The following is a 256,059-nucleotide window of genomic DNA, read 5'->3' on the forward strand; positions in this document are numbered from 1 at the left end:
TAGTTTGAGTGAATTATGAATTGTGGATAGTGGTGTGTGTGTGTGTGTGTGTGTGTGTGTGTGCGCGCGCACGGTGGTGGTGAGTAGCACAGTGAGGCTTCACGGTTACCATGACTACATCATGAAACTCCCCTGACAACTTGAACCGTATACGGCCAAGAAGGGGGTTTGAAAAATCATACCAATGAAAATAGAGGGGGTTACTCATTCCCTAACTGAGAAACAGTATTTCCTTAAATATTACGACCATCTGGGCACATTCTCTTTGAAGATTCTGTACTCCAGATGCATTTTTTTTGTCAAACAAAGCAGAGTTATCTTTAGTTACACAAGATTCGAGGAGCAGTGACTGAATGTCACAATTCTACGGGAACCTAGGAATTGGCTGTACAGGGGTGTTTGGTTTAGCTGGCACTGTAGGGGTCTCTGTGACCACATAAGAAAACAGACTCGCCCAGGCCGTGGTATTTTGTGGAAGAGCTACACTCAAGGGGCCAGAGAGCCGCATGTAGCTCGAGAGCCACAGTTTGCCGACTACGGTTCTGGCTCATAGGTTGATGCTCAACCACTGAATTGCATCATCTGGGCCAGGAAAACTGGGGAGGTCTAAGGCCTCCTGGCTGAGCATCAGTTACCTGGGCTGGTGTCCTGTGGGTATCAGAGCATTGCCACCTGCTGAAGGATGGCAGGGAGTAGCTCAAGACACAAAGCTCTTGAGTGTAAATCCTCGCTTCTCTGAGAAGATAAGCAAACATCCTAGAAAGGCAATAAAGCGCTCCATGTTGTATCAGTGTGACTGTGCCATCTGCAGATTTCGTCCAGGACAATGACACACAGCATCCAGGCCCAGGTCCTGCTCCCCCTTCCCTCACTCCCCAAGTTTCTTCTGTGGTCTAAAATGCCTCAGCCACATGGAGACTGAATGTGTGGCTTTATAAATGTGACGAAGAAGCCATATAGACTCATTTGCTTAAAAAATTCCACTTATTTATTTTTATTGTGTGTGTGTGTGTGTTTAAATAAACCTTTAATGAATGCATGGGCTACACACACGGCGCCAGCGATGTGTCCGGAAATACAGGGCAGTGACCTTGCAGGCAGGCCAGAGCACCCGGATAGAGCTCTCGCCCACCCTAAGGAGGTGGAGGGGACGCAAATCACAGAGGTCATCAGCCCCTCTAACCCTGGAGGGTCTTGCTGGCTCTCCAGTTTTCTCTGTGCAGCCTTCCTCTGGTTTGTTGCACCCGAACGCGACCCTGTAGAAGCAACCTCCACGTGGCTCTGTGTTCCAGGGGGTAGTGGTGGGTGCCGCCTGGAGCCGAGCATGTGCTCTGGACGCCTGGACATGTGCCTAATGGGAGGAGCAGAGCATGCGCCCTGGGCGCCTGGGCACGAACCTGACACAGGAACTGAGCATGCACTCAAGGCGCCAGGGCAGGAGCCTGAAAGGAGCTGAGCATGCGCTCTAGGCGCTTGGGCACGAGCCTGACAGGAGCTGAGCATGCGCTCTTGGCGCCTGGGCACGAGCCTGACAGGAGCTGAGCATGCGCTCTAGGCGCTTGGGCACGAGCCTGACAGGAGCTGAGCATGCGCTCTGGGCGCCTGGGCACGAGCCTCAGAGAAGCTGAACATGCGCTCTGGGAGCCTGGGCACGAGCCTGAGGATCCGAGCATGCGCTCTAGGCGCCTGGGCAGGAGCCTGAGGATCCGAGCATGCGCTCTGGGCGCCTGGGCACGAGCCTGAGGATCCGAGCATGCGCTCTCGGCGCCTGGGGGATGAGCCTGCCATGAGGGCTCTCGTCCTCGAGGCCGCGGCTGTGGCGCCGCCTGTGGTTCCACTCGCTCCCTGTGCTCCGAGGCCCGAGGCTCCAGGCCGTGTGGCGGGGACAGCGGAGGGGAGCCTGCAGGTAGGACACGGCCCAGGGGAGGACGGCCGCCCCCTCAGGCCCAGTTCTCACACCTCCGGGCGCCCTGGGCCCAGCTTCTCCGTCTCTTTCCTCGTTGGTTGTCAGAGCCTCACTCCGGCTCTTGTCTCTCGGGGTGCCGGCTCCCTGTGCTTGGGTGCTTGGTTCTGCTCACGGAGCGGGGCTCAGCGTCCTCCTCTCCCCTCTCCCCCCACCACACACCTTCGCCATCTTGGACCCCCTCACGTGCTGAACTGAAAAGCAGTGAATGAACCGCACTTATCAATAGAATGGGTGCGTGAGGAGGAAGTGGCTCCCCTTGGACCGGAAGCAGCAGGTGGCCCTGTCACGTGGGCAGGGCTGGTGCAATGAAGGGAAGTTTGGGCAGAAAACCAGTTTTGTGGGCGGGGCTCTTTTGTTCAGGGCTGTCTCATAAATACTTTAAAAAATATATTTCATTAATTTCAGAGAGGAAGGGAGAGGGAGCAATGGAAACATCAAGTGATGAGAAAGAATTATGGATCGGCTGCCTCCTGCACACCGCCCCCTACTGGGGATGGAGCCTGCAATTTTGGTGTGTGCCCTGACCCAACATGGAACGGTGACCTCCTGGTTCATAGGTTGAAGGTTGACTTCCTGGGTCATAGGTTGACGCTCAACCATTGTACCACACAGGCCTGGCTGGAATCTAATTTTTAAAAGAAATATATTTTTATGATTTTTTTACAGAGAGGAAGGGGGAGGGATATAGAGTTAAAAACATCGATCAGCTGCCTCCTGCACACCTCCCACTGGGGATGTGCCTGCAACTAAGGTACATGCCCTTGACTAGAATCGAACCTGGGACCCTTGAGTCCGCAGGCCGATGCTCTATCCACTGAGCCAAACTGGTTTCGGCTTAAAAATATATTTTTATTAATTTCAGAGAGGAAGGGAGAGGGAGAGAGAAAGATAGAAACATCAATAGTGAGAGAGAATCATGGATCAGCTGCCTCCTGCACCCCCCATATTGGGGATGGAGCCCACAGCCAGGCATGTGCCCTTGACCATGAATCAAACCGTGACCTCCAGGTCCTTAGGTCGACACTCATCCACTGAGCCACGGTGGCTGGGCTCCTTCTCTATTCTAATGCTTTTCTGAGACAGACCACCTCTCTTGTTACTCTGTGGAATTTTGCACTTTCTCGTCCTACAAAAGCCAGTTAAAAGAATCAAAGTCAATTTTGTGAAAGTTGTGGCCCAGCAAAGGGGGAATAAATGAACAATGGACACTGAAAGGCTAATATTGTCTGACAAGACTCATTTCAGGCCACGGACTGACAGCAAGAGCAAGGTCCCAGCCCGAGGCCTTGATTGGGTAAACGCTCCACTGCTCCTGCGTTTTCTTGAAATGTTCCCTCTGCAGGCTGGTTGAAGTTTCAGTCAAGGCGGGAGATGGAGCATATCAGCCTGAGCAGATGGGCAGCTCCCCCCCCCCCTTTTTTTTCTGTTTGAAAATTGGAGTCGCCCAGCTGAGGTGGCACATGTCGATGTTTCTCTCTCCCTCCCTCCCTCTTCCACCCACTCTGGAAATCAGTGGAAAAAAAATGTCCTGGGGTAAAGAAGCAAAGCAAAACAAAGCAAAACAACCCCCCCAAAACCTTGGAAACTAGAAAGCTCAGGAGCTCACAGCCGTGTAATGCCAGATCCTGTTTTCAGAACACATTGTCGTTCCTTACTTTCTTTTGCATTATCTCAATACCCACTTCAATTCAGTTGTCTCAATCCCAAGATAGGTATAATGATATTTTTATTCCTACACACAAATAGAAGCTGCTTAGGATAAGATGAACATAAGTGCAATAGCCTTGTAATAGATTAAAATGTTGTGGAATACTTAGTGCTGTTATGTCACCACTGATTTTATCGTAAGACCAGTCCTCAGGCTTCCGTCATAAGATTTTCATACTCGGAGGCTCCTTAGAGGTCATTTCTCTCAAGCCCTTATTTTACGGTTGAGGACACTGAGACCCAGGGAGGCTGGTGTAACTTGCAGAAGGTCAGATCTCATCATAGAGTTCTCCGATATCGGACTTCTCTAAGGATGCCCATCTAGCGGAGCGGTTCCCTTGAATGCCTGCACAGGATCAAGCCGAGGCTGTTTGTTGTCTGTTTCACATGTAATTCCCGCCCCCCCCCCCCCCTGTAGTTGACATCACAAACAAAAGCACACAGCCAGATGCTTAATTGCTTCTAAATGGAGACTCTGAAATGACAAGCAACTTCTTTGCCATCTTTTTTGTGGGTCATTGTGTCTTCCCCAAAGTCATTGTATTTTTGTTGTTTGTTTAGCTTATTTCCAAACTGGGGATTATAAAAGCTGTCTTTTAAAGCATTGGAAGGACTTACGGCAAACAATAATACAGCATTTCTAGATTTTTTCAGGCATTATATGACGCCTTAAATTTCCATTTGGCATGCAATTAGATGGCCATAACCGGTATATTTCAAGTCAACTTTTATTATAACATAAAGCTCTCCATAGAAAGGAAAAGGCTATTTCTGGCCAGATATTTTTGACAGTCTGCTTTTCTTTCCTTCTTTGATAAGTGGAGTTTATTTTTCTCAGATAAGAAGTAGCATTTATGCACATTGCAGAAAAACTAGAAAATATTTTTAAATACAGAGAAAAGCAAAAATATCCATAATCTCGTTGACTCAGAAAAATCTCCTTTATTATTTTAGTGCGTTTAATTCCAATTTTAAAACATTTTTTATGGAAATAAAAACATACGAACAGATATGTGTCGCTTAAGAAATAAGTGGTGGGAAAATAAAATCCATCTTCTGGGTTTCTTTTCTATGAAAACCAAGCGAAAAACTGGGTGCTTCTTGCATAGCCTCTGTTCTGCAGGACATGGAGAGGAGGGAATATTTTATTTATTTATTTAAAAAATATATTTTATTAATTTTTTACAGAGATGAAGAGAGAGGGATAGAGAGTTAGAAACATCGATGTGAGAGAAACATCTATCAGCTGCCTCTTGCACACCCCCTACTGGGGATGTGCCCACAACCATGGTACATGCTCTTGACCAGAATTGAACTTGAAACCTTTCAGTTCACAGGCTGACACTATAGACACTGAGCCAAACTGGTTTCGGCAGGAGGGAACATTTTAGAGGAGAAAAAATATCTTTGCCCTTATTTGAAATGCAGTGTGGACAGATGAAGAAAGTGAGGTCTTCTAATGTCCACATACAGCATCGCTGATTAAACAAGAAGACTCAGATGACATGAACAACTTTCTGTTCTTTAAAGGAACTGGCGCAGGCTCAGAAGGAGGTAGAAAGATTAATTGCAGAGTGACAGGCAGGTTTCAGCACCATATCGAGGTCTGTTAATAGGATCATGGAATGAGAATCGGGCTTTGAGCTGGTTTAGCTGAAGACAGTAAGACTGTTCCAGTAAGACTCTAATCCCCACTGGATGGAAGCAGGTGACTGCACCGCATAAAACATGCCCATGATTCACGGCACACTTTCCGGCAGAGATCCTGAGGGATCAACGGAGCTGCGATTGCACATGATTTGATATAAAGGGCGCTGTGTTCCAGGTGACTTCACACATAATTGAATGAGGCAGACACATTTAATACACCTGATCGTGTTTATTGCATGCATTATCGTCATTTAGCATTGATCAACCTTAACCAATAGTGTAAAAGGTAAGGGGTCTGGCTCTGAATTCTGATAGAACAAACCAATGAAAAAATAGCTCTTAGTTTATCATCTTTAAAATGATGACAAAGGCCCGGCTGGTGTGGCTCAGTGGTTGAGCATCAACCTATGAACCAGGAGGTCAGGGTTCAATTCCTGGTTAGGGCACATGCCCTGGTTGTGGGCTCCATCCCCAGTGTGGGGCATGCAGTAGGCAGCCGATCAAGGATTCTCTTTCATCATTGACGTTTCTATCTCTCTCTCCCTCTCCCTTCTTCTCTGAAATCAATAAAGATATATTTATAAAAGAGAAAACGCCCTCTTTCCTTGAACTTCCCTTCTTCCCTGCCTCACTTTCTTCATTTCCTCACTTGTGTATTGAAGCATTGCCTTCCAGACTCCTCACTCAGGCTGTTTATGGGAAATTCCCAAATAAGATGCTATGTGAGGTGCAACCACTTGGTGTCATGCAAAAAAAAAAAAAAAAAAAAAAAAAAAAAAAAAGGAGAAAGAAGAATAAAAAGGAAGCAGAGGCAGTGCTGATGATTCACGCATCCCTTGAAATCCCCATCTGAGAGAGAACGAGAAACTAAAGATGGCTTAAGACGGGGCAATTTCTCTGGAGGAAAAAGAGCCATTTCCCTCTAAGGCTGCACCTGACACTCCACAGCTGAAGTTATTCCACAAGCATTATTTTGTTTGCTCATCTCAGAGGTCCTGTGGAGTAAGTAGAATTACCCCATTTAACAGATGAGGATATAGGATCCGAAAGGTTAGTGGTGTCCCCAAACCTGGTAACAGTGCCATCAGATCATTTGCTGTCTTCTCAAGTAGATGTGGAGGTATGAGAGAAGCATTATTAAGCAACTATAGCCGCATCTAGAGCTAGTCGGAATCTCTAGTACACTGCCCACTAATAAAGCTTACACATGTTCTATTGGCTGCTTGGTATAACTAAAAAATACTGGGAGATAGTGTTTCTATCCTGGTCAACAAGGTCCTTCCATTGTCTTGTGCCTCCAGTCCTCTCTCAAACTATGCAATCTGATCAGTGCTGAATCTCCTGTCCCTACCAAAAGAGTCAGCTGGTAAAAGAAAATAGGTTTGTTTGCAGCTTAGTCTCTGCCTGTGGGAAGCACGCCCGTAACATCGCTCCAATTCCTATAAAATGAAGGTCACAGACCCATCCTCCTCCTTAGAGGACTAGAAAGACTTACTGCACTTACTGTGCTCAGCACAGCACCGGGTCCCGGGCAGTAGCTGCTCTGTTCTGTGCTTAGTCATCACTCCTGTTAGCCCGCCTTAAACTGGTGGTGGTTGCAAGGACCTCACTAGACTCAAACTTCCAGCTTCTGCCCCAGCTCCAGCTCCCGCGCACACCATTTCTTGTCTAAGGCCACTTAATTATTTGTGCATGCTCTTTTTAATTTCCTTTTTAATTACAGTTTACATTCAGTATTATTTTGTATTAGTTTCAGGTGTACAGCATAGTGGTAGACAATCATATACTTTACAAAGCCTTCCCCCTGATATTTCCAGTACCCACATGGCACCGTACAGAGCGGTTACAATATTATTGACTATATTCCCCATGCTGTACTTTGCATCCCTGGGAATGATAACTACCAATTTGTACGCACACCTTTTCCAAAGGGTCTGACACCAGGTTTTAGAATGTGAGGCCTGCCCACTTCTTTCTCTTTCTAGAATTCATCTCATGGCTATTGCCTATTTATGAGAAATTAGTAAAAATGCAAACCACTCTTGCCTCGGAAGTATTGTAAGTGGAAAGTAATAAATAACACCAGTTTGGCCTCCCAGCCTCCTCACGCCCTCTGTAAAGCCAGATATCTGCTTATTCAGGTCCAACCCTTTCCTGAGACGCCATGAGAGGCCAGGCCCTGCCCGTGTCCCTGGGCCTGTTCGGTCTTAGAAGAGAGCCTCGTCCCTGCCATCCTGGGGCAGACAGCGCTTAATTGTTTCTAATGAACCCAGAACAGTCAGCCCCGCTCACCCCTGAGATGTGGCCCCCGGGGTTAATCTCCTGTTTCCTGGTTAATCTTTTTCCCCCTCCCAGGCTGAATTAAACTTCCATTTTCATTCCGTATTGAGTCTGTCTTTGCTGACAGGCCTTTTCCGGCAACCCGAAAAGTCCGCAGCATGTGGTAATGTGAGGGAAGCCATAATGAATCCGTAACTGCTCTGCTGGAATTATTTTCCCTGAGCCTTTAAGATGCTGGGGCTGAAATGTCACAAGGGGAGTCACTGAGCTGGGAGGCCAATGGCATAATGACTATAAACTCCGGCCTAACTGTGCTTCAAGCATGGTCTGTTCCTTTTTCTTCTTTTTTAAAATCCTCTCCTGAGGATATTTTTTTCCATTGATTTCCAGAGAGAGTGGAAGGGGTGAGGGGAGAGAAACATGGAAATGAGAGAGAAATCAATTGGTTGCCTTCGGCCCAGCCTCTTTAGGGCTTGGAGAATCTGCAACCCAGGTGTGTGCCCTTGACCAGACTTGAACCCCGGGCCCTTCGGTCCACAGGTTGATATTCTAACCATTGAGCAAAACCAGCCAGGGCAGCCAGTTTCTTTTCCTAAAAAAATTAAATTTATTGGAGTATCAACACTCTAATCACTGAGCCAAACCAGTCAGGGCCATACATACATTTTTAAGAGAAGGGTAAACATGCTTATTGTAACAACCAGCGTCTGTGCTTTTGGTTTCCAAGTAATAAGGTCGATAGGTCATGAGAGAAAGGAGGATGGTAGCAGCATTTAAAGAGAGAAGCATGGGATCTGGACTAAATAAGAGTATAACCAAGTGCTATGACCCCATTATTTCAGGATGCAATATTTCAATGAGGTGCATCTTGGATGGGAACATATTCCTCGGAGGAAAGATCAGATACGGAGTCGGTGACAGTCTCTCTGCCCAGCCAACCTTATCTGGGGCTTTAGACCTGACTCTTTGCTGACAGACCTTGAGGAAATTGCCTGGGGACAGAATGAAAGCCTAGGGCAGCTGGGGGAAGGCTGTGGGGTGATCAAATTATTGCAGTAACTTCTCTTGATGGATGTCTCACAGCGAATTTAGGGAACTACTGAAAAGTGGATTTATGAATCTACTTTGGAAATAGAAGCCTGGGACTCAGAAGGAGAAAGTATAATAGAAGGTGCACATTTCTTGGAGAAACTACTGCTTATAATGGAAACTATATTATTTATTGCTGTATGACAAATGTCCTCAAATCAAAGAGATTTAAATAGCAATAGACATTCATTTTTTAAAAATATGTTTTTACTGATCTTTAGAGAGGAAGGGAGAGGAATAGTGTCAAAAGAAACATTATCAATCAGCTGCCTCCTGCATGCCCCCTATCAGGATCAAGCCGGAAACCCCAGCAGGTACCCTGACTGGGAATCAAACCAGTGACCTCTTGGTTCATAGGTGCCAGAAACCAATTCTAGCCTGTCATAATTGCAAGAGTTTCATAGAAAGGTTGATGGAACTTGGGGACTCAACAAGGGTTGGCAAAACACCTGAACAGCCAAAGGCAATTCCCCATTCTGACAATGGATTCTGTAGACTAACCCTGGTCTTTGATGTGTATATCTCCACTTTTCCTTAGGAGAAAGCCTATCTAATAAAATAGTAATATGCAAATTAACCATCACTCCACTACACCCATAAGCTATGCCCACCAGCCAATCAGGAGTCACTATGCAAATTAACCCAACCAAGATGGCTGCAGCCATGGAATGAGCAAGAGGCTTGGGTTTCCCTGGCGATGGAGGAAGCCAAGCTTTCTGCTCGCTCTGGCCTGCCTTGGCCTCCACTCAAGTCTACAAACTTTCAATTATAGAAGATAAATAAACCCCAACAAAAATGGCTGTGGCCTTGGAGCAAGTAGGAGGTTTGGCTCCATTCAGGGCTACAAAGTTTCAATTATAGAAGATAAATAAATCCCAGATACCAGGGCCTCTGCTTGGGTTGCTGGGGGTGGTGATGGTGGTGGCTGGCCTGCAAACCACCACAGGCCCCTTGCCCGGGCCACCCCACACTGCAAGGGAACCCCCAGCCTGATCTGCGTGTCGGCTTATCCTCTTTCAACAAGTGGGAGGAAAGGCTGGAGGGCCTCAGTATTTGCTATGCGAATGGTGCCTTATTTCGAGTGTTTTCAGCACCCCGCATAAGGACAGCTCCCGCACAGAGTTACTGCATTTTAGCCTGCAGACAAGACACTCGAGGGTGCTGCTGCCCCCATGAGGGAGATGCAGTCATCTAGAGGAGATAGAACATCTGGGCTCTGGTTGCTACTTAAATAGAATGCAATCTTGTGTTTCATCCTCGCTCTGACCTCTGCCTTCAGAAATGAATTCTGGTGCCAAGTTTTGAGCTCCAGGGGGCTCCTTGCTGCTTTCCCATTGCGAGCTTAGGGTTCAGCGTTCCTGGGTCTGCTATGTCAAGTGTCACTTATACCTTCTGCTTTTCAGTTGGTAGGTGTTGTACATATTATCTTTTCTCTCCTTCTTGTCCTTATGGCTTAAAAAAAAAAGTCATTGTTACTTGAATGTGATGTCATGAAAAAGTGGAGGCGTGTGCATTTACTCAGTCGTCTATGTGTTTCTCTTAGAGTAAAATCTCCATCACTTGATGTTTCCATTAGTTAGAATTGTATATATGCACTGTGCTTTTGAAAAAGTATTTTTAAGTATTTTTTTATTTTTTTTATTTTTTATTTTTTATTTTTTTATTTTTATTTTTTTATTATTATTTTTTCTTTTTTTCTCTTTTTTTATTTTTATTTTTTTAAAAATATATTTTATTGATTTTTTTTTGCCCCCCTCCCTCCCTTTAAGTATATTTTTATTGGTTTGAGAGAGGGAGAGGGAGAGAGAGATAGAAACATCAATGACGAGAGGGGATCATTGATTGGCTGCCTCCTACACCCCCCATTTGGGATCGAGCCTGCAACGCGGGCATGTACCCTGATTGGAAATCAAACTGTGACCTCCTGGTTCATAGGTCAGCACTCAACCGCTGAGCCACCCCAGCTGGGTTGCATTGTGCTTTGATGGGGCAGGGCGGGGGTGGTGGTGAATCAGTCTTGGAGCACTGGGGAAGATTCATTTGTGTTCAGTTTATAGACCTTAGGCCAAAAGGATAAATATTATAAAGCACATTTTAAGAAGAGTTTCTACAAAGGGGTATGTTTTTATTAATTCTAACATATTTAGGCACGGAAGGTAGCCCAGGCATCTTTGGCTAAGTCCGGGTTCACTGTGTTTTTCGCGGTCGCTTACTTTTATTTTAAGTGATGTCCTCTGTCTACAGCCTTTCCTCGGGAATGTGAGATGCAGAAAAGTTGAAATAAAAGGAACAGCTCTCCCATAACCTGCCTCCTCTCCCTCCCACTCAAGGACGACCATTGCTAACTTATCCTATATTCTTTTCATATACCTTTTCCCAAGGTACTTTTTTCTTCAAAGATATTTTTGGCCATTATATTGTCTTAGGTGATGAGTAAGTTGTCAGAGAGGACCACCCACTCTCCTCTCTTCTCATGCTCCATTTTCCCCAGCTTGAAGGTGATTGACTTGGGAACCCCTTATTTTAACTTCGCAGTGTCCACATTATGTCTTCTGTCTGGTTAACCTGTGCTGCTCTCTCCCTCACATCCTCCCCTTCATTCCCACTTTACCTGCTTCACACACACACACACACACACACACACACACACACACACACACACACGATGGGCCAAAGAAGGTCATGCAGAAAAATAATACTATAGTTATGCAGGAGGGGCAGCTACATGTTTAAACATGACAAAGGCAGCTCCATTTATGAAAGGGATTTTATATTAGACTTGGCAAGAAGCTGAAAGGCTTTTCTCCCTCTGTGCAACTGAAGTGAGTGTAGAGAGAGGGAGAGAGAGAGAGACAGACAGAGGACAGGGAGAGAAGGAGATAGGGAGAGATTAAAGAACAGATGCATTGTGGGGAGAGCATCCTGACAGAACGAGGAGCAGGCAGCTGCCGAGCCCAGATAGGAGCACAGAATGCTTGATGGTGCCAACGCTGTCAGGCACTGCTCCTGGGGTCCAAAGAGGCCACAGGAGGATTCAGCGTTCCTCTGACAACCATTCAGAAAGTAGATGGCGAAGGAGGAGGAGGAAGGGACGGTGCGGGGCGCCCTCACAATGCTTGCTCCTTCTCCATGGATGCCTGGGGCATAGGCGAGGGGAGATGTGGACAGGCAGTAACCATGGCGCCTCCAAGCCACATAACTGCTCTTCTCATAGTGACTTTTCTTAGCTTAAGTGCTTGGGAAGGTCGCCCCTTCATTTATACAGTCCCCCCCCCCACGTGACCTAGATTCATATTTCTGTTTTCTCAAGTGATGATGTGGTTGTTGTCTATGTCAGAGGTCAGCAGACATTTTTCTGTAGAGGCCACGTAGTGAAGACAGTAGGGCTTGGTGGCCATATGGTTTCTGTCACAGCTCTTAACTCTGCCATTGCAGTGTGAAAGCAGCCTAGACACGGCCGGGCTCCTGTTAAATTTTATCACAGTCACTGTGAAGAATAAACTCTGACTATTATTACTATTATTATCACTTGTTGGATGAACCTGTATCAAAAACTTTAGAGAAGTTATTTAACTACATTTTGCAACCTGCATGTGAATGTCTCCCAGACATACCCCTACTGGGGCCAGGGAACCTGCAACTGAGGTATGTGCCCTTGATCAGGAATCAAACCCGTTGACCCTCTAACCACTGGGTAAACCGGCCAGGGCAGGGCTGGGCTTTTTGTACCCTCATGCCAGCCTTGGCCTGGACTGCTCTTGGGGGTGAATAACCTCTCAGGCTTTTCTGGATGACGTCACTTATGAGTCCTCTATACTGACGTCACTTGTGAGTCCTTGGCAGCCACCATGGAGGCACGGGGTTAGGGGTCACTTCCTCCATGTGTGTCCTTCTATTTTCATCTCTGTTTTCTTGGTTTCTTGTTTCCTGGCATTCAGAAAAGTGGCAATAAAGCTTCCTTATGTGAATGAGTCTCCTCCTAATGAAACACGTACTCGCTTGTTAATTAAGACAGTATCCATTGCCTTCGTTTATGTTCATCCAATTAATGAAGTAAATCATCTTCTAACTAGCTAGTTTTACATGACAAAATGAGGTAATCCACATAAAGGTACCTAGTGGGGCACCTGATCTATAATAGTCAATGAGAAATGTGAGTTTATTTCCCCTCAGGATTCGTAGGCTATGTACCGTGTTTTATTAGGAAGGGTATCAACTTTCTGTTTATGGCTTGTAACAAATTCAAATGAATCAGGAGAGATTTTTGTCTTTACTTTCCGTGCAGGCTCTCCTGGAGGCTACGATCCTCATCCTCAGCAGTGAGGAGGTGTAACGAACCTATACAACCTCAAATATAATGGCAATAACAGGAAGGGAGGAAGTATTAAGAATATATGGCTGCTGTTAAAATGGTCAGCAAGTAAACATAGCTGCCATGCATTTTGTGGTTATTCAAGGCCGGACACTGTGCTAGGGGCTTTACATATCTTTATGTTTTTATTGATTTCAGAGAGAGGAAGGCGGAGGGAAAGAGGGATAAAAACATAAGTGATGAGAGCATCATTGATTGGCTGCCTCCTACACGCCCCTTGTTGGGGATCGAACCCACGACCCGCGCATGCACCCTGACAGAATCAAACTGTGACTGCCTGGTTCATAGGTTGACACTCAACCACAGAGCCACACTGGCAGGACATACATATCTTATTACTGATCCTCAAAATGAACCTATAAATTGGATATTATGCTAGATACACAGTAGGTTGGCAAGGTATGTAATTTGGATACCTGAAATGCTAGGCAACAGTATTTTTTATATTAAAAATATTTAAAAATCATGCTAGAAAGCCGAATTTTGTGAACTTGTTTATATTTATTTGTTTATTATTATTATTTTTTAAAATTTCAATTATACATTGGGCCATTATTAACTTTCTATGTGCATCGGATTTTATAAAGTGTTCACATCTACTTACTTCCTAGATATTAGCCTGATTTTAGAAATGAGGAAATCAAAACCGAGAAAGGTTAGATAGCTACTGAATCATTGGGAGTCGCCAGGGGGACAAAGAGTTAGAGGAGGTGGTGCTCGGATGAGAAGTTGCATCAGCCCCTTAACTGGAGCCCACAAGCCTGGCCCAGCTGCTGAGCTGCTGGGTCACTAGAGCGGTCAGTTTCGAATCCACTTCAGAGACGCCACTGTCACTTGGTCTGGAATTGGCTCGAACTGCCAGATTCTGGAACGATCCACATGAAAACATCTACGGTAGTAATTGCTGGCAGCTGCCACTCTGTTGAAGTTAGAAGCCTCTCTCGGCTTCCTTGCCTTCTCTTTTCTTTCCAGTGCCTCCTGTTAGTAGGATCGACCAGGCAGCCAGGGGGCCAGGGAGCCTGGGAAATGGAGGCTGCAGATTCCCAGTCCTTCAGAACAGACTAGAGAAGGGTGGACATGAGTGGGAGGAATGACAGGACACCCATTAGCCAGAAAGTGGTACAGGTGGGCCACCCCATGCTGCCTCTCTGACATGCACATGTTTAATGCAAAGCTCTATTACTGAGTTAATCTTATTCACTAGAAAAGTCATGTTTGAGTTAATTTAACTCGACTTGAAAATTATTATTTCTTAGGCTCCAAAACTGATTCCTACTCTTTATTAAACTTTGAATATGATCTTTCAAAAGAGAGAATACATTTTCCATATTGGTGAGTTTATGAATATTGGCATTGGGGCCTGTGGATTGAAATCTTAGCATTCGAGAACCCTGCTGGGAGCTGATGTTGCTCCTCATTATACTCATTATGACATTTGCTCATGCCCCAGAGAGAGCATTTGAAGCTGAAAGGGCAATTTATATTCTTGTTTGCAACATCTCAGTGATTGGGTGGCAATTCTTAAACTGTATCTAGAGTAGCATTAGATTTTCCCATTACAGGGACCCTTTCAATAATGATCACTTATCATATGCCCCTGAATCGGGTCCTGGGGATAGCAGAATAGGTAAGATAACATTCCCTAATAGTTGACCCAGTTTAAGATAGCAGCTCCCCTGGGGGCCACTGCAAACTTTTCTTGAGACTTCTGAGATGACAGTGATGTCCATTCCTCTGAATATCCACTAGCACACTTTCTGTTCCTCTCCGAGGACACTGGGCTTTCCGTCATGTATTAGGTACCACATGTCCATGATACTCAGTTATAAGCTACTTCAGAGAAGATCCATGTTGTAGGACTGTAGCAGTATCAGGCCTGCATGAGACAAACACAGCTGCAAACCCTGGTCACACCAGCCAAAATCTGGGTGACAACGAGCAAAGGACTTGAATTCTTTGAATCTCATTTTCCTCATTGTAAAAAGAAGTTAATAATGTCTCCTTCAGAGACTTTTCTTTTTTTGGGTGGGGGACGACGATTACATTCAATAAAATCAAAGTAGCCTTCAAAATTATAAGTCCCTTCTCCCAGATTTATCTTTGAGACTTCCCAGAACCAAGGACAGTCCCTCATATGAAGTATATACTCAATTAAGTTCTGTTTGTTTGCTGAATTGAATTAGGGCAGTGAGATTACTGGTCCAGAAAATGCTAATGAGATTTATGTGGCAAAAAATGGTTCTGATGCCAAGAAGATTGGGAATCATCAAGCTCTGTCTGAATATATCTTAAAAAATGGAATTTAAAAAAACCTCTTGATATTCTAATGTGCATTATTTGGCTATATATCTCTTCCTAGAAAATCTCACAGGGCTAATGTTCATTGCAGCAGAGACTTGGAAATTAAAAAAAAAAATAGCCTACTAATGAGATTTCCATGAATGGACGAAGAGGGTTATGCTAAGTGAAATAAATCAGAGAAAGAAAAATATTAAATAATTTCACTCATTTATGGAAGTATAAGAACAAAACAAATGGACAAATAAAATTGAAACAGACTCATAGATGCAGAGAACAGACTGATGGTTGCCAGAGGGGATGGAAGGGCTGGAGGTCTGGGTGAAAGAGGGGAAGTGATTCAGAAGTACAAATTGTTAGTCATGGGGATATAAATTACAGCGTAGGGAATATAGTCAATAATCTATACTAATAAAAGGGTAATATACTAATTAGACTGAATATCTTCTGGACATCCTCTGGACAAAGTCATGGTGGCGGGGTTGAAGCAGAGGTGGTTAGAAGCAATCAAGCAGGTGGGGAGAGCAGATAGGGGGATCAGGTCATCAGGGAAGAGCAGTTAGAAGGATCAGGTCAGCAGGCAGATGAGCGGTTAGGAGCCAGCAGTCCCAAGGGGTCCAGGATTGGAGAGGGTGCAGGCCAGGCTGAGGGACCCCCCCTCCCATGCACAAATTTCATGCACTGGACCTCCAAAATTGTAATAACTCTGTATGGTGCTAGTGGGTACTGGAAATATTGAGGGGGAATACTTTGTAAAGGAATGTCTAACCACTATGCTGTACACCTGAAACTAAGATGAAATAATATTAAATGTAAACTGTAATTGAAAAATTAAAATGTAAAAATTAATAAAAGCAGGCTTGTAGCTGTAGAGACTGGGAGGACAGCCTGCCTGCCCTCAGGGTGTCTTTCCTGCCTCAAGCTGGCGGGAAGGCTCTGCAGAGACCCCGGAGGTTGGCATATCCTAGGCAGAGTCCCTGTGGCCCCCAGTCTGATCCCGGAGGTGCATCAAGGTGACTTGGCAGCCACAGAACTCACATGAACCAAGTCTAGTGACTGATGAATAAACATTCATCTGAATGTATTCATTTGTCATTACCATTCTTCAGGTAGAATATACCGTATGAATTGGCCCAATTACATAAATTCTGCCCTTAGAGGTTGATCTGAAGAGAAAATGAAATTTGAATTGGAAGGTTTGTTGGTAAGCCTGCCTCAGAAGTAGGGAATTACTGAACTGAGTTTAAAAGGTGTCCCCTCAGCTAAGCCTCCCATTCCTTCTCCATCCCTCTCTCCTGGTTATTTATCCATTTGATAGATCTTGAAAACCAGCCATGTGAGGCAGTATAGCAGAGAGCTCTGGAGTGAGACTCGCGATTTTTCAGTCACAGGTCTTCTGCTTGGGGAGTTAAATACACCCCCCCATGTGACGGGTGTGTGTGTGTGTTATTTCACTCAGTGCCTCAGTGTCCTTCTGTGAGATAGCACCCACTCAACCAAGTTAAAGACATTACAATATGCAGATGACTTCCCTGGGCGTCTGGCACAGTGGGTTGCGTACCCCTTTAATGTGCAATTAGGAAAATCAAACAGATAGGTTTTCTGTTTTGTTTTTTCACATTGGGAAATTGACTTCCAAAGTGATTAATCCCTGAGCACTAGGTCACAGCCAGTCAATAAGTAGCAGAGTTTGCTCAGATCCAAGATGTAAAATCTGTTTATTTTTGAAAGTCATGGATTTTGGTACCTCGGGCAGAGAAATAAATCGTAGTAGTTATGTGGACACTCATTTTCCTTTTAAATAGTTCCAAGCGTTTAGAAATCAAGGTTGGACTCTAGTTACTTTGTTTATCATCAGCTTTTGATTGATTTTGTCATTTTCCATAATTAGCTCCTGTAATTTGAACTTGCAACAAATGATACCCTAGCAAATGAGATCAATTTTCCTCTGAAATATTTTTTTTTAAAGAAATTACAGTCATCCCAGACTCATGTTATTAGGAAGGAAACTGTGTTGGGCAATTTCCATTGCTTCTGGTTCTGATCAAATTGAATTTCAGGCAGGCATCTTCAAGCTATGCCCTAATTAAGGGGACAGATACTGTCAGCTGGACTGTTTCGGCCATTGCCCATCTGGTATAATCATGTTTATGAGCAGGATCTGCCTTTGCTTGGCTTGGGCAATAGCTCAAATCAGCAGAACAGGGCAATCGCATCTAAGTTAGAACCAGGGCCCACTTTTCACCTGTCACTCTAGCTGGGAGGTTATGATGATAAACCTGTTGAGTTAAGTGTATGGATCCCTGCCATGCTGGAGCCTCATTAGGTTCATGGCATCCCTGCATCCATTTCCCCATCCATCCCTGCATCCATCCTCCCACCCATCCCTACATCCATCCTCCCACCCATCCCTACATCCATCCTCCCACCCATCCCTGCATCCATCCCCTCACCCGTCCCTGCATCCATCATCCCACCCATCCCTGCATCCATCATCCCACCCATCCCTGCATCCATCCCCTCACCCATCCCTGCATCCATCCACACAGCCATTCATCTATATTTATCCTTGCTTCTATCCATTCCTGTAAACAATGCTTGAGCCCCTCATATGTGCTGGATGTACTATTGACCCAGGGTATGAAAACCAGAATATTCCTATTCTCAAGAAGCATTTGGCGCAATGGAAAAAGTATAAAAAACGTATGGATCTAAAACATAAAGACTGTTTAAGGAAGAGTATGAAACATTCTCACATCAATACTGTATCCATGCAGTAATGTATTCTGTCTGAGAGTAGTGATTGTGCCAAAGGGGGAATGGAAGCTGACTTTCGCTTCGGTGTTTTTCTCAGAGGAACACGCCTTTGACAAGTGATTTGTATTTCTATGATGGATGTTGCTATGTTGATCTCTTGACAAAACAAAGAGCAGACAGCACTGGGGGAAAGATTTCCAGTTACACAGGTGTGAGTAAACCTATATTGCTGCTTTCTATCACGCGAACAATTTAGGGATCCGAAACAATATCGTTAGGAATTGTACTCCTTTCCCCATAGCCCACTCAGGTCCCAGCCAGTGTGGCAGCTCTTGTCTTGTAAATAGACCAGTGTTTCCCAAAATTTTGACATATGTGTACCCCTTCTATAATTTTTGTAACGCTGAGTACCCCTCGTACTCATGAGAACGTAGGATTAGGCGCAGCTAAGCACGGTGCAGTGCATACCCCCACCAAACTCTTCCCGTACCCCTGGGGGTACGCGTACCACACTTAGGGAAACACTGAATAGACAATGCAAGAAAGTTGCTAGAATGTTCCTTGGTTCAGCAATGCCCATCACGTGCTTTTCCACCAAGGGTTTAGTCCAAGTTGTGTTAACAGAGACTGAGAGACTAGACTGCTTTGAGGCACCTGTGGGAAGAAGGGTAGGCAGAGGAAGGTCTACAGGTGAAGTCAGGACATTGGCCTCCAAGTGCCCTTGACTTTGAGTGGTAAATACACAAGGCAATACACAAAACTGTGCATTTGAAATCTATATAATCTTATTAACGAATGTAACTCCAATATATTTCATTAAAAAACTAAAAACCAAACAAGTAAACAAACAAACAAAAAACCAGAGCCCTGGATGGTTTGCTCAGTGGTTAGAGGGTCAGGCTGTGGACTGAAGGGTTGTGGGTTCGATTGCTGATCAAGGGCAGGCACCTCAGTTGCGGGTTCTCTCCCAGCCCCCAGTCAAGGCATGTGTGGGAGACAACCAGTCAATGTGTCTGACATCAATGTTTCTCTCTCCCTCTAAAAACAAACAAACAAACAAACAAATAAATAAAAATAAAATAAAACAATGGAAAAACACATCAGGAAGAAACCCTTCCCATTGTCTTGTAGGGAGAAATGCATTTCCTGTCTGTTACCCTCACTAATACAGAATAAGTAGGATTCGTAGACTTTGTTTCCAACCTTTATGTTCCTTTTGGAGATTTTCTGGAGATGGCAGGAAGCATCGCCGCCTCCTGCAGGCCCCAGGAGGGTTTCACCCCAGGACCCACTGATGCCGCGTGTAAAATGACTGCAGCGCAGATTATACTCTGTGGGACATCAGAATGCTGCAAGTCCTCATTCAATGTTCCACACAAACAACATCAAAGGGGAGCATGCCCTGCCATGCGGTTGGTATAAATCTCAGTGTTCAGTTTGGGGCAAAGGGCAGGGAAAATTGGGACACCTGCAATTATGTCAACATTAAACTTCTTTTTATTAAGAAAAAGGGCACCTAAGCTCCACACATGCTCTTTGAGAAGCAACAGATATGCATGTAGCTCAATGGCCAGGCATTGGAGTTGCCAAAGGAGCATATTTCTTTGGTTCCATTGAAATTATAACCTAGATTCTTTTATTTTCTTCTCTCTTTTCTTTTTTTTCTTTTTCTTCCCTCCCTCCTTCCATCCTTCCTTAAAACCTCACCGGAGGGTATTTTTCCCATTGATTTGCAGACAGAGTGGGAGGGCGGGAGGTGGGGATATCCTATATAATAAAAGCCTAATATGCTAAGTGTCTGACAGTTCGTTCAACCAGTTGCTATGTCGTGCACTAACTACCAATGGGGATTATTAATTCTGTACGAATAAAATGCAATCTTATTTGAGGAAAAGTTGCTGAATTGTGGGTCTGCGTTTACGTGTGCTAGATAACTTGGGCGTTTTCCCATCACATTACTAGTTTTTTCATGTTGAGTTCTCATTGGTATTCCTCCGCCACGGAAACGAAAATCTTTGGAAATGCAGAAAACTTCAATTTAGACTCTGTTCTAAAAGAGGATTAGAGCAAAGGAGGGAGGGCAGACGGGTCACTGGGAAAGCACATGGAGACCCACCAGATGCCATTTCTAGTGCTTTTGCATCGAGAGCTAAGCTCCTTAGCATTCAGCACTTAAATTCCGAAGATCCTGGAAGGAAGATGATCTCTTCCTTGCCAAAACGAATCTTCATTCAACACTGACAACTAGTAGCAGCTTATACTCCAAAGGACACAGGGATGGAAACGCATGCTCTGGACTTCACATTCCCCAACTGTTCAAGCTGCTCTTCCCTTCATTGAAAACGAGTGTGTGAGCCCTGCCTGGTTTGGCTCAGTGGATAGAGCGTCGGCCTGCAGACTCAAGGGTCCCAGGTTCTATACCAGTCAAGGGCATGTACCTTGGTTGTGGGCACATCCCCAGTAGGGGGTGTGCAGGAGGCAGCTGGTCGATGATTCTCTCTCATCGATGTTTCTAACTCTGTATCCCTCTCCCTCCCCTTCCTTCTCTGTTAAAAATCAATTACTATATATAGCCGAAACCGGTTTGGCTCAGTGGTAGAGCGTCGGTCTGCGGACTGAAAGGTCCCGGGTTCGATTCCGGTCAGGGGCATGTACCTTGGTTGCGGGCATATCCCCGATAGGGGGTGTGCAGGAGGCAGCTGGTCGATGTTTCTCTCTCATCGACGTTTCTAGATCTCTGTCTCTCTCCTTTCCTCTCTGTAAAAAATCAATAAAATGTATTTTTAAAAATCAATTATATATATATATATATATATATATATATATATATATATGTGTGTGTGTGTGTGTGTGTGTATGTATATATATATCTTCCTCTCTCCTCCTCTCTGAAATAGATAAAAATGTATTTTAAAAAATAATATAACATTATCCCAGAAAAATAACTCCCCCCTCTCTGGAAATGACCATCTTAAGCTACAAAAATACATATTTGTAAGGTGTCTGGCACAGTGGATTATTCCTTCTCAGTGAGGGGACAACCATCCTTCGATACCTGTGCGTGGCAAGACACAGGCCAGAGAAGCAGACTGCTTTGTGAGACTGAGCACTAAGGCTACGCCACAGAAAGAACTATACATGTCGCAGCACTATGCACAGAACCGAAGTATAGCACCACTTCTGACTCCGCCGCCTCCTTGTTCATTTGTGCAGTGCCAGGCTTAAAACATTTGCCCCCCAGGCCATAAATAGCCACATTATGGATTTTGATATTCTTATTTGTGAAGTAATGAGTCTATTTCTTTTGCAATATTGAAATCATTTTAGGGACAGAATAAAACCAGATGCATTTCCATAAACAAAATAGCACCCCTTTTATGGTTTTTAAATGTAATGCACGTTCATGGAAGAAAATACAGAAAGTATATGGAATAAAAATAGCCACCCAGATTTCTATCTCTAAGAGACACTAATTGTGGTTAGCATTTCAGCGTTTTGAATGACATTCTTTTATACCATGAATAACCATATGCATGTGTCTGTCTACATTTATAAAGCTATACATACACGTGTCCCTTTTTAAATTGAAATTGGGTCATATGCTTTCACAGCATATAGTACATTATGAGCAATGCACTTTATCATTCAAGAAGTGAAAATGTGATTTTTGTAAAATGGCTGCATTATAATCCATCTATGCATTTACCACAATCACAATAAATGTCAACATTTGCCCACTGAATACTTACAGTGTTGCCAACATCTCAGTGTTGTAATTGATCCTATGATCTACACCCTGGTAGAAATACCTTTGTATATTTCTTTGTTTATTTTCTTAAGAGAATTACTAAGCATGGAATTAATGGGTCAGTGCATCTCATTTGTAAGCCTCTTGATATAAATTGTCCAATTGCCCTCCAGAAAGATGGTAGCAGCTTACATTCCCATCATTGGTCTATGAAGCTGCCAATTTCTAGTATTTCCATAAATTCTAAATGTGTTCTTTAAAAATCAATTTTGCCATTTTGATAAGCCAGAGTGGGCTTTCTGTTTCATTATCATTTATTAGCAAGGCTTATTTTTTCCTTCTACGTGGTTATGCAATTTAATATTTTCTGTTGAGGATTATCTATTCATGTTTTTCACTAATTTTTCCATTGGCGTTTGTCTTTTTTCTTGTTAATTTGTAAGGGCACTTCATAATGTAAAGTAGGGGTGGGAAACCTTTTTTTTTTTTTTTTCTGCCAAGGGCCATTGGATATTTATAACAACATTCTTGGGCCATACAAATTATCAGCTTAAAAATTAGCCTGCTATATTGGGTCAAACATTTAATTAGCTCACGCCTAATGCCTTGGCTGGACCAGACCAAATGATTTCAAGGGACTTATGCGGCCCACTGGCAGATGTTCCCCACCCGGATGTAAATAAACTTGTAATGATCTCTGAACGCATAATAATCTGGCCACTCAGTGTGTATGTGCAAGAGGCAGCTGATTGATGAGTCTCTCTCATCGATGTTTCTAACTCTCTATCCCCGAGGGCTGACTGCTCCGAGCGCTCTCACGCATCTTGTCATGCCTGCTGTTGCACTGAGTTCCTTTCCAGCCAAGCTCCACTGTGCATGCTGGCCTCAGTTCTTCCCTGAGCTCGCTCTGCTGTGTCTCACCTTGGTTCATCTGTGCCTGGCTCTCTACTTGGAAAGCATCCACCCTCCTTGTCTACCTGGCAAACTCTGTGGCCCCTTCGATACTCAAATGCCGGTTCTTTTCTCAGCATTACAAAGGGTTCAGCAATCCCGAGAAAGGAGCCGTGCACAGATGATTAAAGAGTCCAAGGACGAAAGATAATTTTGAAAGGCATTGGGGGTCAGAGGATCTTCAGCTAAAGGAGCTGAAAGACTACCTCCTTGTCTAGAACCCTTGCTTTTATTAACACAATTTGTCCTAAGGCAAGGTGGAGAGAATACACTTCAAAGGGTAAGGTTTACAGAAGCATTGTCAGTTTGGCCAACAGGAGGCACTAACATGCAGATTTAAGTTGCTCTGAGCTGTCTGGCAGCAAATGATTATTCTATTCAGGTTTGGAGGAAGCGCCCTTCAGCCATCCCAGATCATTCAGCCCTGCTGACATGCTGGACTTGGCTTTGGGCACTCCAAAGGGGCTCCATCCTTGGGAAGCCTCCCTGGGGTCTGCAGGGCACCGCCAGCCCTGAGCACAGCTGGCTGCCCTCTCCTTGGGACTCCACTTCTGAACACAATGCCGTGCACTTGTTTACGTGTCTAGTCTTAAAGGGACCGGACGGTCATGTATGCTTGTATAACCTCAGTGCCTAGAAAACGGTCAATGAATGGTTGATGTTGAGTAAAAAGAAAATCTGCATTCTGAACCCACACGAAAGAAGCAATTATCCTAAATTGGAATGTAATTGTGGCAATTTTTCTGCCTCTCATTTCCTGAGTGTGGTTGTCCCTCCAAGTTTCATCCTAACGAGATGCAGGTTTACCACGAAAGTCATGGAGCTTAAGCGTCAGGGCCCCTCGTTGCACACACTCCTTTCCAGACCCGAGGGGGAGCCCTGACAAAGTCACAGGATATTTTATGTAATATGTGCATTGTCACAGGATATTGTATGTAATATGTGCAAATCACGCGTGTCTTCCCTTCCCTGTCCTCTCCTACTGGATGGTGGTAGAGTGAACACAGAGACTTTTGGGATTCAGCTAAGGGACAGTTGAGTTGGGAAGACAGTCATTTGAATGTAGTCATCTTTCTTTAGATGCTTTGCAGTCATTTCTGCACATAATTAAGTTATGCTTAGCCAGCCTGGTGAAGGGAAGGTGACTCCTATGCGCTCTGACTCCTCTGAACTCGTGACACAAAGTTATGATGATGAGATGTGTCCCAAAGCACCGGGCACTGTCATTGTGTGAACATTGGAGAAGGAGCCTGGCGGTTTTCCTCAATTACTCTGGCCCTTTGCCTCTCAATGGACAAGAAAGGGGAGGTGGTGTTCTCTTGATACCTGTATGTATATCTGGGCCCCAGGCTGCCTTTGACTTCTGGCTGGATGTTTTTAAAAAAATATATTTTTATTGATTTCAGAGAGGAGGAAGGAAGAGGGAGAGAAAGATAGAAACATCAATGATGAGAGAGAATCCTGGATCTGCTGCCTCCCTCAAGTCCCACACTGGGGATCGAGCCTGCAACCTGGGCATGTGCTCTTGACCAGAATCGAACCTGGGACCTTTCAGTTCACAGGCTGACGCTCTATCCACTGAGCCAAACCAGCCAGGGTCTGGATGGATGTTTTTGGAGGGAATAATATGGTCGACTTACCCCTTGCTCAGGGGGACTCTAATTCTGGTCTCCTTCTCTGATCCACCTGCTCCCTGCATGGGCAGCATCCTCAGACACTTTCTCCCTGCATTCTTCCCAAGCATTCTAGCTGCATTGGTGAGAGAGGCAGGGTGGAGTGTCTTACCGTGTCTTTCTACAACCAGACTGCATTACGTGTTAAAGATATTGTCTTCAATTATACCGTTTGATACCTGTTTATTGTGGATGATACACAATATGCAGCTGAGGGGCAAAAGACAGCGAAAATGATTCACGACCACACCTCAATGTAACTTCTCTTCATGTGCATTTTAAGCAAAATCAGATCATGCTGTGGCTTTTCCCTCCACTTCTCATTTCCATGGCAATGCATATTCTTCTGCAAAATAACTTTGCAAAGTTGCATGGCAAGCATTCCCTCCTTTGGAGGTACCCTACTTTTAAAAAAACAATATCTCATCATTAAATATTCGAGTTCTACAACTTTTATATTGGTCATAGCCCATGCGTAAATGGCTGGAGAAATCACAACAGAGGCTACAGGGTCTTACATTCTCTTTAGTCACCATTTGAATTGTTGTTGCTGTTAATCCTCACCTTTTCCAATGATTTTTTAGAGCAGGTGGAAGGGATGGGGAGAGACAGAGAGAGAGAAATATTGATGTGTGAGAGAGACACATCGATTGGCTGCCTCCCCCATGCACCCCAACCAGGGCCCGGGATTGAGCCTGCAACCGAGGTACATGCCCTCGACTGGAATCGAACCTTCAGTCCTCAGGCTTACCCTCTATCCACCGAACCAAACAGACTAGAGCACGCCATTTGAATTTTTGAAATCAAAAGATTCTGTTCTAACCCCCTCCCATCCCCAATTAGCGAAACTTATGCTCTAGAAATGGACCGCGCTTCCAATGCAGGGATCCAGATTCCTAGACAACAGGGTGAGGAGCTGCTGTAAAAATACCATCCCACTTCTAAGCACAGAGGGAGCTCCATCTGGGGTTAGATGCCTGGAAGAGGAGCCAACATTGCAGTCTCCTTAAAATAAGCGCATTGCCATTGTTTTTGCGTGTCTCTGCAGCTCAGCCCCTGCCACACGCAACAAAGATGCCACGGTGCCTGCGCTGTGGCGATAAGATGCCACAGAGAAGTGCTGGCAGATGGCCGTGGCTTACAAAAGAGCCCCAGACTCTTTAATTAAGTCCTCCTGTCACCCCTATTAAAATTTGGGAGCGATTACCATGGAAGGTGTACTGTATCTCAGAAATCAGAGCAATTTCGTGAGGCTGGGGTATAGCTTTTTGTTGCTCTGTGGCTTTATAAATATATCAAAAAGCCTTCTGCATCCTCTTAGAAAACCCTCAAGTAAGCTTGCTTACTCTGCTGATACTGTTAGAGAAGTGGCAGTTAGTTGGCCAGTTATAGTAACAAAGAAGGCAAGGTGAACATACACACCCAGCCCTGTTGGTGTGGCTCAGTGGATAGAGCATCGGCCCGTGGACTGAAGGATTCTGGGTTCGATTCTGCCCAAGGGCACGGACCTCCGTCACAGGCTCGATTCACAGGTGGGAGGCAACCAATCGGGTGTGTCTATCTCACATCGACGTTTCTCTCTTTGTCTTTCTCTCTCCCTTTCACTCTTTCTAAAAATCAATGGAAAAATATCCTCAGGTGCCTCTTACATCCTTTACTTCTCTTTGCCTGGCCTGCCACTGCCCTCGTTAAATGAAGGATCCGAGTGAGAGCACTTGAGCCATTTGAGTAAGGGAGTCCACGTGGAAGCGCTTGGCGTTGAACTCAGATTTTCTGGCTCACCGTCCCGTGGACGGGACTAGGCACGGGGATGTGCTAAACCTTAGTGTACGGGCTGTGCAAGCTGCTCTCTCTTACAGTTGGCTCTCTTGAAACAGGAGAGGGCTGAGGCCTGGGACTCACTAAATCACCCATTCAGATCATCATCGGATACGTGCTGATCGCTGTGTGGGCCAGACAGATGCGGTGCGTGCCCCGTGGGTCAGCGCGCAACTCACAATTCAAAGGGATACGTGCGCCACAAAGCTGCTGGCACACGGCTCCCTCCTCTTTGAAATTCCAGAAGAACAGAGGGATTGGTCGGAAGCTGCTGAGGTTGAACAGCTGCGTTTCTGAGCTAGCAGGAAGGCTGGGTCTCCGGAGCTAGCCAGGACAGCCTCCTGGAGGCCCAGTTCCCTCCCAGTTCCCTTCCCCCCTCCCTGCAGTGTCCCCCTTCTCCCCAGAACATGGGCGGCCCATCTGGCTCTGTGAGATGCACTCTCACTTCAGAGTTTAGGAGGAAGTCGGGAAGCTGTGTCATTGTTGCACCTGCTCAGCCATCACCAGATAGCAGCATATCAGCGGCAGAGAGCAGTGCCAGTATTCTTATTGGCATGTTTCTAAGTTGTTAGAAAAAATATGCGTGGTTAAAAAAAACGTATATGTAAAGGTGAATATTCAGCTTAGATGTCCTGTATCGGGGAGTGAAAATCAGATAAGGGACCTCTAGGGATGCTGGGACTTTGGGCTAGTGCATTGGTTGGCAAACTCATTAGTCACCAGAGCCAAATATCAACAGAACAACGATTGACATTTCTTTGGAGAGCCAAATTTTTTAAACTTAAACTTCTTCTAACACTTCTTCAAAATAGACTCGCCCAGGCTGTGGTATTTTGTGGAAGAGCCACACTCAAGGGGCCAAAGAGCCGCATGTGGCTTGCGAGCCACGGTTTGCCGACCACTGGGTTATCTTGGAGACCGGGGTGATGAGGTTGAGAGGCAGGAACATCTAGGCACAGGCTGTGTTTTAAAATAAAGCCCCCTCTGGACCGCTTGGCCCTGGCTCCATGAGCATCCTTTGGGGGAAATTACTGTGTGTGCTCAGGTGTAACTAAAGAGACACCCAGCTGAAACCGGTTTGGCTTAGTGGATAGAGCGTCAGCCTGTGGACTGAAAGGTTCCGGGTTGAATTCTGATCAAGGGCATGTACCTGGGTTGTGGGCACATCCCCAGTTAGGAGGTGTGCAAGAAGAGACAGTTGATCGATGATTCTCTCTCATCGATGTTTCTAACCCTCTATCCCTCTCCTTTCCTCTCTTAAAAAAAAAATCAATAAAATATATTAAAAAAAAAAAAAAAAAGAGCCACCCAATGGTAACTGCAAGTCTACCATGACTTGGAGCTACTGTAGTCATACTTGACTTTGAAAGAGAAAGTGGTTTTCTCCTTTACATCTGCAGCCAGAGAACACAGCAACAGACCAGTCATGTGTGTGCAGGTAGGGGGTGGGGTGAGAGGGCTGGTCACTGAAGGCCTTTCCTTCAGTGGGCGGGAATCCCACTGCAGCTGGCTTCTGGTCCTCAGCATTGTGTGTGTGCCCGTGGCCAGGTCACAGTGTATCAGCCGCTGAGCCAAACCGGCTGGCCAGGGTGAAGGTCTGTTTTGCTCTCAGAATGCAAAGCAGTTGTTTTCAGCGTATAGAATATTCGTGTTTCCATGTTCACTCATTCCATTTTCCAGCGGATGGATACTTTATTTTTTATTTCCTCTTATTAATTAAGTAGGTCGTAAATCATTGTGAGTTCTTCAAAACTGGCACTTAATATTCTATGTATACTCCCTCTCCCACTCTCTCTTCCACTCTCTCTAAAAATCAGTGGATTGTGTTGAACTAGATCATCTGCTATTTCCGTATGTAAACATATCATCTTAAACCTCTGGAGCGTTGGGTAGCCTGTTCAGATTCTAAGTGTGTCTTACAATAAATTTCCAGACTAGATCTCTAAGTTTACCTTATACTATGGATCCTGAAATTTATATTTCCTTATTAGCTAAAATGCCCTTAAAAATAAAAACAGCATATTCTCATAACACCCTCCGTCGTCCATGTTTATTTTATGTTTCAAATGCGACTTATTCCTGCAGCTAAACGTGTACATTAGATGATGCAGAAGCTCATCTCAACCGCAGATCTCTCCGAAAAGAGCTGTTCCTGAGTGGCTCTGGTCTGTGGATTTTTACCTTCACCTCCCTTGACCTCCTTCCCTTCCTCGTTCTCCTCAGTTCAGCTGAGCAAAGTGAATGCGCCTCTAGTGGGAGCTTTAGTCATTGTTATGGCTGTTGCTAGGGACCTCTTCTTATGTTTTGGAAACTCCCCAGTTGGAGTCTTTCCGGGGGACCGTTTCTCCCCACTACAAATGTCCGAAGGCCAGACACACATTCCCAGCCCCTGGCAGGCCGTTAGGGCATTGCCAAGACCTAGGCTTTCTTTTTGTTGTTATTGTTGTTGTTTTGTTAATCCTCACCCAAGGGTATTTTTCCATTGATTTTTAGAGAGAGAGAGAGAAACATTGATGTGAGAGGGACATTGGTTGGCTCCTGCTCCCACTCCAACCAGGTGTGGGGATCGTACCTGCAGCCCAGTTACGTGTCCTTGACTAGGAATTGAACCAAAGACCCTTAGGTCCATGGGCAGACTCTCTAACCACTTAGCAACACTGGCCAGGTGCATTCACCCGTCCCCACACAGTTCCTCCCCCAGCCCGTATTTGCCCTTGTCCATTCAGCCACAAGATCTTTTTCAGACGATGCTTGGAACGTATGTTTGCAATATTGCCAATTAAGGAGCACAGAGAAGTTGGGTGAAAAGGAAGTAATTTGAAAAATTTTTCTTATCATTCTTGGGTAGATGCCGATTCAATGACTATGTTTTGCCATGTGTGTGTGTGTGTGTGTGTGTGTGTGTGTGTGTGTGTATTTTTTAAATTGATTTCAGAGAGAGGAAGGGAGAGGAAAAGAGATAGAAACATCATTGATGAGAGGATCATTGATTGGCTGCCTCCTGCATGCCCCCTACTGGGTATCGAGCTAGAAACCTTCCTGGTTCCTAGGTAGATGCTCACCCACTGAGCCACACCAGCCGGGCTATTTCCCCATGTTTGAGAGGAAAAGCTGTTCTACCAATCTTCTCTGGTTGAAAGCGTTTGCCTATCTCTCTCTAGCAATTCGGACCATATCACTCAAAGTCAGCGGGCAATACATATAACTTTGCAACAGTTCTCCTGCTTCCTCACCCAAATAAATAAACAGAATAGATGGCATTTCCACCAAAGGCAGCGGGACAAGACATCCCATTTCATGCTTCGGCAGTCTGACTAAGGAAACAAATAGAGATTTTTCTCCTAAACGCCCCGAGGTTATAAGGCAAGTTGATTAAGGCCTTCCTTTAAGCCCGCCAGAGACATCAACGGATGATGGAGTCTGCCTCCCTTAAAGAGAAAGAGGCGAGGTCTCATATTGACTCTTCTAATCAGTTTGACATAGAGCATGCTTCTCCCAGATGTGGCTCTCCAGCCCGTCTCGTGTGCCGGAGAGATGAAAGCCATACGGATTTCAGTTTCCTGTCAGCCAAGAATAAATTAAATCATGTTCTTTCCTCCTCTTTACCACTCCTCTGTGGATTCAATTTCCATGTAGACATGTCCGATATATATATATATATATATATATTTTTAAGGGAGGAGTTAATAAATAGCTTTTTCCCTCTTATCATGTTGATGTGATCTTGCCTTTCCTTTTTCCCCCTCCACCGCCAATGAAATGATATAGAGGACAAAAATAAAAATAAAACAATGAGGGGACACGCATGGCTTCTGATATTACTGGGACTTCTGAGAGAGGTCACAGAGGGGCTGTCATAAATCCTGGTAGCCCGTGGATCAGAACTTTCCCCAGGAATTCCCTGAGTGCGGTGATGTTCTTGACAAAGAGACTTATTTCCAGATTTGAGTAGAATATTGTAGAGGTTAAGGTAAAGGTGGCGGTTGAAGGAGGTAAACTGTAATGTGTCAGTGGCTTAGCCCAGTGGGGAGCTTATGTTTCACTGTGCGAAACTCTTCTTGCGGTGGGGATGGAGGTGGTGGGTGGGGTGGGGTGGGGTTGGCTTCATACAATAAATTTATGAACTTATAATTTATTAATTAATAACTGTTATTACTTCTGCTATTCTACAATATGTTTTTTGTTGTTGTTAATCTTCATCTGAGGATATTTTACCTTTGATTTAGAGAGAGTGAAAGGGAAGGAGAAGAGGAGGGAGGGGGAAGGAGAGAAAGAGAAACATTGATGTGAGAGAAACACATTGATTGCTTGCCTTTCACTGGTGCCCTGACTGGGGATCAAGCCTGCAACTGAGGTATATGCCCTTGACCAGAATCGAACCCAGGACCTTTCAGTCGATAGACTGACGCTCTATCCACTTAGCCAAACTGGCTAGGGCTAAAATATGTTTTTGTATATACTTGAGACCGTATTTTAATCATAGCCAATACCACATAGAATCGCAGTATAATGGGGCAAAATGTATCTTTAGAAGGTAATCAATGTATATTCACTCAGAATGTTCTTGGTCATGAGTTTGAACAAATGTTTTTAAATAAAAAGCCTTCCGTTGAACTTTAAAGACAGATGCTTGCCTTTTCACAATCACTTTCTGTTCTGATTAATATTCATTAACAGGTGTGCCACAAAGCAATGAGCACTCCCTACAATTTAGCTTATTTGTGCAAAAACTTAGCTTTTTTTTTTTTTGCATTCTTTACCTCTATGATTAAGAAAAAACAAAATTCAGCACACTAGCTGGAAAGTGTCCATGAACATTTTCTACACATGCTGAAAAATTTCCTCTGTTAGCATCTCTACCTTGGGTACCAAATCAAAATGCACAGATGAATCAACTGTATCATAAAAAAAAAAAACCCCAGATCAACTGCCAAGCAATTAAGGCGAACATCTGGTTATTTTGATGGTCAGAATGGCCAAATCACTTAACTCTGATACCACCCAAGTGGAATCATGAATCTGATTCAATAACAGCAGCAAGGAAAGACTGGTTTAAGCTAACTCAGTTTACTTTCATTATTTTGCTTAAAAACACGGAGAAACAGACTTTTAAAAAATACTTTGATTTCAGAGAGGAAAGGAGAGGGAGAGAGAGATAGAAACATTCATAAGAGAGAATCATGAATCAACTGCCTCCTTACATGCCCCACAGTGGGGATCAAGCCCGCAATCCAGGCATGTGCCCTGACCGGGAATCGAACTGTGACCTTCTGGTTCATAGCTTGGTACTCAACCATTGAGCCACACCAGCTGGGCCAAACAGATTTTCTAAGTCTCATGGGGAAACCTGTAGTAATGATTTTGTCATTGAACCTCTATGATTCAATGACTATTGTTACCTCCCCTACTGGATTTCACTTTTCTATTTAGATGCCATACTCTGCTTTTGCTGCAATCGACGATACTTTTAATTTCAAACATGTGAAATTTTTCATCTGAAGGAGACATGTGTTATATATTTCTTTTCCTGCACCTCAGGGAATAAAGCCTCTTCTTGAGGCTTTATTGTGCACTGAAGCCTCAATTAGCAATAGCGAGGATGGTGATTAAAGAGCTAGACTCTCGGCTCCTTCACTTGGCCTCCTTTCATATCATTTCTTATGGAATAAATGTAGCTTGAAGCAAAGCTTTATTTTAACTTAGTGTTCAATACTATGCAGTCAAGAAATACTCCCCCTTTCTGCTCGAGTATGTTCCCTTTGTATACAGAGAAATTCATGATCAGCTTTCCATTACGTGCAAAGTGCTCAAGTCATTTAAGGAATTGTGTAGCTGGGATGTGGACAATGAAGATCAGGTTGCATTTGCAGTTTACCGTTCACTTTCTCTCTTTAAAGCGGAAATCACAGGCCAGTGATATGTGGAATGGGTCAGTGTTTAGAAACCTTCTGAACTACTTGACATTAAAAACCCAAGAGGCATCATAGCACCTAGACCTCAGGCTCCAAGTGGCAAAGGCTGAGTTGCATCTGCCCCCCTTTCCCTGGGCATGTGTCCTCCAGTTCTCCCTGTTCCCATCAGACCATTGTCCCTCACCTAGGGGCATCGCCTGCTCTGAAGTTTTAGGTTGTACAAATCTTCATGACTCCACACAGCAATGGAGCGGAGCGGGGGAGGGGGTAGAGATTACAGTGTGCACAATACGGGGACTTACCCAGATTTAGATAGAGGCCAGTGGACCTTATTTTAAGAAGAGGAAGAAATAGTCCTGGCTGGTTTGGCCCAGTGGATAGAGCGTTGGCCTGTGGACTGAAGGGTTCCAGGTTCGATTGCAGTCAAGGGCACGTGCCTGGGTTGTGGGCTTGATCCTCAGAGTGGGGCTTGCGGGAGGCAGCCGATCAATGATTCTCTCTTGAATCTGACTCGGAGGACCTGTGGCAACAGATGTGGAGCAATTACAGCAGGTGCAGGATTTGTGTGTCTGATAGGAGGGACAAAACGTCTTGATCTCATGTTTCAATTAGATCAAAGTAACCCATCCTTTGCTACTGCAACTCTTCTGTTTAGTAAACATAATGGTGAGGTATATATCTTTCTATCTTAGTCCCTTCACCTTTTTTTCACCCCGCCTCCCAACCCCCCTATGACAGCTGTCAGTCTGCTCTTTGTATCTGTGCTTTGGTCTCTATGGTGCTAGCCAGAGGGAGAGGGTAATGGGGAGGTTGCAGAGGGCGAAGGGCGGGGGGGATAAATGGAAATGGAAAGAGACTTGACTTTGGGCAGTGGGTACACGATGTAGCATGTAGATGATGTTTCGTTGGAACCTGGGTGGTTTTGTTAACCAATGGCCCCCACAAACTCAATAAAAAAATCCGCGTGAGCATGTTAGTAGCAAGAACATGAGGGTACTTTTGCCCACCAATGTCTGTTCAGCCCGCATTAGTGACCGAATCCATTGCTGGAACGGAAAGTTGATGTCTAATTCGGTTGTTGAGAATTTGGAAGCAGTTTACCTATGGAGGCAATGTCATATGGTGCTCAGGTTCCCAGGATAATCCACAGAAGACACTTCTGGCCACAGTAGGAGGAATACCATATGCTCCCAACGAAAACACCACAGAGGCAACACAAGTAATTAACTCACACCCGGCCCCCGAGGAAGAGGCTGCGTGCTCTGGCTTTGGCTCTGGCTGTGACGCTCTAGGGAAAGCAGCTGTTGGTAGAGTTTTAGTTTCCGTTTATTCTCTGCCAAAGGCCGCTTTACAAGATAACCATTGGGCAAGAGACCGTCGGAGGGATGTGTTCGGGAGGGCCGTTGGCTTCCTAGTGGTCTTGCTATTGCTGCTGTTGTCTCAGGTGGTGTCATCCTCAGTTCTCAAAGCATAGGTTTCTTTAAAAAAATCTATATCTATATCTATATCTATATCTATATCTATATCTATATCTATATCTATATCTATATCTATGTCATCTACAATATATCGCTTTCAGAGAGGAAGGGAGAGGGAGAGAGAGAGAAACATCCATGATGAGAGAGAATCATGGATCGGCTGCCTCCTACATGACCCCCACTGGGGATCAAGCCCGTAACCTGGGCGTGTGCCCTGACCGGGAATGGAACCATGATCTCTTGATTCACAGGTCAACCCTCGACCACTGAGCCATACAGGCAGGGCAGGTTTTTTAACAGAAGTTGTCCCCCCACCCCAGATAGGTGAGAATTTCAGTGAGGAGGTAAAGTAAAAGAGAACACTCCCACAATTCGAACCTCTCTCTATAACATCCTGTGGTATCTGAGCATGACTGTTGGGTAAAATTCTTTTATTTTTTATTTTTTTATATTTTATTGATTTTTAACAGAGAGAAAGGGAGAGAGATAGAGAGCTAGAAACATCGATGAGAGAGAAACATCGACCAGCTGTCTCTTGCACACCCCCTACCAGGGATGTGCCCGCAACCAATGCACATGCCCTTGACCGGAATTGAACCTGGGACCTTTCAGTCCGCAGACTGACGCTCTACCACTGAGCCAAACCAGCTTCGGCAAGGGTAAAATTCTTTTTCACACAACCAGTCTCTTAGAAACCTGCCTTCGCTCTGCCAGGCAAGCTCCTTCCCAGATCTTTGTCCGATGGGGAGCTGGCTTCCCTAGGTGTTTCTCTGCCTCCACTTCTGTCGACTTCTCCTTTGCATGTAGGTTTTCTCCTTACAGCATTGCCACGCGGAAAGGTCCCATAACCCCGATGCACACCCAGTTCAGTCTGCTAAAACCCAGTCACCCTCAGTCCGCTCCAAGTGTCCTGTGAGATAATCTAATGATTCAAGTTTTCAAAAACATTTTGCAAATCTGCCGTCTCCTCCTGGTTCTACAAGTTTTCATGAATGCACTTATGACTGAAATCACTGCTGTTAGCTAACTGTGATGCCTCTTCTTACTCCAATAAATACTTCTTATCTGAACAGTATGACACAATCATGTACAGTATCTGCTGAGGGCCACCCCACTCCCAGCCCCGACATTTGCCCTCATGCTGGGCAGGTGCACACTGCCCAGGTATTAGGGACATGGAGAGAGCCTCTGTGGGCACAGTGTTGACATCGTATTCTTATCGCTTCGGAGGGGGCTGAGCCAGGCTGTAACAGGACACCTCCTGCATTGTGGGCGATCTGATGAGGAGGGGACCAGACAGAGCAGGCAGCTTTCAATCCCAACTCCAGAAGTGCACACGGAGGATTTTTTTTTTCTTTCTTCCAGTCTGTTGCCTGCTGGTGTGCTGAGTCACGGCCCTGGCTTCCCTTGTGGGAAAAGGTTGTTTGTATCGAATTACCCCGTGCCCCCAGAGGCAGAGCGGCCTCATTTGTCCCAGCATTCTTGCGCCTGTAGAGTTATGGAAACTAAGATTGAAAAGACCTCTCGGTTCCTCTGGGCACTGATGTAAACTAGATTATTAGATGTGTTGTCTCTGCTGCTTCTCCATCTGGTTCTGATTAAAATAGTTGAGGAAATATCTGAGGCTTAATTCGGGATGTGCGGAGCACAAGAATGATGGTGGTGTCACATCAAATTAACCGATATTTATCGCATAGCGACACTCGGTCGGGCATGTTGGGGAAACCTCTGTTTATTGAAATTATTCTTAGCAATCCTTTTCTTTCTTTTTTTGTTGTTGTTAAGCCTCACCTGAGGATATTTTTTTCCATAATTTTCAGAGAGAGAGTGTAAGGTAGGGAGGGAGTGAGAGAGAGAGAGAGAGAGAGAGAGAGAGAGAGAGAGAGAGAATATTGATGTGGGAGAGACACATCAACTGGTTGCTTCTGGCACGTGCCTCAATTAGGGCTGGGATGGAACCTGCAATCCAGGTACATACCCTTGACTGGAAGTTGAACTCAAACCCTTAGGTTCATGGGCCAACCCCATAACCACTGAACAACACTGGCCGAAGCCAAAGACACGTTTTTAACGCCCTTCCATGGTACCTCCCCTTAGTAACAGCTTTCTAAAGATTTTGAACCCACCTCCCTCAATATAATTTTCAAACATAAATTTGAAAATGTCCTAATCATCCTTAATTAGAGGAGATGTGAACATATGGACATTTCTGAAGGAGCAACCTATGAAATATCTGGTCCGGCCCATCCGAGGCATCAGAGAGAACATCCTTCCTGGATGCCCCCGGTCACCCCTGACACAGTACTGGCCGAGGGAGTTCGATGTCGCCTTTCCAGACCCTCCCTGCAGCGTCTTTCAGATTGACTAACAGAATTACAGAGCTCATCATTCTGGCCATTTTCACTGGCAACAAACAGCACTCCGCCCGCTTACATAACTCCTTCTGTAATAGCACAGCCCTTACAGCAGAGCTCCGCAGAGGGACGGAGAAATAGAGGCTCTGCTTACACCCAGCAAACACAGTGTATTCCAGCCCTTAGCTGTGTCCTTCCCATTCAACATGCATGTTACAGCCAATCCAACATGCACGCATTTTTTCTCCAGCGCGCAGGGTGATAAACGCTGTCATTACGGAATTCATCAGGGGGTGATTTGTTGACACGCTGATCCGATTCAGCAGAGTCTCCCAAACAATCCCCTGACAGCCATAGACTTTCCTAATTTTTTTTTCTTAAATCCATCACCCAAAGAGTGTAGCAGATGCTGCCCATTTATTAAGCTCTTTCTTTCTGCCGAAGGTTAATCACACAGTAAGTCTGAAGGCTCCGCTTCCCTTACGCCTTTCCACCTGATGAGTTATTGGATTGGCCTCCAAGGTTTAAATCAACATATATCAACTGGAATTACAACCCCAATTCCATTTGAGCCTTCTCATCGCAGGGGCGTTCTGCTGAGAGGCCTGACAAACAGCCTCCGGGAGCAGAGAGGCAAAGAGGCAAAGAGCAGAAAGGTTGGCCAGGAGACTTCTAAACGTAAACCATCTTCACATTTAAATTCTTGTCTGGCCGGTGTGGCTCAGTGGTTGAGCACCGATCTATGAACCAGGAGGGAGGTCACGGTTTGATTCTGGGTCAGGGTACATGCCCGGGTTGCAGGCTTGATCCCTAGTAGAGAGCATGCAGGAGGCGGCCCATCCATGATTCTCTCTCACCATTGATGTTTCTCCCTCTCCCTTTTTCTTTGAAATAAATAAAAGTATTTTTAAAAATTTGAAATTTTGCATCTATAGAAGTTATAGTTATACCTATTAGGGAAACACATCTACTGAGGATTTGGAAAGACTGCTTGGGATTCTTGACCTGCCCCAAGGACACCCAGTGCTGGATCGGCTGGCTCCAAGGCCCCCTGCCACAGTTTATTTTTATTTTTAAAATATATTTTATTGAGTTTTTACAGAGAGGAAGATAGAGGGATAGAGAGTTAGAAACATCGATGAGAGAGAATCATCGATCAGCTGCTTCCTGCACACCCCCCACTGGGGACATGCCTGCAACCAAGGTTCATGCCCTTGACTGGAATCGAACCTGGGACCTTTCAGTCCGCAGACCGAAGCTCTATCCACTGAGCCACACCGGTTTCGGCCCCTGCCACAGTTTAAATGCCAAGACCCGGGCTGGTCTGAGGTGTCACAATTACAGGATTTTCTTTTTCTTTTTAAAAAGTATTTTTATTGATTTCAGAGAGGAAGGAAGAGGGAGAGAGAGCTAGAAACATCCACGATGAGAGAGAATCGTGGATCGGCTGCCTCCTGCAAGTACCCCACTGGGTAGAGAGCCCACAACCCGGGCCTGTGCCCTTGACCAGAATCGAACCTGGGACCTTCGGACAGCCCCACTGCTGCCACCACCCACTGGTACCCTAGCCATCTAACTACCACAGGTCCATTCCGTCCGGGTAGGCATGGGAAAGGAAGACATAGGGATGTGGCAGAGGGAGGGGGACTGGAGCAGGAGTAGAATAGGCTGAGAATACAGGTGAGACGGAGGGGCTGTAGGAGTACCGGCCTGGCACTGAGCTCAGCATCTTTATCCTTCATATGCGACATTTCTCTAATTGTCTTCCTAAGACAGTCCCCATTCCCCTCATTCATCTCGCTGAATATTCACATCTGAATGCTCTCCTAGAAGCACGGTTCTGCTCGGCTACCCAGAGCTCACTACCCTCCTCATCCCTGGTCATACAGCGCTGGCTCGGATAGGGCCTCTCACAGCCCTGGCAGCCGCGGAGGGAGGGCCCAGCTCACCATCCTGTTAGCTGATGGGAAGGTAATGGCCCAGCAGCTGCGGATCATTCTCACCCTTCTGCCCTGCTTTAAAAAACAAACAAACACAAAACAAAACCCACAAACAACCACAAAAATGCAGGCCCGGCACTCCGTTCTTCCCTTTTTAATAAGGACCTGCAAATGTCAGCCTCGGTGATTATGCCAGCAGGTGCCCGGACTTCAACGGGGGCACCTGTCACCAGAAAGATAATTGACTCCATTCAGCCAATTGTCTCCCTGTGGTAATCAAGCCATTTCATCCAAATGGATCTTTCAAACTGTTCTTTGGAGTGGGTGGGGAGGCAGAGCTGGTGGATCACAGTTACCGTGGAGGGGTGGGGGGCAGAGCGAGCCCAGGAGACGGAGTGGCAGCGGTGTCTGGCTCAGCGGAGGGCGTGGAGGTGGAGCAACCACAGAGGATGGAGGAGGGGGTGGGGGCAGCGTCCCTTCCTCTCCCTTCCTCTCCCTGGATTCAAGCATTTTGCGCGTTTGTTTAGTTTGCCTTCTGGCTGCAGGACCACCCCCCCCCCCCCCCCCCCCCCCCCCCGCCCAAGTCTGTGTATTGTTTTCAGCAATAGGTGCCCTGAAGGGACAGATGGAAGGGGAGACCTCGTGCCCCAAATGTTCCTTTCTGCCTCTGGGACCAAGGCTCAGTGTGAACCTCAAAGAGGAGAGAGGGGCGGTGGGCAGAGATGGCGTAAGGGTCCCTGCTCTTCTGCTCTTTTTGAAGGAGATAAATTCTCTTAGTCATGACCAAGTGATGACTAAGCAGGATTCCCCTCTTTGCCATCTTGTTGGATTTGATAGTTGTGTCATGATCATCCTTGGCACAGACTAGGATTTGAACCAGAGTAGCACCAGGCAGTGCAAGAGTTTACCAGCCTCTATTCCTTCCCTCTCTTCCCTCCCTGCTTGTAACAAAAGCAGTGCTGGGTTCTGTCTGGCTCAGGGAGGGTAGGACTGCTGACCTCCAGCTGTGTGTCCAGCTGCTGTGCTCTGAGGGGTCAGGAGCTGCCCCATGGCTGATTTTAGATTTTAAAGATAAATTGGGGTGAAAGTTGTTCAGTCTCTGAGACGAAGCTCTGTCCACACGAGAAATCTCATTTCAACATAACCGTGTTTGACTCCAGCTCAAGACTTCCAGTGAGAAGGTACTTCTAAGCTGGCCTTTGCTAAAAACTCAAGGGGCCAAAGAGCCGCATGTGGCTCTCGAGCCGCAGTTTGCCGACCTCTGCCTTAAGCCAAAGGACTCCATCAAATCCTGTGCTCCTTAGGACGAATTTCTTGCTCTTTTTAGATTACATAAATTATTTAGCCCTAGCCAGTTTGGCTCAGTGGATAGAGCTTCCACTCATTGTCAAAGGGGTACTGGTTCAATTCCGGTCAAGGGCACGTACCACGAGACTCAACTTTCTCAACTACAAAATGGGGCAATAGCACTGTGAGATGAAATGAGATGAAATATTAAGCCACGTAGCTCGGAGCCCCAGGTCAGGAGCAGTCTTGCCTGAACCCCCTCTCTATGCTGGTCTTGGCTGCCTGCTTCCCCGCCCCCACTCAGGAGCAGCTGCTGCCCTGGACACAGGCTCAGGGAGGGAGGGGCTCCAGCAGGTGCACTGAGACTTTTCTCACGGGGACACAGGGCAGTGCCCTGGGCATCTGTGAAATGTCAGGCCTCACGCCTGGAGCAGGCCTGTGCCCAAGGGGCTCAGAGGTAAATAGCAAGGAAAAATACCCCATAGAGGTTGAGTGAAAGATCATGGAAGAAAAAAAAAAAAGCAGCTTTTTAAAATGCTTTCTGAAAAAGAGTGGCACATTTTCATTTTGCTTCAGGCCATGCAAATTATGTTAGACTTTGGGCGCAGTGGCTCAGGGCTCAGAGCAGCTCCCTTTGTGTACTTAGAGGCCTCCCAGCAGTGGGCTCCCCGACAGGGAAGAGCAGATGTGGAGGTCAGAGTCTGCTCTCAGTGTTTGCCATTGACATGTTTATTATGTCTCAAATAACGGATACCCACTCCTCCTTCGAGGGGCCTGGGTACTGTGCCGTGTACAGGGGGGAAATCGGAAACCACTCCTTGAGCTAGAACTGAGTATGTAGACTTGGTTACGTCCTGTAAGCCTTGGGGGTCTGCCTTGCTGTGTAACCCCATTAACTCAGGTGTCAGGCGAGAGTTCCAGGGGTAGACTGTCTTGTGGTTTGTTTTATGTCAATGATCCATCACTAAAACACGATATTGTGCTGTGGGTTCGATCACAACCTTCTTTTAACACATCTGTGTGACAGGGAGGAATAATCTTGATGCTGTCTGTTTCACATGTATACACACACACACACACACACACACACACACACACTACAGTGTGCAGAGTGTACTGTTGTTTTATTTACACTTTAAGCGGTGGGTAGGTACCAGCTCAAGTATTTTAATCAGGCATACACACCCCAGGGGGAGTTGGCATTTTAATGAATTTAATCAGAAGCCTACATTCTAAGGGGAAGCTATTAGATAAAAGCTTCTGTAGAGCCTAAGACCATCGGAAAACATAGATAGTTTTCTAAGGCATTGTAGTTGAATGGTGGCTCCCCAAAAGAAAGGTCCAGAACCTGTGAGAAATGAATGCATAAATAAGTGTGACAACAAAGCAATTTTTCTCTCTCTACCTCTCCCTTTCCTTCTCCCTTCCCAACCCTCTCCCTGCATCTCTGTCTCTTAAATCAATCAATAAAAAAATTTAATAAGTACGAAATAGAGAAGAGAAAAGAAAACCTTGGGGACCTCATAGTTACGTGAGAACATCAGAGCAAATCAGAAAATCAAAGGCCTTGATACAGATCTTGTTAACTTTGAAAAATCAGTTTATCTCCAGTAACACTTCTGAAAAACAAATATTTGGAAGGAATTTCTTCTGAGGCTGTTGTTTCGTTCCCACAAAACACCCAACAGAATATGTACCTTTGTTTTCGCTTCCAGCATCACGTAACACAGGTGTGTGTGTGTGTGTGTGTGTGTGTGTGTGTGTGTGTTAAGACCAAATGATGGTAGAAAAATAGATCATCTGTTTATTTTTAACGGTTACTATGAGAGGATAATTTGATCATGTCTACTGAAGCAGTAAACCAGAAAGGTTGCAGAATATCCTGTAAATTGTATATGCAAATTGCCTTGATACTACCAGCAGGAATTGCGTGCAGCATCGAATAAAGCAAATGTTAGTCTTCCCGGCAGCATTTCTTTATCAGGGCAAACACGGAACATATAAATGATGTTTAGGAAGAACTTGCATGACATACAAGTTATTGCAATGTAATCGTATAACGATGACCTCGTGGTTAAGTGCTGCGGATATTTTTTGAGGTCTCTGATTATTAGACAATTCTGTTTCATTTAACATTCCCAATTCTTTCAAACCTTTTAAAAATGTATGTTTTTATCTATTTCAGAGAGGAAGGGAGAGGGAGAGAGAGAAGCATCAATGATGAGAGAGAATCACGACTCGCTTGCCTCCTGCATGCCTCCTACTGGTGATCAAGCCCGCAACCCCGGGCATGTGCTCTGCCCAGATATCAAACCATGACCTACGGGTTCATAGGTCAACCACTGAGCAACACTGGCTGGGCCTTTTTAAACCTTTTAAAATAATTTATTATCAGGGTTTAAAATGAATATGAGCTAACATCATTCCATTGTCATGTGGAGTAATATTAACCAATGTTATTTATAATATTATTTACAATATTTATCATTTATTTGTAACATAATAAACATATTGCATGTGGAAAAATAAACTTCCCCCAGTGCAAGCATGTATACAGTTCCCCGGGAAGGACACATGTGATTTCTGGCTTTATCCCCAGCACCTGTGGGCCCTCTGACTGGCAGCCCCTCTCAGGTCCATGTGGATAATGTGGGAAAGACCAGTTCTCCTACAGAAAAGTGACTGTGCTGTTAGCAGAGGGAGCAAGAGATGGGACTAGTCAGTAAGACACTCAGTGTGGCCATCTCCAGTTTGGCTGGATGACGGATAGAGCATCGGCCTGTGGACTGAAGGGTCCTGAGTTCAATTCTGGTCAAGGGCACATACCTGGGTTGCAGGCTTGATCCCCAGAAGGGGGCGTGCAGGAGGCATCCAGTCGATGATTCTCATCATTGATGTTTCAATCCCTCTCTCCCTCTCCCTTCTTCTCTCTGAAATGAATAAAAATATATATAAAAAAACACTCAGTGTGCACATACACACTCAGACATAGCTGCAGATGTGCGCAGGCAAACTGAGAAAGGACTGGAGCAAAGAGTATAGGGATGCACATGTTAGCCACCGTTCTGCAGGGTGGGATTATGGGAGATATTAACACATATAAACACACCTTGCTTACCATAGTGACCCAGCCTTTACACGTCCTGTTCTTATAAACCCGTGTTTAGTATCTGCTGACCCTGGTCCGTTACTATACTTGAAAGTTAGTTATGGCATTTTATACTCTTTCCTTGAGCCACTGGCGGTAAGAAGAGGTCCAGGCGATCAGTTCCAAGAGCAAGTCCACCTGTAGGCTTTAGAAATTCAAACACCCAGCTCCAAAATAATGAACTGGTGGATGACTTCAGAACTGCAGGTGGAATGTGTAAAGAAGTGGAAACACCTCCCAAAAGAATGTGAAATAGCACAATATGGCATGCCTATTAAATAATTCTGAATGTTTGTAAATCTAGGCAAGTGATTCTTTTTAAAAAGATATATTTTATTGATTTTTTTTTATAGAGAGGAAGAGAGAGGGATAGAGAGAAACATCAATGAGAGAGAAGCATTAATCAGCTGCCTCCTGCACACTCCCCACTGGGGAAGTGCCTGCAACCAAGGTACATGCTCTTGACCGGAATCAAACCTGGGATCCTTCAGTCCACAGGCCGACTCTCTATCCACTGAGCCAAACTGGTTAGGGCTAGGCAAGTGATTCTTATCAGCCTTCTCCACACGGCAGTTTATTCTCCATCTTGACCCTCTCTGCTATTCTGTTTCCTATTTAATAAAGGCAGACTTCCCAGTCCTTCTTAATTAATGTTGGCCTTTCTGGTCTCATTTACCCAGATGGCAGTGATAGTATGAGGAATGCAGCAGAGAAGGGAATTAGCTAATTACATATGTTGCCAAAGGAAGTCAGGAATGGTCTGGAGAAAAAAAAATGCATCCATAAATCTCAGTCACACATCCCGGGATTGGTGGCCTGGTCTATCAATTTGTTTGTCTATATATATATTTTTTTGCTAGTAAGTATGGTAGTTTTATTAATACTTATCTTTCTCTGACTGGCTCATTTCGCTTAGCATAATACTCTCCAGGTTTTAAATGTTGTCTGTTATCCAAGTTATACAGTGGCTCCGTTTTCCCATTTTGTGCTTTTATAATATTTAAACCAAGACATTTTCCCACTGTTAACAAAGGGATGAATAGGCGAGATAATTTCTCCACCTGTGCCCCTGAAAACTATTTTTTTAAAAAATCCTGAAATGCCATCCAATTTTCTAAAGTGTCTCGCCAGCTTTTATCCCCGTAAAACTCGCTGTAATGAGGCTAAGTGCAGTGAAGATGCCAGGGGAAGGCTCTAACCATGTCCTGTCAGACACACAGGTATTCAGCAAGCCCTCTTCTCAAAACCTTCCCACCGCGTCCCAGCATCCATCTTCTCGGCGGGAAGCACTTGAATCTGACAGCCCAGTGTTTTGTCTTATTTTCAGTGTCTTATGTAAGCTTTTCTAAAGTAGGAAAAGCAGATAATGCTGCTAACAATGATTGCCACTCTTTATTTTTCTTATCCTGGGGGTGAAGGCTGCCGCAATTCCAAAACCATTGTCCAAATAAGATAGAGAATGATAAATTCTCTTGATTTAATGTCCTGCAAAGACTCTAGGGTAGTCATTTACTCCCTCTGGATTTTTGCTATTCAGGTTTGTCAGTCTCAACACGAATGATTATAAGTCATTGTCACTATTATCTTGGGCTCTGGTTCCCTGAAGACTGTTAATTTATTTATTATTTTTAAGAAAATATATTTTATTGATTCTTTACAGAGAGGAAGAGGGATAGAGAGTTAGAAACATCGATGAGAGAGAAACATCGATCAGCTGCCTCTTCCACATGTGCCCACAACCAAGGTACATGCCGTTGACCGGAGTCGAACCTGGGACCTTTCAGTTCACAGGCCGATGCTCTATCCATTGAGCCACACCGGTTTCGGCAAGACTGTTAATTTAAACGTGTAGTACATTTTCTTACATTTCTACTTACTAATGACCCACCAGCTTAGCCCAGGCTTGTATTAATGGGCATACAATCCTGATCATATGCAACATGGACTTCATTGTATCTTAATTTCAATGTTTAACTTGGTTTGCAAGTGAAACCTAAAGTACTTCATTCAATATATAAGTAGCATCCATGGCTGAGTCTCATACCCTGTCCTTGACTTCTGGGGAGAAAGAAGTAGATCAGACAGGCCCCTCAATTTTATAAATAGGGAGCCATACAAAGAAATTGCTATTCATGTCAGAGACCAAATTAATATATCACCTCACCATTAAGTGACTAATCTCTTTTTTTTATGGCCACAGGCAAATGCTGGGCCTCAGTGATGGGAAGAAGGGATGGTGACAGTAAGAAGGCAGCAGAGGGGTAAGTGAGGCATCATCCATCCACTAACCTCGCAAAGCATTATGGCCAACCTTCCTCTTGGGTCACATGCACAGAATTCCAGTCGTAGCAGGATTCCTATGTGCCAAATGGAACACATTTGCTCTTGTGAGTGGCAGGCAGTTGGGGTTGGTTCTTTTCTTTTTGGCAAGCCAATAAAGAAGGAACTTCACTTTCGTGGTGGAGAGAATCTATCAAATTCTAGGACAGGAATTAAAAAAAAAAAAATCCAGGTATTTTTGTAAAGAGACTTTGCTGTGTGCTGAACCTGCACACTGTAAAGGCAGGTCGGGGAGGGGTGGGAAGAGGGATGGAGGAGAGTGGGCCCAAGCCCCGCCCTGAATCAGCCAGATGCTGTTCCAGGTCATAGGTCACTGGCAAGGTCCTTGACGTAAACGGGAACAGAACAAACAGCTGGATGGCTACCATGCAGGTGATCTCTCCCAGGGCAGGAGGGTTTCTTTTCGGAGGGAAAGGTTGGAAACGGTTACCATAGTAACTCTCCAAGTTCTGAAGTGATATAATCAGATGATGCTCTGGAGAGCAGAGGGAAGGTGGTGGATTGAACACACTCGGACAGCTGAAGCCCACACTCGGGCTTTCTCTTTCCTTTGTAATGTTAAGTCTGAATATTAAGGAGAAAGAAGGGAAGGAGGGAGAGAAGGGAGGGAAAGATGCAGAAACAGAAAGTTAAAAAAGTAAGAGAGGGAAAGAAAGGAAGGAATGAGGGGAAGGAGGAAGGAAGGAAGGAAGGAAGGAAGGAAGGAAGGAAGGAAGGAAGGAAGGAAGGAAGGAAGGAAGGCTCAAACTCAATGAATTCCAAAGAAATATTTTCTGCAACCAGAATCTCACTGAATTTTACTGGTCTGGGATGGATATTGTTCCTGTCCGGGTCACTGTCATGGGCAACCAAGGAGGAAACCCACAGAACTAACCAAAAAAAGGTGATCAGTGTCCCCCTCACGCCAAAATGACTACGAGACACCCCACCCGGAGCCTGGTACCCTCCAAACGCTGGCCTCACCAAGCACAAACTGATGATGGGTTTAACGAGATGATGGGTTTAATAAAATTATGGGATTAATGCTATGATGAGATTAATGAATTGATGAGTTTAACGTTAACCTTAGGGTAAGGGTTAGGATTAGGGAATATGGATTAGTGATTACGGATTAAGGTCTAGGGCTAGGACAGAGAAAACCCACTGTGCTCTGGTGTGCAAACTCAGAATGTCTCCCGGGCCAGGCCGGTGTCCGCCTTCCGAGGGCCACATCCCGCCGTTGCCTGCTGTTGTCAATACGTTTTTCCTGGAAGGCGGCCATGACCGCTCATTTGCTCATGGTCTGTGGCTTTGGGGTTGCGATGGCGGTGCTGAGGAGCTGTGAGGGAGTCGGTCTGGCCGGGGAAGATGGAAATGCTGAGTCCTTGGCTCTCGGCAGTGGGTGTGTCCGAGTTCTGATCTGAAGAACCAGAGGAACGCCCCCATGACGTGCCTTGATAGCAGGAACGTGCTGCCCATGGAGTTGAGGCTGAGAAAGAGTTTTGATTCTCTTTGATTTTTTGACCTTTGTGCTTTATGAAAATTGATGGAACAGTTGAGTCAGTTACTGTGTTTTCTATTTATTAGCACATCTGTAATGGTTTTTGTTATAAGACATACTTCCCTTGATACAATTAGATTGTCATCAATTTAATATAAGACTTATGCCGTTTTGTCTGCAGAGGTATGCTGCTAATGACATGTGAAATAGAATGAACACACATGTGCTTAATATCAACAGTGTAACTAACCATAGGCTCATGGGCTTATGAGACAGTACAACTTGATCTTTCTGAATACTGTAGTAAAAAAATTAATTTGGGAAGAACAATTTGCAAAATACTTACATATGTTTGAACTAATTCTCCCACATCATAAACCTATTGAGTGGATTATTAACTCAACTCCTCCGCTCATTCCCTTTTTGTGATACTTGCCTGATAAAACCCCACTTAAGTTCCGCTGTGCAGAAGGTGAATGTGCTTTGAGAGAAGCCCTGCACTTGACCTTGACAGGTGCCACGTCTTAGGTGAGGATTTAAAAAGAAAAGAATACACAGTTAAGACTTAACAAAAATGCTGGAATCAGGAAGGCATTGATTCAAATCATATTCGAGCCACTTGTTATCATATTTCCAGGTCATCATCTATAATACTGGGTTAAATCATGCCACCTATTACTGTTATTGGTGTTAGTATCAAAGTGAAGTGAAATCATTAAAGTGCTGCACACAGGCTGTCAAATAGTTCATGCTCGAAGACTAGTTATATGCCCGAGTAACTATGGCCACCGCGATGCTGCATAGAAACCACACCCCCAGACGCATGTACATCCTGTTGTTCTAGATTACAGGTTGATTGCAATGCTATGGGCTTGACTGGGCAGCTCTGCTCAAACTGGGGTCCGGCTGGGCTTGGCCCTGGGATGCTGGCTGGGCTCAGTTCTGTTCCATGCACGTTTATTCCAGGGCCAAGGGTAAGACTCAATGGCTGGGCTGCAGTCTGCTCACGTCGCTGGAGCAGCAAGCTAAGTCAGAGGACACAGGCACACTTAAGCCCCTTACTCGAATCTCATCTGTTAGCATTCCTCTGGTCATAGCGAGTCACCTGGTGAGGCCAGCATCAGCCTAGGCTAGAAATTAGCCACAGTGGGATAGGGAAGGAGGTAACTATTTAATGACCAATAACTTCAACCATCACACTATCATAATGTCCCAATTATTCATTTGTTTGTTTTTATTATTGGTAGGTAGAAAAAGAATGGTTTACTTATTTTTTTGCGCTGATTTTTCTTGGTTGCCAATTTGGTGCCTTTGTCCAGTGGTTGGCAAACTGTGGCTTGAGAACCACATATGGCTCTTTGGCCCCTTGAGTCTGGCTCTTCCACAAAATACCACGTGTGGACGCACGTACAGTGTGATTGAAACTTCGTGACCCATGCGTAGAAGTTGGTTTTCGGCTTTCAAAAGAAATTTCAATCGTTGTGCTGTTGATATGTGGGTCTGTTGACTAATGAGTTTGCCGACCACTGCCTTAGTAATGTTAAGTAAGTTAACATTCCTCTCTCAAGTAATGTTAAGCTTTCCCCATCCTTAGTGACCTCGACGCCTGCTTTTAAAGGACACATTCAGAGACAATGACCTGATTTGTATAAATTATTTTCATCAGTTTGGGGATGGACAAGCAGACGAAATGCAGCCCATTTCTTGCTCAGACTAAACGCAGCTCGTTGACTAACTCATGGCTTTGGTGCCTCCTTGGGCATCTCTGAGCTTCGGTTTTCCTAATCTGAAAAATAAAAAGATGTTCTCTTCAGTTCCTCCTACTTTCCTGCTATTTCCCACAAACGAAGGGACTCTTGCCATGCACAGTCAGTCTCAGACATTTGAAACAAGACAGGAAAGCATTTGACACAGTCATTCAACGCTCATTAGTGGGAAGATTGGGATGAAGCACCAGATTTAGTTCAGCCATGAAATAGCTAGGACAATGGAAGTGACTCACAAAATGCATTCCCGGGCCCTCGCTGTGATGGGAGAGGCAGCTAAAAAGACAGTCCAACCTAAAGCCAGGCCTGGTGTCGGGAATTCTCTCCCAGGATGACAGAGATGTAGCACATGGATGTAGGGAGGGTGCCGGGGTTCTTGTCTCAGCATTACAAAGGGTTCAGCAATCTGGAGAAAGGCTGTGCATAGATCAAGTAGGAGTCCAATGACAAAAGATAGTTTTGAAAGGCATTGGGGGTCAGAGGAGCTTCAGCTAAAGGAGCTAAAGACTCTCATTCTTAGTTCTTAGTTCCCTCTGGACCCTGTGCTTTTTTTTTTTTTTTTTTTTTTTTAACACAAATGTCCTAAGGCAAGGTGGAGACTTACACTTCAAAGGGTAGGGTTTACAGAAGCATTGTCAAATAGGGGAATAGCCTACAGCTGTTCAGGTGTTTGGCCAACAGGCAGGAGGCAGTAACATGTAGATTAAGATGCCCAGAGCTGTCTGGCAGCAAATGATTATCCTATTCAGATTTTGGGGGGATGCTTTTTAGCCATTCCAACAGTGAATGGCAGCTATCAAGTCTACAGAAACGTCAGATGAAAGGTGATCTTGCCAAGTTTGCTCCTCTCTATTCTACAACTCCATTGGCTAATAAACCCGAGGGAGAGAGTTCAAGCTGCAATGTGAAGAATTTAATTGGGGCATGGAGGAAGTTTCCATTGAGGCTGGTAAATATTAAAATCTCTTGATATCCCCAAGTTAGGAACTTGACGCGATCAAGACAAGTTGACGGCTTGTCTCTCCCCATCTCTTGGCATGAAGGGGTGAAGGAGGGAGAGACATAGTGACATTTATGGTGAACACAGAACAGGTAGTCTCCCATACAGCATCCCATTAAGCACCACAGGAACCCAGCCAGTCAGTGTCATAACCTTGTGTTCAGAAAAGAATCCAGGCTTGGGCTTAATTACGTGATCACCCAAGGAAATCATGTCCTCAACCATAGCCTTTACGTTTTGATCTTTAAGTTCTGCCTTTACACTTAGAAAGTTTTATTGGTTGTGGCTAAAAGCAGAGGCAGGCTAAATGAATGCTCACTGAAGTCCTTTCGGTCCCTGACATCTGAGTCTCTGATAGACAAATCACTTCGCCGGCGAGCCCGAACCCCAGACCGCGTTGTCCATATCTTTGCCTTGTTTTCAGCTGTCAGCTCCGTGACTGCTCTCCCTGCCACTGCGCTAGTCTCCATGGCCAGGTATTTATTCTCTCTCCCCGTTTGTCTGGAAGACGGAGGCCTCGGGAAGGGATGGTTGGGCTTTTCGAAGAAGGCACATGAAATATCTGTAATTATGGATTCCATTGCTATACTCAATACACGGCTGAAAGGAGTCCTGTGACAAAAACCTGGGGAAGATTATTGACTGTGTCAACCGGATCAAAACAGTGGGCACTTGCATCACCTCGGCAAAGTGTGATAAATTGCCTGTTGCTTGGGGAGTTTGCCTGGCGTTTGCTTCTGCATTATAAAATGATTCGAGCCCTTGTCATGGCATTTTTGGTTAACAATGCAAAGAAACCCTTCGGATAGAATTCATCTTGCAGATGCCAGATACTGTGCCTAGTTACATAGAAAATAGTAGGTTTAATCATTCAAAACTTCAATTTATTTCTACCATGAACCCAGGCAAAGGAATGTGTGTACACACTATATATATATATATATATATATATATATATATATATATATATATATGTATTTACACACACACACACACACACTCTGACTGAGTGGCCAGATTATTATGATCTCTGAACTCATAATAATCTGGCTACTCAATGTATATCCTATATAATAAAAGGTTAATATGCAAATTGTTCCCTTGACCAGGAGTTCAACCAGCAGGCAGGCTGGCCAATTGCCCATGTCTTCTCTTTTGGCCAGGCTGGCTGGACCCCAGCCATGCACGAATTCATGCACTAGGGCTCTAATTATACACACACACACACACACACACACTGAGTGTCCAGATTATTATGCATTCAGAAATCATAATATATTATGCATTCAGAGATCATAATAATCTGTCCACTCGTGTGTGTGTGTGTGTGTGTGTGTGTGTGTATATATATATATATATATATATATATATATATATATATATATTTTTTTTTTTTTTTTTTTTTTTTTTTTTTTTTTTAAGCAAATTTATTTGGTTAAAACCAGGGCAGGTCTCATGCTTGGGTAAAAATTGGTATTTCTCTATCTGAATAATGAAGTGAGAGAAAAAGCATTTATTTCTCATTATTTATGTTTCTAATTGTGTCCTTTACATAATTGCCTTGGAACAGAAGCCTCTTATTAAAATGGCCAATCATAGCTGTAACAGAGTTCCTAAGCCGAAGAGCCAAACAAAATATGAATTAAAACTTCCTATTAAACCCCAGCAGTATGGAGGGTGGCTGACCTCGAAGAACTGTGCCTGTTTAAACACATACAAATCATCAAAATTGTAAGCATAAATACAGAGTGATCAAATCCAGACAAAGGACTGGGGGGAGAAATTTCTGATCCCAGAAGGAGCGGAAGAAATAACAAAGGCAAAAGATCAGTAGGTATTTCATATACAAATTACCATTTCTCTCCAAATTGCTTACCAGGCACATAAACCAGGGGAAATACTTGCCTCACGCAGGACAAAGGGCAATAGCCTTAATAAGAAAAGGGCTCAGGCCAACAGGTAGTCATGGAAGCGTTCATTTCCCGTGAACAAAGGGGGGAAGGAACAGAGAGGCCATTGAAAACGCTGGCATATCAATATCAATGGCTAATGCAGATTGGGGCACTTTTTCATCCTCCCTCATTAGCAACGAAATGGAAATGAGAATAACAATGAGATGCTATTTTTAAGCCATCAGAGGAATGGAACTGTACAAAATGAGAAGATTCGACACTGGAGACTGACGTGGTGACGCAGACACATTGAGCACAGGCATACAAAGCGAGTCCAACCTTTTGGGAAAAGAGCGAGGCTCACATTGCAGGAGTCTTGCACATGATGTAATTTTACCTCCAAAATCCCGTTTCCGGGATTCTGTTGATGGAAATGAAGTCAAAGGAAGAGTTTTCTGCTGAAGACGTTCATTGCCATGCTGTCTATAATATTGAAATATGGAAGTAAACTGTTTCCAAAAATAAGGGTGACATGAAACAAAGGTAGCTACTCAAATATTTGTAAAATATTTTGATAATATCCTAGAATGCCTAGGTTTTAGTGTAAAAATATAAAATTAGAATACAAGCCTGGCTGGTGTCTCTCAGTGGTTGGGCATCCGCCTATGAACGAGGAAATCCATGTTGGATTCCAGGTCAGGGCACACACCTGGGTTACAAGCTCCATCCCCAGTGGTGGGTGTGCAGGAGGCAGCCGATCCACGATTCTCATCATTGATGTTTCTCTCTCTTCCTCTCCCTTCCTCTCTGATATCAATTTTTTAAAAAAAACAAAAAAAACACAAATGTGGTCACATAGCTACAAGATCTCAGATCAGGGCATTATACCAGGGGAAGTTCCCAACAAAAGACTAATTTTGACACATTGTTCAGGAGGCATTGTTAGAGTGCACTGAGCTTTCTAATAATACAAGATGAGGACGGGGAACTAAGAACTAAAAGCAAAACATCCGGGAATTTCCAGCGCCTCGGTGCGTGCAGATACGCTGCTGACCCGGACGCCACTCTGTATGCCCGGTGTCCCTGGAGGCTTAGGTCTGAGATAGCGTCTCTCCTTAGCCCCTGAAGGCTCGCAAAGTGTTTCTCAGGCCCCCGTTTGCCCCAGGCTATGGTGAGAGGCACGAAAATGTCAGTTCTCGAAAGCTCAGCTCTTCCCAAGTGTGTGACATGCATGTAGACGGGTGAGCTTGCAGCAACCTCTGGCTGGCACAGCTTTGCTCGGGCAGAATGTAGACGCATCCAGCCCGCAGGCCAGGCTGGGAAGCCCACGCTCACTAAGTCGGTTTGTGCCTAAGTGCTCCCTGGGGTTTCTCTGACTTCTCAGCTTGCTCCTGATGTGAAAGTTTTGTCTTCCAAATGTTAGGTCACTGAGCCATGAAAAGATGCGACGTGACCGCAGCCAGTGGGCAGTGCCAGCTGTTGTATAATGGACGCGTGGTGCCAGCTGTGGGAGTTTAGCAATGAATTTCTAAGTGTGTGGCATTTTCATCCTTTATTTTAAAAAAATACATTTAATTCATTTTTTACAGAGAGGAAAGGAGAGGGATAGAGAGTTAGAAACATCGATGAGAGAGAAACATCGATCAGCTGCCTCCTGCACACTCCCTACTGGGTACATGCCCTTGACCGGAATCGAACCTGGGACCCTTCAATCCGCAGGCTGATGCTCTCTCCACTGAGCCATCTTGTGAGGAAGCCAAGCAGGCCCATGGAAGGGCCAGGTTTTTCTATCCCAATTTCTGACAACTGTTCCTTCTACACATTGTCATCTTGGTCACTTTGACAGACAACTCTCCCTGGCCATTGTTACAGCATAATCATAGTAGGAGGAACACACACAAACAGACACATACAGATACACTCAGACACACACACAGACCTCGTCCCGTGCCTGGCTAACTATGGAAGAGTTACATGGGATTTTAAAAACCAGTTTTGAAGCAACTATGCAAGGATTATATTTAAGTTAATGCCCCACACAATAACTACTTACTTATATGCAGTATGTAATTGGCCTTGCCTATTATTATTATTATTATTATTATTATTATTATCGTGGTTATAGTCTTTAAACCTATCTGAAAGTATACTTTGCATTTTTTATAATCACAGTATTAAGAATTCCGACAGAGCATTTCTGTGAGTGCTATCTATTTTCTGTCTCATTACCAGGAGGGTCATTAGATAATCTGATGGCATTGGGTAAATCTATCGCTTGAAACTGTCCTCCCGGGATAAACAGATAAAGTCATCATTTTGTTCGCTGTGGTGTCTCTAACCCTCCTAATGACTGATGGGCCATAATGGAATTCCATAGGGATGGAGCGCATCAGCTGTGGCTTGGCTTTTGGTTTCCTTAGCAACTGGCTCCTAGGGACACCATGGCAGTCACATGCATTCCAAGTTAGAGTTCTAAAAAAAAAAATAAAAAAAAAATAGGGATATTTCAATTGAGATTTTATACACCTAAATTAACTTTGCTCAGCGACGATTTTTGCATTGCTATCATTTTTTAGCTTGTGTGTTATTTCTCATTAGAATAGCAAATGCTGCCCTCGGAGGAGGCTGGTTGGGGAGGGCGAGTGCTGGGTAGAGGAGATTAGAAAGGTTTAATAACCCGAGTCCCAAAGAAGAAGTGGTTCCTCTTAGCTCCATTTTCCAGTCCAGCCCCGAGGGGAATTGATGTAGCAGCTAAGCAAGCCGGGTCAGATATATGGCCTCCTTAGTACCATGTTATTCAACCCAAGGAGAAATAACTTAGTCTTTCCCGTTATTTATACAGAAAATCTAGTCTCTGCGTGAGATTTCTTACTGTCTCCTAAGCTAGGCTCTCTCAAGCTGGGCACCATTGGTTTTTGAGACCGGGTAGTTCTTTGTTAGGGTTGCCTTATGGATTCTGGGATGCTTAGCAGTACCCCTGGCCTCTACCCCATACATGCCAACAGATCCCCTCCCTCATAGGACAACCCAGAGTCTCCAGATATTGACACACCTCCTCTGGGGAACAAAATGGCCCTGGTTCAGATCTGTTGTCCAAGAAAAGGTGGTGTGGAATTCCCTGAGTAATCTCTGCCATTCCTTCTTAATCAGTCCTCACTTTCAGCTTCCTCCTCTAGATCTAATTTTGTTAGTATTTATCATCATGACATTGGGGTCTTGGGTAACTTCAAGAAGACGTGATTTGATCCATCTTCTGACTTCTGACTTTTCACCTTTGTCATTTCTTTCTTTCTTTCTTTAAAAAAAAAAATATATATATATATATATATATATATATATATATATATATATATATATATATATTGATTTCAGAGAGGAAGGGAGAGGAAGAGATAGAAACATCAATGGTTTTTGAAGTCACTGACTTTCATCTTACCCTTGCCACATTTAAAAGTAAAAAAAAAATGTGCCGGCTAGTGTGCTCTCAGTGGTTGAGCATCAACCTATGAACCAGGAGGTCACGGTTTGATTCCCTGTCAGGGCACATGCCCTGTTGCTGGCTCTATCTCCAGTAGGGGGCCTGCAGGAGGCAGCTGATCACTGATTCTCTTTCATTAATGTTTCTCCCTCTCTGAAATCAATAAAAATATAAATATGATTTTTTCATCACCAATGAGGGGATTAACGGGCAAGTATGGTAGGCCAATGGAAATGTCACTTCCTGGAACAGCAGAAGCATAGATCTCAACACACATACAGAGCCTCTCCCGAGTCTTTCAATGTATAGTTGGGGGACTGAGAGCCAGAAAAGGGAGGTGGTTCCTGTGGGAGGCATTGGCAAAGTAGACATGAGTCCAGATGACCCTCCATTCCTGTCCTGCCTCTAGGAAGTGCACATCCGTTGTAAAAACATACCCACAGTGTAAGAGGCACAAAAACATTGGTCTCCATCCCCTGACTTCTCCCCACCGATGGAGGGAGAGCTTTGACCAAGGCTGAGTGCCTGGGGTGGAAGTGAGGACCCTTGCCTTCCTTCCAGCATCCTACTCTCTGACACACCTTCAACGAATAACAAGCCACAAGAATCAAAAGCTCCCGGAGTCTGCAAAGCTCTCTCCTCTTTGGGAACTGTTTCTGGAGTCAGAATAACACCCCTCGATTGCTTGGCCCTCGCACAAACCCCGAGAACAGGAAATGGACCACTAATTGCTCGTTCCCATCGCTACTCAGATGGGAATTAAAAGCATTAACGCTTTGAGCCAAATCTTGCAGATTGTGGACAAAGCAGCATGCTTCTAGTTTCTTCTTGTCAAGAACGGCTCATTTTCTCCCGAGGAAGTCTAGCTGCACTGTTTCACCCAGCATTGAATAATGGGAAGAAATTGCATAGTTTACACTTGGTAAGTATGGCATTTATTTGTAATTTCACTTAAAAGAAGAAGCAGTTAAGGCTTACACAAAACATCGCGATAAGTCCAAACTCAGGGCATCCAGAGGCAATTGCTGTGTTGTGGCTCTGATTGAGTTTCCCATTTGCTACTTTTATTTATTTACTTCTTTCAGTTCAGGATAAATAAAGTAAGCTAAGCTCACAGGGCTGTGAGATCTTCCTCTATGATGATGAATAAAAAGCAGATAGAAGTACACTTGTCAATGTCTTGAAGATGCTAACCGGGTAAAATATTGGTCTTAACCAGATGAAACCCTGGGATTTTATCCAATAAGTTAAAATGCCCGGGAAACCATTTTATTTGTTACTGGAGGCCGGATGCATGAAATTCGTGCAAAAGTAGGCCTTCCTTCCCCTGGCTGCTGGCACCGGCTTCCCCCTGGCACCCGCGACCCGGGCTTCCCTCCCAGCCCTGGATTTATCTGGAAGGTCATCCGGAAGGATGTCCGGAAGGGCGTTCAGTCTAATTAGCATATTATGCTTTTATTGTTATACATATCACTCTGGAAGGACATAGTAAGAAAAATATGCACACTAGTAAATGGGTGGATTGAGAGTAAAAACAATGAGTCAGAAGTGACATAGTGAATATCAGTTCTTTATATATATATACTTCTTTATTGATTTCAAAGAGGAAGGGAGAGATAGAAACATCAATGATGAGAGAGAATCATGGATCGGCTGTCTTCTGCACATCCCCTACTGGGGATCGAGCCCACAACCTGGGCATGTGCCCTTGTCAGGAATCGAACCCCGGACCTTTCAGTCTTCAGGCTGACACTCTATCCAGTGAGCCAAACCGGCTAGGATGTGGATATCAGTTTGATCCTCATGATTATCCTTCAAGGTTAGAATAGTGTGCCCATTTTTCACGCAAGGAAGCTAAGGCACCTAAAGGTTAGAGAGCTGGGAATCATGCAGACCATTTTAAAAAGCCATAGCTTCTCCCTCACCTCTCTGGTGATGTGAACAACATTCAGAAATCCTTGTAGAGGCCTGAGGATGCAGTGATGACGAGAAGACACAGTGAGGCAGGGAAGTCAGGCACTAGGAGGAACCATTGGACTGTGAGATGGATATTGTCAGGCGAGTCCACAGTCTGGTGGCCCACGTGTCCCCGGTTGTAAGGTGATGTGCTGGGAGGCCCTCCTCTGGAGCGGCCTGGCGGTCTGACCACCTCTCCAGCCCTGCCTTCTCTTCCAGGGCACACGTGATCAGCGCTCCCCCCTCTGCCATGTGCTACGCACCGGGGTCCATCAAACCCCCAATTCTTGGTTTGGGCTTAGGAAGCGAGAAGGGCTGTTGGAGGTTGGCCGGGACCACCTGTGAGGCCCAAATCATCAGGCGAGTTTGGGCCATGACCTCAGCTCAGACTCCGAAGAAAAAAGATCCTTTGCTTCTCCATCCTCCACACCCGCTGGTGCCCATCAGCCTCGGAGGCAGGTTCCACGCAATCTAGTAACAACACAACTTCCCTTCCAACTGTTGCCACCAGCCTCCCCGCGATGATTTGTCAGATGGAACCGAAGCTGCCCCCTCCATTCCGGCGCACAGCTGTCACACGCTCCAGCGCCACCCTCTTGATGGTCGAAGCTCAATTGTGCCATCTGCCTGGTGAGAGAGGACAGAGGGAGGGTCACCGGCCCCAGCCTGGCAGTCTGCACGGAAGGACCAGCAAGGGAGAAGGGCTAGGAGCTTGGCTGGCTTCCCAATCTCTCATTTCCACAGCTTCGCAATGATTTTAATTAAATACTCCCCCTTCTGACTGAGCGGCTGACAAAGCCCAGTGCAGAGCCATGACACAGAGTGTTAATGGAGGCAGTCAAACTGGAAGGCTGCAGCCAGAGCCCACCAGCAGCTTCTCATTTGCCAGCCCCACAGCCAGCAACCGCCCCAGCCTTCCCCTTCCTCAGCAGCACTCCCGGGGGGCTGCCTGGAGGCGGTGAGCTGTGTGTTCTCAAAGCCCCTCCCCCCGGAGAGACACTCTTCCGGACTCCGCTGGTCTTGGTTGGGAGTCCTTTACCAGGCTCCTACAAGGAGTGGCTTCACTCACCCAGGAAGTTTCCCTCCTGGTTTTGGCATAGCCGAGCCCAGAAGCTGACGCCTGAGGGCTCTCAGCAACCCCTGGAAAAGACAGAGAACAGCTCTCAAAGAGACCGCAGTGCAGAGACCCCAGCCTGAAACAGCCGCCACGACCAAGCTGCACATCTGCGGGCCACAATGAACGCCTCGTGCTGTCTGTTTGCCGAGAGATTCGGGGGCTGGTGCTGCACAGCAGTGGCTGGTGAATCCAGGCTCCCACGGAGCAGGACAGAAAGGAGGACAGAGGGATCCGCAATTTTTGGATTCCCCAATCTGCCTGGGAACCCTCCTGGTCTCGTTGCATAAAGATTCGTGCAACAGGCCTTCCTTCACCTGGCTGCCAGCACCAGTTTTCCTCTGGCACCTGGGACCCAGGCCTTCACTTTGGCCACCGCCTTCTGTCTTCGCTGACTCTGGTCGGAGTCTGCAGTCTTTGCTTTGCTCTGGCTAGAGTGCCACTCCTGTAGCTCCCTCTGCCCCCTGCCCTACCCCTCATAGTAGCTGTCCTGCCCCACCTAGCTGCTCCATGCCTGGAGCAGCTGGGGGGAGTAGGGAGGGGCAGGGCTGCTGCCATCTTTGTCCTGCTAATTTGCACATTCCCTCCTGATTGGCTGGTGGGTGTCATGGAGGTATAGCCAATTTACATATTTTTCTTTTATTAGTGTAGATGCAACAAATGCTTGTTGAGAACCTACTGGGAAGCTTGCCCATAATAAAGGATACAACGTAGATATACTATAGGATACCCAGATAAATTTGAATTTCAAAACAACAACACTTCTTGCAAGTCCCTGACCAAGGGGACAACACATTATCTCTCTCTCTCCTTCTCCCTCCCTCTTTTTCTTAAAATCAATGGAAAAATCATTTAAGAAAAGAAAAGAAAAGAGTACTGAGAACACAGGTGCCCTGTTTCAGCTATTGTTACCATTTTACCTTATTTCCTTCATCATTTGTCATTTGTACTCTCTCTCCACATGCACACACACATCTATGTTAATATATGCATTGAGAGCAGCATTGATCAGCCGCCACCTGCACACCTCACATCGGGGATCGAGCCCACAATCCAGGCATGTGTACTTGAAGCTAAGTCATGTACATCATAGTCTTTAACACGTGAACACCTCAATCTGGCTTTCCTGAGAATAAGGCTGTTATATAACACAGAACAGTTAGCAGCTTCCTGGACGTAGCAGGATGCAATAGCTTAACCCGCTGCTCCTGTCCCTGTTTTTCCAGTTGACCCAATTCTGGTCCTCACAGCATCTCCCTCCACTAAGGGATCCGGCCCGGGGTCAGGCTTTGTACTCAACTACAGATGGCTAGCCTCCTTTACCCTGGACCATTTCACAGCCTTCCTTTGTCTTAGAAAGATAACACCATAGCAACCCAAGTTTAAGGCCGAAACGTTCATGTGTGTAGGACAATCTCTGAATGGGCTTCTCAAACCACAGACTCCTGTTCACGCCTAAAGCACTCAGCTGAACAATGGAGCCAGGAATCGTGTTAAATGCCTTTTCCTTTGGCCTCCTGGCTCATTTTCTCCGACTGCCTCTCTTTTGCTCATTTATCTACTCACTTTTCTCCTTTCTATCCTATTAGGGACTCCTTCCCGTGTGTCCCCAGAGCACTGTAATTGAGTCTTAGTGAATCGCACTGTCCTTATCTGTTTATAGGTCTGAGTCTCTCACCAGGCTGAGATGCCGTAGCTGCTGGGACCACCTATGTCTATATCTCATTCTGTCCTTAGGACTCAGCAAGTCCCTGGCAGGTAGCAGGCAGGAAACAGAGATACAGAAGGATCCATGCGTGAATGAATTTAAATCTGTTGACATGCTTTTTTGGGGAAGGCAGTGTACTGTTGGGAAGTGCTCAGTCTTGGTATTGAGGTAAATAATGATTCTTAGCATGGGTATGACTGGTAAGAACAATGGCTTCTTCTATTACCTGCAAATTATTAGCTCCACCTAGGATCATGGTCAATACAGTGGTCTCCAAGTGAAAACAGAGTAATTAATGAAACAAAACCACATGTATGGGGAAAATTCAATCTTGTTTAAGTTAACACAGAGGAAAAAACCGGGTATAAAATTGGAGCACCAGATGGTATCAATACTTTACACTAATTTTCCATTCACATATTCAATTATAGTTTAAGTAAAAGCTAATATGGGTAATTTATCTCATGGTGTTTGTATGTACCGTCTGATTATGAATTTCCACAATGTTCCATTTACCCATCAATCTCACTGCATATTTACTGAGCAAACGGGGCATGCCTGCAGGCTGCTGGCTCCTCTGGACCCTAGGATGGAGAGGGTTAGGGGGGTAGGGGTCATAGGGCAGGAGATCAGCACCGACTTCTGTCTCTCAAGAGTGTGAGTGTCAGATAAAGTACAGGACGCCCAGGTAAATTTAAATTTCAGGTAAACAAATGCCATTTTTTGTGTGTGTCTGAGTGCGTCCCAAGTATTGCATGAGACACATCTATAATAATAAAAGCATAATACACTAATTAGACCTGATGTCCTTCCAGACAACCTTCTGGATAAAGCTGCAGGGACGGGAGCTGAGGCAGAGGTGGCCACTGTGGCTGGTAGGGGCTGAGCCCCCTGCATAAATTTTGTGCACTGGGCCTCTAGTACTAAAATAAAACGTACCAAGAACACAGACGTCACCAAATGCTGGTGAGGACATGGAGCCACAGGGACTCTCTTCCATCGCTGGTGGGATGCAGACTGGTGCAGCCACTTTGAGAGATAATCTGGCAGTTTCTTATAAAACTAAACATGCTATTAACATAGGATTAGCAGTTGCACTTTTTAGTGGTTACCCAAACAATGGCCCTTAAAATGTCCTCACCACTAACTTGCATCTGATTTGTCTGCTCAAATTGGCTGGTCCATTTGGATAACTGACTCAGCTCTCTTGCTCCGACATGCTCCTGGGGTTCTGCTCCTAGAAACGTGATGATTCAGGTGTTATAGGCTCAGGGGAGAGGTCTCCCTTCACTTGTGCCAGAGGGTCAAGGCTGGAGGATGTAGGGCAGTGGAGAGAAATACAAACAAGGTTAAAACCTTCAGGAAACTTCTGAATGCCTTATTCACATAGATGCATGATATGCTTCTTCTCATTAAAATCAATGCCATCGCTCTGGATCATATTTGGAAAAATTTTTCCATTTTAGTAACAGGTATTAAGTATAAAATTGATGAAAACCACAGAAGAGAGAGAACTCAGGGGTTACATGAGGCAACCAACTGCATCAAATTTGTGAACTGAAAAAGTAATTATTTCTTCAAATGATTCTTTTTGGAGTTCACTCAAAATCAACATCCGCAGAGCACCCAATCAGTTCTAAATAACAGGGTTTGGGATTTTACCGGAGTCCAGACATGGTGTTTACCATTTATGGCGGGTTTGTTTTTCAGAGGAATAAATCAGCCTGGAATCAGATGTTTACACTTATACTTCAGATATGTCTTGGCCTAATGATCCCCAATATCTTCACTGTAGCATGGAATTCAACATTAAAAAAAAAAGTCTTTTCTCTTTATAATATAGAATTTTCTTTCTTTTGGGGGACTAATGTTAACCAGGATACTTGTCTTGGGATCAGAATGAGAATCAATCCAGATCATATCTGGAGGATCCGCTTTATAATTAACTAGAGGCCCAGTGCACAAAATTCGTGCATCGGTAGGGTCCCTAGGCCTGGCCAGTGATCAGGGAGGGTTGGGGCCTTCTGGCTGCTGGCTGGGGCCTTCTGGCTGCCTGCTGTGGTTTCCCTTCCCTCTGGTGGTCATAACAAGCGATCAAACACCTTGTCTTCCGGTCGAACTCTTGAGGGGACACTTTGCATATTAGCCTTTTATAGATATAGATTCCTAAAGCCATGCACAGCATAGGTTACAATGCATGTCACCTGGCCTCTTGAAATAAAACATAACTGAGTTCGAAACAGCTACAGGAAATCAAGTAACCGATTATATTATTTTAATGCTCTCACCGTGGTCAAAGGCAGCCAATGGCTTTTGTCATCAATTAGGCAAGCTTTTAAGGGAAATTCTTACAAAATGGCATGTATGGATTGACAACCGAGCAATTTCCCCGCTGTGCTTTGGAAAGGGGCGCCAGCTCAATGAGGTGCTGTCGAAATGACTGAAAGCCACCTGCTGCCCATTTCCACTCCACGGCAGGCGAGCCAGCCTTCTCGTGGATTATCGCTGCTGGTCGCACAGACGAAATTGCCTCTGCACGAGGCGCTGACTGCGTTTAACTGGTCGGGAGGCTTGGCATTCTGGGTTTTGGAAAATGCACGGGGACACAAAGATGCCAAGTGGCAGGGAGGAGACAGGGAAGCCTGTGACAAAGGACGGAGACGTTTATTCATAGTAAACCAGGGAGGGAGCACCAGGCTGAGCACTCGCTTTTTTAAAAAGTACATTTAAATTTTTTTTTTTTTTTTATTGATTTGAGAGAAACATGGATGTGTCTGGAGAGACACATGGATGGGTTACCTCCTGCATGGCCCCCACCAGGACCTGGGATCGAGCCTGCAACCGAGGTACATGCCCTTGACCAGGAATTGAACCCTGACCCTTCAGTTCTAGGGCCGATGCTCTAACCACTGAGCAAACTGGCCAGGGCTGGTGTTTTATTCTTAAGACTCTTTTGGGCTAATGCTTAAGAGGTGACCTAGCAATAGGTTGGTATTCCAGGAATCATTACAAGGCTGCCACTCAAGGTCATGCAGGTGAAGCAGTGGCCGCAGGGGGTGTCATTCCCAAAGTAAGGCTATGAGGAGTACTCCCTGGACTTGTGCACGCGCTATCTGCAGGAAGGTGTTTAGGGTTCATGTTTTTGCCTCTATAATCCTAGTCCCAGAATTTTATCTGAAGAATTGTAGCCCAGCTGGCAGGCTCAGTGACTGAGCATCGACCTATGAACCAAGAGGTCTCAATTTGATTCCCTCTCACGGCACAGGCCCAGGCTGCGGGCTCGATCCCCAGAGTGGGGCGTGCAGGAGGCAGCTGATCAATGACTTTCTCTCATTACCGATGTTTTTATCTCTCTCCCTCTTCATTCCTCTCTGAAATAAATAAAAACATATAGTTTAAAAAACAGAAATAATTCTACAGAAGAAAAAATGTATTAACTCTCTTTCCCCCCCCCTCTTCCCTCCTTTTCACTATCTCAAAATCAATGGGAAAAATATCTGTGGGTGAGGATTAAAAAAAGAAGAAAAGAAAAAAAGAACACAACACCTGACAATCTCACTCTCCTGCATAACTTCTTATTTAATGAATTCATTAAGGATATAAGGACAGATTGTTTAAAATAAAAGTAAAATCGCTTCATTCCTTTATAAAACTCATGAGTAGGTGACAGTATAGTATGTAAGATAATTTTTTAGAGAAAATTAATCTGTGAATTTAGTTAGAATTTTCAAAGAATAAACATTTCAAGAGAATTTAAAAGGGTGTAAATGAAGATAAAAGAAACAAATTTAGACAAATATATAAAAATATTGGAAGTAATAAATAAATATCATGACTACATCTGGAAAACCATAGCATAATAAATAGATTTTTGGTAAATCTAAAAAGGAAACACAGAGAAACCATTTAAAAATGAGAAGAGTAAACAACTAATATAAAAAAGATGAACTTCACATAAATATTACATTATATTAAAATTTAAGAAGTCAATGAATTATTTCTTATTAAAAACTACAAATAACAGTAGGCATGAATAAAATAAAAAACCTAGACAGATGTAAGACCAGAAAGAAAAAAAAAGGACAGATATACAGTCCATTTTATTAATAAGTTTTCTAAAAAAATATGTTGGTTAAGAAAGAAAGCAGAATCTCATTCTTAAATTTTAGACATTCAATAAATAAGTCATCTCTTATTACAGAAACAAATTGATGGCAAAAATAGATTTAGATGATGAAATGCTTTTCATAAGGCAAATTCACTGTGATCCCCAAACTTAGAGAAAATAACATAAAATGTAAATGTGTAACATACCTGTAAACTTCTCATTTTATAACATTAATTTGAGAAAGCTAGAATCACAATTGTGTATATAGTATGTTTTCAGTCATGCTAACAAAACTACACATTACAAAAAATGAAACTTGGAAGGAAAAATGTCAAAATATTAGGAATGCCTCACTCTGATGTGAGTGAGTGATTTCTCTTCCTTTTACTAGTCAAAGATTTCTTAATTCTCACTGCAAGTTGATGAGTGGTAAGGACTATTATGGGTGAATTATGTCTCCCTAAAATCACATGTTGAAGTCCTAAGTCTCAGATACATCAAGTGTGCATTATTAAATGGTACCTCAAATCTGCATTATTAATGTACATCAAATCCGCATTGTTAACTGGTACACCAAATCTGTATTATTAAATGGTACACCTTGAGTATTCTAACGCCACTTCTTCAAAATATACTCGCCCAGGTCGAAAATCGACTTCTGTGCATGGGCCACAAAGTATCAACTGCACTGTAGCACTGTACGTGCGTGCCCACACATGGTATTTTGTGGAAGAGCCACACTCAAAGGGCCAAAGAGCCGCATGTGGCTCGAGAGCTGCGGTTTGCCGACCACTGCCTTAGCCAAATGGGCCCAGATAAAGCCGATGTTTTGTCGAGTGTTTTCATTGAGTTGGGCATTTATTTCTATTATCTCATGCATATTTATTTTAGAGCATCACAACCCTATGAGGCAGAGGTATTCATATCTCCATTTCACTGACCTTATCCCACTTGGTCCCAATAGACACAGAAAGCAGAGTTGGAACGTTTGCACTAACCACTCCTCTTTTTAATTTTTATTTAGATGCCCCAGCAGCGTAGTGGTCAGCAGTGTTCTGCGGGTCATTGGCTTATAGTCCTGGAGCATCTACTACACACCAAGCCTTGGGAGTTGAAGCAGAATCAGGATGCTCTCCAGATGTCCACTGGGAGAAAGAGGCAAGTAGAATAGCCACTGGGCATATGATGCTGCATACATCATACTGTGCACATTAAAACAGTGCCAGGGCACCACTTTGATGACCAAAATTTGAAGTAATAATAATAGTGAAAGCTTTAAAAATTGACATAAATATTTTAAAAAGCGATGGACAAGTACATGCGAAGACCTTGGATCCTTTGACCCAGTAATCTCTCTTATGCTTGAAAGTTCATCCTAAAGAAATGCCATCAGAAGGAAACAAAAGGATCATTTGTTAATTCACTTTTTAAATATTTGTTCGTGCCTCTTGCCTACCAGATTCTGGGCAGGGGATGAAGGTGAACCAGAAATTCATTCCACAAAAGCCTTCATTTCAGTCCTCACTGTAATGACTGCAAACAGCCTTTAATGATGAATAATGGAGAGTTATTTTAGAAAGGATGGTACATTAACTTGCATAAACATAGCTAACTATTAAAATTACCTCTTGAAATTACATAGGAAAGAGGTCATTTTCATGACACAATGCTAACTTAGAAATATTAAATTTTGCATGTGGTCTGTTGCAAATAATAACTATGTATCCATCAAGGCAAAAGCTAGAAAATATATGCTAATAAGAAAAGTTATATTAGGGTCTGGGGATTATGGGTGACTGTTAGTTTTCAAAATTAATATTAGTGTTTTGTCGCTTTTTCAACGTGAACCAGAAAGGAGAGCCAGAATTCCTATAACCAGGGAGCGATCGTGGGAGAGATTAATAATTGATTACAAAGGGGTTCCAGACATGCAAGCCTCTGTAACAGCTCACAGAATAACAAACCGAACTGCAAGATGTGAAGATATTCCTGCCTTATCCAGACAGGAGAGAGATGTTAGAAGGTGCTGTAAGGGGTTGCATTGAAATGCCATCCACATAATACCGTAATTACGCAGAAATTACTGGCTTTTAAGTCCCACTAATAATACAGTGCTTGCTAAGGGTTGTCAAATATAATCTTATCCAGGACTCCCAGAGTCACTTATTCAGCATAAAAAAATGTATTTTAACACACTTAAGAAAATGATAAAACACTTTATTGAGTCTCCCTCCTACTCCCAGTGATCTAGCTCTGTTATTTGCTCTTAAATCAACTGACTTAGAAGCATGAGCCCTGGTCCCTCTGGCTTTTTTCTAGAATCATATCCCCTTTGCTGCTGTTCTGGTTCCTGATGTACTTGAGTCTAGCCTTCTGCCAGCAAGAGAGAAGCAGTGGGGAAATAAGAAAAACGTTCCCCAGGGCAAGGTCTAACGTGAACTCTCCTTGTGAGCAGAGGAAATAAACGTGGCTAAGCAGCCTGGCCGGTGTGGCTCAGTGGTTGAGCAGCAGCCTATAAACCAGGAGGTCACGGTTCCATTCCCTGTCAGAGCACATGCTCAGGTTACGGGATCGATCCCCTTGTGGGGCATGCAGGAGGCAGCATATCCATTATTCTCTCTCATCATTGATGTTTCTCTCTCTCTCTCTCCTTTCCTCTCTGAAATCAATAAAAACTATATATTTTTTAAAGAAGTCTAAGCAAGGGCAAGCTTTTCCCCCAACTTCAATGGTATAAGGAACAAGTTCAACACAGAAAATCTGAGTGTGTCAGTGAAGTTGTAGAGGCATGTACACATAAGGAACTGTTTGACATTGAAATTGGGACTCAAAAGAACTGTTGGCCCAGAAAAAAACTCACTACAGACTGATTCATTTGCCTCTCAGCATAACCATTATGGCTGGTCTCATTTTTTTTGGTTCTTATAAGTGTATTTCTAGTATCACATGATCTCGCTCATCTAAGCGAAATAATGAACAACATAAACTGGTGAACAAAAACAGACCCGGAGACAGGGAAGCATCAATCAGACTGTCAAACCTCAGAGGGAAGGTAGGGGAGGGTGGGGGAAAGGAGGAGAGATCAACCAAAGGACTTGTATGCATGCATATAAGCCTAATCAGTGGTCACGGCCAACAGGGGGGTGGGGGCATGAGTGGGGAGGGGTTTAGGGTAGGAATGGGGGATGAAGACAATTATGTGATACCATAATCAATAAAAAAAAGTAACGGCTCTCAACAGATTCCTGTGGGCCTCTCTAGAAATCGCTTACAGCTTACACAGTCATAGCCTGCCTCCATATGGTGCCTGTATTTTGACACACATTGGCCACACTCTGTTCTGCATGTTGCTTGTCTAATTTAGTGGTATATGTGGAGCTCTTTTCATGTTTGCATAGAGCCTGATCACATCTACTTAATGGCAGCGTCATGTTCATAGAATATTTATGCCGTATTTATATAATCCGTTCCCTATTAAGAGATATTTAAATTGTCTCTAGATGTGGGCGATTCTTACTGTATCTGTCTTGCTATCACAAATTACACCACAAGAAACATCTTTGTGTGTTGGTGCAGGATAATCCACTAGGAAGTGTTTATCCGTTAACGTCTTGTGTCTTTGGATGTGGACATACGTGTCCAGGCTGCCCTACCAAATAGGTACCATCCAGTTCTCTGGGGATGTGAGAATCTTAGCCTAGGACAGTGGTCGGCAAACTCATTAGTCAACAGAGACAAATATCAACAGTACAACAATGGACATTTCTTTGGAGAGCCACATTTTTTAAACTTAAACTTCTTCTAACGCCACTTCTTCCAAATAGACTCTCCCAGGCCGTGGTATTTTGTGGAAGAGCCATACTCCAGGGGCCAAAGAGCTGCATGTGGCTCTCGAGCGGCAGTTTGCCGACCACAGAACTAGGAGGTCATTGTGTCGTTCTTGGTCAGGGCACATGCCCAGGTTGCGGGGCTGATCCCCAGTAAGGGGCGTGCAGGAGGCAGCCAATCAATGATTCTCTCTCATCCTTGATGTTTCTGTCCTTTTTCTAAAGTCAATTAGAAAAAATAATTTAAAACAGAAAGTATCTGAGGAATAATTAAATTGTGTCGGGTGGGGTACCTCCCCCTTAGCGGGAGAGGAAATAGCACTGGGGGATTTGGTGCAGCACTAAGAATATAATGCTGTGGCCACTGAGCTACGAAAATCCTGCCTGATTTGTAAATTTGCGTTTCCATGGTAACCCAAGTGTATAGTTAAATAATCCTCACTTGTGGGGGACTGAATTCCAGAGACTCTTCCTAAACCCACATCCTATTCTAATCCCACCGCTGTTGCCATGGAAATGATCAGATAGGATTCAGTCCTGGAGGCAGATGGGCCTATGAAAGCTAAGACCTGGCCTACATATAGCTGGCCGAAATCTGAGGTTTTGTTTTGATTTCCCCCCTGAATCCCAGAAAGCAGCTGCCCCCGCTGAGAGGTTAATGTCACACATTGTCAGGAAAAGCTGTCTTGGTGTTCGGGCCTCAGGCGCAAATGAGGAAAAGTTGATTTCAAATTCCTGCTGAGGAATGAGACGCGGGGAGGCGATGCTTTCCTCTGAGAGACCATCCCTCCTAGGGGTGTTCTCATGGGAGTCCACATCCCCTAAGTCTGTGGTCGGCAAACTCTTTAGTCCACAGAGCCAAATATCAACAGCGCAATGATTGACATTTCTTTGGAGAGCCACATTTTTTAAACTTGAATTTCTGCTAGCGCCACTTCTTCAACATAGACTCGGCCAGGCCGTGGTATTTTGTGGAAGAGCCACACTCCAGGGGACAAAGAGCAGCATGTGGCTCGAGAGCCGCAGTTTGCCGACCTCGGCCCTAAGTGCATCCAACTTCCCAGGGGAGGGCAGTCCATACCAGGCAGCTTTGCCAGCCGCGGAGGGGCCGCTGCTTTCTCCATTGTCCCGGCCAGGGGTCATTTCCCAGGCTGATGGGAGTTTAAGGCATACCTCCAAGGTCTGCAGTGTCCTTAAGAAAAGCAGTGACCGCATTTGTCAGTGCCTCCAGCGACATCCTGTTATCATGCACATTTTTGCAGACAGATTGCTCGGGAAGACCTCGGTTGTTAAGTCCTATTTTCTAAGCAATTTCCCACGAAGTCGTGCTTTGTTGAAAACAGGAGCGATGCCACGTCTCTTTACTGTGGACTGTGCGATTCTGTTTGTGATGATGTCTTTCCAGGTATTCCGCGTGGGGGTGGGGTGGAGCCAGCCCCAGAGCCATGGTGCCTTTCAGAAAACAAGGTGCCTGGCTAGGTGCTCAGGTATGGCTAGGCCGCAGGTCCAGCTTACGTCATACTCCGCTCACCAGTTGGGGGAAGAGAGGATCTATCAGAGGTTCCCAACACATCACAGTTGAGGATTCATGCATTTTCCTCTGGAAACTTTCCCACGCTGCCCCACCGGTTTAACAACGGAGTCATTACTTTCTTAAAACACACACACACACACACACACACAGGCCATATTTTTATTGATTTCAGAGAGGAAGAGAGAGGGAGAGAGAGATAGAAATATCAGTGATGAGATACAATCATTGGTTGGCTGCCTCCTGCACGCCCCACACTGGGGATCAAGCCCACAACCCAGGCATGTGCCCTGACGGGGAATCGAACCGTGACCTCCTGGTTCCTCAGTGATGCTCAACCCCTGAGCCACACGAGCTGGGCAGCTGTTATCTTTATTATCCTTGTTCTTTTCCGGGGCAGAGCTAGCTGAACGGTTAGAGTGCTGTTCTCATTGATGATCTGCCTTCAGAAGCTTTACGTTAGTTCGGACATTCGCATTGTCGCATACATTTTCACTTGCACACCATTTGTCCAGTACACACCTGTTGAATGAATGCATGTATCACACGACTTGAGACAGCAGTGCCGTGTTTGGAGTAAGAAGCTGCGATCACACTGCTAATATTTATCTTGTTCTAGCGGAGCCCTCTCACCATAGTGACAGAGCGATAGTGTCAACTCTCAGTGTATGTTGTAGGTGGCAGAAGTGATGCTTCATAGCGACGCGAAGCAGAATTTCATTCTTGCTCCTCTCTCAACCTCCGGCCCTGTAAGTTGAAGAGAGACAAGAGCTGAATCATTTCTTTAAAGGGAGAAAATGAAAACTTGGAACAAAAGCTTGCCATTCTGCACCCAACTTCTGCGACTAACCAGTGCAACAAAATTACCTCCTGTTGCAGCGAGCAAAGGGTAGCTGCGCAGCCGCCATTGGTGCCCAAATGGAGCCAGAGCCGCCGCAGAGCCCTCGGTGCCCGGTGTGCTGTTCTGATCATTGTCCCCCCCCTCCCCTGAGTCAGTTTAAGCTTTGCCTTCTTCTGAAGCTGAGCTCTGTCTGACCTCAAAGAATACTCTGTGTGCGAGAGCAGGTCCTTGGTGCTGTGGTGGCGAATCACATCACTCCCACAACCCTGGGGAGTTGAGTTGGAAGCTCATAGTTACTTATAGGAAAATGGTCCCTGCCCTGACTGGTGTGGCTCAGTGGATAGGGCGTCGAAGGTCCCAGGTTTGATTCCGGTCAAGGGCATGTACCTTGGTTGCAGGCACATCCCCAGTAGGGGGTGTGCAGGAGGCAGCTGATCAATGTTTCTCTCTCATCGATATTTCTAACTCTCTGTCCCTCTCCCTCTCCCTTTGTCTCTGTTAAAAAAAAAAAATCAATAAAATATTTTTTTTAAAAAGACACTGGTCCCTGATGTGGCTGTGCTGTGTCTGTCTCAAATCCTGACTCTCCAGGTGGAGACAGAGCCATTAGGTGGGAGGTCTCACCCAGGGGCTCGCAGGTCTGAGAACATAAGAAGAAAGCGCAGAGTGTCTCAGTCAGACAACGTGATGTGTCCAGAGTCACGGCGCACATGGGACTGGTGCTGAAGGCCGTGTGAGAAGGGACAGGACCCTGAAGGTCATGAGGAACTGCTGAGACAGTTCGAGGAAAGACACGATTCTAGCAGAGCTGCATTTAGAACTATCCTCTCGGTGCCACGTGGAGAGCGGATGACAAAGGAGACCCTCCTGTAGGTGCCAGGGGAGAGACAGAACACGGGGTCCTGAAGGAGGGAGGCTGAGTGACAGGGACAAGGACAGAAGGCAGTGACCCACATTGCGGCTACGCTGTGGAAATAACCAAGTCAGGATAGGACTTTTCAGAAAAAGACGGAATTTTCTATTCCTGTTCGTGTTGCTTCCTTTTCAGAAAAGAAAGATCTAGTTCTTCTTAAAAAGCACAGACCAAACCTGTGAAAACAAACACATCTATTTGGGAAGTTACAAACGGAAGACACTGAAAATATGAGCTTCTGACAAACCAAATCAATTAATTTAGACCCCCAAGGCACAAAACACGAAGTTCAAAAAAGGAGGTAAAATCAGCCAGGTTGTGAGCACAGATTTTCCGGGATCCCGTCCAACCTTGCCATTGCCCCAGTCCTGTCTCTCTCCCTGCTCCGTGTGGCCAGCCACACTTTCATGTTCTTGGCCTTGACACCCTTCGGACACAGCTCTGAACACAAATATTTTCGTTCTTCCTTGGGCCTCTCGTTATGTTCAGATTTCATCATTAGCTCTAACCTCGTTTCATTACTCATTTCCATTTACTTTCCTGCCAGGAGGTCAGATGGTTTTTTTTTAAGTAAAGAAACCTGAATTGCTGTATTTCTGTTTTTCCATTAAACTCCTGCCACTTGGGAATGAGGTGTTATTCTCTATCTCCCGGGAAGGACTGAAGGCATCAGAATTTAAGATGTGTAAAATGCCTCAGGCCTCTTAGAAGAATAACGTTTGAAAAGCAAATAATAGAAATAAGGATTTATCAGTATCAGAGGACACTCCCTGGGTTTGGTAAAAATGGTCACCGGTTTGGGGGCAGCTTTTTGTAGGTTTGGGAGTGGGAGTGAGGAGGCTGGGTCCCCAGGCCTACTGGGCATCTGGCCCCTGTGCCTAATGGGCCGTTCACTGCCCTGGGCTTGCACTTCCTGGTGTGTGAAATTAAAATAATAATATCTGTCCTCATATCCCAGGAGGCCTGTTGGGAGAATCAAATAAGCTGTCGTCTGTAAAACCATGGAAAAGTGGACAATTTCCACTTAGCAGCACTCGACGTTGCAAATAGAGGTCAACAGTGATGATCACGGCAGTTGCTGTCAGCTGCACGCCAGCGTATGGCCCATTATGCACTCAATAAGTGTGATTGAATGGAACCGTTATTTCTCAGTGAGTTCCTTTAATGACATTGTGTGGAGAGATCCTCCTTCCCATCACACACTTTTTCCTTTCATCTATTCTTTTTTTTTTTTTTCCCCTAAAAAATATATTTTTACTGATTTTCAGAAAGAAAGGGAGAGGGAAAGAGGCATGGCAACATCAATCATGAGAGAGAATCCTGGATCAGCTGCCTCCTGCATGCCCCCTAGTGGGGATCGAGCCCACAACCCAGGCATGTGCCCTTGACCAGAATCGAACCTGGGACCCTTCAGTCCACAGGTCGATGCTCTATCCACTGAGCCAAACCGGCTAGGGCTCTTCTGTACTTTAAGCCATCTTCCTTCATCCCCAATATGCCCTTGTCTTTGATTTTTTTCAAGGCTGGCTTTCTATGCTAACTTATCTCCCAGCCCCTCAACCTTGAACCTCACTGGTGAGTCAACTACTGCCTCCAATTCGGTCTCATGTGTGCTTTTCCCTGTTTGCCTGAAGGTTGTTTCAAGTTCCTCCCAGTTTGAGATCTAGGAAATCAGTGGCTTCCTTCTCACACACCCACAAATGACTTTGAAAATTTCAGTTCTCACTTACACGCGTCTGCTGCTTCCTCCTGCTCCCCTCTCCCCCCATATCAGCAAATCCTTCCCCTCATTGTCAGGGAACTCTCTTTCTCTCCGTCTTTAATACAGTCAGCTTCGGCACCACTATAATCTTTCTCCTCATGTGGCTTCTGTTTTGGCTAAACCCATTATTTTGACACAGTTTGCAACCCATTTCCTTCCTTATCTCCAGCATCGAGGCTCTTATTTAATACGGGGCTTCCCGTTGATCGTTTCCTTCCCGGTTACCGCCGTTATCAACGCCTCCGTGTTTCATGACCGCAGAGTGTTTGGTCTCTAAGAAGTTCTACGAGTGCCGTGCATTTTGGAAAGGGCAAGCAAGATAAGTCAGGCCGGGGTGTTAATCGCACAGCTGGTCTTCCTTTCTTCCTTCCTTCCTTCCTTCCTTCCTTCCTTCCTTCCTTCCTTCCTTCCTTCCTTCCTTCCTTCCTTTCTTTCTTTCTTTCTTTCTTTCTTATATATTTTATTGATTTTTTACAGAGAGGAAGAGAGAGGGATAGAGAGTTAGAAACGTCGATGAGAGAGAAACATCTTTGCACACCTCCCACTGGGGATGTGCCCGCAACCAAGGTACATGCCCTTGACCGGAATCGAACCCGGGACCTTCCAGTCTGCAGGCCGACGCTCTATCCACTGAGCCAAACCGGTTTTGGCACAGCTGGTGTTTCTATAGGAAACCTGACCAGCATCAGTCTGCTCGAGGACACAGTCCTCAGCCCTCCGTCTCACTAGACAGCCTGTATTCCGGGAGTTAATGCTCTTCTGTAGCTTTTTGCTAGTTACTCTCTGCTTTGCGCAGGCTTATTCAGTTCTTCTCAGCCAGCCGGGGGAAAAGGAGATGAGGTTGAGGATAGTTACAATAGCAGCAGCTCATTTTCTGGAGGCTCCACCAGATAAGCCGGCCATCCTTCTAAATACTTTATGTACACTGAGTGGACAGACAATGATGATCTCTGAATGCATAATAACCTGGCCACTCAATGTATATCCTATATAAATAAAAGGCTAATATGCAAATTGTTCCTTCAACCAGGAGTTCAACTAGCAGGCAGGCCGGCCAACCGCCATGTCCCCTACCCCTGGCCAGGCTTGCCGGACCCCACCCATGCATGAATTCATGCACCGGGCCTATAATATATATTCCCAGGGCATGCCCTGATCTGGAATCGAACCCTGACCTCCTGCTTCATAGGTGGATGCTCAACCACTGAGCAACACCAGCTGGGCTTTTTTTTTTTTTTTTTTTCTGACATGCTACTTTTTAATAGCACCGCTCCACGTGGAGGAGTAATGATGGAGAGTCCCCAGGCACACATCACTAGAATCACGCCTAACTACTGCAGAGCCTCATTATGCGTTTCATCTTCTTAGTGCTCTCTAACAAGGAGGGGAGTGGTGAACTTCTCGCTCTCTAGCTTCTGTTTGCTCTGTGTGTGGAAGGCAGGGAGCCCCCAACCAGAGCCTCCCTATCATAGAGCTTATTGTATTGCAACCGGGCTGCTCAAGTGCCGAGTTCTCCAAGGTCCCCCTTTGCTGGAGAGAGTTAATTAACAACACAGCCACTAATTACTTACCCGTGCTTGGTCTTGATCACAAAGAATGTGCAGAAGTACTTAGTCATCTCGAAGTCTAAAAGTGTGCCTCTCCTGCAGCAGGCATTAATGCAGCAATAACAATATTTTTATTGAATTTATTGGGGTGACATTGGTTACTAAAATAATACAGGTTTCAGGTGTACAGTACTATAATGCATCACCTGTATATTCACCACCCCAAGTCAAGTCTCCCTCCATCACCATTCATCCCCTCTATATCCTCTGCTACCTCCCCACCCCCTTTCCCAGTGGTAATCACCATATTACCAACAATAATAATAATGCTGTTGGACATCAATTGAGTGCTTCCTAAGGACCAGCTACTCTGCTAAGTGACTTTCTCTCATTCCCTCAAGGACTTTAATTTTGAAGCAGATGCTATTCTTTTCCTCTCCATCTTTTTCTCACCAGAAAGCCCGAGGTGAAGGTTAGGGTGAAAGTGAAAGAGCTGAAGTTTGAGCCCAAGTGTATGCATGCCCAGGGCCTGGACCCCGAGTCCTGATGGTGTCTGTGTCTCAGCAACAGGGATAATAGACCATCCCTTTTCTATTGTGCCTGGCACTTGCGTACGCATATAGTAGAGCTCACAGTCATGAAATCGAAGAAACCCTTAGAGCTGAAGCTTCAGACCACTTGACTGTAACTAAGGAAACCTTCTCAAGGCCTAAGGCAAATGGTAGCTAAGCCGTAGGCAAGTGGCAATCAGTGTTCACAGCTGCTGCCCCTGTGGCTGAGACTGAACAAGGCAGGGCAGGGGGCCTCTGAGAGGCCAAGTTCAAGACCACATGAATGGTGCAACTTCCCAACTCTTCAGCTAAGGCTGCTCCGTCACTGTGCAGGCATTCGGGCCAATGCTCAGGAGGGGGGGGGGTGCGGGTCGGACGAGCAACATGGAATGAGAAGGCTGGCATTTATTAGTATCACCAGGCCCCTGGCGCTCTCCTCAGCCCCCCACTGTGCCCCCTTCTTTCTGTCGTTACACTCAGGACTTCACTGGCTGTTTCTTCTGCCTAGAGTATTTGTTCATGCTCATCAAATCCCCCTCCACAACCCGAGACACTTTAGTGTCAGCTTTTTAAAAATATATATTTTTAAAAATTGATTTCAGAGAGGAGGGGAGAGGGAGGGAGAAAGAAACATCAATGATGAGAGAGAGACAGATAGGCTGCCTCTTGCATGCCCGCTGCTGGGGATCAAGCTCGAAACCTAGGCATGTGCTCTGACCTGAAATAGAACCGTGACCTCTTGGCTCATAGGTTGACACTCAACCACTGAGCCACACTGGCCTGGCCAGCTCACTCTTTAATACTCATCATCCCCTTGCTGGTTGGTGGGTGGGATTTAGAGATAGAAGGCTGGGTTGGAGCCCTTCTTTGTCACTCACTAATGGCATAAGCTTGGTCAGCTCATTCATCACATAATGATTGTCAGCTAAGTGCCAGGCTCTGTTCTGTGCCCTCGGGCTGGCACAGGAAATAAGCAGAGAGGATCAGTGACCAGCTGCCTCCTGCGCACCCCCTACTGGGGGATCGAGCCTGCAACTTGGGCATGTGCCCTTGGCTGGAATCAAACCTGGGACCCTTCATCCTGTAGGCTGACACTCTATCCACTGGGCAAAACCAGCTAGGGCTGTATGACCCAATATTTAAAATAAATACCTTGTCTGGCCGGTGTTGCTCAGTGATTGAGCGTTGACTTATAAGCCAGGAGATCATGGTTCGATTCCCGCTCAGGGCACCTGCCCGGGTTGTGGGCTTGATCCCCAGTAGCGGGCGTACAGGAGGCAGCTGATCAGTGATTCTCTCTCATTACTGATATTTCTATCTCTTCCTCTCCTTTTCTCTCTGAAATCAATCCAAAATATATTTAAAAAATAACAAAATAAACTCCTTATTTGGACAACAACTAGTTAGCATCTCAGCTGAGGGACCGCCTCTCATCCCCAAGGTGAGCAGCATGATCTCACTCTGTGGCTGAGAAAAGCAAGGCTCAGCTGAAGTAACGGGTCAAGCTCAGGTCACAGAGCTGAGGGAGCCACGGGGAGGATCCATCTCTGTCTTTCCCGGCTCTTTCCTCGGGGGATCCCGTGTGAGCCTGGCGGGCGACCTCTGAAATGCCACCAATTCCAAGAGCGGGCGACTTATCGGTGCTGACTGTCCTGGTGCAGGATAATTGGATGCCCCAGAGAACAACACGGCCCTGAAGGGAACGCGTTCCTTGGTTTCTTGGCTCCCCTGGCGACATAAATCTCGGGGGATGCAGGCATCGGCAGGCCGGATGGCGGGATGAACTGGGGAGTGACCGGAGCGTGGACTCAAAGGGCTCCTTCCATCTTGGGGGGTCCTGAAACCCAGGAAGAAAACAAGAGCTTGAAGGTTGTTGCTGGTACTTTCCAGCATCCTAATCACCAAGTAGAAGAATGGGTCACAGTTGAAGAATCAGCGTCTGACAGCGAGGTAATTATCGGAGGAGAGCAACCTTGGCTTTTTGCTTTAAAGGATTGAGCACACTGCACAGTTGAAAGTACGAGCTGGCTTTGGAAAGACAAAACTATATATATCACCTCCAGTCCCAAGCTGGTGCCCGGGAAGAATTGACAGGCGTGTTAAATACTGCTCACCAAGCAGTTACCTGGGGAAAAAAGGTTTTGCTCATGCTATTTTTCCAGCGTTTGAGGCTTTGCAATATTAAATCATTTAATATTATAGGGAACATACTGTTTTTGTTTTTTGTTTTTGTTTTTTGGCTGTTATCTTCTGTCTGATCCCTGCCAGGTTATAAATACAGAGAGTCCGATTTACATATTTATTAGCTGCGTTTGACAAGAAAACGGCAGCCTTGCGTCCAACCAGGGTCCCGCATCTCCACTGACCGGCAAGGACATTGCAAATAAGCCCCTGTCACAATCCTCATCTTCTCCTGCTCACAGCAGGAGCTGTGCGTGAAATCATAATCGGGGAAGCTCCCAGATCTGAGCCCAATATCAGGTTTAAGTGTGATGAGGTCATTTGCTGAGGGTGTGACCCTTTAATGAGGCAAGAGAGTCACTGATACCCCTGGGTCCCGACCTCAGGGACACAGCGGCCGTGGTCGGTCTCTCAGAACAAAAGTTCAGATCGTCACACCCTCCGCCTTTGCAGAAAGGCCCCCCACCTCGAGGGGACATGGAATGTAGGGCCGTCTGTCCAGGGCCCTGGGTCTGTGGTAACTGGTTTAGAAGCCCTTGATCTCTGCCGGGAATATGGGCTCCTTCAACCAGGTACATATTATAGAAATAGTCACACAGTGAGTCTCCTGGCCCCAAACTAAAAGTTTTGTTTATCTTGTGGAGGATTATGTGTATATGAGATGTATGTATATGAGATGTCCACAAGGATTTCTCTTCCTAGACCTAGAAGGACTTTCTAAGTGGAAGTTATTTGTCAAGAACATGCAGGCATCCTGACTGAGGGGGAGGAGTCTTTTTTAAAGTGTATTTTTATTGATTTTAGAGAGGAAGGGGAGGGAGAGAGAGAGAGAGAAGCATCCATGATGAGAGAGAATCATGCATCGGCTGCCTCCTGCACACCCCACACTGGGGACCGAGACCAAACCCGGGAATCGAACCCGTGACCTCCTGGTTCCTAGGTCCACACTCAACCACTGAGCCCACAGGCAGAGTGACAGAGCTGGGGGCCTGTTTGGGCGGCTTTCCCCGCATCAGTGTCCTCGCACCCCCTCTGGTGTCTTGTGCCTCCTACTTCTGTCCCACTTGCCGCCTGTCTCTGTGATGCTCCGTCTCTCTGACGGCCTCTTCTTCCTCCTGGGGGACGCCTCTCTGGTTCTGGCTCCAGGCCACTGGGATTTCACCCCTAAACCCCAGAGTGGCCCTTGTGTGCAGAGGGAAGCTCGACCACAGGACCCACGGAGTCATGGGGAAACGTCCAGTTTGTCTACTCACTTCCACCTCCGGGGACTTCCTCCTACATAGGCCCAAAGCCAGTGCTGCTGGCTGGAAGTGAGTGAGCATTATTTAGCACCCTAATGATAGCCTAGCCCAGTGGTCAGCAAACCGCAGCTGGCGAGCTACATGCGGCTCTTTGGCCCTTTGAGTGTGGCTCTTCCACAAAATACCACGGCCTGGGCGAGTCTACTTGGAAGAAGTGGCATTAGAAGAAGTTTAAGTTTAAAAAATGTGGCTCTCCAAAGAAATGTCAATCGTTGTCCTGTTGATATTTGGCTCTGTTGACTAATGAGTTTGCCGACCACTGACCAGGTCTTATTTTTATGTTTTCTTTGCAAATATGGAGAACAAGGTTTGGAAGGGGAAAGCTGTTTATAGATAAATTACATTCCAGTGCCTTCATCAGAGCCAGGGGAAAGGAACCGATCTTTTCATATGTATAGGTTTTGTTTGTTTTCTAATATATATATTTTTAATTGATTTCAGAGAGAGGAAGGGAGAAAGAGAAACATCAATGATGGGAATCATTGATTGACTGCCTCCCGCACTCCCCATTCTGGAAATGGAGCCTGAAATTCAGGCTTGTGCTCTGATCAAGAATGGAAATGGGACCTCCTGGTTCATGGGTCGACACTCAGCCACTGAGCCACACTGGCCAGGTGGTATGTACGTGTAGGTTTTAAATATACTAATCTCATGTTTCCTAAGTGGCAGGATTATCATTTTTCTCATCAGTACATTCAGGCACAATACACCCTGCAGATAAAAGGGCTGCATATGTAGGAATGGAATTTGTTGTTGACATGCAACATGCCTCTAGATCCAGCTCTGAGACTCCCACCGGCGAAGCTGAGGTGCATTAGCAAAAGTTAGGGAGAAAGAGCTTTAGCTGCGTTTGCAAAACGTACAGTCGCTTACTAGGTGGCTCTCAGCTGTTGCTGAGTCAAGGCCGCTCAGGTACCTCGCCGCACTGTCCCTTTAAATGACGCTCTCTGGCTCTTTGGGGAAAGGGGAATGATGTATAATTCTAATTATAACTGGCTGGGCTCTTGCCCACTCCGTTCGGTTCCCCGCAGGTTACGCTATTTGCCAATAGCTATTTAACCGTCTCGGTAACAGGAAAAACTCCCAAGTCTAATCAGCTAGGAACTCTCTGGCTCTCGCCCTTTCGTGGGATCGGATTCTTGCCCTGGAGGTCAGACTTAAATATGAGAGGGGAGTGAGGCTGGGGGGAAGGCTGCTATTAAAAATAGAGCCAACTTCCAGACTCTGCCTCTCCGGAGCTCACAGAAGACTGGGGGGGCCTTTTATTATTCATGCTTAACGCGGATACCACCGCCTGCCTGCAGAGCACGCCAAGGATCTGTACGGAGCCCTGGCTCAGCTCGCCAGCTGCCAGCCTTGGCATCTTGTTGCAAGTTTTTCGTTGTTGTTTTACCCGTTGCATCCAGGCAAGGTGGGTCCAGGTGAATGAGGTGTCTGTCTTCCCCCAGGCCCCTCCCCCCACTCTGGAACCCTGAGCATCCCTCCCTCTGCGGCCTGCCCCACCCCCAGGCCTCAGGCTTCCTCGGTCTTGAACATCAGCTGCCTCCAAGTTCACAGGTTAGCGATGGAGGTTACCAGTCTGCTAACTCGCCAAGTTAAATAGGATACACGCTGCCAACAGGAGAATTCCTTCTAGTCAGAAAAGTCAACTTAAATAAAAACATCTTTTATTGGCTTCAGAGCGGAAGAGAGAGGGAGAGAGAGACAGAGAGACAGAGACATCAACGATGAGAGAAAGCCATGGATTGTCTGCCTCCTGCATATGCCCCAACTGGGGATCGAACCGTGACCTCCTGGTTCATAGGTCGACGCTCAAACACGGGGCCATGCTGTCGGGGGCAGTCACCATTTCTTGCATCTAATCCCAAACTCACTTCAGTGCCAGCATCAGATATTTAAGAATATATTTTGAGGCAGATGAAAGCTTTTTAGAAAAGCTTGGGTTTGACTCCATTGTAACTGGCGCTGGGAGGAATCGTTAGGTGAACGAGCAAAGGGGGAAAGAGAACATGGCTTGCGTACTTTTCATGCCAACACTGTGCTAGGTTCTGTATTCAAAACAGCCGATTTGATTGTTACCACCCCCCTCTGGACACATATAAAATATCCATATTCATGCACTTGATGACCCTGAGGTTCAAGGAGGTCAGGTAACTCTTCTGAGCTCACATACCTCATGGAAATCTGAACGCTGGTCAGGTGACCTCCGAAGTGCTGACTTGCACTTGGCCGCACCCTTGGGGGGACTGGGGTCAGGTGTTGGCCCAGATCAGATGAAGGTGCATCCTCTGCTCACGGAGTCAGGTCACGAGTCGCTCTTGGAGAGGCAGGTGCATCACCCTGCGGTCCAAGTCCAATGCCGAGGTCAGGGGCTGGCCCACTTGCAGGGGAAAGGTGACCTACAGCAAAGGGGCCAGTGGCCGGCACATGCACCAGATGCCTTTGGAGAGAGCTCCCAGGGAGTCCTGAGCACAAGGAGGCTGATGCTCAGGGTCAGGAACACCATCTCTCTGGAAACTGGAGGGCAGGACAGAGAACTGGGCAGATGAGGGAACACTCCGTCGCTGGCCCAGACCCTCAGCCTGATACTGCGGCTCTAAGCATGTACCCCCGGGGCTCTATGCCCTGTTTTGGGATAGGCTGGCCCCTCAGGAGGGTCTCTGGTACCTAGGTTGCCTGGTTGAGCCTGAAAACAGTGGAGCCTGAAAACAGTGAAGGTCATTGACCCTGTGGAGGCCTTGAGCAGAGCCTAAATGTTATCGCATTTTGCAGAGCCAACAGGGTTACTAACTCGCTCCACATTCAGCGAGTCAGCATGTTACTCCGTCACCAAATGTCCTTTTGGGCCCTCACAAAATTCTCTCATTCCTCTAAGCGGTGGTGCCGCCTCACTGTGCACTGGTATGCAAGGACAAAGGTTCCGTTCCGTGTTGGGTATCACAGGAGGCGAGTTGGGGAGTTGATGATCTAGCAGAGAAGATAGGACACCGATTAGAACATCCTGATATCAAGTCACACGTGACAGGGACCCCAGCGGGGGAGCAAAGAAGCAGCTTTGCCTAATGAGAGAATGAAAGAACTTGCAGTGAGAGGGGGAAAAGGAAGGGAGCTGAGATGATCAATGGACATTTCCAGCAACACGAGAACTTTGCTTGAAGGACCACAAGGTGAGTCTGGCCAGTGTGGCTCAGTGGTTGAGCATTGACCTATTCCATTCCCCACGTTGCTGCTCAATCCCCAGTAGAGGGCATGCAGGAGGCAGCTGATCAGTGTTTCTCTCTCATTGATGTTTCTATTTCTCTCTCCCTCTCCCTTCCTCTCTGAAATCAATTAAAAAAATAAAAAAAAAAGAAAGAAAAAAGATAAGTGCTCCAAATCAGGCAGCTGAGCTCAAATAGCACCTTTGGCAATTACTGGCTGGGGTTGGGGGAGGGAGGGCAAAGTGTTAAGCATAATCTCCCTTAAGGCTCTTCTTATCTTTATAATGAGATCAACAGTACCTATTTCAGAAAGTGGTGAATATGAAATGAATCTGGATTCCAGCAAGCCTTTGGTGAATGATAGATATATGTATATATATATATAATATTCCTTCTCTGAATTTCAAAGCTGTACGGAAAATGATTTTTAAGAGAAACTGAATCCATGCTCTAAAAAAAGCACAATTTCAAGTGTACAGAATTCTATTTGGTTTGTTAAAGGGCTGACTAGTTTAGACGTATCTTCGTAACATATGTTTATGCACATATACTTATACACTGAGTGGCCAGATTATTATGATCTCTGAACGCATAATAATCTGGCCACTCAGTGTGTGGTGTGTGTGTGTGTGTGTGTGTGTGTGTGTGTGTGTGTGTATTAGAGACCCAGTGTATGAATTCATGCATGGGTGAGGTTCAGCCAGCCTGCACAGGGGAAGGGGAGATTGGTGGTTGGCTGGCCTGCTTACTGGTCGAACTCCTGGTCGAGGAGACAATTTACATATTAGCCTTTTATTATATAGGACATACACTGAATGGCCAGATTATTGTGCATTCAGAGATCCTCATCATCTGGCCACTCAGTGTTTATGCAGGCTCTGTCCCCGCGGGTACTTCTGTGGACACACACCTGCACCACACCTCAAATTAATTGCAGATGTCTTGAATGTGTGCTTCCAGCAATAATTTCCAGTCCCTCCTCGCTACGGAATTACCATTGCTAAACGGCACTAACATCAGTGTGTCTTGTTATTGTAAACACACCTGCTGGTAAAGAGCTTCCCCAGGGTCTCCAGTCACCAGTGTCTAACCTCCGGCTGGCTGGGCTGCACCGACCCATTTCGCCCGGTTGCCACGAGAAAAAGAGCACAATTATTCGACAGAAAAGCCCCTTTCTGATCTCCTCCAGCCTCAAACGAGAGCGGGATGCCACACGCAGCTCTGTGCCTCCAGTGGGGGTAGGGAGCATCTGCCAGGCCTCGGGGAGAACACGCACACCCAGCTCTTCTGACGTAACGAGATCCTATCGCTAATTGGGTTTCAGTGTAATTATTCACGCACCTGTCTTTCTTCTGTTCAGAACCGGCAGGCTTTTCGGTATGCGTGGCGTGTGCAGTGTTCATTTCTATGTCCACAGTGTGTAGCCTGCGATGTGTAGCTCTTGGCACATACTTGATTAATTAGATGGATGGATGGATGGATGGTGGGTGGGTGGATAGGTGGGTGGGTGGATGAATGGTTGTATGGATGGGCGGATGGATGGTTGGATGGATGGTTGGATGGCTGGGTGGGTGGATGGATGATGGATGGGTGGATAGATGGATGATGAAAGACAATGGTATACATTCCAGTGTGCAGCTCCATTTTCAGGAGGGTCCTTGACCTTGTGTGACTGTGAGAGAGGAAACTGTGGTGATCACTCTGGTGAAGGATCTACTTGCACCTGAATATTTCTGATATGCAATCTATGTGATTTTTTTAGTTTGAATATTCCAGAAAATCATCTGGTCTGTGTTTTGAAATGAGTAGAGCCTCCCCTGGGGATCCCTGACACAGTCAAGCTATGGATCCTGCAACTGTACATGGGAAACCAGTGATCTTAAACTCCCTCCTTTTGCACCTTGCTTAGTGCCTAAGGGTCCAGGGGTCCTTCTGAGCTCACACAGGGTCGCAAACGCTTTCATAGGGGCCAGGTAATAATTTTTTTATTTTTTATTTTTTAAAATATATTATATTGATTTTTTACAGAGAGGAAGAGAGAGGGATAGAGAGTTAGAAACATTGATGAGAGAGACTCATCGATCAGCTGCCTCTTGCACACACCCTACTGGCCTGTGCCCACAACCAAGTAGGTACATGCCCTTGACTGGAATCAAACCTGGGACCTTTCAGTCTGCAGGCCGATGCTCTATCCACTAAGCCAAACCAGTTTCTACCAGGTAGTAATTTAGGTTCTGCAGGCCCAAAGGCAAAACCAAAGACATGTCGTAGGCACTTACCAGTACAGAACCATTCGAAATGTAATCATTTAAAAACATAAAGACCATTATGTTTTAAAGAAAACGTTTTTTTTGATTTTTAGAGAGAGAGAGGAAGGGAGAGGGTGAGAGAGATAGAAACACTGATGAGAGAGAATCACTGATCAGCTGCCTCCTAGACATCCCCCACTATGGATGGAGCCCGAAACCCAGGCATGTGCCCTTGACCAGGAATCGAACCAGTGACCTCTTGGTTCCTGGGTCCATATTCAACCATGGAACCAGGCCAGCGGGGCAGGGCTCAGGATTTTTATTGGCTGGGAGCTTCCTGGGAGCCATCTGTAGGTTCTAGAAAGGGCTTGATGTTTCCAGCGTCGCAAACAGGTGGCTAGTGCTGGCGTCCGTGAACCAGGCCCAGAGTAAATTCCTGCTGAGATTGTGAGCCCGACGTGCTGACAGGGTGACTCTCTCATCTGATCCCCCTGACGTAATTGCAACATAAACCGCTCAGGTTGCTCCTCTGTGTCCTTGCCTTGGACAGTGCGGGCCCGGGGCCCGAGGGCTGAGTGGGGATTTAAAATTTAAACAGCCATGTGAGACGGTTCGGAGGCGACAGCCAGCCGTGCCCCTTGGCCGGTGCTGGCTTCTCCACTGCCCCAAATGTGGATAGTGTTGCTGGCTGCCCCAGATTTTGGAAGGTGAGATGACAAGAGGTGAAAATGTCACAGTCTTTGGCCAGGAAAGGACGCCAAAGCAGATTTAGAAACCCCGTCAGCTCCATGCGCAGGAGAGCAGGAGGCGTGTATTTTCGTCTTTGCACCTTGGTTGCTAATAGGCCCAATATTTTTCGTGTTCGTGCTCTGCTCTCTCGCCATGAGCTCCCAACTCAGGAGGGGAAACTGGGCCTACATTTTCTCTTCCGTGTTTTGGTGTAAAGGTTGATTCGGACTGAATTTTCATAACTCAAATCATGCCCTGTGTGATCTTAATAGACGAATAAACAAGTGGAATTGTTTCACAATGCAGATAACTCCCCAGTGTTGTATGTTTGAGCTTTAAAAGTGAAGGTTTGCCCAGCCAGTGCGGCTCAGCGGTTGAGCATTGACCTAAGAACCAGGAGATCACGGTTAAATTCCCAGTCTGGGCACATGCCTCAGTGGTGTGCTCCATCCCTAGTGGGGGTGGTGGAGGAGGCAGCCGATCTATGATTTTCTCTTATCACTGATGTTTCTATCTCTCACTCTCTCTCCTTTCCTCTCTGAGATCAATTAAAAAATATGCATATATATTTTAAAAAGTTGAAGTTTTATAAAGCAAAACATAATTGTAACAAAGCCTTGCCTTCCTGTATTTTTGCTGCTGAGGGACCGGCATGTGGGTACCTCATCTGTGGACTTGGGTAAGGTGAGAGAAGGGTGTGGCTGGCTTCTGCATTCCTCTGCCTGCTGTGAGCCCAGGGTGGCCTCATTATCAGAACCTCTTTCCCATCTTCATTCATGTGAGTTTAGATTCTATTCTTGCAAGAGAAGGGATTTCTCCTGAGGTCTTGGAATCAAAGCTTCCTTGGCCCCTCCCAGTTCTCTCCCTTACTCCTGGGAACTGTACTCCCTCCGTGGGGAAGTGCTTTGAGTAGGGCCAGCAGACAACACCCGGGAGCGCTCTGCAGTCCCAGCTGCCTGGCCCTTGCTCTTGTCCCTCACCAGGCTGTGGCCTTCCAGAGGGCAAGGACTCTGCAATGAATGAGTGAATGGACTCAAGGTATTGTCTAAGGGTGCAAACTGGCAGGTGGTAGATAAATACGTCCTGGAGATCTGATACGCAGACAGCAATGTTGTATGATAATCATCCAATTTGCTGCGAGAATCTATCTTAATTATTCTCGCCACAAAAAAGTTATAATTATGTGCTGTCATAGGGGTGCTAACCAAAGATATGGTGGCAATTATATTCAGCATATCAATGTATCAAATCAACATGCTGTACAACTTAAATCTGTACAAGGTCGCTTGGCCTGTGTGGCTCAGTGGTTGAGCGTCGACCTATGGACCAGGAGGTCACAGTTAGATTCCTGGTCAGGGCACATGCCTGGGTTGTGTGCTCAATCTCCATTGATTGATGCAGGAGGCAGCCAATCAGTGATTATTTTTCATCATTGATGTTTTTATCTCTCCTTCTCCCTTCCTCTCTGAAACCAATCTATATACCGTGTTTCCCCGAAAATAAGACATCCTCCGAAAATAAGACCTAGCACATGGAAAGATAAGACATCCCCTGAAAATAAGACCTAGCGCAACTTTGGGAGAAAAAATTAATATAAGACACTGTCTTATTTTCGGGGAAACGGTATATAAAAGCCTAAATGACCATTATGACAGGTTTCTATAACACACACTGACCACCACGGGGGCAGGTGCTCAATGCAGGAGCTATCCCCTGGTGGTCAGTGAGCTCCTACAGCCAACCTCCCCCGGCCTCCCAACTTCCCTCGCCCCGACCAGCCAGCCCCAATCGGCCTCCATCAATCCCTGTCACTGGCCAGGCTGAGGGACCCCATCCATGCACGAATTCATGCACTGGGCCTCTAGTAAAAATATATTTTAAAATATATATCTATTTAAAAGAAGTTAAGGGCATAGATGAGGTCCACCAAAACTTGTACTCCTTGCACTGTTTTATTCTTATGGAAATTAACAAGCAGTGGATAGACTGCAATTTTCTGGCTTTTGCTGTTGGTATGAGCCTCACATTCCTGAAAGCCTATTGGAAAGCAGCAATTACGCTGCAAACCCTGCCTCCTGTAGCCATCATTAGAATCACTTCCTCCTCATGGTCGTACTGACTCAGAACACACACAACATGGGCTTTTGTGTGTCCAGGGAGGAATTGACAGTATCTCGGGCCTTGCCCAAGTCAAGAGAGATGTCCATTCCCTAACACATTTATTGTCCTAGTAAATGTCTGGAGTGGTCTGAACTGAGTGAGTGGTTAAGTCAAGGGCATTTAGATAGCAGGCAATCAGAGTAGGAGCCATGATGCCTGGATTGAAAGGTCCACTTTGCCTTGGTTTCTCGGGATGCTCCTAGGCAGCAGGGGCTCAAGTTCAAGGGCCCTTTCTGCAAGTCTGTTGATGTAACCATGCTGAGACAGAGGCCATCTTGGTCTCATCTCTGTGTCCAAAGGAGACATGGTCTAAGAGAGCAGCTAATATTTTCCTGGAGCTTGGGAGTAGCTCATGTGTCAGAGAAGATGTGTCTCTTGTCCACCTGGAGGCATTAAAAGACAGCAGCTATTTTGAAACCACGGTTGGCCTGTGCTTGGTGAAAATGGCCTGAAATTTACCTGTGGTGTATTGCTTTAAGTGCCATCATGGATATGGTCTCCAGTGCATTGGTCAGTCCATTCAATAGAGGCATTAAAATAACCACAAGCTTTTTAGTCTTTGTTCCTCTTCGAGTGAGCTGGCTTTTTTTTTTTTTTTTGCTAGCACTCGGGCCCTCTGGGACAAGTCAATTATGAAATAAGACCTTGAGCTCTCAGTGCTAAGAAGACCCAAGGGCCCTGTGAGGGTGGAGGAGGGGAAGGGTGATGATGAAAGAGATGCACCTTGGATGAGGTCCCACTAGAAATGGGTCTTGCAGTTTAATGGGTTATTGTGACATAAAAGAATGTTGGATTCTGCACAGGTTTCTTCTGTCATCACCTGTCTTTCTATCCTCCCCACGCCTACAGCCCTGCCCTATCACTGTCCTAACTACCTTCTCCTTCCTGCGTCCCACCTCACTCTCTGACTTGCCCATAATCGGCAGGTGCGGAAGAACGTAGAGTCAATAGTGAGGCCATATTACCTGTGCCTGGCAGATTGGAGAAACTTAATCCTGTTTGACAGGGACTAGGATGGTCCAAACTAGGGCAACATCAAGGGTTTGGCTCCTGAGAGTGGGAGTTAAAGGGAAATGTTCTCTCCAGGAAACCAAGAGTGGAAAAAGACAGGATGTGCCTGAAATAAAGCCCCAAACCAGTGGTTCTCAACCTTCCTAATGCTGCGACCTTTTAATACAGTTCCTCATGTTGTGGTGACCCCCAACCATAAAATTATGTTCATTGCTACTTCCTAACTGTAATTTTACTACTTTTAATTAATCATAATGTAAATATCTGTGTTTTCCAGTGGTTTTAGGCTCTACAGCAGCGGTTCTCAACCCCGCTAGCAAGGTTGCCTAAGACCATCGGAAAATCCAGATATTTACATTACGACCTAGAGACACAAGTGATGTGGTATAAAAGGCAAAGATTGTTGTCAGAAAGTCCTGGGGACAAATTTCATCTCAGTTCCTTATCAGTTGTGTGTCCTTGAGAAAGTCATTTCATATCTATGACCTTAAACTTCCTTATCTGTAAACTGAGCATAATAAAGGGTTATTATAATGATCCCAAATGATAAATATTGTATCTAACATATGGTAGGTGTGTGAAAAGCATGGCGCAGTGGATAGAGTGTCGGCCTCGGGTTCAGTTCTGGTCAAGGGCATGTACCTTTATCCCCAGCCCTGGTTGGGGTGCATGCAGGAGGCAACCAATCAATGTGTCTCTCTCATGGAAGTGTCTGTCTCCTTGTCTCTCCCCTTCCCTTTCACTCTCTCTAAAAATCAATGGAAAAATATTCTCAGGAGAGGATTAACAACAATCAAATAAAATAAGAAACAAGAGTTAATAGAAGATAAAAACATCAACATATGCTAACCTCCCTCATTGAAATCAATAAAAAATTAAGTAGGTCCCATAATAGACAAACTTCTTTGCTCATCTTCATTACCGTTCGTGTACTTTCTATTAACTTATTTCTTAGTGTCATTATGAAGTTATGGCCTTTCACAAACTCATCATATTTCAATTAGCCACTATTATTATGCCCTTTTGGATGTTCAAATTATAATTTGGCCAGTGGGAGACCTCCAAGCTAGATCTTACGTCCTTTCAGCCTTGTCCCTGGCATCTATGAAGGTATTTCTGTTTCTGGCAACAGTAGGGTATTCCAGGCTCATTCTTTTCTCATTCTTTTTTTTTTTTTGTGTGTGTGTGTGTGTGTGTGTGTGTGTGTACACATGCGCACATACAAGCACGGGCATGCACACCCCAGAGAGCGCTAGTTTCCTTCCAGTGAAGTATTAGCCATCCAAATCCGGGCATTTAGGAATTCATGTGAGAACAGGCAGTGAATCAAACGCTGCTACTGTCGAGACACTTCTAACTGGAAAATATTGCTTTTTAACATCACGAGTTCACATTGATTCTTCCCCCCTAATATTATTAACATAATTAAATTGCCGTACTTGACGCTTCTTATAGCATGAGGTCTCGCTGACTCTGAGATGTCTTATGCCTTGCTGTAACAGATGACCTCAGCTTGAACCTGTGCCTGTCATCACTCTCGCCTTGACAGTGACTTCGTGCTGGTCTTCAGGTCACACTGCCGTCCAAGGGCTTTGAGCACGTGGTCCTCGTGACCTTTATCGCACTGATTTCCACTGTCAGCCCAGATGACGTCCGGGCCCCTGGGAAATGTTCCCAAGTGCCTCTGGGCCCTGAGGAGCAATTGTTCTGGATGGTGGCATGCTGAGTTTTTTTAAATTTAAATATGTATTTATTGATCTCAAAGAGGAAGGGAGAGGAAGAGAGAGATAGAAACATCAATGATGAGAATCATTGATTGCCTGCCTCCGGCACGCCCCACACTGGGGATTGAGCCAGCCACGCGGACACGTGTCCTGATCAAGAATTAAACCGTGAGCTCCTGGCTCCTAGGTAGATGTTCAACCACTGAGCCACACTGGCAGGTTGTGACTATGTCTCTTGATGTGGAGGAGTTCTAATTGTGGAATACTCAAATCTGTCTATTTTTTCCTTTGTAATTACTTTCATTGTTTCTCTGCTGAGAGTGCCTCTCCCTCTCCAGAGACCGGAGAAAGTATTCACTTATATTTTCGCCTATGTGTTGTTCTTTCATCCAGCTGTTTTTATTGTTTCTGTTTTGGGCTGCTGGGTGGTGAGGCTATGATTTGAGTTAATTTTCTCAGCCACCTGATGAACCTCTCTGTTTTTTTGTTGTGCGTACTTTGTTAAGCTGGGATATATACCGGGGTCTATGTCAGGGCTGATTGCTCTAGTCTGACAATATATCTGCCAGCTCTTTCTGCCAGTTCTTGAGCTGGTTCAGTGTTGCTTGCATTTTATTTATCCTCACTAGAGGATATTTTTTCCATTGATTTTTAGAGAGAGTGGAAGGGAAAGAGGAGGAGGAGAGAAACATTGATGTGATAAAAATATTGTTGCCTCTGCACATGCCCCAACTGGGGCAGGGATCAAACTTGCATCCCAGGTACATGCCCTTGACCAGGAATTGAACCTGTGACCCTTTGCTGTGTGGGGCGATGGTCTAACCATATCTGGAAAAATATAATATGGAATTATCTGTCTTTGTAAACGTCTGAAAGATGTCACTGGTAAAATTTTCAGACAATGGAACATCTTTAGAGATAATTATCTTAGGGTGAGGTAAAATTATCCACTTAATTCACGTTTAAAAATCTATTGACACTTTAAAAAATATTTTCTTATTTGTTAAAATTCTCCTGGTTTTATTTTATATTTCTTTTCTACTTCTACTTTCCATGAATGTTCTTTCTTTTATTTTTTCATGTGGGTTTTGAATTCACCATTTAAAAAAGTTGCAGCTACACTGATTTTTATCGTTTTTACTTCTTTGCTGAGCTTTAGGATATGTTCCAATTAAGAGATATACAGTTTAGGATATAGAACTATGAATATTGTAAGTAGCAAACGCAGGCTGTACGGTACAAAAGCATATGGACCAGGCTAATTGGAAAGTGGAGGGGGTAGAAAGAAAACTGGGAGGAAGAGGAAATCAGTTAGTTTCAAGCCCAAGAGGTTGGCTTAGCCCCAGTTCCGCCCTTTGTTGGACACAATATATGATCAGTATATTTTCAGAAAAAAAAAAATATCCACCCATGGGGTAAGAATCTAAGCATCTATTTTCCATCCCAGCCACAATCAGAAGTCATTCTTTGCATGTATTCAACTCTGTATTTGCCTGCGAACAAAACTGAAGCTGGCAGAAAGATGGTCCATGTGAATTACTTGGACGACAGCTTCTCATTGTGTCCGATTACATTGAGGCCGCTCGCTGGGAGGAACACTGGGTGATATTGTCATGTCCGTTCCCCCCCCCCCCCCTCCCACCCCATGCCCATCAAGTTAACCCGCTTCTCTCCCACGTAAATGAATCGATGGTCCTTCCCAACGTGGTGGGCGAAAAGCTCTCTAAATCCTCATTGCAGCTTAGTAATATTTTAGGAATAAAAAGGCAGTTTATCTTTCCCACGATAACCAGTCTTCTTTGCGGGTCCCTAGACCAGCTCGCCAGATTACATGGTTTCCTGATGTTTGAAATAGCTCTCCTAGCCAACAAAGCAAGGAATCGTGGGACCACGGCCTTAGCTAGCAAAAGGAACATCCAATTTAGAAAAGTCTCCTGGCCCAGCAAAGTGGTCCAGAGGCCAAAACAATCACGTCATTCATAACACCAACCATTCTGGAATTTGCCATCGACCACTAGGGGGATAGATGGATGACAAAAACTCTAACCCAGATGGTTGGCTCCCAAAGGTCACATGTAAGGTCGCCTAGTTGAGGCGTTGGGTAGGGCTTAAGCTATTGGACATCATGGTCAATTGTCCATTTCAGAGGCTGGTTGGAGGCGGCACCACAGGTCTGGGGAGGCCTAAACCCTTTCTTGATCCCCCTCCTCCTCCTCCTTGGAGATTCCACCCCTTTGGGGTACAAAAAGCAGGGGGATGTTCAGTTCCTGCCACTTTGCAGGCTGTGAGCTCCAAAAAGCCACTGTTGCTCCTTCTTGGGAGTAAAATGGGGCTCATGTGATCAGCCCTCTCTGTGGGGGGATTTGAATGAGACACAGGGCCCCGAAGCACTATGGGTAATCACGTGCTGTACAGGTGGGATGACAGTTACTCTCTCACTGCTGCTCCCTCTGTCTGCATGGGAGAGAAGCCAGCCCTAGCAGCTGCTGGTCATAATCCACCTCCCACCCGGGAGCCCCGATCTAGAGGTAAATAAAAGAGGAGCAAGAGGGAAGGGACTGAACATGTTAAATTCCTTCTGTCACGAGGCTGACAGCTAATTTCCTTCGGCCAACTGTGATTATTCTCGGAGCTTGAAGCACAGGATTATTTTCATGGCTGCTCACTGTTAATTAGAGGAGGAATCCACAATGCGGCTAAAGCATCTGATTCCTCTAAAGAAAGTTCAATGTTTTACCTAAAATAAAAGGTCAAAACTGAAAAATGCCTGTATGCCTTTGGAGGCAAAGAAGTATAGCACAGAGAGTGGGACTGAGATTCAAGTCCTGTCCCTTTTGAGTTGTGTGACCCTGGGCTAGTCACTGCACTGCTCTGAGTCTGTATTTTTTTTTTTTAAATAATATATATATTTTATTGATTTCAGAGAAGAAGAGAGAGGGGGAGAGAGAGAGAGAAACATTAATGATGAGAGCCAACCATTGATCAGCTGCCTCCTGCAGCCAATTAAGCCCACATCCCAGGCCTGTGCCCTGACTGGGAATTGAACTGTGACCTCCAGGTTCACAGGTCAACACTCAGCCGGTCTCTGAGTCTGTATTCAAAATACAGCAATAGTATGAATCCTGCCCTCCCCCACAGACAGACCACTGCGTGATAAATGAGATAATATGTAGGGAGTCGCTGAGCATCATGGCTGTGATATCAAACACCTTGTCTGCCTTTGGTGTGTGCCATTGGTAAGGCTAGCTAACCTTCCTGGACCTGTTTCCTTACCTGTGAAACGGGGCTAATAATAGTAACTGGTTTAGAGGATGGCGGTGGGGACTGAAGTATAATATTAGGGCAGCGAAGCGCTTGGAACAGATGGGGCCAGGCCAGAGCACGCAGACAACACACATTAGCTCTTGTTATTGCAAAGGACGAATGTAAATAAGACGGGAAGACTCCAGCGTGTTCTGAGTGCCATTCCAACAGCAGCAGGACCGCTGTTCAGAGACCAGGGAACCGGCTCGGCTCTGCGGCTCCGTGTGGAAGCAGGAAGGGGCTAGCTCGCCAAGGGTCCCCTCAGGACCCAGGGAGGAAGCACTGCCCAGGTGCCAGAGTGAGGGAGGCCATGGGTGAAGGACAGGATCCTGCAGAAAAGTTGGCCGTGACTGAGGGACAGGTGCGGGGAGCAAGGGAGGGCTGCCGTGAGGTGACAGACTGCCGGGGGAATAGAGTAGCCATGGCGATAGGAATTGGGGAGGATGCAAAAAGACCTCTGGCGGGAGGTGCAGACAGGAAACAGCCCAGATGCCAGGAGGGGAGCCCCTGAAAGGGACAGGGGGCCCAGCTGAGAGCATGTCTAGAGCCACACAAGCATGAAGCGGTTTCTGTTTAAATGGTCCCGCAATGCAATGCCCCCGTCTTTGCCCCACCCATTCTCCTCCGAATTCTTTGGGAGGAAGTGACAATGATGAGTGTTCATTGCTGTTCAGTTCCAAATGTGAGCGTGCATGGGTACACAGGAGCCTAAGAGAGCGATCACCACTCCCCTCCCCTCTGCCCCCTCACCGGGGTCTTGCCCGGTTTCCTCCAGGCTTCCAGAAGCTGCCTGAGGACTAGCAGAATCGAATGGCAGTGCCACGCGGCCCAAACTCCCGGCACTGATTTATAAAGAGCAGCCGCCACGGGAGGGGGCATGCAGGCCAAGGTCAGGGAGAGTGGCCACAAAACAAAGCAGGGGTGGGACCCAGGCGGGCCAGTACCTAATCGCTTCCTGAGAGTTGATGCAGCCCAGGCTGCCGCTTCCTGGGGGAAGGGCTCCAGCGGATGGAGGGCTGGACAGGGCCCTCTGCTGGGGTCGCTGAGGCCCTGCAGCAGCCTAGACACCGGCTTGGGGGGGAGGGGGGCGCGGCTGATCCTTGTGGGGCTCCCATGGGTGAACTTCCCTCTTGCGGTGCTTCCGTCCCTTTCTCCCCTGGAGGTCTGGGGCCCTGTGGGGGTGCCCTCGGTGCGGGGAGAGCAGAGCAGAGGCCCTCTGGCTGCAGAGGCCTCCACAGCTCCCACCTCTGGCACCTCCTCAGGCCCCGGAGCATCCGTCCCCAGAAATACCGGGGCGGAGGCAGAGAGACCGCAACTCCCCTTTCTGGGTACTCGGCGTGTTCTCTCTTCCTAGAAACAGCCCCTCCCCTCCGGCCTAGCGCCCCGGCCCCGAGCTCTCGGTCCCCACCCGGCGGGGGCGCCCACGCACCCCTTCTCTGCGCCGCCCGTTCCGCCTGCAGTACCACCCAGTGTCCGCGGGGGCGCCCCGTGGCCCGCAGCGCCACCTAGGGGCCGGGCACCTCCTCCTTCCTTCTTCCCTCCCTCCCTTCCTCCCTCTCTGCCTCCCTTTCTGCCTCCCTTCCTCCGGGGTACCCCCGCCCCCCGCGCCCCGCTTACTCCGCAGGGACTCTCCCTCTCCGGGCTCGCTCGGGCTGCGGGACCTTCCTTCCCAGCCCGGGCCCAGGGGCCGCTTGGGCGCCCGAGCCGGCCCCCCTCCCGCCTCCCCGGGGGACGCGGGAGCCGCGAGAGGCGCGGCCGGGGCGGGCCCGGGGATCGGGCTCGGGCCGCGGGTGGAGGCGGAGGAGGCGAGGGCCGGCGCTGCCGGAGGAGCCGGGGAAGCCGGCGGTGGCAGCAGCGGCGGTGACGGCGGCGGGCGGCGCGGGAAGCCCCTGTGATTGGCACAGCCCGGGCCGGAGGAGGAGGCGCGGGGCGGGCGGAGGAGGCGGAGGAGGAGGAGGAGGAGGAGGAGGAGGAAGGGGGCGAGCGCAGGCAGCGGAGGCGGCAGTGAGGAGCTGTGTTGCCACCTCTCCAGCCCCGGCAGGCAGGCAGGCAGCACCGGGGCGGCCGCCGCGGGCCAGGGGTGGGGACAGCACTTGGCCTCGCCGGGCAGCGGTCCCGACCCCCGGGCCGAGCGGCCGAGCGGCAGCGGCGGCGGCGGCGGGAGCAGGATGCAGGGCAAGAAGCCGGGCGGCTCGTCGTCGGGCGGCGGCCGGAGCGGCGAGCTGCAGGGGGACGAGGCGCAGAGGAACAAGAAGAAGAAAAAGAAGGTGTCCTGCTTCTCCAACATCAAGATCTTCCTGGTGTCCGAGTGCGCGCTGATGCTGGCGCAGGGCACGGTGGGCGCCTACCTGGTGAGTAGCCGGTGCCAACTCCGCCGGCTGGCACGAGGAGGGGACGCGGGCGTGACCTCCGCCCGGCGTGGAGGTTGGCGAGTGGTGCAGAGGCGGCTGCCGGGGGAGCTGCCGGCGGCTGGGGCTGCCGAGCTGCCGAGCGAGCCGGGAGCGGGCGGGACCGCGGATGCGGGCAGCTGCTCCTGCGGCCGGCCGGCGGGGGGCTGGGGACCCGGGGAGGAGAGGTTGCCTGCTGGCAGGTGGGCGGGAAACCTTGCCTGTCCCTCTGGAAAGTGCACCCAGACGGAGAGTGGAGGGGCCCCCCCTTGGAGAGGAAGGCATCGCGGATTTGGGGTGACCTGCACTTGGGAAGAAAAGCTAGTTAGCACCCTGCGTCCTCGGCTCTCTCCATTCCATCCGCCTGGAGAACAAATCCATTATGCATCATTTTCTCCATCCGCCAATTATGGGGGTGGGTGGGTGTGTGGAATAGATTTAACAGCTTAGAGGAAATGGGTCTGAGTGTGGCCTGATCCCAACGGGGCTGAGTGGGGACCCCCCTGCTCCGTATCCCATTAGCCATCTCGGGGCGCCTGGAGTAAAGTTACCATACCTGGGGAGCAGCTGTGAGTTTGTGTAGTTCCTGCTCCCACTCTGAGCCCTACGTTCCCCCCCCCCCCCCCTTGTCTGTGGCCCACAGGAGGTTGCATCATTTCTCGAGCTGTATGTCTGTCTGATTCGCCTTCTAAAGGGATAATGATGCTCAGAAGGCCCAGGGGTGCATAACGGAGCGGAGGAGACGGCTGGTAATGACTCAGCATGTCAGATGCCCCCTCTGCTGCTCTCTCCTGCCCCGGCAGGTGGTCCCAACTCGAGTGCCAGAGAGGCAGGTCCCCACCCGAGTACCGTCCTGTCTAAACATGAGGCGGTTTTTCCGAGTGTTTGGTGTTAAATCATCACTTGACTATTGACCCGAAACCGGCCTCAGATGTCACAGACTTCAGTGTTCGCGAGCAAGTTTGTAGAAACAGAATGGGACATGATCTTGGCTATTGGCTAACCGCATCCAGAGAGAGAACTTTTCCCCAGGGTACCCCACATGCCTCCTTCCTGGCCATGGGTTCCGGGTCACGAGGGCCAGACGCGAAGTCCCCCGGATCATTCCTAAGCCACGTCTCGGGACTCCCGGCTGGCCGTCCGAGGGAAGCGTGAGCAGGCTCGGTCTGCGGAGTGGGGCAGTCGGGTATGTGGCTCCGATAGAAGACTGTCCAAACCTGGCTCCGTTCGTGGAGTGACCAAGTCACAAAGCTTCTGCAAATCAAGTGCGTTTCCTTTGGTCTTTGTGAGGTGAAAGGAGGGCGAAACCCGGTCCCTGGCCACCCAGGATCTGCCTTGGCACATTTTGTTCTGTTTAGATTTTTGTTATGTAGGATGCACATTTTCTTTTTTTCTTACCGTTACCATACCCAGTTGCATGCAGTACCTGTGGCCTTTGGATTTTTTGGGGGTAGGGGCAAACCATGGCTTGAGGGTCCGTGTATCAGAGGATATTTGTTAAAATATTAAAATAGGTGCCTGTATTCCTAAGATGCAGATAAATGCTCATAAACATACGTGGGTCTTTGTGGTACCATGTGCGAAGTATGTAATTCCTCAGCAGGTGGGTCCGTGTTTCAAAGAGGATAATTAGCGTGCGAACAGCTGCCTCCAGTTGAACAGTTTGTTTGCCTCTAACCAGTTTTGTTCAGTCGAGCGCGGCGTTCACGCGTGGCAAACGCCAACAGAACTTTCCCCAGCACGAGTGACAGAGGCACGGCTTCGCGCTAGCTCACAGTGATCTGCGGCTTTTAGAGAGGAATGAGGCTGGTCTCCCATCCGATGAGTGGCCCTAGCCCGTTAGAAAGGGAAGCGGAGGGCTGGTGGGGGGAAGGGGGGTGGATGTATAGAGTCAGGGCTGGCCCTAGGGGATAGGAAGTTGCTTTTAATCCTGATACAGGCGAGAGGCAGCCGGAGGCATCCAGCCCATCTGGTGGGGGTTCCTCGCCCTCCGGGCCTGGGCCGGTGGAAAAGCCTGGTTCAGGGGCAGGGTGACAGCCATCAACAGGTGACCTGGCCGGAGGCACATGGGGCCCACGGGAGGACAGGCCCCGGAAGCGGACTCCATTCTGATTCCTAGGAGTCGCTCGGGGCTATGCCTCGCCTGGCTGCCCCGGCCTCTCCGCCGCCATCCGTGGGAACCTCATGAAAATAAATAGTTTGTCCGCCAGGGCCGACTGAGCCCACTCGCCACGGGGTTTTGCTCTTCTGGGTCACTTGGGAGAGTTCATCTGTGACGTGGCAGGCGGAATGAAAAGTTTGCTGCTCCTCCAGCTACGCGAGACTTCGTTACGGATGATTGGACAGTTTACATGTCAGGATGTTTGCAGGAAGGCACATTTCTCCCTGAGAGCCGCTGATGGCAGGTGATCACACACACGCAGGGTCCGTGTGCAGGATGCGTGTCCTATAGGATCGCCAGTCCTGGGCCCGTGACGTGATTTCCTACCAGACTCCAGAAGTCCACGTGGTACCTTTTATGGAGTCCTCCCAAGTGCGGTGTTTTGCACTTGAGGCTTCGTTTCCGCTTTTCCCTTTTCTCTCTGAAAAGACAGATTTCGTGGTGTCTTGAGTGACACAGGTGTGATCTTCCCATCTGCTGACCTGAAACAGGATTTGAGAAACCACAGTGAAAAGCAGGACTTTCAGTGTGTGTGTGTGTGTGTGTGTGTTCCTTTAAGGAGCCTGCCCAGATAACTCCTGGATATGAGAAAGCCACCCATCACTAAGCTAGCCAGGGGGCCAGCAACTCCTGCATGGTGTTGTTGTGTCCCGCACTCTCAGGGGAGTGTGGGACACTGACTTTGTCCTTGAAGCCCAGACTCAGTGATCATGTGGGTAAGGTGTTCCGGCTGCAACCTGGGCCAGCTGTGGATTCTGAGATCTGTTCCTGTTTCACATCTTTTTTCATTGGAAATCATGCTTTGGATCAGCCAACAGTCCCAGGGGTGTTTTCTCTCCGTCACTGAAACTGCAAAACGGCCCCTCAGTGGAAGAAGAGAGACCCACCCGTTCAGTTTGATCGTCACCATATGAGGAATAGAGACTACAAGTTCATATTCCTTTACTCGGGCCGAAACCGGTTTGGCTCCGAGGATAGAGCGTCAGTCTGCGGACTGAAAGGTCCCAGGTTCGATTCCGGTCAAGGGCATGTACATTAGCTGCGGGCACATCCCTGGTAGGGGTTGAGCAGGAGGCAGCTGGCTGATGTTTCTCTCTCATCGATGTTTCTGGCTCTCTATTCTTCTCCCTTCCTCTCTGTAAAAAAAAAAAAAATCAATAAAAAAATATATATATTAAAAAAAATATTCCTTTACTCGGGACTTGTCTCCTGGCAGTGCCAGTCTGAACTCTGACCTACTTGCCGGGTTGTAACGTCTGCCTGAGGCTTGGGCCTCCTGGGGAAGGCGCAGGCCTATGGGAACGGGATGCAGTTATCTCGCTCGCACTTGACGGTGTTTGCGGAGATCCGCTGAGCTGTTGCACGCCATCCGCTGAGAGGAGCTGGCCTGTCTTATCAGGTTCCTGAGGCCTGGGGCAGATAAGGCCGCGGACAGGAAATTAAACCCTCCGCCACCTCTGGGCAGCTGTGATCGCCACCCACATACAAACGCATTTGAATTCCCTCGGGATCAAAACGTAGAAACAAAAAATGCCACTTGCATCTCTGCTCGGGCGCACAGGTGGTCCCCAGGACCAAGGGCTGGGCGTGTGCCTGTGCAGAGTTATGCAAAAAACGAGGCCTGAGGTTGTGTGGCCAGGCAGAGAGATGAATGACTGTCTCACCACGTTCCGGCTCACTTGAGAGTCACTTGTTTTTCTAGGCCCGAGAGCAGCCAGTGGGCCGGCGATGAATTGGCGAGATGACCCTCTGGATTTTTTTTATTATTTTTCCTAAAGAACCAGCATTTAAAAGGTGGGTTTTGCACATCTAGCCCATGAGCTGGCAGCTGAGAGACATTTTGGAAGCCCTTGTCAAATTGGCATGATGACTAAGGCAACTGTCTTTCACTTAATCAAATTATTTTTACACACTTACGGTTTACTCAGAGTGACAAATTCCCTGCCATTTGCATAATCGCTCTATTGCCCCAGGTCGTAAGAAATAAGATCACTCTGTTGTTGTTGTTTTTATTTCTTCTTACAGTGTGGTTGACAGTGTTTACCGAATAATTATGTAGGGGAAAATATTATTTCTGAAAGTTCTCTTCAACCAGCTTTGTGTATACGCCTTGGTTTCTGTGCATGTGTTTAATAATTGAAGAAACAGAATTAATTGTGGAGTGAGCAAGATCTTCCTGAATTTTGTAACTCTCTCCCTTTTGAGTTGGAGGAGGGTGATCCAGTGGCCTCTTTGCTATGGCAGGGCCTTGCTAATCCATTGCTCAGCATTTAAGCTCATTTTTTTTTTTTAAATCCTCACCCGAGGATATTTTTCCATGGATTTTGAGAGAGAGTTGGAAGGAAGAGGGAGAGCCTGAGAGAAACATCGATGTGAGAGAGACACATCAATTGGTTGCCTCCCACCCCTGCCCCCGCCCCGTCCCCGCCCATGGCCAGGGATGCCTGCTGCCGGAACAGCATTGCTCTGCATTCACTGATAAGTTTCCTCTGGTGATTGGCACCTGAACCAGAAGGTCTCTGGGAATTCCTCTTGCTCATGGGCTGCCTTGTCCAGGCACCGGATTCACTGGCCCTGGGATCAGTACCACGGAACAAGCAATGATGAGCACACGGCTTCCTTCACGTAGACGCAGGCCTGGGCTCACGATGAGATCTGTGATGCTATTGGCTGGTGACAGCGATAGAGCAGAGGCTGGCATTGGCCTCCGAGTCTGCGCCAGGTCTTCTGCAGCGGCAATGGGAGGGGCAGGGACCCGTGCTGAGCTGACCCTTGTCCTGGGATTCCAGAGTGCTCCCTGAGTGCCAGGCAAGGAAGGTGCAGCCTGCCAGGTGACTGCAGGCAGGCAGGCAGGCATGCAGAAGGCGCTCACCCTTGCTGGGGTGGAAGACAGAATTGTATACCTTTCTATAGCACCCCACTTCCGATGTCACGGACACAGTTAGAATGCACAGATACAACTGTTTTGACTAACCACACTCCTCCAAAGCAGAGAGAGGGGTCCATCTTCACTTCTCCTCACTTACGTTGTGTACATGTGGTCTGTTATACAGCCTGCACATAACTGCTCGCATTACATATTTACATACATGCCCGTGTGCAGGGTCACAGAAGCCAAATCCTGTCTGCCATATTTTATTTATTTTATTTTGAATACCCAAGGAGTGAGGTTATTCCCCCCTCCCCCCATTGATATTTAGAGAGAGAGAGAGAGGAGTGGAGAGAGGAGAGAGAGAGAGAGAGAGAGAGAAACAGCAATGTGAGGGAGACACGTCAACTGGTTGCCTCCTGCAGGCTCCCCAAACGGGGGTGGCCCACAATCCTTGTCTGGGAATGGAACTTGCCACCCTTAGGTGTGCGGGGCCGATGCTCTAACCATTGGGAGACACTGGCCAGGGCATGGGTACTGTTCATAGTGACACGGTTCTACATATTTACTGCAAACATACTAAGTTTGTATTCCCAACAAACTTAGTGAAACATAAAAGTGTTTCAATCACGCTTTGATGCGGGTGTGTAGTGAACTGTACGCTCAAGTTGTTTCCTGTTCTGCGTGAACGTTTTCTCTGGGAGCAAAAGAAATTTAAAAGTAAGAAACGAGTACCAACTGCTAATTCCCTTTATTGCTTTATAATGAATACAGTACTCGGTTTCATCTTAAAGATGCTATAAACATTACTAGCCATGTGGGTATTTGGAAGTGAGTGGAGCAGGGACAGGGCCGGGACATTCAGGGATGGCCGGGAAGCATCTGGTCTGGGGTCACTGAGGAGCGGTGACAAGAGTGTTGGACTTGGTGTCAAAAGATCTGCATTTGAACTTGGTCCTGCTAGTTACCAGCTCCCAATGATCTGACTTACTTGTGCCTCAGTATTCCCATCTGAAAAATGGATATAGCGAGATCCTGTCTTATAGATAGTTGAGAGATTGAAATGAATGGACATGTAATAGAGGGCTGCTCATAGGTGCAGTATTCAGTAAGTGTCTTTTTAATATATGTGTGTGTGTGTGTGTGTGTGTATTTTATTGATTTTTTACAGAGAGGAAGAGAGAGGGAGAGAGAGTTAGAAACATCGATGAGAGAGAATCATCGATCAGCTGCCTCTTGCACACCTCCTACTGGGGATGTGCCCGCAACCAAGGTACATGCCCTTGACCGGAATTGAACCTGGGACCCTTCAGTCTGCAGGCCGATGCTCTATCCGCTGAGCAACACCGGTTTTGGCTTCAGTAAGTGTCTTAACAATAATGGTGTAACCCTCTTCATTGATCTTGGCCCAGTGGAAGCCTCCGTGGGAACCTGAGGATTTGGGTGTTGGGTGAGGCTGGGGCAGCGTTTCCCTAGACGAAAGATCTGGGCCCTTTGCAACTTGTTGTGTTTCTCTGGCTGAAAAGTGGCCACTTCAGTGGAGCGGCAGGAGGAGGGGACCCGGGAGGGACATGTGTTGTGGACATATGCCGCCCGCCAGGCAGCCTTGTGTGAGACGTGCGACCTCGGAGCTCGGCCCTGGTTGCCAGGCAGGGCTCGGGTCTCTGGCCGCGCCCACTGCCTTCACCCGAGTCCTCCGGCAGTAATAGGCAGGGCCCAGCTGGCACACATCCGGGCATTTTCCTGACCTTGGTCCTTGCTGGTTTCTCTAAAGCCGAGCAAACGAACTCTGAGCACAGTCTGATTTCCCTGCCCTGCGGATTCGTCATCTCGGCGTATGGGTTATGGCGATGGTTTTGGAGTCTACCTTCTGCACAGTAACACTCTCCTCCATCTGCAGTGTTTGTTTGTTTGTTGTTAATTCTCACCCGAGGATATTTTTTCCATTGATTTTTAGAAAGAGCAGAAGGGAAGGGGAGAGGCACATACAGAGACATTGATATGAAAGAGACACACCGAGTGGTTGCCTCCCACATGTGCCCAAACTGGGATCCGAGCCTGCAACTGAGGAATGTGCCGTGCCCTTCACTGGAATCAAACCCCGGACCCTTCAGTCCTTGGGCCGAAACTGCTGAGCCAAACAAGCTAGGGCCCATTTGAAGCTTAATATACATATTTCTTTATTGATTTCAGAGAGGAAGGGAGAAGGAGAGAGAGAGAGAAACATCAATGAGAGAGAATCATTGATTGGCTGCCTCCTGCAAGCCCCCCACTGGGGATCGAGCCCGCAACCCAGGCACATGCCCTTGGTGCGGGAATCGAACCTGGGACCCTTCAGTCCGCAGGCTAATGCTCTATCCACTGAGCCAAACTGGTCACACCTGCCCCGGGGAAGTGTGGGGAGTGACCCGGGTTCTTCCCTATGAGTCAGGTTGGGCTGCACCGAGGAAGGAAGCCTGACAGCTCTCCAGAGCGCCGGCCTGTCAGCAGCCACAGTCGTCCGTGCAGCCAGCGGCCCCGGGAGCTTGAGGCCGGGCGTTCTGGTGACAACATGGAGAAAACGGATGTCCCCCTGGATGCGGGCAGAACCCCCAGAGCTGGCTACTCCCAACTTCCCCATTTCGCTTCCTCTTTGTGGCTGTGAGCCGAGCCCGTCTGATGGAGGCCTGAGCAGCTCAGTTCTTCTGTAGAAGCTACGGTAGCCACCAGCTCCTGCTAAAGGACCGGGCGTTCTTCTCCAACAGGGAGTAGGACTTGGCTGTCTAAGAGATAATGACATTTGGTCACCTGAACGTCCCTGGACTTGAAACAGAAGTCTCCTTTGTGACTTCGCGCTCACTGAAGATGGGGAAAAGCAAAAGGCAACGTAGGCTGCTAGCAGCCCTGCCACTCTCACTCCCCTCACCCCGTGGCTTCCTCTTTAAATCCCCTGGCGGTAATGCCTTCTGGGATGGCAGTGCCCAGGTGGCATTGTAAGTCGCCTGGTGACAGAATCAAAGAGTCCTGATGGCAGCAAGGGTGCTTCTCTCCTTTGTGTTGGTTGTCGCTAAAATCTTGGCTCTGGGGACCCGGGAGCAGGCTGTGCCTGCAGACACAGCTGGGCCGGCAGTGCAGTGACCACACGAAGGCCTGAAGTGTGCTCTTTGGTCTGTCTGTGGATCTGTGTGACTGTCCATGCACATGTGAGATTCTGTATGATGTGGTGGCAGATTCTAATTTGTCTGGCAAATTGCCTTTAATATGTATTTTTATTGATTTCAGAGAGGGAGGGATGGAGAGGGGAAGATAGATAGATAGATAGACAGATAGAAACATCAATGATGAGAGAGAATCATTGACCAGCTGCCTCCTGCACGCCCTCTACTGGGGATCAGGCCCACAATACAAGCATGTGCCCTGACTGGGGTAATCAAACCGTGACCTCCTGGTTCATACGTCAACCACTGAACCATACCAGCCTGGCACAAGTTGCCTTTTAAAGGGGGCGGGTCTGTGGTGATGAACCTGGCTGTCTGGTTACCCTTGAAACCTCTCTGTGGTGGGTCTAGAGCAGCAGTTCTCAACCTGTGGGTCACGACCCCTTTGGGGGTTGAACGACCCTTCCACAGGGGTCACCAAAGACCATCGGAAAACACAGATATTTATATTATGATCCATAACAGTAGCAAAATTACAGTTATGTGAAGTAGCAATGAAAATAATTTTATGGTTGGGGGGTCACCACAGTATGAGGAACTGCATTAAAAGGGTCGAGGCCTTAGGGAGAACCACTGGTCCAGAGCCTGCTGTGGCTCTCACTTCATAGCCAGCTGAGCTCCGAGTTACGCAGAGTTAGCAAAAGTGATAAGGAGCTGAGCATGTTTTCAAAAACAGTCCTGGGGCCTGGAATAGAGCAGTGGGCGATCTACGTGCTCCCAGAACCGCTGCCTGCCACTCCGGCAGCCAGCGTGAGGAAGGACGGAAGGATTCCTTTTGCTTTCGTTTCTGCCCTTGCAGCGAGGAGAGAGAGCAGTGTCCCAGAGGTGCTGTTCAATTAGCGTCCATTGTAATCCATTCCCGGGAATGGCTGCCGTCTTTCCCTCCTCCCGCCGTGGAAGAGGCTTGCGGGAGACGGGCGTGCTGGCTGTCTGATTGCTAGCCAGCCGTCCTCGCCCTGCTGCTCTCCGATCTCCAGCTGATTAGAATGAGCAATGACCACCTTTGGACACAAGCAGAGTTGAAATTGGAAAGCTGCCCCGGACTGGTTATGTAAGCCCCGAAACACTGTACCTGAAATCTCGTTGACCCTGCTAAGAATTTCTGTGATGCAGGTAGGAATTGCTAGGCAGCACGGGCCCAGATGTTTTCATTGTGTAAGATTCAATTACTGGGATGCAACCTGTGAGGTAAAAGAATGGGGTTGATGAGCTATTCTCCCCATGGGCTCCGTGGATCAGAGCTTTGTTTGACGCAGACCCTCTGAGCACCCAGAGCAGTGGTTCTCAACCTTCCTAATGCCTCGACCTTTTTTTTTTTTTTTTTTTTTTTTTTTAAATATATTTTATTGATTTTTACAGAGAGGAAGGGAAAGGGATAGAGAGTCAGAAACACCGACGAGAGAGAAACATCGATCAGCTGCCACCTGCACACCCCCTAACTGGGGATGTGCCCGCAACCAAGGTACATGCCCTTGACTGGAATTGAACCTGGGATCCTTCAGTCCTCAGGCTGGCTCTCTATCCACTGAGCCAAGCCGGTTTTGGCATGCCTCGACCTTTTAATACAGTCCCTCATATTGTGGTGACCCCCAACCATAAAATTATTTTCATTGCTACTTCATCACTGTAATTTTGCTACTGTTAATGAATTGTAATATAAATGTCTGTGTTTTCCGATGATCTTAGGCTCTACAGCAGTGGTTCTCAACCTGTGGGTCGCAGTTGATGTCTAACTGCTCCCCTGCCAGCCTGTTTGCCCCTAACTGCCCTCCCCTGCAGGCCTGGTCCAATGAGAACCGCTAGCAGGGTCGCCAAAGACCGTTGGAAAACACAGATATTTACATTACAATGCATAACAGTCGCAAATTACAGTTATGAAGTAGCAACGAAAATAATTTTATGGTTGGGGGTCACCACAACACGAGGGACTGTATTAAAAGGGTGGCGGCATTAGGAAGGTTGAGAACCACTGACCTAGAGCCACCCCAGGGGACCAGGTGCCCGCCCGTCTTCTCTGCAGGGGCGTAGAGGCTGCCCCGGGCCCGCGGTCACGGCCACTCTTCAGGGCAGGCACCCGCTGAGGCCAGCTGGAGAGATTGCGCGTGAGACGGATCCCCTGGGACGCCCAGGAGCGCAAACGCTGTCCGCCAGGGGTGGGCTCCACCTTCCGGCCGTTTCATTTTCTGGAGCGCGGCCGTGAGGACATGCACTTGGCCTTGTTTTGTGTAACTTGCATGTGTTTCCCTGGGGCTCACCACATGGCACCCCGCACGGTCTCCTCCAGAGTCCCAGCCTCTGGAGCCGTGGAGAAGGCCTCACCGAGCGGCCAGGGTGAGCACAGGGCGGAGAAGACGTAAAGGAAACCGACAGTTGAAATAGATACAAAAGAGCTTCGGACAGGCCTCTCCTGTCTGGACGCAAAAAATTTAGGGCAAGACTTTGCATTTCATAGGCGGCGTGCTGTGCTGGTAGATACCACGTGGGTCGCCAGGCTTCCTTGCCAGGATATCTTGGGGAAACAAAGAAAAAAAAAACCACACACAAACCCGTAAATTGGCACCTTCGCCGTACCTTCGCCAGTCTGGAGGTGCTTATAAATAGACCCGAAAGTCAGCAGGCAGTTCTGCTGCTTTGCAGCCGGCGTTAGTGAGAGCAGATGGGGAGGTGCGTCTTGTCGCCTCCGGGGCTCAGGGCCGCCCAGGGGGCCAGCAGTGCTGGGCTGAGTCCACATGCAGCCCCTCGGAGCCTCTAAGCCACATGGGCACCAGCGATTGGCCCACGGGCAGCGTTTCCGTGGGTCCCGGTCTTAGGTCTTTTCCAGCATCCAGGGGACCTTACCTTTCTTGCTTTTGTCTCAAGCAAACCCAGGCACAGAAATAACTTCCCCGGATGTGCACGCTGTGTTCCCCTCACCCCCCAGCTAGCCCCCACCAGCCAGCAGGTGAATGCTAGGGGGAAAAAATCAAAAATTTTCTTACTCTCTTTTCAAACATTCCTCTTTTTTTCCCCCCCTGGCTGGTGTTGCTCAGTGGTTTGAACCTCGACCTATGAACCCTAAACGGTCTGAGGGTATAGAGGCAAAAAAATGAAAGGAAGGAAAAGAGACACTCTTTGCCATTTTTAGGGTTTGGGGTGGGTAGGGAGATTATGGGACGGCAGTGGGAGAGTCCTTCTTAGCAGGAAGCCCTGCTTGTGCTTGTCACCTTTCTAGAAGAAGGCAGCCATGTTTCCCTCAAGGGTGGCGGCGGTGGTGGGGTTACCCTGGTGCAGTTCTTCCTCTGTCTTGGGCATCGCTGAAGGCAGACACGGGACCGGATGATCACATCATCCGATTAGGGGAGAGGCACGTGGAAAAAGCCTGGACGTACACGTGGTGAGCATTGAGTGTGTCTATTTATTGTGCATGTGTAGTACATGCCCCTGTCCCTTTCCCCCGGACTCCTTCCCGCCCCCTGGCCCTGCCTCCCCCCCGAAAGGCCTGTTCCACTCGGTGAGACCGAAAGGGCTTGTTGCCATGCCAGCCAGTCTCAGATCGGGTCCAGGTACGCGTTACGTAAGGGCCAGAATCTGCATTCTCATCTCATTCATCATCCTGTTTTTTCGGGCGGAGGCGAGAGCTGCAGGATTCTTGGAATTTCTCGGCGCAGACTCCCTCCAAAGGACTCCGCCTCGGTCTCTGCCAAACTAATTAGCTCCAACAGCTTTCGTACGCACCCCGCGCCACCCGGAGTAAGGCGTGCTCCTGGGCCTCGTGGGGTTCCCACGTCCCAGCCGGGGAAAGGGCGTGTTTGTAATTTTATTCATTGCTCATGCATGAGGCGGTCTCAGGTCCCGGGCCAGCAGCTGGTCCAGCTGAAATTACACGGGACAGTGTGGTCTCCGACCCTAAAATCAAAGTCATACTAAAGTGGGGAGGGGCGCTGGAGATGGGCCTGGGGGGGTGGGTTGGACGTTTATGTCAAGTGACTTTCTCAGCCTTGGTCAGGGTAGGTCCAAGGGGACGAGAGATCAGGAGGCTGGCTGGGGAGAGCCCTCAGCGGCGGACACCTGGGTGGAGAAGGGCAGGCTGGGAACACAGGGCCCCAGCCCCAAATGGGGGCCTGTCAGGGCTGGCCCTGGGGAGTCTTCCCCAGCCAGCGGCGCGGGGGATGTGAGCACCTCTCTCTTGGCAAAGCTGGACCTACCCCGACCCCCAGCTTTGAAGTGGTGCCTGAAGCCAGTCGGCCAGCGCATAAGAGAGTCCACAGCAGGGCATCCCAGACACAGCCGGGAGCAAGCAGGGCTGCCTGGCATGATGCAGCCCAGGGGCTGAGGGACGCTGGTGGTCCTGGAACACCCATGGTGCTCCCCAGGATGGGGCAGGGCAGGCGAGGGGGGCTGGGCCACCCATGCACAATGGCACCTCTGTATTCGCCTTCTCTCTTATCTCTGCTAGGAAAGGCCCTATCATATTTGACTGTGTGTGTGTGTGTGTGTGTGTGTGTGAGTGTGTGTGTTTGTGTTGTTCTTTTTAAAAAAAAACGTTTTAGCTCGGCCTCGGATGTATCGGTTCTGGATAACTTGAAAGCTGGTAATAGAACAAGCTGTGTTCACGCACAGGAAGTGTCTCCAAGCGTTGTGGGCGTGTGGTCTCCCAATTAAAGATTGGACGGAGGCCATTCCAAACTCCCCTCCTGTTCCCCTTGAGAAAAAGTTGGCAAGCCGCTATGAGGGCACTCCTCCTGGGAATAGCCACGAGGGGACCAGAGAGCGGCTGTGCCGTGAGCAGGGCCACCTGGCCACGGGGCCGAGGCCTCCGCTGGGAGGGTGGCGCGGGGATTGGCTGAGCCGGTCGCCCTTCAGCTTCAGAGACTGTGCCGAGGGGGAGTGGAGTCTGGCCAGGATGTCTCTGGCCTGTTGGCTGCACCTGCTGCGTGCAGATGGCTGCCTCAGGCACTGGCTAAGTCTTCCTGCCCATGGGGCCACATCACTCGGCTCTACCATCCACTTGAACTTCAAGTTTATGCTTGCGGCTTTTTAATATATATAATTGTTTTACTACTTACAAAAGGAATGCACATGTTGAAAATATGGAAAATGCAGATAAATGGAAAATGCAGATACATTAAAAAACAACAACAACAACAACAAAAACAAAACAAAGAAGAAACATCATCCATAATGCTATGACCTGGAGATCCACTGTCAACACTTTGGTGTGTGTCCTGTCCGTCTCTCTGGCTCTGCCCACATTTCCTCATGATTTCAAGGTCAGAGGAGGAGAGGGTACGTGTTGATATAAGTTCAGGGCTGCTGCTTGTTAATCTTACGTGGCTTTGAACCATGGCTTCTACCGCTCCAACTCTCTATTTCACATCTAGGATTGGGGCGGCATTTATACCAACTTCAAATGATCTTGTGAATACTATAATTGTATCATATTCTGCTGTTTTCTGTTCTATTTCACTATCCTATTTCTGTATGGTAGGCCTTTGTCAGCGCTTTGCTAACATAAATCTACATTTCTCATTACTTTTCTGGTTTGATTTTCAGAATTCTAAAATGGGATGAGGGTTTTAAAACGGCTGGTCACCAGTGTAGATGTAGACATTTTCAAGGGTCTTCTGTGTGCCAGGACGTACATAAATGGTCTGATTAGACTCTCACAACAATCCTGTGAAGGAAATTCCATTCTTTCTTTTCTTTCTTTCTTTTTTTTTTTTTAATACTGTTTTACTGATTTCACAGAGGAAGGGAGAGGGAGAGAAAGATAGAAACATCAACGATGAAAGAGAATCATCAATCAACTGCCTCTTGCACGCTCCCTACTGGGAATTGAGCCCGCAACTTGGGCATGTGCCCTGACTGGATGGAACCTGGCTGATGCTCCTCAGGCTGACGCTCTACCCATTTAGCCACACCAGCTAGGTAAACGCCATTATTTCAGTGTACAGAGGAGGAAACTAGGGCTCTCAGACGTAAACTTGCCCTCTCTGTTTTGATCCTGGGTGTCAGCTTTATCTTGCTCTGAGATCCCCTCTCGTTCCTCAGACCACACATCCTGAAGTCACAGCTGAACTGAATGTTGATGCATGTTTGGTGTTTTGATATTGATATCGTTTTAACATGTTACTACTTGTGAGCGAACGCTCTTTTTTTTTTTTTTTTTTTTTTTTTTTTTTTTTTTAACTGAGAGAGAAGCTAAGGAATGCTGAGCACAACTTCACTGGGGCTAGAGAACCATGCTATCTGTTCTTTCCTTCTTTCCTTCCGAGAGTGTAAAATGGCATTTGCAGGTTTTGTGAATTTCATTTTCTCTGAAAATGAACCTCCCTGTGTTCACAGGGCCCCTGATCCAGGCATGTTGCTACCTGTGTGTTCAGCCCTCAACTGCCTCCTCGCTCGGAACAGCCAGCCACTCCAAAACAAGGGCCATTATGTAATCGCTCAGCCATAACAGCCCTTGCAAAATTACAGACTGCTCCATGCCAGTATGAGCAAACACTCTCATTAATGCTCGCTTCCTCCGCAAATGGGCATTTTTGAAAACCCGGCTACAAGATTACATGTACCTTATTCGAAAAGTATTCCACAGTCCTTACCAAGAATTCGGATAATTTCTTTAAAGACTCCTGTTTTGGGTCTCGGTTTTACCATCCACCACATAAGCGGGGCCAGTGCTGTCACACGTGTGTGGAATGTTCAGTGGCTCCTGGTGTTGTCATGGCTATGTCATTGCAGCCTTCAGGAGTCCTGAGAGGTCGGGGGGCGTTTCCACCCCACCATTCTTCTTCCCCACCTTTATTTTACTTTATTTTATATTTAAAACTAGAGGCCCAGTGCACAAAATTCGTGCACTTGAGGCGGGAGGGTCCCTCAGCCCGGCCTGCACCCTCTCACAGTCTGGGAACCTTCACGGATATATAACTGACAACTTAGGCCTGGGAAGCGGGCGTTAGCGGGCAGTTTGCCATCCTTATCACTGCCCTGGAGGCGAGAGAGGCTCCCGCCACTGCCGCGGCACTTGCCAGCCATGAGCCCGGCTTCCGGCTTAGCGGCTCCTGTGTTGAGCATCTGCCCCTGGTGGTCAGTGCGCATCATAGCGACCAGTCATTCCACCATTCGATTTGCATATTTGCCTTTTATCATATAGGATACATTTTTTTTAAAAATTGATTTCAGAGAGGAAAGGAGAGGGGGAGAGAGAGAGAAACATCAAAGATGAGACAGAATCATTGATTGACTGCCTCCTGCATGCCTGCCACTGGAAACTGAGCCCACAACTTGGGCATGTGCCCTGACAGGAATTGAAACAGTGACCTCTTGGTGCATGGGACAACACTCAACCACTGAGCCACACTGGCCGGGCAGCAGTAGAATTGAGAGGTGGTGACAGACACCAGATGGCCTGCAGAGCCTAGAATCTGTAGTATCTGAATCGGAAGAAAAAGCTACTGACCCCTTTCCTAGCATATTAAAGAGCTCTGAGAGGTGTGGTCTCTGACCCAGGGCTCCTGGCTCCCTGCATAAGGTGCTGGTGCCTCGTATGAATACCAGGGATGGTGTCCCCCGCCCTCCAGCCTTATCTTCCCAGAGCCCAAGGCCGACTCTTTCCCCTGGGCCAGTGGTCGGCAAACTGCGGCTCTCGAGCCACATGCAGCTCTTTGGCCCCTTGAGTGTGGTGGCTCTTCCACAAAATGCCACAGCCTGGGCGAGTCTATTTTGAAGAAGTGGCGTTAGAAGTTTAAGTTTAAAAAATGTGGCTCTCTAGAGGGATTTCAGTCGTTGTCCTGTTGATATTTGGCTCTGTTGACTCATGAGTTTGCCGACCGCTGCCCTGGGCATAGGAGTCGGGTGTGCTCCCAGACACGCTCAGCTATTAACCAGTGCTTCCGAGGGCCCCGGACTGGAGACCTTCCCTTGCTTGTGGGTCTTCCCTGCCAGCCGGCGGGTGGGACAGGCCTGCTTGTGTGTGCACAGCCCCTTCCAGATGGCCCTGCAGGGAGCTCCCATGAGTGCCCCGCGAGGACCCGGGCCCTGTGGCGGGGGTGTGCAGTGGAATCGGAGGCCAGCTCATTCTAGACATCTGATTTTTGCCAGCTTGTGTGGGGTCCTGCTGCCTGGCCCGCACGGAGCCCCTTCACCTCCACCGAGCGGGCAGCCTCATGTCCGTGCGTCCCCTCCGTATTGGCACAGAAGCAGACCTCTTTCTTAAAGGCCCCCTTTCCTTTGTGTGGCTGGTAGCCCTTGATTTATGTCCTGGTCTTTAAGATACTGTTTATTGATCCGAGGCATTACGTTTAAATCGGCTGCAGAAGAATCCGTTCCTTTTCATTTTTATGTTGTCTCCTAACCACTTAAATAGCTGTTTAATGTTTTAATTAATTTGGCACGAAGCCTCTGGAAATGATGACGGCAGCTCTCACATACACAGTTTAATTCGGATATCAACGCCTGTTTTCTTTCTCTCACTCAAAACAATTTGAGGTGTCGCCCAGCTGGCGGGGCTCAGTGGATTAGCATGGACCTGTGACCCAGGAGGTCACGTTTGACTCCCGGTCAGGGTACCTGCCTGGGTTGGGGGCTCGATCCATGATTCTCTCTCATTATAGATGTTTCTCTCTCTTTCTCTCTGAAATCAATAAAAATGTATTTTTTTTTTTTAATGTAATGTAACCTGTAGAAAGAGGTGTTTTCGGAAGGCAGCAACTCAGCGAGGCTGAGAGCAGTTGGAAACCATCGTCTGGTCGAGGCCAGCGTGGTCACACGGACGCCCACAGGGGGAAGCGTGTTAGCTCAGAGCTTCCCTGAAACTCGGAAATCCGTGCTGATAAGACGGGGCGACACGGAGCAGCCCAGAAACGAAACCACCATCCTGGGTGCTCAGCCCTCAGCTGCCTTCTTCTCCAGGGTAGTCGGGGGCATGTCCCCCGGGCTCCGCCATCCGGAGGGCATCCTTGTCCCTGGTGACAGCCAGCGGGCAGCAGGAGCAAGCTGCTCAGCGTATGTTTACGGCAGGGGTCTTCAAACTACGGCCCGCGGGCCACATGCGGCCCGCAGAGGAGTCTGATCCGGCCCACCAGGTTTTTTGGGCAGTGAGCGCAGCCGAGGTGTTATAGTAGGAATTAGTAGTTCATATAGTCCGGCCCTCCAGCTCTCTGAGGGACCGTGATCTGGCCCCCACTTTAAAAAGTTTGAGGACCCCTGGACGGGACTCGGCGTCATCTCGCCGTCTCTAACTATTGGCTCCCAAGGCACAGAGACTAAACAGTGGAACTTCTCGGAGCGTCTCTGAGGAATGTGACATGTCAAGCATGACATTTTGACAGGGACGGATCAAACACTCTGCGATGTTTTCAAACCAGACCCCGGTGTTGTGTCACATCATCCCGGATCGTTACCTTCTAAGATTTCGTCTTCGTTTTGCAACCCTGAGCACGGATTTTCCTGTTCAGAAAAAATCTCCAGCCGAAACCGGTTTGGCTCAGTGGATAGACCGTTGGCCTGTGGACTGAAAGGTTCCAGGTTCGATTCCGGTCAAGGGCATGTACATTGGTTGCTGGCACATCCCCGGTGGGGATGTTTCTGGTCGATGTTTCTCTCTTGTCGCTGTTTCTAGCTCTCTATCCCTCTCCCTTCCTCTCTGTAAAAGAAAAAAAAAATCATTAAAATATGTATTTTTAAAAAAGAAATCTCCATTCATAACTGTTGAAATACCGACAGTTATCTCGAGAGAATCCAGGCTTCACCCGAAAGGCCGCCTGCTGAGCGAGAGGAAGGCTGCTTTGCGTGGAAATGAACATCATTTGTGTCTTCATTCAGGAAGTAAGAATGGAGGCTCGTTTCCCCTCTGCCCATTTTCTCCATTTCTCTCTTGTGAGCAGTCGCATCCTTCCTACCTGGCACTCACATATTTCTGAAAAAGTGCTTCTCCGTTTGGTATAATGACAACATCCCTGCAAAATAGAGCATGAGATGCTTGGAAATCAGCCTGCGATCCGTACCTGCGCTGTTGAATAGGCATTTCTCTCCCCCACCCCCCACCCCCCACCCCACACCCCCCACCGCATGCATTGAATCGGGCAGCCATGTATCCGAGGGTGCTGGGGTAATGTGATCGGCCACTGTCATACAGATGCTCTGTTAGCATAAGGCTTCTGCTAAAATATTTACTACTTGTCCCTGAGCTGGCGCCCCAAGAGGCAGGTGCAGCCCCACTCACACAGTGATGTGCTTTGTTCCTACCACTTATTTTGTCTGCGCGCCCCCCCCCTTGTCCCCCCCCCCACTTTTTAAAGCCACCATCTGCATCTTCCACTTTGAAGTACATTAGTTACTATGGAAACGGTGATCTCATTGGTGGGGGTGAGGTTAGTAACATCTACAAGGACAGTTTAAAACCATTGTATTTATTGGTTGGAAATTTATACCACTCTTGGGGCAAATTGCGAGTCTGCTCGAGAGCGTGGTGTGCTTATGCTGTGCAATGATAGCCAGCATGATGCGTGTGCATGTAACAAAAATTGGCGTTTGAGTGTTTTTTAGGTTGCAAACGAAAATATGCCTGATCATTAAGGAAAAGAATACAAAGCAAAGGAAAAGGAAAGTGGGGGGTGGACATAATTGTTTCAACTGACCAGGGCTCATAGTTACTGCAGACGCATAGATAGAGTTCCCTGTGTATGTGTGGTTTTTATAACTAGAGGCCCAGTGCATGAAATTTCCCTCAGCCCAGCCTGCACTCTCTCCAATCTAGGATGCCTCTTGCAATCTGGGACTGCTGGATCCTAACCACTCACCTGCCTGCCTGCCTGCCTGATCACCCTTAACCACTCTATCTGCTGGCCTGGTTGCCCCTAATTGCCTCTGCTTGCCAGCCTGATTGCCCCTTAACTGATGCCCTGCCGGCCTGGCCCCCTCCTAACTGCCCCCTGGCAGCCCCCTAACTGCTCCCCTGTTGGTCTGCCTGATTGCCCCTAACCACTCTACCTGCCTGCTTGATTGCCCTTAACTGCCTCTGCTTGCTGGCCCAGTTGTCCCCTAACTGGTCCTCTGCCGGCCTGGTTGCCCAATAACTGCCCCCCTGCTGGCTGGTCGCCCCCTAACTGCCACCCTACTGGCCTGGTCACCCCTTATTGGTTGCCCAATAACTGCCCACCTGCTTGCTGGCCCAGTTGTCCCCTAACTGGTCCTCTGCCAGCCTGGTTGCCCCCTAACTGCCCCCCTGCTGGCCTGGTCGCCCCCTAACTGTCAGGAAGAAAGTCAGATGTTCAGAAGCTGTCCAGTCGACCTGGTCTAATTAGCACATTACCCTTTTATTAGTATCGATGGCCCATTTTTCTCCGGTGAAAACACTGTCATAGGACAGGTCTTTGGCTTCCTGAGTGACACCCGCGTTGCAGGCAGCGGCTGATTAATTTTCATGTGCGCCTGAACTCTTCACAGGATCCCTAAGAGGTGAGCGAGGGATCCAAGTCCCTGGGAATCTAGCAGCCTGTGTCCTCAGCCCAAGAGGGGGGCAGAAACGTGTGCCTTTGGCCCCAACTCTCAGAGATGCTTTTCTTAGCCGACGCCACGGGGTTACTTTGCCTGGCAGTTTCCTTGTCATGCTTGAGTCGGGTAACCCTGGCCCCTCCCCCAACCACCACCTCCCCCTCTCTGGCCAGGTCAGGTGCCCTTCTTTTGGGGTCTCCTTTGCAGCTGACCCTGTCATAACCCCAAACCCTTAAGATCAGTGCCTTGAAGGATGGTTGTCTCTCACTGGGGAGTTTGGGTCCAAAGAAGCAGAGAGACTAACATTGAGTCCTGGAGGTACTGAAATCAAGGGTAAGGTCACTGAGACACGTGTACAAGGAGAGGGCCCGTGAGGACTGGTGAGGATGGAAATTCACGTCTGTCTCTCACGCACACGTGCAGGCCCCGCCGTTACTGAGCGGGACGGGGGTACCCTGTTTCCATTCTTTGAATCGTGTATTGTTGATGTGCTGCATTTGCTTATCTTTGTGTATAACTCTTGCACGAAAACCAGTCAGTTCTTTCTTTCTTCTTCTTTTTTTTAATATATTTTATTTATTTTTTTTACAGAGAGGAAGGGAGAGGGATAGAGAGTTAGAAACACTGATGAGAGAGAAATATCGATCAGCCGCCTCCTGCACACTCCCCACTGGGGATGTGCCCGCAACCAAGATGCATGCCCTTTATCGGAATCGAACCTGGGGCCCCTGAGTCCGCAGGCCGACGCTGCGTCCACTGAGCCAAACCGGTTTCGGCAGACCAGTCAGTTCTGGGCTAGAAAAAAACTAGCAATTTGTTTGCCATGTATCCCCAGGAGCTGTCATAACTATCACTCTGTTCTTTAAGGCTGTGTGTGTGCTCGGGGTGCCTGGTGAGGAAGGAAACAGCCGATGGGCCACCAACCACGGTATGGTCCAGGCCAGCACCGACCCGGTAAACACAGAGACCAGCGCTGAGGCCCTGGGGAGGAGCTACGGGCTGCAGCCGGTCCGATTCCAGGCGCCCTATCAGCTCATCTTAAATCTGCTGGTTGCCAAATGCTCGGAGACCGGTTTTAATAAAATAACTCCACCCGCCCCCCCCCCCTTTTTTTTTTTTTACAATTGGCAGGATGTGGCCTTGGTTTCACTTTCACCAGGTGCCTGGACACATGGTTTGGTTTCTGAAGTCTGCTCATCTTGACGGTGAAAAGAGAAACTTGGTGCCCAAGACCCTAGAATCCCCTTTCTTTTTTGCCTTTTCTCTCCGTCCACTGAGGCTCTGGGAGGCGGGGGGGGGGGGGGGGGGGGGGGGGGTAATGGCAGGAACCTGGGCTTCTCGGCGCAAGGAATGCCCATTTGGGATCCGAACGCCCGGTCTCTGCCTCCTGCTTCCCTCCCACGCTGGGGCTTGGCTCGCGGGGACTTTTAGAAACGGCCACGCAGTCAGCATTCTGTCCCTCAGAATTTCCTCACCCCGAGCAGTCATTTCTGGAGGGGTTCCCCTTCGGAGTTATTTGCATTTTTTTTTTTTTTTTTTTGGTCTGTCGTTACATACCTTTAACGTTGCTGTTGATGGTAAATTCCACGTTGTGATTTGTATCTCGTAGTAAATACTGGTACTAGGACGGTTCTTTCACAATTATTCACACTCCCCTAATTATTTCTGGTGTTTTACTGGTTTGTGTTTTAGAAACTTCGGTTCCAAGATTCCAAGTATGTCTTTTCTTTTCTTTTCTTTCTTTCTTTCTTTCTTTTTTTTTTTTTTTTTTTTTTTGTAGCTCCAAGTATTTATTTTTTTTTTTTGGTTGATCTTCACCCAAGGATATTTTTCTACTGATTTTTAGAGAGAGTGGAAGGGAAGGAGAGAGCAACATCGACAGGAGAGAGACACATCCATTGGTTGCCTCCCACACGTGCCCGGGCCAGGGCCTGGGTTAAGCCTCCAAACCGAGGTACATGCCCTTGACTGGAATTTGAACCTGGGACCCTTCAGTTTTCAGGCTGATGTTCTACCCACTGAGCAAGACTGGCCGGGGCTGAGCTAACCCTTCTTCTCAGCTGGAAAGCTCATCTCCAGTGCTTCCTTTTTAATAAAGATTTACGTTGCACCCCTCCCCCCTCCGTCCTCCCATCAGGCCAGGTCTGCCTCCCGCGGGCCCTGACTCACCATCCCTGTCTTCCCTGTGGGACGCGTGTGTGAAGTCCTCCAGTGCCTCCTGCCAGGAGCTCTGCGTGACTGTGAACTTGGACCGTGAACTTGGGGATTTGCCTCCTTAGGCTTTGCCCTTCCAAAGAGCACAGGCAGGCTCCCAGCATCCTTTGTTCCATGCGCCCCTGCCCATCCCGGCCCCGCCTGCCACAACCCTGAGGCTTTTTAAAATCCTCTTGTCCCGCCCGGCTGAGCCTGCACTGGCAAACGCTGTGCCCCTCCGCCCGGTGACATGGTACCGCCCAAGTACACGGAGCTCGGCGGCAGCTGCCGCCACACAATGCTCATTCTCATCCTGGCGCCTCGGAATGGCCTGGCAGCTCCGGCCATGTCCAGCCCAGCTGGTGCCCGGTGGCTGGGTCACCCTGCCGAGGTGACGTGCCACCTCGGGCTCATAAACACGTTTTAATCCGCGGACCTTCTGAGGGCCTGCCGCCCTCACCCCGCCTGCTGACTGTCTCCTGATGAACGGCCACGCAGTTTTAATGAAACCGGGCGGGATGCCTCTGCCTCCCTTCCGAGCTGTGTGCCCCGCCCAAGTGGCTTCCCCTCTCTGAGCCTCTCCTCCTGCGTCTCAGAATCCAAGGCCATAGTCCCCGGGCCACACGGCTCGCGCCAGGACTTAATGAGATGATGTTTGTGGAGGGCGCCTCTTCCAGGCCCCGGCAAGCCAGATAATTAACTTTCCTCCCTTTTCTCGGCACCCGGGGTCCCCGGCAGGGGGAGAGAAGGCCAAATAAACTCCAAGACATGCTGCTTCGCTCCGAGCGCTTGGCAGGTCTCAGATCCGCTTAAGCCCAAGTAAAAGAACTTTAATTACGCCCTCGTTTGCGGTTTGCTGCTTTGGACAGGTTATTAACCGATCCGAGGAGCCCGCCCGCCCGCCCTCTCGCTGCTGCAAAGTGAAGGGCTGGCCGAGAGTCAAAAGCAGAGTCAGTCCTTCCTCCTGGGACTCCCAGTCCCCCTGCCTTGGGCACAGAGACCCGGCTGGCAGTGCCATCTGAGCGGGTGTGGCTCGGGGACTGGCCTGTTGAGTTAGTGCGGGCGGCTCTCTTTCTCGTTACATCCTCAGTGCGTGTGTGTGTGTGTGTGTGTGTGTGTGTGTGTGTGTGTGTGTCTGGCCCCCGTGGATACACTTGCTATTGCTCCGTGCTTTTCCATTCACTTAATTTCGCTGTGCGCCTCCAGTTACACGAATGCCTGCCTGTGATTTGCAGCAAACACAGCTAGCTGGCGTGTTCAGTGTGACTCCAGTCACACCGGCTGGATCCGGTCTCGGCTCCACCTCGGGTTCATGGATCCCGGGCATGAGAAACCTTAATTTCTTTATTTGTATGAGGATGAGGAGGATTCATTTGCAAACGTGCCTGCTTAGCACAGAACCTGCTTCAGAATAAGTGCATTAATATTAGTAATAGGTAATGTTGGAGCATTTATGATAGGGGTGGGGAACCTTTTTTTCCTGCCAAAGGCCATGAATGAATAAATATATATATATATATATATATATATATATATATATATATATATATATGTATATATATCATCAGCATCATCATTCGTGGGCCATACCGGCCAGAGCCAAGAAAATTATTTATACTAATAAAAGGGTAATTTGCTAATTAGACCAGGAGACCTTTCGGACAAAGCCATGGTGGTGGGGCCGAGGCAGAGGTGGTTAGGGGCGATCAGGCCAGGAGGGGAGGGCAGTTGGGGTGAGCAGGCCAGTAGGGGGCAGTTGGGGGTGAGTAGGCTGGCAGTGGGGGGTAAGTTGGGGGGGCTAGCAGGCCCGCAGGCAGAATGGTTAGGGGCAATCAGGCAGGCAGGCAGATGAGCGGTTAGGAGCCAGGGGTTCCAGATTGCGAGAGAGATCCCAGATTGGAAAGGGTGCAGGCTCAGCTGAGGGACACCGCTCCCCCACCATGCATGAATTTCTAGTCTATAATAATAAAAGCATAATATGCTAATTAGACCGAACATCCTTCCCCTGCGAGGGAAGCCCGGATCCTGGGTGCCTGCCGGTGGCCAGGGGGAAGCCTGGGTCCAGGGTGCCAGAGGGCAGCCAGTGCCATCAGCTAAGGCACATGTGTCAAACACAAGGCCCGCGGGCCAAATCCAGCCCGCCAGGCCTTGCAATGTGGCCCGCACCACGCTGTCATCACTGCACTCCACTGTCAGTTTATGACATTGTCAGTTTATGACTGTTCAGTAAACCATTCGGCCCGCGATTTAGGCTGGATTTTAGATTTTGGCCCCTTCTCTGATTGAGTTCGACACCCCTAAGCTAAGGGATGGAAGGCCTACTATTGCACAAATTTCATGCAGTGGGCTTCTAGCTAATAATAATAAAAAATAAACTGTTTTGTGAACTCGCAATTGTAAACCTTCTCTTGCCCCATGCCCTAGTGTCCCCAGCAAAAGCAAAGCCCAGGATAGTCCCCCAGAGCGGGGTGTGGCTGATGTGTGCGGAGCCTGAGAGTAAATGCTTTAGGCTTTGCAGGCTGTTTCTCCCTCCGGAGTCCTCAGCTCCACTCGCAGCGGGAAGGCGGGGTGATGACTGAACAGACGGGGTGGCTGTGCTCCAGCGCAGCTCTGCTTACAGAGGCAGGTGCAGCCTGAGTGCTGGCCGGAGGGCCGTCGCGCAATGACGTGACCTTTGGCCTAGAGAATGGAGGAACCCTCGGGTACGTCCTTCAATGGGGTCCTAGCGTCGCATCGAAAGGACAACTGCCTGCCACCGCCGTCCCTCTGACGCTGGTCGGGGACGATTTCTAAATCCCCCCACAGCCTCCAAGGGGCTCAGATTCCCGTTGCACAAGCGAGGTAACGGGATCCAGGAGGGGCGTGCCGGGTCTTAGGAGACGACGTTCCTGGAAGTGAGCGCGTGGATGTGGCCGTGAGTCAGGGGCAGGAAGCGTCGGGGCAGAGGTTTGAGTCACTGTTTGCACAAAAGCACCCCGAAGGCAGAGCTGACCGCAGACCCCCGGAGCCCAGGGGTTTTCTGCACGGGCCCTGCCCTGCCCAGCACCGCTCGCTCCCAGCCACGTGTCCCGGAATCGTCACAGAATAGGTGGGCGGACCAGAGGGCCAGGCAGAGAGCAGAGAGCAGAGAATCCTTGCCCATTGAGGCTGAGAGGAATTTTCAGATCAGGCACCTGAGTGCAATCAACACTAGAAGGGGCTTAAGGAAAGCCTCCTTCAGAATCTGTTGGGTGAGGAGGCAGTCTTACCATCTGAGACAAGATGGTTTAGGCAGCCTGGCCAGCATGGCTCAGTGGTTGAGTGGTGACCTAGGAACCAGGAGGTCATGGTTCGATTCCTGATCAGGGCACATGCCTTGGTTGCGGGCTTGATTCTCAGTGTGAGGCATGCATGCAGGAGGCAATCGATCAAGGATTCTCTCCCATCATTGATGTTTCTCTCCCTCTCCCTTCCTCTCTGAAATCAATTAAAAAATTTTTTTAAATCAAGATGGTTTAGGCCAGTGGTCGGCAAACTCATGAGTCACCAGAGCCAAATATCAACAGCACAACGATTGACATTTCTTTGGAGAGCCACATTTTTTAAATTTAAACTTTTTTTAACACCACTTCTTCAACATAGACTCGCCCAGGCCGTGGCATTTTGTGGAAGAGCCACACTCTGGGGGCCCAAGAGCTGCCTGTGGCTCTCGAGCCGCGGTTTGCTGACCACAGGTTTAGGCAGAAGGAGCAACAAATGGTCTCGAAGTTGGGACCGTGTTTGGCCTCTTTGCAGAATCGGAATGAGGCCTATGTGGTTGGAAGGTGACACGGGACTGTGGAGGACTGGGTGCGGTGGGGTTTTTCACCTTAAAGCCTGAGGTCCGGGGTTAGGGTTTTGTTCTGGGTGCCATGGGAACCGTAGGATGATGATAGGTGATGCCTCCGGTCCTTCAAGCATCTCTTTAATTGCTTGGGTGGTGGGAAGGAAGCAGTGCAGGGCGGTGGGACTGCAGGGGAGGGGACCATAGACGCTGGGACACAGACGCCTGTGCAGTTGGGATCCAACGTGGAGCCGATGAAAGTCACTGATGGGTGCATTGGGTACACGCTGAAGGTCGCAGAGAGGGTTTTGTGTGCTCTCCTCCCCGAAGGTAGCTAGACAGTGAGACGGGGTGTTTGGCTGAATAAGCTTCTCTCTCCTGCACCTTCGGGAGGCCGCCGGGAGCCTTGTGATCGCACACGGAGGGAGGCGAGGGGAGGATCAAGCCCGCAGCCCCAGGCGGTGTTCCTCTGACTTCCCTGTGCACATCACCTGGGGACCTCATTACCATGCAGGTCCCGGCCAGGACTGCGGTTCTGCAGTTCTGAAATGCTCTCAGGTGATTTCAATGCGCTTGCGCCCTCTCCACCCAGCAAGGACCGGCCCCTATCACACGCTCCCGCTGCCCAGAGGCACGGAGCAGGGACCCCCGGGGCCTGTGCGTCTCGGGAGCCGGCTGTGGCTTGCAGGGCAGGAATAGAGGCTGTTTCACTGGACCCTACGGGCACCTTGGACTTGAGGCTGGGACTCACGGAACTCGCTCCCTGCTCCTTGCCTGCCCTTTGGGGAGAACTCCTCGGCAATTATTTCCCAGCCTGCAGCAGGGCAGGCAGGTCTCCTCAGGGCCAGTCTCTGCAGATGTACATGAAGGGATGTGTTTTACGTGCAAAAGAAACCTTTAAAGCAAAACGAACTGTGGGCAAGGAGGCCTGTGACTTCCAGTGTCTAAGCCGAGCTGTGTTATTAACACAATTAACACAACACATTTACTTGGGGTTTGGGATTGGGGGGTGCGGAATGAGACTTGATCACCAGAGATATCAGCCCTAGGGCTGATCCGTTTCAGCGGAGAGGACCTTGGACTTGAAAGCAGGACCTCAAGCGGTGGGTCCATGTCTTTTTTCTTTTCTTTTTAAAAAAATATATATTTTATTGATTTTTTACAGAGAGGAAGAGAGAGGGATAGAGAGTTAGAAGCGTCGATGAGAGAGAATCATCGATCAGCTGCCTCTTGCACACCCCCTACTGGGGTTGTGCTCGCAACCAAGGTACATGCCCTTGACCGGAATCGAACCCGGGACCTTTCAGTCCGAAGGCCGACGCTCTATCCACTGAGCCAAACCAGTTTCGGCTGGGTCTGTTTCTTAATGAAAAGGGAAAGGAAGTGACAAGAAGTTGAATAGGATGCACCCCCCTGCAGGGCGTTGGTATGAGTGAGACCTGGTACAGTACCAGGCTGCGGGCTCTGGGGCTGTTTGGAAATGCATGCCCTCCCTTGCAGAAGGAGCTGGCTCTGCCATATCCGTGGTCCGGGGCCAGCGCACAGTGCTTTACGGAGGCAGGATTTCATATGGAACCTTTTTTGTAAACGAAACGAATGTTTGATTACCGGGAGAGAATGACTGTGGCTTTTCATCTTGGTTTTCCTGGCCCGGGCCGTTGATTCACGGTGCTCCTAGGAGCTCTTCATCATGAGGCCCATTTCATTTGCTAGCACCGTGATCGGCAAACTCATCAGTCCACAGAGCCAAATATCAACAGCACAACGATTGAAATGTCTCTGGAGAGCCACATTTTTTAAACTTAAACTTCTTCTAACACCACTTCTTCAACACAGACTCGAGAGCCACCCTCACGGGGCCAAAGAGCCGCATGTGGCTCTCGAGCTGCAGTTTCCCGACCACGGTGCTAGGAGCTATGAAAGCTATTTCCTTGACTCCTCCAGTCTGAATGTTTAGGGTGATTGTACCGAGCTTGTACTCCAGCCGTCTTCTGCTTCATCTCTTGATTTCCCACATGCGACGGCGCTTGTCATTACAGGTTATTAAGTTATCGTGTGGTACTTTGCATTTTTATTATGTTCTTCACCTCAAATGAATCCTCATTTTCCCTTTAGAGTCCACGTAGTTATTTTTTCAAGTTCTGGCCCCACGTCACCAGTGCACAGAGCAAAATGCTGTCAGCTCTCTGGTTCTGAGTTAGGCAATAGCCGCTTTCTTCTTGTTTTTTTAAGTATTTAAAAAATGTTTTTATTGATTTCAGAGAGGAAGGGAGATGGGTAGAGAGAGATAAAACCATCAATGATAAGAAAGAATCATCAATCAGCTGCCTCCTGCATGACCCCTACTGAGGATCGAGCCTACAACCTGGGCTTATGCCCTGATCTGGAATATTACCACGACCTCCTGGTTCCTAGGTCGATGCTCAACCACTGAGCCACACCGGCCAGGGCAGAAATCTCTTTCTTCAGACTGTGCCTGGTCCCCTGCATTTTTGTTGACTGCTGAGGAAATCATTAAATTTCTATCGTTCTTGGAGTTTCTGTAATAAAAGACACCTGGTACCCCATAAATTGTGAATTGAAAAATAGCCTGAAGTTTTTGTGTGAAGGATGCTAAACACAAACTATTAATAATAGTAGGCCTGATGTCAAACTCTCTGTGAAATGTATACAACTCAGTAACTGAGTGGAAGAAAATTGTATTAGTCGTACCCAGTAGAGATGGGCAGTTTTCGTTTTTTCTATGATGGACCACTGAGCTATAGAGAAAAATCAATCACAAGATTTATACGTAGGAAGCAAATAAATTTAGAGATTTTTTTTTTTTAAAGGAGAGAATCATAAAAGGCTACACATTCTGGTGGAATGAATTGAACATAAGATTTCATTAAATATAAAGAACAATAAAAAAAAATGTTTCTGATGCACTTGAGGGCCATCGAAGGAACCGAGTTTTGGGGGGAGAATAGATTGATGAGAGAGACTAAGAAACAGGGTGCAGCCGAAACCGGTTTGGCTCAGTGGATAGAGCGTCGGCCTGCGGACTGAAAGGCCCAGGTTCGATTCCGGTCAAGGGCACGTACCTGGGTTCGATTCCGGTCAAGGGCACGTACCTGGGTTGCGGGCACATCCCCGGTAGGGGGTATGCAGGAGGCAGCTGGTCGATCTTTTTCTCTCATCGAAGTTTCTAGCTCTCTCTCTCTCTTCCTCTCTGTAAAAAATCAATAAAATATATTTTAAAAAAAAAACAAAAAACAACAACAACAAAAACAAACCCACATAAGGTGCCTCACCGGATGAAATGGCTGCTGCAGCGGCTGCAGGGCGGGGCTAGTGCCCCCCTCTCCCCCCGCCCCCCCCCCCGGGCTTCCTGGGCCATGCCCCTCCCCCTTCACTGCAAGGAGACAGGGCCTTGGCCCATCGGAGAAGAAATTGAAACGGGCTCACAAGTTACGTTCATGGGTGGAGAAAACAAACTTGCATTCATGTTGTGCCTGGAATGACCTTTTCCTGTCAGCAACAGGAGGGCCTCACATGCTTTTCTTTAATCAATGGCCAGCTTGTTTATTAATAGACACATGGGTAACGTGGTTTCCTGTGTTATTATAGAGTAGAGGCCCAATGCACGAAGATTTGTGCAAAAATGGGCCTTCCTTTCCGCTCCGCATCCGGAGCCATCTTCCTGCCTTCCAACACTGCTCAGAGGCCTGAAGCATCCCACCTCACCCCCAGCCTGAGTATGCAGATTAACCCGCCATCTTTGTTGGATAATTTGCATATTCACTCCTAATTGGCTGGTGGGCATTGTGAAGGTATGGTCAATTAGCATGTCACTCTTGTATTAGTGTAGAGAGAGTCTGGGGCCAAATCCAGCCCTCTGTGTGTTTGGTTCAAGTTTGATGGGAACCAGCTATGCTCCTCATCTGTATATTGCTGCTTTGTGCTGGGGTGGGTGGAGTAGCTGCTACTGAGACCGTGTGATCTGGTAGCTGAAAATATTAACTCTCTGCCCCTTTGCAGAAAAAATGAGCCTCCCTCTGTTCCAGTCTGGTGGGTCCTCTGTGTGACTGCAGTTTTGTTGTTGTTTTTTTAATATATATTTTTATCGATTTCAGAGAGGAAGGGAGGAGAGAAAGAGAAACATCAGTGATGACAGAGAATCATTGATCGGTTGCCTCCTTCACGCCCCCTCCTGGGGATGGAGCCCACAACCTGGGAATCGAACCTTGACCTCCTGGTTCCTAGGCTGACACCCCACCACTGAGCCACACCGGCTGGGCTGCGTGACTACGGTCGTGTCCGAGGCTGACGTCTCCTGGGCTGGGTCTGCACCTGCTCCCTGACCCGGCCCTGCTGCTGGGCATGTGGTTTGCGGCTACACTTCTGCCAGGTCCCCGGGCAGCCTGCTGGGCTGTGCCATCTCTCACGCCCCCCCCCCCCCCCCCCCGAGCGGAAGTGTTTCATTTAGGGCCATCTCTCCCACAGACACCTCCTCTGACGTCCTGCCAGCATCGCCCTGCCAGAGCGCCGTTTCTCAGCACCACCGGTGGTGAAATCGCTGCCTGGGCAGTTTCTGCTCCCTCCATCCTCGGCAGCGATGCCAGCGTAACGCTGCTGATGGATGGCTCCTCCGCCAGAACCGAGGACTTCCAGTCAAGGGCGGGCCCTCAGCCGGCCTTCAAGGCCTTTTCATCTCAGAGGACTCTACCCAGCACTCTGGGATCAAAAGGTCCTTCCTTCCCCAGGGGCAGTCTGAACTTCCCTTCCACCCGCCAAGCCTCCTCACGCCTCTGATCTTTGCTCTGGGGATTGGGGCATCCCCTGTGCCCCCCGCAAACCTGCTGCAATCCAGTCCACCCGTGTTGTATCGCGGACATGTTTTTCTCCACGTGCAGGACGGTGGACTCCTCAGAGCCTCTGTACTCTGTCCTGTGCAGAGGGTTAGAGGCTGTGTTGTTGTAGGATTGTCTTTCTGTTCTCCTCAGACTGTAAACTCCCCAGGCCAGGCATTGTCTGCAGCCATAGTTAGGTTTCCGGTGTGTGCCACGGAGCAGGCATTGTGCTCAGAATGGAACCGGAAGTCACCCAGAGCAGGCGCACCAGTGTACCTACTGTGTGCTGTGTACCTACTGTGCCATGGTAGCCCTCAAACATTGTCCCACGCCACACACAAGGGAACACAGGCTCAGAACGATTGACCTGGCCAATTGCAGCCAAAGCTAGATTTTTTTCTTCTTTTAGAAATAATTTTAAGTGAAGGCTTCAAATAATGCAATAAAACATGCAAGAGGATACATCCTAAGTGTTTAAGTCGTTGCATTGTAACACACACTGAGTGGCCAGATTATTATTATGATCTCTGAACGCATAATAATCTGGCCACCCAGTGTGTGTGTGTGTGTGTGTGTGTGTGTGTGTGTGTATTAGAGGCCCGGTGCATGAATTCGTGCATGGGTGGGGTCTGGCCAGCCTGGCCAGCAGGAGGAGACATGGGCAGTTAGCTGGCCTGCCTGCTGGTCAAACTCCTGATCCAGGGTACCATTTGCATATTAGCCTTTTATTCTATAGGATATACACTGAGTGGCCAGATTACTATGCGTTCAGAGATCATCATCATCCGGCCACTAAGCGTACACATGCACGTACGTGCCCACCATCTGTAGAGGCAGATTTGAACTTGAGTCTCCTCCGTTCTGATGCCACACTGATAGGACCAGGTTGCACTGTCACAGATATCCATGCGTGTACATCCTCTGTAGTGTCCACGCACACCCTCTGCCCACACGTACCTCCACCGGCCTGGGTGCGGGAGCTTTGAAAGCTTTCAGGCCGAGCCCAGCTCTCAGAGGTTACATTTGAGTCCTGTGTTTCAAAAAATCCCCAGGTGATCCTAGTTCAGGTCCAGGCGCAGCTGCCCAAGGCGGAGCTAGAAAGCGAGAGGGCTCATGGGAGCAACTTAAACTTCTTAAGAAGCCGCTCTTAAGATATTGGCTTCGTACTGCGTTCCTGACAACCCTGACCCTTTGGAAGGTGAGCCGTGGCCTCGGGGGCCTCCGGCCCTATGACTCTGACAACGTGATCTGACGGTCTCCCTTTTGGGCTGGCCCCCGTCCCTGCAGCTGGCCTGACCCTGCTTTAGGCACCTCAAGTGCGGCCCGCCATTCCCGTTCAGGAGAGCGTGCCTGTGACCTGGGAATGAGGGGGTGCTGTCCCCGGGCGTCTGATTTCAAAATCAAGCTCTGCAATCCCGCGCGGGCAGAGGGAGTTCAGGGGAGCTGAGTTCCCAAATCAGGGCCCCTGCTGAGCTTATGGGCATCACCTGGGAGCTGGTGAGAACGAGCAGTTATAGACCCGGCCCTGCCCCCACTCTGTGGCTGGCGCCTGCAGGCCGGGAGCCTGGAATGGTTGTGCTGCCACCGAAGGGTGAGGACCACAGCGCCAGGGTGACAGTGAGTACGTGCGTGCGTGCGTGGACCTGCAGGGCCAGGGGCGTGGTCCTCAGCCCGCAGTGGGCATCAGAGACCCCCAGGTGCTTTATAGAACCTCAGACACCCCTACCTCATCTCAGCGTTGGGGAACCTGGATTTCTGTGAATCCTCCACCCGAGGGTATTTTCCCACTGATTCCTTAGGGAGAGTGGAAGAGGGAGGGAGGGAGAGACAGAGAGAAACATCGATGTGAGAGAGACACATCGATTGGTGGCCTCCTGCACGAGCCCCACCCAGGGCCCGAGCCAGAGAGGAGCCTGCAACCAAGACATGTCTGCCCTTGACCCAAATGGAACCCAGGGCCCTTTGGTCCAAGGCCAACGCTCTAACCACTGAACCAAACCGGCCAGTGTAGGGAAATCTGTATTTTTTTTAACCATGAGCTCCGGGAGATTTTGAGACACCCCTCCCCCCCCTTCTTTCTTTTTTTCTTTTTAACCTTTGTAGTAGAAACCTGATAAAGAAGCATTCTTTTAATATTTAATAACAACTTCCTACTCATTGGGCACAGGGGAAGGTACTTCCCACTTTCGCTTTCCTCCTGTCGTTTCCTCTCCTGGGTCTCCAGTGATCAAGCTGTCTTCCCTCCCTTCTGTTTCCCCTTAAGAAAGATGGGGTTCCCTTTAGCACGCACCTCCTCCCTGATGGGCTGTTACTGCCCCATAAAAGCCACATGTGAGGCCTCTGGCCTCCTGCATGCTACTGAGCCCAGGGGTCGGCAAACTCATTAGCCCACAGAGCCAAATATCAACAGCACAACGATGGACATTTCTTTTTCGAGAGCCACATTTTTTAAACTTAAACTTCCTCTAACGCCACTTCTTCAACATAGCCCCGCCCAGGGCGTGGTATTTTTGTGGAAGAGCCACCCTCAAGGGGCCAAAGAGCCGCATGGGGCTCCCTAGCCGCGGTTTGCCGACCAGGGACTCAGCCCATCTCCCCCAAATTGTGCTGTAAGTGACGGAGGCCATTGGCCTCTGACCTAATTGACCCACAAGACATCGTCCGGACGGGCGGCCCCCAGGCTGAGTCAAGGAGGTCAAGGCCCCGCGGCTTCCTGTCGGCCCTGCGGTCGCCCGGCCAAGAGCAGGTGGGAGGCGGGACGGAGCCGCAGGCCTTGACGTCGGTCTCTCTAAAGAGCTGCTTGTTTTCCTTTTGCCCGCAGCTGTCCCTGCCCCTCCACCCTTATCTGTCATCGTAGAAATCCGTACCTGCGTGATATGTCATGACAGGGCGCACCTGCTCCAACCGAGCGGATGCTACTTTTCAGACGCGCTGCCAAGGGTGCGTGCTGCTAAGCCTCCTGGCAGAGAGGAAATCGGGTTTCCGCTCCAGCCTGGCCCACCTGCCCGCCCTTCCTGCCTCCTTCACTGTCCTCTGCTCGCAGGGTGAGGTCAGCGGGCTGCAGACCCACCGGACTGATCCACGTGACTCTCGTGTCCCCAGGGGACCTGCCTAGGTGGGGTGCCTGCTTAGGGCCTCTTCTAGGCATCTCTGGATTCACCGCCAAGGCCTGGGTGAACCCCGAAGCCTCCATCTCCCAGGCCATGGGGTTCCCTCCATTACTGCATTGCTGGTTATAATACGCCTCGGTCTGAGCACATAGGCCATCATGCTCGCTTGTGTTACAAAGGAACGGGCTGAATGAATGAAGCCTTTGTTTTTACCCCACCCCCCAACCCCCAGACCTCTCAGAACTTTTGGGGGGAGTATTTGAAAGCCATTTTAATGAGACCAGGACATTTCTTTTCTCCACAGTTGCCAATATTTGGTGTTTGAAAAATAATAATCTAGCCACACACCCAGGGTTGGCCTTGCCTGGGTTAGAAAGCACAATGGAGCCTGGTTGGTGTGGCTCAGTGGTTGGGCCTCAGCCTGTGAACCAGGAGGTCATGGTTCGATTCCTTGTCAGGGTACATGCCCGGGTTACAGGCTCGATCCCCAGTGGGAAGTGTGCAGGAGGCAGCCGATCCATGATGCTCTCTCATCGTTGATGTTTCTCTCTCTCTCCTCCTCTCCCTTCCTCTCTGAAGACAATAAAAAAAAAAAATATATATATATATATATATATATATATATATATAAAGAAAGCCCAGTGGAAACGGGCATCAGGTTTGGAATGCAGGTGACAGAGGGGTCTGCAGCCGTCCTGTCATGGGACACGCTGCTCTGCAAGCTCCCCAGGACCAGAGCTGAAGTGTTGTTGCGTTAGCTCCCAGAATCCCCTGGGGCTCCTTAAAGGAACCCCAGGGCCCAGGTGTCTCCCAGATCAATTGGTCCGAACCTGGGAGGGCCCAGCCATCTGAAACTTGTAGTGCCGGTGGAGTCTGTCTGAATGTGTGCAGTTGGAAGTAAGGCCAAGAATCCTTGGGTTACCGTTCTTTTTTATAATAAAGGTAAATAGAACACACGTGTGCTGATCCTCACAGGTGTACACAGTATGTGCGTGTTGGCACAGGTGCCTGGGAAGTTGGGGGGTTTGTGGCCCCTTATACATTTGGAGGAAGGCTAGATCCACGCTACAGTGTATGTTCATGCCGAGTGCCATCTCTTCCTTGTGTTTCTGTCTTTGGTGACGAGAGCCTTATCAGGCCAATAGTAGAGAGTCAATATTTGTGAAACAATGGAAGGCAGGCAGGAATAGAGAGGTGGGAGAAAGCATAAAAATACCCCCTCTGAGGGGTCTCGGTAGGGCTATGGGGCATAGAACAGTCAGGAATGACCTACATGGCGGCCTCTAGGGACAGCTGCATCGTTTGGAAGTCTCTAGAAGAAAGTGAAGGGCTATTGCTTATCCTAAGGAGCTCACCTAGCTTGCCCAGGTTTTTGTCTCATTTTATTTATTTCCTTTGGGTCTGCTAGCCTCCTGGTGAGAAGGTCCTGGCTCCCATGTCCTCCCAGACAGGCTTTGTAAACGAATAGGCTGAGTCCGGAGCATAGAGGCACCGTGACCTCTGACTTTTACAGGATGGGAGGGCCCTGAAGTGCGATGGAGTAGTGCCGTGGTCGGCAAACTGCGGCTCGAGAGCCACATGCGGCTCTTTGGCCCCTTGACTGTAGCTCTTCCACAAAACACCACGGCCCGGGCGAGTCTATGTTGAAGAAGTGGCATTAGAATAAGTTTAAGTTTAAAAAATGTGGCTCTCCAAAGAACTTTCCATCGTTGTCCTGTTGGTATTTGGCTCTGTGGACTCATGAGTTTGCCGACCACTGGAGCAGGGGAATGTATGTTTCCTGGACAGAGTCAGGACTTTGCAGGAAGGGAAGGTGCCCAGAAGAACTTCTCTGCCAGTGAGCAAGTTAATTCTCTAACCGTGTGGTGAGGGTTATCGCCCTGAGCAGACGCTTATCGGACTCATCGGGTTTAGATCACCTTGCACAGGTGTCCTTTTGCATCTGGTACAAACCTCCCGGGCGGGCCGAGAGGGGCAGGGGTCCCCCAAGCTGTCCACCGAGATTGACGCCGCGGCTTTGTTTGGCACCCGCAGGTGAGCGTGCTGACCACCCTGGAGCGGCGGTTCAACCTGCAGAGCGCCGACGTGGGCGTGATCGCCAGCAGCTTCGAGATCGGCAACCTGGCGCTCATCCTCTTCGTCAGCTACTTCGGGGCGCGCGGGCACCGGCCGCGCCTCATCGGCTGCGGGGGCATCGTCATGGCCCTGGGCGCGCTGCTGTCCGCCCTGCCCGAGTTCCTGACTCACCAGTACAAGTACGAGGCGGGCGAGATCCTCTGGGGCGCCGAGGGCCGCGACGTGTGTGCCGCCAACGGCACGGCCAGCGACCAGGGGCCGGACCCCGACCTCATCTGCCGGAACCGGACCGCCACCAACATGATGTACCTGCTGCTGATCGGCGCCCAGGTGCTGCTGGGCATCGGTGCTACCCCCGTGCAGCCCCTGGGCGTGTCCTACATCGACGACCACGTGCGCAGAAAGGACTCCTCGCTCTATATAGGTAGGAGCGGGGGCGGGGGGGGGGGGCACCGGGCGCGGCTCTCTGTGGGTGGGCCTTGAACTTGGTGTTTAGCCAGAGCCACTGCTTCTCACCATCGGCTTCAGAACACAGGGCATTCGAGAGCTAATGTCTGAGTTGCACCCGAGAAATCTGGTGTAGTAGGGTTGGGGTACCATCTGGGCATAGTGCTTTTTAAAAAAAAAATCTCACCCAAGGATATTATTCCATTGATTTTATTTTTTTTTTAATTTTTATATTTTATTGATTTTTTACAGCGAGGAAGAGAGAGGGATAGAGAGTTAGAAACATCAATGAGAGAAAAACATCGATCAGCTGCTTCCTGCACACCACCCACTGGGGATGTGCCCGCAACCAAGGTACATGCCCTTGACTAAATCGAACCTGGGACCTTTCAGTCTCCAGGCCAACGCTCTGTCCACTGAGACAAACTGGTTTTGGCTGATTTTATTTTTTATAGAGAGAGGGAAAGTCAGAGGGAAATAGCAATGTGAGAGAAACACATTGATGGGTTGCCTTCTGCACAAGCCCTGTCCAGGGCCCGGAGCCGGCGAGGAGCCTGCCACCAAGGTACGTGCCCTTGACCGGAACCGAACCCGGGACCCTTCGGTCTGCAGGCCGATGCTCTATCCATTGAGTCAAACCCTCTAGGGGCCATAAGGCATTTTTTAAAAGCTCCCAGGTGATGCCATTGTGGTGAAATTTATTGTTAAGAGACCTGAGAGAGGAGGCATGGTCAGGAGGAGGTTTATGTTTGTTTACCTGCTCTTTTGGGTGCCCGTGAACTTGGGGCCATCTGGCAGTAGTCTCCCGAGATCCAGCAGGACCACTGGTCTCTGACTTGACGGACGCTGCCCTAGTACCTGAGAGAGATGTTTTCTGGCAGTGACAGCAGCAAGTAGATAAATCAGGGCGCCGAGAAGGAAACAGAGAGTGAAAAGCTGAGTTCTTGTCTCCTATGATAGAATCAAATAGAAAAATGCCTCCCCAGATACCTCCTCAAACTCTATCTGTGTTCAATCATGCCTGCTCGGGGCTTCTGCACAGGGCCCCGGGCTCAGAGCTCTCTTCTGGAAGTTTCCCCGACAGGCAGGGCTACGTAATTTCCCTGGTCGGCGTGTGCCAAGCCATAGGATGGGGCGGCATTTCGGTTTGGGGTGTGGGAAGTGGAAGTGTGGGCAGAGGGGCCTCCCACCCTTCCGAGCCTTCATCTGTGCCATCTGCTGGAGACGTTCCCTCTACATTTCTGCTCGGACCCCATCTCCTCTGCAGTAGTTAAGCAGGCACAGAGCATCTGCCATTTGCATGGCCCACGGGCATGGCGGCGGCTCCGGTCCAGCTGGCCAGCGTCCCAAACAAATGCAGACGGACCCTCCGAGGGTCTCCCTGCTGGCTTCGCGCGTCTTTGTTTCCCAGGGAACAGCGGAGAGCCGGCCTCCTGCGCCCCTGGCCTCCACGGGCGGCCTTGTAGTCCATGCGTGGTTCGGATTCTCCGGGAGCCACTTAAGGCCATTGTATATGCGGGGCGTAACGGGTCCATCCATTTACTACCCGGGTCATGAAAGCGCGTGAGTGATCATGAGAATGTTAGCTCTTCTCTGGCGTACTGGGGAGCCACTAAGTCTGCTCTGGGAAGTATTCAGAGGAACCCACAGAACAGAATCAATATGAATTAAGGCCTCTTAGCTCCCTGCGGAGAGGAGGAGAGGCAGAAGGGACCGGTGCCGGGACTGTGGGTGTGAATGCGCACGCATTGGGGTGAGTGGCCGTGTGCCTCCGGCCCCAGCTCCCGTAAAGCTGGGTAAGAGGGTCAGGGGTCAGATGCTGAGGCCCTGAGCGCGGAGGGAGATGGGAAGGAATAGAAACACTGACCGTGTCAAGCACAGCTTGTTCACAGCTGGCTGTCAGCGGGGAAGGGGACCAAGCCATGCGGCAATCAGGCCAAGCCGTCCCTGCGGCAAGATCTGCCTCGGGGCACCTGCAGGGTCTACCGTGCATCTGTGGCCATGTCATCGGCCCTGCTGCACCCAGGGGGAGGCGACACGTTCCGTCTCAAGTGAGGCTGACTTTTCCCACTAAAGTGACTGTGAGTGTGCTTTGGCCTCTTTCGGCCCGGCCACTGCCAAACGCCCTGATTCCTCGACGGGCCATTCAAGGGGCTTCTGCGGCTGGCTCTCCAGCGTGGGGAGGGAGCCAAGGCGCTCATTACAGGGGACAAAGCCCGGGGAGCGGGGCTGTGGCTCCGCTGGCAGCTCCGCTGCAGCCCAGCGGGGAGCCAAGCCTCACACCGCGGCCACAGTGACCCGTGGGTGACACGGGGCACGCACTGTCTTCCTCGGGCGACAGGCAGGCAGGGTGGCGGTGGAAGCCATTCGATGGGGGTCCAAGAATTGACCCTTGGGGAGTCCACTCATACTACCAGTCCTGGGGGCGACCTTCCCTTAGCTCCGTGTCCTTAGCTGCCCCATTGTTCCAAGTTCAAGACATAGCACGCTTATTGTAGGAAAGAATAAGTAGCTAATGCCATGGACTTACTGTGTCCTGTTTTCAGTTCTCACCCAAGGATATGTTTATTGTCTTTGAGAGACAGAGAGAGAAAGAGAGAGAGAGAGAGAGAGAGAGAGAGAGAGAGAGAGAGAGAGAGAGAGAGAGACAGACATCGACGTGAGAGAAAAACATCGCTCAGTAGCCTCCTGTAGACTCCCCAACTGGGGATTGAACCCGTAACCTAGGTATGTGCCCTGACTGGGAATCGAACCTGCAACCTTTTGGTGTACAGGATGATGCTTCAACCGACTGAGCCACCTGCCAGATCGTCACTGTGTCCTTCTCTTAGGTGGCTGTATCAATTGGTTTTATCTTGTTTTTATCTTTGAGGAAGAGCAAGCCAAGAGGAGACTGTGAAAGATTTAAAAAATAACTTTATTTCTAGTTAAAACGTATTAACACCATTGACCGCCTGGGATGTATAAAGAAAGCATAATTAGAAAATAATTACTCTTAGCTTTACGATTGTCTTAAGTCTTTTTTTGTGCGTTGATATTCTCTTCTACAAAAATATGTGTTTATAATAAGTAGTGCTTTGCAATGATCGTTTCTCTCTTAATATCTCATGAGCATTTCTGTGTCACTAAATATTCTGTGATGTTCCTACTGCACCCTTACCGGATATATACCTTCATATTTCATGCCCTCTGTGGTTGGATGCGGGATTTTACAATTCTAGCTGCTGTGACTGAAGCAGACGGGTAAACTGCGGTTCTGGGAGGGTTAGTAACACCTCCAGTAACTTAGCTGGATGGCACCAGGCTCCAGGTCTGAGATGGGTATTTCTTTGCAGGTGCATCGGTCACAGGCTGAGGTGGAGGAGGGGCTGGGTGGGTGGCCCAGGGGTTAAGTATAAGCCAGGGCACTGCGCAGGGCAGCCTGAGAACTCCAGGACATAACAGTTACAGGAGCCAGGGAGGTGGGAAGAGAGCGGTGAGTCTCAAAGCCTGGCAGAAAGAGAGAGAGGGGCGCAGGAAGGAGAACAGCTAACAGTTTGGGTTAGGATTCCAGAAAGAGCTTGTGCCCCGAGAGAACTGAGTGAGTGTGCTAGGGCCGCCATAGCGTAACATCTGAGACTGGGTGGCTTAAGCAGTAGCTTTAATGTCTTACAGCTCTGGAGGCTGGAGGTCCAAGCTCAGGGTATCAGTAGGGTTGGTTTTCTCTGCGGCCTCTCTCCTTTCCCTGGTCTTTCCTGCGTGTACATCGCTTGGAGCAATCGCTGCAAGTCAGTTGGCAGGCGTATAAGACATGGATGTGTCATGTTCTCTTTATCACTCCTATGGAAACACAGCGGAGCCCTCCATGTTCCGGTTAATGATGCAAAGAGAATTATTTCTAGATTTCATCTGCCAGTGGTTTGTCTAGAACAAAGGTCACCCTAAGACCAGCCGGCAGCCAGAGAGAGCCAAATTCCCCTGCCAAGCCCCGGGAGCCCAGTGTTATTTCGCTCCTGATGAGTTTTTACTTTAACTCGACGCTGGGTAAAATGTGTTCTCCCTCTCCGAAGAGAGCGCGGCTCGGGTATGGATCACCTACGCGGTGACTGCAGCGCGTCTGAAAAAAATAATTAAAAAGCTGTCCCTCGTGGGGGGCAGGCATAACTCATTATACTCTTGCTACTTCATTGATATTGCAGTATCCCTCATTAATTTCTTTCTCTGAAATTAATGACTCTGTGAAACCGGGCAGTGTGCTTCGGCTGTTCCGTTCCTGCTGCTCACGTGCCACTCTCAGTGTGTGTCAGCGACGTGCGAGGCAGCGTGCGTGCGGCTCTTATCTGGCGATTCCATATTGCCCGGCTGGTAGGCGTTGCTCATTTGTTTTCAGCCGCTCGTAATTCATGCCCTGTGGTTCGGAGAAGCACTGCTGTGCTCGCTGCCTGGGTGACCTTGGACAAGACTCCAAGCGTGGGCTCTGGAGTCCGTCCTGACAGCCTGAGACCCAAATCCTGGCTCCTCCACGGACCTGCCACTGGGATTTTGGACACGTTTCCTGAACCTGTTTTCTTAGCAGGAAAACGGAGTCTGAGACCTGCCTCACAGGGCTTTGCCTTAGTGTCATTTTTTTTAAAAAAAAATTATTTTATTTTATTGACTTTTTATAGAGAGGAAGGGAGAGGGATAGAGAGCTAGAAACATGAATGAAAGAGAAACATCAACCAGCTGCCTCCTGCACACCCCCCACTGGGGATGTGCCCGCAACCAAGGTACATGCCCTTGGCTGGAATCAAACCTGGGACCTTTCATTCCGCAGGCCGACGCTCTATCCACTGAACCACATCGGTTTCATCTGCCTTAGTGTCTTTTGCACCAGGTGCCATGTCGAATGCTGGCCATCATCACACTCTGTCCTGTTCACCTGGATGGTCATACCAGCTCCATGTCCAGGGGAGTAGACACCGAGGCAGGAAAGTGCTGAACCTGCTTAAACACACAGGCAGGTCTTGGACGAGCAGTTAGATCTCGATTTCCAGCCTCAGGAAATGCATCTCGGCGATGTGAGAACAGCAGCCTCTTCAGTCCTGAATGAAACCAGCAGGGCTCTCCTTTGCCTGCAGACCGCTTCCTGCGGCTCCTCTAAAAACACATGAAGTGCTGGTGTTACCCAGCCAGCAGGCTCTCTGTTTCAGAGGCACCCCACCCTGTGTGCCCGTTGCCCCAAAGCAGTGGTCGGCAAACTCATTAGTCAACAGAGCCAAATATCAACAGGGCAACAATTGACATTTCTTTTGAGAGTCACGTTTTTTAAACTTCAACTTCTTCTAACGCCACTTCTTCAACATAGACTAGCCCAGGCTGTGGTATTTTGGGGAAGAGCCACACTCAAAGGGCCAAAGAGCCGTAGTTTGCCGACCACGTCCCCAAAGTGATGTATTGGTTGGCTTTTCGGCTTCCAAAACATTGCTTCTGAATTTGTTTCTGAATACTGGTTCAGATCTTTTCAAAGAATGTATTCTCATGTTAGTCAAGGTGGGGAAAACAAAAATACAATAAGAAAACTTAAATAATAATTCGTAATCCAGGTACCTATAGAACATGCTGCTACAATGTAGGTATATTTCATTCCAGTCTTTGTTCTTTGTATATATTTTTACTTAGTTAAGACCAGACCATAAGCAAACCTGCCTTTTACCAATTGACTAGAGGCCCGATGCATGAAAATTCATGCATGGCACTGCCTTCCCTCCTCTGGCCGCTGGCAGGCACCTGGGGTCAGGGCTTCCCTCCTCCGGCTACCCACAGGCACTAGGGACCCGGGCTGGCATCCCTCCAGCCCCAGCTTCGCCAGAAAGGACATCCAGAATGACGGTCTAATTAGCATATTATCCTTTTATTGTTATAGATATATTATCAACTTCTTGTGTATCATAAACAACAGACATCATTTCAGAGAATTGCCTAAGATTTTGTCAGTCTAGAAACACTTCCATTTGCTTTCTGGACCTTTGGGTGATGAACTTCTCTGTGGCCATAGCCTTGACCACATTTGTTGAAAACTTCGAAGCTCAGGGCAGTTGAGGTAGATTCAGTGCGAGCTGGACGGCAGCCACTTGGCTTTGCTGTGACTTTTTCTGGAAGATCAATGAGTGAAGCACAAGGTGTCCTGACAAGAGACTCATGCCCTAGCCAGTTTGGTTCAGTGGTTAGAGTGCTAGCCCTCCAACTAAAGGGTCCCAGGTTCGATTCCGGCCAAGGCAAGTACCTCGGTTACAGGCTCGATCCCTGGCCCCCATCCGGGTGTCTCACATCGATGTTTCTCTCTGTCTCCCCCTCCCTTCCACTCTCTCTAAAAATCAACAGGAAAACACCCTAGGACAAGGATTAACAACAACAACAAAAAAGGATATGCACTCATGATACTCTGAAAAATTCAAGAACTCCTGACCCTGTACAATAAAAATGATTAGGTTGGATGTTCCGGTTAGCTCTTCATTTCATTATTTCATAGACACTGAAGTTGCAGGACAGGGTCCCAGAGGCCAAAAGGGATGCCCCCTCCACTTTCTCCCTAGCCACCCAAACCAAACACAAGCAGTTAAAAATAACCTGTGGGCAGGCCCTGAGCGGGAACAGGGAGTGTTAAATAGCAAATGGCTTATGTGGGCAGGAGAATGTCGAGCAGGCTCAGCTCATTCAATGGGGCTCTTCATTGAATGGGAAAATCATAAGCGGCCCTGGCTCCTTTATGTGGACGGCGACTGCCAAAGGCCCCTCCCTCTCTCGAAGGCCTTCATATTGTCGGGAGTGAATAAGCTAAATGAACATGTTTCATTCTCAACTGGGCTTTGCCACTTCATTCCTACCCAGCTGCGTGTGTGTGTGTGTGTGTGTGTGTGTGTGTCTGAATCCACATATACACAAAAATCAAGATACCAGAGCATGCCCTAGCCGGTTTGGCTCAATGGATAGAGCGTTGGCCTGCGAACGGAAGGGTCCCAGGTTCGATTCCAGCCAAGGGCACATGCCCGGGTTGTGGCAGCCAATCCATGATTCTCTTTCATGATTAATGTTTCTCTCTCTCTCTCCCTCTCCCTTCTCTCTGAAATGAATAAAAATATATTTTAAAAAAAATTTTTTTTAAAGATACCAGAGCAGCCCAGCCAGTGTGGTTCAGTGGCTAAGCATCATCCTAGGAACCAGGAAATCACAGTTCCATTCCTGCTCAGGGCACATGCCCAGGTTGTGGGCTCCATCCCCAGCGTGGGGTGTGCAGGAGGCAGCCGATCAGCGACTCTCTCTCATTGTTGATATTTCTATCTCTCTCTCCCTCTCCCCTCCTCTCTGAAATAATATATATATATATTATCTCTCTCTCCCACTCCCCTCCTTTGAAAGATACCAAAGCACCAGGTGGCTAATGGACACTCATAAAAGGTTGAGTATAGTCTTTAGAGCTTGAAAACAGGCATGTATGTTAAATGTGTCAGGAAAAAGCCACAGACCTGAGCTTCTTGAGCCTAAAGGTTCTCGCTTGTCTGCCAGGCTGAAATTACACAGAGATACCAGCACCCTGTATCACTGGATTCTCAAAGAGCTTGCTGACCAAAGAGAGGTTAGGATCACCAGCCAGCAGAGTCCGTATGCTGGGCAGACCCTGATAACAGGCGTCTCGGGGTGACAGCGAATATCCCTCTGAGCCAAGATAGCTGAGGTGATAGGCGGTACCGAGTGACAGATGGCACTGGGGGACTAGAATGCTGTCCAGGGCTCGGCTCTCCACAGCACCTGCCCCCTGGGGAGCCACTGTACTTACAACAGGAAGCATCTGAGCGGCACCGAGGTCACGCTGGGTGACACGTCAGATGCGTTCTCTCTGGCGTTGGGGACAAATGTCCTCTCGGCCCTCCTCCTCCTCCTCCACCCAACCCCTCCCCCCCTGGACCTCCTTTGGGGCTGAAATTTTCCATCCCTTCTGTCAGCCTGACCATGGGTGTTTTGGGTCATATTCAGCACATTTTCTGTGCTGGTTGGAACTGATGCACAGATAGGGGAAAAAAAATCAAAACTTTTATTTTTGGCTCTGAAAGCAAAAACATTTTTTTAAAATGCGCCGGCGATCATTAATAGAATCTGAACTCTCAAAGTCAAAATTTTCCATGTGTTCTTACCGAGAAAAATGCTCTGGGGCAATTAAAACACTAACTGAGAGTCCAGCTGGTGTGGCTCAGTGGTTGAGCGCCAGCCTATGAACTAGGAGGTCACTGTTCAATTCCTGGTCAGGGCACATGCCCGGGTTGCAGGTTTGAGCACCGTAGGGGGCGTGCAGGAGGCAGCCAATCAGTGATTCTCTCTCATCGTTGATGTTTCGCTCTCTCTCCACCCCCCTTTTTCTCTGAAAGCAATAAAAACATATTTAAAGAAAAACACAACTAACCAACAGGCAGAAAGAAAGTTGTAAGGGACTCTCTCCTCCCCACCCCCTCCCACCCCCCTCCAATCATCTGAGTTCATAAATACACTTGGCAAACTTTTTTGGGCAAAACTTCTTCTTTTTTTTCTTTTTTTTTAAAAATAAATATATTTTATTGATTTTTCACAGAAAGGAAGGGAGAGGGACAGAAAGTTAGAAACATCGATGAGAGAGAAACATCAACCAGTTGCCTCCTGCACACCCCCTACTGGGGATGTGCCTGCAACCAAAGCACATGTCCTTGACTGGAATCGAACCTGGGACCCCCTCAATCCACAGGCTGACGCTCTATCCACTGAGCCAGACCGGTTTCGGCTGGGCAAAACTTCTTATCCCAACATTTATTTTTGGGGGGTGGGCATTGGGGGGCAGTTGCCATTTACCGCTGTCTGCTGTTTCAGGAGTGGGTGGTTCCGTGGGCTTGGGGCTAGTGTATCCTGACCTCTCTCCACGGTGAGGGATTGTCTCCTTCTCGCTCTAATGTCCTGGGATGTGGTGCAAACAGGGCACTTTCTCCTGCCTCCCTTTCTGGGCAAGGGCTGTGCCTGTCAGCACAGCCACATCGGCCCACCTGCTTTGTGGGTTGTTAATGGACTTGACAAAGGGAATCTGGGCGCCCGGCAAGAGGCCCCATTTGCACAGCAAGGTCCTAATAGGTTCAGAAATGGTGCCTGGATCCTGGGAACTTTTCAAAGCCCAGGGGTGGCTATTATTAGACCTAACGCCTTTCGCCTACTCCAGCCTCCGTCCGCCCATTGCATCCTGGGGGAAAAGAACCTTGTCCTGATCCAGCCGCTCAACGGGATTGGCTTAGGTGCACGTGACCAACAACAGTGATAAAAGACAAGGTCAGGGTCCTCGGGTTGTATAAAGACCAAGTGTGTCCCACCTTGATGCTCTTATTCATTTATTTTTAGTGGTTGTGAGCAAGTGTTGGGGTTTGGGACTTACTGCACTCACAGAGACACGTGAACAGCTGCCTGCTTATGTAGACACGTGTGTGTTTGAATAATGACCATGGTGACAGCGAACACACCGGCTCTGTTTATGGGGTCACTGCTAGGTGGCTGTCAGAGAAGGGGGGGGGGGGCACTTTGCATGTGGCCTCTCAGTCTTTCTTCAGAGAGCCCAGGCTGATAGGGGTTGTTGTTCCCATTGTACAGGTGAAGAAACTGAGGCCGGGGGAGGCTAAGCACCTTGTCCAGGGTCACAGGGCTGCTATCCTGGTCTTCACTGGCCCACAGATCATGTCTTTTCCATATATGTTTCCTTCCTCCCACATCCTTAGACACTGTTATGCCCCCACCAGGGTAACATAGGACCCACGTGTGCTGTGCTAAGTATAAAATTAGCTTAACTCAACTACCTGACCACTGCCTCCTGAGCTGCTCTTGCCCCTTTAAGACTGCCCCGGGCATTCCCTGGGCACCCCTGAGAACGGCCTGGGCAGGGGCCCGCTGACGGTTAATGAGGGATCCTTCTGGGGCACGGCCCCCTTGACCTTTGGCCTTGGCCTTTGCCACCTGCCATGTTAGGAGAGTGATGTATGGAAGGGGAGGCAGAGGTGGATGGTGGGAAGGAAATCGCCCTTTTAACTTCACGGGCAGCTTTCCCTGCATTAATGTGCCAGCCTCCAGCCATGCAATTAGAGGTCGTTAGGCAGCCACAATGGGAAATTAATTCTGCACCACATTCCCCCCTCCCCGCCCCCATTTGTGGGTGAAACTGCTCCAGGGCAGGGAGAGAGCAGGCCTGCTCCACTGGCCTGCTGACAGGGTGTGCTGTTCCCCTGGGGAGAGAGAGAGAGAGAGAGAGAGAGAGAGAGAGAGAGAGAGAGAGAGAGAGAGAGAGAGAGAGAGAGACAAGGAATAAGTGACCAGTTAGGACTGAGCCCCAGGCTCTGAGAGTCCCTGGGAAGCAGTTGGAGAGGGGGCTCCCGAGTGGCTTTGCATGGGGGAGTTTGGGGTTCCCCTCGGAGGGCCCCCCCCTTCTACTGGCCTCAGGGAAACCTGGGTCTCAGCTCTGAGAATTGAGCCCGGCTGACCTTGGCCACGTTACATAACTTCTAATCTCTGCTAGGTTTGTACTTGCTTAAAAAAAATAAAACACAATTTTCTCCTTTGTAATTTTTAAAATACCGTCTAGTCACCCTCTATTGAGCTCAGCAGTGGAGCGTAGACCCAGGAACCAAGAGGTCACCGGTTCGATCCCCCCTCAGGGCACAGGCTCGAGTTTCGGGCTCCATCTCCAGTAGGGGGTGTGCAGGAGGCAGCCGATTGATGATGTTCCTTTCTCATCCATGTTTCTACCTCTCCCTCTCTCTCTGAAAACAAACAAAAGTGAGTTTTCGACATAAACTCTGGATTTGGGCTTCTCTTGAGCAATAATGTCTGCACTTCAGACTGGACCCGCTTCTCTGTCTGCCCGCTTCCCACCTAATCCTCTTTCACCGCGTGTACCCCGGGCGTGGCCCTGGTGGGCAGGTGACTTTGGGGCCTGTGGTTGGTCTATCCCAGTGGTCGGCAAACTCTTTCGTCCACAGAGCCAAATACCAACAGTACAACGATTGAATTTCTCTGGAGAGCCACATTTTTTAAACTTAAGCTTCTTCTAACGCCACTTCTTCAACCTAGACTCGCCCAGGCCGTGGTATTTTGTGGAAGAGCCACACTCAAGGGGCCCGAGAGCCGCAGTTTGCCGACCACTGGTCTGTACAATGTGGAATGCTGTCCCGGAGGCTGCTTATCTTGGCTCCTGAAGCAGGTGACAGGAAGGGCTGCAGTCAGCAGGGCGTGGGAGCAGAAGCAGAACTCAGCCGCTTGCAAAGAAAGCGCAGTGGCTTCTGTGTCCCTTGCTCAACCTCCCACACCCCAACGCAAGCTCGCCCCGAGCCGGCAGGGGGCGTGAGGCCCTGCATTGCTTCTTTGCCGTCCTGGATTGATTTTGTATTCCAGAGCCACCCATGGAAGGCGCTCAGTAGAGGTTTGGCCACAGAACGCCATTGTCCTATTCTGCTTGCCTGGGCACCATGCCGTTATTTCTTAATAAAGGAATGAGTAACGACCAGAAGCAGATGGGTGCCACCTGTCAGGGTGTCTGGGGGCTGCAACTACTGGCATTTGCCAGGGCAGAGGTGCGAGTCCGTAATGACTAGGCAGTTTCTGATCCATCCCATTCATTGGTGAGGGTGCTCCAGGGATGACCTTGTAGGTCAAGTCCCTGGCCAGCTGGAGGCAGTGGTTTTATTTTGTTGTTTTTGTTGTTGTTGTTGTTGTTGTTGTTTAATATATTTCTTTATTGATTTCAGAGAGGAAGGGAGAGGGAGAGAGAGAGAGAAACATCAATGATGAGAGAAAATTATTGACCGGCTGCCTCCTGCACACACTCTACTGGGGATTGAGCCTGCAACCCAGGCATGTGCCCTTGGCTGGAATCGAACCCGGGACCCTTCAGTCTGCAGACTGATGCTCTATCCACTGAGCCACACCAGCTAGGGCCGGAGGCAGTGTTTTTACTGCCAGCAAAGCAGCAGCCTCTTGGGGGCAAGTGCTCGCCAAGCCCCAGGCTGGGGCTCTTGGTTCAAAGTAAGGACAAGAGGAGGCGCGAAGGAGCCCCCCAGCAGATGGTGAGAAGGCCCAGCTCAGGGGTGCACTGGGGTCAGAGGCAGCCTTTGAAGAATGAAAACGAGTTCAAGTCGGGTCATTGTAATTCCCTTATCTCGGCCTTCCTGCTGGGGCCGGCGGGTGTCTGAGCTCACAGCACACACCCGTGGCTTCCCAGCAGGAGGCCTGAGACCCAGAAGCCAGGCCCCTGTCTGGGAGCCAATGATTAAGGGGGTTCCGAGGCCAAATAGCCCCCCCAGTGTCGTTATTGAAAATCAAATGTCAGCCGTGACCGCTGTTCCCTAGTCTGGCAGCCACTTGCCCTTGCTCAGGGGGTCTTTGCCTTCCGTTCCGCAGGTCTGCTGGCATATCTCTCTGCAAGCGGAGGGAGTGGAATTTTTCAAAGGGGAGCGTTTTTTTTTTGCAAAAGATGAAAAGCAAACAGCTCAGGATGAATGGCTTATCTGGCAAAGGAAGCTTGCCTCCGGCCCCCGGGTCTTTAACCTTGTCTGACCCCGCCGAAGGGAGCTGGGCTTCTGTGTGTCCAGGAGAGAGAGAGCGCGAGCGACAGCGAGCTCGTCTCCCTGTGGGGCCTAGCCCAGCGGTCGGCAAACTCCTCAGTCCACAGAGCCAGATATCAGCAGGACAACAATTGACATTTCTTTGGAGAGCCACATTTTTTAAACTTAAACTTCTTCTAACGCCACTTCTTCCAGACAGACTCGCCCAGGCCGTGGTGTTTTGTGGAAGAGACACACTCAAGGGGCCGAAGAGCCACATGCGGCTCGAGAGCCTCAGTTTGCAGACCATGGGGCTAGAGCATGAGGATGTCAGGATACCTTGTGCTTCACCGTGTGAAACCTCCAGCTCAGAGTAGCAGCGCCTCTTCCCATGGCCCCGGTGGCCCCATGAGGTCGGGCCCTTCCCTGCTGCAGCCACAGTGGCCTCTTTCCTGTTCCTCACACACATCAGGCTTATTCCAACCCCAGGGCCTTTGCACGTGCTGTCCCCTCTGCCTGGCTCACTCCCCAGACCCTGGCAGTTCTCCCTCTCTCGGCGGAGGCTCTGCTCAGGTATTACATTATCCGAGAGGCCCTCCCTGTCAGCCTCGTCTAAATTAGTGTCACTTCCCCGATCCCTATTCTCGCTTTCATTTTTCTCCGCAAAACTGCGTGCTACCAGACATAGTTACATGGTTATTTGCATGTTTAGTTTCTCTCCTGCTCCGCCAAATTGTAGGTGCCCTGGAGACCAGCACTGGGGTGAATTCACTGCTGTGTCCCCAGTGCCCAGAGCAGGATCTGGCCCATGAGAGGTGCCCCCGCAAGGCCTGGTGAATAAATGAAAGTGAGTGACGGCGTGCCCACCTGCTCCTTTTTGTATCTACCCACACGTCCAGACCACATGCCCCCCAGCACCCCGTTACTGCCCGGTCCTGGGGGAAGGCTGAGCATGGAGTTAAGCAGCCCTGGATTTGAGTGCTATCTCTTCTGAGTCTTATGTGGGTTCTTCCGGGCAAGTTTTCTACTTTAACCTTCATTTCTTACTTGTGAGGTGGCGGGAATCTGGCCTGCCTGGGGGGGTTGTGGCAGGAACGGAAGTTTGGCTTGCAGTGTTTCGTTAGCTGGTGTGCTGTATTAATTTAGTGTTAGACAAACAGGAGAAAAAGCCCCTTTAAAAATCCAAACAGCTTTATTATGACATGATTCACACCCCGTAGAATTCAGCCCTTCACGTGTGCGGTTCATTGGCTTAGTACATTCAGAGTTGTGCAGCATCAGCATAATCCAGTTTTAGAATGTTTTTATCATTTTTATCACCCCCATCTATCCCCCCCCTCCCCTCTCCCAGGCCCTGGCGACAGCTTAAACTGGAATGGATTCCCCTGGATGGAGTCAGAAAGAAGCATGAGGTGGAATTTCCCTTGAGCGCTCAGCACACTTTTAAAAATAAATTCCTTATTGCTTTCTCGCAGCAGTAAAAGCACATTTGCCGGGTCGTGGCAATGGGGAGGCCGTGGGGACTGGAACTTGGTGAAAATCAAGGCTTAATATTGGTGACAAAAAGCAATAAAGTAGCATCATGGACAGGAGCTTGTGATTGCCAGGAAATCTGCCCCAGGAGCCGAAACGGGGGAGGAAAGTGGAATGTGGAGCCCGTGGGCAGACCTGTGGCTTGTGTCCTGTTATCAGACTCTCGCCCGGAGCTGCATTCCTGACCTTGCCCCAGTTTGGGGCTAGATGCCTCTGTGGGTTGTGTAGTAAACCCATCCATGGTAACCAAGCCAATCAAACAGAGGAAGATGACCACGGTTGCTAGGAGACGGGGAGATGCTGCCAGAGGGATGGGGTTCAGGCCACGTGGATTTCAGACCAGCTGCTGAACCCCAACCAAACAAGGCTTGTGTTTATCCAGACTGGGAGCGGCCCTCAGTTATCTTCCCTTTGCCTTGCTGGCCTGGCCGAGCCCTGAGCCCTGAGATTCATGGTCCCCCAGTTTGTTGATTTTTCTCAAGGGCAGGACTGGGAATCCGTCTCGGAGCCATAAATCCTCCTTCCTCCCTCCCATCTGCGGCTTCGGAGGGAGATAACGTTACATTCGATAACTTTCTCCAGCCGTGTTTTCACAAGCGCAGGAAAAGCAAATGAAAATTTACAGGAGCGGATTTCCTGGATGCGTCTGCGGCTCCTCTTGCTGGGGATTTACAAGTAATTTTCAGGCCAGCATTTCCACAGTCTGGATGCCTTTCGCGCCCTTTTCCTGAGCGATAAGACGGTGTGTGAAGTGCGTTGCGTGCAGATAAGGACTTCCTAATGTTTTTGCTTAATCCCGTCCGTGAATGTTCCAGTGAGTACCTCTTTCCATATAAACTTCATGCTTGTGTTTCTTAATATGGAAGGTAAATGACAGGACAAGCAGACATGTACAGAAAGGAGATAAAGGTGAAATAACCAGTGTTTTCTAGGCTATCCACAAACATAAAAGTATGCACTTAGAGTGATGCTCATTGTTGATGATTTTGAATGCAAATCCACATTTCAAATTATTTGCAGAACAAACTGTCCTGCCTTTTTTTTTTTTTTGTAATTACTTGTATTTGTATTATTGATGTTCTCTCAAATCCATGCTTTCCTTAGCTGGAATCATTTTTTAAAGTGAAGCCTGCGGACTGAAAGGTCCCGGGTTCGATTCCCGTCAAGGGCATGTACCTTGGTTGCGGGCATATCCCCAGTAGGGGGTGTGCAAGAGGCAGCTGATCAATGACTCTCTGTCATTGATGTTTCTAACTCTCTATCTTTCTCCCTTCCTCTCTGTAAAAAATCAATAAAAAAAAATTAAAAAAAAGAAAAAACAAAGTATAATAAACCTCTTAGCAAGGCAGAAATAGAAGGGAACTCTCTTTTTTTTTTTTTTAAATATAGCTGTATTGATTTCAGAGAGAGAGAGAAACACCAGTGATGAGAGAGAATCATTGATTGGCTGCCTCCTGTACTCTCCCTACTTGGAATTGAGCCCACAACCTGAGCATGTGCCCAGACTAGTGACCTCCTGGTTCATAGGTCACCACTCAACCACTAAGCCACATCAGAAATGCCTAGGATTTAGCACCTTAACCCATTTTCTCTAATAAGTGGTGTCTATGCTTTAAGGACCAGGGAAAGAGAATGCTGTATTTGCATCCTCTCTGGAGACCAGGGAAAGTGCCACAGAGAGCATCCTGCCGGGGGACTTAATGTGGGGTGCTACCAAGTTGATGCCAGGGTCATTGGGGTCCCCAAGACCCTCTGGTGGCCTGAATGGCTGCTTGTTGAGCCTGGGTTTCGGGTGGACACATGTGGGTGCCTCCCTCCCTCCTTGCCTGCCTCCCAGGCCCCCTGGTCTGCCGTGTGTGCACCGCTCCGCCAGCCTATCTCTCGGAGCATTCAAGCCCCAGGCGGGAGTGGAAGGACTGATGTGATAAGGAGACCCAACTGCTGGGGCGGCTCTCAGTCTCAGATGCACCCGCAGGGAAATAACTGTCTCAGGGAGTTGAAGGTTACCCGAAAGGACACAGAATAAACGTGTGTGTGCTTTTTTTTTTTTTTTTTTTTTTATCAACTCAGACGGTTTAAATTCTTAGAATGTTGAAGCTGGTCCTGTGTTAAGGATTTCTGCTCTGAGGCAGCCGGCTGGCTAGCCAGTATTTACTGAGCTCTTCCTCTTTGCATTAAAAAAAATATATATATATATATTGATTCCAGAGAGAAAGAGAGAGCCCAAGAGCCGTATGTGGCTTTGAGCCGCAGTTTGCCCACCATGGGTCCAGGGTCCGAGTCCCTGGAAGGAGTCACCCATGAAACCAGTAAGGAGCTCAAAGGCCTTAGCCCACTCCCTCTGCACTAGAGGAAGATCTGAGATGCAGGAAGAGGCTCTCGCCTCGTATAAGAATGGTCCTGTGAAAAGCGCATTCTTTTCGCTTTACCACCAAGCGCCTGTGAGAAGAGACATAAAACTAAATTTGCTCTCTTGTATGTGAATTCATCCATCAGTTATTGACTCCCGGCATCTGTCTTTGGGCCTCGCCCCTTGCCGTCTGCCACGGGGCACAGCCAGGACGGCAGATGTGCAGGTCAAGGCCGCGTTGCTGAGGGGGCGATAGATGCACGAGCAAAGGGGAACAAGCCTCGGTTAAAGTCGCTGTCCGCTCTCTTCCTCCCTGACCGTTCCCACAGTGGTCTCCCTGCATTGCTCCCACACCGGGGTCATGTGAGACTGTCTTCTCAGCCAGCGACGGAGAAAGAACCTTCTAGGTTATCCTGTCCTCGGCATGTCTGCTATCTGTCTTGCCGGTGCCGTGTGATTGACTCACCGCGCAGCGGGAGCTAATGCCTCCCAAGGGCCCGTCGCCAGCGGGAAACGCTGAAGGACTAGGACAGGGGTTTTGTAAGTCACTTAACAGATTTTATGAACTGCTAATGAGCTCATAAAGGCGTTTTTTTTTTTTGTTTTTTTTTTTTTATTGGACTAGGGTGACCTGTCACAGGCCCGGGCTGGTGACACGGCTCCGAGCTCTGGTGTGGTTCTTTGCCCCGCCCAGGTCTAAACCAGGGTCACCTCCCGGTCACCACGTGTGGGGACAGGACTCTGGCTGTGCCTGCAGTGACTCTTCAAGGGGTGTGATGAGACACAGACACTCACGGGACGTCCCCTGCCACGCTCCATTCAGCAAAGGCATTTATTCAACAAATATTTATTGACGGCCTACAGCACCCTAGGCCCTGGGGTTACATTTTTAATAAAGCCGAAATAAATAAAAGGGAACAAAGGAGAGAACAGACAAATGCCAGCTCTCAGAATTGGGAAATTCTCACCCAGAAAGAAGTCTATTAGGATATTGGACCTACTGCAATATTCGAACAGCAGAAATATACAGTATAGGTTTCAGGCTATGGAATGGTCAGGATTTGGGTTTTCATTCTTTTTTTTTTTTTTTTTTAAGTGGAGCTCAGCTGGTGTGGCTCAATGGTTGAGTGTTGACCCATGAACCAAGAGGTCACTGGTTTGATTCCTAGTCAGGGCACATGCCCGGGTTGCGGGCTACATCCCTAGTAGGCAGCCGATCCACGCTTTTTTTCTCATCGATGTTTCTATCTCTCTAACCCTCTCCCTTCCTCTCTCTCGCAAATCAGTAAAAACAATTTTTAAAAAGTTGAGTGTATTCTCCAATAAAATTACTGCTTTTAATATTCATGGGGAACACCCTGGCAGGGGGCTTTTTCCATCTTTTCTGAGGCCAAGTGCAGAAGGTTGGGAATTCCCACGGAGTTGTGTAGGGTTTGGAAATGAGGGCATTTGGGGGTTTGCTGGTTTATTGACTAGGAGATCTGGACTTCTTGCTTCAGAAGCAGGTGTGTGTGTGTGTGTGTGTGTGTGTGTGTGTGTGTTTACGCATACTTACACACATGTGCCCATGTGTGTTTTTAATCATTAGAAAAAGCCCAACCCCACAGCCAGACAACCCCCAAAACTGCCAGTTGCTTAGAAAATACTCCATTTGCTTGGGCCCCAGAGAATATATATTTAAGCAAATGCTTTAATTAAATTACATCCCGTTGCCAAGTAATTTCTTGAAGGGGAGGCAGTAAATGGAGTCTCTTCTGGGAAAGTTTCACTACAGCGGCTGGAAGCTTCCTTCAGGAGGAAAATGTTTATTAAAACTCCCGGCAGCCCATTGTTCGCAGATCAGATGTCTGACCCGGGAGAGAGGGAACGGGTTCGCTTCCAGAAGATGCCACGTTGAGGGTTTGCCCCTGGCGAGGAGAGAATGGCGGCCAGGGACTGTTTTGCCCCCGGCCCAGGCCCTTGCCCAGCCGCGAGCATGAGTGGCGAGATCTCGGGGCACTGGGCTTTTAAAATGTTTGCATTGGACCAAAGCAGGATTATCACGGGACTCGGTAGGTCTGCATACACACACGGTCCATTGTGCATGTTTACCTACTGGAAACAGAGACATTTTCTGGGCAGAGGCCCATGCGAGCGTTTGTCTTCAGAAATATTTATATTTTCTCATCAAGGAACACATACATATTCCACGTAGGAAATTTGGAAACATAAGCAAGGCTTAGAAGGGGGGGGAAAAAAGAATCATCTGCTTTCCTGCAATGGCAGGGATAAAGGACAGTTGTGTTGGTTTCTCTAGTCTGTTACCCCAAGCACGTCCACGGAGTGGCCAGATGATGGTGATCTCTGAACGCATAAATCTGGTCACACAGTGTATATCCCATATAATAAAAGGCTAATATGCAAATGGTTCCGTTGACCAGGAGTTGGACCAGCAGGCAGGCCGGCCAACTGTCCAATGTCCCCTCCTCCTGGCCAGGCTGGCCGGACCCCACCCATGCGGGCTGGACCCCACCCATGCATGAATTCATGCACCGGGCCTGTATTATATATATACTAGAGGCCCATTGCACAAAGAGATTCATGCAATAGGCCTTCCTTCCCTTGGCTTCCAGCACGGGTTTTCCTCCGGCACCTTGGGACCCAGGCCTTCGCTCCGACCAAAGTCTGCCTTCTTTGTCTTCGCTGCAGACTCTGGCCAGAGTCTGCCATCTTCATCTTTGATGCAGACTCCAGTTGGAGTCTGCCATCTTCGTCTTCACTGTGGCCAGAGTGCCGCTCCTGTAGATCCCTTCACTCCCTGCCCTCCCTCTCATAGCAAGTATCCTGCCCTGCGCGACCACTTCATGTGTGGGGAGCAGCTGAGCAGCCACCATCTTTCTCCTAATTTGCATATCCCCTCCTGATTGGCTGGTGGGTGTGGCAGAGTGATGGTTAATTTGCATGTTTCTCTTTTATTAGTATAGATACTGAGTGGCCATATTATTATGCTTTCAGAAATCATCATAATCTGGCCACTGAGTGTATATGTGGTCAAGCTGGCCTGTGTAAATGAGTTACTGTCTCAGATGCACTTAAAAGTAAAGAGGAGTGGCCTTGCCCCAGGAGCTGGGTCCTGTCCCGGCTGAGGCCCGTTCACTGGCCTTCATGTGTGTTGATAGAACTCTCTGCCTGGGATGATGAAAGGGGAAAAGACGTGTGATCGGGAGAAGAGTCCAGGAGCCAGAAGGCTGCAGGTCAGCCACCCAGGAGTGGTCCAGAGCGGCAGCCCGCTTACCCGGCCACACTTTTGAAGGTGCGTGATCTCGCCAATAAAACCGCCACAGCTGTCCTTCCGCAGCAGCTGGAAACAGGAGTCCCAAAGGCACTGGGCATTTATCTTAAACACGGCCTCTCCCCAGGCCCCCGCCAGCAGAGCCAAGTTTGCTTTAACGATGCTGCCTTGAATAATTTAATGCCCACATCCTGTTGATTCTCTCTGTGTACTTTGTTCTGCACGATGCCCTCAAGGGTTAGTTGGCTTTCAAAAGCTGCATGTTAGACACAGCCGATCTTTTCTTTTTCTTTTTCTTTCTTTTTCTTCCCGGCCTTAGATGTATGCATTGGATGCCTTCCTTAGACAAATCCCAGGGGGAAACACCTTTGCAAAATAGCAAATTTCATCCCGGGAGTCCACAGTGGACGCTGTCTCGCAGAAGCCCAGCTGTGGTGGAGGAGAGGCGAGGTGGCGGCAGCATTGGCACGGGCCTGTCTGATTGAGTTTGGCTCCAGAGTCCTGGTAATCAGCACACTCTAAAAGAGGCTGAAAATTCTCTGGCATTTTTGCTGATTGAGCAAACTTTGAAGAACTCTGACCTAAGGGATAAAGATTTAGGAAATTCTAGATCTCGTGGGGTCTGAGATCATCGTTTGCAGAGAGGGGACTGATAGATTAGGAAAGTGAGATGGTGCCAGGGCTAAGCAGTGTGCAGTACATCACACCGACCATAGGAGGGCGCCGTAGAGCCCAAGCCATGACTCTGATGACCCCCCACCCCCAGGCCTCTTAGCACTCATGGTCTAAGGCCGTTGTCGGCAAACTGCGGCTTGAGAGCCACATGCGGCTCTTTGCCCCCTTGAGTGTGGCTCTTCCACAAACTACCACGGCCTGGGCGAGTTTATGTTGAAAAAGTGGCGTTAGAAGAAGTTTGTTTTAAAAAATGTGGCTCTCCAAAGAAATTTCAATTGTAGTGCTGTTGATATTTGGCTCTGCTGACTCATGAGTTTGCCGACCACCGGAGATTCTAAGGACACTAGACATGTGTCAGGCGGTGCCATGAAAATGAGAATCACCCTTTGCTCAGGGGTCTGACTGCTTGAAAACCAATCGCCAACCTATGGAGCTTGCGCTTCATTAGTAACCGACGCGAGTGCTGGAATCGCATAAATGTATGACTGGCTGCAGCTGGGCATCTTGCACGCTGGGAGGGACGTGTGTGTGTGTGTGTGGGGGGGGGGGGGGGGTAACCGAGCATCTGTGAACGTTGTGAATGTCTGTTACCATTTCAAGAGATGTGTGCACCCCGATCCCCAGTGTCTGCCTGGGCCCCAAGTGAAAGCCAGGGGCGAGGAAGAGAAAAGAGACAGGGAACGTGGAGGTTTGAATGATGAAAAAATTCAAGGAGCGAAACGGGGTCTGTGCCAAGAGATGAGTCAGTGGAGGCCCAATAGCAGTGGGAGAAGAATCTGAAAAGCACGAGAAGGAATCAGCAGTGTTAATTACATTAACCTTTCCGGGCTGGTGCCGTGCACAGCAGGCTGGGGAGCCTGTTTTGTCTGGGTGAAACCAGCCATCTGACGGCCATGAACTCTCTCGACAGCCCCACACGAGGCGCTGCCCTTGCTTGTCAGTCGTCCTGCCCCTTAAGGCCTCCCAGGAGTCCCAGGAGCCCTTCACTGGGACTCGATGTGGAGCGTAGACGTGTGGAGTGTCCGAGGCCAGTGCCGTGTCTGCCTCAGCCACCTTCACTCCTGGCAGTGGCCGAGGCTTCCGGCAAACCTTGACCCCAGCATCAGGCGAATTCCATACAGATTCCTAAAGCTGCCTTGTTACTGCTGTAACACCAGTTTCTGAGTTGCCAAAAAAGCATGCTGTTAACTTGATTCACTTGCGTTCCGTTTCTGGGTGCGAAAGCCACTGGGGAATCTCCTGCAGACACAGCCCGCCACCGGAAGTTCTCGCAGCGCACGCTTTACTGCTCCACAGCTCATGCAGTTGCTAGAACATTAACAGGTATCCCAGACATGCTGATGCATGCGGCTTCCTTCTCAGCTTCTGTTTTATTTCAGAGAGAGGAAGAGAAAGGGAAAGAGAGAAAAACATCAATGATGAGCGAGAGTCATCAATCGGCTGCCTCCTGCAGGGGATCCCTCAACCAGGAATGGAACCGTGACCTCCTGGTTCATAGGTCGATGCTCAACCACGGAGCCCCGCCAGCTGGGCATCACCCGGGCCTTTGTTGGATGACTAGGTGGTCCTAACCACTGGACCACTGGAGTCCCACGCAAGGAGGAGCAGTGAGCCTCACACAGACAGTCACGGGCCCCACGTGTTTTAGGTACACAAAGGGGTTCAGGATTGGAAGTGTGTAAGTGTGGAGGGTGAGGGAAATGACATTTAAACACTTAATTTGAATCTGTTAGAACGTGGCTGCGCCGTAGATTCCCGGCTAAGTGATGCTGAACACATTCTAATCATTTAATTGGATGCCGGCAGGAAGGAGTGGGGAGGCTTATTCAATTTAATAGCCACGAGGCACCACATTAAGCAGCGAGCAGGCCGCCCTTCTTGCGAGCGGCTGGGCCCGGCGAGACGGCTGGCTCTCGGGGAGCCCCAGGCAGCTCCTCACGTCTTTAACACAGCTCCCCACGCCGGCCCGTCCTCCTCAGCCGGGTGGTCTCCTAGCTTCCAGAAGGCTGTCCTTGTGTTCAGCATCCTCTCCTCATGCGTTGATGAGATGCCGTAGGAACGTAGCTCTGTGTACATCCATTAGCCCGTGGGAAAATTAGGCTCCTTAGACCAGTGGTCGGCAAACTGTGGGCCAGGGAGGGAGAGTGCTGAGATCAGAGCTTCAGAGCTCCACTCTGAGGAGGACCAGGGAGAGGCTCCGGGGCGGTGTTGTCTTGTTCTCTGGACCCATCCTGATCCGAACAGTGCGGCATCCTGTGTGTGCGGGGATGCAGGCTTGTCTTTGACCTTTGACACCAGCACTGACTGACTGATGGGGGGGAGTAGCTGTCCCAGGAAATCACACCCATTTTCCAGGGACACTTTCCCCCTCCTCCGCCAGGTCACACGGAGACAAAAGAGCCGCCACGGGGCCAGGGACTCTTTGTGATTCCCCAGCCACGTGTCCTCTCTGTGGCATGCAGATGTCAGTGTTATTTTGGGCAGATGTTCCGGGCAGCAGTGGCCGATGACCTCACAAGGGTGTGACTTGAAAGAGCAAATGACACAGTCGCGCCCGGCGAGGGAAGCCAGCCTCCGGGCTCCCAGTCCCCGTGTTCCCGGCTGCAAATTCAGAGCAAAGGCAGGGCCACTGTCGAGGGAGCTCAGGACCCCGGCAAGCGGTCTGGGGGCTCGGGGAGGTCCTCTGGGGCAGAGTCCCTAAACCCACGTGGGATGGGGTCCACCCTGGGGACGGGGGCAGCCTCTTCACTTCTCCGAGGCTCTGTTATCTCAGAAAAGGACTAGCTACCTGGAGGAGCTGGGAGAGAGTCAGGTGACACCATGTGCTCTGGGACATCCCGTGAGGCATCAGGTGAACGTGAAGTATGGTGGCAGCAGCTGCTAAGGCACAGACCCCAGGCTCACAGCTGTGTAAGGAGCGGATGGAACCTGGGTCCATGTGAACCACAGTCAGAACTCTGTGTTAGCGGGGTCCCTCCGCCAGGACCCTCTGTGATCCCATTAAGGCTTTCCTGGGGAATCAAGGTGCCTGGAAGCTATGAGTTACCCTCCACCCTGCCTCCCACCAGGGCAGACCTGGGCTGGGAATCTGGGCCAGGCCTCTGGAGCCTCAGCATTTCTCCAGGTAGGAGCCGGGGAGAAGCGCACACCACCAGGACGAAAGCATGAGCTCAGCCTGCGCGATCAGATTACCCAAAAAGGACAGGACACACGGGGAGCTAAAAATAGCCCCCGAAGGCTAGTCCAGGCCCTGCTCCCAGGCCCCGAGCTCTGGGCTGGACGGAGTTTAACCGTTTGGGGACCCGAGGTGCGGCGATGTTTCTCGGGGGCTACACGCTGCGGACGTCAGCAAAGCTGGGCGTTCCATGAATGTGACAGATACGGGGCCCCTCATGTGTACAGGGGCATGGGTGGGACTCTGGTCGCCATGGCCGAGGTAGGAGAGTGACAAGTGCCTCCTAGCCAGACAGCCTGGGTTCAGACCCCAGACCTGTCCACATCCTAACCTCTGGGAGCCTGTTTCGTTGGCTTTTTTTTTTTTCCCCCCCTATAAAAGGGGAATAGTCAGAACCATGACAAAGGGTCATTGTGAACACTGAATGAAATCACACAGACTCCCGGCCAGGAGCAAGGCGAGGGCTCTGCCTACACTTGTTAAATGAAGTAAAATAAATTTTAAAAAATCGCTGAGCCAGGCATGGTTCCAAGTTTTCTGGCTTTTCCGTGGATTACCTCACTCAGCCCGTTAGACCAGGGGTGGCGAACGTCTGGCCCAAGGGATGTGTTGGGTCCGAGGAATCAGAAGGTCTGGCCCGGCCAAGTCGTTCGGGGCGATTTAACGAAGCGTTTGACCAAACATAGCAGCTGATTCGTAAGCTGATAATTTTGTACGGCCCTCGGATTGGGTTATACATATCCCAACGGCCCTTGACTGGGATTGCAGCTGCTCTGACTACGGACCTGCATTGGACAGACAGCCCTAACGGGACCCCACTGGGGCTGCAGGCAGTGGCCCCGGGGGTGAGCCCATTGCTAAAATTCTAATATCCTCTCCCTCGCCCTACCTTCTGAACGTCTGCCAGAGCTTCCAGTTAGATGGATTGGAATCGAATTCGTTTTTCTTTAAAAACTTTTTTTATTTTTTTATTGATTTCAGAGAGGAAGAGAGAATGGGAGAGGTAGAAATATCAGTGATAAGAGAGAATCATGGTTCGGCTGCCTCCTACATGCTCTCTACTGGGCATGGAGCCCACATCCTGGGCATGTGCCCTGATCGGGAATCGAACTGTGACCTCCTGGTTCATAGGTCGACACTAAACCACTGAGCCACACTGGTCATGCGACCTTTCCCTCATGGCCCTGCTTCCTGGGGTAATTCACCAGGGGCCATGTGCTTAAACCCTTTTACAGTTCTTTTAAAAAGCATTCTTCTTCTTCTTCTTCTTCTTCTTCTTCTTCTTCTTCTTCTTCTTCTTTTTTTTTTTTAAAAAAAAACACTGTTATTGAGGCATAATTTATATGCCATAAAATTCACTCATTTTATGGGCACAATTTACAGAGCTGTTCAGTCTGATGTTAAAACGTTTGCGGCTCCCCTGCTGTTTCTGAGCAGAGGTGGATGAAAAAAAGCTGTGTGATAGTCCTGGCGCGTGTGACTGGTGAGTTTGAAGGAGGGAGCCATGCATTCGAAGGCCAGCAGCCTCGCTCATGGTCTAGGGAAGGAAGGGAGGGAGGGAGGGAAGGAGAGATGGAGGGAGGGAGCGAGGAAAGACTGCGCTGCTAGTAGCTAAGTCTGGCAGCCTTACCAAAACGTTGTTAATTAGCACATATGTTGCATGTTATTTGTATTCTATACTGCATTCTTACAATAAAGCAGGCCAGAGGAAAGAATCTATGGTAATAAAAGGATAATATGCTAATTAGACCGGGGCCCGAGGGAAGCCAGCCCGGGTCCCGGGTGCTGGAAGGAAGCCGGTGGTGCCTGCAGCCGGGGGAAGGAAGCTCATTCAGGTCTCTGTCCTTTCTTCAGGTTTGAGCTGCTAGGTTTGAGCTCTTGCACAAATTTTCGTGCGCCGGGCCTCTAGTAGGTTATAAAGGAAATCCTAAGGAAGAGCAAATACATTTACAGCAGTGTACGTACACTGAGTGGCCAGATTATTATGATCTCCGAACAAATAATAATCGGGCCACTCAAGTGTGTGTGTGTGTGTGTGTGTGTGTGTGTAGATATATTTTAGAGGCCTGGTGCATGAATTCGTGCATGGGTGGTATCCGGCCAGCCTGGCCAGGGGGAAAGGACATGGGTGGTTGGCCAGCCTGCCTGCTGCTCAAACTCCTGGTGGAGGGGACAGTTTGCATATTAGCCTTTTATTCTATAGGACATACACTGAGTGGCCAGATTATTATGCGTTCAGAGATCATCATCATCATCTGGCCACTCTTCGTATTGATCAGTGCTCTACATTTATGTCGTCTGATTGAAACCACACGGCTCACCTGCAAGTGTTTGCAAACTGTCCATTGAAACAGAGGCACGGGAAGTGGACTGAGCAGTTCAGACCTGGGCTGTACAAGGGTCTCTGAGGACTGGGCGTCCGCAGTCGGGAGACCTACGAGCATGATGTGCTCGAGGCACCCGCCTGGGGTCAAGCATCAGCGACAGCCATCAAAGGAAGCTCATTCGGCCTCGCAGGCGGACAGTCCCCACCTCTGGGCTTCTAGAACTGGGAGCATCGGCACAATGCCAGGTGCCCAGCTCCCTCTTAAGGACACTGCACTGTGACATGAGGTGGGCAGGATTGCGCTCAGCGTACGGGCGCAGGAAGGACCACCTCCGTGGTCCCCGTAATTGGCATGCCTCTCTGGGGAAACTTAGCGGCAGGCCCACAGCGGCGGAGGCTTCTCTGCTCAGCCTGTCGGTTCTACATTGCAAACCACGGGCGTCCATCCCCCACCCCACCTCCCTCCCACTTCCAAATATGAATCAGACGGTTTACTCTGCTCTACTTTCCTCTTCCACACGGAAACCAGACTCGAAACCTAATTAAGATAGCACTTCAGTCTGTAACTAAATTCATTCACAGCAAGGCTGCACCGGGGTGCTGGCTTCCGCTGGCCGCCGCGTATTGCAAAGCTCATTCAGATCGCTGTCCTTTCTTCAGGTTTGAGCTGCTAGAAAGATGGTATTTTTTTTTTGTTTGTTTTAAATATGAACCCTGCTCCTCTCATGCTCAGGGGGGCTATGGGGTTCCAGGCACTTTGATCCGGGAGCTCAGAGGTCCCCACACTCCTCCTTAATTACAGGGAATATGTCAAGGAGGTGAGTGGTTGAGATAACACGGTTATTATCATACTAGAGGCCCGATGCACAAAGATTCATGCAGTAGGCCTTCCTTCTGGCCCACGTGGCATTAGCAGCTCCATCCTTTGGTGCCCAGAGCTAGAAAGTGGAGGAATCCTGGATGAAGCTCCGACCAGTCAGCTCAAGCCCGCTCCCCAGGATACGGGGGACAGGGCAGCTGTGGGGCTCTCGGCCATGTGACCCGGGAGGTGGGAACCTCGCTGGGCCACGTTGGTTCGTCTGTGACGTGAGGGGTCCCACGCCTGTCTCACAGGGTGACTCTGAGCGATGCACAGGTTTGGGGGATCCCTAATCTGTGCTGGGCTGTAGGGAAGCAAGAGGAATAGACGGAGGTTCTTGCCCTAGTGAGCCCGGGTCCTAAACCCACGGTTCTCGGTCAGGGCACTCTGTCCCTGGGGGCATTGACAATAGCTGGAGGCATTTGGGGTTGTCAGAACGAGGGGCCTCTAACAGGTCGGTGCCAGGGGTGATGTTACCATCCTACGAGGCACAGGACAGCCCTTCCAGCGGGAACTCTGCGCCTGTCCCAGCGGTGAGGGTGAGGCTGTGCGATGATCCGAGTAGGCCACCCCATGGGCAGAGTATAGGGGTGTCTGGATGAGATGAAATACTCTGTGGACAGGGGCATCGATTTGGGGTCCCCATGTGATCTAGCGCCGTTCAGCCCTTGGTCCCAGCTCCGTCAAAATTCACCCCCATCCACAGGGCCCGGGGCCCAGGGCCGAGGGGGCCAGGCCTGCTGGTGGAGGAGGCGGCCTTCAGAACGTGTCCTGTCCCATTCATCTCTCTCTCTCAGCTGAAAGCCCCCAGCCCCCACAGTTCTGCCGAGGTATAGATGCGTCAGCGCGGGCCTCACGGGGAACCCCCTTCCTTCCCCGAGGGGACAGAGGGCCGCCCGCCCAGTGACACCAGCCCACTGTCTCGGTTCCTTTCTCGCCTTCCCCTCCCCAAAGGGCTAAAAATAAAGCATAAAGCTATTTCGTGACGATAACGTTTACGCTCTCATAGCAAGAAAGGGAAGCAGGGAAATGGTATAGAAGGCGAACTGGGCTGCTGCCCAGATTAGAACCCAGGAGGTCAGAGCAGGAAGGAGATGGCGTGGGCACCAGGCTCGTTCAGAAACGGCTCTGCGAGCAAGCCTCCCTCCCGAGGAGGCAAAGGGGAGTGGGAAACACAGGAGGCTCTGATTCAGAAGGTCTCCGTCTCAACACCGTGTTCTCAGGGAAGCCCCGCTCGGAGCGCCAGGGCTTGGTCTGCACGTGGGTTTAACGCCAACCCCTCTTCTCCTAACCTCCCACTCTCCTCCCTCCCCCTCTTTCAACCCCTCGTTGCAGAGTCTCAGCATGTGAAGCGTCACTGTCATGCTGGGGGTGTGATCATAGCTTGGTGGTTGTGTCTTCCTCTTTTAAAGATGGGTCCCGAAATGGAAGGGTCTGGGGTTTGCCTTGGTAGCACACAGGCGGCAGACGCAGATGGGCGTGTATGTGGGCAACGGAGCGTGAGTGAATGGTTGACACTTTGAGTTCGTGATGGGTCTCTGGGTCTTTATTAGTTCTGTCTGTTCTCTTTACCTGTATATTTGACACTTTTCATCCCTTAAAAGTATCTGTCGCTTGGCTGGTGTGGCTCAGTGGTTGAAGGTCAACCTATGAACCAAGAGGTCCCGGTTTGATTCCCAGTCGGGGCTCATGCCCGGGTTGTGGGCTCAATCCCTAGAGGGGGGTGTGCAGAAGGCAGCCGATTGATGTTTCTCTCTCTCTCTCCCTCCCTCCCTCTCTGAAATAAACATTTACATTTAAAAAGAAAGAGAAACTGGAGGCTCCAGTTGCCACCTGCCTAGGGCTTCTGTTCACCCGGTGCCCCACCCGGGCGCTCCACACCTGCACATGCAAATTAACCCTCCATCTTTGTTGGGTTAATTTCCATACTCACTCCTGATTTGCCTGTGGGTGTCATGGAGGTGTGGTCAATTTGCATATTTCTCTTTTATTAGTGTAGATTACTAGTACACGATAGAGTATGATTTCTAAGGCGCAGGCATTTGGAAGTGGTCGTTTTCTTGCCAGATAACGGCGTGAGGACCTTCAGTGATGTCCACAGATCTGCCCAATCATTGGCCACGGTGCCTTCCTGCCAGGAACTTTCCCACCTGGAACCGCAAAACCTCCAACCACACGGGAAGAGCAGTACTTGGCATGAGAAGGTGTCTGGCGCCCTCTGGTGGCAGATAAGAGGAAATGTCTGAGCCTTCTCCTATTTCCACCAATGGGGGACCCCAGTCTTGTTGAGTTGTTGAGTTAAGGGTGGGTAAACTAAGGCCCAGAGGCTCCCCAATGCTGAGCAAGGGGCAAAGTCGCCATGGGTATGTGTAGATGTACCTGAGTTCCTTCTGTCTCCTCCAGAGAATCATTGATTAGCTGCCTCCTGCACATCCCCTACTGGGGAACCAAGCCTGCAACCTGGGCATCTGCCCTGACTGGGAATCAAACCCCGACCTGCTGGTTCATGGGTCAGCACACAACCACTGAGCCACACAGGCTGGGTCATATGTATCCCATGTTTCACAGGCTCCCTGCTGTTGATGGATCGTGTTTTCTTCATGCATGTGTGATGCAGAACGCTCCTCCTCAGGGGGGACACTTCAGCCTGCATATTTGAAGACAGAGGAACACCCTTGTATCAGTTGAGGGCACGGAGGGCAAGGGAGAGTGAGAACAGTATTATGCCAACCGGGGAGTCTTTTCTAGGCTCTGTCTTTTCTAGGCTGATGCTGCCCTCTAGTGGCGAAGAGCCACAGCCACAGCCGTCTGCACTCTACCCACTTGAAGGGACTTAGAAGGACTCTGCTTGCAGCTAAGGAAACAGACTCATGCCTAGTCCCTCCTGGGACTCAACATCCCTGAGACACAGAACAGGTTCTAGGATGCATGTCCCAGACCCCAGACGCTTTGTGTGCGCGGCACCTGACCCCCAGTGTGCTTCAAGGCGGATCTCCTTTGCACGCTCAGCTGAGGTCTGGCTGATTCAGGCGGCGGTGTCACTGCTGTCCCCGGGTTCGCCTCCTGGTCTTTCTCTGGTGGCCCTGGAGCCTGGGCTCAAAGGCACCTCTGTCATGTATGTGCTGTGTGGCCCGAGGCAATGGACTAACCTCTCTGAGCCTCTGTTCTTCCATCCTATATAATAAAAGGCTAATATTGCAAATTGTCCCCTCAACCAGGAGTTTGGCCAGGGGGTGGGGCCAGCCAGCCAACTGCCCCTGGCCAGTCAGCCCCAATTGGGGCGGGCCGGCAGACCCCACCTGTGCACAAATTTGTGCACCAGGCCTCTAGTTTATAATAAGAGTCTGGTACAGTGAACCTTGTTAGTGGTCATGAGTAATTTTGTTTGCGCTCAGGTAACTCAGAAGGGACGACTTGCAGAAAGACATTGCCTCGGGGTGGAAAGCTAATAGTGGGCTGTACCCGTCTGTACCCCGTCATAGCCAGATAAAACAAAGGACCAGCTAGACCTCTTCCTGTCTAAAAGAGGCCGAAGCACTCACCCACGCCAGCAAGAAGCTACGTAGAGATCCTTGTCTGTTTCCTCGAGGTTGTTATCCGCAAATCTACCCCTGAAGTGACCTGTCCTCTGTCACGCACACAGCCCTCAGTTCCACCAGTCCCTGCCAGCAAGTCAGGCTGTCCATGAGGCCACTGTGGCCTCAGGTCTGTGGCCAGGAAGGGACCGGAGCTGGGCCTGGGACCCGGGGCACTGAGCCACACAGGCTGGGTTAGTACCATCTTTTTAAGTCAACAGAGTAGTCTGACTCCTGAGCCACTGTTGGAATAACAACAGGTAGCAGCTCTCAAATCTGCAACATCGCAATGAATTCCTACCTCATCCAATGTTCTCAAAGCACGCCATTGGGTCAGCTTTGTTACATGCTAAATTTCACGCCCGTAAACATCTCATCACATTTGGAAATGATCTATGGCCGCAATTTTTCTTCCGTGCGAGGATTCCTGAGTTTGCACACAATGGGTGCTGAGAAACCGTAGCCAACCATAAATTAAGCAAATTACATAGTGCCAAATAAAGAGAAAAGCAAAATCATAAAAATTCTTTCAAAAATGTTTATGGCAGAAAAATGGCTTGGTGATAGACATGGCTGTATTTTAATATGCTTGATGTGATGGGGGTGGAATTCTTGGAAAGCAAGTGTGTGGGACCCACAAACATGTTTAAGTGACCAATCAAAATATTACAGGATTCTCACAGCCAGTGTGGCTCAGTGGGTGAGTGTCGACTATGAACCAGGAGGTCACAGTTCAATTCCCAGTCAGGGCACATGCCTGGGTGGCAGGCTTGATCTCCGGTAGGGGGCGTGCAGGAGGCAGCCGATCAGTGGTTCTCTCCTATCATTGATGTTTCTCTCTCTTTCCCTCTCCCTTCCTCTCTGAAATCAGTCAAAAAATATTTTTAAAATATTATGAGAGCAGAAACCGGTTTGGCTCAGTGGATAGAGCGTTGGCCTGTGGACTCAAAGGACGCTTGGTTGCGGGCCCATCCCCAGTGTGGGGGGGGGGGGGCGGTGTGTGCAAAAGGCAGCTGATGTTTCTCTCTCATCGATGTTTCTAGTTCTGTATCCCTCTCTCTTCCTCTCTGTAAAAATCAATAAAATATATTTTTAAAAATATTATAGGATACCTGCATAATACGGGCCAAAAATTAGAAATGCAAGCTTTTCCCTTCTAGGATTTTAGACTGATTCCTGCAACGTGGTTTGTGTTACCAGACATCTCATCCTGTTGACTGGAGCCATGGCCTTGCCCTTTGACTGTTTTGCTCCCGGAACGACCTGGGCTTTGTCATCTGATCTCTGTCCCCTCTTCTCTCTCCAGGAATCCTCTTCACGATGCTGGTGTTCGGACCCGCCTGCGGGTTCATCCTGGGCTCCTTCTGTACCAAAATCTACGTGGACGCTGTGTTCATCGATACAAGTAAGGAGGACCCCTGGGTTTCCGAGCGCCGTCACACGCTCCCCGGCCTGGGAACGGAGCGGGCAGCCTGTGGTTCTGAGTCCGTCCTAGCTGGGGGCAGCCCTACTGTGTGCACCTGTGAGGGCATATGGCGGCCCACCTGAGGTCAGAAGGAAGGAGCACGAGTCGGGTTCAGGGGGCCTGGGCCCAAGTCCGTGCTCTGCCAGTGTCTGCTGAGGCTGAGCGGCTCCCGTGCTGGGTGCTGCCCGCCCGTCAGTGAGTGGCAGTGGCGATGGCAGCCTCCTCGCTGGGCCGTGGTGAGAATGAATGAATGAGAAACTGGACGTGGAGAGGCCGGGCATGTGCGAGTGCTCACTGAATGCTGGTCCGTGAACCTGTGTGAGGACTGCACCTTTTTCTTTTCTCTTTAAAAAAGAAAAATAGTTTTTGCCAAAACCAGTGTGGCTCAGTGGATAGAGCTTTGGCCTGCAAACTGAAAGGTCCCAGGTTCGATTCCGGTCAAAGGCATGTGAGGGGTGTGCAGGAGGCAGCTGATCGGTGTTTCTCTCTCATCGATGTTTCTAACTCTATATCCCTCTCCCTTTTTCTCTGTAAAAAATCAATAAAATATATATTTTTTAAAAATAAAGGTTTTTATTGATTTTAGAGAGAGGATGGGAGGGAGATAGAATGATAGAAACATGGATATGAGATAGAGAGAGACAGAGAGAGAGAGAGACAGAGAGAGAGAGAGATCAGTTGCCTCCTGCACGCCCCCTACTGGGGACCAAGCCCACAACCCGGGCATGCGCCCTGCCCAGGAATCGAACCAGGACCTCTTGGTTCACGGGTCAGCACTCAGCCACGGAGCCAGGCCAGCCGGGCCAAGCCAGGGTCTTTTTATAACCCAGCCTCCGAGGTGCCCCCTCCTTGCTGCTGTATCCTGTGTGCGCCACGCGAGAGAAGGGATGACTGCACAAGGATGCGAATACCCAGGCCGGTCAGGGCCTGCCTGGGTGGCACCGCTCTGGCTCAGGCCCGAGAGGCTGACCTGAGTGTGGAGCCACGTGGCCTCTCTCTCTGCAGACAGTGCGCAGGAAGCAACCCCACCTCTTCCCACCGAGCCATCCTCGGGATCAATAAGAACTCCCAGTCCCCCAAGCCCTCCATCCGTCATCGCCCGCCAGCGCCCCATTGACTGCTCCACCCCAGAGAAATAATGCAGCTCTAAATCCAATCAAGTCCCCGGGATTCACTCCATTAATCCCGCTGATATATTTACTTGTAGCTAATGATGTTACAAATTTCCAAGGGAAGGGGGGAGAGGGGGGAGACTCAGACGCGGCCTTCCTTCCTTCTTCTTCAAAGGCCTGGGTCTGGAGTTGATTGGCCCTTTGAACCCTATGCCAAGGGGACGAGGGTCAGAGAAACAGCCCGGGAACCCTCTTATCTGACAAAAACGATCTCGGAACCAAAGAACCTCAGGCGTCATTTGTACAAAGGAGGAAACTGAGGCCGAGAGGGGGGCAGGGACGTCCCCGCCCGAGGGGTGCGTCTGTGTAGACCCAGGCGTCCTGGGTCGGCGTGAGGGCAGTTCCCCTTCAGGGGTCCCATGCCCACAGCCCCCCTGGGCAGGAGCTGGCATCTTAGTGCCCATTAGCAAGGCCTGGCCAGCTGGCTGGAGGCGGCTTAGCTCGTCTGCTCCTGGTCCCCTCGGGGTGCCCCGCCTTTGCCATGCTGTCCCCGCGGCCACACGTGCTGTCTCCACTTCATTCTGTCCCTCATCGCCCCCCTCGGGCCCAGCGCGAAGCCACCTCCTCCGGGGTCCAGGCTCAGGAGCCTCCTGTCCGTCTTGCTGAGGACAGCCTCCCTCTGCCAAGTTCACGGTGGGTCTGAGGGGTGTTGTCAGGAATGGGAGTCACTTCCTGTCTTTGTCCCTTTCCCCTCTGGAGGCCATGGCCTGCTGGTGCGGCTTCCCACCAGCAGAGGGCAGGAGAACACAACGAATTGTGCTGGCGAAACCGCCAGGGAATTCTGGAGCGATTTTTCTCTTTCTCTGCCTTTCCCGCTCTGTCTCTGAATGGGTTGGGGCTGTGCTCTGAGGAGGGGCCCTCAGTTTTGTTTAGGAAGGACCCTCCTCTATTGTTTCCTCATCCAGACCGAGCCCCCGCCCCCAACCCCCCTTAGGACTGTCTGGTCTGTGGGAGTGAATATGAGGGGTCGCACACCCAGTAGGGAATGTGCAGGAGGCAGCCGATCCATGATTCTCTCTCATCATCGATGTTTCAATCTCCCTCTCCCTCTCCCTTCCTCTCACTAAATATGTATTTTTTAAGCAGGGCAGAGGGGTGTTGAATGGGACCTCAGATTAACTGCTTTGCAAATGAGTGTACCTAGTAAAACTATAGCCTTGGGTAATAAGTGTGTGTGTGTTTTGTGTGTGTGTGTGTGTGTGTGTGTGTGTGTGTGTGTGTGAGCTCACTGAGCCAGAGCATTCCAGTCTAAATTCAGAAGGGGTGTGGGTTCTCGCTGGTTTTGTGCAGCCCGATGCAGTACAGGGTAGAGAAGTATCTGGAATTAAGGGGGAACATGATCAGTCTTGGGTTTGGGAAGCGCCGATATGGAAGGACAGGCTGCTCTGCCCGGTGTCCATCCCCCGACCCCAGGCCCTTTAGAGCTCTCGGGCCGTCCGTGCACCTGACTCAAAGCCCCGGCCAAGGGCAGGCCCGGCCCCGCCTCCGCTGACCGCGCTCTCCCGGCTGCAGGTAACCTGGACATCACCCCGGACGACCCCCGCTGGATCGGAGCCTGGTGGGCCGGCTTCCTGCTCTGTGGTGCCTTACTCTTCTTCTCCTCCCTCCTGATGTTCGGGTTCCCGCAGTCTCTGCCCCTGCACGCTGACCCCGCCCTGGAGAGCGAGCAGGCCATGCTCCCCGAGAGGGAGTACGAGAGGCCCCCGCCCAGCAACGGGGTGCTGCGGCACCCGCTGGAGCCCGACAGCAGCGCCTCCTGCTTCCAGCAGCTCAAAGGTGAGGCGCGGCCTCCTGCGGCCGGGTGAGGGGTGATCGAGGGCAGGGGGGCGCTGGCGGTCAGCACAGGCTGGGGGGAGAGGAGCAGGAGGCAGAACCGACCTTGGTTTGCATGCCTTCTTCCCAGGCCTGTGCCGGGCAGGCTGCTGAGGAGTCCGTGAGCTCCAGTTAGTGAGGGTGGTTGGAGTGCAGTGTGTGTGACCTTGACCCCTGCTTCTCTCCCCCTCAGTGATCCCCAAGGTCACCAAGCACCTGCTCTCCAACCCCGTGTTCACCTGCATCGTCCTGGCCGCCTGCATGGAGATCGCCGTGGTGGCCGGCTTCGCCGCCTTCCTGGGCAAGTACCTGGAGCAGCAGTTCAACCTCACCACCTCCTCTGCCAACCAGCTGCTCGGTGAGTCCGCCTCCGCCCCCCAAGAGGGCGGGGGAGCCAGTCCTGCTCAGTCAACGGGACAGGAGCGTCCAGAGCCCGGCCGGTGTGGCTCAGTGGTTGAGTGTCAACCTAGGAACCAGGAGGTCACGGTTCGATTCCCGGTCAAGGGCACATGCCCGGGTTGCAGGCTCCATCCCCAGCAGAGGGCGTGCAGGAGGCAGCTGATTGATGATTCCCATCATTGATGTTTCTCTCCGTCTCCCTCTCCCTTCCACCCTGTGCTATTTTCTTAAAGAGCTCAACCTCCCTGATGATATTTTCCCGACTCGGCTATTAAAATTAATATGCAATAAATAAATAAAATAAAAATAATTAAATTAAATTAAATTGATTTGCATTCCCTGAGCCCGTAGCCGCTGGTTGATGTAGTTAACTGGCCTAGACTCTGTGGATTGCAAGGAGGAGGCCCACTGGGCCGGGAAATTGGCCACACAGTTCACCCCGTGGCCAGGCGACGCCCGTGGTCATTTAAATTCCAGTTTTCAGTGAAGCACGTTGGTCCCCCTAAAATCCCAGGAGTCTCTGAGAATCATAAATAACGGGGTATGGGCCTGCTGCCTTGCAGATGGGTCTGTTTAGGAGAGAGGAGAGAGGAGAGAGGAGAGAGGAGAGAGGAGAGAGGAGAGAGGAGAGAGGAGAGAGAGAGAGAGGAGAGAGAGGAGAGAGAGGAGAGAGAGAGAGAGAGAGAGAGAGAGAGAGAGAGAGAGAGAGAGAGAGAGAGACACCCTGGCTTGGTGCTCTTTCCTACGAGGCTCTGGGGCTGCTTAGAGCGCTCTGGGGCTGGGGACTGTGGGCCCTTTGGTCAAACAGCCTCCTGGCCCCTCCTCGGAGCCCTCCTGGCCTGGTTGGAAGAGGTGGGACATCCCTATGAGTGGCAGCCCCAGGACGCAGTCACTCAGCAGCATGGAGAGCCCGGCTCCTGGTCCTCCTTTCTCAGAGCGTGTGCACGCACATCCCACCCTGTGTCTGTCTCCCGGCCGTGTCTGTGCGGGGACCCCACTCACACAATAGGGTACGTGTGTGTGTGTGTGTGTGTGTGTGTGTGTGTGTCTCCCCACCTTTCTGTGAGCTCCTGGGGCTGCGATGAGGCCCCTGGCGGAGACGTGGGCGCCGGGAGAGAGGCCGGGAGGGAGGCCCCGCTGCCCCGGCTCACGCCCCCCTGCCTCCGCCCTCCGCCCTCCCTCCAGGGATGACCGCCATCCCCTGCGCCTGCCTGGGCATCTTCCTGGGCGGCCTGCTGGTGAAGAAGTTCAGCCTGTCGGCGCTGGGCGCCATCCGGATGGCCATGCTCGTCAACCTGGTGTCCACGGCCTGCTACGTCTCCTTCCTCTTCCTGGGCTGCGACACGGGCCCCGTGGCCGGCGTCACGGTTCCCTATGGAAACACGTGAGTCCCGGACACCCGCCCAGCCCGGCGGCCCGCAGCCGGCTCCCTCCCCGGGCAGGCTCCGTCCCGGGCCCCGGGCCTTGGTGATCCGGAGAGGCGGCATGGAGGAGGTGGCCCTGAGCGGAGCTCCCACCAGCCAGCCTGCCAGCCTGGCTCCGCGGTGCGGGGGGCAGCCCGCAGACGCTCAGCGGTGGCTCCCGGCTGCATCTCGCAGGACCAGCGGGTTCAGAGGAGGCAAAGCAGAGAGATGTCCCTGAGGGGCCCGGGGAAGCTGGTGTCTGTCTGACAGGCTCCGTGTTCTTCCTTTTCCAGCTCAGCACCCGGCGCAGCCCTGGACCCCCACTCGCCCTGCAATAAAAACTGTGAATGCCAAACCGACTCCTTCACGCCCGTGTGCGGGGCGGACGGCGTCACCTACCTGTCTGCCTGCTTCGCCGGCTGCAGCAGCGCGGTACGGGGCTTCCTCGGGGCGCGGGAGGGCGCAGCAGCTGACACCCCAAGGTCAGGGGTAGGGGTGGGCAACCACACTGCGTCTTCTCTCAGCCTGCCCCGCCCCGGCAACGCGTTTTGTGGGCCTGGCGGCCTGCCTGGAGGAGGCGGCCAGGGAGGAGAGGAACTGCAGGGCAGCGGCGCCACAGTCTCAGCCCCAGGCCGGCTTCTCAAGGCAGCCCGAGGCCTGCTGGTATCCACCCCTGCTCTTTCCTGGGAGCCAGGGATGCCCCAGTGGGAGGCCAGATAAGAAAAGGGCTTATCTGGCCTCTGGGCACCGAGTGCAAGTCACCTGCTTCCTGTCCTGGCCACATCTGGTGTCTGGGGAGCAGCCATTTATTTTTATTTATTTATTTTTTTTTGCAGTAGCAAACACTGGTCATTTATTTTCATTTCCCAAGATGTATTTTCCTTTGCTTTAAACATTTAGATTCCTCGCCAGTTATTAACTTTTTTTTTTTTTTTTTTTTTTTTTTTTTTGTCTACAGAGAAAATAAATCACCGTGGGGGTGGGCGGAGAAGAGCTGGTTTCTTAAATGAGATGATAAAGCGGGTTCTTTATGTGAGCGGAAATGAATTTTTTTTAACAAAGGGAGGGAGCCGGAGAGGGGTGAAAATAAAAGCTCAAGCAATTCTTTCTCGTGACAACAATGTCCTTAATATTCAAGGAGTTCTATCGTAAGTGGGTGATGGTTACTGTCCTGTTAGGAGAGTTAAGTACAGGCGAGGGCCCTGGGACCAGGGGGTCTCTGTTCTAGAGCATTCTCTGGCCCAGACATCTTAACGTCTGAGCACAGAGGAGCAGGTGGCACTCAGACAGCGTCCCAGTGCCTCATGGTGTCATCTGCCCTCTGCCGCCTCGGTGAGGAGCATGTCCCATGGAGGAGGGAGGACCAGGGCCCTGTCTCAGATACAGGACGAGGGCTTATATGTTTCTCTTGATGTCAGAGGGGAAGGGAGAAAGAGAGAGAGAAACATCAACGATGAGAGAGAATCATCGATCAGCTGCCTCCTGCATGCTCCCCACTGGGGATGGAGCCTATAACCAGGGCATGTGCCCTGACCAGGAATCAAACTGTGACCCCCTGGTTCATAGGTCGATGCTCAACCCACTGAGCCACACCGGCCGGACTCCACTTCCCCGGTTTCCCATCAGACTCAGTACATAGAACACCCTCTCCCGCATCGCTGTCCGGTTAGCAAAGCAATCTTCCATTTAGAAATCAGCTTATTTGTGCGATGAATAGAAAAGGACCCATCAGTGCGGAACGTGGGGAGACCCACACAAAAACAACTTTACCCGCCGGTGCCGTTGACACCGCTGACGCGTATTTTGTGTTTGTAACGGGAGCTGTCAAAACAGCACGCGCACGCCTTCCTTCAGCAGCGGAAAACGGATCCAAGATCCCAGAGAGTCATTTCTCTGTTTTTGTGGCCTCGGCTTTCATTGTAATTATTTATCCCCATCATCGGATGTGAATAGAAACATTTCTCAGTGGAAATTAACGTCTGCTTTGTGGCACAGGAGTATGATTCTCAGGGGCTGTGCTGTTCTTCGTTTGTTGGTTTATTTTATTTTAACCTTTTCAAGAAATGATACATTCGTATGGTCCAAAAATCAGGAAGTATAGAAAGGAAGGCATGAAAACTCTCCTTTCTTCCTCTCGGACTTTCCAACCCCCACTCTGCCCAGGGGGCGATACTGTGACTGGTTTCTTGCAGACTGTCCTTCTGGATTTGCATGCACTTTCGGGTCTTACTCCGTACCTGTTGTGTGCAGGGTTTTGTTGTCAGTGACTTACCTCGGAGTTCTTTGCATACTAGTACGTGGAGAGCGCTCGCTTGCCTTTTTGACAGCTGTATAGTATTCCACTGCGTAACCAATCCCCGCAGGTAGGCACTCAGGTGGCTACAAAACTTTATTTCTCGCCGTGTTGTGACTCGTGTTGAACTTGGGCATTTCCTGCCCAGGCAGGTCGGTCTGTCTGGGGGTTACGTTCTGGTGCTGTCATCGCACCAAGGCACCGGCTCTGAGCAGACTGCTTAGGACAGAGGATCCAGCCCAATGGTGTGTCCCCAAGCCTCAGCCCCTGGATAAAGCCCCTGTGCAGGGCTCAGTCACCAAGAGGGGGGCCCGTCGGAGGCGGGCATAGAGGCTTTGGACATCTCTGCAAACATCCACGTGACTCTGTGGGATAAGCAAGGCCTGCCGCATGCTCTGCGGGTAAAGGAAAGAAGGGAGAAGGAGGAGGAGAGGAGGGAGGGGCTGGGCGAAGGATGTTAGAATGGGGATGATCCTCAGGAGGATGCACTCGTGTGTGCTGACAGCTGAGTGCCATGGGAAGGGAGAGCAATGAGTTGTTGATGACTTTTTCACTCTCCATTCCTTAAAGGGCCTGCGCTGTTATTACCCTACCTTGATTGGCTTGGCGCTCGCCAGGCACTGTCTCTCCCTTTAATTCCTGGAGTGGGAGCGTGGTCCCTGGGCGGCTGGCAGGAATCCCGGGAGGCCACATGGGCCACAGCGGCTGTTCTCCCTCCTCTCCGGTCACATGCCGATCAGGGTGCTCCCCAGCTCTTAGCCCTCTTTGCCTTCTAGCCCCTCGAGAGCCTTCCCTTAGCTCCCCTCTCTCTGGGCCCCACGACGGCAGCCACGTCACCCCTGACAGGGCACAGCCTTTGTCCCACGTGCCACCCCGGGCACCGGACCAGCAGCAGGATACGGGTTACCTGATTTACTTCTTTTAATACTCTTCCGTGTAATTATAACTGCCCGAGAGAGAGGACAAATTGGCAGGTAATTACAGTGTTAATTGGCAATGTTTTATTATATTGTGGAAGTGCAATTTCCTCTCTAATTGTATGGGGTGGGGAGGGGGGGATTTGTCTACAGAGCAGCTGACGGGGGGATTCCTGAGCAGGGAAACGGAACACACAGGAGACGGGGCGCAGCTCTCCTCCCCCATAAACATGCCTCTGTCTGCATGTGCTCTGCAGCCTCCCTCAAAACGCTAACTCGTGTGCTCGGGCCTGATTAACGGGATGCGGCATGGGGCTGTGACAGCTCCCGCTGACGGACGGCCTGGGATGTAGGTGCCCCAGGTGCCCGCTGAGCAGGGCCGCCTGCTTTCCTTCCAGAACCTCACCGGCTGCGCGTGCCTGACCACCGGGCCGCCCGAGAACGCCACCGTGGTCCCCGGCAAGTGCCCCAGCCCCGGCTGCCAAGAGGCCTTCCTCACCTTCCTGTGCGTCATGTGCGTCTGCAGCATGATCGGGGCCATGGCCCAGACGCCCTCCGTCATCATCCTCATCAGGTGAGCCGGTAAGGCCCCCGGCCTGTGACCCACCCCGAGGCCCCTCTCCGCCCGCCCGGTGCATCGGCAGGTCTCCCACAGACAGAGCCCGGGGCGTGTGGGTCTCAGCCCCACGGACCTCACGCCACGCGTGGAAGCAAGGCCCTCGGGAGAAAGTCAGTCCCCTCAAATGACTGTGCAGAAACAGGGCGCAGGGAGCCGGTCACAGCCCTGAGCCGCTTGGGCCGTGGGCCATGCTCACTCCGCAGAGAGCAGGCCTTCGAGCTCCCTGTTGGAATGGTCCAGAGTGATTTCCCCAGAAAGCGGGCACTCCGAGGGGACAGACGGGGCGAGAGGTCTTTCCAGGGACTGTCCTGGGGGGACCAAGCCCGGGAGGCGGGGACTCTTGGCAACGAGGAAGCGTGATGCTGCCAGGTGCCTTTCCTCGGGGCAGGCACCAGCACTGGAGAGAGGCCTGTTAACCGCTCTGGGCCACGTCCTGCTGGTCCCACTGATTTCTCAAAAGGGCCCGAGAGTGACCCCGGTATCGTGTTCTGGCCAGTCAACGAGCCACCGGGCGAATGTCCCCCCGGCTGACGTTCCCGGGTACCTGGCCCTGTCACCCCCAGATGCCGCCCTGCCGGGCCAAGGCGGGGTGCCTTCCAGTGAAGGCTGTATGGGCCCGGTTTGCATCCTGCCCTTCACGACAGGACCAGCTCCGCGTATTAAAAACTTATCACCGCAGCTACCATTGTGTTCTAGACCCTAGGCATGGAAGGTGGGGGCGGGGGGGGGGGTAGGGTGGGGAATGCACTGGTCATGCCCGAGGAGGGCGCCCTGGGCCGCAGCGGTGGCTCGGGGTCCCTCCGTGACAGCGGAGTGATGAGAATCTCTCTCTCTTGCCTCCTCGTCTCTGCGCACGTAGGACCGTCAGCCCTGAACTCAAGTCCTACGCGCTGGGAGTGCTTTTCCTCCTCCTCCGCCTGCTGGGTACGTACCCCCTCCTCATCCCCTCAGTAGTGGGGCCGTGGCCGAGGCCCAGGTGAGTGGCTGCCAGTGAAATGGGCCCATTGCTTGAATTTGTCTATTTTTCTGTGATTTTTTAAAAAATATTTTTTATTGATTTTTTACAGAGAGGAAGAGAGAGGAATAGAGAGTTGGAAACATCGATGAGAGAGAAACATCGATCAGCTGCCTCCTGCACACCTCCTACTGGGGATGTGCCCGCAACCAAGGCACATGCCCTTGACCGGAATCGAACCCGGGACCTTGGGCGCCCCTGAGGTTTCTGGGTTGGGCACGCTACAGAGCCTCCACTCCCGGGGGAGGTGTGGATAGAGAGGGTCAAGGCTAGGCCCCCTCGTCACGAGGGGGAAACACGGTGGGATTGGCCCATGATGCTCTCAGGGCCCTGCTGGGGCAAATCTGGAAAGGCCGACCCGGTCCCCAGCTATGCCCCGCCCTCTCCCTCTCCCACGTGATTGATGCTTTATGAACAGCTTTGGCAAGGCCAAGGTCAGGAGAGGATAACTGTTCTTTCCTGAATAACAGGGCAGTGGTCTTCTTTCATGGACATAACGGCAAATCAGTGTGGTACGGGAAATGGCCGTGCTCTCTGTTTTCAGAGTAAATACTCATTATTCCAAGTTTAAGCCATGGATGAGCACAAAGAGTGGATCTTAGAAATATTTAGAAGCGTGTTTGTAAAAGCAAAAAAAAAAAAAAAGGCTACAAGATGCAGTCGGGGAAGAGGTCTATAATATATGTGTGGTTACGACTTTTATGGTGAGACCGATTCCCACGTAACTGGCATGAGAGAGAAGGAGAGGGAGGGGGAGAGGGAGGGGGAGGGGGAGGGGAAGGGAGAGGGAGAGGGAGAGAGGGAGAGGGAGAGGGAGAGGGAGAGAGAGAGAGGGAGAGAGAGGGAGAGAGAGGGAGAGAGAGGGAGAGAGAGGGAGAGAGAGGGAGAGAGAGGGGAGGAGAGGAGAGAGAGAGAAGGAGAGACGAGAGAGAGAGAAGGAGAGACGAGAGAGAGAGAGAGAGAGAGAGAGAGAGAGAGAGAGAGAGAGAATATGAATGGGAGGGAGGTAGGGAGGGTTCATTGAGAAGATAAGCTCCTCTTGGGGGTATCTATCCCGCTCACAGTCTCTCCCTCTGGCAGCAGAGAATTTCTGATCGGTTGCCGTGGTCATTTCCTGCACTAGTGACCAGAGAAAGACCTTACAGTCTCCTCAACTCTGTTAACAATACACGATGTTGGTGCACACGGGGACACTTATAAGACATATTCGTCTTAGTTCTTTTTCTTTCTTTATTAAGGTATTACATGTGTGTACTGATTGCCTCCACCCCCCCCCCCCCCACACACACACACTCATACCCTCACCCCCCTACTGTCTGTGTCCATTGGTTATGCTTATATGCATGCACACAAGTCCTTTGGTGATCTCTCCCCCTCACCCCCACCCTCCCCTGCCTTCCCTCTGAGGTGTGAGCACCGGATCAATGCTTCTCTGTTTCTGGATCTGTTCTTGTTCACCAATTTATGTTGTTCAGTATATTCCACAAATGAGGGAGATCCTGTGATATTTATCTTTCTCCAACTGATTGATTTCGCTTAGCAATGTGGTCGGCAAACTGTGGCTCTAGAGCCACTTGCGGCTCTTTGGCCCCTTGAGTGTGGCTCTTCCACAAAATGCCACAGCCTGGGCGAGTCTGTTTTGAAGAAGTGGAGTTAGAAGAAGTTTACATTTAAAAAATGTGGCTCTCCAAAGAAATTTCAATTGTCGTCCTCTTGATATTTGGCTCTGTTGACTCATGAGTTTGCCGACCAATGGCTTAGCATGATGCTTTCCAGAACCATCCATGCTGTTGCAAATGGTAGGAGTTCCTTCTCTATTACAGCAGCATGGTATACCATTGTGGAGGAGTACCACAGTTTTTTAATGTCTTATTTCTAAGTCATGGGAAAACGATGTGTTCTAGGTGTGGTAACACCCAGGGAAGAAGGGGTAGAGCAGGACCTAAAACAGGGGTCTTCAAACTACGGCCCGCGGGCCACATGCGGCCCTCAGAGGAGTCTGATCCTGCCTGCCAGGTTTTTTGGGCAGTGAGCGCAGCCGAGGTGTTACAGTAGGAATTAGTAGTTCATATAGTCCGGCCCTCCAGCTCTCTGAGGGACCGTGATCTGGCCCCCACTTTAAAAAGTTTGAAGACCCCTGACCTAAAACATGGCAGCGTTTCTGACATTGTGCTGTTACTATTAAAGCGTAATAGTAACAGCGCAATGTACTCAATAAAATATGTATTTTTAAAAATACATTAAAACATGTATTTTTAAAAATTCAATAAAATATGTATTTTTAAAAATCACCATGGTGATTTTTAAAAATACATATTTTATAGAATTTTTTTCAGAGAGGGAGGGAGAGGGATAGAGAATAAGAAACATCAATGAGAGAGAATCAGCGATCAGCTGCTTCCTGCAAACCTCCTATCAGGGACGTGCCCGCAACCGAGGTACATGACCTTGACAGGAATGGAACCTGGGAATTTTCTGTAGGCAGGATCTATCCACTGAGCCAAGCCGGTTTTGACAACATGGTAATTTTTAACTAAGGTACAAGGTATGTAAGTCAGATACCAGCCACCCACATAAACTACAAGTGCGGTGGACACATAAGTAATCTATTCTACCTGGTTCCTCCTGGGCTCGGTGGGAAGAGGCCTACAAACCACCGCATATTCTAACAACAATAGTGTCTTATACTCTATACAGGTGGGTAGTAGGCCTCTTCCCACAGAGCCAAAGAAGGAGATAGGCAGACTACACTACACTACAGTACACTACACTACACTAAGTGTGAGGTTGGTGGTAGGCCTCTTCCCACAGAGCCCAGGATGGAGCCAGGCAGACTAAACTACACTACACTAGATTGTGAGGTTGGCGGTAGGCCTCTTACCACAGAGTCCAGGATGGAGCCAGGCAGCCTACACTACACTGCACTACACTAGATTGTGAGGTTAGCGTTAGGCCTCTTAACACAGAGTCCAGGATGGAGCCAGGCAGACTACACTACACTGCACTACACTAGATTGTGAGGTTAGCGTTAGGCCTCTTAACACAGAGTCCAGGATGGAGCCAGGCAGACTACACTGCACTACACTACACTAGATTGTGAGGTTGGTGGTAGGCCTCTTACCACAGAGTCCAGGATGGAGCCAGGCAGACTACACTACACTACACTAGATTGTGAGGTTGGTGGTAGGCCTCTTCACACAGAATCCATGATGGAGCCAGGCAGACTACACTACACTACACTAAGTGTGAGGTTGGTGGTAGGCCTATTCCCACAGAGTCCAGGATGGAGCCAGGCAGCCTAAACTACACTACACTAGATTGTGAGGTTGGTGGTAGGCCTCTTCACACAGAATCCATGACGGAGCCAGGCAGACAACACTACACTACACTAGATTGTGAGGTTGGTGGTAGGCCTCTTCACAGAGTCCAGGATGGAGCCAGGCAGACTACACTACACTACACTACACTACGCTAGATTGTGAGGTTGGCGGTAGTCCTCTTCCCACAGAGTCCAGGATGGAGCCAGGCAGACTACACTACACTACACTAGATTGTGAGGTTGGCGGTAGTCCTCTTCCCACAGAGCCCAGAATGGAGCCAGGCAGACTACACTACACTACACTACACTAGATTGTGAGGTTGGCGGTAGGCCTCTTCCCACAGAGCACAGGATGGAGCCAGGCAGACTACACTACACTACACTAGATTGTGAGGTTGGTGGTAGGCCTCTTACCACAGAGGCCAGGATGGAGCCAGGCAGACTACACTACACTACACTACATTAGATTGTGAGGTTGGCGGTACGCCTATTACCACAGAGTCCAGGATGGAGCCAGGCAGACTACACTACACTAGATTGTGAGGTTGGCAGTAGGCCTCTTCCCACAGAGCACAGGATGGAGCCAGGCAGACTACACTACACTACACTAGATTGTGAGGTTGGCGGTAGGCCTCTTACAACAGAGTCCAGGATGGAGCCAGGTAAACTACACTACACTAGATTGTGAGGTTGGTGGTAGGCCTCTTACCACAGAGTCCAGGATGGAGCCAGGCAGCCTACACTACACTACACTACACTACACTACACTACACTACACTAGATTGTGAGGTTAGCGTTAGGCTTTTTACCACAGAGTCCAGGATGGAACCAGGCAGACTACACTACACTACACTAGATTGTGAGGTTGGCGGTAGGACTCTTCCCACAAAGCACAGGATGGAACCAGGCAGACTACACTACACTACACTAGATTGTGAGGTTGGTGGTAGGCCTCTTACCACAGAGTCCAGGATGGAGCCAGGCCGACTACACTACACTAGACTACACTAGATTGTGAGGTTGGTGGTAGGCCTCTTCCCACAGAGTCCAGAATGGAGCCAGGCAAAATAAACTACACTACACTACACTACACTAGATTGTGAGGTTGGCGGTAGGCCTATTACCACAGAGTCCAGGATGGAGCTAGGCAGACTACACTACACTACACTACACTAGATTGTTAGGTTGGCGGTAGGCCTCTTACAACAGAGTCCAGGATTGAGCCAGGTAAACTACACTACACTAGATTGTAAGGTTGGTGGTAGGCCTCTTACCACAGAGTCCAGGAAGGAGCCAGGCAGACTACACTACAGTACACTACACTAGATTGTGCGGTTGGCGGTAGGCCTCTTCCCACAGAGCACAGGATGGAGCCAGGCAGACTACACTACACTACAATAGATTGTGAGGTTGGCGGTAGGCCTCTTACCACAGAGTCCAAGATGGAGCCAGGCAGCCTACACTACACTACCCTAGATTGTGAGGTTGGTGGTAGGCCTCTTACCACAGAGTCCAGGATGGAGCCAGGCAGACTACACTACACTACACTAGATTGTGAGGTTGGCGGTAGTCCTCTTCCCACAGAGCCCAGAATGGAGCCAGGCAGACTACACTACACTAAGTATTAGGTTGGTGATAGGCCTCTTCCCACAGAGTCCAGGATGGAGCCAGGAAGAATACACTACACTACACTACACTAGATTGTGAGGTTGGTGGTAGGCATCTTACCACAGAGTCCAGGATGGAGCCAGGCAGCCTACACTACATTACACTAAACTAAGTGTGAGGATGGCGGAAGTCCTCTTCCCAGAGCCAAGGATGGAGCCAGGCAGAATACACTACACTACACTAGATTGTGAGGTTGGTGGTAGGCCTCTTACCACAGAGTCGAGGATGGAGCCAGGCAGACTACACTACACTACACTACACTACGCTACACTAGATTGTGAGGTTGGTGGTAGGCCTCTTCCCACAGAGCCCAGGATGGAGCCAGGCAGACTACACTACACTACACTAGATTGTGAGGTTGGCGGTAGGCCTCTTACCACAGAGTCCAGGATGGAGCCAGGCAGACTACACTACACTACACTAGATTGTGAGGTTGGTGGTAGGCCTCTTACCACAGAGCCCAGGATGGAGCCAGGCAGACTACACTACACTACACTAGATTGTGAGGTTGGCGGTAGGCCTCTTACCACAGAGTCCAGGATGGAGCCAGGCAGACTACACTACACTACACTAGATTGTGAGGTTGGTGGTAGGCCTCTTACCACAGAGTCCAGGATGGAGCCAGGCAGCCTACACTACATTACACTAAACTAAGTGTGAGGATGGCGGAAGTCCTCTTCCCAGAGCCAAGGATGGAGCCAGGCAGAATACACTACACTACACTAGATTGTGAGGTTGGTGGTAGGCCTCTTACCACAGAGTCGAGGATGGAGCCAGGCAGACTACACTACACTACACTACACTACGCTACACTAGATTGTGAGGTTGGTGGTAGGCCTCTTCCCACAGAGCCCAGGATGGAGCCAGGCAGACTACACTACACTACACTAGATTGTGAGGTTGGCGGTAGGCCTCTTACCACAGAGCCCAGGATGGAGCCAGGCAGACTACACTACACTACACTAGATTGTGAGGTTGGCGGTAGGCCTCTTACCACAGAGCCCAGGATGGAGCCAGACAGACTACACTACACTACACTAGATTGTGAGGTTGGCGGTAGGCCTCTTACCACAGAGTCCAGGATGGAGCCAGGCAGACTACACTACACTACACTAGATTGTGAGGTTGGTGGTAGGCCTCTTACCACAGAGTCCAGGATGGAGCCAGGCAGCCTACACTACATTACACTAAACTAAGTGTGAGGATGGCGGAAGTCCTCTTCCCAGAGCCAAGGATGGAGCCAGGCAGAATACACTACACTACACTAGATTGTGAGGTTGGTGGTAGGCCTCTTACCACAGAGTCGAGGATGGAGCCAGGCAGACTACACTACACTACACTACACTACGCTACACTAGATTGTGAGGTTGGTGGTAGGCCTCTTCCCACAGAGCCCAGGATGGAGCCAGGCAGACTACACTACACTACACTAGATTGTGAGGTTGGCGGTAGGCCTCTTACCACAGAGCCCAGGATGGAGCCAGGCAGACTACACTACACTACACTAGATTGTGAGGTTGGCGGTAGGCCTCTTACCACAGAGCCCAGGATGGAGCCAGGCAGACTACACTACACTACACTACACTACACTACACTAGATTGTGAGGTTGGCGGTAGGCCTCTTACCACAGAGTCCAGGATGGAGCCAGGCAGACTACACTACACTACACTAGATTGTGAGGTTGGTGGTAGGCCTCTTACCACAGAGTCCAGGATGGAGCCAGGCAGCCTACACTACACTACACTACACTACACTACACTACACTACACTACACTAGATTGTGAGGTTAGCGTTAGGCTTTTTACCACAGAGTCCAGGATGGAACCAGGCAGACTACACTACACTACACTAGATTGTGAGGTTGGCGGTAGGACTCTTCCCACAAAGCACAGGATGGAACCAGGCAGACTACACTACACTACACTAGATTGTGAGGTTGGTGGTAGGCCTCTTACCACAGAGTCCAGGATGGAGCCAGGCCGACTACACTACACTAGACTACACTAGATTGTGAGGTTGGTGGTAGGCCTCTTCCCACAGAGTCCAGAATGGAGCCAGGCAAAATAAACTACACTACACTACACTACACTAGATTGTGAGGTTGGCGGTAGGCCTATTACCACAGAGTCCAGGATGGAGCTAGGCAGACTACACTACACTACACTACACTAGATTGTTAGGTTGGCGGTAGGCCTCTTACAACAGAGTCCAGGATTGAGCCAGGTAAACTACACTACACTAGATTGTAAGGTTGGTGGTAGGCCTCTTACCACAGAGTCCAGGAAGGAGCCAGGCAGACTACACTACAGTACACTACACTAGATTGTGCGGTTGGCGGTAGGCCTCTTCCCACAGAGCACAGGATGGAGCCAGGCAGACTACACTACACTACAATAGATTGTGAGGTTGGCGGTAGGCCTCTTACCACAGAGTCCAAGATGGAGCCAGGCAGCCTACACTACACTACCCTAGATTGTGAGGTTGGTGGTAGGCCTCTTACCACAGAGTCCAGGATGGAGCCAGGCAGACTACACTACACTACACTAGATTGTGAGGTTGGCGGTAGTCCTCTTCCCACAGAGCCCAGAATGGAGCCAGGCAGACTACACTACACTAAGTATTAGGTTGGTGATAGGCCTCTTCCCACAGAGTCCAGGATGGAGCCAGGAAGAATACACTACACTACACTACACTAGATTGTGAGGTTGGTGGTAGGCATCTTACCACAGAGTCCAGGATGGAGCCAGGCAGCCTACACTACATTACACTAAACTAAGTGTGAGGATGGCGGAAGTCCTCTTCCCAGAGCCAAGGATGGAGCCAGGCAGAATACACTACACTACACTAGATTGTGAGGTTGGTGGTAGGCCTCTTACCACAGAGTCGAGGATGGAGCCAGGCAGACTACACTACACTACACTACACTACGCTACACTAGATTGTGAGGTTGGTGGTAGGCCTCTTCCCACAGAGCCCAGGATGGAGCCAGGCAGACTACACTACACTACACTAGATTGTGAGGTTGGCGGTAGGCCTCTTACCACAGAGTCCAGGATGGAGCCAGGCAGACTACACTACACTACACTAGATTGTGAGGTTGGTGGTAGGCCTCTTACCACAGAGCCCAGGATGGAGCCAGGCAGACTACACTACACTACACTAGATTGTGAGGTTGGCGGTAGGCCTCTTACCACAGAGTCCAGGATGGAGCCAGGCAGACTACACTACACTACACTAGATTGTGAGGTTGGTGGTAGGCCTCTTACCACAGAGTCCAGGATGGAGCCAGGCAGCCTACACTACATTACACTAAACTAAGTGTGAGGATGGCGGAAGTCCTCTTCCCAGAGCCAAGGATGGAGCCAGGCAGAATACACTACACTACACTAGATTGTGAGGTTGGTGGTAGGCCTCTTACCACAGAGTCGAGGATGGAGCCAGGCAGACTACACTACACTACACTACACTACGCTACACTAGATTGTGAGGTTGGTGGTAGGCCTCTTCCCACAGAGCCCAGGATGGAGCCAGGCAGACTACACTACACTACACTAGATTGTGAGGTTGGCGGTAGGCCTCTTACCACAGAGCCCAGGATGGAGCCAGGCAGACTACACTACACTACACTAGATTGTGAGGTTGGCGGTAGGCCTCTTACCACAGAGCCCAGGATGGAGCCAGACAGACTACACTACACTACACTAGATTGTGAGGTTGGCGGTAGGCCTCTTACCACAGAGTCCAGGATGGAGCCAGGCAGACTACACTACACTACACTAGATTGTGAGGTTGGTGGTAGGCCTCTTACCACAGAGTCCAGGATGGAGCCAGGCAGCCTACACTACATTACACTAAACTAAGTGTGAGGATGGCGGAAGTCCTCTTCCCAGAGCCAAGGATGGAGCCAGGCAGAATACACTACACTACACTAGATTGTGAGGTTGGTGGTAGGCCTCTTACCACAGAGTCGAGGATGGAGCCAGGCAGACTACACTACACTACACTACACTACGCTACACTAGATTGTGAGGTTGGTGGTAGGCCTCTTCCCACAGAGCCCAGGATGGAGCCAGGCAGACTACACTACACTACACTAGATTGTGAGGTTGGCGGTAGGCCTCTTACCACAGAGCCCAGGATGGAGCCAGGCAGACTACACTACACTACACTAGATTGTGAGGTTGGCGGTAGGCCTCTTACCACAGAGCCCAGGATGGAGCCAGGCAGACTACACTACACTACACTACACTACACTACACTAGATTGTGAGGTTGGCGGTAGGCCTCTTACCACAGAGTCCAGGATGGAGCCAGGCAGACTACACTACACTACACTAGATTGTGAGGTTGGTGGTAGGCCTCTTACCACAGAGCCCAGGATGGAGCCAGGCAGACTACACTACACTACACTAGATTGTGAGGTTGGCGGTAGGCCTCTTACCACAGAGTCCAGGATGGAGCCAGGAAGACTACACTACACTACATTAGATTGTGAGGTTGGTGGTAGGCCTCTTCCCACAGAGCCCAGGATGGAGCCAGGCAGACTACACTACACTACACTAGATTGTGAGGTTGGCGGTAGGCCTCTTACCACAGAGTCCAGGATGGAGCCAGGCAGACTACACTACACTACACTAGATTGTGAGGTTGGTGGTAGGCCTCTTACCACAGAATCCAGGATGGAGCCAGGCAGACTACACTACACTACACTACACTACACTAGATTCTGAGGTTGGTGGTAGGCCTCTTATCACAGAATCCAGGATGGAGCAAGGCAGACTACACTACACTACACTAGATTGTGAGGTTGGTGGTAGGCCTCTTACCACAGAGTCCAGGATGGAGCCAGGCAGACTACACTACACTACACTAGATTGTGAGGTTGGCGGAAGTCCTCTTCCCACAGAGCCCAGAATGGAGCCAGGCAGACTACACTACACTAAGTATTAGGTTGGTGATAGGCCTCTTCCCACAGAGTCCAGGATGGAGCCAGGAAGAATACACTACACTACACTACACTAGATTGTGAGGTTGGTGGTAGGCATCTTACCACAGAGTCCAGGATGGAGCCAGGCAGCCTACACTACATTACACTAAACTAAGTGTGAGGATGGCGGAAGTCCTCTACCCAGAGCCAAGGATGGAGCCAGGCAGAATACACTACACTACACTAGATTGTGAGGTTGGTGGTAGGCCTCTTACCACAGAGTCGAGGATGGAGCCAGGCAGACTACACTACACTACACTACGCTACACTAGATTGTGAGGTTGGTGGTAGGCCTCTTCCCACAGAGCCCAGGATGGAGCCAGGCAGACTACACTACACTACACTAGATTGTGAGGTTGGCGGTAGGCCTCTTACCACAGAGTCCAGGATGGAGCCAGGCAGACTAGACTACACTACACTAGATTGTGAGGTTGGTGGTAGGCCTCTTACCACAGAGCCCAGGATGGAGCCAGGCAGACTACACTACACTAAACTAGATTGTGAGGTTGGTGGTAGGCCTCTTACCACAGAGTCCAGGATGGAGCCAGGCAGACTACACTACACTACACTAGATTGTGAGGTTGGTGGTACGCCTCTTCCCACAGAGTCCAGGATGGAGCCAGGCAGCCTACACTACACTACACTAAGTATTAGGTTGGTGGTAGGCCTCTTCCCACAGAGTCCAGGATGGAGCCAGGCAGAATACACTACACTAGATTGTGAGGTTGGCGGTAGGCCTCTTACCACAGAGTCCAGGATGAAGCCAGGCAGACTACACTACACTAGATTGTGAGGTTGGCGGTAGGCCTCTTACCACAGAGTCCAGGATGGAGCCAGGCAGCCTACACTACACTACACTACACTCGATTGTGAGGTTGGTGGTAGGCCTCTTCCCACAGAGTCCAGGATGGAGCGAGGCAGAACACTACACTACACTACACTAGATTGTGAGGTTGGTGGTAGGCGTCTTACCACAGAGTCCAGGATGGAGCCAGGCAGCCTACACTACATTACACTAAACTAAGTGTGAGGATGGCGGAAGTCCTATTCCCACAGAGCCCAGGATGGAGCCAAGCAGAATACACTACACTACACTACACTACACTACACTATGCTACACTAGAGTGTGAGGTTGGTGGTAGGCCTATTTCCACAGAATCCAGGATGGAGCCAGGCAGCCTACACTACACTACACTACACTACACTAGATTGTGAGGTTGGTGGTAGGCCTCTTACCACAGAGTCCAGGATGGAGCTAGGCAGCCTGTACTACACTACACTACACTACACTAGATTGTGAGGTTGGTGGTAGGCCTCTTACCACAGAGTAGAGGATGGAGCCAGGCAGACTACACTACACTACGCTACACTACACTACACTACACTACACTACGCTACACTAGATTGTGAGGTTGGTGGTAGGCCTCCTTCCACAGAGTCCAGGATGGAGCCAGAAAGAATAGACTACACTACACTACACTACACTACACTAGATTGTGAGGTTGGCGGTAGGCCTCTTACCACAGAGTCCAGGTTGGAGCCAGGCAGCCTACACTACACTGCACTACACTAGATTGTGAGGTTAGCGTTAGGCCTCTTACCACAGAGTCCAGGATGGGGCCAGGCAGACTACACTACACTACACTAGATTGTGAGGTTGGTGGTAGGCCTCTTACCACAGAGTCCAGGATGGAGCCAGGCAGACTACACTACACTACACTACACTACACTACACTACACTACACTAGATTGTGAGGTTGGCGGTAGGCCTCTTACCACAGAGTCCAGGATGGAGCCAGGCAGACTACACTACACTACACTACACTACACTACACTAGATTGTGAGGTTGGTGGTAGGACTATTTCCACAGAATCCAGGATGGAGCCAGGCAGCCTACACTACACTACACTACACTAAGTGTGAGGATGGCGGTAGTCCTCTTCCCACAGTGCCCAGGATGGAGCCAGGCAGAATACACTACACTACACTAGATTGTGAGGTTGGCGGTAGGCCTCTTACCACAGAGTCCAGGATGGAGCCAGGCAGCCTACACTACACTACACTACACTAGATTGTGAGGTTGGTGGTAGGCCTCTTCCCACAGAGCCCAGGATGGAGCCAGGCATACTACACTACACTAGATTGTGAGGTTGGCGGTAGGCCTCTTACCACAGAGTCCAGGATGGAGCCAGGCAGCCAACACTACACTACACTAGATTGTGAGGTTGGCGGTAGGCCTCTTACCACAGAGTCCAGGATGGAGCCAGGCAGCCTACACTACACTACACTACACTAGATTGTGAGGTTGGTGGTAGGCCTCTTCACACAGAGCCCAGGATGGAGCCAGGCAAACTACACTACACTACACTACACTAGATTGTGAGGTTGGCGGTAGGCCTCTTACCACAGAGTCCAGGATGGAGCCAGGCAGCCTACACTACACTGCACTACACTACATTGTGAGGTTAGCCTTAGGCCTCTTACCACAGAGTCCAGGATGGAGCCAGGCAGACTACACTACACTACACTACACTACACTACGCTACACTAGATTGTGAGGTTGGTGGTAGGCCTCTTCCCACAGAGCCCAGGATGGAGCCTGGCAGACTACACTACACTACACTAGATTGTGAGGTTGGCGGTAGGCCTCTTACCACAGAGTCCAGGATGGAGCCAGGCAGACTACACTACAGTACACTACACTAGATTGTGAGGTTGGTGGTAGGCATCTTACCACAGAGTCCAGGATGGAGCCAGGCAGACGACACTACACTACACTAGATTGTGAGGTTGGTGGTAGGCCTCTTCCCACAGAGTCCAGGATGGAGCCAGGCAGACTACACTGCACTATACTACACTCGATTGTGAGGTCGGCGGTAGGCCTTTTACCAAAGAGTCCAGGATGGAGCCAGGCAGACTACACTACACTACACTACATTAGATTGTGATGTTGGTGGTAGGCCTCTTCCCACAGAGTCCAGGATGGAGCCAGGCAGAACACTACACTACACTACACTAGATTGTGAGGTTGGTGGTAGGCGTCTTACCACAGAGTCCAGGATGGAGCCAGGCAGCCTACACTACATTACACTAAACTAAGTGTGAGGATGGCGGAAGTCCTATTCCCACAGAGCCCAAAATGGAGCCAGGCAGAATACACTACACTACACTACACTACACTATGCTACACTAGAGTGTGAGGTTGGTGGTAGGCCTATTTCCACAGAATCCAGGATGGAGCCAGGCAGCCTACACTACACTACACTACACTAAGTGTGAGGTTGATGGTAGGCCTCTTCCCACAGAGCCCAGGATGGAGCCAGGCAGACTACACTACACTACACTACACTACACTACACTACACTAGATTGTGAGGTTGGTGGTAGGCCTCTTACCACAGAGTAGAGGATGGAGCCAGAAAGAATAGACTACACTACACTACACTATACTAGATTGTGAGGTTGGCGGTAGGCCTCTTACCACAGAGTCCAGGTTGGAGCCAGGCAGCCTACACTACACTGCACTACACTAGATTGTGAGGTTAGCGTTGGGCCTCTTACCACAGAGTCCAGGATGGGGCCAGGCAGACTACACTACACTACACTAGATTGTGAGGTTGGTGGTAGGCCTCTTACCACAGAGTCCAGGATGGAGCCAGGCAGACTACACTACGCTACACTACACTACACTACACTACACTACACTACGCTACACTAGATTCTGAGGTTGGTGGTAGGCCTCCTTCCACAGAGTCCAGGATGGAGCCAGAAAGAATAGACTACACTACACTACACTATACTAGATTGTGAGGTTGGCGGTAGGCCTCTTACCACAGAGTCCAGGTTGGAGCCAGGCAGCCTACACTACACTGCACTACACTAGATTGTGAGGTTAGCGTTGGGCCTCTTACCACAGAGTCCAGGATGGGGCCAGGCAGACTACACTACACTACACTAGATTGTGAGGTTGGTGGTAGGCCTCTTACCACAGAGTCCAGGATGGAGCCAGGCAGACTACACTACACTACACTACACTACACTACACTAGATTGAGAGGTTGGTGGTAGGCCTCTTCCCACAGAGCCCAGGATGGAGCCTGGCAGACTACACTACACTACACTAGATTGTGAGGTTGGCGGTAGGCCTCTTACCACAGAGTCCAGGATGGAGCCAGGCAGCCTACACTACACTACACTACACTAGATTGTGAGGTTGGTGGTAGGCCTCTTCCTACAGAGCCCAGGATGGAGCCAGGCAGACTACACTACACTACACTAGATTGTGAGGTTGGCGGTAGGCCTCTTACCACAGAGTCCAGGATGCAGCCAGGCAGCCAACACTACACTACACTAGATTGTGAGGTTGGCGGTAGGCCTCTTACCACAGAGTCCAGGATGGAGCCAGGCAGCCTACACTACACTACACTACACTAGATTGTGAGGTTGGCGGTAGGCCTCTTACCACAGAGTCCAGGATGGAGCCAGGCAGCCTACACTACACTGCACTACACTAGATTGTGAGGTTAGCGTTAGGCCTCTTACCACAGAGTCCAGGATGGAGCCAGGCAGCCTACACTACACTACACTACACTAGATTCTGAGGTTGGTGGTAGGCCTCTTACCACAGAGTCCAGGATGGAGCAAGGCAGCCTGCACTACACTACACTACACAAGATTGTGAGGTTGGCGGTAGGCCTCTTACCACAGAGTCGAGGATGGAGCCAGGCAGCCTTCACTACACTACACTAGATTGTGAGGTTGGTGGTAGGTCTCTTCCCACAAAGCACAGGATGGAGCCAGGCAGACTACACTACACTACACTAGATTGTGAGGTTGATGGTAGGCCTCTTCCCACAGAGTCCAGGATGGAGCCAGGCAGCCTACAGTACACTGCACTACACTAAACTAGATTGTGAGGTTGGCGGTAGGCCTCTTACCACAGAGTCCAGGATGGAGCCAGGCAGCCTACACTACACTGCACTACACTAGATTGTGAGGTTAGCGTTAGGCCTCTTAACACAGAGTCCAGGATGGAGCCAGGCAGACTACACTACACTGCACTACACTAGATTGTGAGGTTAGCGTTAGGCCTCTTAACACAGAGTCCAGGATGGAGCCAGGCAGACTCCACTACACTACACTACATTAGATTGTGAGGTTGGTGGTAGGCCTCTTCCCACAGAGTCCAGGATGGAGCCAGGCAGAACACTACACTACACTAGATTGTGAGGTTGGTGGTAGGCGTCTTACCACAGAGTCCAGGATGGAGCCAGGCAGCCTACACTACATTACACTAAACTAAGTGTGAGGATGGCGGAAGTCCTATTCCCACAGAGCCCAGGATGGAGCCAGGCAGAATACACTACACTACACTACACTACACTACACTACACTACACTATGCTACACTAGAGTGTGAGGTTGGTGGTATGCCTATTTCCACAGAATCCAGGATGGAGCCAGGCAGCCTACACTACACTACACTACACTAAGTGTGAGGTTGATGGTAGGCCTCTTCCCACAGAGCCCAGGATGGAGCCAGGCAGACTACACTACACTACACTAGATTGTGAGGGTGGCGGTAGTCCTCTTCCCACAGAGCCAAGGATGGAGCCAGACACACTACACTATACAACACAAGATTATGAGGTTGGCGGTAGTCCTCTTCCCACAGAGCCCAGGATGGAGCCAGGCAGACTACACTACACTAGATTGTGAGGTTGGCGGTAGGCCTCTTACCACAGAGTACAGGATGGAGCCAGGCAGACTACACTACACTAGATTGTGAGGTTGATGGTAGGCCTATTACCACAGAGTCCAGGATGGAGCCAGGCAGACTACACTACACTAGATTGTGAGGTTGTTGGTAGGCCTCTTACCACAGAGTCCAGGATGGAGCCAGGCAGCCTACACTACACTACACTACACTAGATTGTGAGGTTGGCGGTAGGCCTCTTACCACAGAGTCCAGGATGGAGCCAGGCAGCCAACACTACACTACACTAGATTGTGAGGTTGGCGGTAGGCCTCTTACCACAGAGTCCAGGATGGAGCCAGGCAGCCTACACTACACTACACTAGATTGTGAGGTTGGTGGTAGGCCTCTTCACACAGAGCCCAGGATGGAGCCAGGCAGACTACACTACACTACACTACACTAGATTGTGAGGTTGGCGGTAGGCCTCTTACCACAGAGTCCAGGATGGAGCCAGGCAGCCTACACTACACTGCACTACACTACATTGTGAGGTTAGCCTTAGGCCTCTTACCACAGAGTCCAGGATGGAGCCAGGCAGACTACACTACACTACACTAAACTACGCTACACTAGATTGTGAGGTTGGTTGTAAGCCTCTTCCCACAGAGCCCAGGATGGAGCCTGGCAGACTACACTACACTACACTAGATTGTGAGGTTGGCGGTAGGCCTCTTACCACAAAGTCCAGGATGGAGCCAGGCAGACTACACTACAGTACACTACACTAGATTGTGAGGTTGGTGGTAGGCATCTTACCACAGAGTCCAGGATGGAGCCAGGCAGACTACACTACACTACACTAGATTGTGAGGTTGGTGGTAGGCCTCTTACCACAGAGTCCAGGATGGAGCCAGGCAGACTACACTACAATACACTAGATTTTGAGGTTGGTGGTAGGCCTCTTACCACAGAGTCCAGGATGGAGCCAGGCAGACTACACTACACTACACTACACTAGATTGTGAGGTTGGTGGTAGGCCTCTTACCACAGAGTCCAGGATGGAGCCAGGCAGCCTATACTACACTACACTACATTAGATTGTGAGGTTGGTGGTAGGCCTCTTCCCACAGAGTCCAGGATGGAGCCAGGCAGAACACTACACTACACTAGATTGTGAGGTTGGTGGTAGGCGTCTTACCACAGAGTCCAGGATGGAGCCAGGCAGCCTACACTACATTACACTAATCTAAGTGTGAGGATGGCGGAAGTCCTATTCCCACAGAGCCCAGGATGGAGCCAGGCAGAATACACTACACTACACTACACTACACTACACTACACTACACTACACTATGCTACACTAGAGTGTGAGGTTGGTGGTATGCCTATTTCCACAGAATCCAGGATGGAGCCAGGCAGCCTACACTACACTATACTACACTAAGTGTGAGGTTGATGGTAGGCCTCTTCCCACAGAGCCCAGGATGGAGCCAGGCAGACTACACTACACTACACTACACTACACTAGATTGTGAGGTTGGTGGTAGGCCTCTTACCACAGAGTCCAGGATGGAGCTAGGCAGCCTGTACTACACTACACTACACTACACTAGATTGTGAGGTTGGTGGTAGGCCTCTTACCACAGAGTAGAGGATGGAGCCAGGCAGACTACACTACACTACACTACACTACACTACACTACACTACACTATGCTACACTAGATTGTGAGGTTGGTGGTAGGCCTCCTTCCACAGAGTCCAGGATGGAGGCAGAAAGAATAGACTACACTACACTACAGTAGATTGTGAGGTTGGCGGTAGGCCTCTTACCACAGAGTCCAGGTTGGAGACAGGCAGCCTACACTACACTGCACTACACTAGATTGTGAGGTTAGCGTTGGGCCTCTTACCACAGAGTCCAGGATGGGGCCAGGCAGACTACACTACACTACACTAGATTGTGAGGTTGGTGGTAGGCCTCTTACCACAGAGTCCAGGATGGAGCCAGGCAGACTACAGTACACTGCACTACACTACACTAGATTGTGAGGTTGGTGGTAGGCCTCTTCCCACAGAGCCCAGGATGGAGCCTGGCAGACTACACTACACTACACTAGATTGTGAGGTTGGCGGTAGGCCTCTTACCACAGAGTCCAGGATGGAGCCAGGCAGCCTACACTACACTACACTACACTAGATTGTGAGGTTGGTGGTAGGCCTCTTCCTACAGAGCCCAGGATGGAGCCAGGCAGACTACACTACACTACACTAGATTGTGAGGTTGGCGGTAGGCCTCTTACCACAGAGTCCAGGATGGAGCCAGGCAGCCTACATTACACTAGATTGTGAGCTTGGTGGTAGGCCTCTTCCCACAGAGCCCAGGATGGAGCCAGGAAGACTACACTACACTACACTAGATTGTGAGGTTGGTGGTAGGCCTCTTACCACAGAGTCCAGGATGTAGCCAGGCAGTCTACACTACACTACACTAGATTGTGAGGTTGCTGGTAGGCCTCTTACCACAGAGTCCAGGATGGAGCCAGGCAGCCTACACTACACTGTACTACACTAGATTGTGAGGTTAGAGTTAGGCCTCTTACCACAGAGTCCAGGATGGAGCCAGGCAGACTACACTACACTACACTAGATTGTGAGGTTGGTGGTAGGCCTCTTACCACAGAGTCCAGGATGGAGCCAGGCAGACTACACTACACTACACTAGATGGTGAGGTTGGCGGTAGGCCTCTTCCCACAGAGCCCAGGATGGGGCCAGGCACAATACACTACACTACACTAGATTGTGAGGTTGGTGGTAGGCCTCTTACCACAGAGTCGAGGATGGAGCCAGGCAGACTACACTACACTACACTACGCTACACTAGATTATGCGGTTGGTGGTAGGCCTCTTTCCACAGAGTCCAGGATGGAGCCAGGCAGCCTACACTACACTACACTACACTAGATTGTGAGGTTGGCGGTAGGCTTCTTCCCACAGAGCCCAGGATGGAGCCAGGCAGACTACACTACACTACACTAGATTGTGAGGTTGACGGTAGGCCTCTTCCCACAGAGCCCAGGATGCAGCCAGGCAGACTACACTACACTACACTAGATTGTGAGGTTGGTGGTAGGCCTCTTCCCACAGAGCCCAGGATGGAGCCAGGCAGACTACACTACACTACACTACACTAGATTGTGAGGTTGGCGGTAGGCCTCTTACCACAGAGTCCAGGATGGAGCCAGGCAGACTACAATACACTACACTACACTAGATTGTGAGGTTGGCGGTAGGCCTCTTACCACAGAGTCCAGGATGGAGCCAGGCAGTCTACACTACACTACACTAGAGTGTGAGGTTGGTGGTAGGCCTATTTCCACAGAATCCAGGATGGAGCCAGGCAGCCTACACTACACTACACTACACAAAGTGTGAGTTTGATGGTAGGCCTCTTCCAACAGAGCCCAGGATGGAGCCAGGCAGACTACACTACACTACACTACATTAGATTGTGAGGTTGGTGGTAGGCCTCTTCCCACAGAGTCCAGGATGGAGCCAGGCAGAACACTACACTACACTACACTAGATTGTGAGGTTGGTGGTAGGCCTCTTACCACAGAGTCCAGGATGGAGCTAGGCAGCCTGTACTACACTACACTACACTACACTACACTAGATTGTGAGGTTGGTGGTAGGCCTCTTACCACAGAGTAGAGGATGGAGCCAGGCAGACTACACTACACTACACTACACTACACTACACTACACTATGCTACACTAGATTGTGAGGTTGGTGGTAGGCCTTCTTCCACAGAGTCCAGGATGGAGCCAGAAAGAATAGACTACACTACACTACACTAGATTGTGAGGTTGGCGGTAGGCCTCTTACCACAGAGTCCACGTTGGAGCCAGGCAGCCTACACTACACTGCACTACACTAGATTGTGAGGTTAGCGTTGGGCCTCTTACCACAGAGTCCAGGATGGGGCCAGGCAGACTACACTACACTACACTAGATTGTGAGGTTGGTGGTAGGCCTCTTACCACAGAGTCCAGGATGGAGCCAGGCAGACTACACTACACTACACTACACTACACTAGATTGTGAGGTTGGTGGTAGGCCTCTTCCCACAGAGCCCAGGATGGAGCCTGGCAGACTACACTACACTACACTAGATTGTGAGGTTGGCGGTAGGCCTCTTACCACAGAGTCCAGGATGGAGCCAGGCAGCCTACACTACACTACACTAGATTGTGAGGTTGGTGGTAGGCCTCTTCCTACAGAGCCCAGGATGGAGCCAGGCAGCCTACACTACACTACACTAGATTGTGAGGTTACAGTTAGGCCTCTTACCACAGAGTCCAGGATGGAGCCAGGCAGACTACACTACACTACACTACACTAGATTGTGAGGTTGGTGGTAGGCCTCTTACCACAGAGTCCAGGATGGAGCCAGGCAGACTACACTACACTACACTAGATTGTGAGGTTGGTGGTAGGCCTCTTACCACAGAGTCCAGGATGGAGCCAGGCAGACTACACTACACTACACTAGATTGTGAGGTTGCTGGTAGGCCTCTTACCACAGAGTCCAGGATGGGGCCAGGCAGACTACACTACACTACACTAGATTGTGAGGTTGGTGGTAGGCCTCTTACCACAGAGTCAAGGATGGAGCCAGGCAGACTACACTACACTACACTAGATTGTGAGGTTGGCGGTAGGCCTCTTCCCACAGAGCCCAGGATGGGGCCAGGCACAATACACTACACTACACTAGATTGTGAGGTTGGTGGTAGGCCTCTTACCACAGAGTCGAGGATGGAGCCAGGCAGACTACACTACACTACGCTACACTAGATTATGCGGTTGGTGGTAGGCCTCTTTCCACAGAGTCCAGGATGGAGCCAGGCAGCCTACACTACACTACACTACACTAGATTGTGAGGTTGGCGGTAGGCTTCTTCCCACAGAGCCCAGGATGGAGCCAGGCAGACTACACTACAGTACACTAGATTGTGAGGTTGACGGTAGGCCTCTTCCCACAGAGCCCAGGATGGAGCCAGGCAGACTACACTACACTACACTAGATTGTGAGGTTGGTGGTAGGCCTCTTCCCACAGAGCCCAGGATGGAGCCAGGCAGACTACACTACACTGCACTACACTACACTAGATTGTGAGGTTGGTGGTAGGCCTCTTACCACAGAGTCCAGGATGGAGCCAGGCAGACTACAATACACTACACTACACTAGATTGTGAGGTTGGCGGTAGGCCTCTTACCACAGAGTCCAGGATGGAGCCAGGCAGTCTACACTACACTACACTAGATTGTGAGGTTGGTGGTAGGCCTCTTACCACAGAGTCCAGGATGGAGCCAGGCTGACTACACTACACTACACTACACTACACTAGAGTGTGAGGTTGGTGGTAGGCCTATTTCCACAGAATCCAGGATGGAGCCAGGCAGCCTACACTACACTACACTACACTACACTAAGTGTGAGGTTGATGGTAGGCCTCTTCCAACAGAGCCCAGGATGGAGCCAGGCAGACTACACTACACTACACTACACTAAACTAGATTGTGAGGTTGGTGGTAGGCCTCTTACCACAGAGTCCAGGATGGAGCAAGGCAGCCTGCACTACACTACACTAGATTGTGAGGTTGGCGGTAGGCCTCTTACCACAGATTCGAGGATGGAGCCAGGCAGACTACACTACACTACACTACACTAAACTAGATTGTGAGGTTGGTGGTAGGCCTCTTTCCACAGAGTCCAGGATGGAGCCAGGTAGCCTACACTACACTAGATTGTGAGGTTGACGGAAGTCCTCTTACAACAGAGTCGAGGATGGAGCCAGGCAGCCTACACTACTCTACACTAGATTGTGAGGTTGGTGGTAGGCCTCTTCCCACAGAGTCCAGGATGGAGCCAGGCAGCCTACACTACACTGCACTACACTACACTAGATTGTGAGGTTGGCGGTAGGCCTCTTAACACAGAGTCCAGGATGGAGCCAGGCAGCCTACACTACACTGCACTACACTAGATTGTGAGGTTAGCGTTGGGCCTCTTAACACAGAGTCCAGGATGGAGCCAGGCAGACTACACTACACTACAATAGATTGTGAGGTTAGCGTTAGGCCTCTTAACACAGAGTCCAGGATGGAGCCAGGCAGACTACACTACACTACACTAGATTGTGAGGTTGGTGGTAGGCCTCTTACCACAGAGTCCCGGATGGAGGCAGGCAGCCTACACTACACTACACTAAACTGCACTACACTACACTAGATTGTGAGGTTGGCGGTAGGCCACTTACCACAGAGTCAAGGATGAAGCCAGGCAGACTACACTACACTACACTAGATTGTGAGGTTGGTGGTAGGCCTCTTACCACAGAGTCCAGGATGGAGCCAGGCAGCCTACACTACACTGCACTACACTAGATTGTGAGGTTAGCGTTAGGCCTCTTACCACAGAGTCCAGGATGGAGCCAGGCAGACTACACTACACTACACTACACTAGATTGTGAGGTTGGTGGTAGGCCTCTTACCACAGAGTCCAGGATGGAGCCAGGCAGACTACACTACACTACACTACAATACACTACACTACACTAGATTGTGAGGTTGGTGGTAGGCCTCTTCCCAAAGAGTCCAGGATGGAGCCAGGCAGACTACACTACACTACACTACACTAGATTGTGAGGTTGGTGGTAGGCCTCTTCCCACAGAGTCCAGGATGGAGCCAGGCAGCCTACACTACATTACACTAAACTAAGTGTGAGGATGGCGGTAGTCCTCTTCCCACAGAGCCCAGGATGGAGCCAGGCAGAATACACTACACTATACTAGATTGTGAGGTTGGTGGTAGGCCTCTTACCACAGAGTCCAGGATGGAGCCAGGCAGCCTATACTACACTACACTAGACTGTGAGGTTGGCGGTAGGCCTCTTCCCACAGAGCCCAGGATGGAGTCAGGCAGACTACACTACACTATACTAGATTGTGAGGTTGGTGGTAGGCCTCTTACCACAGAGTCCAGGATGGAGCCAGGCAGCCTACACTACACTGCACTACACTAGATTGTGAGGTTAGTGTTAGGCCTCTTACCACAGAGTCCAGGATGGAGCCAGGCAGACTACACTACACTACACTACACTAGATTGTGAGGTTGGCGGTAGGCCTATTACCACAGAGTCCAGAATGGAGCCAGGCAGACTACACTACACTACACTACACTAGATTGTGAGGTTGGCGGTAGGCCTCTTCCCACAGAGCACAGGATGGAGCCAGGCAGAATACACTACACTACACTAGATTGTGAGGTTGGTGGTAGGCCTCTTACCACAGAGTCGAGGATGGAGCCAGGCAGACTACACTACACTACACTACACTACGCTACACTAGATTGTGAGGTTGGTGGTAGGCCTCTTTCCACAGAGTCCAGGATGTAGCCAGGCAGCCTACACTACACTACACTACACTAGATTGTGAGGTTCGCGGTAGGCCTCTTCCCACAGAGCCCAGGATGGAGCCAGGCAGACTACACTACACTAGATTGTGAGGTTGGCGGTAGGCCTCTTCCCACAGAGCCCAGGATGGAGCCAGGCAGACTACACTACACTAGATTGTGAGGTTGGCGGTAGGCCTCTTACCACAGAGTCCAGGATGGAGCCAGGCAGCCTACACTACACTACACTAGATTGTGAGGTTGGTGGTAGGCCTCTTACCACAGAGTCCAGGATGGAGCCAGGCAGACTACACTACACTAGATTGTGAGGTTGGCGGTAGGCCTCTTACCACAGAGTCCAGGATGGAGCCAGGCAGCCTACACTACACTACACCAGATTGTGAGGTTGGTGGTAGGCCTATTTCCACAGAATCCAGGATGGAGCCAGGCAGCCTACACTACACTACACTACACTACACTAAGTGTGAGGTTGATGGTAGGCCTCTTCCAACAGAGCCCAGGATGGAGCCAGGCAGACTACACTACACTACACTACACTAAACTAGATTGTGAGGTTGGTGGTAGGCCTCTTACCACAGAGTCCAGGATGGAGCAAGGCAGCCTGCACTACACTACACTAGATTGTGAGGTTGGCGGTAGGCCTCTTACCACAGATTCGAGGATGGAGCCAGGCAGACTACACTACACTACACTACACTAAACTAGATTGTGAGGTTGGTGGTAGGCCTCTTTCCACAGAGTCCAGGATGGAGCCAGGTAGCCTACACTACACTAGATTGTGAGGTTGACGGAAGTCCTCTTACAACAGAGTCGAGGATGGAGCCAGGCAGCCTACACTACTCTACACTAGATTGTGAGGTTGTGGTGTGCCTCTTCCCACAGAGTCCAGGATGGAGCCAGGCAGCCTACACTACACTGCACTACACTACACTAGATTGTGAGGTTGGCGGTATTCCTCTTAACACAGAGTCCAGGATGGAGCCAGGCAGACTACACTACACTACAATAGATTGTGAGGTTAGCGTTAGGCCTCTTAACACAGAGTCCAGGATGGAGCCAGGCAGACTACACTACACTACACTAGATTGTGAGGTTGGTGGTAGGCCTCTTACCACAGAGTCCCGGATGGAGGCAGGCAGCCTACACTACACTACACTAAACTGCACTACACTACACTAGATTGTGAGGTTGGCGGTAGGCCACTTACCACAGAGTCAAGGATGAAGCCAGGCAGACTACACTACACTACACTAGATTGTGAGGTTGGTGGTAGGCCTCTTACCACAGAGTCCAGGATGGAGCCAGGCAGCCTACACTACACTGCACTACACTAGATTGTGAGGTTAGCGTTAGGCCTCTTACCACAGAGTCCAGGATGGAGCCAGGCAGACTACACTACACTACACTACACTAGATTGTGAGGTTGGTGGTAGGCCTCTTACCACAGAGTCCAGGATGGAGCCAGGCAGACTACACTACACTACACTACACTACACTACACTACACTACACTAGATTGTGAGGTTGGTGGTAGGCCTCTTCCCAAAGAGTCCAGGATGGAGCCAGGCAGACTACACTACACTACACTACACTAGATTGTGAGGTTGGTGGTAGGCCTCTTCCCACAGAGTCCAGGATGGAGCCAGGCAGCCTACACTACATTACACTAAACTAAGTGTGAGGATGGCGGTAGTCCTCTTCCCACAGAGCCCAGGATGGAGCCAGGCAGAATACACTACACTATACTAGATTGTGAGGTTGGTGGTAGGCCTCTTACCACAGAGTCCAGGATGGAGCCAGGCAGCCTATACTACACTACACTAGATTGTGAGGTTAGTGTTAGGCCTCTTACCACAGAGTCCAGGATGGAGCCAGGCAGACTACACTACACTACACTACACTAGATTGTGAGGTTGCTGGTAGGCCTCTCACCACAGAGTCCAGGATGGAGCCAGGCAGACTACACTACACTACACTAGATTGTGAGGTTGGCGGTAGGCCTATTACCACAGAGTCCAGAATGGAGCCAGGCAGACTACACTACACTACACTACACTAGATTGTGAGGTTGGCGGTAGGCCTCTTCCCACAGAGCACAGGATGGAGCCAGGCAGAATACACTACACTACACTAGATTGTGAGGTTGGTGGTAGGCCTCTTACCACAGAGTCGAGGATGGAGCCAGGCAGACTACACTACACTACACTACACTACGCTACACTAGATTGTGAGGTTGGTGGTAGGCCTCTTTCCACAGAGTCCAGGATGTAGCCAGGCAGCCTACACTACACTACACTACACTAGATTGTGAGGTTCGCGGTAGGCCTCTTCCCACAGAGCCCAGGATGGAGCCAGGCAGACTACACTACACTAGATTGTGAGGTTGGCGGTAGGCCTCTTCCCACAGAGCCCAGGATGGAGCCAGGCAGACTACACTACACTAGATTGTGAGGTTGGCGGTAGGCCTCTTACCACAGAGTCCAGGATGGAGCCAGGCAGCCTACACTACACTACACTAGATTGTGAGGTTGGTAGTAGGCCTCTTACCACAGAGTCCAGGATGGAGCCAGGCAGACTACACTACACTAGATTGTGAGGTTGGCGGTAGGCCTCTTACCACAGAGTCCAGGATGGAGCCAGGCAGCCTACACTACACTACACCAGATTGTGAGGTTGGTGGTAGGCCTCTTACCACAGAGTCCAGGATGAAGCCAGGCAGACTACAATACACTACACTACACTACACTAGATTGTGAGGTTGGTGGTAGGCCTCTTACCACAGAGTCCAGGATGGAGCCAGGCAGACTACACTACACTACACTACACTAGAGTGTGAGGTTGCTGGTAGGCCTATTTCCACAGAATCCAGGATGGAGCCAGGCAGCCTACACTACACTACACTACACGAAGTGTGAGGTTGATGGTAGGCCTCTTCCCACAGAGCCCAGGATGGAGCCAGGCAGACTACACTACACTACACTACACTACACTACACTAGATTCTGAGGTTGGTGGTAGGCCTCTTACCACAGAGTCCAGGATGGAGCAAGGCAGCCTGCACTACACTACACTACACAAGATTGTGAGGTTGGCGGTAGGCCTCTTACCACAGAGTCGAGGATGGAGCCAGGCAGCCTTCACTACACTACACTAGATTGTGAGGTTGGTGGTAGGTCTCTTCCCACAAAGCACAGGATGGAGCCAGGCAGACTACACTACACTACACTAGATTGTGAGGTTGATGGTAGGCCTCTTCCCACAGAGTCCAGGATGGAGCCAGGCAGCCTACAGTACACTGCACTACACTAAACTAGATTGTGAGGTTGGCGGTAGGCCTCTTACCACAGAGTCCAGGATGGAGCCAGGCAGCCTACACTACACTGCACTACACTAGATTGTGAGGTTAGCGTTAGGCCTCTTAACACAGAGTCCAGGATGGAGCCAGGCAGACTACACTACACTGCACTACACTAGATTGTGAGGTTAGCGTTAGGCCTCTTAACACAGAGTCCAGGATGGAGCCAGGCAGACTACACTACACTACACTACACTAGATTGTGAGGTTGGTGGTAGGCCTCTTACCACAGAGTCCAGGATGGAGCCAGGCAGACTACACTACACTACACTACACTACACTACAATACACTACACTACAGTAGATTGTGAGGTTGGCGGTAGGCCTCTTACCACAGAATCCAGGATGGAGCCAGGCAGACTACACTACACTACACTACACTAGTTTGTGAGGTTGGTGGTAGGCCTCTTCCCACAGAGTCCAGGATGGAGCCAGGCAGCCTACACTACATTACACTAAACTAAGTGTGAGGATGGCGGTAGTCCTCTTCCCACAGAGCCCAGGATGGAGCCAGGCAGACTACACTACACTACACTAGATTGTGAGGTTGGTGGTAGGCCTCTTACCACAGAGTCGAGGATGGAGCCAGGCAGACTACACTACACTACACTACACTACGCTACACTAGATTGTGAGGTTGGTGGTAGGCCTCTTTCCACAGAGTCCAGGATGGAGCCAGGCAGCCTACACTACACTACACTACACGAAGTGTGAGTTGATGGTAGGCCTCTTCCCACAGAGCCCAGGATGGAGCCAGGCAGACTACACTACACTACACTACAGTAGATTCTGAGGTTGGTGGTAGGCCTCTTACCACAGAGTCCAGGATGGAGCAAGGCAGCCTGCACTACACTACACTACACAAGATTGTGAGGTTGGCGGTAGGCCTCTTACCACAGAGTCGAGGATGGAGCCAGGGAGACTACACTACACTACGCTACAATAGATTGTGAGGTTGGTGGTAGGCTTCTTACCACAGAGTCCATGATGGAGCCAGGCAGACTACACTGCACTACACTAGATTGTGAGGTTAGCATTAGGCCTCTTACCACAGAGTGCAGGATGGAGCCAGGCAGAATACACTACACTACACTACACTAGATTTTGAGGTTGGTGGTAGGCCTCTTCCCACAGAGTCCAGGATGGATCCAGGCAGAATACATTACACTATACTAGATTGTGAGGTCGGTGGTAGGCCTCTTACCACAGAGTCCAGGATGGAGCCAGGCAGACTACACTTCACTACACTAGATTGTGAGGTTGGTGGTAGGCTTCTTACCACAGCGTCCAGGATGGAGCCAGGCAGCCTACACTACACTACATTGTGAGGTTGGTGGTAGGCCTCTTACCACAGAGTCCAGGATGGAGCCAGGCAGCCGACACTACACTACACTACACTACACTAGATTGTGAGGTTGGTGGTAGTCCTCTTCCCACAGAACCCAGGATGGAGCCAGGCAGACTACACTACACTAGATTGTGAGGTTAGCGTTAGGCCTCTTACCACAGAGTCCAGGATGGAGCCAGGCAGACTACACTACACTACACTGCACTACATTGTGAGGTTGGTGGTAGGCCTCTTACCACAGAGTCCAGGATGGAGCCAGGCAGACTACACTACACTACAATACACTACACTACAGTAGATTGTGAGGTTGGCGGTAGGCCTCTTACCACAGAATCCAGGATGGAGCCAGGCAGACTACACTACACTACACTAGATTGTGAGGTTGGTGGTAGGCCTCTTCCCACAGAGTCTAGGATGGAGCCAGGCAGCCTACACTACATTACACTAAACTAAGTGTGAGGATGGCGGTATTCCTCTTCCCACAGAGCCCAAGATGGAGCCAGGCAGACTACACTACACTACACTAGATTGTGAGGTTGGTGGTAGGCCTCTTACCACAGAGTCGAGGATGGAGCCAGGCAGACTACACTACACTACACTACACTACGCTACACTAGATTGTGAGGTTGGTGGTAGGCCTCTTTCCACAGAGTCCAGGATGGAGCCAGGCAGCCTACACTACACTACACTAGATTGTGAGGTTGGCGGTAGTCCTATTCCCACAGAGCCCAGGATGGAGCCAGGCAGAATACACTACACTACACTACACTACACTACACTATGCTACAGTAGAGTGTCAGGTTGGTGGTAGGCCTATTTCCACAGAATCCAGGATGGAGCCAGGCAGCCTACACTACACTACACTACACTAAGTGTGAGGTTGATGGTAGGCCTCTTCCCACAGAGCCCAGGATGGAGCCAGGCAGACTACACTACACTACACTAGATTGTGAGGTTGGTGGTAGGCCTCTTACCACAGAGTCGAGGATGGAGCCATGCAGACTACACTACACTACACTACACTACACTACACTACACTACACTATGCTACACTAGAGTGTGAGGTTGGTGGTAGGCCTCTTCCCACAGAGTCCAGGATGGAGCCAGAAAGAATAGACTACACTACACTACACTAGATTGTGAGGTTGGCGGTAGGCCTCTTACCACAGAGTCCAGGATGGAGCCAGGCAGCCTACACTACACTACACTACACTAGATTGTGAGGTTGGTGGTAGGCCTCTTACCACAGAGTCCAGGATGGAGCCAAGCAGCCTACACTACACTGCACTACACTAGATTGTGAGGTTAGCGTTAGGCCTCTTACAACAGAGTCCAGGATGGAGCCAGGTAGACTACACTACACTACACTACACTAGATTGTGAGGTTGGTGGTAGGCCTCTCACCACAGAGTCCAGTATGGAGCCAGGCAGACTACACTACACTACACTACACTAGATTGTGAGGTTGGCGGTAGGCCTCTTACCACAGAGTCCAGGATGGAACCAGGCAGACTACACTACACTACACTACACTAGATTGTGAGGTTGTTGGTAGGCCTCTTCCCACAGAGCCCAGGATGGAGCCAGGCCGACTACACTACACTAGATTGTGAGGTTGGCGGTAGTCCTCTTCCCACAGAGCCCAGAATGGAGCCAGGCAGACTACACTACACTACACTAGATTGTGAGGTTGTGGTGTGCCTCTTACCACAGAGTCCAGGATGGAGCCAGGCAGCCTACACTACACTGCACTACACTACACTAGATTGTGAGGTTGTGGTGTGCCTCTTACCACAGAGTCCAGGATGGAACCAGGCAGACTACACTACACTGCACTACACTAGATTGTGAGGTTAGCGTTAGGCCTCTTACCACAGAGTCCAGGATGGAGCCAGGCAGACTACACTACACTACACTACACTACACACTACACTACACTAGATTGTGAGGTTGGTGGTAGGCCTCTTACCACAGAGTCCAGGATGGAGACAGGCAGCCTACACTACACTACACTACACTACACTACACTACACTAGATTGTGAGGTTGGCGGTAGGCCTCTTACCACAGAGTCCAGGATGGAGCCAGGCAGACTACACTACACTACACTACAATACACTAGATTGTGAGGTTGGTGGTAGGCCTCCTACCACAGAGTCCAGGATGGAGCCAGGCAGACTACACTACACTACACTACACTACACTACACTAGATTGTGAGGTTGGCGGTAGGCCTCTTACCACAGAGCCCAGGATGGAGCCAGGCAGACTACACTACACTACACTACACTAGATTGTGAGGTTGGCGGTAGGCCTCTTCCCACAGAGTCCAGGATGGAGCCAGGCAGACTACAATACACTACACTACCTTGTGAGGTTGGTGGTAGGCCTCTTACCACAGAGTCCAGGATGGAGCCAGGCAGACTACAATACACTACACTACATTGTCAGGTTGGTGGTAGGCCTCTTACCACAGAGTCCAGGATGGAGCCAGGCAGACTACACTTCACTACAATAGATTGTGAGGTTGGTGGTAGGCCTCTTACCACAGAGTCCAGGATGGAGCCAGGTAGCCTACACTACACTACATTGTGAGGTTGGTGGTAGGCCTCTTACCACAGAGTCCAGGATGGAGCCAGGCAGCTTACACTACACTACACTACACTACACTAGATTGTGAGGTTGGCGGTAGTCCTCTTCCCACAGAGCCTAGAATGGAGCCAGGCAGACTACACTACACTAGATTGTGAGGTTGGTGGTAGGCCTCTTCCCACAGAGCCCAGAATGGAGCCAGGCAGACTACACTACACTAGATTGTGAGGTTGGCGGTAGTCCTCTTTCCACAGAGCCCAGAATGGAGCCAGGCAGACTACACTACACTACACTACACTAGATTGTGAGGTTGGTGGTAGGCCTCTTCCCACAGATTCCAGGATGGAGCCAGGCAGACTCCACTACACTACACTACACTAGACTGTGAGGTTGGTGGTAGTCCTCTTCCCACAGAGTCCAGGATGTAGCCAGGCAGTACACTACACTACACTACACTAGATTGTGAGGTTGGTGGTAGGCGTCTTACCACAGAGTCCAGGATGGAGCCAGGCAGCCTACACTACATTACACTAAACTAAGTGTGAGGATGGCGGTAGTCCTATTCCCACAGAGCCCAGGATGGAGCCAGGCAGAATACACTACACTACACTACACTACACTACACTATGCTACAGTAGAGTGTCAGGTTGGTGGTAGGCCTATTTCCACAGAATCCAGGATGGAGCCAGGCAGCCTACACTACACTACCCTACACTAAGTGTGAGGTTGATGGTAGGCCTCTTCCCACAGAGCCCAGGATGGAGCCAGGCAGACTACACTACACTACACTAGATTGTGAGGTTGGTGGTAGGCCTCTTACCACAGAGTCGAGGATGGAGCCAGGCAGACTACACTACACTACACTACACTACACTATGCTACACTAGAGTGTGAGGTTGGTGGTAGGCCTCTTCCCACAGAGTCCAGGATGGAGCCAGAAAGAATAGACTACACTACACTACACTAGATTGTGAGGTTGGCGGTAGGCCTCTTACCACAGAGTCCAGGATGGAGGCAGGCAGACTACACTGCACTACACAAGATTGTGAGGTTGGTGGTAGGTCTCTTACCACAGAGTCCAGGATGGAGCCAGGCAGCCTACACTACACTACACTACACTACACTAGATTGTGAGGTTGGTGGTAGGCCTCCTACCACAGAGTCCAGGATGGAGCCAGGCAGCCTACACTACACTGCACTACACTAGATTGTGAGGTTAGCATTAGGCCTCTTACCACAGAGTCCAGGATGGAGCCAGGCAGACTACACTACACTACACTACACTAGATTGTGAGGTTGGTGGTAGGCCTCTTACCACAGAGTCCAGGATGGAGCCAGGCAGACTACACTACACTACACTACACCACACTACACTACACTGCACTACACTAGATTGTGAGGTTGGCGGTAGGCCTCTTACCACAGAGTCCAGGATGGAGCCAGGCAGACTACACTACACTACACTACACTAGATTGTGAGGTTGGTGGTAGGCCTCTTACCACAGAGTCCAGGATGGAGCCAGGCAGACTACACTACACTACACTACATTACACTACGCTACACTAGATTGTGAGGTTGATGGTAGGCCTCTTTCCACAGAGTCCAGGATGGAGCCAGGCAGACTACACTACACTACATTAGATTGTGAGGTTGGCGGTAGGCCTCTTCCCACAGAATCCATGATGGAGCCAGGCAGCCTACACTACACTACACTACACTACACTACACTAGATTGTGAGGTTGGCGGTAGGCCTCTTACCACAGAGTCCAGGATGGAGCCAGGCAGACTACACTACACTACACTACAATACACTAGATTGTGAGGTTGGTGGTAGGCCTCTTACCACAGAGTCCAGGATGGAGCCAGGCAGCCTACACTACACACTACACTACACTACACTACACTAGATTGTGAGGTTGGCGGTAGGCCTCTTACCACAGAGTCCAGGATGGAGCCAGGCAGACTACACTACACTACACTACAATACACTAGATTGTGAGGTTGGTGGTAGGCCTCTTACCACAGAGTCCAGGATGGAGCCAGGCAGACTACACTACACTACACTACACTACACTAGATTTTGAGGTTGGCGGTAGGCCTCTTACCACAGAGCCCAGGATGGAGCCAGGCAGACTACACTACACTACACTACACTACACTACACTAGATTGTGAGGTTGGCGGTAGGCCTCTTCCCACAGAGTCCAGGATGGAGCCAGGCAGACTACAATACACTACACTACCTTGTGAGGTTGGTGGTAGGCCTCTTACCACAGAGTCCAGGATGGAGCCAGGCAGACTACAATACACTACACTACATTGTGAGGTTGGTGGTAGGCCTCTTACCACAGAGTTCAGGATGGAGCCAGGCAGACTACACTTCACTACAATAGATTGTGAGGTTGGTGGTAGGCCTCTTACCACAGAGTCCAGGATGGAGCCAGGTAGCCTACACTACACTACATTGTGAGGTTGGTGGTAGGCCTCTTACCACAGAGTCCAGGATGGAGCCAGGCAGCTTACACTACACTACACTACACTACACTAGATTGTGAGGTTGGCGGTAGTCCTCTTCCCACAGAGCCTAGAATGGAGCCAGGCAGACTACACTACACTAGATTGTGAGGTTGGTGGTAGGCCTCTTCCCACAGAGCCCAGAATGGAGCCAGGCAGACTACACTACACTAGATTGTGAGGTTGGCGGTAGTCCTCTTCCCACAGAGCCCAGAATGGAGCCAGGCAGACTACACTACACTACACTACACTAGATTGTGAGGTTGGTGGTAGGCCTCTTCCCACAGATTCCAGGATGGAGCCAGGCAGACTCCACTACACTACACTACACTAGACTGTGAGGTTGGTGGTAGTCCTCTTCCCACAGAGTCCAGGATGTAGCCAGGCAGAACACTACACTACACTACACTAGATTGTGAGGTTGGTGGTAGGCGTCTTACCACAGAGTCCAGGATGGAGCCAGGCCGACTACACTACATTACACTAAAGTAAGTGTGAGGATGGCGGTAGTCCTATTCCCACAGAGCCCAGGATGGAGCCAGGCAGAATACACTACACTACACTACACTACACTACACTACACTATGCTACAGTAGAGTGTCAGGTTGGTGGTAGGCCTATTTCCACAGAATCCAGGATGGAGCCAGGCAGCCTACACTACACTACACTACACTAAGTGTGAGGTTGATGGTAGGCCTCTTCCCACAGAGCCCAGGATGGAGCCAGGCAGACTACACTACACTACACTAGATTGTGAGGTTGGTGGTAGGCCTCTTACCACAGAGTCGAGGATGGAGCCATGCAGACTACACTACACTACACTACACTACACTACACTACACTACACTATGCTACACTAGAGTGTGAGGTTGGTGGTAGGCCTCTTCCCACAGAGTCCAGGATGGAGCCAGAAAGAATAGACTACACTACACTACACTAGATTGTGAGGTTGGCGGTAGGCCTCTTACCACAGAGTCCAGGATGGAGCCAGGCAGCCTACACTACACTACACTACACTACACTAGATTGTGAGGTTGGCGGTAGGCCTCTTACCACAGAGTCCAGGATGGAGCCAGGTAGACTACACTACACTACACTACACTAGATTGTGAGGTTGGTGGTAGGCCTCCTACCACAGAGTCCAGGATGGAGCCAGGCAGCCTACACTACACTGCACTACACTAGATTGTGAGGTTAGCATTAGGCCTCTTACCACAGAGTCCAGGATGGAGCCAGGCAGACTACACTACACTACACTACACTAGATTGTGAGGTTGGTGGTAGGCCTCTTACCACAGAGTCCAGGATGGAGCCAGGCAGACTACACTACACTACACTACACCACACTACACTACACTGCACTACACTAGATTGTGAGGTTGGCGGTAGGCCTCTTACCACAGAGTCCAGGATGGAGCCAGGCAGACTACACTACACTACACTACACTAGATTGTGAGGTTGGTGGTAGGCCTCTTACCACAGAGTCCAGGATGGAGCCAGGCAGACTACACTACACTACACTACACTACATTACACTACGCTACACTAGATTGTGAGGTTGGCGGTAGGCCTCTTCCCACAGAATCCATGATGGAGCCAGGCAGACTACACTACACTACACAACACTAGATTGTGAGGTTGGTGGTAGGCCTCTTACCACAGAGTCGAGGATGGAGCCAGGCAGACTACACTACATTACACTAAACTAAGTGTGAGAATGGCGTAGTCCTCTTCCCACAGAGCCCAGGATGGAGCCAGGCAGAATACACTACACTACACTAGATTGTGTGGTTGGTGATAGGCCTCTTACCACAGAGTCGAGGATGGAGCCAGGCAGACTACACTACACTACACTACACTACACTAAGCTACACTAGATTGTGAGGTTGGTGGTAGGCCTCTTTCCACAGAGTCCAGGATGGAGCCAGGCAGCCTACACTACACTATACTACACTAGATTGTGAGGTTGGCGGTAGGCCTCTTTCCACAGAGTCCAGGATGGAGCCAGGCAGACTACACTACACTACACTAGATTGTGAGGTTGGTGGTAGGCCTCTTACTACAGAGTCCAGGATGGAGCCAGGCAGCCTACACTACACTACACTACACTACACTACACTACACTAGATTGTGAGGTTGGCGGTAGTCCTCTTACCACAGAGTCGAGGATGGAGCCAGGCAGACTACACTACACTACAGTACACTAAGTGTGAGGTTGGTGGTAGGCCTCTTCCCACAGAGTCCAGGATGGAGCCAGGCCGACTACACTACACTACACTAGATTGTGAGGTTGGTGGTAGGCATCTTACCACAGAGTCCAGGATGGAGCCAGGCAGACTACACTACACTACACTAGATTGTGAGGTTGGTGGTAGGCATCTTACCACAGAGTCCAGGATGGAGCCAGGCAGACTACACTACACTACACTACACTCGATTGTGAGGTTGGCGGTAGGCCTCTTACCACAGAGTCCAGGATGGAGCCAGGCAGACTACACTACACTACACTACAGTCGATTGTGAGGTTGGCGGTAGGCCTCTTACCAAAGAGTCCAGGATGGAGCCAGGCAGACTACACTACAATACACTAGATTTTGAGGTTGGTGGTAGGCCTCTTCCCACAGAGTCCAGGATGGAGCCAGGCAGACTCCACTACACTACACTACACTAGATTGTGAGCTTGCTGGTAGGCCTCTTCCCACAGAGCCCAGTATGGATCCAAGGCAAAATACACTGGAGTAGACTAAACAAACCAGACTGCCTTGGCTCCATCCTTGTCTATATGGCAAGTAGACCACCACCAGCCTATTCTTTGAATCCAATCTATTCTGCCTGGCTCCATCCTGGGCTCTGTGGGAAGAGGCCTACCACCAACCTCATATTCTATTCGCGTCTAGTGTGTTAGAAGCTATAGAGGTTGGTGATTGGCCTCTTCCCAAAGAGCCCAGTTGGGATCCAGGGAGAATGTACTACTTTTGAGTGGTGTAAATTAGCTGATATGAGATGATAATGTGGGTGGATGGAGTTTTGTATCTGAAGACCTATCAGTTAATGCAGTGTTCACTGTCCTGTCCCTATGTTTTCCTATTTCCCTGCTCTTGTTGATAACTATCTATTCCTTTTCCATATGCTTGTTGAATCACACACCTGTCCTCCAGCCTGCACAGGCCTGAAACACCTGGTGTGGTGTGGTGTCACATTACTATCGTTAGATCAACACTCACCTTTCAATTTCTTCCTTGTCGATGTCTCACCTCCAGTATGTTCCTATACAACCGGGGCCTTCGGACTTGGGCATCACCCCTGTGACAGAGACCTATAGAGGAACTGAGAGCTGTCATTAGCTGTGGTCACAGCTTACATGCTATCTGCCTTTTCTAATGACCGGGAGTTTGCAAGTTCCCAGCTCAGAATGAAAAGGATTCTGAGCCCCACTCCCCTCAGCTGACAATCTGTGCTGGTATTTTTTCATGTTAAACTCCACAGTAGCACATTTACATGCGTGTAGATAGACCTCCACATGGTTGTCATATTCTCATTCAACTAGGGTCCTTTATGCCTCCCAGTGCTTCCACTGAAATGCACCCACACCCTCGGATCCCCTATGCCCAGCTGGGTGCCTCTTTGCTTGGATGCCGTTCCCGGAGGGACCCCCACCCCCTGCGGCCTGACCAGGACGGGTGTGGTCACCCCCTGGTTCAGCTGAGCAAACTCGGGCACAGAGGCCCAACGCGACTTACCCAGGTGTGACCGGCAGGCAGAGGGCAGAGCTGGGGTTCAGGTTCAGGTCATTGGCTGCCCCAGCTGTGGCCTGGCCCGGCTCCGTCCCCCCCAGCCATGGGAGCCAGACCCTGAGCGTGTCCTCTCCCCTCGCAGGCTTCATCCCCCCGCCGCTCATCTTCGGGGCGGGCATCGACTCCACCTGCCTGTTCTGGAGCACCTTCTGCGGGGAGCAGGGCGCCTGCGTCCTCTACGACAACGTGGTGTACCGCCACCTGTACGTCAGCATCGCCATCGCGCTCAAGTCCTTCGCCTTCCTGCTCTACACGACCACGTGGCAGTGCCTGCGCAAGAACTATAAGCGCTACATCAAGAGCCACGAGGGCGGCCTGAGCACCAGTGAGTTCTTTGCCTCTACTCTGACCCTAGACAACCTGGGGAGGGACCCTGTGCCCGCCGGCCAGACGCATAGGACAAAGTTTATCTATAACCTCGAAGACCATGAGTGGTGCGAGAACATGGAGTCCGTGCTCTAGTGACTCAGGGGGCGAACTCTGTAGAGCCATCCAAGGGTCATTTTTTTTCCTACAGAAAAGAAAAACAAGGTTTCCAAACACCGCACACACACACACACATGCACATGCACACGCACATACACACACACACGCACACACACAGGACCTTTATCCTTCTTTCCACATCAGAGCCAGACGGCCTGCAGGATGAGGAGAGCTGGGGACCACGTGTCTGACGCGGGACCTACCTGCCGGGCGCGGGGTCTCAGGATGCCGACGGCTGCAAGCAAACGGGCACTGCCAAGTTCAGGGACGGTGGTGGCCAGCTCGGAGGACGGACGTTCCTGAACACACACCCCGCATACAAACGAGAGACCACTCTCTTTTTTAAAGAAAAGTCTACTAAAAGCCACACGTTGACCACACGGCCAGGATAAGCACTAGTGACACCCCGGGGCCCCTCCTCCCGTGGGGGCTGGGGTCCCGCAGGAGGGAGGAGGGCGCGCCCACCTCTCTCACTCTCGCAATAGGGGTCACTGTGCAGACACCTCACCCAGTCGGCGTGTGGTTCAAGGCCCGCGCTCTCAGCGATGATGCTAAGGGTGATCCGTGCTGGGGTCTGTCATTGGCACCTCTCACCAGCTCCATGTCCATGTCCACGCCCGAGGGAGGGCCCGCGGGGCCGGGTGCGGGGCCTGCACCTCGCCTGCCCCCCCCCAGCGCCTCCCAGTGGCGGGGCCCAGCCCCGCAGAGCGACCTCAGGAAGCAGGGGACCTCACAGGCTATGACCGGCCTCTCTCAGAGCCGGTGAGGCCCAGCCCAGCCCAAGTCATTTGCTTACATTTGCCAAACATTTTGCCATTTTTTAAGAAAAAGAAAAAATACTGCAACGCCTACGGATTTCAGACTGTTGTATGTATAACCCTCCGAAACTATTTTTAACGACCCCCGAAGCTGTGCCGCCCGCCAGGCGCCGACACAGCTCTGAGGCCGGGTTTCCTACGCTGGTTGCTTTCACTTTCTCCCTTTTTTTAATGCACCAAAAATATAATGTCATTCAAGGGATGAGATGAATCGATTGTAATTTTTTAAAAATCATTTTACCCTCATTCGGACATTCCGCAAAAAAAAACAAAAAAACACACGAGAACATACGTGTTACAAGCAGGAAAAAAAAATGCTTGACAAGAGCGTGGCTGTGCGGCCGCCTCTGGAAGAGCCACATCAGAGACAAGGGAGGGAGGGCCCTTGTGTGTGTGCCCCGTGTCCCACCTCAGGCAGCCCGTGAAGGAGACACGCGTGGGTGTGGGCCACATGTATGTGCCCTGGGGAGAGGACACAGCGAGGCCCGAGGTGTGTGGTCATGCATAAGCCCACAGGCTCCTGAATGCTACTGCACGTCCAGTGTACAGGTGTCAGTGCGGTTCTCAGGGTCAACCCTGAACTGAGAGGCGTGTTGTGCGTGTGCGTGTGTGTGAAGTGACGACCTCGAACAGCTCGCAGCAGCCCTGTCACCGTCTGGGGTAAGAGTCCTGGCGAGACCCCTCGCAGTCGGAGACTGGGCCCGGGGGCCATGTCCAGAGTTGTGGGGACACGCACAGCCCATGTACTCACCTGTCCTCCTTCCTCAGTGACCTTGGTCCCAGCTGACCTTGACCCTGGCCAGGACCTCACAGGTTGGTCGGTTGCTTTGCTTTGCTGCCTCAGGCTCATAGGTGCAGTCACATAGAAGGAAAAGGAAGAAAAAAAAAGATTAAAGGAAGAATTGGGGAGAAAAGGGTTTTGTGCCCATTTTTTTTTAACAGGAACTGTACAAGGGCCTGTTTGAGGGACAGCCCAGGCAGAGAGCTGGGGCGGGGTCCGTGGTGCGGGATTCGAGGTGCGGGGTCAGCTGCCTGGGACAGGATACTTCCGAAACGGCCTTCTCCCCTGGAGCGTGTCTGTCTGTCCTGGTTCACACTCCTGATGTGTAACCAGCAAAAGGTTGGGATATTCTCCAGCGAATTCATAAAACCTAACGGAGCTCAAAAAACGTGTCCACACTCTGAGCAATCATCGAGGCGTTTCATTTTCACACCGCGCTGCCAGCTGCTGCCCTGTGTGTGCATTTTGGGGACACCCTGCGTCCCGTCCCCCAGAGGCCCTGCCACCACGCTGTGCAGCCGGCACTTCTGTCTGGAACACGTGCTGCTCATGGGTCACCGCCCCCTCGGGCACCACACGGCTGCCCGCGCTCAGCGCGCACACGGGAGCCCTGTGGCCTGGCATTTCACGGAGCTGTTGGCTGTTTTTTTTTGTTTGTTTTTTGAAAGTTTTGAAAGCTCCTTGCATTTGGATTTTTTCCCCTCTGGTTGTAGGATGAATGGGAGAAAGGAAAACAACCCCAGACTCGGTATTAGCAACCCCCGGGTGGAAATTCAAGGGCCAGCGTGTGCCTCTGAGAATCTCAGTTCCTCGGATGCTGGAACAGAGAGCCTGGTGCAGCTACGTACACGTTTCTCTCTGAGCTGCAAAGAGCCAGGGACACGCACTGCCAGCCCAGCCCTCGGTGTCTGGTTTCGAGTGGTATTTCTGAGTGGGAAGATTTCCTGGTCAGATCTCCGTGGGTCCATCGGAAAGCAGGCACACCGGGGGCAGACGCAGCCTGGAGCGCCGATGCCAGGAAGCCAGGGCCCTCCCTCCGCTGCTGCCAGCCCCCCCCCTTCCCCCCCTCCCCCCGCATCCGAGCTGAGCAAGCCCAGGAGGGATGGACGCTCTTCGCTGCAGCTTCGGGCAGATCTCTGTAACCTGACACAGACCCAGGCGTCCAGATGTCTTACCAGCATGGTTCCTGCCGAGGAAGTACACACGGGGGGAAGGGGGGACGGGGAGAAGCCAGGGGGAGGACCTGCTTGCTTGCTGCCTGCCTTCAGCCCAGACTGCGCGCTTGCCCCCCGCTTCACGCCCCCCGGGGAGCCGGGACCCCCTGGGACCAGTCACTGCAGACGGCCAGGGGCCCCTCTCAGGGCCTCAGGCATCCGCTCGTGCTTAACACTTAGAATAAAGAGGGAAAACAGAGCTTCCCGGAGCCCGCTCACCCGTCCTCCGAGCAGGAAGGCAGGCGTGTGCCCTCCATGCACCCGCCACTCTCACCTCCCTGCAGCGCGAAGCTTCCTCTCCAGAGGGCTCCCGAGGTTGGTCGGGCAGCAGCCCGCACCTTCACCCCCTCTCCCCCCCATGCCCCACCTCCCTGCCTCCCTGCCCCTGCCTCAGGCGCCCCAGACCCCATCCGCCTGCTGCACGCACCTATTTTGACAGCGTGGGAAAAGCAGGTATCTGTCGAGAAGCCAAGAGCACGTATCGGACACACAGTAGGGCTTCAGTGCTCCTCTGAGTCTACCCACCGCCGGCTCGATGGCCTGCCCTCAGCCACAACCTGGCCATGCTCTAGGCAGGAATCCAGCTCAGATCCCTAAGAGGCGCCAGCTTCCCGAGAGAGGGTGCTCCTGACATTCAGTCCACCTAGGGAACTCACGCGGGGCGTAAATGTCACCCGTGTCCTCTCGTCCATGGTCCTCCCCCTCCCTGCTCCGTCCGGGCTCTGCAGCTGCAGGGCTGACGCATCTCAGAGCCACTGGCCCCAAGAAAGCCTCTGGTCCCAGTCCCGCTGGGAACGACGGAGCTCGCGGTGAAGCCGTGAGACGGCTCCGGCTGGGGACAGGCCGGGAAGGGCCTTCTGTCCGGATGCCGCTGCCCGGCATCACCCGGGCAGCTCCTGCATGGGCACAGCGACCCCCACATCCGCTCCCCACCGGTCGTGACCTCAGAGGGCTTGGCCACCACAGCAGGGACCACACGAGGCGAAAAGCCTAAAGGGGACTCAGGAAAGCCGGCAGCCTGCACCCCAGACATCTGTGCTGCCGTGGAGACGGACAGACACTCAGAGAGCACCCGGTGGGGCGCCACGTCCTCACCCCAGGATGTTCTCCCATGATTCCTAGAGATCGTGGAAGGGAGCGGGGGAGAGAGAGAAACATGGATGTGAGAGAGACACATCGATCGGTTGCCTCCCACACGTGCCCCCACCAGCCCCCGGGGGCCAAGCCTGCAACCAAGGTATGTGCCCTTGACCAGATCGAACCTGAGACCCTGCAGGCCATGGGCAGGCGCTCTAACCACTGAGCAGCCGGCCCAGACCAGCTGGATGTTTCCTGAGCTCGTACACATTCCTTCGTTCCTTTATGAGAATGTGGCTCTGGACCAGACACACAGGTTCAAAACAAAACAAAACATGGTCCTGTCTGCTAAGAGGTCACAGTTCAAGGAGCCACACAGACCTGAACACAAAAGCGACAGAAGACTACCAAGAGCTGGGATCTGTCTGTCTGTCTGTCTGTCTGTCTGTCTGGGGCAGGAGGGTGTGATCTGGTCCCGATGTGGAGAACCAGGTAGGCCTGGGGGTCTGGAAACCAAGTCTGAGGCAGCGCCTCGTGCGGGGGGCTCGGGCAGCCGAGGTCGGCTCGGGAAGGGTGCTGGCCAGCTGACCTCCAGCTCGGACGCTCCTGACCCGGGGGTCTGGCTCGGGGATCCTGTCCCCCAGCAGCGAGGTGAGTGGTCCCTTCCTGTCAGGGCTCATCGTCCTGTTTGAATGGGTGGGAGGGGCGAGGGGGGATGTGCAGACACAGGAAAGGAAGAGCGGACAGAGACACTGACCAGCACTTCCCCTCCCGCCTCCTTCCCGCCGGCACGAAGCATCGGCCCGTGAAGCGAGGAGATGGTCAGGACTGAGGGACACTAATCACGGTCGCTCACGTTGACCCAGCGCTTCCTCCCTGCCCACCCACATTGGCTCATGGAACCAGTGTCGGCTTGTGAGAGAGGAGTGTGAGGCCCGAGAAGCTTTCCCCATGGGCTCCAGGTGGCCAGGCAGAGTGAGGACTCGGACCCAGGGCCACGAACCCCAAGCCCACGCTCTGATCCTCCCGGGCACCACTCCCTGCTCCACAAGACAGAGGGACACCCCCCCACACACACCCCTGGCCTCAGGGACAGACTGACAGGAAAACTCTGGCTCTGACGGGCTGTGGGGCGCACATACCCCCCCCCCATCCAGGCCCCAAATGGAACCATAGGGCCAGCGTCTCCCCGCAGAGCCCAGGGGTCCACTTATGGGGTGTTCTACCAGAAGCCGGCAGGTGAGGGGGGGCGGGAGATCTCTCCCTTCTGAACAGCAAGTCACCCTCAGAAAGGTCTCCGGGGCCCAGCTCCCCGCAAACCCAGACCTCCCTGCCTGGCCACGCCCTTGACCTCAGGAGTGCGCTGCTGGCCAAGACCTCAGTCACACCGACGTGGCCCCTGCTTGACCATCTCCCTCCACTACCAGGCGCCAGGCTTCCAGAAACAGCCCTTAGACATTTCTGTGTTTGCATTGACGGCTCAGGCCAACCATCGATGGCTGAGGATTACCTTAAGGCGGTGGTCGGCAAACCCATTAGTCCTCAGAGCCAAATATCAACAGCACAACGATTAAAATTTCTTCTGAGAGCCACATGTTTTACACTTAAGCGTCTTCTAACGCCACGTCTTCAAAACAGACTCGCCCAGGCCGTGGTGTTTTGTGGAAGAGCCACACTCAAGGGGCCAAAGAGCCGCACGTGGCTCCTGAGCCAAGGTTTGCGGACCAAGGCCTTAATGGGAAATATTCCAAGCTGATGCTAGAGTGACCATGTCCTTTTTACTGGGGGCCGATGGGACAACGTGGCCCGTTTTCTGGAGGGTCCCCATCCCTTCCTGTTGGCTGAGACCACACCACCACGTGACACCCCCCAAATCACACTTCCTCCACCTCAGGCGACTCCCAGAAGCGCTCCCCTGAGGAGACAGCTGCCCAGGGGTCGTAGAATGTGAGGTCATAGGTCACAGGTCACAGATGGGACTGGACCTTACATGTAGACGTAGGAAGGGTCACAAGAGAAACCCCGTTAGCACAGAAACCGGACTCTCGTCCGGCCCGGGACGGAGGGAAGGGCGGGGACTCGAGTCCATGGACAGCCCGTGCCAGGTACCAGGTGCCACGGGGCGACGCTCCCAGCAGCCTCTGCGGTAGGTGGCATTTCCCCACGTGCAGACCTGCCCCCGAAGGCCCAGTAACCCCAGCCTCCCCCGGCTGTGGAGCTGGTGACAAAGTCCCCGAGGGCCACCGCCAGGCCTGCCCGATTCTGTTTCATCGCGTGGCCTCCAACCTGGGGACTCAGAGCAGACGGACAGGTGACTGGGCAGGGGGACCGGCCACCAAAGTAGGAGCGTGGCGCTGACTGAGGAACATCAGTGAGGCCAGCGAGGCCCCCATGACCAGGAACACCCCGCCCAAGCCTAGACTTTCGCAGGAAACGAGCCCAGAGCTGGGGGAGAAAACTCAACCACATGTGGCCTATGGACCCAGACATCTTATATATAATAAAAGCGTAGGATGCAAACTGTTCCCTCGGCCAGGAGTTCCACCAGGGGATGGGGACAGCCAGGGGGAGGAAGGAGGTGATGGGCAGCCAGCAGTCGCTAGGGACCCTACCAGAGCATGAATTTTGTGCACTGGGCCTCTAGTCTACAATAAAAACCCTTTTTTTTACTTAAGTCAATAAACACGGGCACGCTCAGAGCACACTCCCTCGCTCTCCCACCTTGGCCGAATCCGAATCCGCCACCAGACACCCCTCCGCCCCATTCTAGCTGCGCACATGCACCCCTGCTCCCGTCCCAGCCCCCCACTTCCTGCCCCAGGTCATGGGCAGAACCCCGACTGAGAACTTGAGCCTGGGAGGTGCAGGGCGGGTGTCCTGTAGGCCGGACCTCAGCTGCCCCGTCCTGAGGATCGCAGAGGCGTGTCCTCCCTGTCACCTGCTGTCCCCCCTGCAGGACAGGCGAATGGGCAGGGCCGACTGTGGCCACTGTGCCGGCCATGATGAGCCCCACGCAGCTCCTAAGCCCTCCCGAGCAGGTTCCCAGTTCCCTGTAAGCGAAGCCAAGGCCCCTTTGAGGGCTCGGAGACTGAGCTCCAGGGAGATGGTCCCTCGGCCGCATGAAGGCGGGTGGCTGAGAGCTGGTCCCTGTGGCTGCAGGAGAGAGTCCACAGGGGGACACAGTGTCACCTCGGGAGGCCTGTCCCTGCTGATTTACGTGGGATGAGGATGCGTTCCTGACCTCTTAGCCATCCCCCGTGGGTTCCGCCATGCAGATATACACGCCTCAGGGAGACGGGGCCTCAGACAGGTCTCCGGGCCTGGACTCTATGTCCTCGGCGTCACAGAGCAAAACCCAGCATTTCACTGACACAGCTTCCGTCTCGTCCACCTGCTGGAAAACCACAGAGCTGGTGTTTACGCCTAAAAAAGCAGGAGCACAACCCGCGTGGCTCAGTGGCTGAGCGTCGACCTGTGAACCAGGAGGTCACGGTTCGATTCCTGATCAGGGCACATGTCCAGGATGTGGGCTCCATTCCCAGTGGGGGGCGTGCAGGAGGCAGCTGATCCATGATTCTCATCATTGATGCTTCTCTCCCCCCACCCCACCCCCCACTCCCTTCCTCTCTGACATTGGTAAATATATTTATGTTTTTTAAGTAGGAGAATCGGAAAAGACCGACCTCTCTTCTCCTCTGGCCCTTCCTCCCCCCAGGCCCAGAGTACCGAGACATTGACACGGAGAAGGCCTGTCCCGGGTCCCAGTCACCTTCGGAAGACTCCTTTGTGAGAAGCTGAGGGCCCGGCCCTCGTCTCTGCAGCAGCAGCCGCCGCCGCCCACAGGCCCACAGGCCGCGGGCGACTTAGCCAGCTCCGCCCTGCCCCGAGCCAGGGCCCGGGGCGGTGCCCAGCCAGTGCCCAGTCCTCTGAGCGGCTGCGCTCAGGGGGCCTCCAAACCCTCCCAGCAGGCACCGGCCCCGGGTCCCTGACGAGGCACGGTGACCTGGCCCCCCGTCTCCCTTCTGTGGTGCCCGTGGGGAGGACACGCTTGAGCAAACGCCGCTCCGGAATGCCTCCCGACCTGGGCACCCAGGGCCCTTCTGAGTCCCCGAGGCTGGACGCCCACCGGGGTCCCCGGTCCCCGTGCCCAGGAGGGAGGGACACACGCTCTGTAGATGCCTCCTGTATTTTTGCAGCTTCTGTTTTCTAGATGAGCCGTGTAGAGAGGCGTGAGGCGAAGCACGTGCTGTATGATCGCAGACAGTGACATTAAAGCACTATTTTAACTCGTCCTCGGTCTCAGGCTCGCGTCTCTGCTCTCCTCTCCGTGTCCCTAAAGGAAGGGACACTCCTGAAAGGTCACTGGCCATGCATGGGCCGTGTTCCTGGCCTGTGACCTGTTCCCATCCTCACCCGAGCTCCTGGCATGGTGTCCGGCCAGCGACCGGCCTGCTCCGAGCCCGTGTCGCCGTCTGTCAGATGGGCACACTGGCCCCTGCGCTACACGGGGTGATAAGCTATCACCTGCGAATCCTTCCCGCTGTGCCCCATCTCTGATCCTGGGAGAGCAGGGTCCCCTTTATCTCGGGCAAGGCCCACAGTACAACGCAGTGCATGGTGGGTGCTCCTACACCTCGAATGAATGAATGAATGAATGAGGAGCAAGGAGCGCCACCCATCAGCCTGTGGGCTTTGACTTCGGTCTCACTTCTTAGAGGAAACAGCGGCTTTGGCCTCCCCGCACCCTCACCCCTGTCAGGTCCACAAACCCTGGCCACCCCCAATCCTCAGGCCTCTCTCTCATCGCCTCTCTTCCCCACATCACAGGTCACTGGCCAGAAACACCTTCCCTGCCCCCCGCAACCTCCGGTGGACAAGCCGGTCAGGTAGACGCCCGACCCCGATATGCAGGCAGACCAGAGCCCGAAGACTCGTGTCTTCGGGGTGTAAGACCTCGGAAGGGGAGCCCTGGCCTCGGGCCCTCTCACTCACGACCCCTCCAGCAGGGCTCTCTCTCCCAACAGCCCTGCATCCTTTGCAGCTGAGCTCGGATGCTATCAAAGCGTGTCCAGCTACCATCGGGTGAAGATGGCACCCTCTCAGCTCGGAGGTGGGTGGGGCCAGGGGTCAGGGGTCAGGGGGGAGTGGGCTTGGGCCCGGTACCTCTTTAAAGCCCTGTTCCCTGCCCATCGGTATCATGGGGACTTTTTTTTTTTTTTCCTAGCCTGGCCGTGTTATTTATGTGACTGTTTACTTTTCTTGCAAAGCAACATGATTTATTCTCTCAGGCGTAGCGCCCCCAAGAACACGCCATTTCCACTCTGTCCTCAGCAAAGATGCTGAAGCAGCGGGAAGACCTGGCTGCTCCCCGCGGGAGGGGGCTCCCCTGGGCCTCGGGGCTCGGGACAAAGGCAGGGTCAGCGCCTCCCTCCGGCCAGAGGCCTTGGAAACGGAGTCCCTGCTTCATCTGGAGCCGCCCACTGGTTGCCATGGTGACGCAACATCTGGTACCCAACTGGGCTCCGGCGGTCACCGGCTCGGGCATCCTCCCTGCTGAGGCCGGGCCTGTGGTCTCCGAGGACCACGTCACACCTTGTGGGCGAAGGGGAGTCCCTCAGAGGCAGGGTTCGGGGGGTGGGGGTGGGAGGTTACATCTGTGTGAACGGAGGTTCTGAGAAACCCACACTCCCGCGTGGGGAGCCATTAGCTCTGCCAATCCTCGGATTAATGGTCCGTAGCTGCGGATTCTCCCATCCGGCTAGCATACCATCCTCCTGGATTTATTTTATTAGCGTTTGTTCCTGAGGAGCGTGCGTTATTTATTAAAACGCCCATAAACATTTAACACAGATCTACGCTCCCGGCTCCTCTCCCCTCGTTGAATACATTTCAAACTTTAATTGCTTGTCGGCTGCTCTTTCCGCTCGCCAATTATTTTTTGAAGCCGAGCAGGATAGACTAGCAATATGGGTTTCTCGCCTGGGACTTTCTCCTGCTCCCTAACACAGTCTCTTTATTCCCCTTGAAAACACAGGATCTGCCTCGCACACTTCATAATGACAATGCTTGCCGGGCCAGTGTGGCCAAGTGGGTGAGCGTCAGCCTAGGAACCAGGAGGTCACGGTTCGATTCCCAGTCAGGGCACATGTCCAGATTGTGTGGGCTCCATCCCCAGTGTGGGGTGTTGCAGGAGGCAGCCGATCCACATTTCTCCCTCCTCATTGATGTTTCTCTCTCTCTCCATCTCCCTTCCTCTCTAAAATCAGTAAGTATAAAATTTTTTGTATTTATTTTTATTTTTAAATATATTTTATTGATTTTTTACAGAGAGGAAGGGAGAGATGGTTAGAAAGATCAATGAGAAACATTGATCAGCTGCCTCCTGCTAGGGATGTGCTCGAAACCAAGGTACATGCCCTTGACCGGAATCAAACCTGGGACCCTTGAGTCCGCAAGCCAATGCTCTATCCACTGAGCCAAACTGGTTAGGGCTCAAATGTTTTTGGAACAAAACTACTGTTTCCCCCCAAAAAAAATCTCAAACTATACTTCACACCATACAATTAATTGCCTAGAAGTGGATATGGAGTTAACTGTACAACTTACAACTGTAAAATTTCTATATAAAAAACAAATGGGATCATTACGATCACGTGACTCAAAGAGTTCTAAGACACAACTCCAAAGGTATGCTCCATCCGATAAAAATAATACACCACAGTCCTTCTACTAAAAACATCTGCTCAGCAAACCGTGCTGCAGAGAGAATGCAAAGGCTTGCCACAAACGGGGGGGGGGGGGGGGGGGGAAATATTTGTGTCACATCTGGGCACCTGTACCCAGAACACATACATTCTCAAAATAACTAGCCAATAACCGAGCCAATAACAATGGACAAAAGAAGATCAACCGAAGGACTTGTATGCATGCATATAAGCATGACCAATGGATGCAAAACACTAGGGGTTGAGGGCATGTATGGGAGTGGGGGGGGGGGCAATGGTAAGATATGTACACATATAATATCTTAGTAAAAAAAATGGAGAAAAAAAATAATGGACAAAAGATTTCAATAAAGATGATGTAGATGGGAATTAGACCCCTAAAAACAACCCTCAACACCACTCGTCATTAGGGAAATGGCCATGAAAACCACAATGAGATACCACTGTGCACCTTTCCGAATGTCCACGATCATTTTTTTTTTTTTTAAATCGCGAACCCGTCAGGTTATAAAACAACTGGAACTTTCCTACTTGGCTGTTGGGAATGCAAAATTGTACGGCCACATCGGAAAACCAAAAATTATGTAGGAGTAGAGAGAGGAAAATATATTGCCAAGCACGTCATAAAAAAAGGAAGTGAATGGTCCATAAAGAAGTGGGTGGAAATGCAGACCCAGTATTTATAAAAAGTGAAAAGTAAGATATCAGAGAGATACTATTCTTCACAATTTACCACTGACAAGGGTTTAAAAAAAAAAAAAGAATAGTCCATGTTTGTGAGGATTCCGGAGGACATATATTCTCAGAAAGTACTGGTGGCAATGTAATTTGCTAAAGCTCTCTAGAACGTGATTTGCAAATATTTGTCATGAGCTATAAAAAAAAATGTCATCCTCTTGGTAATAGCAGTTTTTACTCCTACGAATGGATCCCAAGGAAGTAATCAAAAATGAAAACAAAGACATATATAAAGAAGTTCATCATGGCGTTCGTTTCAATATTGGAGCAACGGAAGCAACCTTAATACACAATTTAGCCATTAAAAATATTTATGAAGCATTTATGATGACATTGGCAAGTATATTTCATGTAAAGATTAAAAAAAGGATAGAAAAGTCTATATAGAGTATTATGCTGATAGTGTATAAACAAATATATATATACATATATATATATATATATGATTTTAAGAAGATTATTCTATATGGATGTGAGTGTGAGTGAGTGTAAGAGTGAGTGTATGAGTGTGAGTGTGTGTGTGTGTGTGTGTGTGTGTGTGTGTGTATGTAAAGAAATACAACCATTATGACTTCCAGACTAGCCTGGCCAGTGCTGCTCAATGGTTGAGCATCGTCCCATGAACCAAGAGATTGCTGGTTAGATGCCCAGTCAGGGCACACGCCTAGGTTTTGGGCTCGATCCCCAGTGTGGGGTGTGCATGAGGCAGCCGATCCATGATTCTCTCTCATCATGTTTTTCTCTCTCCCTCTTTCTTCCTCTCTGAAATCAGTAAAAAAATAAATATTTTTTCAAAAGACTACCGAATAAGACTTTGCTATTCTATTTTGAAAATAGCGTTTTCTTAAATCTCCTGGCATTTTCACATTTAAAAAAAAATTACACTACTTTGATAATCAGAAAAATAATGACACTAGTTTAAAGTAATGTTTTCCTTTCTAGGGCATGATAAAATCTGGTTTTTATGTCTGCTGCAGACCATTCTCATGCCATAATTATGCCTAAAGAGGAAACGTCAAGACTCATTTGCTCAGGTTTATACGACACAAGGATGGCCCTCCCTAGACAGTCCTGCAAAGATCGGTTTGTGGAATCTCGGATTTTTATTGACCACACACTCGACATCCATCAATATCATGAGAAGAAGTTGTGTTCCATCCCAGCCAGACCCAGAACATTTCACGAACCATTCCAGGTTACGATATGAAATATCTTAGGCCCGTGGTCGGCAAACTGTGGCTCGCAAGCCACATGCGGCTCTTTGGCCCCTTGAGTGTGGCTCTTCCACAAAATACCACAGCCTGGGCGAGTCTATTCTGAAGAAGTGGTTCATGAGCTGCAGTTTGTCGACCACGGCTCTAAACCATTCCTTCCATCCAGCTGTCTCATCTTAGAAGGCCCAGTAAGGCTGAGTGGCCCAACATCACTGAGCAAGACCGCAGTTAAATGGGGAATCCAATCATAGGATGACCTGTCTATTATTTTTGCTTATATCATTTTATTTCCCCACTAGAGGCCCAATGCACGAAAAGTTGTGCAAGAATAGGCCTTCCTTCTACTGACTGCTGGCACTGGCTTCCCTCCGGCCCCAGCTTTTTCTGGAAGGATGTCTGGCCTAATTAGCATATTCCCCTTTTATTATTATAGATAGCTATCGAAATGTTGCTTCACTGTGAAGTATTTGGAGAATACAGACAAGTAGAAAAATCCTTCTGCAAATCAGCCAGCCGTATCTGGAATTAAAAGAATTATTGCCTAATCTTTTTTTTTTTTCCCCACTACATATACATTCACACATGTCTAAAAGAACTAAGAGGTAACGTTTACCAGATGCTGCGGTGTGCCCAGTACTTTGGTAAGGGCCCAAGTACATTCCTTCATTTAATCCTCGCCACAATTCTAGGTGGTAAATATTACTTACTATGACTAGGTGTGATTATACCTATATGCAATTTCATTGGCTCAATTTTGTGGCTTTTTAAAAATCGTTAACAATAAAACATAAGCATTTTTCACTTTACTAAAATTGTTATGGTTATCATTTTTAACGATTTCTATTTTTACTTTAAAGCATCTTTATTAAGAATTTAACGGTCAGGCCGAAACCGGTTTGGCTCAGTGGTAGAGCATCGGTCTGCGGACTGAAAGGTCCCAGGCAAGATTCCGGGCAAGGGCATGTACCTTGGTTGCGGGCACATCCCCGGTAGGGGGTGTGCAAGAGGCAGCTGGTCGATGTTTCTCTCTCTTATCGACGTTTCTAGCTCTCTATCTCTCTCCCTTCCTCTCTGTAAAAAAATCAATAAAATATATTTTTTTTAAAAGAATTTAATGATCAGACCATCAAACCTGAGAGGGAAGGTAGGGGAGGGTGGGGGTTAGGGGAAGAGACCAACCGAAGGACTTGTATGCATGTATATAAGCCTAGCCAATGGACACAGACAACGGGGGTGAGGGCGGGGAAGAAATGGGGGAGGGGGAATAAGGACACATACATAACACCTTAATCAATAAAGAATTTTTTAAAAAAAGAATTTAAGTTGGTTCTACTGTTATAAATAACATTGCAATGAGCATCTTTATGCCTAAATGTTTCCTATATTTAACATTATTTCTTTAAGAAAGTAGACAGCCCTAACCGGTGTGGTTCAGTGGATAGAGCGTCAGCCTACAGACTCAAGGGTCCCAGGTTCGATTCCGGTCAAGGGCATGTACCATGGTTGCGGGCACATCCCCAGGAGGAGGTGTGTAGGAGGCAGCTGATCGATGTTTCTCTCTCATCGATGTTTCTAACTCTATCCTTCTCCCTTCCTCTCTGCAAAAAAAATCAATAAAATATATTTTTTTTAAAAGAAAAGAAAGTAGACAAAGAGACATAAGCATTTTAAAATGTGCAGAACTATTCGTCATGATTCGGAGAAGCTGTAATTTAAAGAGCTGTTGTGTGACGTCAGGATGATCAGCCAATGAGAAGCCAGCGGCTGAAAGATGCTCTCAGAAGTGATGTTAAGGTACCAGAAACAGGACTTACCTGCAGCAGGACAGTAACCGCAGCCTGTGAGGTCCACCTCCCTCCCTTTTCTTGCTCTAGTCCCGGGACCCGTGTCCGCCGCTGGCAATCACTGACTTCGCAATTTTCTTCATTTTCTCTTCTTCCTGTGCCAACATTTTGGGGATCAATTTTGCCTTATTAAATCCCCTGGGTTAAAATAAAATAAAAATAAAGAATGTCATATCCGTTATAACTTAAGTTCCTCGTTATGGTATCCTAAGTAGAAGAGCATGTAAGGCCATTTTAGAAGGATTAAAATAGCATGTCAGCCCCAATTTTCCACACACAGCGGAAAAATGCTACTTAAGATCAACTGCTACGAATCTGGTCAAAGTGTGTTCATGCAGTGCCAGCTGTTTGTGGGTTGTGAAAGAGGCAAAGAGCATCTGCAATTCAATCATCTTCACTTTAATATTTCACCGGGGTTCATTCCATCCCTTCACAGGGAGATTGGATAGATGAGTGTGCTATCCATTTTGTGTGTTTTCCTACTGAATATTAGACAGTATCAACTTAAAGGGGGCTTCTTTATCGTTCTACTCAGGTTTTACCCAGAAGTGGTTTATCAATGAACAGCCTGCGGCCTCTGAGGAGTGCCCCCACCCCCAGGCTGTCCCAACATCCAGAAAACAGGATGTTCTTGCCGATCTTATTTTCAGGGGCTGCCATGAAAGTGTGGTCTCTCTTGCCTGGCCAGTGTGGCTCAGTGGTTGAGCACTGACCTATGAACCAGAAGGTCAAGGTTGCATTCCAGGTCAGGGCACAACCCTGGGTTTCGGGCTCCATCCCTCGTGTGGGGCATGTAGGAGGCAGCCGATCCATGATTCTCTCTCACCATGAATGTTTCTCTCTCCCTCTCCCTCTCCCTTCCTCTCTGAAATCAATAAAATATATTAAAAAAATAAAAATTAAAAAAAATAAAAAAGCAAGTGTGGTTTCTCTCTATTAAGGCCCAGATCGCAAACAGAGGAGTTTGGGTGGTGGAGCCACAGGTGTTGGAGGCTGGCTGGCCGGCCCTTCACTCAGACTAAAGCCAATGCCCATCAGCTCTCTGCTGACTCGGGGCAGGTGACAGGTTTTCAAGAAGAAAACGTTGCCCAGGCTGAGCATCGGGAACGGCTCTGAGGCCTGTTAACTGGTCAGGCCTCCATGCAGGTGGAGTACCAGCCGTGCGGGGGTATTTTTAGAAGCTTAATCCAGCTGGGGGGAGTGAAGGGGGTTAGAGCTTTGTGCTGGGCTCAGCGACAGACAAGCCATTTAACTTCCTGGAATCATCTAGTGACCTCAGCTCCCGGAGAGGACCCCGCATCGATCGCTGGGTGCTCCCTCACCCCCGGAGGGACTGTCACCGCCTCGCACGCCACTCCTGCTTCTCCCCATGTCAGAGCGCGGAGACCCTGAGCCTCAAGCTGGGCTCTGGAGCTGCCTACTGGGCAAGCAAGCCAGACAGACGAGGACCAAGACGAGATGAACTTTGCAACTCACAAAGAACAGTGACACCCAGCCGGTGTGGCTCAGTGGTTGAGCATCAACCCATGAACCAGGAGGTCACAGTTCCATTCCCGGTCAAGGGCACATGCCCGGGTTGCAGGCTCAATCCCAGGTGCATGGCGTGCAGGAGGCAGCTGATCCATGATTCTCTCTCATCTTTGATGTTTCTCTCTCTCCCACTCTCTTTTCCTTTCTCTTCCTCCCTCTCTTAACTTCTCCCTCCTTCTCTTACCTCTCTTTCCTCTTTTTCCTCTCTGAAATCAATAAAAATAAAAATAATTTTTTTTAAGGAAAGAACAGTGACTTCCCGAACTGAGCTCCTTGGGTTTGTCAAGGCTGGTGCGACCCTCAGAGACCCACCCCAGGTGACAATTCTTACCGAGTGAAAGCAGAGAGAGATCTCACAAATAACATGAGTCAAAAATTATTAACGGCGGCCCTTCTCAGGCCGAGTGCTGCCAGTTGCTCCCCTCCCGGGCATAAAGCTGGAAGGACATTTGAACGTGCTGCCAAAATGCAAGCACCAGGCAATTTCGCAGAGGCCTGGACACGTGCCCTCTCCGCGGGCCCCCCCCCCCCAAGTTCAGGGCACTGCCCAGCCCCACACTCCACTCCTGCGCCTCACCCCGAGCCACCCTCCCTGGGGGTGCCCCGTCTCCGCTTTGCCACAGTCTCCCCATTCCTCCCTGGGCACCTGCGTCCTCTCCAGCAAGACCCCTGTCTCCTTGGGCCCCTTGGCAGCGACGGGCCCCCCGGGGAGGACTCCACTTACCCAGCCAAACCCCGGCTCCCCCTTCACCGTCACAGCCACCGGCAGGCCGCTACCTCCACCACGGACCATGCCCACCTTCTCCGAGCGCCTTTTATAAGCTGCGCGTTTTCCCAGGGTCCTTTGGGAGACAGCCCAGCTGTTCTCCATCTTCATTTCTGGATCGGAGTGCCTCCTCTGTTCGCACTGCCAATAGGGTGCAGGTGGGGACAGAGGCTCCTCCTGTGTTAGCACAGAGAAAGTGTCTAGAGCGAGCTCGCCGTCCCTAAGAGAAATCTACTCCCCCTTTTTATTTATTTATTTACTTAACTATATTTTATTGATTTTTTACAGAGAGGAAGAAAGAGGGATAGAGAGTTAGAAATATCGATGAGAGCGAAACATTGACCAGCTGCCTCCTGCACGCCTCCTACTGGGGGTGTGCCCACAACCAAGGTACACGCCCTTGACCGGAATCGAACCCGGGACCCTTCAGTCCGCAGGCCGATGCGCTATCCACTGAGCCAGACTGGTTTCGGCTGCTCCCCCTTTTGAAAAGGAGCACTTCCAGCCTAGCCCCTCTCTTTGGGGGCTGACCTGATGCCTGGAGGCCAGCACCCCTGATAAGAATGGATCCTTAATTCCAGGACCTGTGCCCAGCTGGCATGGGTTACTTTAATGAGCCCAGCAGCTTGACAGCCGGACCCGGGCACGCCGACAGGGACAAGGGCAGAGCTGTCAGGACGCGCATCGCCGGGCAGGGACGGGGAAATAAAACATTTCGCTACACGACGGATCAGTGCTCCCTGACAATCTGTCTCCCTTTTATCTCCTTCAAGTCTTCCTCCTGTTCTCCTCTCGCCCAGCTGTTCAAGATTCCGGCCAACACCACCGCCTCCCCAGGACATGCTGTCTCCGCCTGAGACGACAGGGCGGGAAGCAGAGTGTGTTCCCCAGCCCGGTTCTGCTCATCGCCGCGTCTCCTGGGGAAACCCCCCCCCCCCACACACACACACACACACCCCGCTCCCCACGAGTTCCCCTCTCTCGTCTGTGCAGGCAGATCCGGTGACCATTGCTAGGCAACGCGTCATCATAAATATTTCATGGGTGAAAGAAAGTCTGTCTCAGAGAAGCCTTCCTTTGTTCTATTACCTCTTTTAGGAAAACAATAGGGGGAAAAAATAATAGGAACCTGCTCCCTATATGTTCTCTGACATCCATGATGAGCAGCTGGTGACAGAGGAAAGTGGGGGGGAAACTGAAAATCCAGGCAATGCCAATAAGTCAATTAGAAAATATAACGGGGGGGCAGGGGGCGCGGAGGGGGGAGGTGCATCTCATTGATAACGGTATTTACCTCATTTTTTTCGGGGTCTGAAAACCAAGAAAAGGGCTGGCAGATTGCACTCCTGGCGGGAACCCTGTCTCCGGCTTGGAGGTGACTGAGCCCTCGTGTGTGGAGGAGACAGAAAGCTCTGTGGTCTCTCCTTCTTATAAAGGTACTGACCCCGTCATGGGACTGCCCCTTTCACACCTAAGCATCTCCCACAGACCCTGCCTTCCGGTACCACCGTATTGGGGTGGTAGGGCTTCAACATAGGAATTTTTTGTAAATATATTTTATTAATTTTTTTTTTTTACAGAGAGGAAGGGAGAGGGATAGAGAACTAGAAATATCGATGAGAGAGAAACATGGACCAGCTGCCTCTTGCACACCCCCCGCCGGGGATGTGCCCTCAACCAAGGCACATGCCCCCAACAGGAATCAAACCTGGGACCTTTCAGTCCACAGGCAGTTGCTCTATCCACTGAGCCAAACCGTTTTTCGGTAACAGGAATTTTTTATGGGGGTAGGGAGGAGAGCACAAGCATTCAGTTTAACAACTATCAACCAAAAATTTCAAATGATGCTCAGCGACATTTTGCAGTGATAATTGGTACTTTTTAAAAAATCTATATAAAATATATTTTAAAAATAAATAAATAAATAAATAAATAAATAATTTTAAAAATCTATATATATAAAAGCCTAAGCAACTGGCCAACCGGCTGGTAGCTATGATGCACAATGACCAGCAGGGGGCAGACACTTCAACGCAGGAGCTGCTGAGCAACAGCAACTTTGCAGAGTGCCCTCTTGCAATTGAGGACCCCTCGGGCGATGTCAGAGAGCTGGTTTGGGTTCAATTCCCACAGGCCAGGCCCAGCGACCCCACCTGCGGGAGGAACCTCACTCATTCTACAGATGCCCTTCAAGTGTTGGCGCTGCCCCAGGTGCGGCTGACCCAGGAGGAACCATGGAGGTTGGCTCCAGGTCATATCTGGTCCGACTTACCCAGTCCCACCCTGCTAGCTACCTTCTAATTAATTCCCTTTCAATGTGCACGAAATCCATGCACTGGGCCTCTAGTGTGTGTGTGTGTGTTATTTTTTATAGTATTACAGTGGTCTTCCATTTCATAGGCTGTGCACATAAGTATATGAGTTCTTTGGTTTATCTCTTCTCGTCCCCCCAAGCTGACATTTAGGTATGTCAATTTGGTCCATGCCTCCATGCTTGTATGTAACATGATCTCAATTTGTTTAGAAAAGACAGATGGACATATGGATACAGATAAAAGGGTATTTAAAAAGATGTACAAGTTGATAAGAGTAGTTACCTATAGTGGTTATTTTATGATATTTTCCTTTTTTTTTTTTTTTCTTCACTTAAGACTTCCTAAATTTCCTTCACTGACAGTAAATTAACTGTGCCATTTTTCAAGTGCAAATAAAAAAAAAATTAAGTGTTCCATAGATTAAAGACAGAAGACATGCAAGACAGCTCATTAAAAGAAAGATTTCCATTTCTATTTCATAATCAATAGCCTCTTGACTTTCCTTGAGTTTTATGACTGGCGGCGATATTCTTGTTTGTCCTTCTGTTTATAGCCCTTTTTACAACTATCGATCCACTGGAAGAGAGGCCTGGCTCCAGAATATGCAGATAAACATGTTTTTCTTCGCATAAATGGTATATCTCCCCAACGGCAAGTGCCAGGGGCCGGTACTCAACAACCGCTTGCTTCTGTTGTACAAGAAACACTGAGGGTGCCATTGCCATGATCCGACTGATGCTGCTGTTACAAAACACGCAGGAGAAGACAGCGCTGCTGAGAAAATGAACCCTTCCCATCACCTTCCCTTCCCACATGGATGTGCGGGTCATAGTCTCAACAAGAGGCATTTCAAGTCCTCGTAAAAACCCCTGGGTAAGCCCAAACTGGTTTGGCTCAGTGGATAGAGCGTCGGCCTGTGGACATGAAGGGCCCCAGGTTCGATTCCGGTCAAGGGCCAGTAGGGGGTGTGCAGGAGGCAGCTGATTGATGTTTCTCTCTCATCAATGTTTCTAACCCTCTATCCCTCTCCCTTCCTCTCTGTAAAAAAATCAATAAAATACATTAAAACAAACAAACAAACAACTGTGTGACATCTCTCATTCGTCCCTGAGAACCCTGGAGCTGATGGACACCAAGAGTAGAGATGATAAAGGAACAGATTGGTAGGTGTGACCACTTAACATGTAACTCTCTCGTGTACCCATAAACCTACGGGAACAAAACTAAAAGGCAAACATAGAGAAGACGTGGGGTGCGCAACACTGCCTTTCATCACTTTATTTATTCTCATGGAAAACTGGCAACAACCTAATCATCCAACAATCGCCTTTTTTTAAAAAAATCGAGTTCCGAGCACCCGTGAATGTGAAAGCGCTCACAGATGCATCCAGCTAAGTAATCAAAACAGAGCGTGGCATTTTGAAAAGATAGGATGATTTTGTCTATGTGGTAAGAAAATGCTATGCATAAGAAAATGTTTTAAAAAAAATGCTTAAAGGTTTGTTACTTCTTATTTCCTTGGTTAATATATTATCAGCCCCAAGCTGAATCCAGTGTGGAAATGGTCTGGTTCTGCCGGCCAGTGTGTATTAGTGGCTGAGCGTCGACCTATGAACCAGGAGGTCACGGTTCGATTCCCAGTCAGGGCACAGGCCCAGGTTGCGGGTTCGATCCCCAGTAGGGGGCATGCTGGAGGCAGCCAATCCATGATTCTCTCTCATCACGGATGTTTCTCTCTCTCTCCCTCTCCTGTCCTCTCTGAAATCAATAAAGAAGAAGAAGAGGAGGAGGAGGAGGAGGGGGAAGAGGAGGAGGAGGAAGAAGAAGGGATGTTCTTAGGTCATTTTATCCCTGGACCACACATGGCCCAGACACCTCAGAGCAATTCTGTGTCAAAGCCTCTTCCACCCTGTCTAGCACTGGTGTTTTGGGAGCCTCTATTCCAGAAACCCTAAGGGGTGTCCTATCCAGGGGTCGGCAAACTCATGAGTCCACAGAGCCAAATATCAACAGCACAACGATTGACATTTCTCTGGAGAGCCACATGTTTTAAACCAAAACTTCTTCTAACACCACTTCTTCAACATAGACTCGCCCAGGCCGTGGTATTTTGTGGAAGAGCTACTCTCAGGGGGCCAAAGAGCCGCGTGTGGCTCGAGAGCCACAGTTTGCCGACCATGGTCCTATTCTGGCCATCTGGGGCTGAGTGGCATTGAGCGTCAGCCCGAATGCACCCTGGCCCCAGAGGTGCACATGGTGCAGGCGCCCTGAGCTGGCTCCCAGGTTCATGGGAGGTGGCTGCCCACCCCCCCACCCCCTCACCCCCCCACCCCCGTCAGCTGAGCAGACGAGGGGGTTCATTCACGGGAGCGGGAGGGCTGTCCCCTGTGGGCCACTCATGACGCATACGGTTCTGGGGCCGAGAGAGGAGTTAGGTTTGCGGTTAACCTTTCAAAGCAGGAAGAAAAATAGACGGGAACTGAGGTTGAGGTCTCCCGTTAGTGGTTTTTTAAATATCTGTCAGATTGAGTTAAATCCTCACGAGGGCCTGGAGAGGGCTGTGTGTGGCTGTGCTCCACGGCGGGAGGGACCGGATCCAAGAGGCAGCCCGGGCTCTGGGGGCACGCCAGCTTCTGTCCGTCCCCAGGACGGACAGCACGGGGCGGTGCGGAGCGTGTGGCATCACGCGGGCCCAGAGGGCCGGCGGCGGCAGGGCTGGCATCGGGTCCTGCCAGCCAGTCCGATGCCATGTCCTCCTGTCCTGGGCTGTCCTGGGCTCAGTCTGCAGTGTGGCCTCTGCCTGCATGCCCTGTGTTCGTTTCCCCTAATTCCCTCATTATATATACCAAGTAATAGAGATAAGTCCTAGCCAGGGTTCTCAGTGGTTAGAGCGCTGCTCACAGATCAAAGGGTCTCGGGTTCAATTCCTTGCTAAAGGGCATGTGCCTCAGTTGCAGGTTCGATCCCCAGCTGGTCCGGGCACGTGCTGGAGGCAACCCATCAATGTGTCTCTCTCACATCGATGTTTCTCGCTCTCTCTCTCTCTCTCTCTCTCTCTCCTTCTCCTCCTTCCTCCACTTCCCTCCCACTTTCTGGTGAGTTTAAAAAGTAATAATAACGTAGGTGAAATGATCATGAGAAAACACTTCTCCGTGCGACAGACACTTGACATAGTTACAAAATCCAAGTCAAAAAAGAAGTGCCAAGCAGTGAGTGGTACCCGATCCCGTCGTTCACCTGACGCTCCTGTTCCCCCACCCCCACCCCATCCGAGCTCGCTCGCTTGCAGACCACGGCCCTAGGCCTCTGAGATACAACTTCCCACCCCCACCCCTGGGCCCCTCTTCCCTTTATAACCCCAGGGGTAGAGATGGGTCAGCGGGAGGCTGGGGCCGGGTACCAACCACAACGGCCTAGCCCACTGGTCAGCAAACTCATCAGTCCACAGAGCCAAATATCAACAGCACAACGATTGACATTTCTTTGGAGAGCCACGTTTTTTAAACATAAACTTCTTCTAACGCCACTTCTTCAACATAGACTCACCTAGGCTGTGGTATTTTGTGGAAGAGCCACACTCAATGGGGCCAGAGAGCCAAATCAAGGGTAATTTTCTCCTAACGGGAGGCCAGGGAGGTGGGCCAGAAGGGGCGCAGCAGCCTAAGGTAGAGTGTCCCCTTTGTTCTTTCTTCAAAGAACTCTATAAAGGGGGAGGCCAGCCGTTGTCTGCTTTTTGTTTTTTACTTTGAGATATTTGTGGGGGCGGGGTCAGGGAGCCGTTTGGGGGTGTCCCCTAGGTGCCCAGCGCTGATTGGGGGGGTGGGCAGAAGGACAGGCACAGGGGGCGCTCTGGAGCTTTGCCTGCCAGGGACAGGTGATGCGCAGGCTGCATCACTCATCCCCTGCTAATCGCTCTGCCTCCTTAGGCAGCGGCATTTTTCATAAAAACCCAATTCTGTTTCTACCATCGCCGTCCGTCTCCCACCCACACCAGCTGCTTTTCACCAACAACCATTTCAAAACTGATCTTTGCAATGACTCCTCGCTTAAACCCGCTTCGGTTTGAAAGGGTAAGTAAATGTCCCTGTCTCGCTTAGACGGAAAGAAGGCGCCCGTTAAACCGTGCTGGAGGCGACTGAAGTCCATGGCCTAGAAATTACCCAGGAGCCCCCACTGCAGGCACGTGCGCCGGCCAGCCGGCACCTCACATCTCATCTTAGTGTGTCCCTCCTCCCCAAACTAATCTTTGTTCTTAAATATACTTTTTATTCATTTCAGAGAGGAAGGGAGAGGGAGAGAGAAACATTAATGATGAGAGGGAATCATTGATTGCCTGCATGGCCCCTACTGGGAATCAAGTCCACAACCCAGGCGTGTGCCCTTGACCGGAACTGGGACCCTTCATTCTGCAGGCCTATGCTTTATCCACTAAGCCAAACCAGCTACGGCCCCAAAAAAATCTTCAGTGGCTCTCCATTAAGTAAAATCTCAAACTCAAACAGTAATTTAACTTCCTTTGGAAAGACATGTGAACTTTAAGGGTTAAAAAGAAAGACAGAAAAGAGAGAATGTAGCCCTAACTGGTTTGGCTCAGTGGAGAGCATCGGCCTGCGGACTGAAGGGTCCCAGGTTCGATTCCAGTCAAGGGCATGTACCTTGGTTGCAGGCACATCCCCAGTAAGGGGTGTGCAGGAGGCAGCTGATCGATGTTTCTAACTCTCCCTTCTCTTCTGTAAAAAAAAAAAAAAAAAAAAAAAAAAATTAATAAAATATATTTAAAGAGAGAGAGAGAATTCTGACTCACAAATGTGGGGGAGAAAAATAATTTTTTAAAAAGGTCTATCCTTTGCTCACACTGTGGTCAAGTCATTCTTGGAAGATTCATCATTCAAGGTGAGGAACGGATGGAATATTCCAGAGGCCTCTCAATTGCACTCTTATAGACTGTGGCGTTTAAAACATTAATACTCTATAATAAAAGAAACTAGAAGAAATTTAGATTAGTCAAAGGCTGGTGCTGGAAGAGGGGACATATTATGGAGATGGATGACTTGGGTTAGATAATCATAGAGAGCTATGCATTTATTCAAGAAAGTAATTTTTAAATCTGGCCCTTAAACCCTAGGGTCCTATCAGGATGATTAGGTCTGCATGGATTCCATACAAATGTGATTCAGAAATTCTATATATTTAACTGTCACTCAAAAGGGCTAAATAAAACTTGCATATTAAAAGGTTATATTTCCAAAACTTTACTATTATGGGAAGCCACTGGGGGTTTAATGTGTGTCCTAACTCACCAACTTCATTTATTTTTTAATCTATTGTTAATCCTCACTCAGGGATATTTTTCCATTGATTGAGAGGGGAAGACAGAGAGAAACATCGATGTGAGAGAAGCCCATCAATGGGTTGCCTCCTGCACAAGTCCCAACCAGGGCCCAGGCCAGGGAGGAGCCTGAAACTCAGGTCTGTGCCCTTGACCAGAATCCGACCCAGGATCCTTTGGTCCGCAGGCTGACGCTCTATCCACTGAGCCAAACTGGCTAAGGCCTAACTCACCAGCTTTATAAGTATCACACATGTGAGTGTATAAAATGAATTCACCTGTGTTTTGCGCGCGCGTGCGTGCACACACACACACACACACACACACACGATATGCAGGTTTCCTTCTAAATAAGGAACTGTCTTTATTTCCTTTTTTTCTTGCAAGCACTGCCCCATCCTAGATAATAAAAGGGTAATATGCTAGACCAAACGGCAGAACAATCCAAAAACCAATCAAAGTGTCATGTGCTAATGATATGCTAAGGATCCTCAACAGCTCTCTGTGATGTGCACTGACCACCAGGGAGGCAGATGTTCCAACCAGTAGGTTAGCTTGCGGCTGGGGTCCAGCCAATCAGGACCGAGCAAGATGGACCAGACACGCCCTGGAGCCCTCTCTTGGCCCCTGCCTGGCCTGATCCCTCAGGCCACTCTCCTTGGGAGAGCACTGTACACAGAGCTCATGGCTGGTGAGCACTTCTGATTGGGACTGACAGGCTGGGATGAGCGGGACCAGCAGGTAGGAGCTGCAGGCAGCATTAGACTGGAGATTTTTGGCCCAATCCCTGCAGGCCACTCAGAGGGATCCAACCCATGCACGAATTCGTGCACTGGACCTCTACTCTTATTTATACTTATTTGTTTTATTGACTAGTTCCTTTTCTCCCCAGAGCTCATCCATCAGGTGGCTGTCGTTTGTCCCTGAAGATTCACTCCCCAAAACACACTTCTTCCCTCGTCTTTCTGTCGAAGAGCAGCCCTGGGTGCATGGCACCAATGGCCGCCCTTGCCTTTCGGTTTTCTGTTGTGTAGGCCGATGGCAGCTCTACCTGGGGGCCAGGCAGGAAGGGGAGGGAGGTCAGGGTCCTGTGTCCCTGATTCTCTCCCTCTGAATCACCTAGGCCTAGCTGGGTCCCTCGGCAGTGGGCAGCCATTGCTGGTCTTCTAGACTCCCTTAGGCCCTGGTGACCACTCCCCCCTTCAGGCTGGCTGAAGCCACAGGTCACCTTCCACTAACTCTGGGTTCTGACCTCCTCTGATGGCGCCCCCACACCCTCCCACACCTCTGTAAACGGGCCTACCTGGAATTCTCTTAATTTGGGCTAAGAGAATCTGGAATTCTCTTAACAGGCCACCTGCTTCCTGCTGGGACCCTGACTGCCCCCCGACTCCTGGTCCTCCCCCCCCCCACAAGGGAATGCGTCCATACGCTTCCGTTTGCACCTGTCCTTGCAAAACGGTGTTGTTTCCACACATGGATTTGAACTTTCTCCTAAACGTAATTGAGTTATAGCTTTCATTCTGCTTCTCTCCCCTCTCACTAATTGCAATGTTTTTTAACGTTCATCCGTGTTGCTATGGCTGCAGCTAACCTGGTGCCTCTATCTGCTGCTCTCTCCTCGGCTGTGTGTGCCCTCCGTCTCCACTTATACAACCTCCACGTGACGGATACCCAGGGGGTGGCTCTCTGGCTTCCCGGCACAACCCCAGTGCCGCAATGAGGAGTCCTGCCTAGGCCCCTTGGGGAGCTGGGTAAGGATTTCTCAGGGCTACATCGAGCGGAGCAGAATTGCAGAGTCGTTCGGTATACACGGAGTGGCCAGATGATGGTGATCTCTGAGCGCATAATAATCTGGCCGCTCAGTGTACATCCTATAGAATAAAAGGCTAATATGCAAATTGTCCCCTCGACCAGGAGTTTGATCAGCAGGCAGGCCAGCTAAACAGCCCAAGTCCCCTCGCCCTCGCCAGGCTGGCCAGACTCCACCCGTGCACGAATTTATGCACCGGGCCTCTAATATATATGTGTGTGTGTGTGTATATATATATATATATATATATATATATATATATACACTGAGTGGCCAGATCATTATGTGCTCAGAGATCATAATAATCTGGCCACTCAGTGTGCATCTACTCAATCCGACTCAATGAAGAGAAGCACGGAACATCAGCTGTGCCCTCTGGAACACCCACACCATCTGCCCTCCTGACGGCAGGGCCCACGGGTGTCTTTCCCTCAATCCCCGCCCTCACTCGGCATTCTCCAGCTTTCTCATTCTGCCACTGTGCTCGGTAGAAAGTGGTGTTTCGCTTTGTCCTTTGTCTTCCTTGGATCGTTCCTAAGTTTAAGCATCTCCTCACAAGCACTGGTTTCCTCTCCCAAATATTAGCTGTTCACGTGCTTTGATTATTTCTCTATCGGGATATATAGCACAAATTTGCATCCAAACAGGTTGCAGGACACCCACTGGTCACAAGTAGGACTAGAGGACTCCATAGGACTCCTACATCTGCCTTCACAAGAGCAGGGATCCCACAGGGGTGCCCTCCCTAACTTCTTAGGCCCCCAGGCTGATTAGCATGTGAACAGGGTCCTAATTAGAGAAGAGCCCCAAAGAGAAGGGAGAGAGAGCGAGTTCCTCCTGGGGTCCCCCAGGGCCTGCTCCCCACCCCTCTCCCACCCATTTGTCTCCGCTGATTAGCACATGAATGAGGCGCTGATTACCAAGCCACGCTATTGTGTGGCCTTTCAATGGCGTGGCTCCCCGCGGGGACCTATTAGTAATTAAGCCTTGAATAAATGTTTGGCAAATGGGGTGTCCCCTGATGAATAGAAAAGGCCTGGGGAGTTGAGAAACCCTCAATGCTGGGACCTTCAAGGCCTGCGCTGGGGGCTCTCACCGCCACATAATTGTATGTTTGTCTGCTTCAAGGCGGCCGGCTGGGGCCCCATTTGGCAGGTCCGCTCGCTGAGTTGTGTTTCTGCCTGAAAGAAGGGGGCACGTTTTCTGCATCGTCTGTCTTGGATGGTGCCAGGCCAGAGCTCCCCTAGGGGCGTTCCAACCTCAGGGGAGCGCATCTCTTTCTGGGGCACCTGGGAGTCATGTCCAAGATTCGCACAGGGTGTGGTCTGGCCAGCGAGATTCTCTCAGGGTGATTCATCTTAGCCCATAGCAGGGTTCTCAGCCTTGTCAACTATTGACATTGGGGGCCAGAAAGTTCCTCACGGGGGGGGGGCTGTCCTGTGCATTGGAGACTGTAAAACCGCATCCATGACGACCACCCACTAGATGCCAATAGTGCAGAGAACAACGGAGAAATGTCACTGGACTTCGCTAAATGACTCCGCGGTGGAGAACGATGCTTGGAAAAACGGTTTCCAAGCGATGGCAACAAAAATACGGAACGTGCTTGGGGAAAAAAAAATATCTGCAGATCAACACATTTGAAAGTGACGAAAGGGAAGTTTGTTTATGCAACAAACTTACCCACTTTTTTTTAAGTTATATTTTTTAAAATATATTTTATTGATTTTTTTTTTCAGAGAAGAAGGGAGAGGGAGAGTTAGAAACATTGATGAGAGAGAAACATCGACCAGCTGCTTCCTGCAAACCCCCCACTGGGGATGTGCCCGCAACCAAGGTACATGCCCTTGACCGGAATCGAACCTGGACCCCTCAGTCCGCAAGCCATGCTCTGTCCACTGAGCCAAACCAGTCAGGGCTAAAGATATATTTTTTATTGATTTCAGAGAGTAAGAGAGAGAGAGAAACATCAATGATGAGAGAGAATCTTGAGTAGGTTGCCTGCTGCATGCCCCACACGGGGTGGGGATCGAGCCCACAACCCCAGGCATGTGCACTGACCGGGAATCAAACCATGACCTCCTGGTTCACAGGTCGACGCTCCACCACTGAGCCACACCGGCCGGGTCTCCTTCTCTCTAAGCTTATATCCATGGCCCATCACTAGGGCCCTACGCTTTCTTTTATGCATCCTCAGCCCCTTTCCACTCTTCCCGCCTTTGCACTCGCCAAACAAAACTCCAAGCCTGCTGACCCGGGCCATGTCTGTCTCGGAGGAGCTGGATGTAGCTGGAGAGGAATGCACAGGCCATCTTTTTTGAAAGTTACCCTCACAACCTCAAGGGAGCCTTGGCACTGCCGGCAACTGCAGTCCCTGAGTCAATTTGTCACAGCTTCTCTCACTGCCTGCAACCACCTAGACCTTTTCCCTCTGCCTCACGTTGAGCTAATGACTAGCTTTGCTTTTTATAGCTATCCAAGAGGGCACCCTTCTCTTCCCATCATTAAGTCTACTGCCCACCTGCATCCGTGTCCTTCTGCTCGCCGGTCACAGAGGCATTTGTTTCTGAGCTTATTATTTGTCCCCCCGGGGGGAAAAAAATCTTGCTTTCATCATGGCTGCATCCAGGTGTACAGGGACCGTGCCTTGCACCTAATAAGTGCTCATTAAAATGTGTCCGTGGATTCCTAATTTGGTTTTTTAAGCGGGAGAACGACGAGATATGCTTTCTGTTTTCGTTTAATTGGTTTGTAGAACAACCGGTGTAAAAGCGGAGTGAGGTGAGAGGCAGTTGCATGGGTCCCGGCCTGGGTTGGGGTCACAGTACCGGTATGGAGAGACGGGAATAACGTTGAGATGTATGCTGGGAATAGAATGAATTTACTGACAAACAGGTGTGGGGAGTATGGGAAAGAGTCAAGGAAGGACCTTGAGTCTTGGCTTGAACAACTGGGAGGAGGGGGGTGCCATATACTGAAATGGATGAAATCGGAAAAGAGCTCATTGGAGGAGGGCAGGGAGTGAGAACTTGGTTTGGGTCATGTGATCATGATAAATTTGGGATGGCCTTTGGAGAGGATCAGCTGGAGGAGTGATGTGTGCTATTGAATGTCAGGCTGCTGCTTGGGAATGTGTGGAGGACTCTCTCTGTCTTGCTATGCAGCTACATGTCCATTACAGGTCATCCGGGGATTCTGCTCATCACAGGCACTCAGGCTTAGAGACTAATAGGGGTGTCACCCAACATGTGTCCCCGCTGTTGGGGAATCAATGGAGAGAGAGCCTTACACACCGCACACTTAGGGTGTGTGTGTCCCTGTCTCCCTATACAACTGCAGCCCAAATAAGATTATATTGAAAAATAAGCAGCTGAGTGAATGAGACAGGAAGGATGGTGTTAATCAAACCAGGTCATGGTCATGGTCATGGTCATGGTCATGGTCATGGTCATGGTCAGAGAAATGAGACAGCAGGAGGCACTAGGTCAGTGGACCTGTTCGTTCCAGCACCGCCTCTCCCTGCTTCCTGTTCGGTCTGCTCTAGCCCGAGTCTGGACCGCCTTCGGGTGTGAGGGTAAGCCTGAGACACCAGAAGGAAGGATCACTGATGGAGAACGGCATCCAACCCCAACTTAACCCCGGGTCCCGCTGAGAAGCAGCATGGTGGCCAGACGCCGGGAGACTTGTCCATCGGTAAAGGCACCTCTGGGCACAGCGTGACACCGGAATGGCTAGATTTCAGCCCCCGTTTGTCCGCTTGGCCAAGGCCATGCGGCAGGACACAGCAAGAGGTGGTCGCATCGTGAGAAGGGACTTATCCTCGGGAGCCTGGAGGTGTCCTCTGTCTGACGGGAGGATGGGCAGAGCCCAGAGCTGTAGGGCAGATGAAGCGAGATAACCCGTACAAAGTGCCTGGCGTGGGGTTGGCGCCAGGCACCAGAGGTCTCCTTTTGAGCCAGTGGGGCTGCCGGATGGGTGCAGCCTCTGGGGCTGCCAGAGAGTCATCTGTTTCTCCTCATCTTGGCATCATCGTCCCCGCTGGGCGTTTGCGGCGACGTGCCTGCTGCCGCTCTGCCAGCATCTCATGGTCTGGCTCCCGCTGCAGTGTGGGGCGAAGTGGACAGAGGCCAGCTGAGCGCCCACGGTCTGCACATCAGCTCCCTGAATGCCGCCAGCCTCGGGGTCCCAGAGCCCCTGACCGCAGGTCTGAAATCCCAGTGACTTCCCTCCCTCTTCATTTATTTCCTGAGCTCCCAGGCCACCGAGATAACGCCCTGCCAGGCGCAGGGATGACTCTTAACCACTTTGCTGGCCCCGCTACAACCCCACCGGGGCCTGGGCAGCCTGCTCAGGTACAGGAGAGTCGGGAGGGGAAGAGGCATCATTGCAGCAGCCCTGGAGGTGTGAGGGACATGGAGAGCTTTCAGCGCTGATGACTCTGTTCCTAAAGGGGCCAGCCAGCCCCGGAAGCGCCAAATCCCAATTAAACCCGCGGAAGAAGTGGGAGCAGCCAGAGGATGAATGGGGAGGGAGGTTGGGAGGGAGGGAGAGAGGGAAGCGGCTGTGGCTGAGTCTCCTCCCGGGACCACTTACCCTCCTCGCTGCCGCTGAATGAGGCTTGCAGGGTGGGGACTTCTCTGTACTCAGTCTTCGCATGAGGGTAACAAATGCTGAGCAGCAATTCTGCGTGGGGCACAGGTAATCAGGGGTGCATGAGACCCGGGGAGCCAGCTCACATGTTAGCCAGGAGCCAGACTATGGCCACGCCACACGGCACATGCTCCACTAGAGATCACACAGGGTGTTGTGGGTGCATAAGGCGGGTCACGTCTGATTCTGGCTCATGGCTGTGGGGACGCTTCTGGGGGAGAGGGGCATTGGAGCTGGTTCCCGGGGATGGGCAGCAACTGACCAGGCAGAGACGATGGGAATGGCATTCCTGGGAGTGGGAGGGGAGTGGCAATGGGCAAGCACAGAGTCCTGAACCACAGTGTGGGTGGAGTGCCTAGAGCAGTGAGGCCAGGGGCATTGAGGAAAGAGACTGAGGAGATCTTGTGTGCTGACATTTTGGGGGGAGTGGGGCCAGGTGGGGCTAAGGAGGGAGAAGCCTTGCAGACCAACAAGCAAAGAGAAAAACCATTGAACTGTTCTCTCTCTCTCTTTCACACACACACACACACACACACACACACACTTTTTCCTCCCCCATTTTGGGTGGCTAGGGAAGGGCATGCTGGTTGATAATGAAGCTCTAGGCACTGGGTTCTTTATACACACACACACACACACACACACACACACACACACACTAGAGGTCTGGTGCACGAATTCGTACACGGGTGGGGTCCGGCTGGCCTGCCCGATCGAGCCCTATTTGGGGGGGAGGGAAAGGGGGGAGGAGCCACAGGCAGTTGGCTGGCTGGCCCCGCCCCCCTGGTGGAACTCCAGGTGGAACTCTTTGCATATTAGCCTTTTATTATATAGAATTGATTTCAGAGAAGGGAAAGAGAGATAGAAATATCAGTGATGAGAGAGAATCATAGATAGGCTGCTTCCTACACACACACACACACACCCCACTGGGGATCGAGCCTGCATCCCAGGCATGTACCTGATTGGGAATCGAACTGTGACCGATACTCAACCACTGAGCCACACCAGCCGGGCTAGGCACTGGGATCTTGATCAGCCATCTAGGCTAGCAAGAGGCACGAAGGTGAACCCTAACCTCTGAGATGAAGGAATACTTTGTCATCTTCCCAGTGTCTGAATCACTGAGGAAGAGGGATGGGAAATATTCTTCTAGATTGCCCCAGAACAGTCATTAATTGCTAAAAGATTTAAAACAAAATCGGTAAAATATTTCCGTTCCAATTGAGCCATAACTCCTGTCCTCTAGCCCCCAAGTGCAATTCTCCAATGCCTCATTCTGATTGGTTCGTACCCGAGCCACACTCACTGGTAGATCTATTTAATGCTACCCCCAGACGAGGAAAAAAAGGAACCACATAGTAGTAGGACGGCACAACACGTATAAATGCTACCTGGCGTTATTGACGGCTCCATAAAACAGTCGTCATTTTCTGTAACATTAGCGCGATGACTTGGGTGAGCGCTCGGCGCATTAAGCCTCATGCAGAGCAGGTGTTCGGGAAACATTAGCCGAACTGTCGTCGAAGCGACGCTGCTAAAAGTGTCCCCAGGGGGCCAGTTTGGACGGCGACAATTCCCCGAGTTGACAGGACTGACATGTATTCTTTCAGGAGGCGACAGCGGAGCGGTATTCACCCGAGTCCCTGAGGTAGAGATAGGCATCGGAGATGCTGGGATCAGAGCATCTGGGCGGGCTAGCGAGGCAACGGCGCGACCTGAAGGGGCACCGGCGGGGAGGGGAAAGCCAAGCGAAACGGGAAACACAGCTGTGCCAACCACGGAGGCCAACTGGACTCACCACCAGATCCTCCCCTAATATTTACTGGGGGCTCTACCTTTTTTTTTTTTTTTTAAAGACATGGAGTTGAGAATCCCATTCTGTCTGGCTCTAAGGCAATTAGTCCGTCCCCACCACAATGCTCCCTGCTATGTTGCTTTGCTTGTTTTGTTTTTTGTTGTTTTTTTTTTTTTTTAACAGAACTTCTACAAGAAAATCACAGAAGGAATGGTTCAAATATTCACTTATTTCCCATCTGATGTACTTGCTAGAACCCACCCACAATTCAGAGAGGCCGGCAAGGTCTGTGAGGATGGGAAGAGAGCAATGTGTGCAAGCACATCAGGTCTAACAGATAGTGGGTGCTTCGCCAAAGGCTAGCTGAATATCCTCTGAGTTATGTCACTAAAAGTGTCCCTTGAGGGAAAGTTTGGAGCCCAGCAATGCCCTGAGTTGACGCACACACCTCCAACTGCCAAAGGTCACGAGAAAAGAAGGCATCGGTTGACAAGACTGGTGACCATCAAAGGCTTCTCGAGTGATGGCCTTGTGGGTGGATGACGGGGAGTAGCTAGGAGATACTTTTCCAATCCCTGGATGAGCGGCCGTGGCCTTGGTGTGAAGGTCCTGGGTGAGCCTGGTGGCTGCACAGGGGCAGCGGGAACCTATATCCTTAGGCCGTGCCCGTGTACAACTGGCATCAACACAGAGGGGGTGGGCTGGGTGCAGATACAGCTCGGAGCCTCTCTGTCCGCTCTCACGGGGTCTCTATCATCTAAGCTTCACTAAACTTCGTGTGTGTGGCTCTCATGGTTTACAAAATCGCTCTCTCAGATGAGATAGCTTTTTAATTGGATGAGGGTTTTGAAGACATTCTAATCATCTGGGTCACTGGAGCCCAGTGTTTTCATTAAGAGATGGATGAACAAGGTGGTTCCCCCCCCCTCGGGAGAATAAGCTGCTTTCTAACTGGTCTCCTTGTCTCCAGGCGTGTCACTGCTGTGTCCATCTTTGAATCTATTCCCTGAGGTGCCTTCATAAACAGATTGGGCTACGGTTGCAGCGCGCTGCTCAGAGATTACCCGAGGGTCTCTGCTGGCTGCTGGAGCCTGCGTGCAGCTCGGTTTCTGAGCATGGGAATCTGGCCAGAGGAGTTTGGGGGATGCTGCAAACCAGGTCCTCTCCTGGTGTTTTTGAGCTACAGAAATGGACTTCCCTGACCCACGGAAACGTCTGCTAGAATCTGAAGGCCGTATCTTGCAGAACAAGTTTTGGAGAAGGCCTGCCGAAAAGTTCATACCCAGGCTCATGAGGTTCAAAACCTTCCAGAATCTCGGCCTAATATTCTTCTGCAACAGCATTACAGGTTCAGCTTTGAGAAGCAGACAGATCCTGGTTCGAATCCCACTGCCCGCATTGAACCCCGGGGAACCTGGGCCGTAGTTACTGTCCCATCCGGTGCTATGGGTTCCTTCTCTATAAATGGCATGGACCTCTCCTACCTTGAAGGGCAATGGGAAGGATTGCAGGAGATAATGAATATAAAGCCCACAGGATATCTCGCCTACAGAAAAGGACTCCATAAATGGAATTCCTGTTATTATGGTTGTCTTTTAAAGACCCTTTGCCAATCGGCCAACTGACACTCACTCCAAGACATCTGCTTGCTTTTCTCCAAATATTACCCAACTAGAGGCCCGGTGCATGAAACTTGTGCACAGATTGGGTCCTTAGGCCTGGTCTGCAATCAGGTCCAATCTTGGGGCAACTGGTGGGGCAGTCGGGGGACCCCGCTGGCACCCGCCTTGGCTGGCCTGGGGCCTGTGGGTTGGGGTCAGCTCCTGTGTTGAGTGTCTGCCTCTGGTGGTCAGTGTGCATCATAGCGACCAGTCTTTCTACTGGTCGTTCTGCTGTTCAGTCAATTTGCATATTAGGCTTTTATGATACAGGATTGTGTCTAAATGTATTTGGATTTGCCATGTGGAATGCCCTCTCTTCCCCATCTTCTGTATCTGTGAGGGCATTTCATTCTCCCCACCAGTGTGGCTTTCAAGTCCACACCCTTGTCCCATGCTGGAGAGGCATTAGGAAGCCTTGTGATATGGCTTAGACTTTGCAGGCAGAGGGGTTTGAACCCCGAAAGGCTGTCTCTGTAACATCACTTTTATCCAAAAAATACGAGACAATTTCTGAGCACACTGTATCTGCATTTCTTCTAAAACTTCTTCAGAATCAAAGAATCAAAGACCCCCCGCCCCCTGATCAAAGCCACAGTAGAATTCCACTGACTACCTCCTACTGGCTGGGCTGGGCTGTGCCTAGAAACCCAAAAATATGGCCCCGCTGGTGTGACTCAGTGGTTGAGCATCGATCTCTGAACCAGGGGGTCACCGGTTCGATTCCCAGTCAGGGCGCATGCCCAAGTTGCTGGGTCAATCCCCAGTAGGGGGCGTGCAGGAGGCAGCCCATTGACATTGCTCTCATCAATGTTTCTATTTTTGTATCCCTCTCCCTTCCTCTCTCTCTCTAAAAAATCAATTTAAAAAAACACAACACATTAAATATGAAGGCAGGAGAAGATAGTTGGTGGTGTGTCCTGGACCAGTATACCCAGTATACATGCCTGGCTGACTTGGTGGTTTCAGGAAGAAGACATCTACCCATCAAATCCGGCTTCTGAGCCTCCTCCTAGCAAAGCCTGCCATTCCCCAGCTGAGCGCAGCCTTTCCAGACAAGTTTTCAAACCTAATTAAGCTTAGCGTTATCATTGTTTTTTATCACATTAAGTTCCCACTTGGCCCTCGGTAGCAGAGACCACAAAATCAGCCCTGCATCTTTAAACAGAAACAACAGATTTGGGCTCAATTAAAAATTCATTAAAATGCAAATTAGTTTGTCAATCCCCCCCCCCCCTCCCTTCTGATGATACTTCCACGTGGCTTTTTAATCATAGCTGGCGCGGAAGGAGAGGTGAGTTTTGCCGCGGGAAAGCAACGGAGACAAGAGCCAGAGAGCGGGCGCCCCTCCTACCGCTGCGGGGTGAGGGACTCCCTGAGAGCCCACCCCCTCTCTTCACTCCATCAGGCCCTCTCCTCCGAGAGAGACCTGGTTCCATTCTCATTGTTCCCCAGCGCTTGGCTGGTAATCTCAATCCTTTTTCTGATCTCACTCTCCCTGGACCACGTTATCGTAAGGCAAACCCCAGGATACAATGAATAGCTGACCTTACCCACCTACAGCTCCTGGCCATTCTGTAATGTATTGATAATGCGTTCGGGGCGTTCTCACCACTAACAAGACAAGGGAATTTGACGAGGGGCTTCTGCAAGGACTTCCAATGACAATTACCCCCCAAGTGCTTAACCAGGTAATCTCTCTGCCTGAATCCTTCAAAAATCACAGAGCCTGCAGAGACACACCGACAAGGTTATAACAATGTCTACTCTCTGCAGGACCTGTACGGATTTCCCTCACTTTCTTTTTAAAAATTAATATACTTTTTATTGATTTCAAAGAGCAAGTCAGAGAGAAAAGAGAGAGAGAGAGAGAGAGAGAGAGAGAGAGAGAGAGAGAGAGAGAGAGAAACATAAATGATGATAGAGCATCATTGATCAGCTGCCTCCTGCACACCCCCTACTGGGGATTGACCCCAAAATCCGGGCATGTGCCCAGACTGGGAATGGAACCATAACCCCCCGGTTCATAGGTCAACATTCAACCATTGAGCCACCACGCCAGACACCACACTCTCTTATTCATCTAGCTACCAACCTCAGTGAGCTCCTGTTTGTTATGCCTACAGTAGGAATAGGGAGCTGAGACTCTGTGATTGGAGGAATACTTGCCCCAAGTCACATGACTAGGGAGTGGTATTCAAGACTGGAACCCACATCCCTGGACTCCAAAGCCAATACTCTTCCCATGACACTGATTCCATGCTTGTTGGTTTCCACTTTCATGGGCTTAGTCCAGCCTATTGTGTCACTGATTGGCCAGCTAGTATAGTCAATGGACCCTAAGACAAGCTGGATATACATATACTCTGAGGCTAGCTTTTAAGAAGACAGTGCCGCCCGGCCGGCATGGCTCAGTGGTTGAGCATAGACCTATAAAATGAGGTCACGGTTCGATTCCCAGGTTGCAGGCTTGATCCCTAGTAGGGTGTGTGCAGGAGGCAGCCGATCAATGATTCTCTTTCATCATTTCTATCTCTCCCTCTGTCTTACTCTCTAAAATCAATAAAAATATATGTGGGTTAAGTGTGTGTGTGTGTGTGTGTGTGTGTGTGTGTGTGTGTGTGTGTGTGTTTAAAAAAAAAAAAAAAAAAAAAAAAAAAGGAAGAATCCCTAGCTTACTTGGCTCAGTGGACAGAATGTCAGCCTGCAGACTGAAGGGTCCAAGGTTCGACTCTGGTCAAGGGCACATGCCCAGGTTGCAAGTGTGGTCCCCAGTAGGGGGTGTCCAGGAGGCAGATGATCAATGATTCTCTCTCATCATTGATGTTTCTATCTCCCCCTCTTCCTTCCTCTCTGAAATCCTAAAAATATTTAAAAAGAAGAAGAAGAAGAAGAAGAGGAGGAGGAGGAGGAGGAGGAGGAGGAGAAGGAGGAGGAGGAGGAGGAGGAAGGGAAGAAGAAGAAGACAGTGTATGTGGCCTCAGACACAGAAATGCTCCCATCTTTCAGCTTCCGGTGGGAAGCCAGCAGCTACTGCAAGTTCAGTGGGGCCCCTAATTGCTGAGAATACATTCAGGAAGTATGGTAAATGCAACTTAATTGGGAACTAATTAACTTGTTGTAGTTATCTCGTTACACGCCCATTAAATGTCTAAAGATTCCTTTCTTCTCAGATAAAAGAATGAAAAAAGGGAAGAAAATGAATCATAAATCGGGGTCTCGGGTGAGAGACTTCAGGAAGGGAGTTCCCGGGCAGGGGTCAAGGCCACAGGGGCGGGGCCCCGTGGTCCTGAAGATGCAGTGGAGCCCGTTAACGCCATGTTAAAGGGAGATGTTCAAAGGCAGCGGGCCGAACTTGACTTTGGGAAGAACCCTCCACTAAATCTGGTGTGAAATGGGATTTGGCCTCCGAGGCCCCGAGAGTCAGGGTCTGGCAAGGGAGCTTGGAGTTAAATGAGCATCAGCTGACGAAGCCTTTTCTCTCCAGCTAGTTAAGCTTTGAGTGTTTTATCCCCGTGTTTGCTTTTAATTTGCACTTTTATTAGGAAAATCCCCACAGACCGTCCACCTCACCACCAAGCTTTGCCAGGGTGGGGCTCAGTTTCGGCTCAACTCCTGTGTCATCTTTTCCTCTCACTGTTTTCTAAACTCGTTGCTGTTGTTGTTGTTGTTGTTGATCCTCACCCAGGATATTTTCCCATTGATTTTTAGAGAGAGGGAAAGGGAGAGCGAGAGACAGAGAGAAACATCGATGTGAGAGAGACACATGGATTGGCTGCCTCCTGCACGCACCGCCCAGGGCTGGGGAACATATAAGCCAGGTACATGCCCTTGACCAGAATAGAACCAGGAACCCTTCAGCCTGTGGGCCGTGGCTCTATCCACTGAGCCAAACCAGCTAGGGCCCCGTTACTCTGTTTTCAACAGCAAAGTTGTTTAACCCTCTCCTTGGCCACAGGTCCAGAAAAGAAGGGAAAGCTAAAAGAATCAGACAATTCACAGCCCTTGACTTTCAGCCCTGCTGTTCCTTTCTAAATCACGTCTATTTAAATCACTGAGAAAAGCAGATGCTGTTTATAATAATTTGAAACTCAGATCAGTATCCGGTCCTGGCAGACAAGGCCATTGGATCCTGTTCGCGCTGGCTCGTCGTGGGCAGAACTGATGGGCCAGCGACTGTGGGCCGCCTAGAGGTGGGCTGGCCTTGCAGGAGGCAAGGACGTATCTGGTATTCCCCCTAATGAAAAGCAGGCGTAGTTGATCGGAAACGTGGCCCGTGACTCCCTCGACCTCGGCAGTTTGACAGCTCGTGCCCCTTCCAGATCTTTCTGGCTCTCTGTCTCTCTGAGAAGTGTCCCAACCACTTCATCCCCTGGGCTTTTTCATTCTCCCTTTCTCACAGCCAGTTTATTCTCTAGTCTAATATATATAATATTATGATCTCTGAATGCATAATAACCCCCCCCACACACACACACACACACTGAGTAGCCAGATTATTATGTGTTTAGAGATCATCATAATCCAGCCACTCAGTGTATATCCATCATATCATTGGACATTCCCGAAACACACCAGACTCTTTCCCTCTTACCCTTTGCACTGCTGTTCCCTGAGCCTGAGGCACTCTTTCTGGGGTGACCGGCCATCCCAATTTGCCTAAAACTGTCTTGGTTGTAGCTCTGAAAGTCTGCTTCCCAAAAAACCCTTCGGTCTTGGGCAAACAAACAGGAGTGCTGAGCGCCCTACTGTCCTAAACAGTCACATGACTAGCTCTCCGCTCTCCGCCAGGCACAGGATATAGCCACAGTCTGCCTCGGAGGTGAATGGGTTTCAATGCCACATCACTACGTTGTTATTGCTTTCAGAGAGAGAGGAAGGGAGAGGGAGAGAGAGAGAATGATCCATGAGAGAAATATTGCTGGGCTGCCTCCTGCACGCCCCCTACTGGGAGTCGAGCCCGGAACCCTGCATGTTCCTTGACTAAAAAATGAACCAAGTGAGCCATACCGGCCGGGGCAACATCCGGGTTCTTCATCTAAATGTCTAAGGTCCTGGCAATGGCCATGACGAAAAGAAAAGATAAAAAAAGATTCCTATGCCTAAACCGGTTTGGCTCAGTGGATAGAGCGTCAGTCTGCGGACTGAAAGGTCCCAGGTTCGATTCTGGTCAAGGGCATGTACACTGGTTGTGGGCACATCCCCGGTAGAGGGTGTGCAGGAGGCAGCTAGTCGATGTTTCTCTCTCATCAACATTTCTAGCTCTCTATCCCTCTTCCTTCCTCTCTGAAAAATCAATAAAATATATATATATATATATATATATATATATATATATATATTTAAAAAAAAAAAAAAAGATTCCTAGCTGTCTGGCCTAAGCAACTATGTACCATTAACCGAGAAGGCTTAGATCAGGGGTAGGGGACCCTTTCTTTGCCAAAGGCCATGGGTCATTTAAAACATCATTCCCTTAATATAATCCACTTAATAGAAATTTATGTTGCTATAAAAAAGCTCCTAGATTTATTGAATTTCGAGTCTTACCTGCAGCGGCCTTGGCAGGGCCAGAGCAAATGATTTTGCAGGCCTTCTACAGCCTGCAGGCTGGGCGTTCCCCAACCCTGATTTATTTATTTTTTAATATATTTTTATTCATTTCAGAGAGGAAGGGAAGAGGGAGAGAGAGATAGAAATATCCATGATGAGAGAGAATCATGGACCAGCTGCCTCCTGCACGCTGCCCTACTGGGGATCGAGCCCGCAACCTAGGCATGTGCCCTTGACTGGAATCGAACCCAGGACCCTTCAGTCCTCAGGCCAATGCTCTATCCACTGAGCCACACCAGCCAGGGCCCCCACCCCTCCTTTAGATCAATGGTTCTCAAAGTATGGTCCCCGGGCCAGCAGAATGAGCATCACCTCACCCCACCCCAGACCTACGGGATGTGTGTTGCTACAGAAAATACTGAGAAACTCAAAACTGGTTGATCAGAGGAGAAAGAAATCATCAAAAATAAGAGACAAGAGGGTCACCCAAGAGAAGCCTAGAGTCGGAAGTCTTTGAAGAGGTCCGAGGGGCTGAGCAAGCCAGATGCTGCCGGAAGGTCTGATAAGATGGAGATAGAAAAGCAGCCTCTTGCCAAAACTGGTTTGGCTCAGTGGTTAGAGCATCGGCCTGTGGACTGAAAGGTGTCAGGTTTGATTCCGGTCAAGGGCATGTACCTTGGTTGCAGACACATCTCTAGTAGGGAGGTATCCCTCTCTCTTCCTCTCTGTAAAAAATCAATAAAATATATATATTTTTTTTAAAAAACTGTACCATGGTTTGCTGTTAGCTAACCAATTGCAATGAACCATCGATACGATTGATCCTGGAGAGTTTCTCTCTTCAAATGGCTGGAGGGACCTCGGAATGACAGCTGCTGTCTCATGCCCGTCGCGGGGCTCTGGGTGTGGCTAGCTGTGTGCTGTGGCGCTGGGTCCCGCCTGTGCTTTGCCAGGGGAAGAGAGAAAGAACAAAGCGGTCATGGTGTGTTTTCGCCATTATCTTTATTGGAGCTGAAAATGTGGAAAACGACAACAAAAAGATTTGTTGGGTGTGATTTTTAAATTTCTCTGTTTTTTTGTTTGTTTGTTTGTTTTTGTTTTTTATAAATGAGTGCTGCTTGGTGATCCCCTCCTCCCCCATCACTATTTGTGCTCAGTTCCTCCCTAGAAACCGGGGGGGGGGGTGGGAGGGAGAATCTGTTCTTTTCCTGCCAGCTTCATCTTTCCCATTGATTTCCTGGCCCAACCAATGCATGCCCCTAATGGAGCTTGAAATGAAAGCAGTTTTGTTTTTGTTTTCAGCCTTTGTTGGCACACCTCTGCCGAGGCCAGCTGTGGTCTGAGCCCTGGGTACTCGCCCCTTGGGGAGGGACCTGCCTCTCTTAGCGGCTGCCAAACACAAGATAAGTAAGGGGAGGGGATGATGCGGTCCCCTTTGCTAGGCCTGGACCCATAACAGAACATGACCTTTTGAAATGAGCGGCATCACAGAAAACAAAAACATAGAGGGGCGGCCTGCAGACCAAAGGGTCGCGGGTTCGATTCCCATCAAGAGCAAGTTGCAGCCGAAACCGGTTTGGCTCAGTGGATGGAGCATCGGCCTGCGGACTGAAGGATCCTGGGTTCGATTCTGGTCAAGGGCATGTACATTGATTGCGGGCACATCCCTGGTGGGGGGTGTGCAGGAAGCAGCTGGTCTATGTTTCTCTCTCATCGATGTTTCTAGCTCTCTATCCCTCTCCCTTCCTCTATGTAAAAAATCAATAAAACATATTTAAAAAATATGAAAGAGCAAGTTGCAGGCTCCTCCCCGGCCCTGGTCAGGGTATATGCAGGAGGCAACCCATCAATGAGTTTCTCTCACATCAATGTTTCTCTCTCTTCCACTCTCCCTGAAAATCAAAGGAATAATATCCTCAGGTGAGACTTAACAACAAAAACAAAAACAAAACAAAACAAAACTTTATAAAATATGTGAGAATCACAAAGTTAGCGATCCAGGTTTTCAAGTAGAATGACAAGGCTAAGAAGGAGAGGGGTCCTTATAAAATGCCAGTTAAGTTCCTTAGACCCACGGTCAGCAAACTGTGCCTCGTGAGCCACATGCAGCTCTTTGGCCCCTTGAGTGTAGCTCTTCCACAAAATACCACGGCCTGGGCAATTCTGTTTTGAAGAAGTGGCATTAGAAGAAGTTTAAAAAATGTGGCTCTCAAAAGAAATTTCAGTCGTTGTGCGGTTGATATTTGGCTCTGCTGACTCATGAGTTTGCCGACCACTGCCTTAGACCTTAAAAACTGCAAAATAAATATTCAAAACTCATTACAGATGGCCAAAGGGGGGTTATTCACTGAGGAGGAGGTGAAGCAAGGGCCCCCTGAGAGAAGGTCCCCCAAGTCCTGCACTATCACTCATCATTCCTTCCTTTATAACCTTTCCTTCACTCCAGAACCACAAGCCACATGAACAGCCGAGACCATGGACTTGAGACAGTGGGTCCTCCTGGTAAAATTTAGAGTTTGGCTGAGGACCTTATGGGCCCTGAAAGGCCTATAATACCCACAATGGGGCCTTTTCCAGATCTGAGACCCTTGCTTTTCCCCTTTGAAAGAAAACTAAAATAATAATAATAATAATAAAATTTTAAAAATTCAAACTAGCCTTCCTAACCTCCCCGGGACCCGTGAGCAGCCAGCCTGGGAAAGTCACGTGGCCTTTGTCTGACTCAGTGTGTGAGGAACTTAAGTGCTCACAGGTGCTGCCATTATGCGCCCCGTCTACCTCCCGGTGATGTCAGATGGCCGGGAGCCAAGCCCGCTCCCAGGGCCACTCAGGACCCATTTAATGAACTGCTTTCAGCCCGAAAGAGTGACCCCGCTCTCATTTGTCATCTCGATGGGTTTCCAGAAACCCGCGGAACGGACTGCGTTTACTGCACCAGACCAGGCAGTAAGTGGGAGTCTGTTACTGACCAAGGGCTTTGGAAGCCAACAAATCACAGCTATTACCCGTAATATGTGGACAAAAGGCAGGTAGGCGGCTACAGGGCTCTATAATCATTAACAACTGTCAACATCATTTCCCCGTTCATAAACATTTTACTCCGGCTTCAGTTATTCATGGGATTCTAATGTGCCTCGGAGAATATTTGCGACACAAAAAACACGCAATCCTACTAGGTAATGAACTCGGTCTTGCCAAAAAATGCAAACTCTAATGAATGGGAAGGAGTCATAATGCCCTCTTAGAGTTGCGGAGAGAGATTGAGACAATTCAAATTTTATAAATCTCTTAAGAAAAAAAAAAAAAAAAAAAAAAAAAAAAAAAAAAACCTGTCTAGGAAAACTTTTTTATTTCTGTAAATTTCCTCTTACAAAATAAAAAAAAAAAGGAGATATTCTCTAAGAGAGGAAGAGAGAGGGATAGAGAGTTAGAAACATCGATGAGAGAGAATCACCGATCAGCTGCCTCTTGCACACCCGCTATTGGGGATATGCCCGCAACCAAGGTATATGCCCTTGACCAGAATCGAACCCGAGACCTTTCAGTCCGCAGGCCAACGCTCTATCCACTGAGCCAAACCGGTCCTGGCGGAAAGGATGTCTTGATTAAGATCCTCAGGTTAATGTTACTCCTCCATCCCTCATTCTGTTTTTGTTTTTGTTGTTGTTGTTTGTGTATTTGGTAATCCTCACCTGAGGATATTTTCCCATTGATTTTTTTAAATATATTCTATTGATTTTTTTTTTTTTTTTTTTTTTTTTTTTTTTTTTTTTTTTTTTTTTTTACAGAGATGAAGGGAGAGGGATGAAGAGTTAGAAACATTGATGAGAGAGAAACATCCATCAGCTGCCTCCTACACACCTCCTACTAGGGATGTGCCCGCAACCAAGGTACTTGCCCTTGACTGGAATCCAACCCAGGACCCTTCAGTCCACAGGCCAGTGCTCTATCCACTGAGCCAAACTGGTTAGGACTCCATTGATTTTTTTTTTTAAGCCAGAGTGGAAGGGATAGGGAGAAACTGAGGGAGAGAAACATGAATGTGAGAGAGACACAGCTACTAGTTGCTTCTCACATGTGTCCCAGCCAGGGCTGAGGATGGAGCCCGAAACTCAAGTATGTGGTCTGGACCAGAATTGAACCTGGGACCCTTCAGTCCATGGGCTGATGCTCTAGTCACTGAGCAAGACTGGTCAGGGCCACTCCTCATGTTAACGTATCCTCGTTATTGTCGCCTGCACATGAGCAGTAGAGTTTGAGCATGGTGAGGCAGAAGGGAAGTGGTGGGCGGGGTTTGGGGCACCACATGGGTATAAAACCACTGTCTCCTTTCCCTGCACTCTCATCTCTGAATGGCCCCTTTGCTGCATCAGCTGATCTGGCTGTGCCCAGAGCATCAGAGAAGTCCAGGTTAGGTGCCGACCAGGCTCAGGTGAGAAGAATAAGAGAGGACTCCTCTCCAAGGAAAACTTCCAACACCAATGTGACAAAATTGGGTCAATTGTTTTTTTTTTCATCAGAAACTGCACTATGAATATTAGGCAGATACTTATGAAACATCAAAGAAAGATGGGAAATTGTTTGCAAAACCAATTTTCTACACTAAATATGTGTGTTTATATTGGGTTATTGAGAAAGAATATTAAACTCTGGCAGAAAAAAAAATCAGTGCAGAGAAAATAGGCACAACAAATATTAATGACTCCCCCCCCCCCCCCCGATTTCCAGAGTAATTTATGATCACTGTAGAAAATTTATAAAATGGAGAAAAGTATGAAGAAAAATAAAGAACAACCCAGTGTGACCATCCAGGGATAACCACTGTTTGCATTTTAGATATCCCCTTTCTACTTTTGCATTAACTTAAAAATAAACAGAAGTCCATACGTAATGATCACTGACTTTTATGCTCCCATTTTACTAAGTGCTTGAGAAACAGTCATTCGACTCCCATAGGGATGCCTTGCTGGGGTTCTTTTTCCAGCACTAAGAAGGGTTCAGCAATCTGGAGAAAGGCTATGTGTAGATTAATAGGAGTCCAAAGATGAAAGATAGTTTTGAAAGGTGTTGGAAGTCAGAGGAGCCTGGCTGAAGAAGCCAAGCTTTAAGTTCCCCTTGTCACAGGACCCCTTGCTTTTTATTAACACAATTTGTCCTAAGGCAAGATGGAGACTTACATATCAGAGGGTAGGGTTTCCTACAGAAGCATTGTCAGACTGGGGACTAGTCTATGGCTGTTCAGGTGTTTGGCCATTAGGAGGCAATACCATGCAGATTAAGATGCCCTGAACTGCCTGGCAGTAAACAATCATCCTATTCAGATTTGGGGGGAATGCCTTTAAGCCATTCCAACAGGTGATAATATATGTGACTCAGCCCTTGTTGAGACCCCAAGTTCCATCAACCTTTTGATGAAACTCTTGCAATTATGACATGCTGGAATTGGCTCCTGGCATCATCTGACAGGAAATCCACTTGGGGCCAAGGGTCCCTCTCCTTTGGCATGTTCTGTGCTAAGATCATGCATGGGTGGATGCCCCCATCAGACCGATCATGGTGGGCCAGCTGGGGGGAGGGGCTGCAGGAGGTTGGCTGGCCAGCCTCACCCCCATCTCATAGTGACTGGTCATTCCGGTTGCTTGGCTTTTACATATATAGATATTGTGTGTATGTGATGGAAATACTCTATCTCGGTGTGTCAATGCCCACCTCTTCCCAAGGTTGCCTTCAGTTGTGAGAAGGGCGGGTGGCTTGAAATTGGCCATGGCAGGAACAGGTAATTGACTGGGTTCCGACCAGACTAGATAAGGTGGAAATCAAGCGGGGAAGAAGGTGTCCCATCCCCTGGGAGTTTGCAATCCCACCGAAGTGTCGTGAAAAGGTGGGCGTGCAGGAGGAGCCGCACTGCACTGGACCAGGAGACAGACAGACAGACAGCTCTCAGCTCGGAAACTCCTGTGGGCAAGTCTCATGGCCCCTGGGTCCCAGGGTTTTCCATGGTGGGCACCCTGAGGGGACAATCCTTTTCCTTCCTCTCTGCCATCTGGTACCTGACCTTGTGTTTGGGTTCAAAACCACCTTAAATCCCTGACTAGAGTCTGGCGGGGGAGGGAAGGCGGGGGGGGGGGGGAAATCCCAGGAAAAAAACAATTGCTCATCTCCTCCTCCCCTCCTCTGCTCTCACCTCCAACTCATGCCCACATCCCTTCCTTCCGACATCCCTTGCTGTTAATCCCAGAAACATGGAAAGCCATCTTCTGGGCATATTACTTTCCTTTCTTTAGCTCATACACAATCTTGCTGTTTGCAAAAGCTACAAATGGAATGCAAATGTGTCCATTTACTCTTCCGGGCTGATACTGCTAGGATTCTGATAGCGAAGGGAGAACGGAGAACAGGGCGTTTTGTGAGAACATTCTAATTTAGTGTCAATTTCAAAAGAGAAGGCAGGTTCTCTCCGTTATGGAGGGGCAGGAATACAATAGCCTGTCCGTCTATTCCGACTATGATACTCTACCTCCTGACACCCCCACCCCGGACAGACGTGGAACTATTCGTCGCTCCAGCTTCACAGAGAAAGAGAAGGCATTGCCACTCTGCAGCCAACCTTCTAAACTGCTTTCTGAGTAAGTCCCGGGGTGTTGGGTGCTGGGTCAGAATGGTAGATAAGAAAATTATTATTTAAACATTGAGCTTTTCCCCCCACTAGACTGAAAAGACTCGTCTGTGCCATGTGGGAAGATGAACATTGAGATGGATGCTACGGTCTCACAGATACTGAAGGGTGTGCAGTGAGCTGAGATAAACGCATCCCCTAAATCCTGACCTGCTGGAACTAAGGGGATACAGTCAGAATCATAGGAGGTGCCTGTTACAAATCTATTTAAAACTGCCCATCCTGAAGGCAGCGGGATGGATAGAAGCAGCCATTACTCCAGCG

General features: G+C 49.8%; 1 protein-coding gene and 1 long non-coding RNA gene across 4 annotated transcripts; one reads left to right on the forward strand and one right to left on the reverse strand.

The window, feature by feature from the left end:
- Window positions 1-94,048: 94,048 nt before the first annotated feature.
- On the forward strand, window positions 94,049-217,480 carry SLCO3A1 (solute carrier organic anion transporter family member 3A1). 3 transcript variants are annotated; one of them, XM_084869115.1, is made up of 11 exons: window positions 94,049-94,451; window positions 130,158-130,623; window positions 162,271-162,369; window positions 165,114-165,377; window positions 165,607-165,771; window positions 166,998-167,196; window positions 167,509-167,647; window positions 170,824-170,999; window positions 171,904-171,968; window positions 208,896-209,138; window positions 216,905-217,480. In XM_084869115.1, exons 1-11 carry the CDS (start codon window positions 94,269-94,271, stop codon window positions 216,985-216,987), a joined length of 2,082 nt encoding a protein of 693 aa, XP_084725241.1. In that variant the 5' UTR covers window positions 94,049-94,268; the 3' UTR covers window positions 216,988-217,480. The 3 variants fall into 3 exon arrangements, with proteins under 3 accessions (XP_084725241.1, XP_084725242.1, XP_084725240.1); XM_084869116.1 differs by lacking the exon at window positions 216,905-217,480 and adding an exon at window positions 209,444-210,319; XM_084869114.1 differs by lacking the exon at window positions 216,905-217,480 and having other exon boundaries at window positions 208,896-210,319.
- On the reverse strand, window positions 211,567-214,027 carry LOC311614495. Its single transcript, XR_014793682.1, has 2 exons — window positions 213,086-214,027; window positions 211,567-213,055 (listed from the first exon to the last, which is right to left on the reverse strand). It is a non-coding gene; the product is annotated as an uncharacterized lncRNA (long non-coding RNA).
- Window positions 217,481-256,059: the final 38,579 nt, after the last annotated feature.

This window comes from Pipistrellus hanaki (genome assembly GCF_964339955.1).
Source record: "Pipistrellus hanaki genome assembly, chromosome: 21".
In the NCBI taxonomy this organism is placed as follows: Eukaryota; Metazoa; Chordata; class Mammalia; order Chiroptera; family Vespertilionidae; genus Pipistrellus; species Pipistrellus hanaki.

Excerpts from the sequence above, each read along its gene's own strand:
- SLCO3A1 (XM_084869114.1), top strand. The coding sequence starts at position 94,269 with ATGCAGGGCAAGAAGCCGGGCGGCTCGTCGTCGGGCGGCGGCCGGAGC. Across the intron at positions 162,370-165,113 it reads CGCTGTGTTCATCGATACAA|GTAACCTGGACATCACCCCG; the intron begins GTAAGGAGGACC and ends TCCCGGCTGCAG. Across the intron at positions 171,969-208,895 it reads CCTCCTCCTCCGCCTGCTGG|GCTTCATCCCCCCGCCGCTC; the intron begins GTACGTACCCCC and ends CTCCCCTCGCAG.